Genomic DNA, 288,358 nt, shown 5'->3' on the forward strand with positions numbered 1-288,358 from the left:
ACTTCAGTTTTACAAGTTCTTGGACGGAAGAGCAAAAGTATTTGTATTTATTTGGTCTGAGTTTTAAGTGCATTTTTCTGTGGTACCCTTAATGAAGCATCTTTCAGTAGTGTTGATTCCTCAGATCAATATATTCTACATTGTCTGTGAAGACTTAGCATCCTGAGCCATGCAAGACCCACAATGCATCAGCCTATAACAGCATTTCACCTCAGTGAATCTAGCAGCTCTTACCATGTTATATACCACATTATTCCCGATCTTCCAAAGGACTCAGCAGCCAGCCAGCCCACCTGTTTGTGGGCTGCCTTGGTGACACTTTGGTCAGTGGGTGATTCACTGTCTTGTCATGATATCTGTGTTTTCTTCAGATGAGGCATTACAGATCATCATCTCCTTTTTTTCTGGCACAACGAATCCTTGCCAAAATCTCCTGAGTATATTTTCAGTGAAAATGTCTGGAAATCCACTTTTTCCCAGATCTTATGAATGGCTCCTTAACAAAACAAGGTGATTTTTTCCCCCTGCGTGTAGCAGTTTTACATCTAACATAGTGTTACCTAGTCACAACAACAAAGTGTATCAGGATGGAGATTTCTCACATGCATCTCTTTGGCAACATTAAGAATTAAATCTCTTGGACCCTAAACTTCTGCTTGTGCAAGTAGACTACTAGGACCAGAAAATTCACCTTGCAGATATGGAGATGAGCACTGCAGGTGTCAAGTACACATAAGAACTTGTTCTTCCTAATGCTCCATTTTTTCAGCCCTGCAATCTAAAAGGAAAAGAAGGAAAGGGTAGTCTTTTACTCCAAGTGGGAAAGAGATGTCTGGAAGGATTAAAGGAGATCCTGCCTCCTGAGTCCTGGTTATGCCACTAAGCATTTGTGATGGAAGGAGCTGCAATCTCTCTAGAAAATATGCTACAGCTGTAGCAGAGAGCCTAAAAGCACTAAACACTGATCACACAATATAAGTAAAAAATGGAGCCGAGAAATTAAAGCTCTCTACTGAATAGAATTAGGTTATAACAAGAGAGGGAGTTGAAATTTAGTCATAGTTGAATGTTTCTCATTTCCTCTTAGCACTCGCAACTCCTTTTTTAAATTGTGCTTTTGTGGAGAGAGGTATTGCAATTCTCCAAGGTTTTGGAATTATCCTTGCTTTATCTTGAAAGTATTTGTCTGGTCCCTTCATGACACAGCCTCTAACCTTGCTCTGGATACACTGAGATGAAATGGGCTGCTAATTTCATGGCTGAAGTCAGAAGAGATACTATCTGCTCATACCCTACATAAAAATTACTCTCTAATATAAACCTCCTGGAATTCTGCTTTTCTGTCCTCAGTCCTCAAAAGGATTGGGATGTGAATATCCATATGGGTGTGCATGATCTCTGCAGGGGCTGAAAAACAGAATACTAGAGTTGCTTGATAGTACATAAAATTTTAATAAGAGATTGAGTCACATAAAGCTTTTCACTGCCTTCCCCTTCTATTCTTAATATATGTTCCAGACGGGTCTGTGGAATCTAGCTTGTCAGTGTATGTAGGTACAATCTGAATTGTGTTGACACCTTATAAAGATTGGGGAGGTGTTTTTCAGGCAGTTGCAAGGACAATTCTCAGGGAATGGGGAGAAACACTCTATTATGCCCTATCTAGAATGAGCTTTTAAGGTTGCTTCATTTGTGCAAAACATCAAAGCACCAGTAAGAAGCAGAGCTAAGAGAGGGTTAAGGAAGTCGGTGTTGCCTGATGTTAACATCTTTCGTCTTTTTTCAGCTTTGTAAAAGATAAACGTTTCAGATTTCAATCTGTGTTTCCCAGCAGTGCTTTGGAAACACTGCAGTAGGCCCGCAAAAATCGCTAATGCTGGGCCAAGCTGAGATAATGCGTCTCAGCAGGAATGACATAATGTCCTAAAAGAAGACTATGATGTAATGCATATCTCACAAATCAGAGCCAATTTCCTTTAGAAAGCCTTGAAGTCTAGCACTAATACTGCAGTATGCAAAACTTTGGGGGTTTAGATCTTTTTTCCTTTTTATTTTTTTAAGAATGATTTTATAAGGCTTACAGCACTCACGCAGTCTGTCTCAATTACTAGAGAAGCTTCTCTCTTGTTCTACCCTTTCTTGCTATTCAGGTGCTTACTGAAAGCCATTAAGCATTTCACCTTGGTTGAGGTGCCTGCGATACATTAATATGAACATGGTAATTTATAGCATTAACATGGCTGTTTATGCAGGTGAGGCATAAAGCGTATATAGTATATTAGAGTAAATCCCACTCAATGAAGGTGTTATCCAGGGATTTATTAGACTCAGTAATGTCTCACATAAAAGTTAAGCAGTATTTCTGCAAAGCTCAGCTTTGGTTTCAGCCAGTGCAACTCCTCAGTCCTTGGTGGTGCTGCTCCTTGTGGGTGAGCCGTTTTTGGACTCATGCAGTTTATAAACAATCACAGTTAGTTTTCCTGTCTTTTATTAATAAACATGATCCTGTGGTGCCTGAGCCAGTGAGATCAGAGTGTTGGGAGCTGCTGAAGGCCTTATTTCCAAGCAGGGTGTCCCTGAGCAGGCCTGCTGGGGTTGCACACCTGCCCTGACCCAGCCCCTCACAAGGTGTTCGGGTGTCCTGGAAGGTCCACAGTCCTGTTTGGCTCACCCACTGTTTGTGACAAGGAGACCATTATTATTCCCAGGCATGCAGCTGCCTTTGGGGCCACGGCCCTGCATCTTTTGTGCACCCTTTTGTGGATAAGGATGCCAGCAGCCAGCCAGCTGCTACTACTGGCTGTCTTTGTTCTTTGGAGGCAGGACAGAGCCAGGAGTCTGAGTCTGCAACTAGGAGAATGACCCCATAATTCCTGGCACTGGAGGGAATGACAGCAGCTCATGTGGGATAGGATGTGGCTGTGGCTACCTGTATGGCCACATCCCCCTGCAGTTGTAATGTGGCAATCTACACTTATTTACTGTGCCTTTATCTTACTATTGTCATGTCATTGGAGCTGGACCTCTATGCCTTCAAAATACCTCAATTTCTCCAGAACTAGCCCTGATCAGGGCTGTGCATCCAGTTCCTGGGATGGGATCAGGGACCAGAGACATTTCAGAATCCTATCCCAGTTGGAATAGGAGTCACTGGCCCAGAACCTATGTCCCAGGAAAATAACTATATTGCAGCCCCTAGCATCTAGTCATAGAGATTTCCAAGGATGTATCCTGAGTATCAGAGTCACTTCAAAAGTGTTTGCACTGGAAACCATAATCTTTAAAAAATGACTCTTGAGGTAGCTTATGCACATCGGCCCTCCATGATGGCAGGCAACTGTCAGCATGGTTTTGACTACCACAGTCTCTGTGACAGAGAGCTGATCTGTGCTTATCAAACCATCTCATCCCAAGCAACTCAGGTATTAATATGTAAACTCTGCTGGCTCTTGTAAATTTGAGGTTTACATTTTTGCTTCTCTGTATTAAGAAACATCAGGAATGTCATATTCTGAAGGTTTATGTTTACTTGCCTACGGGATGTGAGGTTGCTAACTGAGATTCAGCAGGCAAATAAACTTCTGACCTTGTTCTAAAAATTAATAAACTACCATCAGCACCTCAAAGGGAGGGGGAAGCTGACATCTGCTCCTGTTAGTTCAAGCCTAGACCTGCTTTTCATTCAGAACAGCCTGACTGCAGATGGAGACTGCTGTATTTTATGTTACAGACTGCCTTCTAGAGGAAACTGACCCATGACACATAGCATCATTAAACTGAGAATGATGCTGGACATGTACACCATTCACACAAGTGAAAGGTGAGTTGCTGTCTCATATTGTTTTGAAAACTCATTAACATTAATAAATACCAAGCTGTGTTACATGCACCATTTCATTAAAAGAACGTAGCCAGAAGGAGAGCTTAATTATCTAGCTCTAGCAAAAAGCCGTAGAGGCAGATGGGAAATGTATAATTATAGTGTTAATATGGCCTGCTGGCCTGCTGGTGGACTGGAAAGATGGGGACCCAGCTCTTTAAACCTGACCTCACCTCTGCTGTATTGGACTGTTGGGGCAAGTCACTTAACCTTTCTGACATGGGAACTCTCATACTTCCAGAAGCAAGTAATCAAAGTGCCTTGCAGACTAATTTTTGTGTAAGGACTGGAGTATTTTAACACATTTTGGCATTTCCAGTTTGCATTTATGTATGTACTTAAATACCTACTCACCTTGTTCCAGCTAACTTGAACTCATCAACCAAGGCACAGCAAGATCTAAGACAATGTTACCAGTACCCAGCCACATTGTGAAAATGGACTACTAAGTGAAGCATCTCTGATGCTTCTGATGGAAAAGTGCCTTGGGTTCATGAAAGATCCTTGGGAACTTTCAGTGGCATTGGTATGGTACAAAGGGGAGGGTTGCCTCCTCTGTGACCTTTGATGCCAGGCTAGCAGATGACGGAAAATAATGTATCCTTGGTGCAGTACAGCACTAGTGCAGTGAACTGCCCAGCCTTGGGTAAATTAACTCAGAAATGTCAATGCAGCAGCATTCCTGGTGCCTCTGGTTCCAGGGCTTGCTTTGAGCTACCTGCAGAGTTTCTGTGCCAGTGGTGCAGAGGTGTGCTGTGTGGCCTTCCTCTTCTGGCATGACTGTCTGGAGGAAAACCAGGGCTTCATTTGGCCATCCTGCTTTTTCTACCTGAACACTTAATACACCTTTAAAGTTTCCTATTTTTGCCTCTCAAAAGCTGCCAATTATTGAACATCTTATCTCCACTTTGAAGGGTAGTAAGACCTGTAAGTACGTAATCCTGTTTTACAGTGAGATCTACTTAGGAAAAAGAACTGGTCTACTTGGAAATGTCCCATTGGATGAGAAATTTCCAAACCCACGAGCAGAATAGCCTCTCCCTAGCTAAGCAAGGAGCTGAGTTAAAAAGCAACTGAGTGAGGTATTTCCAATTCTGAAGGACAGAGAGAGCACTCATCAGTTCCCTGCTTCTGACCCTATCCCACAGTGTGAAAACAATAGGTCTTGTTGACATTAAAGGCAATAAATTTGGAAGGAACTACAAAGGATATTGCTTTGCATTCTGAATAGAGAGGCTGTAGTCTTCACTAATGGAGGCATTTAATGTCAAGCATGAGTGGATGGATTTTTGAAAAGTGTTGGCTAATTTAATAATCACTGGCTACTACATGTCACACTAAAATAATCCAGTGCTGGATTTCATTCTAAACTGTTGCAACCTCTGGGATACCTGTATGCCTGTGGGGGGGAACTGCACCACTGGCTATGTATATTCAAATTGTTTTCCTCAGTATGTTTATTTATAATATCTCCAGAGATGTAAGGCCAAAGCAAATGGAGCAATATTAGAATGAGAATGTTCCAAAGCTATAAGTCAGATCTAAAAGATCTATGTGTCAAGATCTTCCTTGTTTGTGTACCCAGAATGGCATTTAACTTAGTAGGAAATCAGTCCCTAAATGTCTTGACAGGTCTTATCCTCTTGGCTGAGGTAGCAGTTGTGAAATGCATGGACTCTACACAACTGAGGAAGGAAAGTGATTCCTGTCATCTTTGCTGCCAAGGAACACCCTCTACTATAACTTTGAAGGCACCTTAAGGGTTGCTTTCAGTTGCTTCCAGTGTAATGAGTGTGCAGCTGAAACCTCTACTGTCTTTCGTTGTTGTGCCCAAGCATACAGTTGACTTTGCTGCAGCATGTAGCTTGAACAGATTGTGTCCTTGCTGCTGGGAACATGGAGTTTCAAGTTTGGGCCATTCTACACTGTACTTGGGTTTCCTTCCTCAGGACCTCTTGAATCTTGAGGTGGTCTTCAGAGCAAGGCAGCTGTGAAATAACAGATGGCATAGGTATCCTCTTAGAAAGGTGAAGGGGAGCTGCATTGCAAGAGCAGGCTGTTCCCAGCCTCTCCACACACATGGCATGATGTGGACAGTGGCAAGAGGCTGATCTGAGAGTCTTGCTCTGTCAGGAGATCCTTCCTACTTTTGAACTTCAGGGAGCCTGTCTGGCTCCTGTACACTGCCTGAACATAGCTTGCTACAACATTAATGCAACTCACCCACCATCCCTTTCCAGAGAGCAAAGCCCCTCAGAGGCCACCACAGAGAGGCTTGGGAGTTCTGTGCCCTTGCATGCAGAGTCTCTGTAAATTCAGCATGCTGCAATGTGTCTGTCCGTTGCTATCACTGTCCCTGTGCCTTGCAGTTTCCTGCTGCTGAGGTAAGAGTGATTCACATGTGAACACTCTGTCCATCCAGAGTCCCTGCAGAGAGCTGCCTGCTGAACAGCTGCCTATTCACTCTTGCAGACCACTGAAATGGTGGCTTCTGGCTGCTGGTGGAGCTACCTGAAAGCACTGGAGACCTCCTGGGAATAACAGGGCATAACTGAGCATGGGCCTGGCCTCTCAATCCTCTGCTATTTTGCAGTGTGACTCACCTATCCCCAGCTCTGTAGGAAAAAATAAATCACAGCTGCAGCTACAGATGATGCCGAGGGCAGCAGCCCCAGCACTGAGCACAGCACAGCCTCCTGAGACACCCTGCGCTGGGCAGGCAGGATTCAGTGACAGAAACAGCTCAAGATGCCTTTGGGTTTCTCTTTAATTTCACAAAGCAAAACCTGTTCCCAGTCCCGCAGCAATGATCTTACAAGCAATGTTGTCATTTCACATTTCTGGGTGCTTGGAGGAGTTGAATGTACCCAAGCTGCAGAATGCTGCAGCATAGGCAGCTGCAGGTGAAGCAGAAGATGTGTCAACCCTGGTGTACAGCAGCAAGGAGAAACACATGTTTTTTCTGAGTCCCTGGCACAGACTGGAGCCTTTGAGGATATGATGACTCTCAGCAGCATGCCAATAAGCAAGTAAATGCTCTGGATGTCTTCAGCTGAGGGAAAGCTGTGTGTCTCAGTGCTGCTGTATGCTGGAGAGATTTCTGGCTGCAAGGGGTGGGTGGCTGCAGCAGCCAGCCCTTGAGTGGTGCCACCAGTACAGGGGTGCCCAGACCTCCCCATCCAAAAGCAGTGTTTGGTGACAAGGTGCCCTGACACCCCACCAAAACATCCACTGCCCACCCATTCCCCATCAGGCATGGTACCACCAGTCCTGTGAAGCTTGCATGAGATGCAAAGGCTGAAGTAATTCATAACCTCAGACAAAACTGGTGGCACCTTCTTTAAAAGATCTGCACAATATTTTCCCTTATAGGGGTCTGTTCCTACTTGCTTCTGTTTTTGTCAAGTGCATCAGTCTAAAGCTGATGCTTTTTTAAAATTTAATCCAGAGCAATGCAACTGTTTTTAAAAGTGAATGGCAAGTACTTTTTTAAAATCTATATGCAACTGAATATATATACATATATGTGGAAAATATGCATGCAACCAGCACAGGGAATTTCACCTTATCTGTGCAAAGCTGCCAAAGCTGCAAGCCCTGTTTGCCCTGTCTCAGTGGGGATCTGCTGGAGCTACGACTGGACCTAGCTTTCCTACAGCTCCAGCAGCAATGGCCCCACCAGCCTATGGCTCATCAGGAAAGGTGGGGAGCATGGCCCAGCATACCCCACTCCCCACACTCTCTCCCTCCCCACCATTCCTGTTTTCCAGCTGATGTTCCTGCCCTTGTTTTCCCTTTTCCTTGTCCTTGCTGTGGGAAGGTGGTGTACAACTACTGGATGTACATCCCTCCCCACAACCCAGCCACAGAGTGGGTTTCTACCAGTCTAGCTGGAGATGGGGCACTGGCAGGGACTGAAAGCAGAGGAGGATATTTTGAAAGACAGCTAAAATCAGGGGAAAAAGCACAGCTGAGGCTTTGCTGCCAGATATCTGCCCATGGGAGACCAGGGCTTGTGGGTTCTGCAGCTTGCAGACCAGTTTCTTGAAAAATAGGACTGGATTTTCCCTTTGGCTGAGCAGTGTGGAAGCAGAAGAGCACTAGAGGGAATGTGAGAGCATGACTAAAAGAGGACAGGATGGAGAGGAAAAAAGCTGTCTCCTCTACTTCTGAAAATGACTTGGTCAAGGTTACTTGCTTAGGTCAATTGTAAGGATTCAAGTGTTCAAGTTTACAGGAACAAGTTTTCTTTAAAAAGAATGATTGTAAGTGATGTCTGCTGTAAGGGATGTGTGCTGCCCCTAGAGTTTCTGTGCTAAGAAACAGTCACACATCACACTGGCAGGGTGCATGCAGGAGCAGTTAGCCAGAAATTTATTTTTGAAGATGTTTTCCAAACACGATTTTTTTCTGTGCCATGCTGCTGCTTAATTTATGCTTCACCTGAAGCCTATAGTGTATCTTGTATGTGTGCCACATCTGCATGACTAAAAAACCTCTGGGGTCTGGAAATGGGGGATAAACCAGTATATTTCCCCCTATCTGGGAATTAGGACCACCAGTGCAATATGCTAGGAACCTTGCAGGCAAGGTTGTCCAGCAGCTATCAAAATTAAGTTTATTCCAAGACTGGACTCCTAGTCAGGTTGAAGTACTAATATTATAAAAACCAATAAAGCAGCCTAATGAACCCATAGCTCTGAATTTACCAGCACCCAATGTGGATTCACAGGACAGGATCCTGTGCTTGCTGGCATTTAGTTGAAGCACCAGATGTTTCAAGCACCAGATGCTTCAAGGGAAGGGTTTTGAGGGCAAGAAACTATCATAATATATCATATTGTTTACTTAGGATAAAGTCTGGACCCTCCACAGTGAGTGCTTTATGAGCAGAAGTAGCTGTGATTATTCCCACATAATTAATTCAGAAAATTGGAGAGGGGCCGCATAGTGTTTTTGAGAGCAGATATTTCACCTTTAGTGATACTGTCTGGGGCTTGCAACTCACTCTTTGATGCAGTTCTGGATGCTCCATAAAAACTTGCTGGCCTGAGGAAGGAAGGAACGTGTCAGTCTCACCTGACCTGAGAAAAGAGAGATGTGAGGGGATGTTATTCAGTGGTAGTGGCTGGTGCCTTATTTTTTGACCCTGCTCCCTGCAGTCCTACCTTTTCCTAGATCTAGTTTTCCTCTTGTGACTCTGGAAATCTCATTGGACATACCATGTTCTGCAAGGCAATCTTCAGTCCTTCATGTATTTAATAATTTTCTGCAAGCTTGCATCTATTTTGTCTTGTTCTTTGCAGTATTGGCTGTTTCCCCATGTGCTGTTCCAACCCCTACCACAAAGAGGTCCAGACCTTGTGGGCTTTTGTATTCCAAAAATCTGCTTGTTTCTGCAAATTTAAATGCCTGATACTGACTTCAGGGGAAATATGCTGCCTAATGTGGCTTGGAATGAGGCTGTAAGGAGAGGTCTTACTGGACTTTATCAAAGTTTAGTGAAAACAGTGCTTTGTTTTAGTGAGGAGTAGTTGCTCAGCAGGCAATGATAAAGTGGTGCTTTTTGCACTTTCATCTTACCAAAAGATATTCTTTGTTGACTATTTACGAGCCTAATCTTAAAAGTAGCATTTATATTAGCTTTCAGGCTACTTCTTGCTGTGGAAATAGCAAGCAAGTTGGTGTGCTTCTCTTCCAACACACTCCCTGCATGAGGCCAAAGGGTGACGCGTGATGGGGACATTTAATGGAGAGCCTAATGTGGAACAGGGAGCTCTGCTGCAGCAGAAGGCTGTGCTGGCCCAGGACACTTAACAGCGCCACAGTGTTTGTGCTCCTCTCTGTGGCAGGGGTTGTTAGGCCACTGAGCACCTCACTAGGCAAGCTGCTGAGAAAATCTATCCACACACCAGGACAGCTACTGAATGGTGACATCTTTCCTTTACTAAACGCTTGCCTGGGACTATAGCTGGACTACTCACAGAGAAGTAAAATGTCATACTGGCACTTCCACACAGTTCAGTCAGGATGCTCTGGTGTGGCAGAATGAATGGCAGGTGCCACAACAACTCCTTTCTCTTTTGGCAAAGGTGCATGAAAAGCTGTGCTCTAGTGCTTCCTCACTATTGAGTTTGTAAGTCCTTGGCTGGACTTCCTTTGGTCCTTTGGAGACAGTGCACTTTCTCATCTAGGTAAATGTTGGTCTGTTTTTCATTTAAATATTAATTTGGGCTGTCATAGTGTCATGTGTAATATTGCCACTCTCTGTGAAGATTAGAGTGATTAGGAGTCTCAGAATACACTTTAATCAGTCAGTTCAATACTGCTGAGATTCGCAGTCTACCCTCTCCCATGCAGCAGCCAGGCTTTTGACACGCTAACAAAATTGAAATGAGTTCCTTCATCTTAGACAAGGATAATTAATCTTCAAACACTGTTTATCTTAGTCCAAAAATCCCCAGAATTCAGAACTAAATTAATTTAAAGTCTAAATCTGCTTTAACTAGTAATTGGTTAATCAACGGGCTCGATGTGTAATTATATTCTTTGTTCACACTCCTTACAGGCTTGAAAAGACCATCTAATTCCTATGTTGCTTTCATTCCTATAATTAGCCCATGTGACATACAACACTGTATGTTAGTGAATAAGTTTTTCCTGGAATAATTTCCCTGAGATTGTTCCCTACTGATGAATTCGGGTTGTTTTTTTTTTTTTTTTCTTTTTCTTTTTTTTTTATTTGTTTTTGTTTTTGGGTTTTTTTTTAGTAGTTTAAGAAAGCTTCCATATGATTTTTTTGTTATTTTTGATTTCTGTGACTCATCTAGATATTGTGCAAAGAGTTCTATGGTTTGAATATTTGCTATCTTCCTGTAGATTAAGAAATCTATACATTATTTTAATTTCTCTTACTTACATATGATATAACTTCAACAGTTAAGGACTTCTTGCTCCCTCTGAATATTGATAGGATGTGGAAAATTCATAATATGGTCATTCTATCTTTTGGAAAAGACCAGCCACAAAATCTATTAGTTGGTGTTATTCTTGTGGACAGGAATTATCATTGCTATTAGGAATTGGAGGTCTGAGAATAAATCAGAGAAAGAAACTGTGGTCTTTTTAACGCAGAGTTGTGGGTCTTCTTTACTTAGTAGATTCTGTTATAACCTCATTGTGGTTAGTGGTCTGGTCAATGGTTTTCATATTTCTGTTCATAGGAATTTCCACCAGCTTCATGAGTGCTTATATACCAGTATGTATTAATATCCTCTCTTCAATAATCTTCTTGCCAAAACCTATTAAAGCCCAGCGTTTAACTCTATTTAAATTATTTAAACTACTTAAACTCTGTTTAACTCTCTGCATACCTAAATGTATTCCATCTTTCATTCTTATTAATACCACATAGATTGTAGCTCCAAGAAACAAGTCAAACCCTTCTCCTTCTGATGAATGAGATGCAAGAGAGTTTGACTGCCAATACCTTATTGATATGAGTTCTTAGAGGACAAGGGAATACCAGCTTCAGAAGTGTTCAGGCCCAAACTTCTGGATATGTGTGGATTCATCCTGCCATTTTGCACTGCCCTTAAAAGTAGAGAATTTGGGTCATCTGCAAAGCATTTAGAGCCTTTGGGTCCTTTGTTTTAGCTAGACAAAGCTAGACAAAACTAGATAAAGCTAGAACTTTGTCATCAAAGGGGAAAAATTAAAGGGGATAGTGTTGAAAAACTTCAGAAGAACTGTACTGGATGTGATGGGAGTGGGGGGTGCAGGTGGTGACAGGGGAGCCTTCTCTCTTGTTAATAACCAGACAGCTCTAACACACACATTTGGCCTCAGAAGTGTGGGGCATGTGAGATGACTGGGGCTGAGAGATAAGTGGAGGGCAGTGAGTAGCCTGGAGCAGTGAGCCTCACTGTGTGGGCTAAGAGATGCTACCAAAGTAACCAGTGGTTCTCCCATCATGATGTGATATGAAGTTGAGCTGGTGAACCAGCAAGATGTTCCTTGATGAAATTTCAAATTCTCTTCAACATCAGACTGAGAAATAAGCAGTGAGCTGCAGCCTGGGGGTTGTTATTGTTGGTTGTTCCAGGTGTACCCCACTGTCTAAACCCATCTCTGTTGGATCAAGGACTGAGTCACCTTCCTGCAGTAGAAGGACAAGATCAGCATATCAAAGGCACTGCCAGAAAGTGTTCTTCCCTTCAGGAAGTAATATTTTTAAAGATGTTTACCCATTAAAATTTTTCTTTGAGATAGATTTCCAAAGATAATGTCAAAGCTTGGAATGAAACAAAACTATGGCAGCAACCATGTGGCCCAAGAGGCTTCCCTCCCTCTCTACCAGCCTCAGTGAATCCTTTTCTGACCATCTGCTATTGTCTCGTTATTTTTGCTAAGCAGAGAGTTCTTGTTTGTACTCACTGCTCTGTGTCTTCTTGCTCCTAAACTCTGATGTACATTAGAATCTAGGTTTCTTTCACTTACGTTTGCTGAAGACCATAACCATCAGATAATTTCTCACCTCCCTGCCTAAAGAGGTGGTACTTCTGCCCTGGGGCTGAAATTGATCCAAGTCCTTGGAAAAAGCTTTCCTGGGCTTGCAATGAGCCACTCCTTTAATTTTCCTCCTAAGCAGTGTCACAACTAGGAGCCAGAGCTTTAAGTGGAGAAGCAAGCCTATCTTTCCTTGAGGTCTCCTCTGCAGCCAAAGCGCAGAAACAAGGAATACCCAATAATAGCTAGGAGCCCTGAGTTACCACTGGCCAGACACGTGTCTGAGCTCCTGAGGCTTCCTCGTTGAGGTGTCTCCACTCTGCAGTGGTGAGGCTACAGCATGGCTGAGGGCAGTGGTAATGAAAAGCAGGGAAAGTCAGTTTTAGAGCTCAGCGAATAAAAACTACAGAAAAAGTCTTTGCTTTTCTGAGCACAGAACAGGATTTTCTGTTTGTTTATGGCAGTGAAAAATGTAATATGGAGAAAGAAATACAAAAGGGTTTCTTTGGAAGTGTTTCGTTCAGCTGTGGTCCCTTTCAGTTTTGGGAGGTCAAGCCCTGGGACTTGCCCTGGGCAAAGACCTCAGGACATACTTGTCCTTGGATTTGCCTGGACTGTGAAGCAATATCCCACCTAGAGCTTCTTCATGCAAAAATAGTGCATCAACCTCTTCTTGTCTCATTTCATCACATGTAGCACTGTCTTTGAAATTAGAGAGCTGTACATTTGTATCTCTTTTTATTCAGTTGCCGGCTTCTGAACCTGTATGAGTCACATTCTCAAGATTTTTGCAATAAACATGGGAATATAAACCATTCTTGAAATGTTCTTGAAAAGACTAGACAAAGCAAAACCCTCCTGCAATTCTCCTGTAATTTCCTGTATTGGGTAGAGAGACTCTAAGCATAGGAAACATAAAGCATAGGAAAATGTGCTAAGATTCTGGAAGCTGGTGATGGCAAAGAAATGATTATTTGCTTGGGTTTTATAAGTATAGAACAGTCCCATTCAAACCATTAGGAATTCAGGAGGAAGAAATATTTTGAAATTTCTATGTTGTTTCTATAAGAAAACACTTGAAAGAAACTTGGTTTGAAACTTTCATAATTTCATTTTTTTAAAGAAGATGTTACTAGCACATTTTTAAGGGTGAAAACCTTTTATTCTGGCACCTAAAGAAAAAGAAAGCCATAGTGTCTTCATATTTATACAGCACAGAATATGGGCAAAATATTTCACTTAACCTTTGTGAAGAGAAAAAGGTATCTCTCTTCCCTTTTCATTTTGAAAGAAGATGATTGCTTGACCCAAGAAAGAATCCTTCCATCTTGAAAAATTGTGTCCAGAGTTCCTCTAATTTTGGCCTTCCTGGAGGCTGGGATTCCATTATGCAGTTTTCACTATGTGCCTTCACAGATAGCCACAGAGCAGCTGAGGAAGACTTCCTAACTTTTACTTATGGTACAATTTCTAGGCTCTGCGGAGCTGCAAGCTTCACTTTGTTGTGATGTGAAATGTAGCAAAAAGGAGAAAAGAGTAAACACAACCTCCTGTTACAGGGGGTTACACTTACAGGACAAGAGTGCTCAAATATCCTTGGTCTGTGTATACTGTATGTCATAGAAAGATACACTTCAAAGACTTAATCCCATTCCCATGCAATTAATAAACAAGGAGAGCTGAAACAGGACAGATGGATGTAAAATGAAGCCTCTCAGTGAGGGACAGGGTGAAGGGAACTCCTCGTATTCCATTAGTGCTATAGAAGATATCAGGATTCTTTTACTCTGCTGTGCCCTAAGCCACTTAAGAATTAACATATTTCTGTAAGGCACAAGGAAGTTTGAGTTACCCAGAGTTTCTTAAAGTCTCAGTTGATCCTTACCAACATGGGGGTACTAACATTAAAACTCCTGGGAAAAGGCTGTCTTTCCAGGGCTCCCTGCATTGGGCAGGAAGGTGCTCTGAGAACAATCTTCCCTTTGCTTCTCACTGTTCCGCTTCCCCTGTCCCACCTAATCACAGCTGGGAAGCTGCAAGCTCTCACCATAGGCAGTACTTAGACAGGTTTGTGAATCTCCGAGTGTAGCTTTCTGTTATTTCTTGGCTCCTGCCACTTAGAAATCAACACTCTCTCCCCAAAATACTTGCAGCATCTCCTGGTAAGCTAGTTCTTTGGGTCGTTTGAAATCCTGTTCCTTCCTTAACTCTTCTCCCCACTGCATGGTAACTCTTTGAGAGGTCTGACCCTGTTGTGCTCTCTCAGGATGACTCATGCAGGCACCTCCACTGCCCCTGCCTTTGGGAGCCCTCTCCTTTACAGGTCTGGTTTTGAGGGGCTCATACCAGACAAGGCTATGGTGTTGCCTTTGGAGGGACAGCTAATGCAGAGAATATGTTTCTGCAGGACAGCAGCTCTGCAAAGTAATTCTGTTCTTACAGTAGGCAAAAAACCTGCAGGAGAATTTGGATACAAAATACAAAATATAATCCTGAAAGAAAGAATCACCCTAGATTTCTATTTTTAACAGCCACAGAGTATCTATGAGACCATATTCCTTGAAGATCCTTACATTTATGGTGTGGCTGAAATACCTGAGCCTTCAGGCTTTTGTTGGCCTCTGCACAACTACCGTCCTCAGAATTGCAGAGATGTTTCAGCTTAATTATACGAACATACTCTGCAGAGTGTGGTTTTCCCCCCTTGCAAGTTCAGCCTCATCATAGGTCTAAATCTGCAGATAGAGGTAAGTACATTACAATGGCGATGACTGATAACTGAAGATTTTTTGTGTTCACAGTGTTCCCTAATGTAGGCCATTTTTCATCATCTAGAGTTGCCTGGTAATGATGTAATTTCCATTGCTTGAATGTTGAAGGAGCAGCCACATATCATGGAGTTAAAATGACTGTTTATGGGGCAGTTAAATTGTGTTTTTATCAGTTTAAGGCAATGTTTACTTTGCTTCTGGGGACAAAATGACAGTTGGACTTTCCTAAAACTCATCAAACAGGGATGAGAGTGCCAAGAATACAAATCTGCACTGTAGTCAAGCGGGAAGGGGTGTGTGTGGGGGGGAGAGGATAGAGAAGAAAAAGGAGAGCTATTTTTGTGTGAAGATGTGATGACCATCAGATAAAAATGACAAAGTTTTACTTGTCAGAAAATAAGTCACATTGCTGATCACTGGATAGCTTTGATGTAAAATTCCACAATCATTTAACTGAGATTTCATGGCAAGATTAATGGTAAAGATTTTAAAACATGCATGAAGAAGAGCTTTCTTCTAATATCCAGCTGTCAGACAGCCCTTATCTGGGACTTTTGTTGACTGATTATGATTGGGAATGATCTAGAACATGACCTTTAAATAAAAAAGAAAATGTTGCAGATTTGCAAGTGAACCATCAAGGTTTTGGGTCTTTTCCTAAATATTTCAAGACCTCAGATGATTGTATATACATATGTATGATATATGCAAATACATCTTTGCAGACTCAGTCCCATTAACCTGAAAAATCAGCCAGAAAACTAAAAAAATTTCTCTGTCTTCTGAATCACAAAATACCACGAATTAGGTTTAATACATAATTTCCAACATACACTGGAATGAGTTGTTTATGAGATACTATGTGATTGTAAGCAGTGCATGTATTTTGAGTGAATGCAGACCAATTTGCTTGGAAAAAGAAGTGCTAGTTCCTAGTGTATGACATTGAATGAATTGTTATACATACCTTGGAATGGATGGTGAGCATAAATCTCCCTTTGTATTTTTCATGAAATATTTGCAGCATATTTTAAACTAGTTTAGTGATGCAAATTCTTCTGTAGTGCTCAGTGCGTACCCTGTGTTTTCACAGGGGACTTCAGCAATGAAGGAAAGTATGGGTTGTGCTGGCCAGCCACAGTGCCTGCCAGATTGCAGCCAGCTGGAGGCACCTTTTTGCCCAAAAGCCTCTCTCTGAACACCGAAGAAATGCGCTGAAGACAAGATTTTGCAGTTTTGACCCCCATTAATTCCCTCCAAAATTTAAGGAGGTTCACAACTCAGTTCTGTTTTTGACTGTATTAGCCACCAAAAATGGACTCAGATTATGGAGAGCGTCTGGGAGATCCTAAATTTTCTAAGACCACCTCAACCTGAGCAAAGTGATAGGTAGTTAGGTAGAAGGTGTTATTCGCTTCCATACTGTACTGCCTTGCACAGCACAGCCACACACAACTGGCTGAGGGAGATGATGCATAGAGGTCACAGCACACCTGCAAATTGATGGGACCAAGTGGCATGGGTGCCACCCTTAATCTGCCCTGACTAGCATTGCATTCTTTTGTACACTGCCCTCCCCATGTTTTGATTAAAAGAGGCTTTTCTACCCTTCTCCAATTCAGCAGGAATTAATGGAGATTGCTTGGATCTGGGTGAGATCCTGCACAACTACATTAATCCCCTAATTGAAAGTCATAGCCAGGTGAGAAAGATGAAACAGAAGACAAAAAGAGCTGCTCTGTGAGAAGCTGGCTTTGCACTCCAAGAAGGAAAAACAAGGATGGACTCCTTCCCTGTGGAGGGAACCTTCAGATACCTCCAAGCCCCTGGCTGAGGTGAGCTGGGTTAGATAGCAGAGGCACCTCTGAAGGGTGGCCATGCCTCATCTGTCACATATGTTGAAAAAACATTTGAAAAAATGTTCATACAACCATTGCAAAAAAGAAAAAAAAGCTCTAAATCAGTCCAGAGGTATTCCTCTCTCTCTAAATCAGAGGGGACAATCAAAGAAGAATTCGATAGCATTCAAAATGCAAAATTAATTTGCATTTAATTGCAAAAGAAAATCATTGTGACAATGTCCAATGAGGTGGCCAGTGGCTTATTTTCATTTTCATTCTTATTTTTATTTATTTGGGCTCATAAAGGGCTGAGAAACTATGCAGGGTGACTGTTCTTTTCCCCTAGCTTGTTTCACACACCTGTGCTGCAGCCTGCCTGAGGAGATGCTCCATAAGATGTTAATCTTAAAGAACTAGGTTTTGTTTTCATGTGAAATTCTGCTTCCTGCTCCTCACTTTTTTTTCACCGTCCAGTTACAGAAAGGGAAGAGAAAATGGAGAAGTAGCAGAAATATTTCCCCATTTTGTCACCAAGATGAAAAGGCAGGAGCAATGAAAGCAGATTTCTCCCCCTGCCTTTTAAAACTGTTGATCTCTCTTCAGGCACCCTGGGTTTGGGGGTACCAGTTTTCTTTACTATTCATAATAAATCCTGAAATTCTTAAAAGTTTGCATTTGTAAAAAAATGGATTTATCAGTCCAACACAATTTTTAGGGAATGGTTTTCAAAATAGACAAAAATATATTTATTTTCTCTTCTTTCTCCTGGATCTTGTACAGATATTTTTTTTTTTTTTTTTTCATTCTGATCTTACTTGAGCTAAGGATAAAGAAGGTGTAAAAGAGGGCTAATAAGACTTTAGGGTTTGTAGCTGACTGAGAAGCATATAAGTGGGAGATACTGCATGAACTTGATTTTCAAATGGTAATTCAAACAAAATGAAAGTGGGGCCCTGACACTTCCTTGTGATCCTGGAAGTAGAGGCTGTGCTGCAGATTAAGTTACTTATATGTAAGACACATGTAAATATGGTTCAATCTAGATCCAAATGGATGAACTTCATAAATTCTGACATGGATAAGGCTGTTCATGCCACTCAGTCTCAAGTGTTTTATAAAGCCTATTGTAGGCCCTTGGAATTGTGTAAAAGAATCTGACTTGAAAAATTAAGTAATGTTCAATCATTTAAAATGGAAGCCTGTTTTTCAGCATTAAAGATCTAAAACCCAGAATCATAATGTATGCAGTCTGGGAAAACTTGAACACAAGAGTGAACATCCCTTTACAGCAATATCTGCAGTTTAGTTGGGAATATTGTAAATGATTTTCTTGTAGCAAGGGTGTCATGAGCTCTAATGGCACAAGAAAGCATGATAGCACGGATTTATATCAAGATCTATTATAGCAGAGAGACTTGTAACAAGAGCAGAATGTATTTCTGTCATACTCAAAATGTCATCTCAGTCACGGATAAGACTGATGAGGAAAAATGATTAGATGCAGAGATTTCATTTATCTTTCTTTTCCAGAATAGGAACTTCTGATGATCTCCCTTTAGGTTTCAATGCTTAAATCCCAAGTTTCCAGCTGCCATTGAAACACAAAGGAGGTGCGCCTCTGGTTGCATATTTTTCCCTTTATTTTTTAACTAACAGCTGGAAATCAATGTTTCACTAGTAAAGCAAAGTCTATTTTCTTGTAGAGGGAGCTGAAAAATACTTGTGTCATAAAACAGCACCACATTTTCCTACTTAGTTCTCACTTGAACATAGAAAAAAAATCCTCTTACCCTGGGCCCTACAGATGAGAGGTTTTGTGTGAGGGTCACCTTTAGTCCAGCTCTTCTGACTCTGCATCCTTGTCCTGCACCAGTGTGAGCAGCTAACACCATTGCCAAGACCTCCACGTTCCTACCAATTTCAAGGAATTTCGGAGCAGTCTTCAGAGATATTAATCTGTTATTCACACTCATTGCAGTCACTAAAGAAATTCAAAGGTTCTAATCTCCATATTATCATCTTATTTCATAAAATTCTGGCAAAATTTTGATACAAAATTTAATTTAAAAATTAAATTAAAAATTTAATTTTTAAACAAAATTAAAAGATTGAGTATTCCTGAAGAGAATTTAAGACTCTACAGATAATATTCAGACACTGCTCTTTTTTAGTGAGCCTGTAATTGTTATTGGGAAATTACCCTTACAATTTTATTAAAATTGAAAGCAAAACAGCTATAGCTTATGTTATGGTCTCCAGTGGAAAAAAAGGACAAAATTCAACAATTTTGCTTTCCTTCAATTTGATTAATTCAGAGCATGGGACAAATAATGAATTCCTTCAATGTGAATAGCAGAACTAAGTTGCTTTGGGTAGCAAAACACCCCCACAAGCTCACACCCCAAACCCTAAATAAAATTACCTTAATCCAAACACAAGCTATTGCAACTGGTTAGATTTACCTTGTCTAGCATTGTATGCATTTTTTTCCTTCCAAAAGAGGCTATACACAATCTCTTGATTGTTATGAATGCCACATTCCTAACAGGAAAAATCTTTCTTTTCTGAAGAGATGCTTTGCCCCTGTGTCCCAAAGTGGCCTCATGATTCCTGCATAGGCACCAGAACTGCACAGATTTTCTACTACTGAGGCTTCCTAGGTAGATGAAAATGCCTATCCACTCATTTTTCAGTGACTCAAAATTTCAGGGGTGGTGGTGGTGAAAATCAAGGTACAATCATGTCATACATTTTTAACATTGCTAATGAATTCATAGCATGGGAAATACTTATTTCTATTTCCTGTCCAGCTTCTCCCATTTACATTGTACCCATATGCAGGTCCATCAAGCAAGGGGTGTGAGCCAGAAAGAATGCTGTCCTGTAATTTAAAGTCCAGGTACATCCGTGGAGTTTCAGAGTGATAGAAAAGGAGCTTCTATTCATCAGTCATCAGTGTCTTCCCACTGTATGTTCAGAGACTAAACATGCACAGAACCAGTAGAAGGTTCTTATGTTCCTGTTAGCAACTACTATGGTATGGAAAAAGAAAATCCTGACATGAATTGTGCAGTCTGTCAAACACCGCGCAACCCTGACAGCCCTCCTCAGTACTGAAGTCAAACATCTACAGCTGTGAGGTGCAGAAGCTGCAATGGGAACAGCAGCTCAGAAGTGGAAAAGGTAGAACCCAGTATTACTCTCAACACAGCCACATGGCACAGATGTAATGTGTCAAAATACTCTGTCTTTATATTGTCCAGTTCAGTGTGTCTGGTAGCCCAGTACTGTGAATTTTTCCATTCCCCTGTATGTATTGTAAGAAATTAGACTGGAGATTTTTCATCTTTAAACCCACACATGTGCAAGTGAAGACCAACATTCTTTCTATGTAATCAGAAGGAGTTACTTCTCCTCTTGCAGAGTTCTTTCTAATTCTGTACAGCATGGCTGGAAGAAGATACAAAAAAGATGCTTGGGTGGTTTCTTCAAAAATGTTAGGCTCTTTTGTCTACTGATCACAACATAAATCAAAACATCCTAAATTAGAACCTCCTGCTTGGTGGTGCTTAGTAGTCTACAATAATAGAAGCAGAGAACCTGAACTGTCAAAGGCAAACAAGCACTGTTTAATCTAACCTGGCCTGAGAGAAAGAAATATCCTCTTGGTTCAGAAGAAGGTTGATAAGATAAAATTTCAGGTTAGCCAGGAAGGTTCTCTTATGCTACAGCCAAAGGCCACATGGGTTAAAATGTGCAAGGGGAGAAACAGAAAGAAATTGTGTAGGTGATAAAGGAGGAGTAAGAGAAATGTGCAGTACCCTGAAGGAGACACAGCTGAGCTCAAATTTAATGCACCTCAAGAAGAGCAGGTTGAATTAACCATTCCTGAAGGTCTCTGTGTGCAGCAGGATGAAGAGTTTTTCTGTTGATGCTAGAAAACACATATGTTTTCCTCTGTGCAGCATATAATGAGGAAATACTCATTTTCATAAGCACAGCAGGGGTCTGAACTTACAGTCTTCCCATGTAGGATTTGTGAGCTTGGATAATTGGCATTGCCAGGGAAGGCTGTGAAAGCGCAATTACTCTATATTGTACCTAGGGATTTAAGAGTCCTATTAATTCCAAACTATAACACAGTAATAATACAACATGCTCTTTAAAGACAACAGAGCTAGCAGTTTTATTTTTCTTTTTGCTGGGGGAAGGCTTCAATAAACAACAGCTACGTGAACCACATCAGCTACTTTCAAAACTTCTGTGTAAACTGGGTTTGCAGTTCCAGTTAAGTTTATGAAAATGCTCTTTTGTAGAGTAGTTTATATTTCTGATTTTTTTGCAAACCATAAGTAAAACAGTAGATTTAATACTGTTGCCTAGTATTATTGTAGATTTCTAAGCAACTTGTTTGGTTGCACAGTTGCTCTGGCCAAATGCAAACCTTTGATGTGCACGTGGCTGTTAATAGTGAAGGAACCAGGATAAAGCACCTTCAGGAATACAGATATGTTATTAGGGATGGCTCCTAAATCCCTTCAAATGATAATCTAAATGCACAAGAACTGCAGAAGAATGAACTAGTAAGGAATTTAAGACACACAGCAAAGCATCTGACTAAGATTTAGTGTGGAACTTTCTAAAACTCAGATAACTTAATCCAATACATATCCTGGTTTCATTTTTGTACAGCAACAGACATATGGAAATGCTGGTGTTTATTTTCCTCTTAAGATAACGCCTACTTGGAATGAAGGAAAATATTAGACAAATGTACAAAATAGTGTGATCCATACACTGTAAACTGTATTAAAAGAGCCTTATCTGAGTGTTTCACCCACTTGATTTCCTCAGTGGCACCTATTTTGACCTAGAGGAGAAGTCTTGAGTAGCTACAGTGAAAAAAGCCTTTCTTTGTAAACATGAATATTCAGGTTAAAGAAGGCACTCTGCTAAAAATTGAACCTTGCCAAAGGTAATTTAAAATCAGCATCCCTTCAAATTCTGCTGGGAGATGGAAGAAATCTCTTCAAAAGTGGTAATAAGTTTCCCAGTACAGCCTGTTTAGCAATAAACGTTAAGGTTTTGGTCAATTTGGTTTATTTTGTTTGGGAATCTACAGAACCTCATTGAATTCACAGCTTTCTTTTTTCACCACTGTTAGTTAAAAGCCTGTGGGGTGTGGAGATGTGACTGAATTGATTCATGACTGAATACTTTTGGAAACTTCACTCCAGCAACATAACTGTGAATATATTTTTTCTTCCAGAAGCTGAACAATGATAGTGGTGAATCCATGAAGCCATCTGTGACAGGCAGTTAGCCTGGAAAGACACTGTAAGTTCACCTATGATCTGTACCAGATTAACCTTCTGTTAAGTGGTGAAAGTCAAGGCTGGTGCTTGTCTTCCTTCATTACCTTCTCAGGACATTCAACTTGTGATGACTGCAAGAAGAATAACAGACTTCTGACATGACTACTGGCCTCAGAGCAGTGGAATGGCATGAAAGGGCTACCAGTCCCATGGCTTTGAGTGGCTTTCCCCCTTTTCACCTCCTCAATTTCTATTTAAAAGATGCACAGGATTTTTTTAAACAAATGCCTAAATTAACTCACACAAATCAGCTTGCCCAGTTGAACACCAAAGCGAAATACTTTATTTTTCATATCCAGAACATTTAAAGGGTATTTGAAGACCTGGGAAGCACACAGACTGGGTAGTCAGGACACACATTTTTCTTCATTTTGTTTACTGTTTACCAGCTAGCCCAGGCTGATGGAGACTGACACTCCTTGGTGCTTTGTGATAGTTTATGCAGCAGCAGATCTTAAGTGAGTATCATTATCAAAAGAATCAATCAATATTGGCAATAAGTGGCTGCTTTACTGCAAATCCTCCAAGCAGAGACTAAAACTAGGGGAATGAATTGAACTACTTATCCCTTATCTCTTAAATACATAGCATTGCTTGAAGGCTGGGCCATGATGGCAGCCTGGAGTTGGATGGTTGATAGCACTAGCTGCATTCCAGAAGCTCATCCTTCCTGGCTGGGCTGTGTGTGGGGCTCAGTGGCCTTACCCACAGCGGGGCAGGACTAAAACCGGGAGCAGCACAGCATGCCCAGCTCTGTTGACACAGCAGCAGTGAGCAGGGACAGCTTCATCAAAAGAGACAGTAACATTTATAAGGAAGAAAAGAAAAAATAATACAATTTATTGTACCTGGACAGCAAAAGTGCGGATAGCACTGGCATTTAAGGCAAGACATGCTTTCAAAACATAGTCATTTGTAGATGTAGACAGGTCTGTCAAAGCAGCGAAACCTTGAAACTACTTCAGTACTACTTGTGATTAAACTGCTATGCCAGACAAAAGCTAGAGTGAAAAAGATGCTTTTTTTAGAAAGGGACTGATAATGACCTTGGACTGGCATATGACCCTGGACAGTTTATTAAGTAAGAATCAAGTAAAAACGTGTCTGAACAAAGGAAACCCCTAAAGCTTGTGACTATTGGAATTAGAAGAGTTAGACCTCAGGCAAAGACAGCAGAGGACAATTACTTCAGATTTAATAGGTAGTGTTTGCAGATGTACAATATATCTTGAAAAACACTGTATTACTTTGTTCTGGTTTCTGAAAAATTTAGAAGTCAGTAATAAAATACGAATTGTTATAAGACAGAAAACATTAAAATGAAAAGGTGTAAGTCAGAGAAACTGTAAGGTCAGCTTATAATCACACAGATGCTCTCATTTTCTTTCACACATGTTGTTTGCACTGTTGGTTTTTATGGCATTGGTTCCCAAGAGGATTGAAGAAACAAATGTTTGAGTAAAAGAATATAGGGTTTTTAAAACATTCCTTGAAGTAATAAACAAATAAGTGATGCTATGAGCAGCATGACTTTATCCTGTCGTACCATTGTGAAAGATATTTGTCTAAAAAAACTTGTAAATGCTCTAACGATGATGACAACATGAATCACAAAACAATCTGCAAATCTACCACATTTTTCTACCATAAATTGATTTAAGTCTATTTTGACCATACATATTTATAACAACACATTAGAAGTTCCAATGTAGTACTATAATATTACGGTATAATATCACAATATGGCATCTCGTATAAGATTGGGCTCACCAGGGTTTGAATTCAGGGTGAAATGAGAAGGAGGGGAGGAGAAGAGAAATTCCAGCATGTGTTATAAAGTGTACAGGCAAGTTATTTTGAGGAACTGCCTCAAATATCTTTGACACACAGCAAAAAAAAACCCATCAAAACCCTAAAGAAGCTATTTTGCATTTTGCAGTTTGACAATGTTGTGGCTAAAGTTTCCACTTGTGCTATGTCCTGTGATTTGTTCAGGGGGAACGTTTTTGTTCTGGACAGCATTAGCAGAAGATGTTCTTCCATTTTCATGGGAAAGTAAAGTATTAGTTCTGGCTTATTAAACTATTTCAGCAAACAGTTTCCTAGTGTCGTAGAGATGTGAAATGTCAAACATCTACATATTGTATCCCATCCTAATGCCTAACTATTCCTTGTACTGTGTAAAATGTGTTGTAACCCAAGGGACAGGCTTGACGTAGTATTAACCACATATCTTTTTCTAGTGTTCAGTCTCCATTTATTTCTTCTCCATGTTCTTGAACATAAAGTTGCCCCTCCTGGGTGAAGCCCCCTTTCCCAGCTCACATCATTAGCACATGCTTAGTGTAAAAACTTTCCTACCCTTAAAAACCAACAATCTTGAACTGATGAAAACACCAAGCTCACCTGAAAATGCAAGAGAAAATGAGCTCAGTTGATTGAACTAATGCATGGGGAGAGGTGTGTGTGCCTGTTGTGGGGAAAAGTGTCAGGGCCAGAGCCAGGGATGGAGCCAGGGACAGAGCATCCCCAACCTTCTCCAACAGGACAGAAACACCAATTTGCACTTCCTGTTGACTTGTAAAAGTCCAAGTAAACCACAAATATGTCATTATGCTTGTTATCAGAGTAATTGCTTTGTCTGGGAGAAATAATTGTTTAAAATGTAAATTTCATTGTAAAAATATATAAATATCCTTTGGGTCAAGACAGACATAATTACTTTCTTGACCAATGAGCCAAAAAACTGGTTCATCTTGTACTCCTATTTAAACTCCAGTATTGTTTTAGAAAGTTGGCTTATTCCTCGATGTATCTTCCCAACCATTTCCCTGTGATCAGTGTTTCTGCCTTTATTCAGTCCTTTAATGTCTGTGTCTAAAGAGAGGTGAAATAGCAGCACTATGGATCTGACCCAAGATTTCTACTATCCTGGTGAATATTAGAAAAACCTGGCTCAGAAATTTCAGTTTTGAAGACACTTTCAATTAAAAGAAAAAAATTAATTCAAATTGTTGCAGTTTGAAAAGGTGTAAATAATGTGTCTAAGAGCTGAAAGAGTTTCTCTGGCAGCCTTATGTGACGTTGATTGGCTAATGCACAACTTGGAGTACAAAATTAATTTTACTAATTAATGAAAATGGTAACTAAATTGATAAGGTTTAATGCATGTCAACATATTGCTCTCTTGTCTCAGAAAATTAAGTCTTTGGAAGCTGAGATATCTTTGTTGTGATTTCTTTTCCTTTTTTGAAGATCTAATTCTTTCATGGACTGACAGTCAGGAGGGACAGGCATGTTTTATACCTCCTGGTATGAGGACTCCTGGATTAATACCAACATTTCTAAAAAGTTCCTGACTTGATTCTATATCACTGAAATATTAAAAAGGGCTCTGCACTTCCTGCTTGCAGCTAGGCAGGACCAGGGGAGATTCAATGCTATTAAGGGGAATCAAGAGAGAAAGAGGGCCCTGCCTTTTTGGTGACAGAGCTGAAGCCTGGGAATAGTTGCTTCACCACAAGAAAGAACTTGAGAAAAAGGGCAAGAGAATGACAGGTTATTCTCAGAGACACTACCATAACAGGAATCTTGAATTTCCTTTGTAGTTAAGACATAGGTGGACCCAGACCCTGTCAAGTAGCTAGTTGAGAGTGCATTGAACAGGTAGGCTGGAAACGGGTCGGTGCCCATACTAGGAGGAAGGCTCCTCCTCCTAAAATTTTGACAGTGACAAGTAGGAGTGCTACTTTTAATTAGGAGTATGAAGCCCTAGAACCAGAAGGACAACCTACTGATGAGGATGACCATGGTCCTGCTGGGATAGAGGAGCTGCCTAGGGCAAGACAATCTATACCCTGCATTGCAACCTCCAGTGTTAAGAGAAACAGAAGTGTAGCTAGGCAACTAGGAAGGTAACTCCCTTCTAAGGGGAGTGGAAGAACCGATATGCTGACTGGACCCCCACCCACAGGGATTCAGGTAAGGGGCATTACTAGAAAACTCTCCATTCCAGTAAGGCCCTCTGATTATTATCCATCAATGGTTCTTCAAGTTGGTAATAATGAGATAACAAAGAGAAGTCCAAGGGCAATAAAAAAGGATTTCAGGGCCTTTGGACAATTGGTTGCAGGATCAGGAGCACTGGTAGTGTTTTTACCAATCCTTTCAGTAGCAAGGAAAAATATTGATAGGAACAGGCAGATCCGACAGATAGACACATGGCTCTGAGGTTGGAGTTACCAGAAAAAACTTTGGGGTTTATGGCCATGGGTTGATCTATTCAGCACTCATTCTACTGACACCTGGTGGGTTGCACTTTTCTCAGAGTGGAAAAAGAGCTCCAGCACAGGAGCAAGCAGAGTCCATTGACAGACCCTTAAACTGTCTTGGAAGGGAGGAAAGGAAAATACCTGGCTTGCCAGTGATGATCAGTAGGATGGTGTGTCAAAACTTGAACAAAGGAACACTGATGGGCTACCTCAACCTGCTTCATAAGGTGTTGGCTACAAAGTACAACACCTGAAATGTTCCTCTATCAATATATACAGCATGAGGAACAAACAAGAGCAGCTCAAAGCTTTGACTCAGTCCCAGAGATTTGATATCATTGACTTAAATAAAACCTGGTGACTGGAGTGCCCTGCTGGGCAGCTACAGGCTCCTCAGGAGACGTACACAGGACAGAAGAGGCAGGGGGGTGGCATCATATGTAATGGAATGGCTGGAATGTACAGAATTCACAGCTGGCAATGGTGCAATTGAGAGCCTCTGAACAGGAATGAGAGACAAATAATGTGAATATCATTGTGGGAGTCTGCTAGAGACCTCCCAGTCAGGATGATGAAGTTGATGGGTTATGCTTCAAGGAACTAAGGAAAGCCTCTAAATCAACTGCCCTTGTTCTTATGGGAGACTTCAGCTTTCCAGATATTAACTGGGAACACCATACAGATGTCACAAAGAGGGCCAGAAGAGTCCTAAAATGCCTGGATGACAGCTTCATGGTATAGGCACTAAGTGAGACAACTAGGAAAGATGTCCTCCTTAATTTGCTACTTGCCAACAGAGTGGATGGTTGGCACCTGTCTTGGCCACAATGACCATGAAGTGATCAAGTTGAAATCTCTACTGTCAGGAGTAAAGTGCCAGCAAAACTTCAAATCTGGACACAAGGAGAGCAGACATCAGACTGCTCAGGGAATAAGTGGAAAAGTCCCCCAGGAAAATTCTTTTGAAGGTGCTAGTGTCCATCAGCTAGTGTCTGTCACTTTCTAAGCACCACCTTCTAAGGGCACTGGAGCAGAAAATTCCTAAATGTCTGAAGTCAAGCAAAAGAGGCAGGAGGCTGTCTTGGCTATGTAGGAATCTTTTTTTTGGAGATAAAGCCAGAAAGGAAGGTATATGCCCAGTGGAAGCAGGGTCAGGTGACTTGGGAAGATACAGAAATGCTGCTTGCCACTTGTTGACCACTGTAGGGAGAAAATTCATGTGGCCAAAGCTCAACCAGAATTGAAACCGGCCAGAATTGTGGGGGACAATAAAAAGATGGCTTTTTGAATAATGGCAAAAAGCAGGGCAGAAATAACATTGGCCTGTTAAAGGGTGAGGATGGTCCCCTCACAAACAGTGATGGGGCAGAGGAATCTAATGCATTCTTTGCCCCTGTCTTCAACACAGATGGTGAACTAGGGGAGTCCCAGTGTCCTGAGCAGGAGAAACATGATTGTGAGAATGGTAAGTTTTGAGGGATCTGCTGTTTTACTGGATCCCTATTAGTCTATGGTGCTTAATGGCAGTCAACTGAGAATGCTTATGGGGCTGCCTGATGTTGTCATGAAGCCTCACTTGATTGTTTTTTAGTGATCTTGGGAATCTGGAAAGGTCCCAACTAGCTGGAAACTAAAAGACTAAAAGGGGCAAGGAGGATGACCCTGGAAACCACAAGCCCATTAGTCTCACTTCAGTGCCTGGCAAGGTTATGCAGAAGATTCTGGAAGGTATTGAAAAAGAGCCGGAAGACAAAGTAGTAATTGATCACAGCCAGCACAACTTCATGAGAGGGAATTCCTGCTTATCAAACCTGATTTTCTTTTATGACAAGGTAATTCACCTCGTTGATCAAGGGAAGCCAGCTGATGTGATCTTTTTGGATTTCAGTAAAGTTTTGGTACTGTCTCTCACAGTGTCTGTCCTGCTGGACAAATTGTGCAGCACTCAGCTGGATAAACACATCATTTGATGGGAGAGCAGCTGGCTCATGGGTGAGGCACAAGGGGTTACAGTGAATGGGGTGACATCAGAGTGGAGACCTGTCACTAGGGGGGTTCCTCAGGGCTCCACCTTAGGCTCTGTGCTCTTCAATATCTTCATAAATGCCCCAGGAGCAGGGCTGGGAGGGATATTAAGTAAGTTTGCAGATGATAAAATACCGAGAGGAGTTGTTGACTCTCTCAAGGGCAGGGAGACCTTGACAAATTAGAGGGCTGGGCAATCATCAACCATATGAAATGCAACAGGGGAAAGTGCCGGGTTATGCACCTGGGATGGGACAACCCTGGATGTACAGACAGACGGGAATGAGAGGCTGGAGAGCAGTGCCATGGAAAGGGTCCTGGGAGTCCTGGTCCATGGCAAGTTGAATGTGAGCCAGCAGTGCCCTGGCAGCCAGGAGGGCCACCTGTGTCCTGGGGGCATCAGGGACAGCATCGCCAGCCGGGCAAGGGAGGGGATTGTCCAGCTCTGCTCTGCTCTGTTCTGCTCTGCTCTGCTCTGCTCTGGGGCAGCCTCACCTTGAGTGCTGAGGGCAGTTTTCAGCAATGCAATATAAGAAAAACCTTAAACTGTTGGAAAGCATCCAAGTGAGGGCAACAGGGATGGTGAAGGGCCTTGAGGGAAAGCATATGAGGAGTGGCTGAGGACACTTGGTCTGTTCAGCCTGGAGGAGACTGAGGGGAGACCCCATTGCAGTCACAACTTCCTCATGAGGGGAAGAGGAGGAGCAGGCACTGATCTCTTATCTCTGGTGAGCAGTGACAGGACCCAAGGGGATGGCCAGAAGTGGTGTAAGGGGAGGTTTAGATTGGCTACAAGAAAAGGGTTCTTCACCCAGAGGGTTCTTGGGCACTGGAACAGTCTTCCCAGGGAAGTGGTCACAGCTCCAAGCCTGATGGAGACCAAGAAACATTTGAACAATGCACTCAGGCATACAGCGTGACTCTTGGAGTGTCCTGTGCAGGGCCAGGAACTGGAGTCTGTGATCCTTGTGCTGCTTCAGAGATATGATTTGATTTTCTGGATGCTGAATGACAAGAGAATGACTCTAGCAAAAATTCATGAATTCTGAGGCAATTATCATTTGCTCTGGAGACTGCTATGAGATCATCAGAAATGCTGAATGTTATGTCTGGAGATCTAGGCTGCAGGGGACAAAACCCATCTGATTTACTGGAAAACCTAATAGAAGAGTAATACGTGGGGGGAGAAGAGAGGAAGGAGATGAAGAGTCTAAGGATATTACCTTGTCATTTCAGTCTCATGTTTGTTTTGTTTATTTTTCAGTTCCAATGAGATTTGTCTCAGCTTTTCTCTGTGACACAACATGACTTCCCTGGAGGTCACAACATTTGGCCTGTGGAAGGACAAGGACAGTAAGAGGACACTGATTTTCAAATGTAGTGTCACTTTCTCATTCCAGAAAATCCCCCAATAATGGAGAAAAAAAGACAATATTTTTTCCTGCCTCCAATTCCAGGACTGCAAAAACACTACCTGGGACTCTGGAAAATCATCCTGCAGTTGCAAAACTGATCTTGGGGTTTTCCTATGTCTAAGACCCTTTTTTCTAGCTGGAGGCTGGGGGTGTTGCAGGGAGGCTTTCAGTCACAGAGAGTTGGTGTGGGCTGCTTGGGAGTCCCATCTGTAAGCACCCAGTGTGGCTGCCAAGATACAGGTTATCAGGGCTGTTAGTGACAACAATTGTGTGACAAACAATTTTCTTGGCTTTCCAAATGAAATCCTTTTGCCTTCTTTCCACTCTTTTTCTTGCTCATCATATGCTGCCTACATCTGAGGCACTGTCATGGAGTTACTTTACCTTTAAGAAAGTTAAAGTTGCTGGGGACTGCCGGGAGTCTTTTCTCCTGACCAATTATCGGTCATTGCTGAGAATTGACAGCAGTTTTAGCCATTGAAAAGTGGAATCAACTTATGAACCCCACCTTAAAGTAAAAAACCAGAACTCTGTTGTTCTCTTTGTTTCTTGGCTGTGAAAGGTAGCAGACCTCCGGCTGGCCTCCGGTCCCCTGCCCAGGCCACGCGGCCGGGCGGGGGCCGGGCTGGGCCTGCCGTGTCTCCCGGCCGGGAGATGGGGCCCTGCAGGAGCTTGCTCCGAGCCAAGCTGGGCCAGGCCGGTTCCTGGCTTGGCTGCAGGTTTTGCCGTGATGGAATTTACCAGAAACTGCCAAGTAAAGAAGGAGAGGGGCTCTGGGCCTGCTGCAAGCAGAGACGGTGACCATGCTCTCCAGAGCAGCTATGAGGAACTTTTCATCGCAGACGGCTCCAGCTCCTGTTCAGCAGAGATCACAGAACCATCTACAAAAGCTTGGGCAGGATTTTAACTCTTTCTTACCCAGATGAGACTTGCGGATTAATCTTTTTATCCAGAGAAAGAAAAGGAGAGTGATCAACATGAAAAGAGACTTTATAAACTACTAGTGGCAAGAAAGAAAAGAAGCGTCAAGAAAGGTAGAGAATTAAGAAGATGCTTTAATTAAGCTGAAATATGTTTCTGTTAAAACTATGGGGATGGACAATGAAGTCCTGAAAAGAACTGCTTTAATTCATGATAGAGTATGGGGAGGAATAGAGTGTTCAAAGTGTAAATTTGAGTAAAAAGTAGAGTAATTATGGTATAGTGATGTGCTGGGAAATTTGAAGCCTTGAGAGGCAATGAGAAAACTGTTTTCTAGTGAAGCTCACAGAAACAGATGAAGAATACTTTTTGCCTTTGAATAACTTATCCTTAAAAATGCTATCCCCAAACTCATGACCCATAACACATTTCAGAGTGATGTGGAATAGGAGGGGTGGGCTCTGATAACAGCAGCTCTGAGCAGCTGATACCAAAGAAACGGGAAACTATAACAAAAATAGTTTTCTTGTGAGAAACTCCATAAATTAACAGAAAGGAACTTCTGTTTCTCTACAGAGACTAATGAAAAGACTATAGAAAGAATTAAGAATTGTTTAAACCATCAAAATTCTAAAGTTTTTGTCTCTGTTGTCATGTGAACAAAAGAATGGTGGGCAGTGAGAAATGAAAAGGTTTTTCTAAAAGTTTATTCTGGTGTTCTTATTCTTGTAGTTTGTCAATAAACTTTCTTTATTCCTTTTAAGTTTTATGCCTGGTTTGCTCTTATTTTAATCCATATCTCACAGCAAGAAATAAATAATTCTTTTTTCCCCTTTTTGTTAATTACTGGTTCAAAACCACGACAGGCACCATGTCTTGCTGTACTTCAAGTAGTAATATTGAGATACTGTTTTGGAGTTTAGAAAAAAAGAATATGATTCAGAAAAATATATCTATGAAACAAAGTGAAAAAAAAGCAATGTCTGTGTAGTAGCAATGGGCTCACAGGCAAGTCAGAGGTAATTTAAAAATAATAATAATTAGAATTCATGAAAAATGTGAAAGGGAATGGAGAATGGGGAAGGGGAATGGAGAATGGAGGAAAAACATAGAGGGCTTGTCCTTGCTTCAGAAAAATGGAGTGCAGGAGGCATCATCTGACAAGAAATGGCTGGTCCTGCTACTGGCATGGCCAGGGTTGAGGGAAATGTGGGAGTTGTGGGGGAATGCAAGTGCCAGGGTTAGAGCCAACTATCTCCAGCCAGAGTGAGATGGAAAAGACAGGTGAGGCACCAAATCAGCTGGAGTGTTGTCATGCAGCAAATTTCTCACATCTCAAGCAGCAGCAACCACTGAGCAGCATCCTGCTGACAGCGCTTCTCACCCTCACAGGTCCTTTGAATATTGTTTGGAGGCTGGTTGTATGTGGCAGGGTCAGGACTTGGATTTCCAGGATATAGTAGCATATTCACACCAGCAGACAGACTGAGTGCCAAAGGCACCCAGCAGTGTTGCAATGGGTGAAGCAGGACAGTGGCCATGGGCACTTGTGTGGTGCCCCCTCAGGCAAATGAAGGTGGGAAGATGCAGGGCTGAATATGCTGCCATTCTGTCAGTACCAGAGGAGCTTCGAGTGCAATTGCTGCCTTTACAGATCAGAGCAGCATTGGCTTGAACAGCTTGTCCTTTTGGTCTGTTTTAGGAGAATTAACATATATAACTGCTTCCTCCCACATCACAGCCGTCATCACTCACACTGCATTAAAAATGGCTCCCTATTTAGCTGCATTACTCAGAGGGAGGATCTGCAGCCTTGTCTTGGTGAGGATTTAACTGACACCAGAATAGTGAGACACCAGAATAGTAAGCTCTTGCAACAGAAGAGCACTGAAAACCTGCCGCAGGATCCTACTGTCATCAGTGTGAGGGAAAAGCCATGGCTCTGAAACAGGGGATGAGATGATCACAGTTGTAGTACAAGAAGCAGAAGTTTATTTTTTGCCTCCCCCAGTGTCTCATGGCACAATCACAAGCAGGAGACAAAATCCTGCTCTTCTGCTCTGGCTAACTAGGTAATTTGTCCTGGTAGATGTCACAAGGGAGTCCTGGTATGATTAAGTTTGAAATAATTCTTAAAAGAATAATAACTAACTAAATATATATAATTAACTAAAAAAAAATGTTGGGTTATTATTGATGTAGTGCAGTGCAGGGAAGCCTAGGCTAGGCTCTGACAGTAGTTACTCATAATCTTGGCTTTGCAATGGAAAAGAAACCAGAAGTATTAAAGACCTGCCATGTACTAAGGTCTCTACTTCAGAAGTGGCAGATCCCCACCCTGTTGGTCAGTAATTTATAGAGTGAGTCCTTCCTTTCCTGAGACATGTGCAACCCCACAGTATCCACCTCTCCATTAGTCACACAACCCTCTTCATGAACAGTGGCTTTTTAGACCCAAAACACCTGCCTTTTTTTTTTTTTTTTTTCCCTCCTCCATTTCTGGATCTACTGGCCTCTGATGTATTACAAGAAATGAAGGTAGGACTTGCAAAGGCTGGGATGAAATTAGATGAGTGTCACAACACTTCTGACACCAGATTTGGGTGCATCTTCAGCAGAGGATGCAGCTCCTGGCTGCCAGGCACCAGGTTGGACTCTGACAGGACCAGACTTCTCTTTACTGAAGATTTGGGAGTGAGATCAAGCAGTGCCTGGCACTTAACACAGGTAGAGACCTGTGCCAATGTAGGAAGCTCCTTTACCCATTCTGCCCTACAAATAAGCCTTGCAGAAAATGAGCTGCTTCCCGTCCTTTAGAAGATGCAGGCAGGTAGCTGATACTCCTGTAGGAATGTTACTAGGTGTTCTATGTCAGGACTGTTTGTGCTACTATCTCCCTTCCTAAGCTGGCTCCCCCTTTATGCACAAGCAGTCCTTTCACATAATTTTTTTCTGTGGCAGAATTTTCCACATCTTCTCCAAGTATGTGTAGGCTTGGGGTCTGAGTACAGCAGACTGCCTCATGGTGTAGTGAACTGCTGCAATTCATGTGTAATTAGTGGGGCTGTCCACCAACCACACCGTTCAGGTAAAGAAGGCTGAAGTGGCTGCTCTGCCAGCATAAAATTCTGATCACCTACAGCATCCTCCATGTCAATAATGTAGGATATGAATTTATGGCCCAAATCAACACTCTTCCACCTTCCTTCTCCTCAAGCTACAGCTGACAAGTAGGTGAAAGTTCACAAAACCCCCCATAACTGTGCATCTGAGCGTGCTGTTTGCCGGCAGCTGACAGGCTTTGGGAAGCGCGGAGGCCGGGGGCTGCAGCAGGCCGAGGCTAGGCCGCGGCGTCTCGCATGCCTGCCCTCACCCTGCGGAATGCCGCAAGCCAGACCATGTCGCTGCGAGCTTCTGGCACGCCGCAGGCACAAAGCAGGTGCCTGGGATGCCTTGCACTCCGTCGGCGAGGCGAGCACGCCGCATGCCAGAGGCCTCGCTGCCCGCCCGCCGTAACCGCGCTCCCCCTCTGCTGCGGCCTCCGTGCGCCAGCACACAGCCTGCTGAGGGGCACAAAGCCACGCGTAGCTGTGACAAAACTTGCCACGGAGGCATAGCTCTTTGTCAGACCTTTGCTGTGCTAGATTTTCCAATCCGTATCCAACCTGACCACAGAATCATGGAATAGTCTGGGTTGGACGGGACCTTAGAGATCATCTAGTTCCAGCCCCCTGATCGTGAGAAGGGACAGGTCCCAGTAGGCTGCACACTTATTTTCTGAATTTTGATATGGAATTAAAACCTTATAGCAATAATCTTATAATGTACTGTAATAAATTCTGATACTTCCCAGTCTTCACAATTCCATATTGTGAGACCTAACTGAAACTTGACTGGTAGGAAAAACGTTAGGAGACAAAAATATGCTGCAAAAAGACCAAAGCAACTGATAGAGAAATCAGTAAAATTATGCAAACAGGGATAAACAGAACCTTCAATCAGAAATTGTGGCTTTGAACTTTGTTACTTCAAGTCTGGAACCAATAATATGGAGGTTCCACAGTTGGTAAGTGAGAATAAAACACAGAGAGAATAAAAGGTAAATAAAAACTGTGATTTTTTTTTTTTTTTTTTTTTTTTTTTGGTACTGCATTTTTCCCTCATTCCTTAAAATAGTCATTAAATAAATTTTGGCTTGGCAGAAAATTCAGGGTTCTTTAAAGACTTGTAACATAATCTGATGTGTAGCTCTATATTATCTATTTTAAAAAGGGATTTTCCTAAGAAGCGTCTTGTCAAAATTGGAGTCAAGGGGACAATTCACAGTGAATAATTTATTCAGTGTATTTTTTCTTGTTTTCTACTCACAGATTGTCCAGGAGGCAATTTTGATTCTTTTGAATATATTTGAGTTTACTCACAAAAGGCTTTAAGGGAATTATTTTTAGATAGGATTCATGACTGAATATGATACCTGCTACTCGATCTCTGTTGGCCAGTTATTATTATAGTTAGGCAACTATTCAGAGTTGAACTAGACGTAACTTATTTAAAAAATGCAGTGTCATTTCTGTTTGCAAATTATCCCCATTTAAATCAGGTTTTTGTGCGACTGTTTATGTTTCACCACATGCGATCTCGTAATATAATATATATTTGGTATCAATTTCTTCTCATCTGGGCAGTGCTGTACTGTATCAGCTTCCTGGCCAGATGTTGAAAATCACGTATAGTCTGTTTAAATTAATGAGTTATCAGCCAATGTTCATAAATGTTCAATTAATCTGCAGTTCAGACAACAAACAGGAAGCTGCTTCAATGCAAATGCTTCTGTAAACATATACTGACTGCTTTTCATCAACATCTTGTGAACAACCCTATGAATATGATTCATTTATTGACATGGTTTCCACCATTGTCATCAAAGGAGGGTTGGATAGCAACGTATGAATCAAAAGGTTTTGGGCACAAATGCCTCTGGTCTTTACTGGGCCATGCCATTTTGATATATGTAGCTGTGGTTGCCCAAATAGAATGAGATGTTTTCTATTCCTTGGCCAGTCACAAGGGGCTTTATCTTATTTGAGAAGCTGCAGAGGAAGGTTTCTACCTGCAGACATTGCAGTCCTCTCCCACTCTACTCCAGGACCATCTTGTGCCAAGTGAAAGCCTCTCATGGGGTCCTTAATCCCTTCTCATTACCTGAGGATCAGGCACTGTGCTGGGAGAAGATCAGTATGAGTTGTGAGAAGATCAGTGTCGGCTCCATTGCCTTCAGGTGAATCTGTGGCCTCAGGTGAGGATGGTGAAAGACTTTTTTTCTCCTAGCTCTCAGCTTTTCTGCTATTCACATTTGTCCAAGCCATTTCAGAAGTAAATATCTTCCCTGAAATACCTTTTACTGTATTTCTGAAAAACAATGGAACACATTTGGAAAAAAACTCTGCAGTTTACAGAGTAGCAATAAAAACTGTCAGGAGTAGGTGTTCCAGTCGGGCAGTGCTCAGAACATCAAGGATGTAGTTCTTTGTTGAAAGGAGCAAGTGGATGCTTGTAAAAAAATGGCAGACTCGTGAAAATATAAAGGCGCTGCATACTTTGTAGTGGATGTCAGATACTCTTCAGATACTGCATGTGGTCTGTGGGAGACCCAAAGCTTTCAGCCCCAGGTGATGCTGCAGCTGATGTTATTCTGCCCATGTGCAGAGAAGCCATGGATGGGCCCACTTGACATGGCATTGCTGGCATTTCCAAAGAGGCTTCTCATGCACCTTGTCCACATGGCCAAACTTGACCTGGTTATTTGGGTGACTACAGTCAATACCCTGTTGCTGAAGAGAAACAGGTGGCTTATCCTGCCATGGGAAAGCAGAGAAAAATGCTTGCTGGCAGTGGCTTAGGAGGGAAGTTTACCAAGTGTCATAATTTATGGAACTTCTGGTTTCAGAAGTGTTTTGGGAGATTGTATCTGTCAAATCCTCATGAAAATGAGTCCATGCTATTACTTGCAATGGAGCAGTAGCCAAGGGTAGGTTCACATCCTGGATCTTCATCAGCAGGTGAGACAGGATGGGTGGTGGTAGCCAGTGTATTCACCCACAGCATCACCACCTGAGCCTTGAAAACAGGCGAACAAATATGAATATGTTCAAGAAAAATGGGTATTCATATTTGCCTATGTCTTCTATTTACAAGGAAACTCAGCTGCTCAGTCAAATTATGTAAATGAGACTATGCCTCATTTATTAGTGTGGTTGTTTGTAAAAAGAGTAAATTTCACACGAAATTCAAACAACACTTAATGATGAGTTCAGTAAACATAAAGCAGCCTTCCATTTGCATTTGTTTCCGGCAGGTGCCTGTGCTTTATATAGGCTACAGCTACAATAGCTTTGTTAAGATACTTGACTTAGTCTCTATTAGTATCATTATCACCTTTGCAGACATGGCTTGGTTTTCTATCTCTTTTATAAGTGCAGTAACATCTTTACATCTGTCATACATCTTTCCACCTGGTAATTAGTAGGTGAAAATGAGAGAGCTTCACCTTGCTGTCCTCTGAAAAAATTCACAAATTTCATGGTAGCTCAGTTTTACAAATTGCATGACACAAACCCAGCATTTCTAATACTGTTATTTCTCAAAGAGAAATGTTCCTAGTAGAACAAAAGACAAAACTAAGCCAAAAAAACCTACAACTCCCAAAAAACTCAAACAAAAATAAATAAAAAAACCCAACCACCAAAAAATTAAACAAACAAACAAGAAAACCCCTGTCTACTCAAAAATTGTTCCAGAAGGTCAAGCAGAATGATAAGCCAAATGAAATTTTGATAGAGCAGATGCCTTGCCATAATGGCAGAACTTTTTAATTGCTTCTGTTGACGTATTGGGTCAGTTTAAGTAAGTGGAAGTATGAAAATTTTAGAGGCTAAACTGCACTTAAAGACAAGAAGTACTTGCTCCAGCCTCATGCACATGAGCACAGCACCATGAACATGAGAGTGAGTGGCAGACTCTTCAGGATGGAAACTGCAGAGGAAACTTTCTGGTGAAAGCACAGATGATACCCTTCCAAGGATGCTCCTGAGAAAACTCTTGTTTTGTGACAAAAGTTAAATTATTCAAATGCTCCAAGCTAGACTGAAGCTTCAGCCCAGGAAGGCCCATGTCTTAGCCTGCAAAGATGATGTTAGGTGCTGGTGGGGTGTTCTGTGTGGTCAGCTGTGATGCCTCAACTTTGTGATCTCGTCCTGAGCTCCCCCTGGGACTGCCAGTGGATGAGCGATAGTGGCTGAGGGAAGTCCATTTGTGGTCCTGGCTGATCTCCTACTGTAATTGCACCCAGGCATTATAATGAAAGACTTGAATTCAGCTGAATCTTTGTAAAAATATGAATTAGTACTTCTGAGTGAATTATGTTGACTTTTGTCCCAATGTCCCCTGTGTCCTTCTGCCCTGGTCTCCATGGCACAGAGGAATGAGCTGGAGTCATGGGCTGAGAGACGGGGTCAGGTAGTCAGTTCTCCAGGTTCCAAGCCAGTCCCTCCAGCTTGTGAGTACCCTGTTTGTCCCAAACTGCCCTAAGCTACTGCAATACCAAAATTATTCACTGGAACACTTTGCCTTGAGGGAACTACAAGTTCTATTTCTTTAATGATTTTAATGGTCAAAATAGTGCCAGGTCAAGTAATTTAATTGTGTATTTAATTAGTCATCTGTATGCATGAAACTTAAAGGTGTTCAGCTGTGCTATTTTATAGGGATTAGCTAAGTGGGCAGTAAATCATGTATGCCAGCAATAAAACTGTTTATAGCAGTACTCCTTTATTCCTTTTTTTTTTTATTTTTACTGTTATTTCTGCATTGTTTGTACTGGTAGAGGTCTGCATAAGAATAGTTCTGCTCTAAGAGATGGGAGAAACACAGTTTGAGATTTTGTCTGACATCACCTAAAAACACCACTGGGCAACCCAGAAGAAGCTGAAATGTGAAGTTCTTAGCCAGATGACCCAAAAAGTTATTGACAGCTGCAGGCTTGCTGTGTAACAGAAAATATACATGCAAGCAACTTGGCCCTGTGGAAACTCATAATTTAAGGAAGAGCAGGACATGAAATATAGCCTGAACTGCTAGGTAGTAGTTCTCTGTCTTGAATAAATCTTAAGAGTATTTGGCTGCTAACGGTTCACAAGTTTGCACTGGCAAAATATTTACTGGAGTCAGTGAAGTCAGCCTCCCAGTATTGCTTGTTCTGTGAGTGAAGAACTATTTTCTATATAAGTGCCACTGAATTGCTGCACAGAATTATGGGACCACGATCTGCTTAGAAAAAAAGTGTATTTTAAAGCAGGGAAATTTTTTTGCACCTACATCACATGGATAGTCCCTCCTAAACATAACCAATGTGCTTGTTATTATTTTTGCCCCAATGTTTTCATGCTGTGTTTCACAATAAATCTTTCAGGAGAACACTGGCAGTTTATATGGAGCACTGACCTGTGAAACAGAGGAAAATAGATATTGTTATAAGTCTTGGCTTGCTTGCTCGGAGATCATGTGGCAGAGCCAGGTAACTTTTGAAGTGGTGCACAGAGATTTGCCTGAGCAGTAAATACTGTAATAACAACACAGCTCACCTGAGTGTGTAAGCCTCTTTGCACTACTTGGCATGTTTAACCCAATAAATAACATCACGAGACATCCATTCCCATCATGTTGTTATTCCCACATGACCGAGATGGGCAGCCAAAGGTCCTCCATATGTGTGGTTTGCTCTCAGAGAAAACAGGCAGTGGAGTCAGGTGTTGCTGAATGACTGCTGTTTACACAATGCTGCTGCCCTTGGCTCAGGTGGAAGCAAACAGGATAAGACATTCTTTTCATTCACAACTTTCAAGCAGTTCTTGACTCTAATCTTCTCCTTTGTCTTTCAGTCAGATCAAATGCTTGCTTGCTGCCTTTTCTCTTGTTTTTCTGCTGGTCCTGCTACAGACACCCAGACACATGTATGCCACTGTCTAAAGCACATAATGTAGCCCAAAGCTATGTAGTTTAGGCATAGCTTCTCAGGTGCCCATCATGGATGCTGTGCCTCTGGGAGGTGCCATGGGGAGTGAGGGCTGTGGACAGGGTGAAGATCTGCACAGAAGTGCTGAAAATCACTTCTGTCTTCCTTAGCTGCTGAGAGCTTACAATGACTGCCTGCTCTGGCAGGAGGAGTGGGACCTGGGTCTGTGCTGTTGTGGGAGATGGATGTATCCAGATCTTGCACAGGCCTGATGAGAAGCTAAACAGGTAGATGGTTTCTGCCTTTTAGTTATAAACTCTCCAAAAACATTCAGCTCTAGGTAGGATAGAACGCCTGATAAATTCAAGTCATGTTCAGCAAACAGTTCTATTCAAATGTCTAATCCTGACTATGGAGAGAGACTTTTTCAAAGTATGTTTTTTAAATTTTTTATTTTAAAAAAGGAAAACAGTCATTCAGGAGTTTCAGGCATTCCATTTCGAACCAAGACTATGTTTGGTTAAACAAACCATTTTCTTTATCCTGAAATATAAGAAAACATTAATTGGAGCACAAATCACTTCCCAGTAGCCCCAGATAAGCACCTCAGGAAGGGAGGCAACTGCCTGTAATACCTTCTTCACTACTAATACCTTCTTCACTACTCTTCTGCTCTTCATCTTCCTTTCTGTTCTCACAATTTCCTCCCTCTTCTCAACTGAACCATTTCCTCCTATGTTTCCTCTTCCTCCCTGTTGAAAATTAATCAGCTGAATAAATTTGCTGTTCTTCCAGGTGGAGGGCTGCCCTTTCCTTCCCCATTCTGCAGTCACCTGGCTCAGAGGGTCTCCCTGGTTATGGGAGGGGGGGGATGTGGGGGCACATAGCTGTTGACCTGGAGGAGCACACTGGCCTTTACTTCGCTGTTGTAAGCCATCTGGGATAGAAAAATGCTCTTTGACAGATTCATGGAGATGCTGCTCCGCTGGTGGGTCCCAGACACAGATTCAGACACCTGGTGTATCCATTTTTCCATGACCAGACAGACGATCTTCCTTTGGATTTGTCAACTGCTTTCTTTCCTCTGCTCAAAGCTGAGTGAGCTATTTTGTCCTTCTGCACAACTGCACAGGATCAAACCAGAAGGGATAAGAGTTTTCCACTTTCCCCAAAGCCCTTGGAAGCCCTTGCTGGCTTTCTCTGTGCTTGCTTGCTGCCAGCCCCCGCAGGAGCTCTGTTTGCTCTTCCTGAGACTGCAATTAACAGCACTCCCCTTGGCAGCTCTCCTGCCCTGTTACATTCCTTTTTGTTATGCTAATAGACTTATAACCAACTCCAGCTTCTGAGGCTGTAATACACCCCTTTTGATTCTCTAATCTACTTCTCTCTCCATGCATTACAGCACAGAGCAGTTTGCCAAGGGCCCAGCAGAACGTGTTTAGCTGACTGATTCTGGTTGTTCCTATTAGATCCTGGCATGCTTCTGAGATTTGTCACTTCCACATAAATCACGCTCCTAATCCTGGGGTTTAGCAAAGTTTGGATGTATTTGGATTCTACTACATCTTTTTTTAGGGGAGATGATAATGCTCTTTGATGAAAGATGTCTGGATGGAAAGTATCCATGCTAAGTATGAGCATGAGAAAAATCTACTTTAGGTCCAACATTTTATCTTTTTTTTCGTTTAAGTGTGGATGCTCATGTCAAGATGGCAGTGTGAGCACATTAGGACTCTGAACTTGTACTCAATACCTTGGAGGGGATGATGAGATTTATGGTTGTCGTAGTGGCATGGTACAAACATGGATTCAACTTAGATCCTGCATTCTGCAATATGTCCCTCACAGAGCTGATCTCTAAAATTACATTTCCAGGGAGCTGTGCTTCCTGGTGGAAACCTTTTGAAGCATTCAAGTCTTATGGGACTGTCTCTTCTCAGAACAAAATTATTATTTTCATAAGACTTTAACAAGACTATATGATTAAAAGTATTGTAAGCTGATTTTATAGCCATTTTCCTCTCTCATTGCGAAGATGTCCTCTGGAGTACCAGTCTTCAGCACCTGTACTACTCTACTGTTTCATGACTGCATCTTGTTTTTTTCTAATTTACTTTTTCGCTCACATATGCAGGAGGAGTGCTTAGACTTAGGTCACTGTATCTAGAAATCATGTATCAGCCAGTTGAGTCTATGACTGCAATATTATGTGACAGTTGCTGATGGGGCTATGGTTTGATCCTCACTGAGAAACCATTTGGGGGATGAAGAAGGAAAAGACTTCTGTGAAGGGTCTAGCTTTGAAAGGCTGGACGTCAATAAAAATTCACACATACATACATACATACATATATATATATGTATGTATCTATAAAATTAATTTTTCATGTCAGAAGTCTGTGGTGGCTGGTTTAAACAGCTGCACACCACAGCATCACATGTGAACACATAGGAGGGAGGGAGGTAGGATGTTTTTAGTAGCATGAGCAGGGATGAAATGGCACAGCTGGCTTGGGATTTTTTCTTAAAGACAGACTGCTGCTGTCTCTGCACAGATTGCCAGGCTTTCCCTAGGTTAATTTGTTTGTTTAACCTCTCTCACGGTAAATAAGACTTGGAAAAGCTTCACACAAGCTTTGACTTCACACAAAACATGACACCTTTCAGTGTGCCAGGGTCAAGCAGATAAACAGCCAAAGCTGAAGAGCCCTTCCACAAAGCAGCTCATTCCAGATATCTCTCAGGATATGAGTACCAATGTTGAGCTTATCCAGCTCTCAAAGGGACGGGACATTTTTTATCTGTAGGAAAATCTCTTTGTTTCTGTCTAAAAGGAGAATGTGGGCGGTGCTGCCTTCTGAAAACGGCTGCAAGAAGCCTCTTCCATTGCCTTCCCCACTTTCCTATTGCTCCCCAGTTAAATTTCACATAGATTTCATTTATTATGCTTGATGGCTTAGCAAGAAATTATTACTGCCAATGAATTAACTGCATGTCATGTTTGGAAATCTGTTTTGTTTTGTTGCTGTGTTGATCCTAGCTTGCCTCTGAGAAGGCAGCTGATCCCTGCTCCTGTCCTTGATATAGAGGAAGTCTGCTTTCTGCCAACTGGTACAGCACTTCATTCACCCAGTGGAATAAAATGGAGCCTGACAGAATATTGGTAGGACACGGCTTTCTTACTAGGCAACCATCCCCCACTATTGAATGGGGACACAGAAATTAAAATTTTGTAATAATATAAAAGATCACCAGAAAAAGGGAGCCAGCAAAAATGGCAGTAAAGGGTCCCAATATGTGATCATAAATAGAAATAATTACTGTGGTTACTGTGCCCCAGGCCTCAGTAACCCCCTAAGAAATATTTAAGTATTAGTGTAATGAGGCAGGGAGTAAGTTAAGATTTCAGAAAAACTCCTTTGAGCAGTGGAGGACCTTTTGCTGGAACAGTCCTGTCATACCATTCAAGTCAGGTGTCCAAAACTGCAGGGCACTGCTAGGCCCTCATTTTTCCAGCTCTCCTTGTCACTTTTAAAGGGATGAAACTGGAGCAATGCACACGGTGTTGAAATTCCAGCTTCTCCCTGCTCTGCCCCATGGGCCTGTGGCTCTCCACAGCCCTGCTTTATTTCTCTGACTATGAAACCCTCTGTGGTGATTGTTCCTCTGATTTGTGCATGGAATCAATTCCTTCAGAGGGCAAGAACAAGGTGTCCATGTGCACGTGATGGGCACCATCACCATGGTCATTGTTGGACCATTTCCAGTTGGTGTTCAGCTGTTGGTTACACCACGCCTTGTCTTTTATGCCAGTGTCAGGCTATGCTGCAGGTGGGGCTTAGGTTTGTAGCAGTCCTCTCCTTTTGACAAGTAAAACATTAGCAAGTCCAAAATTTTAAAACATGGTAGCTGCAGTGGGCAAAGGAATCCAGCTCCAACTATTCAGAAAGGTAACAGCACCAGGGAAAAGTAAACCATGCTTTGCTTGATTTTCTGAGGAGCCTGGCCTCTGCTTGGCCTGATGTAAAGCAGCCCTGACCATGAGCTACTTCCAGTACAAATGAGGGATGATTAGTGCAGTAAAAGGCCCCCTCCTGTAGTTTTTCTAAAGGGTTGGAGGCTGGGTGGAGGGAGGGAGTGGAGCTGGGGGAAGGTGCACCAGGAACCCTGCAGTGCAAGGACTTGGAGAATAAATGTGCATTTTATTTCTCTGTCAGGAAAAATGCACAGTGATAATCACATAAAATTCTGCACTTTAGACACTTCATTTGCAATACAACATCTCTTCAAGGAAGAGAAAAATTGAGAATATCGCATAAGACATCATGATCTCATGAGCCATTATAACTAAGGAATAGACCTGATTCCCTTCTGTGATAAATCATGAATTGGGCTTCCATTTACATCCTCCGTTTAAAAACAGCAGTGTGGCTGCAGCTTTGGGGCCATGAAATGAGTGGATGGTAATTATGTTGCTGTTTCTGCACTTCATTTGGGGAGCAGACAAACTGCCCTTTCTATTTGTCCCCTCCCAGCCCCCTGCCCTGCGCCTCGGATGCCAATACAGAGCAGCCAAGCGCTGTGTCCTGCCTGTGGCTGCAGCCACTTGTGGTTTGGAGCAGCTCTAACCATAAAGTGCCTAAATTGAGCTGGGGAGGCACACTGTGTGGGAAGGGGCTTGAGGATGTGGCAGCTTTCCATGCTCGAGAGTGTCCATTTGCTGCAGGGGTGGCGAGCAATGCCGTGTCCCCAGAGCCGCAGGAAACCTTGGCTCCCGTGGCTCCTCCAGGCTCCGACTGCGGTGGTGATGAGGCGATGCTGTGACCGAATTTGCAGTGAGCCCACCGAGCTCAGGTGCACGACAGCTCTGCCAGCCAGCATGACTTGCCTGGCATTCCTTCCAAGCTCTGCACTCATGGGGGTGTCTGGAAACCATCCGAGAAACTCCTATTTCTGCAACCAGGGCCAGCGCTGACTGGGCCTGGCTTTTTGAAGCCCTGTGTTAGTGCTCCCATGTCCATAAACTGAGGTAGCAGCAGCAATAGTTATGGCTTAGGTGGCAAGCAAAGCCTTCTCATCAAAGCGTGAGAGATTTGTGCCCTTCCTCCTGAGCCTCCTTGCAGCAGCTCGGCTGAGGGAACACACTCTCCCCAAGCACGAGGGCTGGCCAGCTCAGAGCAAGGACAGCCCTGCCTTTCCTTTTGGCTGCAGGACATTACAGGCACAGATGCTACGTGAACACCCAAACAGAGGCACTGAACAGGATTGCATTGCCCAACACATCATCCAGGTGTGGAGGAAGCCCCAGTTAAACCAGACAAAGAGTGCAGGCCCAGAGAAGGATGCAGCTGGAGACACGACAGGGACATGCAGGGGTGCTGGGGTGGCGCTGCCAGTCTGAGCAGCTGCAGGAGCTGCAGAGTGGATGAAAGAGCTCCATTTTTTCTTTAACCTTACAAAATAAAGCTTCAGTAAATATTTAAAGAATAATAAATGAGCTTTGGGTATAGCTTATCAGTCTGAATGGGGCTCTGAGCAATATGGTCTAGTGCAAGGTGTCCCAGCTCAAGGCAGTGGTTGGAACAAGATTATCATCAATGTCCTTTCCAATGCAAAACCTTCTGTGTTTCATTTTATGGGGTATGCCTGCCAAGATTAAGCGCAGCAGGTGAGAAAGCATGAGATGGCCTATTTGAACCCTTTCAAGGCAGACAAGTCAAACATCACTGACACCTCAGAGGCGAATGCACCTGTACTGAATAGGTAATGATGAGATTTGGAAGGATAAAACTCTTTTCCCTCCTAAACCACTCTCCCAGGATTATGCAATGGGAACTACATTAACCCTTACAGTTGGTACAAACTTCCTGCTGCCAGTGCCAGCTCTTGTGGAATGTCACAGGCTTCCTTATTACTCTTCAAAGTGACACTAAAGGAGGCCTGAGAGAATAACACAGGCCTAAAAATTCAGGTTTGTTTGAACACTATTTTTACTGGCAGTACACTCTTTCAGTGGGTAACGGTATCTACCAAACAGGAGTCTGTGTGAAAGTGCCTAAGAAAGCTTGGTTTTTATGCTCTGCATTGCAAGCATAAGTTGATTACATGGGCAATATTAAAAACTAAGAGGGAAGACCCAGGCATACTGGAACTTGAACACTGGAGCAAAATTTTGGCATTACTACAGTCAGGTCATGTACTGATGATGCTGAGGTGGGATTTTTTTCAGGTCTCTAATGAGTAAGTGGGACAAACCCAGTTTTCAGCCTTTATTTAGACTAACATTAGTCATTTAAAGATTCCAGTTACTTCTCTTGAGCACTTTTAATTGGAACTCAGAAAAATAAAATGCTGATGTAGCCAACATCAATGAAATACAGTCTTAATTTTAATTGTGGGTTAAAATCAGTGCAATCATTAACCAGTTTGAAATGTTTTGCTGAGTTAGGATCTAAGACTTTGTAAGAAGATGAATGCAGATTGAATTCCAATAGCATTTTGCATAAACTTGATAAGGCTTGAAAAAGTAGCTTTCCTAGTTTACATAAGTGTCCAGAATCTTGAGGAATAAAAGTAATGCTTGGAATATCTGTGTAAGTCACTCATTATTTAGAAGGCATGCTTTAATGTGCTTTCTTTCACTAATGTACGCAGCCACTGGCAGGATGAAATCTGGGAAAGTGCTAAGAGCACAGCAACAGCATCCAATAATTCAGCAAAAAAAAAATAAAGATGATAAACTGCAGAGAACTCTAAGCATTTTTTGAATATAACAGTCAAAATACAGATTTTTTTTTTCTGGACACTTTGATTAATGTCTCTTGCTCTCACATAAGGTGCCATGGGACCTTTTAAAGAGCACTTTCTTTTACAGATCCTCTAACAGCATAGCTCTTCCTAATCATCTGCTGGAGTAGGATTTCAGTATTGACTTGGAAAAATATGATCTGCTAAATCACTAAAACGATTTTTTGGAACAACTGGCTTTTGTTTTGGTGGTCGTCTATTTGAATAATAGCACAGGCCAAGATTTTATGAAAATAGCCTGATTTTTTTTCCTCTATTCAGTTTTATTCCTAATGCAATTGTAGTTTTGCCATCAAAGCAGATTAATTTGCACTCCTGGCTCACTGGCAGAGATATTCCATTACACCACACATGCAAGTCTGTGGGTGTCTGTGGGGAGAGCACACATAAGGGTGTGCACAGCTGAGCTATTAAAGAAGTGGCCCATTTGCCTGCTTATGATTTTAGTGAAAAATATGCCATCCTTAATTTGCTCTTGATTTCTCTCTCAAGCTGTTGTGCAAGCTCAGATAGCAGCTGCTTGTGGTCTAAAGGCCCCTGTTCCCATTTTCAGTCTTTCTGTGGACACCAGTCTGTTTGTCATCTTGCTGACATACTGCCTCATGCTCAAACTGTGTGCAGCAAGGAGGCCGTGGGCAGAGGAGGCAGAACACAGGGACACTGCCAGAAACAGAAATCTCCAGTAGCATATGGCCTCAGCACCAGTGGACAGGATCAGTAGCAGTTAGTGCTGCAGCTGGCACCTTATAACTGGATATTCCTCTGCATCAACTCTCCATTTCAGTAAATTATTAGAGTATTAAAGTCTGTGGAAGCCAGCAACAAAATTGCTCCATATACAATATACCCAAAATAGGCCGTATGAGGCCTCAGATTTTAATTCTGCATCTTTTATTCTCTATTCTGATTGGACAAGAGAAATCTGATTTCTCCTTTTCCTGATTTTGGATACTTATGTACCTTTTTTTCTAGTGGATTAACCCCATTCTCCATCTGGAGGCCTGGGATTGCACCATATTTTCTCTGGTTTTACAATCAGCTGGAAAATCTCCAGCCCCGAATGGGGCTGTGTCCTTGGCTTTGACATTTGGTTTCTAGTCTCCACTAATAATCAGGGTTAATTCCTTTGCTTGTCATGATGATTTGTGGGTTTTGAATTGCCCTAATTTGTAGAATGATTCTGTCTCTACATCAGCCCCCCACTCTATGTCTGGCACTCCAGTAGCATCTCACTCTGAGCTGGGAATGTGAGAAGTACATACTAGAAGAGATACCTCTCCAGTTTGCTTTTCTCTCCTGTGCGGAGGATGAGAACATGCAATATATAGGCACACCTGTTACTTGGTTTTATGTCTCCTGCTCCTCTAGACTTCACCCTCTCATCATCCTCAAATTGGACTTTGACTTTTCAAGTGGAAACAGACGGATATACTGACACTATCTTTTACTGTGTATGTGCCTTTCTTTTCATAGAATCATAGAGTGGTTTTAGTTGGAAGGGACCTTAAGGACCATCTAGTTCCAGCCCCACTGCCATGGGCAGGGACACCTTCCACTAGACCAGGTTGCTAAAGCCCCATCCACTTGGCCTGGAACTCTTTCTGAAACGGAAATATGTTCCAGTACCTCACAAGAAAGAATTTTTTCCTAATATCTAATCTAAACCTATTCTTGTTCAATTTGAAGCTATTGCCCCTTGTCCTATCACTATATGCCCTTTCAAGATGTCCCTCTCCAGCTTTTTTAGCCTCCCTTCAGGTATTAGAAAGTGGTATAAGGTCTCCCTGAAGCCCTCTCTTCTCCAGCTTAAACAGTCCTTACTTGCCCAGCCTGTCCTCACAGAAGAGGTGCTCCATTCCGCTGATTATTTTTGTGGCCCTTCTCTGGACTCTCTCTGAGTTCTTGTGCTGCTTGGAGCCCCCACAGCTGCCCTGCAGATTCTGGGAAAGATCTGCATGATCAAGCAGCAATCCAAAATTTTATTAAGTCTCAAACTGCCGTTTTCCCCTCAAATGTCCTTGGTGTTTACAAATAAACACACATCCCAGTGCAGCAATTACCTTGGAATGGAGCGGACACTGCCACCTTAGTCATAAAGGAAAAATAAGAAAGGTTAAAGATATGAGTTTTAGAGAGCCAGGGATATTAGGGTAAATAATAGCTTCAAATTACTTCAGTCTCTAGGAAGCAAGAGGGACTGTGTTGCCCTTGCCAACATGGCCATTTAAGAAGCATACCAAAACAAAAAAGGGAGCTGTATCAGGGTAAACTGAGGAAAACAATATGGAAAGACATCTTTTAGGCCTCTTTTACAGGAGATTTGATGACTGATACCAGCTGATGTGTCACAGTGCCACTTGAAATATGCAGTGGATGGTAGATCCCCCAGATCTCCTTTAGAGGCTTCCACTTCTAAAGAGGACAGACATTACTCATTCAGCAACCCTAAAATAAATTAAATAGATGATAGACTTAAAGCAAGACATAATTCTCATATTAACTTGTGTTACTTTGTAAGAAGACTCCAGAACAGCTGTAAATTATTTTTAAAACCTTTTATTCTGACAGCACTCTCTCAGGCTATGTTCTTATAAATGAGGATGGGTACATGCATGGCTTTCTGTAGAGGAGAGGGCAAACTGAGACAGTGGGATACAGCAGGCAATCCTGTGGATTGGGATGTTGTATCTACAGAGAAATCACCAAAATGTCACTTGCACTGTGGTCTGTGCTGCCCAATGCACCTGACCAAACAAGCACTTGAAAGCTGTTGAGGCTTCCTAGAGTAGACAATCATAAGAATAATTGTTAGATTCTCAGTGACCTTTTGGTAAGACGCTGAAAGAGGGATACATGGAAGTAAATCAATGACCACAGGACAAAGTGCAGTCTTTTGCCATTTAATATCTGGGCAAGCAATGGGAAAATAAAAGTTCCCAGGGTTTGATACTATTCATGGTGAAATATTTCAGCTGAGGGATGACACAGAGAGGTATGGATATTTGGAGTTGCAAGGTTTAATGTACTTACGCTGAAAAAGGGGTGACTCTTAGTATTTCTTACATATGTGAGAAATTATATACTTCACTGAAGATGGTAGATACCATATCTAAGGATGAAGTGAGAGAGGAGTGCAATTCCACACAAATAAAGTGACAGTTGATCTAGTTGGTGATACCCATGGGATAAAGGGAGTGTCAGAAGGAAGAAAAAGGCCAAGGAACCATACATTTTTAGACCAGTTTTGGACAGGAAAATGCTTAGAGAGATGAGTGGGGAAGTGCCCCACTGCAGTGGGGAAAGTAGGACATTTGTCAGTGCTTCATAAGAAAAGTCATACTGTGCTAGACAAAGTCTTGAATAAAATGTCAATTTTGTTTCCTCTTTGAAGCAATCTGCAGCATCCAGAATTGAGGTTAAGCATTTGGACTAATCACTTTGCAATATCCTACTGAGCTGGGAGAATTATATTGGTGACCTGGGGAAGCTGGCTGAGAACATTAGTTTGTTTTAAACAGTTTCAATACTGTGCTAGTATTTTTTTCCCCCCTTCTCTTTTACTTCTTAGTCTCAAGTTTCCAATTTGTAATGGTCTGGAATAGCCTGTCAGCAAGAACATAGAGGAAAAGTCTCTTTATGAAAGGGCTTGTATACTGCCACTGTCTCTGGTGGACCATATTCTGCAAGACAGAAGGATTTTTTTCCCAGTCTGCTTCTACATGAAGCACTCCAGAAATACAGTTCTTGGTAAACTGGGCACTGTCTAAAAATTTCTAGTTTAAATGTCAAAGAGTAAAACAGATTTGTTCCCTCATGTCCACAGCCTAGGGAAGGGCAGTGGTTGAGCACTGAACAAATTTTCCTTGAAGGAAGGAAACTGACCAAGCAAGGAATTAGTGCTTTTGAAATGTTTAATAGAATATTTACATGTGTTTTCTATTTTTTAGAGAAGTTTAATCGAGAGAAGGGACAAATGAATGCCTTGCCATTATTCAGAAAGTCCCATCATGGTTTAAATATGCAAGGATATTTGGGAAAAGACAAAAAAATCCCCAACTGTCAAGCCAGAGGTTTGAAGTAGGAGGGCTGCTCTGTCCAAAGGCAAAAATCTCACTTTTTTTTTCTCTGACTACTCACAGGGGTTTTATGACTGTTCATTTGTATCCAATAAATAACAGAGCACCTCCTCACACAGTGCACAACACTTGTGCAACTGCCTGGGAGCCAAAGAACTTTCCCAATAGACAAGGTTGGTCAGCAGAGCTGCAGCAGTTGGTAAATTGTCATAGGTCTCTTTGGTCAGACATCCCTTTCCTTTGGCAGCACAGGTTGAAAAGAATTGGTTTCCAGAGATGCAGACTGTCTATCCCTCGCCTCGCCTCGCCTCGCCTCGCCTCGCCTCGCCTCGCCTCGCCTCGCCTCGCCTCCCCTCCCCTCCCCTCCCCTCCCCTCCCCTCCCCTCCCCTCCCCTCCCCTCCCCTCCCCTCCCCTCCCCTCCCCTCCCCTTCTCTAAAAACCTCTGCTACAGAAAACTGAAATTATTGCCTCTGTGGTTGGGGGAGAGGAGTTCACAGAGTGTCTACAGCTGTGTTAGGACGGGCTTCTCAGGACAAGTCCCAGTTCAGGGGAAACAGCAGGGCACTGCCTGTGTCCTGCCATGCTCCCTCTGAAACGTGTGTCTCCTGCTCTGCCCTTTCTCTAAGAAGACTTGCAAACCTTGCAAAATCCTTGGAAGAGGATAGTGGTGTTACAGTTGGAGCATACCTGGGAGATGCAAACCTTGTGCAGGGACAGCAGCAAAACATTTTTCTGGGAGAGTTATGCAAGTAACAGGCTTTGGGTTCCAAACTTGGTCTTTGGTAGATCCTCTTGCCTCCCTCACTTATGAGTGGCAGGAGATTTCTGGGTATGGATATAGGCTAGGTGTCCTTCAGCTGGGGCAGTCTTGGCCTTTTCCCAGAACAATGCAGGAGGTGTGAGGGAAAGGGATCCTTTCCTCAGGATAGAGGCTTAGACTTCAAGCCCCTGTGCCGTCCACACCAGAAGATGTATGCTTTTAGCCCTGGGTTGCCTTTGCTTTCTACCTCACCTGCCTGGGCTTTAAGCATGTACAGAAAACTCCCAAAAAATCCCCATGGGTAGACAAGGTAGCCCACATGCCAGAAGGATTTTCCTGCTGTGGCCCCATAGCACTTCTCTTCCTGGACTCAGTCCAATCCTGGACCACTATGAAGCCTGTAAAAAGTAATTTTTCAGACCCATAGGTCAGTACCTCATCACTCACTGACGCTCTACTGAACAGCTTTGGATAATTTAAACAAAGACATTTTTTATGGGAGTTAATATATAGAGGAGAGCCAGCTATGCATGCAAATGCATTTTGGCCAGCCTCTCCCACCTTGTCCTGCTCCAGACTGTCTACCTTGCTGAGAGAACCCTCAGCCAGCCACCCTGTCTGCAGGCAGCTGGGACTGCCAAGATGAGCACTGTACATCCCATCAGATGCTACCTTTCACTGACTAGAAAACCCAGGAGGGCCAAGGCCCCTACCCCTTACATGTCTGTCCTTTCTACAGTGAGCACAGTCCTGGGACATGTCCCACGGGGTAAGTCTGAGCTGTTCTTGAAAGTGGGCTCAAATTGGACCATGCTATTTTGTAGAGACAGGCATCTCTGAGCTGTGCTATGAGAACCAAAGAAAGACATCATTTATTAGGATTTTTTTTTTATTCCTTCTTTTCCTTTATAAATGCCTGCATAGATACAGGGACCAGGAGAGCCCCATGAAAGCATTCCAAAACAAGCTTCATGTGTCTGGGAAGGAGCAATTTGTGCAGGCAACAGGGGAGACTTTGTAACTACAGATCTTGAGGGTGTGTCCTGACAGAGGAGGAGGAGGTAGGCAGATCCCGCTGCTGCTGCTGTGGGAGTAAGGAGTGCAGCATGGCTGTATTATCTGGAGGAGACTGTGTGGAATTTTCCTAAGAGTTAGGCAGCATAACACACCAGGACAGCAAATGACTGGAGGCAAATGATTCATTGTGCTAAGTACCATAAAGCCAAGAAAACAGATGTCTTGGCTGGACTGAGGACAGAACAACATATTGTATTAAGCAGATCTATCAATAGGATAATGAATATTTTGTTCAGATTGTTGTAAGGCTGGGGAGGTGGTTTTTTTTTGTTCTAAAACATTATAACTAGATAAAGCATAAAACCCTCTAGCAAGAGTCACCAAAATCCTTTCTGAGACTAAAACATTAACAGTGTGAAAACCAAGACTTTAAGTCTGAATCTACTGAAATTATTACCCAGTCCTGTGCAGCTGATTCATACCCATGCATTTTATTGGTACCAATGGGATTGCATGGATCTGAGTAAGTCAAATATACAGACCAGTGATTTTATATTGACATACCAACAAAGGGCTAAATTTAAAGCCAATGCTGACTGAAACAAGAGCCTCTTTTTTAATGTTATAGGTAGTAAAAATGCTATATGCCTAGGAAGGACATGTAATATTTGTGCTGATTATTCTCCAGAGCTGGACTGGCCTGCCTATGCGCATGGACATCACGTGCCCAGCAAATTTACAGCCCCACGAAAGTTTATGAGAGGGCACCTGCCCTCTTCTTAACACCACCTCATTGGCACAGGAAGGTTTTCTGAAGAGGAAGCTGAAGGTTTCCTCTGAGTAGCACAGAGCATGGCAGTGGATGTAGGGGCAAACAAAGCTATGCAGACATGGCTTAGGTCATCTGCATGCGGCCAGTAAGGAGCCTGCTTAGCTCCTACAGCCAGAAGGATTGATGAGGTGCTGTGGGGATACTTCAGATCTGCCTTCTTCTGGGAAGTGTTCAAGACACAAGACTTGGTTGCAAACCAAATGCCATTTGCCCACTGGAAAGTAGAGAGAATGTTTTCTCTTCTTCTTAAGGATCCCAGTTGACCAAGAAAGCCAGTGGCATCCTGATGTCTACCAGCAATAGCGTGGCCAGAAGGACCAGGGCAGGGTTTTTCCCCCTGTATTTGGCACTGATGAGGCCAGTTGAGTCCTTTGTCCAGTTCTGGGCCCCTCACCACAGAAAGATTATTGAGGATTGCCCTTTGGAGAAGGGCAGTGGAGCAGGTGAGGTGTCTGGAGGACAAACTCTATGAGGACCAGCTGTGGGAGCTGAAGTTGTTTAGCCTGGAGGAAACGAGGCTCAAGGGAGGAGACCTTATCACTCTCCACAACTGCCTGCAAGGAGGCTGTAGCCAGGTGGAGATTATCCCCTTCTCCCAGGCAGCAAGTGCCAGGACAAGAGGAAATGGCCTCAAGCTTCACCAGAAGAGGTTCTGATTGGATGTTAGGAAAAACAGGCTGCCCAAGGCAGTGGCTGAGTCACCATCCCTGGAGGTATTTAAAAGACATGTAGGTGTGGCACTTAGGCATGTGGTGAAGTGGTGAACTTGGCAGTGCTGGGTTTACTGTTGGACTTGATGATCTCATAGGTCTTTTCCAAGCTAAACAATTCTGTGATTCTATAACTTTATTAGTTATCTCAGAATCCCTGGAAACCTTCATTTTTGGGGTACTATCACATGCTTAAGTACTTTGTTCCAGAACCTTCTCTCCTACTCTAGTGCCCCCCTATCTAGTCAGGGTACATATCTGTCTTGGATGGGCCACCAAAGCCTTTTTTCACTCCTTTGAAACTACCAGGCAGTCTCAAAACGCTGGGACACTAGAGGTTTTGAGTTGTTCTTGAATGAAGTTCTTGAGACAGTTTCCTAAGAAGAAAGCCATTGTGAAATGGCCCATGTGAACCTATAGACAGTACCTATCACTCATGTGGTTACCTCTTGCTGACCAGATCAGAAGGATTTTCTCTAATTGAAGAAGTGCATGCTCCACACTCTATTTTAAAGCAGCAAGCAGTGACAAAGCTTCCCATATCGTGAATATGTTCCACACATTCTAACAAGAATAGAAATGCAAGCCTGTGAAGCTTGCTTTTGTCTTGAACAGATAGTTACTTTAATTACACAGCACGTCCTGACTCCAGTCCCCTCCTTTCTGCTCATGCTGATCTATTACTCCATAGCTGGCAGGTCTGTCTGAACACAGGCATGATGGCTGTGCTCTTTCTCTGGTCAGAAGCTGCAGTCAAATCAGTATAGTGATAACAATCTTAAAATAATAAAAATAAAAGGAAGAAATGCAGATGATCAAGTTTTTGGGGTGGAGGTGGAGGAGGTAATGATGGCTAAAGAAGACTACATTAATCACTCTCCATAATACTCCCAAAAGTATCTTGCCAATACATTAATTTTAATCTTTACAAGTTGAACAATTGCTACAGGGTGCATTTAACTTTTCACCTCTGATGAAGCAGCCTATTCTGGGACTTAAAGATCTCCATGTTTATTCCTTCTGCAGAATCTCTCTCCATTTCATCCGTGCAGTGCACTATGTACTCTACTGGGGAAAAAAAGTGAAAAAAGAGGGGTAAAAAGTCTCTGTTAGTATCATGAGTTGCTTTCTTTTCTGAAAACAACTGTTTTTGAAAGGGAATCTTTGCCCCTTTCATGGCTCAATGTGTTTTATAAATCCTGTCCACTTGACAGAGCATGCAGGCTTCAACAAAGAAGCTGCAGCTCTCACCAAACAAGGGCAACTTGTTTTAAAGCCTTCTCTGTCCTGGAGAAGCATGTCTCTTGTGACAGCCACAAGATATGCCAAATTGGGTTAACTGCTGTCTCGTTATTATTGTAAACTGCATTGTCTGATAATAAGACTGGTTGAGATAAGCCAGTCTGCTGAACAGGCATAACGCTGTGAAATCCCACCCTGGGACAGATTACAGCAAAGCAGGGTGTTCTTTCAAATGAAAGTCTCCAGATGGAATATTGGCAAGTGTAGGGAATTTGACTGGCAACACCCAAGATGGTCTGATCATCAGCATCATATGACATTGTTTTCTGCCTTTCTCAAGGGTTCCTGAATGTGGCTGTCAATCCTTTTCTTGAGAGGTAAGGCAAGTAGATACCAACAGTATTTGGAAGTATTTGCCAATGGCAAGCTCCTTTACTTGCCTTTCAGACTGACCAAAGCACAGACACCATGCAGATGCTCAAGTTCCTGTGGCCCAAAACTGTGTGCAGATTTTGGGTTAGGATTAGCATTACTCTGGCTGCACGTTACAGCTAATGCATTTGGGGAGCTAATCTATGTTTCTCATTTGGGCGGAACATTCAGAATTGCTTTGCTTCCATTTGAGATGGTCAGGGAGGAGATCGGGTTTCTGAGAGAGCTCACTTAGGCTTGTATAGTCTCTGCCACTTGCCTCTGAAAATTCTTCTGGAATATGTGGGCCACAAAATATGGAGCAGCACCTGTGGAGAGTGAGAACATGAGTGGATTTGGGATAAAGAATATGTGAGGATCTGGACCTACTACTTCCATTCCTATTTAAAAAACACATTCTATCTGTAACAAGATGGATTATTCCGTCCAAAAAAACAAAACCCACTTCAAAGACAGCAACAAGAAAAGGCAACCTCAGCCACAAACCAATGTAATTTTTTGTGCTTAGGGAATAAAAATATTTTCCAGCAGCACCTATCATATTATTGTGGAAACAGTTTCTGTCAACTGGACTGCCTCTACTTATGTTCTCTACAGTGAGTGGGAGAAAGATGTTACACCCGTCTCTGGCCTTGCTGTGCTAACAGATGTTTCCCTGTAGTACTGGGCAGGTGGAAGCAATTCAGGCCCCTTTTTTGTTCAGACATCACTCAAGTGGCCTTCTCTCACCTTTGAAGCCTACCCAGGTACCTACCCAGATTCTTGAGCAAAAAACCAAAATCCAAATGCTTAATAGTAGTTTTAGCACTGCATGCAAGGATCTGGCTACTCTTGAAGTGGTGGGTCTAACGGAGTACAGGCTGAATGGACTGCAGCAGGGTACACCTGCACCTCCCATGTGCAGAGTTCCTAACTGCCCTTTTGATGCCTTCCATCCTCTCTGTGACATTGAGATGCCTGGAGTAGGTTGTGAAGATGATGGAGAACTGTTTTGTGCCCCTGGTGGTCTCAGCTTCCTGACCATCAGCCATACAGGTGGTCAGCACAGCTGGCAAAATTTTGCATTAGTTTCCATCTTCATATGGTTTAGCTGCCTGAGGCAGCTGCTAGTAATGGTGTCCAGAAAGTCCTGTCCATGCTGCTGTCCATGCATCTTATTTCCCTTGTGCAATTGTTCTGCTGCAGTTAGACTCACCTGTGGTCACAAACATCTACTCTTCCTCTCAGGTACCAGATTCTGTATGCTAAAATACCTCTGGACTAGCTGTGAACAAGCAAACTTCTAGCTGGTGATCAAGAACTTATTTCCATGCAGGACATCGCTACAAAAAATTAAATTCCCACTTGCTCTGCTGCATCAGGAGGATTCTAGCCTATTGCATTTTTTATGCATTAAAGCAATGTTAAACCCAGTGTACTTTGCTATATGAAAACCTGTGAATGGGAATGTTCTTGCTGATTCCTGGGACTGGTGATTTGTCAAGGCATAAACTCAGATCATTCTCTTTCCAGGGAACAGGGGAGTTTTCTGCCTTTATTTAGAAAGAAGCACAAAAAATTTTTCAAGGTACATGTGGAGATTAACTTGAATAAATAATAGGAAATAATGATAGGAAATAATAAATAATGATAGGAAAGACATTGGGAGAAGGCACTGCTTGGCTTGGAAGTTGAAACAGAAGAGTGAGACAACTGCAGTGTGGTTGGGTGTGCACAAAGGTGTGCTTGTTTATGTTACAAGTCTGTATGTTCTTGGCTTTATCCATTCTCCCATTAATAAGTCAGAGATTTTGCTTGTGCTGAGTGCAGACATTGTGCCTGCTGTCTTGTTGCAATCTAGCCTGTGAGGGCTTTATTGTGGCTATGAGGACCTAAGCAGGGATGATCAGGGCTTGTTCACGAGTGAATTGCAAGTGGCCTTGAAAGCTTTCACTGAATCACCACTATAACTTCCAGAATTCCAATATTCTCTCCAAGCTTGGAAAAATTTTTATATGCTGCAAGTCCTTAGAAACAAGCCTCAGGATAGGTACTCAAGATTCAGAGTTTGGGATTTGGGGTTTGGTGTTTGTTTTTTTTTACTTGGTGTGATGCATATACCAATTTGACACACTGTAATGGTTGAAAATCAGCCTGCAAAAGGAGGTTAGGGCTAGGGTTTGTTTGACTTTACACCTGGAAGAGTACACTGAGACAACTTTGAAATAAGAAAGCCTCAGTCCTTCAGGGTTGACTTCAGTAGATGTTGTCTAGAGGTTGGGGAAATGTCATGTAAATTACTTACAAAAATAATAACATTTCTAGAATGGGGCCAACCAGAGGGTCTTAAACTAGTTTGCATTCTCCTCTTTAATCGGTGTTCATCTTTGTGTTCAAGCCTGTTCATATTTTTATCTGTAAAAGCAGCAATTCACTAGTCAAGAGACATAGCAATAGTCTGAATTCTCTAAATAGGCTAAACTAGAGTTAGTACAGGAGACTTTTCTTCTCCTTTTTCTCCCTGTCCCTGCAGCAAGGTTGGTAGCTCAGCCTCAGAACCTGTAGCAGATGAACAGAGGAAACCTGCTGGTTTTGAGTGAACATGACACCAAAAAAGCCAATCCAAAGCTACAGTCAAACAAAATGCACAACCGAGTGCATGGTTAAATATTTTACTTCAAAATCTCCAGGCTGGTATGTTCCATCTCCCAGCAGTACCTCCATAGAGTGTAAAGCAATGCACTGTGGGCCAGGTCAGGATGTCACACTCAACAGAGCGTGTTTGAAGAGACCAGTGTGTTAGTTCTGGTGCGGCACCATGTGGACACATCTGTGCCTAAGATCAGCCAGGCTGGTCACTGCTGATTCCCCCCAGGCAGCTCTGAGGTGAGATGTGTCAGAGCACCACCCTGACCCCTGTGACCCCTTGGCCTGACGCCATCTTTCAGGGAAACACTGCAACTCCAGGAAGGTACTTAACTGGGGTGGAAGAAAGGTTTGTACAGGTTTTGTTCTGCTTTTTCATGTCAGTCAGTGGTGGGACCTCTCCTATTTTGATATGACAATTATTGCTCATTTAGATCAGGACATATTTTCAGCTTTTGGCATTTACATCTTTCTCCCAAAGCTTTCCTGGATGTGCAATGAGGGAGGTTCCCAGATTCATTTAAGGAAATATTTGTTTGTTGATCCTCTGCTGCATTCGAAATCTACGGACTAAAACCTGTGAGACAAGACATTAAATTTTTGAGCATTTTCAAGTTAGCATCATGATTCTGACTCAAGAGGTCTAAATATTTGGGGCTGGCAATGTGTGTAAGCCTCTTTCTCTGCCCTCCAACCCCTGCCTTTCAATTGCTCCAGTTTAACAGCTGCCTTAGGAATTTACCACTTTGGTTCTGTTGCTACTGCAATCATGGTGATTTTTTTTTTGTGGAGGGAAGGGTGGTAGTAGTCTTGTTATAAATTTCTGTGGCTATTTTTAAACTGTATGAATTGCCAATAAACTAATAGCTGCTGATTTCTGAGTTGCTGACTTATCTGCTTGTTCATAAGCAGGAACACAAACTGCCTCAGTTTTTCCAGTTCTGATTTGCATGCTCTTATCCTCTGATGTGGACTAGGGGCCTGCCAGAACTCAATTTAATTTGAAGCAGCCAGCACATTAGGACTGGAAACCTGACCACTGAGTCAATTACATTCAGAACATTTCAAAATCATGCTTTGTCCTGGTACTAACCTTCACAATGGCTTCAAGCCACACACTGGCAAGATGTAGCAGGCAATGAGAGTAAACATAATGCATTTTTTTAAGATTAGATACACTTCTTAGGGGAATTTAGGTCAGATTCTGACCGTAACAGAATCTAGACTAGCTCAATGGGTTTTCATGGCACCCTTCTGAAATTGTTTGTCTAAAAATGTTTTGTTTTGTTTTGATGTTATTGTTTTTTGGTTTTTTTGGGGGGGTTTTGTGGTTTTGTTTTTTGTTTTTGTTTTGAGATGTACTTTAGGCCCTAGAAGGATCTTCTTGCTCACAGAAAGTACAACTCAGCATAGGAAGTCTGTGCAAATTCACTGGGCCATGAGAACTGGCTTGAGAGGGAGAAAGTCAGTAGTCTTTCTGTGCACAAGGTGAATTAAACAGAAGAATTGTGAAAGTAATGAAGAAAACATTCTTATAAATTGGACAAAACCCATGTAATTTGACCATATTCTAATTTATCTTACCTTATCTTGATATCACTAAGAAGAATATATAATACACATTTCTAGTTTTGAAAAACGTTTTGCACCTCTTGAAAAAACAAGGTTGTTGAAACTACTGTAAAAGATAAAACAAAGCCAACACACAATTAATGTCAAGGCAGTACTTTTTCACACAGGACATGGAGAGAACTTGTTGCCACAGGTTGTTTTATAGTCCAGATATATAAAAGGTAAAAAAAAACCAACCAACCACCATTTGAGGTAGGAGAAGTTTCCAGTGTGTTTCCTCATGATCTGGGTGTGATCTCTGGCTCAGGAAATCATGGCTGGACTGTGGGTAAAAAGCTCAGAAAGAATGTTTCGCCTTGTTAGATGTCAATAGCCACTGGCAGATAGGGTATCATGATAGATGGACCTCTATTATAAGTGTGAATACTTTATATTCTTATGAAAAAAAAGATAGAAGTTCTCATGGAAAGATGGTCTTCCTTTAAGCCTTGTGGTGAACTTTAATAGTACCAGAGCTAAGTATTTTAATTTTAAAACATTATTAAACATGCTTTTGAATATTTAAAATGAATTTTCAGAACAAATACAGCAGTGATTTTTACATTAACACAAAATTCAGCTAGTTATCAAACTTGAAAATCAAAGAACACATTCACAGTTGTATTTCTTCAAATAATTTTTTTAAAATAATTTTTACCTGCAAACAAATAAGATGGGTTTTCTTTGTTTGTTTGTGTTTGTGTTTTTCTTAAGGAAACTCTTCAAACTTTGACGACTTTTAGGGTGCTGGTCAGAAAGTCACTAAATGCTCCATAGTTTTTACTCCATAGATATGCCATACCATGCCATGATCTCTTTGAACGTGAGAGTTCTTGCACGTCAGTGTGGATTAGCCCAAACTCTGTGATATCCTGATTAGTATAATAAAGAAGAATAATCCTTCTCTGTCCCTCTAATGACCTATCTAGACATGTTTCCCCTGGACCCAAAATCGCACCCTCCACTTTAGCTTCTGCAGGAGTTAGACATCTGTGAAAACTTAAGTGGGGAGATATTAGCCTTGAATGGCCTTTTACCAGAGGAAATGAAGAGGTGATTTTCCTAAGGGATTTTTAGTCTGACTCAATTCATTCTAAGGGATGGGGATCCCTTTAGGTTCTGGCATAGTTCAACTCCCTTTAGCATGACTCTAGGAGAGCTTTCCAAAGGTATGTATAAAAGTATACTATTGCCTCATTGGCAGATGAATAAAAGTAAATTAGCTTGGCATCCTTTTCTGTTTTTCAATAATCTTTGCTGAACTTAATTACCTGTAAATTATATGACCCCAGGGCAGGCTGGGCAATAGAGGGAAAACAAGACAATGTACATACACTTGTCTGTTAATAATCCAAATAGTGATCAAGCAGCCTGATTAATTTTGACTTGTCATCAGGAAGCAGCTGTCATTCTAAATTCTCCAGTTTGTTTTCACCTTGTCCCTGTGACTCAGACCTACTGCATAGCTTTTCCATTCAGACATCAACAATAAGTACTGAATAATCCTTCTTCAGATGGGGGGAGGGCAAAGAACAGGCAGTGAATGCCACACTCAACACTGCATGGAGATGACTGGGGAAGGACCTTCTCCAAGTTTAAAAGACAAGCAAATGTGCTGCTTGGGGACATGCTTTAATGGTGGACTTGTTAATGCTGGGCTAACTATAGGATTCAATGGTCTTAGAGGTTTTTTCCAACCTAAATGATTCTATGGTTCTAATGATGTTGGGCAGTGGCATGGTGGTCACTGATGACACAGAGTAGGGCATAGCATGAAGCTGATTTCCTGGCTCCTTGTTGCTGTCAAAATACCATCCAGGTCTCCTTTCTGCATAGAGTACCCCAGATTCTAGTGGAGAAACATATCTGCTTCCACTAGGATAAATTCTCACCATTTTTGCTGTACACATTCCCTGCTGAATCAGAGCTGTGAGATTTGCCACAGTATTTCACACTCACCTTAAAACCTGAAAAAGGTATTGGTCTGATTTGCACCTCTGAAATAATCAGTTCTAAACAACAGAGCATTAAACATTCACAGAGACCATGATGGTGTGACTATGGCTCTGGCTGCCCTTTGGCCAGAGCAGAGCATCACCCAGCTGGCACCTACTGATGAGCTCTGTGCACTGCAGTGCTTCCTTTTCTTCCATGCAGTCTCTGGTGGTGTTGTCTGCCAGCCCTAGGGCTGTGGTCCTCTAGGAAGTGCTTATTTCCGAGCCTTCAGCCTCACCTCACCACTGCAGGAAGGCACTGGGCACTGGAAGAGTTTGGGAGAAAAAAAGAACAAAAAATAAAATCACTGCTTCAAAGACTTGTGAATGATGAGGTGAATGTTCAGCTCTACCTCAGCAGATCAGCCCAGCACCTGGAGAATGAGCCCTCACCTCCCTGCTGTACATCATGCCCCAGGAGGTGATGGTGTTGCAGCTTGTGCATGCTCATCTGGGGTACCTCTCCTGTGGAGGACCTGCATCAAGGCAGGGAGTTTTTAAAATCTTTTATCTCTAGGAAGCATTTCAGATCTTACATTGCCAAGAAGGCCACATTTTTTTTAGTGAGCCTCAAAATTAGCTGTCCAGGTGTAGAGCTGAGAAGGGAGGCCAAGGATTTGGTATGGTAGGAAGCCCAGATGCTGTGATGTCAGGGGTTCACTCCAGCACAGTCAGCTGCTGCTGGCCCACCTCACACTGCCTCTCTCTGTTTTATGCTCAAATCATGTACACCGGAAGCAATTTGGCACTGTCTCTGCTCCCAGCAGTAGCCAGGGGGTAAATGCAGTCCCACTGCACCTGCAACACCCAAGGCAGGTGGCTGCGTTTGGCTGGGAGTAGTGGCATCCCAAATTATCTGGTTTCCTTCCAGGGTGGGCCCCTTTTCATTGACTTGAGGGAACTGTGCCCTTGACCAACATTTATTTTAAAATTAATTTAAAGAAACTAGCCGTGTTCTTCATGGCTAGCTGGGCTCTGGCTCCCCTCCAAAAAAAATGGTGGGACAAAAGCAGTGTTGACAAGCTTCTTCCTCTACATCCTTAAAGTTCTTGTCTCTTTGACAAATGAGCTCCTTGCAGAAGATGGTGGAGAAAAGAACTGTTATATAGTGTGAGGAGGGGTGTAGTGAGTAGCCAGAGATGAAAACATGGAGGTCAAAAAGAATACGTATGTACTATCGAAATAAAGGTAAGACTGTTTATGGCAACAGCCATGGAAACCCAGTATGTATGTGGAGAGCTGGATGCTGGGCCTGGCACATTCTCTGTGCCAGGCTGGGAGAGCATGACAGCTGGAGCAACAGTGTTGCAGGAAGTCTGCTGGGGTCTGTGGGCTGATGCAAAACATCTTCACTCACTGGTGTCATCACAGTTCGCCCCACTCGAAGATTGAATGTCCTGAACCATTGCAGAGTAGAGCCTTGACATTGTCAGCTTTGTCCTTGTGGTTTGTTGTGCATCGTACCACACCCACTGACTGAACTGATGACAGGTTGACTTCAGTGGGATGTCTCTCCTTTTCCAGGAGCATAGGTATGTTGGCCCTTCTGATGAGGCAGCAAGGAGAGAGTTAGTCCAGCACCTCTAACCCATAAGTAGGCTGCTTCAGGATACACAAGACAAGGGACTGGTCCTATTTTTCAGTATGTTTCTGTCTTGCTGGTGCTTCTCTCCTTTATTTCTACCTTCTCTTTAAACATGATCATTCTAAACAGTCATGAACATGAATAAGATGACAATATCACTCAATCTGCTTTGAAATCACAACAGAAAGCACTCTGTAGCCTTTCTTTACTTAATAAAAATGGAGGGTTTTGTGAATTTCAGTCATTTTGAGAGTTTGTTTGGAATTATTTCTCTCCCATTCCTTCTTCTTTAAGAAATCTAGAGGTACATATGTATCTTTATTTCTGATTGTGGAATAAAGTACTTCTTGCTATATTCCAAAGTATTGCAATGACCTGTGGACACTCTGGGAGGCACAGGAATGCCAGCTTGCTTATATTTTGACATCAGGTCTTTAAAAATAGATACCTTGTCCCTTCAGAACACAAACTGGAAGCTTGACCTTATGTGCAGGCAGAGGCCAGTGTTTGAAGCATGCAGATAGCTACTCTGAGGTGTGCAGAAGCCTACAGCTGTCAAGACACCTGGGAACTACTGGCCTGTCAGCCTGACCTCTGTACCTGGGAAGGCCAGAACAGATCCTCCTAGAAGCTATGCTAAGGCACATGAAAATGGGGAGGTGACTTCACAGCCAGCATGGCTGCACCATGGGCAAGTCCTGCCTGACCAACCCTAGTGGCCTTCAAGGATCATTAGATTAGATTAGAGATGTCATTTATCAAATAAAGCCTTGATTTGTTGTGTGGACTGTTAGATGGATAAGAAACCAGCTGAGTGGTTATATCCAGAGGGTAATGGTCAGTGGGCCATGTTTCCATCAGAGACCCTCCTGATGGACATCAGTGACCCTCAGGGCTCCAGAGGTTGAGCAGTAATGTTTAATATCCTCATTAATGACATAGAATGATCAAGTGCACCCTCAGCAAATTTACAGATGGTTTTTTTACAAGAGAATGTAGTGACAGGACAAGGGGGAATTACTTCAAACTATACAAGAGTAGATTTAGATTAGATATTGGGAAATAAGCCTTTACTGTGAGGGTGGTGAGACCCTGGAACAGGTTGCCCAGAAAAGCTGTGAATGCACCATCCCTGGTAGTGTTTAAGGCCAGGCTGGATGGAGCTCTGGGCAATTTGAACTTGTGGAAGGTGTCCCTGTTCATGGCAGGGGGCTTGGTACTACATGATCTTTAAGCTCCCTTCCAACACAAACCATTCTGTGATTCTGTATTACTCTATCTTGGTACCCTCCTTGCCCAGGCAGGCAATTGACAGGTTGATCCAGAAGTGCTGAGGTATTTTCCTTTGGCTTCAAAGGTGGATGTAGATCTATACCTATTTCACCTAAATGGAGCAGAGCCTTAAAGCCATAGTGGTCATTAGAGTGGTGATGTAGGAGTAGGAGTGAAAGAGCAGGCACTACCTGAGCCAAAAATAATTTATCCATCAAATATTTCATACTCTTTCTTACTAGGAGGAAGATGAGTAATAGTATTCTAAGGGATTTTTGCAAGGATTGTAGCTAGAATTCACAAGGAAACAGAAGGAAAGGTTGACTCTTCCAACAGATATTCTTCCTGCTTGAGCTGAGGCACAATGAACTCAACAGTCACAAAGCAGAGGCTGGCAGTTTGAGGTGACACAGTCAGAGTCCTTTCCTGGAAGTGGGTCTGAGGACAGCTATAAACTTTATGCTGTGATAAGTTGTTTCAAAATAAACCCAGACCATGTGTGTAAAGTTACAGGGAGGTGTTGAAAAGCAAATGGCAACATGTGTGCCCTAAAGAAAGTGTTATTTATTGGTTGAGACCTTGCAAACTATCCTATCGTGCAATCTCTGAGCTGGGATCAACACAAGATGATATGCATGTGTATAAGAAAAGAAGTAATCTCTCAGTACCCTGGTGACCCCAGGGAGGAAGCTGAAGGCTGTCTGCTGCTGCGCAGGGCAGAACTGCACTGATCGCTTTGGAAAGAGGTACTTTGCCCATGCACCACATAAATATGGTTCTGTCAGCAGGAAACCATCAGGGACTCTCGCTGCTGGTCACTGCTGCTGCAAGCCTTGTCTCTGAGCCTGCTGCAGGTTTTCCTTCCTCAAACCCTGTCCTTGAGGGCTCCATTGCATGAAAGCACCTGAAACTTCAGGGTAAAGGCAGCAGGGGCAAGGCTAAAGGCTGTCAGATGTGTAACAGCACCCTCCATAGCATACTCAGCACCATCTTTTTGTACCTTGCCTTGAGTCCTCAAGCAGATTTTGCAGCTTCAGCATGTTCATTTTTTTTGGTACTTGCATGTCCCAAAGAATTAAATGTGATGAATATTTTTGCTTAAACTAGTTCCAGATCAAGGAAAAGAGAAAATAGGCCCCATCTTGGGAGGGAAAAACTTTAGCACAGTAGTTAATATGAAGCACATGTGCAGTCCTGCTGAAAGCAACTAAAACTTATTTGCTTATTTACTAAAGGCTTTTCAGAAGCACAGGTAGCTGATCTGCCCAGGTTCACCATGCAATGGGAATTTCTTATATGCCTAGAATTAAGCAGTGTGCATTGTTTTTGGGTGGATTAGGGTCCATTTACATTCAGAGAAAATTATTCCAGAAAAGGCTTGCACAAATGTTCTGTCTTGTCTCCAGATACTCTCACTTACAGACATTTTCTGGATAACTGCCTAGGAAGATGCTTGGGCCTTACGTATAGGTAACAGATACATTTTTTTTTGGGTACTACCTTAAAATGGGCCTTCAAGTGGAATTATTACTTAATTTTTTTTATTAATTTATATTTATTAAAATGATTCTGTTTAATTCCCTAGAGCCTATTTTCCTTATGTTGTGAGTCTATGTCTGAAGCAACAGCCACGATTAGTCATAGCATGATATGGAACAAACTGTAGCAGGACATTGAAAAGTACTTTAAAGGGTTAGAAAAATATCATGAAATAGAATGAGATATCCATGAATAACAATGAATGTATCCTTGGACTACTTTCCATTTTCCATTTCATAAAATGAACCTGAATTTTCAGTGATTTCTTTCATTCTACTCTTAGAAGGTATTCAAAATTCCCTATTAAATCCCTTAGGCCTCCAAAAGTCCTTACAAGGCGTCACTCAACCATTGTACCTTCCTTATTTGCCAAAATGACAGCTTTTTCAGTGTGGCACAGATCCCGGCTTATTGTGCTGTTTGTGCTGTTCACAATGTGTCAGTTTTAAAGCACCCGTAAATGCTGTATGCTATATACAATTATTGTGTGAATCAAAGAAAAACAGTATGAATTAAATTTAAATTCTAATTTAGCATACATGCTGTAGAAAAATGTAAGCATTTGGAAGTTTTATAGGATTGAAAGGTTTGGGACCACATGTGGCTGACAGCTCTGACTGTGCTCAGAACTTGGTTGGGCTTCACTGGGCTGAAGGAGTGCTCTCTTTTATGGGTGGAATCCTCTCCCTTTGGGATGTGGTCAGGAAGGACAGTCAGTACGTTATGCTGTGGCTGGACATTAGAAACAGTGTGTCTGTCTATGAGTGTGCCTGCTCTGGTGCATGAGTGTAGTGGCCCCATTTGGTGTGATCCACTCTTCCCAGACAACTGCAAAAAGACCATGTCTGAGGCTGAGCAAACTGTCCCATTCTGGGGATTTCTGAGGCCTCAGTTTTATTAGCAATGAAAGGAAAAAGCATGTTATCTTCTCAAATGACATAAAGCAATTGGGTTAATTTGAAAAATGTTCAAACCTCTACCTTTTCTTACCTTGCAGCTCCTTCTGCCCATGTTTTATTGTCAGCATTGTGCAGATACACTAGAATTAAAAGAGAAATAATAATTGATTGGTGTAACAGCATGAATCTTAATCTTCCAGGTAACTGGAAGCTAAGTAGGAAGCTGTGTTTGAGATACTTTTAGTTTTTCCTAAATCCAGTGGTAAATGGGAGGCTTCAGAGCAGAGGGCCCAGGCTTTCATCACAATGTGTTTCATGTTGCAAATCAGTTTTGTGACATTTGTTTCTCTCTTTGCTGGAAGTTGGAGATGTGGACCACTCTCCTCAGGGACAGAACTGAGTAATAAAGGAAGAAAAAAGAAAAACTGAAGACACAGCCATGCTGAAGTCACCGCAGGAGGCGAGAATTCCATGCAGCACTGCCAGGGGGCCCATGAGGTCCCCAGCTGTGGTGTGGGCATGGCAAGATGGGTACTGAGGTCATCAGCCTCCCTGGACATGAACCAGCTTCCACATTACTTTGAAACACCGAGGTCCACTGGAATGTGGCCCTTCTTTCTCTCAATGCACCTAGGATTACCCCCATGAAGCCAAATTCATGTACAGCATTGAGTTTTCAGAATGCCTGCAATAACCAAGGTTAGGTAAAAATCCTTTTCTATTAAAAGACAGAAATGTAGCTTATGACCTTTTCCTTTCCCCTGAAGAACAAGCTAAGTTATTAATTTTAAGTGCAAATATTCCTTATCCACTGTTAACTGGGGACTGGGAAAAAAAGTAAATGTGGGAGGCACCAGAGCCTGTGTTCAGCAAGGGCAAACCCACTCATTTCTCACAAATGAGGATGAAGGTAGTAATGAACATGCTTTTGAAGTCTAGATGTTGAGAAGAGTTCAAGAAAACAAAGATTGTTAAAATTTATAATCTCAGCCCCTTGGTACTGATTTTAGTGGTAATAGTTCCTGGGTTTTTCAGCCTGGCAATTATCCATAAAGTCAACATGATTTTGTCTTGTTTTACAAGCAATCTCTTTTATTCTTTTATGAGCAGGCAGAGACAAATATTAGCAAACATAGCTGGTCTGTTGAAAAGATTATTACCAATAGGTCTGGTTTCTTGTGTGAGTAACACAGTAGTTGCAAATTACAAAAGAAAAGCCCCCAGAAATCACAAGTAGATAATTATTTCTTCCAGCATTTACATGAAAGTGGATTTATTGTGCCACTTGCACACAGTGCAAGAACTACAGAACAGCTGTAGGAAACATTCTCTTTTCTAGTTCTTCTTAGAGTGTTAACATTTTACCATTTCATTTCCTAAATTCTCAATATTAAATCTCATGAAGATTATAATCAACGGTTTCAGAAGTTGCAATTTTGAACATTCAACTTTTAGGTAGACAGAGCCAGATTTTTTTAGATACTCCTATACTGTATTTTGGATATGGGTCTGAGCTCTCTAGCTTAGACTGAAGTTCATCCACAGTTGTGGATGCTAGAAGACTTGGGGGAGAATGGATGGGAAAGAGTTGAAGAAGGTTAGGATCTCACCATCTGTTGGCACAGCCCTAGGTGTAGTTCTGTCTGGTTTGGTACACCCAACTGCAGTTTGATGCATTACTGGCCAATAAGAAAGAAAGTAAGTTTCTCTTGGAATGATATGCCATAGAGATGGATGGTCTTGGCCAGACCTGTGCCATGTCCAACAATATGGGGTACCCAAAGCAAAAGGTCAGGAATGTGCTTCCTTGTGCACGTCCTTAAACTTCACGTATTTAAACTGAGATCTAAATTTGGACGTGCACAGTCAGTCAGCATATAGGTCCCAGGTATTTATCTCACTTACAGTTTTGACTGCTGAGTCCATTGAGGATTTTCTTTGTGTAATCATGTTTCATCATCAACATCTCTACCCTGTTGAGGGCTATTGGGTAATGGGAGTGATGGTGCTGCAGTTCTACAAGTCTCTGTAAAATGGTTTCACTAGATGATCTCTGGATGCCTACCACCAATGTAGGCAATGCTAGCAGAGAAAGGCAAATTAACTATTTACATAATGAAAGTAGATATTAAACTCATTATTGCATGAGTCTTTGAGAATTAACTGTGACACAAATGCAGAGATAAGACTAAGTTGCTTTAAGGGATGGATGAGTGCTCAGCATTGTGAGCTTCTTTCAACCTGGTGTAGACACAGTGGAAATACCACTTGGGAGATGAAGCCAGTTCTGCGTAGATCAAAATGGAGCCAGACAGTACCTAAGAAAACTCCCCAGATCTGCTGATATTAAAATACTAGCAAAAGGAAGTTTTTCAAACAGGGCACAGCTCTTTAAACTCACTAGAATATTTTCCTCTCTCCTTTCAAGAAGTGCAATGAGCTGGCCTCCATTTCCAAGGTGTTGCAGTAGGAGTTAGGGACCAGTTTTTTGTTTGTGTCTCAGCCATAGAAGTCTAAAAGCCCACAATGTCTGTTTCAAATGAAATGAAATAATCTTAAATATTTGATGAGATATTGAAACCAAAGGATAGATGTTTATTTCCACTGAATACCTGTGTACAAGAGTCAGATATCTTCACAATTGTAAAGAATGAGCAAACAGATCCTAAAGCTAACAATAAAAAAATAGTCAAGGTGAAAGAATGTCTAAATTCCCCTGGAATATTCTTATTTCAAGCTACCAGTAATTTTCCAAAGGACCTAGGAATTATTTAAGAATTCTTCCTTCTGACAAGGCTGGATTCTCCCCTCAGTTGAGCCATGCTCTTTGGAAAAACAACAGCAACAGCAACAGCAACAGCAAAAAAGAGATTAAAAGGGAGAGTTTTAATGCTTTAGTGGACAAGAGAAAACTAGGCCAGCATGAGATTGCTGGTCTGCTTTACACTGAACTCTGAAGTATTCCTCTTCCCCTGAGATGGTTGTGCATCACTGTAATGAATATTCCCTCTCTGTGTTAAGAGGCAGTTCTTGTTCCTCAAGAATTCAGTTTTACAGGGAATGAAATTATTTTGCTAGTGAAACAAGATGTTTTAAGTAGCTGTTTTGTACTCATGACCCATTGCCCCTAACTTCCTCTAGTCCTGGGAAAGCCCTGTTAATCTTCTTTGCAAAATATTTATGAGTAATTATTTACTTTACTTAGTTGCAACTTGTTGCATTACAGCTTTTTGCATTGCATTTTCAATCCAGAAAAAAAAAAAATCTACATAAGAAGAAGTTTCAGCACCTTAGTCCTACCTTTTTTCCATGCTCGACATCAAAATTCAAAAGGTTGTCATTTACTATGAAATGAAGTACTTTGCATATTTAATTTTGGAAATGCTAAGAATGACTTTACATGAAATATATTATTTGGAAAAGGACCCTATATCTTATTTTGATTAAACCAAAACATCTTGGTTTGATTTTTTTTATTGCTTAACTTTTAGGTAAAAATATAATGCAACATAAATCACATGGGACTGTCACATAAAAGGATTACTTGTTTTCCACTGAAAATTATAACCAATGACCAAATATTTTTTTTATTGTCTTTTTTTATTTTATGTGATCAGTGTTTTCTGAAGGAAAAGAAAATCAACTGGAAAATCTCAAGCTGGTGTTAATAGAAGCAATGTATGCACTGCTGTGTCCGTCTCCTTTCAGGGCAGTAGTCTGGTTATTTATCATTGGGGATGTATGACAATGAATATGTCCTTGTGTAAGTCAGCAATTCCAACTATTTCAAAATCAGCAAAGTTTATTTGGTACAGACATGAGATCCAAAGCTACCAGAAACTAATTGGAATAGAGCCCTGCACAGGCTATGGTGACTATGATAAACATCGCCAGCCTGGCTTTTCTGCAAAACTGGCTACAAAGATTTTGTTAAATGAAGAAGCCTTAAATAGCACAGTGCAGTAGGGCTTTCTAGGCAGCCAGTTGCAGACTGTTCCTGCAGCCCTGTCAGCTGGGAACTCTCAGACATATCCGGATAGCAAACCTCTGCCCAGCCTCAGACAGCTTTTCAGGGCTCTCTTCCTGATGCTTTGGAAGATGGGGAGTATATACACTGTCCCTGGTTTTATGATGAAGTGCCAGCACACTTCATTAGCTCCAGGTAACCAAACCGAGCCAAGTGAACCACAGAATCACAGAATGGCTAAAGTTTGAAGAGACCACAGCAGGTCATTTAGTTCAACCTCCCTCCTCAATCATAACCACCTGGTTTGGCTACCCTTGTACCAGGGAATATATGCATGGGCTAAGAGCCTGTTGTTGCTGATGGTTTGGTTTAAACTGAAATTTAATTTTGACCTGTAAAATGCTGTTTCAATCAGTGTAGATTGAAGTGTCGTTAATAACAGGGAAATAGAACATTTGCATCAGTTTCAACTTGAGAGCAAGAAGTTGATAGACTGTCTCAGCAACAAAGCTCACTTTGCGAAGGATATTGTATCTGCTGCTGAATCCCACCCTATGCCCATTTTTTATCTCCCCTGTATAGTGTTAGTGCAGATACGGTGTAGTGACACTGTTTCCCACTAGAGTAGTGACGCCTTTTGTCACTGGGAGCAGCTTGAGCCCATGAGCCAGGGGCTGGGCAGATTTCAGGGTGCTGTTTGCATCATGGTGAAAGTAACCTCCAAAGACTGAACTGAGGGAAAGCCAGGCAACCCTGCAGGTCTGAGTGATGGATCTGTGCCCCACCAGCTCATCCTGCAACTCAAATTGCATGCAGACAAGGTGTGAGGTTGCAAAGCACATTTCTACCTGGTGTCACAAGCATAGAGTACTGTGGTAGCACAGAGGTAGCATAGGGCATAGAGGTGGCATTGCCCTCATGTCCTGCACCAGCCTCACGTGTGTGTGTTTGGTATGTGAAATCCCTTTATCTAGGGGCAATCAGCTTTTTCTTCCTAATGTACTGGTGTACTAATTTCTGTGACTGAGTGAAAAAGCAATTTTTATTTTGGAGGCAGCAGAAATCTGGACCATACCAGGTACTTAGAGCTATAACTGAAGGAGGATGGTAAGAGCAAGAATGCTTGTGTGTGCCAGTGCCTTGGTCTTGTGCTGACAACTTTATACTCAGACCTGGTGTTCCACTTGTTTGCCCGTGACCATCTGATGGTGGGCAGGATTGCAAGGCTGGCCTCATGCTTACAAATCGGAAACTTCCAAAATCATACCATTGTGGGATGACAGCAAGTCTCTAAAATATATCTGAAGTGGGTTGTATGTGTTTTTTTGGATTTATTATGCCATTTCAGTATCTTTCTCAATTTCTTCCCTCTTTACCTTGCTCCCATATTCAGGGACAGACGTCAGGGGTGACATAAATAAAACTCATATTAATTAAGGCCGAATGTCAGGCTTTCCATTGCAAGACTAGAAGTAAATTACATGAAAGAGCAGTGTAAATAAACAGCACTGCCAATGTACACCCAAGCTCTGCTATGCACCTGAACGTGAAGCACTGGAACAGGAATGCAGCACCAGCTGAGTGTTTGCTTCACTTCCAGCAAGTAAAGCTGGGTGAATTCTCTGTGCCACATCTCCTATACCCATATCACTATATGGGTCCTGGAGCACTGATGTCCCTGTATACTCCTTATCTTCAAGCATGCACTTCCTCCTCTTCTTCTGAACTATGGCATCACTACAAAATTTCACTTCATTCCTCTCCCCACATTCACTGGACTAGTTTACTCTTAGGTAAAAATGCAAGAATCATAAACACAGGGAGTGGGCTGTGTGGGTGATTAAATACTTCTGTCCCTGGCTCATTTCTGTCAGCGTGCTGTTAAGTTACTGCTGCCCAATATGGGTCATGTAAAGATTGCATCTGTTGGATCTACATACACAGCATATTAAATAGTGTTGATAGCCTAAAAAGACTTAGCTATACATCTGTCCTGAGAACATTGTGATATACAGCCTGTGTGCTATCAGCCTCTTAGGGATGACTCACAAGGCAATTGGCAATACTGATGACATAATTGTTAGAAAATTATTAGTAGTAAGAGCTTTGGTTTCACAGCTGGTCAAAAAAGATCAAAGGAAACAATGTAAATGTAAAAAACATAAATATAAAAATATAAATATAAATGTAAATGTAAATGCAATGTAAAAAATTATGCTCTGATATGTTTAGATGAAATGTTGGATGAAATTAGGTGAAACATATCTATTTCAGTAAGAAAACACTTAGAAAAATGAAAATTAATAGCTTGGATTAATTTTTGACCTTATCAGAACAGAGTATTTTCTTATTTAATTTTTTATTACTTAGTTCTGAACTAACATGTTACAAATTGTGAAAGTGCATGTAACTTATATTTTCATGGAATTCAGGTCATCAAAGAAAGGCAACAATCTTGTTTGATATGACTGTGAGTCTGGTTGACAGGTAACTGTATTCATACAGTAGTTGACATCTGCAAGGCATCCTCCATGACAATTTGATTTAAAACACTTGAATTATAAAATTTATGGGGATTGTAATAAAGGGATTAAAAATCAACTTATTGATGTGCCTCAAAATGAAATTATCACTGAGAAAGTATTGAAGACTGTGCATAGCGCTGATTCTTGTCAGTTTCCTCATACGCCTGTTCATCATCATACAGTGTTTTGTAATTCATACACACAGATTGTATGGAGTATGTAATTCATACACATAATTTGTCATGGAGTCATCACCAAATTTTGAAGAACAACAAATGATATAGGTATTGGCATGCTGGGGAGCATGTTGCGAAGTTTAATTATATATTTAGGTTATTTTTCTTGGAGGATGAATTATTGTTCTGGATTGAGGCTGCAATAACTTCATGCTTGCAGGAGGGTTTTATTCTTTAATAAATGGTTGTAGCAGTCTACATCTAAAGCAACACCATGACTGTGTGCACACCTGAGTCTCCTGAGTGAGGACAAAAGACATGCCAGGGAAGTTTTAACTTTGGTGCAATAAAACCACTTCCCAGAGAAGGGCTGTCAGCCCCTTCACCAGGTACAGCCAAAGAGTCTTCCGCAGATTTTCATAGCACAGTATGACCTGCAAATATAGGTTAATTTTGTAGTGATTTTTTGCTTGTTTTCACAAAAAATAAACAAAAACAAACAAACAAAAATACCACAAACAAAACAAAACAAAAAGCTCTGAAATTATATTAAGGTTTCACTGTATGTTTTTTTCTGAATATAACATCAATTATAGTGCATGGCATCTCTGGCTTTTGCATGACCACATCTGCACGTACTTGTGGGGCATGGAAAGAAGTTCCATTCCCTGGATCTTGTAAGGACAGATATTCAGGTCCCCATCAGGTTCAGTCCTGTGATAAGAGCAATTCTAATGACCTGCTTTGAACTGGGATGGAGTCATCACTGCAATCCTCAGTGACATTTCAGTATAGTGAACTAATTTGCTGTTGTTGCTTTTACATGTCAAATTGCTCCTGAATATTTATGTATGGAAAACATGTCATTCAAAATAAGTACTCCATATTCTCCAAAGAACTATTATTCTATAATTTCCCAAAGAATGATTAAAGAGTAGCAAACAGACAATCTCTCACTTTTTCCTTCTATAGAGGTTCCTCACTAAAATGTAGATAATCATGGGAAGACCAAACCTCCACTGTAAGTGAGGCACACACAGGAGCTTTGGACGACTGAGCCACACACTGGAGATTTGCACAACAGTCGTACACAGGCACAGTCTCACCAGCAGTCTCAGCTTCCTCCTGCCTTAGGTTCCTGCATGACCCTCCTCTGCCTTTACATATATAACTATGCTTTCCGCTTCCTTTATTAAGAGACAAAGACAGGAATCTCTGCATTAATATTCTTTACCAAGTCACCACTTCTAGGTAATGATTTAAAAATTTGCCTTCATCAAGATGACAACAGTAGCACTACTGGTACTTGGGCTTCCTCTAATCTAGCCCCTGTCATTGCAGAGCTTGACTAGTCTCATAGTCAGATATTTTCTTGTGAAGTCTATGGCCCAAACCATTGTGTCTTCTAGCAGTCTGGAAATCAGAAACAGTTGTTTGAGATTATAGAGTCATCAGCTGGAACAAAGCTGTTTAATTTCCATCTGAAGTCTGGGTGCAACTGATGAAGGTTTGAGCAGAATGATCTGTGGTGTGTGAATGCTATTGACAACAGCAGAGAACAACACAGCTCTTAAGATATTCTTTCTTTGTAATGAGCCCTTCAAATCATGTGGCTGGAAGCAACAAAATACTGTCTACACAAAGGACACAGTCTTATTGCTTTTCCGTGAAAACCTCCTATCCAGTGATTGGCATGAGGCAGTCAGAAGAATTAATGAGATTTAAACTGGCAGGCCTTGGAATATTCGCCCCACAGGTGAATGCTTATCTTGGAGACCACAGCTCTTCCTTGGCTTACCCAAACCTGTCTATTTACAAAATAAAATTATAGATCTTACTTTCTCTTTCTTCCAACACAAAGTATGTTAACCAGCAGCAGAAAATTTTGCAGTCACTAGAGTCATGTATAGCATACACATATGTATATGGTGCATGTACTTACAGAGGTGTCACAAAATCCATGTATTATTTTGAACTCCATCCCCAGCTGAAATTCAAGGCAGAAGTGATGTACTTTTGTTCAAAAAAAGGATAATCTTGAAACACTTCTGAGACTCCAAGGGAATCTTCAGAAGTAGACATGTGAAGATTGACATTAGACTCCAGGACTAATGAGTGCATAGATCTAAGGTCAAGAGTACCTCAAGAAAAGGTCAAATGGGAAATAATACACCACAAGAATTTCAAAAATAGCAGTTTGTGGCTTACTCTTCAAGTCTCTGGTGTTTTCTCACAGTAAATAATGAGACAACTCCCCTATAGAACTTGATACCAAAGACTTTAAAGGTGTAAACACACACAAACCAAGCCTTTGCTTTATGACAGAAATGCTTCTGGTGGTAAGTCACATCAACATATGCCCTTTGCTATTTTAGTCAGTCTTATCAGCAGGTTTTTTGGTTTAGGTATTGTTTTTTTGTTCATTAGAAACATGTACTTTTACTGTCAGACTTGCTTGGAGGTTCTTTTTTAATTTTATAAGACTGACTACCTTTTAATAAGCACCTTGCACATATGAAGCGGAAGATCTCGAAGTCCAGCAGCTACCTGAAAGCAAGGAAGAACCTTTAAGATATTGGTTTTACATTAAATATATACATTACTACAGGTGGATGTGAGTCAAGGAATTTGGATTCTCTTTTCCTCATATAAATTTATTACATTTGAATTCTGTCTAGCTTATATATTCTTGTGTCCAAAGCTGTGAATTGAACTTAGATACTCTAAAGTTCTCCAGTCTTTAAAGATGAAGTGACACATTTATTTAGTCAAGATGCATACAGAACCCTACAACTTTCTGTATGTTTTTTCTCATCTCTTTCCCACTGTGTATTTCCTTTAAAGAACAGGGAAAATCTTTGCGCTAATCCTGAGGGGTGGGGGTCTCCCACTGCATGATCCAAGGGACTGAAACATCCCACTGAGCAAATAGCTGTTTCTGAAATTACTTATTGGTCACTTGCCCATGACATCACAGAACAGGTCCTTCTACTGCTAGAGTCCTCCTGTATAACTGTCTTTTTGCTGTCTTTCTGGAGAACTGTGCTGTGGCCAGGGACAAGAAGTGATGCAGAAGTATCACAGGTGGCTCACTTTCTATTGTCAAGGCAGGGGACACAAAAGACCAGGCCTGTTTTCTGGTCCACCAGGCACCAGGTGCCTGAGCACTAGGCAGTGCCCGCATAGAGGTACCAGCTACGCAGGAGGAGCACCACAATCCGTCACACAGCTGCCCAGGAGCTGGGACCTTGATGATCTCCAAAGCTGTTGTACAATACACATCTTGCACCTGATATCTCCTGCATAGCTGGGAACAAGAGTCCCAGAGGATGTCTACCTGCAAGGAGGCAGCTGTGTTGGGTCTATTCCCTATGAAGTACTTGTTAAGACAGTTAAGACAGTTAAGACAGTTAAGACAGAAAGGATCAGCTTGGATTACCTGGTGGTCTGGTGTTTCATTCAGATGTCTCATGGAGGAGACTAATCACAGCCCCTGGATGCTTGAAAACTATGGTTGTAATAAGTGCATCTCTAGTTGCTGATGTTTCACTGAAATTTTGTAAATAGGGAGATGAAAATGCTACAGAATACATGAATAACTAGACACCAAAAGGATCACTGTTTCTGGGACACTGAACTTTCTTCTGGACTGAGAGAAAGCAGAGCTTGAAGGGCTAAGTCTGTGTAGAAGATCAGTGAAGGAAGGTGTCATCAGGAAAAAGACCTCAGCTGGTTGCTTTGAAGAAGACATGACAAACAGACAACTGGCATTGGATCAAAAAGTGATACAAGTACTTGAAATTTCATCCTGGGATCAGGTTAGTTGGACTGAACTAGTGCAGGTAAAAGTGAGATTTTAGATTACAGGCAATGTTTATACTAATGATACAGGTGTGTGTCCAGTGCTTCTAGGGCCTGAACATTTGGGAAGTTTTCAGTGACTCTCTTGACCAGATGTCCAGATGGGACAAGCACAGATCCAGAAAAGGCTGATAAGGAAGTCTCCTGTGTGTAGCAATGCACATGTTTAATCTAAAGGGTTTGTGGAGAAAATCCTGAAGAATCATCAACCTGCTATCTAATATAATGAGGGGCAAAAATGGGAGCACAGCTGTTCAAGTTTAAGACAAGACTGAGGAATTTGCAAGAGCAGCATCTGTGCTTGCACCCATAGCTCTGTCCTGCAAGGTGTTTTAAAGAAAATTTGGTGCTGGCCCACAGACCTAGCATGTGTTATGTGTCAAGGCCAAACACAAAAACAACGGTTGGCTGTGAGGAGGCAACAGTGCCATCACCCAGAGCTCTTGTGCAACAAATTGCACAGAGCGCTGTCACTTCCCTCCAGCTGTACAGCTGCTGTGCAAGAGGAAATCAATAAAACATCATCTCAGACATTTAGACAGTTTGAGGTTGTGACCTGCCCAATCAGGATTCAGACACAGATCTCAGTCTTTGGGAGGAACAAGGGCATGTGCGTCAGCTGAGCCACAATAACGAACTATGTTTTCCTCAGCAAAAAGGATGGTGGTTTAAACATCAGTGAAACACATCTGACCCCACACATTTGAGGCTAGAAGTGTCCATACACTGTACTTCAGTTGGTGCAGAAGGACGTCTCCAGCACAGGAGTTCAGCTACACCTGATGTGTCTCCTATCTGGGTAACTCCATCACAGGGACATCAATCAAAGAGATCGTAATTGAAAGACTGAGTTATAAAACTGCCATTCTGTCACTGCTGCATGTCCATGTGGAAATACCAGGGAAAGCTGGGAGACACTGAGTGGCTTCCTATGTGGAGGATGCCACAGAAATGGGGCTCTCAGCTGCAGCTGAGAAGCAGATGTCTGCTGGGGCCAATTAGAATAAATCAGCAGCTTTGATGTCCACTTGTAAAGGTGGTTTTGTGTTTAAGAAGCACCACCTTGTCATAACTGTTGCTTACATATGCTTACATATGTACAATATGTGGATTACATATTTGTAATTGGTGACTTTTCTGGAGGATAGTCAAAAACAGAATGGCAGAGATGACATCCTCTCAGATGTGCTCCTACACACAACACAAGAGCCTTAACTACTGATGTTCTTTAATTGTTTTTACTAGAGCAGTTCCAGAATACTATTATCACCCTACCACACATTTTTGTAACCAGGACTCTGCAATGTGTATGATATATGACCTTCAAAACTCACAGAAAAGAAACCCTCATGCTCACATTTTTGCTGGGAGTCCAGCCCACCTAATGCAAGCAGAATTATTTGGATTCTGTAGCTTTACATATGAAAATGGAGCAGACCTATTGAAGTGACCTGACTATGCTGTTTATGTAGAGCTAGAAATGAGTAAATGCCTCAAGAAGGTTGTGCAGGGACTCCTCAGGCAGACCCATTCATCTTCTGAAGGTCCATTAGACACTAGACATGGTTGTTCAGTCCTAGTAGTCCGTTCTTTCCTGGATCATCCCTAAAGACTGATGCTGGCTAAGAACAGAACTGTCAGGAGGGTCATGATACTCAGTGTGGAAACAGTGTTGTTGCTTGTCCCCTCCTGTGTGTGTGCTGCCTTGTCTGGTCTCTAGTTTGGCTGAGGTACCTCAGTCACACTGAAGGTGTCAAGCTCTGTATGGTGTGAACAGGATGTGGTCCCTCCTTTCAAAAATATCAAAGTCTAGTGCAGTGGAAAATGATTAGAAAAGAAAACTAAATTTTCCACCAACTGTGATTTTTCATATGTGTGAATTTGCAGCTTTGCACAAGCAAAAGCCATTCTGAACTGCAGAGGTCACTTAACTATAACCCCTTGTAGAGGTCATTAGGAGGCTATTGCCATTTTTTATTAAAAGAGAGTTGATGAGTAATGTCTGCTATAAGTATCTTGACTGAGGCATTTACCCAACACTTTGCTGTTTCATTAACTTCTTGTTCCATTAAATCTTTGGAGCAAGACTTGTGCAGACCATGACTTGTACTTGGCACCTTTTATGTTTGGATAAAACATAAAAGGTGGGGTTTTTTTTGTACTGTTATTTTTGCCAACTTAACAGCTGTTTGCTAACTATTTTCTCAATCAGGATCCTTAAATTCATCTTAGTCCTTGGTTACTGCTTAAGCTCATGATACCTGGTTCCCGCCCTCATTCATTGACAGAAATTCTTCTGGCAAATTATGGGTTTTTTTTCAGTTTTTCAATAAACATGACACTGGTTCTTCAAGCAAATCACCTTCCTTGATGTAATTTTACTGTATTTGCTTCTCACATGATACACTGAGAAGCAAAAATTACTCTTAACAGATTTTAATCTCCTGTTCTGCATGCAATATAAAGTCCAGTTGTAGCCAAGTACATTTATAAGGACATTCCACAGCTATTAAAGTTTCATGGAACTTGTCATGAAAATGAAATCTTAAAGTCTGCATTAGCAGAAGAAGCAAATTTTAAACAATAGATTTGAGTTGGTTTTTTTTCCCCCAGTGTTTTCTTTCCTTGTGGGGTTGCTAAGAAGCAGAATTATTCTGTATGGAAATGCACACTGCCCCTGATCTTCCTCCCTTTTCTTCTCTGTTCAATCCTAAGCCTGCCATTGAATTTTGCTAATGGCAAGGAAATTTTGACAGTTTAATGGTGTCTCTCTGTCCATATATTGCTCTCAATATCTGATAAAACTTGAGGTTGAGTTTTTAGTTGAGGAGCTGCAAAGAGGGCAGCAAAACATCAAGACTGGGTCAAGCTGACACCTCAATATATATTTGAAGTTTGTGGTTTGAAACCTGTTGTGAGCACTTTGGTAACTGGGGCAGCTGGACAGACTGATGAGCAGCTTATCCCTTTGTAATGCTCTCATGTCCAGTAGCTTTGGTGGTTTTGCTCACAGGGATGAACAAAATTCTCCATTGATTTATTACTTGGTTCCAATAGCTTTTCAAACTTGATAATCAGTATGTATCTTATTTTCAAGACAAAAAAGGCAGCAGCCATTCCTAGAGGCAATGCATTATTATCTTGAACATTTTAGGTGCAGTAAGGAACAAATTATGGCTATGGTCCTCAGAGTATGCTGAATCAGAGTGCAAGTATATTAAAAATACTTCTAGAATAAGGAGGCTTGAAGTCAGGAGTCAATCACTGGCTACCAGACAGTGTCAAGAAACAATGGGCACAAAAACTTCACCCTTACAGGTTTTTTTACAGATTTTTTACAGATTTTTTTTTACAGATTTTTTTACTTTTTTTTTTTTTTTCAGATTTCTTGTGTGAGAGAGAAATTTGAATGCTGCATTTAGCCCCTTCTCATCCTGCCACATTGGGTCTTCCTGAGTATTAAAGTAACTTTTCTCAGGTGGGAAGAAAAATGGGCTCAGTCTTGGGATTGTTGCATATGGTCTGATTATTGACCAAAGGTTCCTGCCTTTGGTGATGGGACTATGCACAAGGCAGAGAAGGTTGGCATTTTGTATTTTTACTGCTCATAATCATTAAAAGGGATAAGCCCACTGAAATGGAGAGTCGACTATTTACAACTCTCATGGGAGTGTTTCCATAGCGTGGTTCAGTGTTTTATTGGTGTCCACATCAGTTTGGGTAAGTTTTACTTGTCTGATACGTCTGCTTCCAGTGTGGAAAACCACTCCATAAAAAAGTTTGTCTGATGGCTGTATCTCCCTCCCGTATCACACTTGCAACGACAACTAACTGGTTTACAACAGGCTTCAGTAAGTCCCGCCCCCCAGAGCCGTCACGGCTGCTGGAGACACTGCTATGCTATGTATCATTCTCCCTATGATGCCAAGATGATTTTTTGCCTTTTCTTTTATGTACCTTTTATGTCAATATCCTCAATACTCTTAGCATACTTGTAATTCCTTAAGTCTGATAACTTTGCATAGCCCTAGTATTCTGTAAGGCCAGCAGAGCAAACATCCTAAAGGCCTCGCAGCTGGAGGCTGGAAAACCCTACACTACCTTGAGAAACTGAGGTCCCCTCTAGAACAGATCCTGTAAACTAGAGATTTGGCCCATCCATTCCCCCCATTTCAAGCAGGAATTCCTTGGGATGAGGGGATATCATGGTATTCATCCAAGCATCTCATTAGGGCAGCTTTGTTAGATATGCTAATTTGTAAGGTCTATAAATTGTATATGTGGTCTATTGTGGGTGTGCATTTCAGCACATTCCACCTTGGTGAAGTGGTGCACCATAAGGATCCTTATTAAATACTGAGGAAAAACCCCTTTAACCTTTAACCGTGTCTGGCTCTCAATTTTTTAGACCAGAAAAAGGCATCACCTAGAATGCCAACGGTGTTTTCTTTCCTAAACTCTTGCAGCTGACAAAGGTACAGGAAATCACACAAGTGCTGCTTCATCAAGATAAAGATTGAGGTTCTGGCATGCAAAAGGAATGGCTGTGCGCTGGAAGACACACAGAGTACTGTAAGAGATGATATTTTCAAGCCTGACCTCTTATATGTTAAAAATGTTGGAGTGGCATTACAGGTAGGAAATAAATGTGAGGAAAGTAACAGTGAATAAAGTGGTGCTACAGCTCCTGCACCAGGGACAACCTGCTGCAGTGGGAGTGGGATTTTTCCTTGCATGTATTTATTAACACATGAAGATCTCAGAAGTCATATTGCTTAATGAGACAATATTTAATGGAGTAGACTGAAATATATGGAAAACTAATTTCAGCTGTTTTATCCAGGGAGTCATCGATAGGCTTATTTAGCATTGCAAAACTATTCACATCAAAAATAGTTTATACGTGGTGTTCCACTTTCTAATCCACTAATTTAGGAGGAGAGAATGTAAACTTCAAATATACAGCAAGAACAGATTGTTCAAGCTGTGACTATTGTACTTCAATAAAAATATTTCTTCTCTCTTGACATGTACTGAGGCTTCAGCTGTGGGGGAGAGAGGAAAAGACTTCAGATTTTTCCTGCTCATGTGCATCTTACAGATTAGATAGTTTGATGATTTTTTTTTAAACACTAATTACAGTAGATCTGCCAGGTACACTTGTGCCAATCTTCCCTGCAGACACTTACTGCCTGTCACCCACACCCACTCAGCTCATGTTTGCCATCATTTTGTCATTGCCCAACAAGCCCACGTGGTGTTTTGTGGGGACCAGACGGCTCACAAAACTGCCAACTGTATAAAGCCATCAGATCTACAGAAAATCCCTCTGAGTGCTAAGAAACACAGTTTTTGAGATGACTTCCCTATTTACAAGCGCTTCAGTTGTAACTGACCTTTCTGGCATTTAAGTGAGTGGTGGTTAGTGTGGCCATCTGGTTTCTTAGTATTCATGACACTAACACTTAAGGCACATGAGTGCTTGTGGAAAGTGAGTATGACAGTCAGAGGTGACTGAATATACATGAATTTTCAAACACAAGATTTCAGACATTGCTCTTTTCTTCCATGTGGGCTTGTGTTACTAACAAAGCAAGAGCCAGTGAATGTGCTGACCTCTGGGAGCAGCTTAACTGAGAGTGATGGAAATTCAGTTACTTTTTCTTAGAAACTTCGAAATTAAAATTAATTTTATTTTCTGTTTAGAAAAACAAATATGTTCAAATTTTATCTAACACATGAAGCCTAAGTTAAATATTTTTGAGTATAGTGTTTATTTTTTTCTATATCATGTGTCTTTTAATTTATTTGCATATATGCTCTGTTGTGTAAGAGTATATACAACTACTGACCCCATGAAGATATAGAGAAACAAAGCAATAAAAAGATTTAAAAATCTTCAGTTAACAAATTTGTTGCATTCCAAACAAATTCTGTCTTGAAAATATTATTTGAAGGATTATCAAATTTTTTTGGAATTGTTTTCCTCCTGCTGAATTTTCCTGGAACTTATGCTTCTAGGAAAAAAAACTACAAACAAACAAACAAACAAAACAACAACAGCAACAAAAACCCAAGGAGAAAAGAAAGAAAGAAAAAAGACATTTTCAGAGGAAAAGTATTTTAGATTAAAAAAAGCCTCTCAGCTTTTTACCAATTCTATCTCATTAGTAAGCTAGATAGAATGGAATAGTCTTCCCTATTTTCCCTGGTCATCCAATAATTCAGGTTGGTTCTTGCTTACTTAAAGTTAATACAGTATTTGTTTTCTTTGCTACTCAGAGAACCACTGGTATTTGCTATGGAAGTCCTGTATTATCATTTTATTTTTCCTATTATTAGGCAGCTACTTGAATTTAATGAGCGCTCAATGAAGTACACACATACACTTGCAGATGAAGTGCATTTGTCTTAAAGTCAAAGTGACTTGAATTTTAAGTTCTTACCAAGATAGGCTGAGCTGCCTTCCACATGTCGAAGTCCTGGCTGTCAAGAAGAGAGTGGTTTTTAGATAACAATGCAAATTATATACAAGACATGCATTTTAAGCACGGTGCAGCGGAAAAGTCATGTGGAAGAACTATTTTCTTTAAATTATTTTTTGGATGAAATTTCATGCCTGTTACCGATAGTTGAATAGGTACTGGAATTCAAATAATGTCACAAATATTTTTCATATACTAGCTCCATTTCCAGCTTCTGTATTCTCACTTCATATATTGCCTGTGATTAGAAATGCTCTATTAAAAAGTTTGCATGTCAGAAATCTTACAGCAGTTCACCTGAATGCTTACCTGTATTTTGTTGCCAGTTGTTTGCAGCTGAAGCCTGCAGTGGATGATTTTGATAAGGAGTATTGCATTAAATTCAGCAAACCAGAATAATACCTACTGTGTCCTGTATGTGAACCCTGTATTGGCGCTGCTGTGATTGGATGACAGTTACCATTGAGCCAATAAAGGTACAGAAGTGCAATTATGAAATAGCTCTCTATATATTCATTTTTACCTTCTCACATTTCTTAACAGGATTGCTTATTCTTAAAAATCCACAGGATTTTTATGCTGTGCACTTCATGTCTGAGTATATTTCCTTCCTTCTGTCTGTTTTGTTGGTTATTTGTTTGGTTTGGGTTTTCTTTGTTGTTTGTGCTTCTTTGTCTGTGTGTATTTAGGTTTTGTTTGTGGGTTTGGCTGTGTGTTTGCTTTGGGGGGATGTTTATTTAATTTTTATTCAAGTTTCATATTTTAGAAATAAAAGATTGTGAAATGAAGATACACTAAATACAAACAGTCCATTCATGGTACCATAAATCTCTAAAAGGACCAACAGTTTTCTGATGCCACAGAAATTACTTAATTACTTAATTACAAAATGTATAAGTACAATGAAGAGTAAAATTTCAATGTTTGGCCACATGGCACAAAGTGCTTAAGATGATGCTCTATTTGTAAACAGTGCATTATGTAGATTGAAACAATACAAAGCAATTCAATTAGAGATAGTATGACCTTTTACTGCTTAAGCTCAAAAGCAACAGAAGGAACCTCGCCTATAATGAACATTTAGCTATCTCTATTGCCGTTTTCTAGCATTATCTAAATGAACACGTCTTCTCTATATTGCAGATGGATTTGGACGTCTGCAGCCTTTCAAGAAGGAGAGAGCTGCCCTCTCTCAGCTCAATGTTCTGAGTGCTGTCAAGGAGGTCATACATATGCTCTCACTAATATAATGGTCGCTTCAGTTTAACCATCAAGATATTGATTTCACCCTTGGGAAACTACCAAGCTGGGCGTCATTAAAATAACATTTGCCACTTCACAGTGATTGTGGTAATGCAGTATCTTCTCTGGTGCACCAGAGAACAGCATTTCTGTCTCACTGTGGTGAAAGTTGTGAAGGTGCCTGCTGCAGGTAACGATGGTGTTGCATGCAATACTTTCACCTTAGTTTACTTGTAATCAGCCTAGACCAAGATGTGGTTTATACCAGAAACAAAGAGAAAGTAATTTAACAAAGTTCTACTCACTTCACCTAAAGAAAAATATTTGTAATTTATGCATTAAAAGTAATGAGTACCATCTGATCAAGATCTCAGTTTTGATAAAATGCTATGACCCCTTCTAATCATGCTGGTAAACTGGCTCAATTATGACTCAGGAAGTTCCACATGCACTTCCTACCCAGCAGTTGAGTTTTACTACAAGTCTCTAAATCAGAAATACAATTTCCTATATAGGCTTTAATCTAAAAAAAAAATAAATGATACTGCTCTTACATTTGTTTACCTTGTACTAGCTTTATTTTAAAATGTCATTGTTTGCACATGCAGTATGTGGTTCTAAATAATATCCTTTAGTACAACAGATACAGCCCATAGTGTCAGAAAACAGCTTGTTGAGTGCAAGAGGCCGTTAAATTTAACATGAGAGAAAAGCAGCTTGCTGTACAGCATTGCACAGCCTTCAGGTACAGTTACTGAGAAGCTCTCAACTCTGCGAGTTAAAAAATGGGAAGAAATTAGATAGGGGGATAAATTACAGGAAAATAAGAAGCAGGGGGTGGGAAGCGGCCCTGAGAAGGGTCTGTGGTTAATGGCATGTTTAGTCACGCTATGCCAGCCACCTGGATTTCTGGGAATTTAATCAAGTTCCAGAAAACCTGGACACTTAGTTGGTTAAGCTCTGAACCACCCCAGCAGCATTTGGAGGTGTGGAGGAGGTCAATGAGTGCCCTTGGTTCAAATGTGCAGAATTGCAGCAGAGTAAGGGGGGAATTACCGAACTCACCGGGTAAACTCATCAGAGAGACAGGAAGGAAAGCTCTCATCCTTCTGGAAATCCCCAGCTGAGCACAGAGCAGGGCAGCTATTCCTCTAACTCGCCAGGACAAGGAGACCATATATGTGCAATGTCTTGCGATCACTGTTAAAAAAAATATTTCCATCCCACCCCTCACACAAGAATGTTCAAAGCAGGAATAAACTTTTTCCAATTATAGCATTGCCAGCTTGTTAGGGCTGTGTTAGGGACTGGGTGCTCCAGATTTCCAAGGGAGAGGAAGGAAACTAAGTTCTTCTCCATGGGTTCCTGTGGATCTTGACCAGCCCTGCAATTATACTAGTTAACTCCTGAGCTTTGAGTCATGGGCCAACTAATTCCTCTCAAGAGGAAACCCAGAGCTGATGAACAGAATTGTAGCATCATAGGATGTCAAGGGCTTGGACCTTAAAAATAATCCACTCCCAACCCTTCTGCCATGGGCAGGACCACCTCCCCAAGTTACTCAGAGCCTTATCCAATCTGAACACTGCCAGGTTTGGGGCATCCACAACCTCCCTGGGGATCCTGTTCCAGTGTCTCTTCACCCTTACAAGGAAAAACTTCTTCCTAATATGTAATATAAATTTCCCCTCTTTCAGTTTTCACCCATTACACCTTGTCCTATCACTACAGTTCCTGCTAAAGAGCCCCACTCTGGCTTCCCTGTAGGCCCCTTCAGATACTGGGAGGTTGTTATGAGGTCTCTGTGCAATCTTCTCTTCTCCAGACAGAACAGCCCCAACTTTCTCAGCTTGTCTTTGTAGGGTGAGGACTTTGCTCTAGGATCTGCTCTACTTAGCCAGTGGGGATCTGGAACTGTGCAAGGGTTCAGTGCTCTGCCCACAAGTCTTCCAACATTATATGTGTAAGTTGTGGGCTCCCCCACATCCTATCTATGCATGAGACACCACTGCTTTCCTGAGATAAAAACACAGTTCTTGTGGGTTGTCAAGACTCCTTCATTAAACATTTGTCTTATCTTGAACTGGTATACTAACAACAACTAGCATGTTGCAGGGGCACAGAGGGGCAAGCTGGGGCTGAGAGCTCAGAGGCATCCCAGATGCCCTCAGGACTCCATCATCTCCTACCAGATGGCAAAACAGTTTGGCACAAGGTACAACCATTGTGATAAGCTGTGTCAGATTGCATTTCAGAAGTTCAATGCAACCTTTTCCATCAAAAGGTTCAATGCATCTTTACACAAATGTGCAAGCAGCACTCACTCTGATGAGGAGATTTTCACAGTACCACTGCTCCTGTACCATGTTCAATGTCCATCTAGTCTGGGCCTGGGGCTCTGTCTCAAGCCCAACAGACCAGGGAGTCCAGTTGCCATCTCCATGTCCTCACCCCTCAGCACTAAAGATGAGGAACCAGAGGAAGTGCATCCTCACCATTGGGACTTTGTTCCCCCTGACTCTGATGAGGTGGTGTTCCAGAGGGAAACCAGACCTCTGGGAGCAAATGAGAGCTGCTGCTGGGTGAGCCAGGCTCAGGATCATTTGTTAGGGTAACTACACTTGCACAGATGGCAGTGACACTTGCCTCCCGTCTGAGAGGCAGATCCTTGTGACTGGATTTCTAGAAATTGTTTAGCGCGGTCTTGTTATGGCCTACTGACTACAGCATGGAGCATATCAGCAGCTCCTGCCCAAAAATAGGTAATCTTTACTGTGCAGTGTGGGTACAGAGACTTCAGAGTGGCATTGAAAACATATATCATCTGTGTAACCACAATGTATTTTTTCTATTTTTATATCCATTAAGACTGTATTGTCTGACACCTTTTCCATGGGAGTGACTTTTAAACGTGGTGACTTCTAAACATGGTAATGTTGTTCCATTGAGGCTCTCAGCTCCCATCCAGTCACCTTAGACATGGTGTTCCATTCTTCTAAACTTTGCATTCTAGGTTGGCAGTTTCACATGGTTAATCCCAATGGTACCGGACAATGGTGTATAACCCCAAATCTTCCCTTTACAGGGAAAAGGCCACCATAGGTTGCAATTAGAACTGAGATTGTTTAGAAAGTGGTGATGTGTCCAGGAAAGCTAAAAGAAAGAGAGGTCTGGAGATCTGTGGGCTGCAGTTAGACCCTATCTGATGGTACTCCTCATTTAGGCTTGCCCCAGGCTCTTCCAGGCTGAGGCCAGCCCAGGGAAGATCTTCTGCCATCATGTTGCAAAATTTTGCAGGTGCAAGTGGGGCAGGAAATAGTTGAGGATTAGCTTTGCCAGGGAGCAAAGGTATGTGAGAAGGTGTGCTGCCTTTTGTTGGTGTGCTCTGGTGTGACCTAGTGCAGAGTGCAGCACAGACGGTGAGGAGTGAAGTTCAGGGGAGAACTGGTGAGTGAATATGAAGGACTCTGGAACTGAGACCTCAACAAAGTTTGTTCTGAGTTTTGCTGCAGTCACTCTGCTCCAGAGGGGCTGATCATATAAGCCATGAGCTCCCTCACCAGCTGATGGGAGGCTCCCTTCATGACTCATAAAGGCTGCCTAGAGGTAACCTAAATGTCTCTGTCAGCATCAAAACTTGGCTGCCAGGCACCACTATTGCTCACAGCTTGTCATTTGACAATGTAGGTTCTTCTGAGTCTGATTTTCTAATAAAAGATTCTAAATTTGAACATATTTTTTGCTGGCAGGTAGACATCCAAATGATAGTGCTGTCCAGGGAGTAACTCATGACTAAGTCTTACTGGAATTCACAAGGTTTTCCTCCTCCTACTTATTTAACTCTGTAGCTCATTGTCACACATATACCCTGAGCATACTGAATACAAAAAAGTGTGGAAAGCACAAAGAGAGAGTGATCATCGTATCAACTGCTTTCATCTGCTGCTGAACACCTCCTCATAAGGGCCCAAGAAGGGGATGTGCTTACAGCTGGAGTGCCTATGAGCCCAAGGTGGAGCACACATCCCAACTGGGACCCTGTAGCTGGCTAAGTCAACTGTGCCCAGACAAATATCCTCATTTCTGGATGCTCTGAAAGAAAGCCTCTCTCATCAAGAACATTATCTTGTCATCCTGCAATATGGGAATGATACCTTTTCTCTAAACTAGTTATTTGGAAGAAGAGTTTAGACTCCTAAGACTGGGACACTGCTCATTCACAAGTAAATAAATCACCTCTTTTTCCCTGGAAAGCTTTAATCAAAAAACCTGTTTCCTTTCCAACTCTGCTATAGATCACCATCAAATCAATACGGTAAAATAATCCCTCCAAATTCATGTTTCTCTATTAAATATGGGTTTGACCATTTCCCATTTTGTAACAAAAAATGCACACCAAGGCTGCTGTGGATAACATCTATTTGATTTAGGTTGGTCTGAAGTGAATTATCAATTTTGAGAAAGAGGCCATGTATTGTAGCATTGTTATTAGCAGGTAGAGGGGGAGGAGAGGCAGAAGGCAGACAAAAAGAGTTATATCTAGTAGAAGTGGCATTCTGGTCTTCTGGGTTTCCTGGAGTAGAAGAGGAAGTCTCAGGAGCATTTAGCTATTTGAGTGAAAAGCAGGGAAGACTGGATTTTTTTACAAAAGGTTCCTAATTTCACCTCTTAATTAATAATTGATATTATCTGGGTGTTAATAAAGCAAAAAACCCTCAAAAACAAACAAAAAACCCCCCTACAATGAGAAAGCTTTGAAAAGGATGTCTTGAAATCCCATCACTCCCGCCTATTTTTACTGAGTGTTTTGTCCTATGTAATCTCACCATCTCATTAGCCCTTCACTCATTCTAGTCTCACTAGTCTGCAGAGTATTCTAGACTGCATTTTTGATGAAAAAAATTAGAAATTCCCTGCAGAAGGGAGATTTTTTACTATTTGTTAAGGCACAGATTTGTTCCCAGGGTCACTGGGATCCTCACCTAGAAGCTGTGTAGCTAGGTCCTGTAGCTGTCAAGACAGTGGTGACGATGTGAAGAGAAGTTACCCTTGTCTCTAGGCTGGCAATCCCATGGTATGGAGTCTCTACATGGTGCTGTAACCACTGTCATATCTGAAGTGCTGAAGTGCTGTCAGCAGTCTGTTTCACCAGGCAATCAAATCTCCCCACTGGATCTCCACTGCACAGGCACTGAAGAGTCACCCCTTTGACAGAATAAGGCTGTCTTTCATTCTTGCTTTTCAGCTGCAGGTCTGAGTGGCTGCAGCTCAGCCCCCTCAGGGAAGGCTAACATTTGACACCTTCATAAAAATGGCACTGCACTCTACAGCAAAAGAAATGTTCCTATTTTCAGTCCTACTCCTTCTCACTGAAAAGGTGGGGCCGTTGACACGCAAAGGCAAACGAAAGTGATATACACACGTTAATTATTCCTTTGCTCACTTCTCTTTTTCTCAGAAAGCCTCTTACAGTATTACATTTTTAGTCTCAATAATGTTTGATGCCAAATCTGATATGGACCTATGGTATGACTTGTATACTAATGCTTGGTCCAGATCGTGTCATTGGTATTTCTCCTCTTCATTGCAAAACAACATAGTATACTTACATTTTCACTTAAGCACTTAAATGACCTATAATTTCTGCCTTGAAAATCTTGTTCAAGGGGGGCTAGACCTTTTTCTGGAACATTAGCTTTCAATCTAAACCCTTCTTTAAGACCAACTCCTTCCCTTTCATGCTGAAAATACATCATTCAACACTTCTCTTTCTACACAGAGTATTTTTGGGCTCCAGAACTGAAAAAATGTCAAGTGAATAAAATCATGGGTCTCATACACAGCCCTTCAATGGTTAAGTAGAGATAATTCTTTAGTGTGCTGACTTCATCCCTTTGGGCATCCCCTCAGACATTTGGTGCACTCCGACTTTCCTTTTTCTGATGCAATGCAGCCAGTGTTATTGAAACACTCCATCGCTGATTTACTAATTAGCCTTTATTACCAGAATTGGTCTGACCTTATCTGCATTCAGTAGTATTCTTACTGGCTCTGTTCCTCCAGAGCATTCTCATCTATTCGCATGTCCAATGCATATTCAGGAGCTTGATTGGGTTATGAGTCAGAAGATAAGCCCGTCTCCCAGTCTCCAGCTGGAGCTCCTGAAGCTTAGCTGTGATCGGCAATATTCTTTACAGTAATTGTTATTTTTTTACAAGGTGGTTTGGGGGATCAATATCTAAAAGCAATAGAGATATTATTATAATTTGCTGGACATTTGTTACCGTTACCAAAACTATAGACTATACAAAAAATTTTGCAGACATAGAAGTGCATGTCCTGAATATTTTTTCCCGCTGCTGGGCACAGGGTGAATGTCAAGAGTCTCCAGCATGAGGTGAACAGTGTTTGGAGATTAGGTAAGTTTTTTCTGCCATGTACTTCTTGGTCTGACAAGGATCATGAAGGCTGGTGGGAAGCTGCTGTCCTACCTTTTACTTCCTGAGCAGCTGTGCCAACAGTGCCATGACATAAATAATCAAGATCACAATAACTTAAACCAAGCACTAACCAACCCAGGAAACCTCTCTGATGGAATGGGTATGCTGCAGCCTTCCACAAACATGCTTGTTTGCTCACCAGCTTCAGGTGGTGTGCAGGAAGTCTGGCCAAAGCTTCGTTCACCAGCAAACAGCAAGGTCACACCAGATTATGGATTAATTTAGCTGAAAGGCTAGGGAAGCCAAGGAGTCCAGCCAACAAGAACGTGGGTGCTATCAGAAGAGTTGTGTGCAGAGCACGTGGGAGACTGCTGGTGCTTGGAGATTTCAAATAGGCAAAAGAGCAGAGTGTTTCTCTGAGAGGGTCTGATTTGTTAATTCCATAGAACTTGTCTGATTTGTTCAGAGATCTGAGCCTGCTGCCTTAGTGGACCAGCGGCACCCTAAACAGTTCTGGGCCAAAGCACGAGGAATTATGTGTTGGTAAATTGCTATTCCCACCCTGCACTTCAGTAATGTCACCACATTAGTGTGGTAGCTTGTCAATATTAATGTTTTGCTGCCCAGACAAAAAGTAGGAGGAATTCCCTTCATTATATGACTGTGACTACATTACTCTGATCACAACATGATTTAACGCAGAGATTCGGGAAAGAATTGATGTAAGACATTTTTGCAGTGGAAAAGGAAGAATTTCCCACAAAGTGGGAAGTACTTCTTCCAAAAGGCTCTCTGCCTTTGGCTTCCCCTCCCCCCCCCCCGAGACAGATGCACTTAACACTGTTTATTATGCTCAGCATATTTTTAAGCACAATGCATAATACTTCTAACACACCACCACAGATAAACTTGTGTCATGTTGTCTCCCATGTCTGTAATATAGACAGAGAAGACAACTGGTGCATGGACTATACTGTAAGCAAAGAGGAAAATAATTTCCTTGTGAGGCATTGTTAAATACTGACAGCATATAATTGCAGTTTTGGGCAGGCTAGAGCATATTGTAGTATTTGGAAGAACACCTGGAATTTTCCCCATAGATTTTGTCCTAATAGAAGATGGTGCTGTCATTACTCATTCTCTTTATAAAGCTATAGCAATTTGGCAGTCAGTCCCTCAGTTAAGGGAGAAGGGGACTGTGCTCTTTGCTCAGATGTAGCCATTTTTCAGGAAAATACAGCTGACAAAGACAGAAGACTTCCCAAAGAGTACACAAATCAGGGTCAGGAAAAAACCCAGAAGTGCTCCCAACAGTGATATCTAAACTCCTCAGATGAAGAAAACAATCTTGTGGTTGTGACCAATATCCTATTCCAAAGCAGAGGTCTTTGAAAATAGATGAATTTATTAATTCTTTTGGCAAAATTATTTTCTTTTGATTGTGATGGAACAACTAAAAAACTGCAAGAGGCTGATTAAAAAAAGAGAAAGTAAAATTGAGAACTAGATGCAGTATTAGATGGTGGGAAATGCCATCACCTGCAGCAGCAGCATCCAGAAATGGCAGACTGCAAGGCTCCATCCAAAATCTTAAAACACTCAAAAGGCACACTCAGCTTCCCAGAGACATAAAGCAATCATCTATTTTTTGAGTGAGAGTAGTCAAAAAAAGAGAACAAGAGACTGATCAAATTATAATGAAGGCAAAAGGACTGACTTGAGCAAGGAGCAGCTTTAAAACATGAAACAGTTATTGCTAGATTCCTAACCAGAATGAAAAGCAATGGCATTCAAAGGAAAATGACCAAAGCGGCCATATAACTCCACAATGACTTGGGCAAGTCTAGTATACAACCTTCCATTTGAAGACAGAACAAAGATAAGATACAAAAACCAGCTGCTGCCAGAATATGTGGTGGCATAAACAGGGAAAACATGCCCAAATAGAGAGGAAAGAAACTGCAAACACTCTGAATGTCATGAGGAAAAAAGTCTACAAAAAAGGGAAACAAAGGAACAAAACCACAAAAACAAGCAGGCATCCAAGGAGTGACAACTTGCACATACATGAGCTCAGCGTAGCACAAAGGAAACCACCAACCACAAAATGCACAAATGAACAGAAGATGTCTCTAGATCTCAGTGTGGCAGCAGATGCAAGAGAAGGGCCAGAACCACCAGAATACTTAAGGTTTGAAGGGTACTCTGGAATTTATCTTGTCCAATCCTCCTGCCAAGGGGGCTGGAAAGCTAATTACCATATGTTTGGATTTTTATTTTTTGGTGGGCAAGAGTATCTTCCAGACCTGTTATATGTGATAATAAATAAAAGAGTTTGGCTATTATAGGAGCTGCTGCCATGACATGAGCCAAACAACAGACAACAGGAGTCACAAAGATAATGGAAAAGCATATCATGTCATCACAGAAGCCAATGGCTGGATGAGCAGCATGGTACTTCCTTAGAAATCAGGCAAGCTATTTCCCAGAGACCCTTAATGCTTCAAACAAAGTAATAAAAAGACAACATCAAAGGTCTGCAAAAGGACACATATAAACTGAGTTGACAACAGCAAAACATGTTGGCAACAAGCGCCAACAATGGATATTAATAAATGTCATTAGAGCTACTTTACTATATTTGGTGTGTCACTTAGTTGATAGAAATGGCAAAGAATGACATTTGGGGTAAAAACTGAGGGCAACTTTCAATGTTACCAGAAAGATATATAAACAAAATTCCTAGGAAGTCGCATCATAGCAGATGATGTTCTGACAGCATAGATGCAGTCACTGGGGGAAGGCTGATGCAAATCATGGCAGAAATCCCCACTGTCATTTGTGACCATTCAAGGATGCAGGACTGCAGTTTTAAGTGGTGTCACTGAGCCACTGACCACATACGGTTTGTGACCTGGCCTTGGGAAGGCAGAAGTAAGAAAACTCAAATCCACTCTAAATGGATTCAGTCAGTTTACAGACTATTAACTAGCTAAACTAACTTTCCGTCTTTCCACAGAATCTTTAGGTGAAAGTAAACTTTCATGGTTACTATTAGAGAAATTACCCGTATGGTTACTTTGATGTAGCATAGTTATGTCACATCTCAGACATTAATTACCCACCCAAAAATATCGGCAAGTGTACAGAAAAATGTGATAGAGAAGACACCTACTTCAGAAGTGGCAGTAGTTACCTTTTGTATTGAAGGCCACATTGAAACAGGGGCTTTCGGGACCATGTACATATGAAAAATACATAAAAAATATGTTCAGCTTGTCCAAGCACTGTGAACCTTCAAAGAGGTGACCATGAATGACAAGCCTTAAAAAGAAGACCTTACTGGAAGCTTCTGGAAACTTTCATCACATGCTATTAATACTGCAGAGCTGGCACTTGTTGGAATGCGACATTGGTGGTTGGGTTCTTCTTCTCTCTTGGACTGAGATTGATGAGAGAGAGGCTGTTTTCTCTTGTTCAGACTTGGTTGTTAATTCTTCTCTTGTCTATATTACATGCACTGAGATAGAAAGGTGCAAAATGGCTAAAAAAGAATTTCTTCAAGGCTTTTAATATGTCTATTTACCCAATTAATAAATGCCAAGTAAATTACTTTTCTTAGTGACCCAATGACCCAACACCTGTGTGCTGCACTGCAGCACTTTTTATCTGATCATTTATTACTACCCAAAACCCCTTAGAATAAGAACATGAAGAAGAAAGAAGAAGGAAGAAGAGACAACACCCTAAATCCTCCATTTTATAATTTGTTTTTTAAAAGACCTTAAACTTTAAATTCAAACTTTTTCACCTGGTGATTTAAGAAAACTCTCTAACTTCCACTCCTAGTTTTTCTGTTTAACTTTAACAGTTGTTTCCATGGTGTTATATGAAATTCAGTGCTTTCTGAGCCAGGTATCATAGGTAAGGGCACACACTGTACCTCTGACTCCAACATCTCCCCCTTCTGTTTGAACTAAGAGCACTTCCTTAGCAGCCTTGTCTATCATCTGTTGGATCAAATTAAGTAGACAAGGTACAAACACCAGGAGAATTATGATAACAATTAATATGAATATACTTGTTATTGTAAGTTCTCTCTAAGATGGTATAAAATTCAGCTATCTAAAGAAACCATTCAACCATGACCTTTTTTAAACTTTGAGTTTGGGTATTTCTTTCACTCATGTCTATGCGTTAATATGAGGAAATCGATTGCTACTCTGTTTTGCAAAGTGGCATGTCTCACTTTGAACATCAGTTAACCAACCACTCAAAGCAAGAGAGGTGGACCGAGATTGCTTGCTTAACCAGCAGCTTAATTTGTTTGTTTCAAGGCTTCTGCTGAAACTACTTGGTGGTGAAAGGAGAGTTGCTATGAATCTCTGTCTGAAATTCCATGAGTAAACTTGGCGCAATGAGCTGTGAATTGACTGACAAACTTCTTCGCTCTGCGACTCCCCTCTCTTATCATTTTTATGCTGGGTGTCAGCAGAGAGAGCTTCCCATTGCTACATGGACCATCACTGAACTTTGATGGAATGGTGAGCCAAACTCTATCTCTACAAATGAGAAAATATCTTTTTTTCGGTAATTGCAATGGCTGGAACATGGCTGGGTGGTGTGCCTAAGATTGATGTGAAGTTACACCAAGATGTCACCTCTTGTATAATGCATGATTTGGAGTGACATCTATAATTTTATCTTTGTTCTGCTTTAACACAGAAAAATTGAATGCTATACACAAATCCATTCTTACTGAGACAAGGATTTCTAATTCTCGGGGCTCATAGGATACCTCATGGAGGAATTTGATTTAGATATTTTATCCATTAGTAAGATTTAAAATGAACTATGAAAGTTTCTGGAGGGATATTTTTTTTGTAATTGGCCATCCACTCACTGGCATGTTTGTCAAACAAGTCAAGAATGGCTTTTCTGGATTTGAGTGAGTCAAGCAGATGGTGCCCAGGCCTGATGCATTGGCCAGAGTCACCTAACCATTTTGTTTTGAGTCAGTCAAAAGAAGTGATGCAAGTAACATAGCATCACTTAAAGTGATAACAAAGGGATAAGGCACAAGGGTGATACATGATTTAGTTTCATGTTCAATAGCTGTATCTCTTCCACAAGATTCTGAATCTTAACATGATTCACACCACAATTTTACAAACAAGGTGTTACAATATTAATAATTTCCCACACTTTTACATGAAACCCAAAGTTCACTGCTTCTGCATGTGGAATAAAAGCAGTTGGCTGTCAACTGTGGTCTTGATGCAGTTCATGTCTGTGTGCTCACTTCTCTGATCCTGGGGTCATCAGCTTGTTTCTGCAGCCAGTAAGTTTCCATGTTCTTCACTAGGAAGTTACTTCTGCCTTGAACCGGTGGATACACAAGCATACCTCTTCCTCCAGGTTATTAATTGAGATAGACTTTTAATCTGTTTTGTTTTCTAGATTTTTGACCAGCACCAAAGGATCTCCCCAAACTTCTCCTGAGAACTGTTAGAAGAATACCTGATAATTGATGGAGTTGGTTCTGTAAAAGAACTGTTCAGAAAGAACTGTTCAGAAAATTTGCATGATCTATGGTATAGATTACTGAATGTACTAAATGTACTATCATCCCAGAGTCTTCACCAGTTGAAAAATCAGTGATGAATTGGAAAATTTGTCTGGATAACAATTCTCCAAGCTCACTGTAAAGATCCAGCTGCTGTATTAATTTATTGATTTCCAAGTCAAACTGACTTGAATATTGTTTTTATGCAGAAAACATCTTGGTTTATTGGTAAATTCTCCATCCAGGTAAAGTCAAGGCCTGGCTAGGGCCTTGACTTCAAACTGGAGGGATGGCCTTAGCTTGCTTTCCTTAAACAAAGCTCTTAACAATTAGAATTTGATCAATTATCTATTATTTGGATCTGTTTACAGCTTAACTTTGAGAGTACTGAAAACTACGTTGAATTAAATCCGTAGTATACTTGTTGGAATGGAGGAGAAGGTTAAAGAATGAAGGCAACCTGTGCAGGGTTAACTATGTAATCTTTCAAATCAATTTCAAAGAAATGCATTTTGCAGAAGCTGACTGTAATTACAGTAATACTTTGTGATCACCGTATATATATAAAATATCTTTCTATATAACCTTATATCATACAATGATACATTAGGAGTAGATGTATAGAGAAGAGAACGTTTTCAAAATATTCATGCACTGACAATACTGAAGTAAAACAAAAGTCTTTTAAACTTCTTGGGATGAATGTCTATCATAATTTTTCATGCTATTTTTAAAAGCAAAATCAGGAGATATCATAAAAAATGCAGCAAAGTAGCCAGTTGTTTAGTGGTAAGGATTTGGCGCTCTGACTCCAACAGGCACTTATACAAAATATGCTTCAGGGTACTGAGGTGTGCCTTCTTTTCCAAGGGGATATTGTGACATGAAGCATGACAGCTCATCAGCTTGAAAGGAATGACCTCATCAGCTTGAAAGAAATACAGGAAACTATGTGACACAGAACACTTCAATTGAGGCAGTTATGAGGCAATTTCAAGAAAGAGGTTAGAAAGAGACAGAGAACAAACTGTATAAAAGAAAAAATTGCAAGTGTTTCTACCAATTGTTCTGTTGTAAGGATGAACAATAAGGTCTTCCTCCGAAGACTGGTGAGATAGGATGAGTGGACCAAGGCAACATCACATGTGAAAATAGCCATATAGCAGGAAAAGTTTCCTCTAGGACATATTTGAGCCAATCTGGAATAAAATCTGGAAAAGCAGATAGGCCAAAAATGTCCTGTGGTAACCTCTGATACAACGGGGAAAATTCAAAGGCAACAAAATATACCACTTGTCTAGCAAACCTGTCTTCACTGCAGAGGTGGAAGCTTTCACTGCAATCTTCTAATAAAATCTGCTTCTCAGACTCCTAGGGACCAGAGACATGGAAAACATAATCACGTCAACTGCCCTGGATAATGCAAAGAACATACAGAGGGCCTTCAGTCTCACAGTGTGGTTACACAGGGGAAAGACAGGTTACACAAAGCTACCTGTGTCTGTGAAGTCACATGTATCAGATCACTAGTAGTGGAAGGCCAGCTAAAAACTAGTTTTTTTTATGTCCATTAGAAGTTTTATTGGTTACCACAATTTGCCACTTCTGCAGTAAAATTTACTGAAGGTATTTGATATTCATATCAAACATATGATTGTGACAACCATAGCAGAAAAAACCCACATTCTGTTGTAGTCCAAATAGGGGGCTTCCATTTTTTACTGTGGTGGACCTGGGATTCAAGCTCTTTACCCAAGAGAGAGGACACATTTTCAGCTGTGGCTTCCATATTACAGAAGAACATCTTTAACTTTAACTGGAAACATATTCTGTTCTGAGTCCATCAGAGTTACTCCTGAATTTCTCCCCTTAATCCTTTTGTTTTTCAGCTCTTCTGGAGAGAGGAAAAAAATATTTTTGTTAAGGTAAGGATAGGCTGAAAAAAATCTGTGAGAGCAGTGCCCATAGAGGAGTGACTGGCCATAGGATATTGTCCCAGGTATTCTCCCAGCCTGAACTACTGCTGCTTTGGGATGTCCTGACTTAAATGTGCATGAGATTATTTGTTTTATAGTGGGTATTTGTCCAGTTTCCCCTTGAGTCCCTGATAACCTTCAGTAGTTACTGCTTTGTCACACTCTTGTTTTATGCTTGTACACCGAGCACATTCACCTGCCTTAAGCTTTTGCTTGATTTCTCTATGTGGAGAGTTATAAACCACCCTTTTCCGTAAAGAAAACCCTTGAAGTGGCACAAGGCTCATGGTCTGTAGCTACAGTAATTTACAGGAAAGTCCTTGCTGAAGACAAGAAAAATAAAACATTTTAGATTTTCATTTTATCAGATCACTATACCAACAGAATCTCTTCCAATTTAGATTCTATACCTACTAAAAATAGTTATATACTGAACAGAAAGTTACATCCAACAGGATGTATAATTAAATTACATTAAAACATTCCTTATTAATTTCTTTAAGGTTCTTGGACATTAGCCTCAGGCTGCATTTTTCTGAGCACTAGCTGGTGTGTTCCCTTTTAGGATTCCTAAATCCATAGGTATCCTATAATTCCATAGGTATGGGAAGCTCCAATACCTCTAGTGACAGCCCAAGTGGGTGTGGGCTGAACACAGCTGGCTGGCAGCACATACTCTTCCCTATGCTGAACCATCTGCCACTACCTGCACTTCCTCACCAAGGACAGATTTGAGAATAAGGTTGGACATTACAGGGAAGGCTGGCCTGGAATTAAGCACTAAAAAGTTAAAAAGGCCAGAACTGCCTGCCATTGCAGACAAGGGACTTTGATATGAATTTATGACAGAGATGTCAGTAACTAACAGGGAACAAATTTTTTTCTCAACCTTAGGGAATTTTTAGGCTTTCACAATACTTTTGTAGCTCAGATCAAAGCAGGAAGTTGAAATAATGGAAGCCAAGACAAATACTCTTCCCCTCTTTCTCTCTATGTCATGCTTTTCAGTGTATTTCACTTTAATTTTTCCTTTTTCTTTTATTTTTGTCTTCAGGAAGATGTCATGTGTCATCTTTGATCTTCTGTGCTTTTCCACTGCCCTCCCCCTTCATAGTAAATGCCCTCATCTCTTTCTGTGTCCTCTCACTGCATCCCTAAAAACAAGGGCTAAGCTGGCGTAAGGTACTCAACACTTCCCTCTAACTGCTACTATAATACCTACCCAGCATGATATAACAAATGGTTAAAATTTTAAATTAAAAAAAAAAAAAAAAATCTAAAAGACTTATTTCAAATGTAAAGAGTCTTTTCCATACATTTTAAGACAGGAAGGTCATCCACTGGGTATATTGTCACAAACATTAAGTTTGGATAAAGCTCTGCTTTGGTGGCTGGCTACCTCTCAGGTAAAATGAAGTGAAGTTCCAGGACTGATATTTGTAAGAGAGAAGCAGGAGCTGAGCCTTTGAACCCTACAAGTGACTGTAGAGGTAACTGGTCTTGTATTCCAATGCTGGTTACTCTAGCAAGTCCAAATGAGGTTTAGCACTTTTGAAAGTCAAACCTTTTTATCAGGGACTCAAGCACAGGTCCTGGGTTTATCTTTACATGCAAATGTTTTTGCCCTTTTTCCAAAGACACTTACAGGTACAGCCTTCACTAAGATGGCTGTGGAAGTGTCTGGACTACTATTGATTTTTCTCAGACTATGACTATGTCATGTAGGGATCTATACTGACGTAAGCTTCTTCTCAGAGCACCATTAGAATTTTTCCGGGGTCTGGTATGCCTGTCCTCTATTTATCTCCTTTATTAACTCCTTTGATTATTTTTCCAGTTGATTAGCTTAAATTTAAATTAACTTTGTTGAATTTCTTGATGCTCAATCTCTATAGAAAAAAAGAGGCAAACCCATTACTTCTTGTTTTACTTCCATCACCAAAGTACTGAGTGTAGTTACATCTATGGTGGGCTTATAGATACCCTCTTAAAGCAAGATTTAGTGTCCCATACAAAGATAGACAGCGGTTTTATTAAAAAGATATGTGTCAATCTTAGCAGCTTCTGGCGTTTTCTCTCTTTGCTCATACCGCAGATGCTGAAGGGTAAACACATCTGCAGGAATACAAATACTTAACATCAATAAGGACTGTCATCCAGGTGGAGATGTGCACATTTTTTTGTCATCAAATGACATTTCCTTAACATGTTGCCTCCTTTCTTTGCTCATTTGCTCTCTTCTTTCATTGCTCATTTGCATATGAAGCAGATTGTAAGGGATGCTTTACAGACAGGAAATAAGTTGTCTTCCTCTTGAAGAATGCTTTTGTGCACTGGTACCCCTGATGCATCATCTAAAAGCCCTGCTCAAGGTCCGTGACATTCTGGTTCTTGGGCCAGATAAGCATATCAAATCCTCAGTGCCATACCTTATTTTTTATATCTCATCATGTCTCTTAATGACAGGACACAGCATTCCAATTAAGACCCCTGGGATGCACCTTTTCTTGCTTCAGCAATGGCAACAGTGATAATTAGTTAATCTTATTACTGCAGGAGCTGGCAGTCGCTGTTGCACCCTGGGAGAGGCAGGCAGTGAACAGCACAGAGCAAAGGCCCTTTCCCCTCTTGGAGACTGCAGCACAGCAGAAAGAGGAGTCTTTGGCAGGTAGAAGATGGGGAAGCAGAAGGAGGAAGCTGGCTAATCAGAGAGAGTATTTATATAAATATATATATATTATATATATATATATAGTCAAAATAGCACATGCTGTCAGATTGTCCATGGACAACTGCAAAAAAACAGCCAAGCCTCCTTCACCTGGAAACAACTGCAAAATCAGCTGCACCTCCACTAGTTGCCTTGTGATTCTGTCAGCTATCACCTGAGTATGCAAAAACCAACCAGCAGGTAGAATGGAATCAGAAGTCTGCTTAAATCCATTCATTCCTATGCCTGCAGAGATGGGAACAACTAAGTAGGGCTGGTACTCATGGATGTGCTGAATTCCCTGAAACCCCAAGCACTTTGTCACCATGAATCCCCCACAAAAATATCCCAGAGGAAACAACCAAGGTCCTAAAAAGTCTTCTGGGCACCTGAATGCACAACTCCCAGGGATGGCCAGTGTCCTAGAAAATTTTGCCAATGATACCAGGAATAGAAGTTCAAACAGGGACCTGATTCACTGACGTTTGTTCTGTGAAATCTCACACTGATGCAATTTTGAGCAAATGCACATAGATGGAGTCAACCTACTTCTACTTCAGGTAAATAGCACTTATTTATTTTCCATGCCCACAAATAAGCAGAATCAACCTGCTTCCTCCTTTAGCCCCGCATGATAGGCCCAATAAGCTAATCCAGCACTAAAAAGTGATTTTTGCAAACCAATCCGGGCAAGTTTTCAAATCAACTCAGTTTATGCAAGAACCCTAGAAGAATGAATCTGCAACAGAACATAAGCAAAAGGGATGACAGTAAAATTAAAAAAACAAAAAACCAACCAGTTACTGGAGATTCAATTAAAAAATCTTATTAAGAAAAAATGACTTTGAGCAGTGTTTCTAATGTCTTGTCTTAGTGCCATGACAGCAGACAGTATGGGAGAGCAATTAACTTTGCATCCCTAGCTCTGGCCCAGATCAGTCCTTCATGTAAAGAAATCCCTCGAAGAAGCTTAATGAGGAGTGATGGCAAGGACAAGGCATGGGGGGGTCCCCTCGCCAGACGTCTGCTCTTCTGGATCCCAGCAGGAACACACAGTTCATATACCACACATATATAACTATGTCATTAACACTTCAGGGAATGTGTAAAACAGCTTGTTCCAGCCTCTTCCATCTCCTCCACTGTCTTCAAGATGGACAACAAAGCATCAGAACTCAACATGAGAATGTTGCACATCCCCTGGCATTGCAACGAAGTGCACTTCAAACACAAAAGGTTGCTCTGGTGTTTGCATACAGGGCTGCTGGGCTGACTGCAGCAATGCACACTCTCATCTCTTAATTCGGTCTTCAGCAGGTTTTTAATTTATTTGCTCAGAAGTATTTATCTGCCATTTTAAAATCTCACACTCACAAGGTTTCAGCAGTTGAAAAAGCTTTAAACCATTTTCACCTCCCTGCTTCATTCTGATGTTGAAAGAACAGATACCTCATATGCATTATTGAACACTGAAGTCAGGGAAAGAATAAAAATCCAGAGAAGCTAAATCTAAACAAAATATAGTCATCCCTGTTCTTACACAGCTCGGTAAGACCTGGACAAAACTGCCCTGTGATACCCAAATTGTGCTGTGTACCATTTAGAAATCAGAAGCTAAGGAAGATCTTTGGCAATGTTTTGTCAGCAGATAAGCTGGCTAAACATTAACCTCTTTTTTTGCAATCCCTAATCAGAGGTTTCCATTCATGCAGCTACTCTGTACTCTGAACCTTGAGTTAATGTATCTCTATTTTACAGGAAAGCTTTGCTCACATTGCTTTTGGACTCTACAGATTTGACAATGTGACCTCCTGCTGCCAGCTCAGGAGGCAACCTGATGATGCCTTTGCTTAGGTCATGTTAGCAAGTTCATGTCAGGTCTAGTGCTTAGCTTACTAAGAATGACTTGTGGTTTCCAAACCAAGTGCACCATCCTGAAATTAGGATTTTACTGACTGAGAAGAACCGTGATGATTTGGAAAGTAAGATTAAATATACAAAAATACTTCCAAAACCTGATGCAGGAGTGCAGCAAGCCTGAAAAGAGTTGCTTGCCGGGAAAAGCAGACCCTACCCACAGAGCATCTACAAGTTCTCAAGAATCTTCTTCCATGGAAAAAGCCACAGACATATGCAGCGGCACAGCAGGAGCTGCCGAGACCACCGCCTTCCCGAGAGCTTTGTCTCCAGGGAAAGAGGATATCTCAGCACACCAGACGCTCTTGCACTGTGATGTTCTCTTATGCTGATGAAAGAGAGGAGAAGGGTTCTTTTTATGGTGTTCCTAGGGAATTTATTATTCCCACCTAGAAGGGGACCAGGGACAAAGAACCAAGAACAAAGGCGGGTCCAAGGTTTTATATTAGCAGGGAAGGGCAGAGCATCAGGTTTGAGGGCCAGTGGGTTGAGCACACAAGGGTGGTGCAGAGGCATGGTTAAAGGATAGCAGCCAGCCAGGGTCCAGGGGAGGAGTGACAAGGAACGGGGACCAACAGGGAATATAGGAGCAGGGAATATTCTGGAACTGGGGTGGAGAACAGGGATGACATAATTCTGGGGAAGGGACAAGGAATGACATAACTGGGATGAGGTAACTTGGATGTTGTAACTGGGGTACATAAAACAACAAGGGACTGTGGGAGAATTATTCCTTAAATGGGGGTTTTATCCCAAGGCACCCCACTAACAGCACCTATCAACTCCTGGGATGCAACAGACTTACTGATGTTTATTGATAGTGCATCAGTGTGGTCTATTATTTATATGTAAATAAGAGAGAGAGAGAGAGACACTAGCTAATTGTTGTCATTTATCAGTATTAAGCATTAAAAATTAAATGGAGATAAGGGGCACAATAGCAGCAGAAGTGTTAGATTTGGACTGTGAAGACTGAATTTTAGTTTTGGTATTTTAGAATGTTCTGATTTCTTCTTTTGAAGCAGATGCAGTTAAACTGATTGTGGGACATACGCAGGGTCTGAGGCTGGAGCAGCTCAGTGGCTCTCTGGTCTGTGATGGAGCTTGGGCAGCAGAATGTGCTGGGCAAGACTGGAGAATCTGAAGAGGAACAAGCATCTAATAATACTCTGTCCATCCTTGCCTGCCTGAATTCTGGGAAAGTTTTGTGGGCCCTGCTGAGCCAGAAAGTCCCACACAATGGAACCATCCCATCTGCCCCTCCCAAATTCTCCAGCTCTGGGACTTGGTAAGTGCAGTGAGAGCTTGAGGGATGTTTTGCTTGCAGTGTCCTGGATGTCTGACCCTCATGCTTAAGCATGCCTCTGCAGATTTGATCTGTCTCTTTTGTATCCTGAGAACCTAGTTTTGAAACACTTTGCCTCAGATCCTGCTTGGACATTTAATTTTCCAGGCAAGAAATATAGCTTAGTCAAAATTCAGTGAACAATTCCTATACCACACAATACTTCATCACTTACTTAACTGTAACTTTTGCACTGACCTGAAGGAGATGTGAACACATACTCAACTTGCTGTCCATGCTAAATTATTTTCCTGAGCAAGGACTGACAGAAGGATCAATCCTCATCTGAATTGAGGACTTGTCAGATTTTATATCTTAGAGTTCATCTGGTTTTGCTGCTGTTTATCCTACCACCTCCCCCCCAACCCCAACATGCAAAGGAGCAAGGCAAGAATTTATTTTGTGACACAAGGAAAAATATGTTATGTGTATTCTGCCATAACTCAGTAACAGTAGAAGAGACATAGCCCACTAAAATAATTTCTTTCTGGTTGGAAATCAGAGATGAACATTTTAAGCTGAAAAAGTGAATGTTTTTCAGATTCACAAAAGGTGAGAACTCAAGGGTGATAGCTGCGACCACCTTGTGGCCTTATTTCAGCCTTTATGCTAAAGCTCTTGCGTAAATTAGATCTTTTCACATGCAGTTTAAGGCAGTAAAGCCTCTGTAGAGGTTCTTACCATACTGCAAAGCAGTAGGGTGAACGTAAGACTGGGGATTATAATTATTCTTCTGGTTGCACAGCTCCAAGTATGCTGATATTAGACAAGTGGGGGAGTACAGGGTCAAATACAGGCCCACATTAAGAACGCAACACTAGTGATTGCATTAGCTTTGGGCTTGAGTGTAAATAAAGATACCATTTTCTGATTGCATTACAGCTGTGGCCAGGATGAGCTCTACACTGGCTCTCAGCAACCACAATTCAAGCCTGAGGACATAATTTTAGGCTCATGCAGTGAAGAGCAGTAACACTTCCTTCTCACTCCATGTCCTTTCTGTATGCACCATGGTGTTGAGGCACAGTGTTTGCTGCAGCTAACCAGCTGTTTGTGTGTGGACCCCTACTCCTGTTCCAGGCACTAGTTCTGGCAGGACAGCCCCAGTCCTGTGCATGCAGGAGGGAGCAGACCCTCGACATGGAGCTCAACACTGACCTAATGCCTTGCTCAACTGACTTTCTTGCCCTACATGGCACCACTCCTGAGGTTTTTCCCAGAGATACTGGAGTCCTCTAGTGTCCTTCCTATCCTGGTTCTACATAAAGTAGTTGTCTCCCAGTCATCCTTCCCTTACAGACCTCTAGAAAGTCTTCCTAGAAGCTGTTTCTCCTCCTCTAGGTGGATCTGTTTCTCTCCAGGACCTTTCTGCTCTCATTTAAGAGACCAAGAAAATAATTTCATCCTAAGAAATCATACACATACATACTCATAAATTCCCTGTGACACAGCACCCTCGCAAGCAGATTTCTTTTACCATTTTTGATGTCAGCTACAATCTACCTTTCATTTACATGTGTCCTAGGCTCCTGATATGCAAAGGACTTCCAGCATATTGAAACAAAATCTGATAACTGTTTATGACTAAGCAGAATTATCTGATTTTTTTTTCAGTGTCTCAAGAATAGTAGTGTACATTATTCTGCAGTAAAGCCATTATATAATGACCCATCCATGGAAGAAAAGTTCTCATGAAACTAGTGGTAAAGGAACAACCCATTTTAACTATCTCTTCTACATGAAGCAGAAGAGTATGGCTTGATTCCCAAAACTGCCTCTTCTGGGAAGGCTAGTGAGAAGGGCAAGTCCATGTAGATGGTTAGATGGAATACTGTTTAGTATGGACAGGCTGCATTACTACAAATGCCTGTATCTGTTTATATTTACCTTTGTGGTCACTGGGGGATCGCAGAACCATATAGTGTCATGTGCAATTACAGACTTCATCCTTCTCTGTGTGTCAGGAGACAACACACTTTTCATTAAACATCTTTTTGTCCCAAACTAAGGACTGTCCACAACTGATCCATAAAATGGAAAGCAAATGATATCTTTTATTCAAATTAATGAAATCTCAAACTGAAGTATAAGCATAAAGGGTCAGGCTGTGATATCCTCAAGGCCAGAGAGCAGCACTAAATATCAGATGGTGGAGGTCAATACTGGATGCAAGTGAGATAAGGGATTAGCACTGCCATGAAGCAAAAGCAAAAAAATAGAATGAAAGAAAGAGAAGTGAAAGGGAGCAGTCTGTCATGGCTGTATGGAACTGAGTGGCTTCTCCTCTGCAGAGGAATGTGAAAAATGTTCGCTGATATTCTGTCTGTTGATGCACTGACCCCTCTCTCTAAATGGATTTTCACAAAGGTGTCCCATTGCAGATGAACGTATCTGAACCTATATGATATATACGCTTATTTTATGTGTGTATGTCATGCACACTTATATGGTATATACTAGAGAACATATAATATATGTTCTCTTCTTTAGAGTCGTCAGAGTAAGCAGTAGAAAAACAGCAGTGATGTTTTAGGATATCCAACATCCTAAGTAAGCCGCCAAAAGTGTCCTCCTGCCCTTGCAGCACAAGGAGTAAGGATTCTCAGGACTGAAGTGGCTCTGCAACTCCTGATTTCATTGCTACTATCTGAATTTCTACCAGTTTACCTGATTTGTGGCTCTCTCAAGGCAACAGTTGGTGATGATGTGAAAGCTGCACTGTGAGGTGTGCTCTGAGTTGCCTGTACTTACAGGGGATCACAAGATTTTAGGTTGTTAGTTTCACTGGTATTTTTTTTTTTCTTGCAATTTCCCTCTTTTGGCTTGTAGGCATGATTTATAGCTTGATTTATTTTTTTTTGTGCAAGAGCAATTATTTATTTCCTTTCTTCATGAAAACTTTTATATGCTCTTTTGTGGCTGCTTTCCCCTTCAGGTTTGCTGTTTCAGATGATATAATAAGTCCTAACAATAACAGCTAGAATTGTTGACTGCTGGTCAACAGTTAGAATACCTGGGACAGTTGGGCTAGATGCAAGCTGTAGTGCTGATGGGGGAAATGAGCTGAGCAGACAATGCCAACAATGCCCTACTTGCTGCTGTGAGAGCCAGATGCACACACAGGGACAGGCAGGACTGCCTCTGAGGGTGCATCTCTCCCTCGATCTCTGTCTTCCCATGGAGAAGACCTCAGAGTGATTATTTGCAGGACTTGATAAGCCTTCAACTCTTTGAGGAGCTATTCTCTTTAATCAAGAGAAGATGTAAGGACAGGCCCTCAGCACACAAACAGTAAATGATGGTAAGCTGCTCTTTGCTTATTTTACACCAAAATTACTACCTTAATTATGTATGTCAAGTCAGACATCCTCCTTCCTATCCAGCTGGGTATGTACTGCCAGCAGCTGCCAGTACTGTCCCTGAAGGTGACTGATTCATTGAGAATTCTTTTGAAATCTAGTCCTACAAACTTTCTGCTTTGCCACAAAGCATAAACTCTAAATTATCTTCATGACCATGCACAACTGCAAGTATAACTGACTGTGACAAAAATAACCTCCTAGCACCCAGCCCCAGCTTTTAACTCTTTAGCCATATTTGAAGTGTGAGCCACACATAGGAACAGTTCTGCTGCAGAAAGGTGGGGTTTAGAGGCCAGTGTGTTCTTCTGTGTAAACAGGGTACACAGCCCAAAATAACTGACCATTCTACCCTTTCCTAAGACAAAATCTCCCAATAAAAAGAGCAAGCAAATTGCATAAAAAAAGTAGATCTGGAACATTCAACTGAAGTTGAGTTTGTCTGTGGTAATTCCAGAAGCATGGCCTGTTCTTGTAAGCATGTGGAAAAAATTTATGGACACCAGGGGTTTGAAGTGATTGACTTGAGGTCCTGCCAAATGTGGTCAGTTAGTAGTAAGGTACTTGCATTTTATGAATTTATCTTCACATTCATGCAATGCAGCTCTTCATTCTGCTGTTCACAGTGCACTTCACAAAACTTTTGCATTTGCATGATCTCTAAGCATTAACAGAAATTCTCTTATTTCCACGGATGAGGAAATTACATCACAGAAAATTTGAATGATTTTCCCTCAGCCACTTAAGTAAGAAACTAATTGCAGGAACAGGTGATTCATCTTTCTGTCCTGAACCATCAGATAACATCTGCTTGGGATGAAGAAAACAGGCTGCTTTTTCAATAGTAGGTCATAATTGCTGCACCACAGAGAAGATTGTAAAGCCATTTTTCCTGAGGTTTGTAGACCTTAAGGACACCATTTTAAGCGTTTAACAAAATGATGTGAACTACCATTATGATCCATTCTCTGTCCTTCTTTGTGCTAGCATTAAAAACGTAATCTTCTGTGCCATTCTAAAACCATGCAATTTTTGTACCTATCCTATTCTAAGGACTTACCCCATGAGCTCTGTGGATATTTTTGTTATTTTTGATAAATAATTTGGGGAGGGATCTTAGATAATGAATGCAGTTATCAGTCCCAACTGCCTGTATATGTGTTTCCGGAGCCTTTCACATATAAGGAGGATAGCGTGCCAACTCCTGACAAAGACCAAAATTTGACTAACCAAGTTCTTTGATAAACTTTGAGGGACACTGCACAGAATAGGTGTTATCTTTCTTTCCTGAAGTGCTCAATTTGAGTCAGATTTAAAACAAAGAAAGTGAGGAGAAGTAAAGAAAAGAATTCCAAACCCACGACTTAAATAAGGAAATAAAGAGAAATTAGTAGAGCAAGGAAAGTTTTAAATAATGCAGGGACCCAGTTCTTCAAGCAGAAAGAGGTTTAATTGATTTTAAAATATTTAAACTAGGAAATCTACAGTAGGAAATATTTCAGATTATTCATTGCAGTAGAAAAGAAATATTGCCAGAGATATGTGTGAAAGAAATCTAGAATGATTCAAACCCAGGAATTCATAGTAGGCTCCCTGTTATTTTCTGGGCCAATACTTCTTATCATTTCCTGAATCCAGCTTTTTTCTAATTCTGTTAGAATTAGAAAATCCAGCTGCCCTGCAAGCAAAGAGTGAGCATGCTGGCTGAGTAGACAAGCAGACTGGAAGAGACAGAGGCAGACTGGTTGTCAGGAAGGTATCTGCATATGAAATAGCACCAGGAAACTAGAGAACTTTCTAGAAGAGAAGAGACAGGGGGAATGCTGCAGGGACACTGCTGTTTTCCTTGGATGAGCTGGCCAGAACTTCACTCTTTGTTTCTGAGACATACTCTCCTCTTTGTGCTTTGCTTTCCTGTACCATTGAGAGGGGTAAGAAGGAAAACATTTTGACACAGCTTGATTGTAAATAATGCCTTTCATTCATACATACACTCACACAGGAAAAAAACTTTGTTCAGGCTCAGAGCTAGTGAAAGGAATTCAATGCTATTTTATCTATTTACAATGGAACATTTGGTGGAAAATAATCACAAGAAAGTATAACTTCCCTAGAGGAAGTGTTTTCTGTAGACTCTTCTAGTCTTGGGATTATAAGAGAAAAGGCTTTCAAAGAAGTACAAAAGAAATCATCAAATCATAGAACGGTTTGGGTTGGAAGGGACCTTAATGATCATTTAATTCCAGACCCCCTGCAATGGGCAGGGGTGCCACTCATTAGATCTGGTTAAATGAGAAATAGCTTGTCTGTCAAATGTAATGCCATTTGTCTTGTAATCACTATATTCAGGAGTTTTTTGCTTTCTAAAATCTCTTCTGGGTTCAGCTTTTTGGGGGAATGAAGTCATTAGGAATATCCAAAATTATTAAGTCATCTACATATTCCTGAACCTTTTGCTTTGCCATCCTGTGGCACATCTGCAGTGTGGTGAGACAGTGAAAAGTGGTTGGCGCAAGTAGAATAAGTCTCATAAGTATGGTACCATAGGATGGCTTTTGCTTGTTTGCTTCCAAATGCAAGATATTAAATGCATTTTGGGGTTGTCATTACACATTAAACACAGCACTCACTGCTCTTCATATGAATCCACTGTTCATTTAACACTCAGTGTTTGGCTCAGGCAAACACTCTGAACAGTCTGAACGAGACAGCCTGCTGAATTATAATCTATTCGGATGCTGTTGGAGCAAACTCTTTTGATGTAGAGGTATGTCACGATGTTGTTTGCTCATCTACAGTATTTGTACTCATGTATTTTTATTACTTCCATTTGGTCTTTGCTCAAAGTTCATCCCCCTCCTGTTATTTTGGTACTAATCAAAACTAATGTTTCTCAAAAGTTTCTCCTTCAACCCTTTCTGAATGGAGATCAGTATCAAATCCTATGAGCAAAAAGAAATATTTTTTAACGGACAAACATCTTAGCATCTTAACGTGTCGCAAAACTATGATTTAATCTCAAGGGTTTACCTGATGGTCAAAAGATTTAAAGATTTAGTTGCTTCATAATTCCATTACTGAGAAGTAATCTTTGAAGTAAGCTTTGGTGCCAATTTATAGAATTTATAAAACCAGTCAGGTACAAAAAGCTTTCCCAGGAGATTCCAAGCTCTGGTTCAGGGGAACCACCTTCCTTATGGTAGTGCAGACAAACTGTCAGTAATGCTGTTAATAGGTATTTTTCATTAGCTGTGGCTGGAATGGGTTTGACTTATATGTGGTCACTCTGATTCTTGCAATACTTCTCTGATTCATGGCTCTGTTAGTGTGCTGAAATGTGAAAGAAGGGGAAACATATTGTTTTGTGCGTTTCCAGTGTGGTCTTCCACATGGAAAGGTCTTCTGCAGTGCCAAGCATGCCTAACACTTGTATCTGCCATGGACAATGTGCAAAGTCCCTGACACTGTACTAAACTCATCTCTGGAGAGAATGGGCAGCACTCAGGGCTGAAAAGTGGATGCAAATGTTGGGACAATCTGGATTGTGGGAAGGAATTAGACTGCTGCAAAGACAGAACTGGAACTTCATCCTGACTTTGACAAATCCATTTTAGAGGATGTGGGGAACATCTGAAGCATGACTGAATCTGGTAATCTTTTCCATACCTTCTGTTTTATTCTGCTTTTTCATGTTTAATACTGATTCCATCTGAAGGTGTGGTTTGGGGACAGCTTGCACTCCACCAATAGCAGTCCTTGTTGGTATTTAGCTAGAATCAGTTTTTAGGTGCTTCAGGGGACAACAGTCCTACAATGTACACTTCAACTGTGAAGCAATGAAACACTTTGTGGCTGAAGATGGAAGAAAAAGTTAACACACAGAGAGGAAATATTACTCTGGTGAGTTCTAAGGTGCAAAGGGAATTATGCTGTATCATATATCTTGTTATTCTCTTCCTGTCGTATAAAATGTCCTAGCTGTCTCTGTGCTTCTCTTCTTTTTGGAAAGTATATAAAGAAAAACAGCAAATGATTAAAAGAGCCCTGGTGCACTAAATAAATAACAAAAACCCAAATCAAAACAAAAACCCAACAACAACAACCAAAACAAAAATGAAAATAAACCCCAAAACCCAAACAAAGTGAAACAAAAAAAACCCCAGCAAAATCAAACCAAACCAAACAACAAAAAAAACCCACCCAAAAAACCAACCGAACAAAAAACCAAAAACCAAAAAAGTAAAAATTTAACAGATTAGGAGAATTTATGCTTCCTGCCTTAACATTCTGAATACCAATCCTTTCTGAGTACACAGAAGAATGTTGGTTATCTTCTTGTTCAAGTAATTACACATGAAGCTTTTTGGTTTGGCTGGATACTTAGGGTATTCTTAACTGAAAAGAGTCATACACAGATCCTGAGAGTTCAATGAAAAAGTAAGGGTTGGGATGATGACCTGGGTTGTAAATTAAATTTGGATTACCTAAAAGAGTGAAAGTCTTGGGAGAAGCAGAAAAGCTTCATGTGAACTTGCACACTGATTTCATCCAGTAAATTTGTTTCTTATAAATACCATCTTTAATACACTTTTCAATAGAGAGTGATTTCATATTAATGTCCCTCATCCTACTGTTCCTTTGCTCTTTCAGTAGAGGGTCTAGTCACCTGTGTTAATGCAGTAATTCATATCTTGTGCCTCTTGAGCCTGATCAAGCCTTTAGCATAGGGTCTAAGACCTCCAAAACACAAATCTTCCCTTCTGCTTGGTCCAAATAGAGTCCTTTCCTATATCATGAGAAAGACTAGCTCAGTCCTCCTTTAGGAGTCTGGTCTTTGGGCTGTGTTCTCTTTCCCTGCAGCACTTTGCTTCCAAAAGTGCTGGTGAATTAAAGGTTATGTATCAGTGAACCAGTGTAACTAGTGGCAAAAACCTTCCTCAATAAAAAACTGTCAAACTGACATTAAGGTGATGCACCTGCTGCCTTGAGAACAATAAAGGATTCGTTCATTCACATTTGTTCATTTTAGACAGAAGGCCTTTTTTTAATTGAATTAATTAAAATGTAATAATACCATCATGAAATTTCATTCAGAAATAATGGTGTCCTTAGGAGACTTGTGGCTCCTAACCAAGGCTCATAATAGCAAAGAGAGTAACCGATCACAGAACTCTGTATAGAAAGGTGGAACTGCCTGTGTGTTACAAGCCAAGAAATTAAAAGGTGACTGATAAGGAGTTGGCAGTTAGAGATTTGCCCTGTTATTGCAACATCTCACTACTTTTAAGACGAAGAACCGTTTGATCGGGGTTTTCAAGATAGAATTAATTCATCTGCAAAACTTCTCTCTGAAGGACTACAGGTGGCTTAGGCAGATGGGTAAGGTTTTAGCATACACTGGGAAGAGGGAAGATGCCTCCTTCACATCAGGGTTAGTTGAGACAGTGCTCTGCCTGAGCAGAGCTGGGGATAGAATGCTGTATTCCAGGTAAGAGAGACGATAAAGAATGGTCTGTAGACAGCTGCAGCCATGGAAGAACAACTCAGAATGAATAGGAAAGTAGGAAAGACATTTTCTTGAAGGAAAGCGCAGGTTCAGGAGGAGCACAGAAAATTTGAAGAAAGAAGTGGAAAAGGAATGTCTCCCTCAGCACTGGTATTGTGAACAGTTAGTAAGAGGAGACATCTATGCAATGAGCTCTGAATGAAGCCCAGGTTTGGCTTTGCCAACATCCTCTGTGTAATAACACCCAAACAATTTCATCTTTGCTCTGTTTTTTTCTCCTTCACACTATGGTAGTGTCTCTTGCTCCAGGTTTGCATGTGTCCTGGTTCCAGATAGGATATAGTTAATTGTTTGCAGTAACTTTAATGAGGTATAGACAGAACACAGAGGTTATTCTATACCATCTCATGTCATTGCTGGTAGTGAGGAACTCTCACTTCCAGAAAGAAGGGGTTGCTTCTAGTTAAGAGAATGTGGCAGAGTGAGCTGTCAAGTATTTTCTATTATTGGGGATATTTGTCCATGTGAATAACTTATTTTCCTATATCCTTTGTTAATAATATTTTAGCTGTTACTGTTTGTTTTCTTACCTCATTGCTGTTTCCGGTAAATTGTTCTTATCTCACTCAGCCCATGACCTTTGCCTTTTGTGCCTCCAGTAGAAGCAGCATATGTTTGAGAGAGTCTCGTTGAGGCACTGAACTGGGAAGTACCACTCCTAAACCACAGCAGCATGGTTCCAGCACAGGAGAGCCTCAGGTTTCCTGGGGCCTCCAGACACCATGGCAATGAAATATTACCTTACTGAAAAAGAAATAATAGAAAGGTGGTCAGGTCCAAGCACAGCCCTGAAAAATGAGAGTAGTAGAGCAGAAAGAGAACACAGAATGTCCAGAACCTTTTCTAGGAAAGAGGGGCGCTCATGGCCTCTAAAATCTGTGGATCTCCTTTTGTCCATCCTTTCCTTTTTGTCATTCCCCTTGTATTGTGCCTTCATTTTATAGCTGTCAGCCAACATCCAGCAGCTAAAATCTACATGTGTAATTCGCAACTTGCACACTGCTAAAAACTGCCTCTCTGTTTCCATGGAAATGAAAGCTAACAGCATGACAACAAAATAGGAGAAAATCATCAAAAGAGAGCAGTTGAATACCTTTAACTTACTTCTGCTTTGTAGTAGCAAGAAGACAAATGCCTTCCATCTAGAGCAATTTCCAGCGGTGGATCTCAAAATTCTTCCCAAGAGCAACTTCAGCTAGCCTCAAAACATCCTTGAGGAAATAGTTCTCCCCTTTCCTAGTGGAAAAATGGTCTTTTTGGGCTCCCTTCCCACATAGGTGTGAACATCCATGTTTGAGACTGCACCTTTCAGATGCTACATAGCAATGTCATATAGCATGTGACATGACAGGATTGTATTGATATGATCAGGAATAGATTCCTGTGTGAGACACCTACCTCACCACATCACTTTCCCTCAAGAACAATCTTCTTCCTGGGTGCAGAAGGAAACAAAATGGCCTTTCCTGGATTTGTGGAATACAGATTGAAATTAAATATCACCAAAAATAACAACTAGTCTCACTTTTATTCCCACCACCATTTTCAGACAAAAATTAGATCAGGGAATAATAAAGCTTTTCAAACTCCTTTAAAACAATTGCCTATACCATATGCCTGACCTTCTGTCTCCCATTTCCATGCAAACAGAGCAGAAAAAATGCAATAGAATGGGACAGAGGACAATTATGCCAAATATATATAATAGTTCTCACTAATAGTTCTTACTGCACATTCAGGTTGGGTGCATTTTAAGGAAGAGGAAAGTTAAAATTTGATGGGTATCTGAAGGTGGATTACTTACCAATACAAATTTTCTGCAGCTAGTTGAATCTCTTTACCATTCATATCATGATAAACTTTATTGCACTGATGTGAGAGTGATTAAGCACAGGAACATGTGGCCCAAAGAGGCTGTAGAGTCTCCTTCCCTGGAGATACTCAAAACTTTCTGGGCACAGTCCTGAGTAATGTCATCTAGGGCACTCTACTTGAGCAGGCAGGTTGGTCTAGATGACCTCCAAGGGCTCCTTTCAACTTTAACCATTCTGTTCTTTGAGATTGATAAATCTCTTCAGCTTGGTTCTTGGTTGCACCAAACTTGGCCTTGTGGAACAAATATATTAGAATAGGCAGAGATAAACACCACAGCATTAAAACAAGTCTCAGACACATTGGAGATAAGCCTGTCTATCTATTTGCAGGTCCATGCACTTTTGCAATACCTGTGCACTTCTGTGTTTCCTCCGAGTCAAGCATGTAGCACGGATTTTATATGCCAAATTCCATATAATTCTCTTTGCCCTCTGGGGTGATACAAGTGCTTTCATGAATTATGTTAATCATTCTGGATGGTACCACAGCTTAATGGGAACAGAACAGCATATTTCCTGTTGGTGAGATATGCACAAATGAAAATTCGTGCATCCATCAACAATCCATGGGAGGCAGCAGGCTCTAAATTTTGGCTTCTGGTGGAAAAGGCACTCAACTTCCTCCTTTTTTTTGGCAGAGATAAGGAGAAATTTGGGATCATGGGTTCAAACACACTTGTTTATTTTGTGTCACTTACAGTAGCAACAATTCCGGAACAGTCTGTAATTTACAGCTGTAATAATCTAAACAGATGAAACTGACATTAGTAAAAAGGGAAGGAAAAGGTTTCAAGAACTTTTTGATGTTATCCTGGCATGGAGGTGGTCCTGCAAGTGCATGAGGTCTGACATCTGCATGATCTGACGGTTGTGAAGGTCTGTTTTGGCTCAGAAGTTTACATGTGGGCATCCTTTTGCAAGTTAAACCAGCCAAGAGTTTTCCAATGAAACTCTCCTAAATTACATATATTGTACAGAAAGGCATGCGATCTTACACAGAAGGAAGAGGGTGACAAGGACTGCTAGGACTTTACCCAGCTAAACAGAGATCACTCTCAGGAAAGACTGAGCAAGAAGACCAGGTGTCCTTAAACCAAAATTTTTTAATATGCTGTAATTCTTCATAACAGCTGCTTCAGAGCAGCTTCATATTCTCTTCCATCCTCACTATGGACCATTCAGTCAGAAAATAGAGGAGAAAATGCCCTGAGGCCAGTAGCAGCCTCCAAAGTCTCTTATTAAAATACCCAATATTACTCAGAAAAGGAGGACAAGGATTTCAGTGAAAAAAGGGGAGTTGCTGAGGACATGGGATGGAAAGACTTGGGGAAGAAGTGCCATTTAAAGCTCTTACAAAGAAGAGCCTGCTGGCAAGACAAGTAAGGGAGCAGGTCACTGAGTATACTCATTGCAACATACTCATTGGGAAAACGCAAACAGAGTAAGTGAGGGGGAGCTGTGGTCTGCTTATGGGTATTCTGGAGGCAGTCAAATTGGCTGATTTAACTGGATAAGTTATTAACCATGAATTACTCTTTCCACCTGGACGATTAAAAGGTCTGTTTATCTTTGTAGCCCATTTTGTGTTTCTTCACAGACCTCACAGGTAAATGCAGAACTCGTTACTTAGGTAAGGCATTTTGATAAAGGGACAAGGTAAATTAGTCAACTTGATTACAGTGGCTTCCTGCCCAAGGGCATTTGACAAAGATTACATTACACAAAGAAATAATTCAGATGTGCCTCTGAAACAACCACATGACTAGCTCTGACCATTTATAAGAAACCTTGTCAACTGCTTACCCGCGCAATTAAAAGTTTGTATCTCACTTTGGTCTGAATAAATCCAGTTCCACTCTTCTTTACCTAGAAAACTGAGTTTAGGCGAAGTAAAGCAGATGTATCTTTACTGACAAAGCTGAGATGTTTTTGCAAGGCTGAGCTGAACTGTATAGAGTTGTTAGGTGATTGTGTCCTTTCAGTCCAGCAAAGGAAAGCAGGAACTGCTGTCGCTCTAATTGGGAACGGCGGAAAGAACGACACGGACTCTCAAAGGAGTCAGAACAGGAGAGAATCTCTTAGTTTATTGCTCCAGGCCTGTTTTATAGACAGATACGTGGAAAGTACAGAAAGGAAACTCTTATTGGTTAGTAAACTACTACATCACCATCATTGGTCAGTGGGGCTCACCATCCCCCTGACCTTCTCCTGCAAGGAAAACAAGGAGAGCAAAACAACACCTGCAAGACTGTTTTGTTTCCCTGAGGATTGTTTTAATTCTTTCTCATGTTTTTCCCAGGCTACTTTCTCAGGCAAGCCTGAGGAGCTATGCGGCCTGTAATTTGTACAGGCACTCTGATTCAGATTTAGCATCCATAAACTGCTGGCTAATTTATTAATCCGAAGATACCACACGGAAAGAGAACTGCTGTCCTGGGAGAGCCATACCTTTGGTGCTAGGAAACAGTCGGTCAGGTTGGTTTAAAAAAAAAAGGTGCAGCATTAAATTCATCTCCTATTTAAACTGTTTAGGAAAGCTTTGCTTTCTGCCACTTCTAACTTTGCAATAATGTGAAATCACAACAAATCAAACAGCTTTTGCCTGGAAGTCAGGCCACCCAGAGCAGTCTGCTGCTTCTGAGAAAGGGAAGACAAAACTTTGCTCTTGATCTGATTGCCATGGCTATCTGCCCTCTAGCCTGCTAGACCTGCCTATACTTCTGTGAGAGACAACTCCCCCCAAAACATCTCTTCAGATCCAGTTTGTACTCGAGGGTCTCCATGTGGCCTTTCAGCCTGCATAGCTCATGTTAGTCCTCCTTCCATTATCACATCTCTCCTGTGCACTGGCCTCCTTTGTTGCTGTACCCCACACTGGCTGCAGAATTGAATATATAGCTCCCACCACCACCAGTGCTACGATTTTTTAGTTGCTTACCGGATTATTTTAGATCTGATAACAAGGATTGTTCACGTATGCAAGATGAGGGTGGGTGACTGATGATAGCTGCTGTGGTTCTCAGCCTCCCCACTCCTTGCTCTACGCCCATGTTTATACTTCTACACCAGTTTATACTACGCCCAGTTAATACTTCTTGTTTTGTGGGCCAGCAGTGGTTTCCCTGTCTCTTTTCTCCCAGCTACCTTAAGAGGAAAGTGCAGGGAGTCAGTACTGCAGGTAGGAAGGCTGATGTTCACCCTTATGGGCTTTCTTTTCCATTGCTCTTGGTTAATACTTTGGTGCAGTACTTACCTTCAGACCTAGATGGTCATGTCTCTGCTCTGTTTTGGGGGAGCATGAACCTCTTTGCCGTGGACAGCTCAGGTCCACTCCTGTGGGGAAGGGGTGTCCTGCAGTGAGTTCTGTACTGCAGAGTGAGGCTGTTCTTGGTCAACTAGGTCACTCTGCATTTGTGCCTTGCACAGGATTCTGGGAACCTATGACAGGTCTCTTTCTCAGAAAATTCTCAGACATAAGTTCTGGCTTTCTTCCAATGACCTGAAATTAATCCACCAAAACATCAAAGAAGGCATACAGTGGGGTGAGATATAGTAAAGTTGAAGGTGTTTTTGCTTGACCCTATTGTTGAAGTCGTGTGGCTTTTTTCCAGGAAATCCTTTGGGTCTTTTAAGGAGAGAGTTAGGTACTTACAAAGAGAGTCCTGAACATCCCTGGATCTCAGGATCCCATGAGGTGTTTTCACAGCTGTCTCTTTGTCCCTGAGACCAGCTCAGTTCTAACCCCTCTGTGGTGCAGTGCCTCCTAGACGTAGTGGAAAGTGGGGTGATCCTGCTGGGAGGTGGCACCAGTGATACCCCGCTCAGAAATCACAGCTATCGGACTTGGGTGAATGTGGCTGTGGGGCCATCTCCTTAAAGAGATATAACTGCAGCCCTAATACTTCGACTTTTCTGCTTATGAGCTCAGGAATATAACCTTGGAAATACTGTTCAGTTTTCCAAATATTACCTTTTGCTTCCAAACATTCTTCAGTAATCTTATCAGCAATGCTGTACAGTTTTTGCATTGAGCTAGACTGCCAAAATAGCTGTTTAGTTGGGTTGTGACTCAAAAGATCTGGTGTCTGTTCCACACTCTGCTACCAAGATCATCTGCAACTGTGAGTAAATCCCTTCTTCTGGCTGTAATGCAGTGAGGTAAACTAACAGCAAAGTGATGGGAATTTATCAGCTAATGTTTTGCTTGTTCAGATGCAGAAATGACCCCATGACTTAATAAGAAGCAATGCAGTGAGTGAAAAACACAGATAAATTCTGCAAAGCTTCAGCATGGCATCGGAGAACACAGAAAAAGAAGACACGACCTTCTAGAAAGTTCCATTTATTCTTTCAGCTGCCTGGAGCCTGTTAAAATATTTCAGCATGTATCAGATCAAGCTGATATTTAAATTTCTTTATAAAAAAGCTGTATAGTTATATAGTTGTAATTATAAACATAGGTTGCAGTTTTAAGATTGTTTAAAGCTCAATAGTTTATATATGCCTATAGTGCTACACAAGAGAATCATACACTTTCTCAGATCTGCTTCTTTCTGTTTTAAAGGAGTGAAGACCACTTCTGGTATAATAAAGGTCTGGAATGAAAAAAACAAACAAACAAACATAAAATCAGATCAAGTCTAACTCTCTGCCTTTCTAAATGTGGTAGAAGTCAACCAGTCTACTCAAAATGTACTGAAGTGACAGCAGACCAACAACATAATCCTCATTACTTTGGGAAACCATGCCAAAAATCAAGATTAGACTTCCAAAGATTTTTATGGTACTCACACTCTACCATTTGAATAAGAAAAAGTAATTATTTTGAAACAATTTTACAGAAAAAAATGCTCTATCAATTTGTTTACCTTTATACATCCTAATTTTACTATTTACTGTACTTTTCAGTCATGTCTCCAAACCTCTGCCCCTTTACTATTTACTCTTGAAAACAACTTATGAATGAGCCTGTTAAAAGTCAGCATAGCCTCAGACTCAAGTTAGTGATACATTGGATCAGCTGCTCCCTACTTAACAACTTTATCTTGGTCTACAAGAAATTTTCAAACTAAGCTTGTGGACCTGGGTGATCAGTTACTGTGCCCATCCTGTAAATGGATTATGTACAGCTCCTAAAGAGATCTCACATGTTTCCACGTTTTGATGAATGTCTGTACCCTGAGTCCCTCAGCCATTGTTGTGTCTATACAAGTGTCCTCGGCCTCTGAGCCACTGATGCATCCAGCTCCTTGTAGTACGGACCCAAACATAATATCTCACTTTTGGGAAGACTGCCTGATAAAGGACCCAACTTTAAATGAACAACTTCTCTGTTGTCTTTCAGCCAATACTGAGAATCATGGAATTATTAATTTGGGAAAGACTGCTAAGATCATCAAGTCCTAACACACAATGGACATTAAGGTCTTTCCTTATATTGCCCCAAAAATCCACCAAAGAGTACTGTGAAAGTTGAGCATGTTGAGAAACAAAAAGAGATATTCAGAAACAATGAAGAATATGGGAAAAGGGCAAAACCACTAAATTATTTAATTGTCTAATTTTGTTTTGACTCAGAGTGTTTATTCCTTCTAATTAATCCTAATTACAGATCTATTTTGCATACTATCTACATGGGATAATTAATTTCTCTAATTCTCAAGAAAAATGTGCACATATTACTTGCTGTCACCGAGGAAGTTTACCCAAATTCTTGTTCAGATTCTTTGTGAAAGGAACCAGAGCTGTTCCCTCAGCTCTCCAACCCTGGACTGCTAGCATGTCCTGTCCACATATTTTCAGCAGTGGTCATAGGACTGACAACATTTTCTGGGGACACTCTCACTAAAGAGATCTCCAGGAGTGTTACTTCTCCATTCCACAGAAATTTTTATGGACATACCTCCCAAAAATGGCCAAAGATGCAGGACTGAACTGTTGACAGACTGTTTGTCACCATCACATATTCCTGAGCACTATCCTGCCAGGGGCTCCAACCTGACTCCAGTGATATTACAGAATATTGAAGGAATTCAGCATCTTATATATTGGGCTTAGCTCAAATAAAGTATTCATTGCCTTTGGATGAAGTAGTTTAAATTGACTTTTTCTGGAGCATGAAAGACACACTCTGAACAGACTGCTACAGATGATGCAATAGATATTAGACTAACCATGAAAACTGGGAAAATTCTTGTTTGGAAGAATTTTATAATTTCAAATTAAAAAACTTTGCTTATTCATGAAACTGTCAGTTTTGTATACTTTTTTTTTTTAGTGAACAAGGGTTGGGAATACCTATGGCCATTTTCAAAAGGTTTACATTTCTTGTTAACTTCTCAACCACAGGAACCTCTTCAAAAAGTTTCTCTTGGTCCCACCCACTCATAGGTACCCTTCCTTTCCTCTCTCCACTCCTCATCTATGATCCTCATTACCAAATGCAGTTTAATCTACCAGGGCTTCTTACTCAGCAGCTACAATTCCAGGAATAGGAAAGTCTTTGCAGCCTTCTGTGTGTAATGTGACCATTTATTAAACTCTGTGTGCTGGCCCTGCTTCTGTTTTAGGCAGTTGCTTATATACTGTGCAGGTAGTGGCTTTTGGTCACACCAACATCCTGTTGTAGCGTTTGTGCATTTCACCCTGTCTATTCCTGTTCTCTCCCTCTCCTCCAATACCTTGCCTCAGCTCCAGTGAACACTATATAATGACAGAAAACATAGACGTTACAAATATTTACAACACCTCACAATCTACCATGGAAATAAAAAGGCCAATTACTTTGCTTGTTTGTTTTGTTTTTTTTTTCTGAATCCTATTTCTTTAGATCTTTCTGCTTTTTAAGTTACTTCTGTAAACTTGTAGGGATGAAGATGGCTTTTTAATTCTGATTTTGCATCTTGTTGATGATAGTGGATTGTGTTGACAACAATGATGTAGGAGGTTGTTAGTGAGATGACAACGGTTTTATATACAGTTCTACAAAATTAAGTTAAACAGTGCCAGCCTGAAATAAATATGATTTTTGGAGCTTACTGGTAATCTATCATCCAAGTCATTAGGTGATCAGAACCCCCAGAATAAATGAATTATCAGATTTTGTGAACTTGTCAGTGTTTCAGCAGCTATTCTGTCAACTGCAGAAAATAAAGTTTTGCCTGAAGTTATTCAGTTACATAAAGAACCATTAACCCATCAGCATACAGGCTGAACTACCGCAAAACAACTGTGTGACACCTCATTTTTGAGGGTATGTGTTTCTGGATTTTTCTTGGCTGTACTATTAGTCCTAAATCTGACATTGTTTTTGTAATCCAGTCCCAAGGGGAAAAGCAAATGAGGGTATTTTTACATCATGCAATGCTGAGAATTCCTTTGTTATAGTCCAGTTTCTCCTTTTTACAAGAAATCATATGCTCTGATTCTGCCTATAAGTACCCATTTAAATAAAAAAAACCCCAGTGATCTCTAGATTCAGTAATGGCCTTTTCCATTATGCTCTGGAGGTGTTAGAGTATAGTTTGTCTCCCTTCTATCTAGCTGTGAGTCCTACAGGGGGGAAATCTCACCATCTTTGAAATGTTGCATGATATTAAATGGATTTAGGACCACAATATTTAGTGAAATAAAGACTATTATATAAGATTATGTAAAAAGAGAATGAGGAAGGGGAGGTGAGCACATTTTAACTTTGTAAAACAAGTGAAATATCTCAATCACTGTGTGGAATAGCACTCAATGGAATCAGCATTCTATTGAAGAATAATTTTTGCAGTGCAGCCTTAGCCTAAATACACTCTCCCTGCTGCTGCAATCTGTATTAGTTGGCCACAGATTTTTCAAAGAAGATGAAACATTGTTCTCTCACAAATGTCATGTTTATTAAAAGATTTCCATCTTCTCCTGTGCTATGTTTGCATCACAACACGAATCATCAACTTGCTTTGACCCTGACACCATTTTATAGGCTTAATAACAATAAATCTATGTCCTGAAATAGTTTCTGCAGATTACAGCAATCAATCAAAATTCAGGGAGCCTTAAACCATTAATGTCATTGGCAATGATCCAGCACCCTGGGAATCCATCTAAATCAGCCATTATTACTGAAAATGCTCCTTAAGAGCCTTAAGATAAAGGTAGTATTTGGGAGCATAAATTGCAGTTCTATTTTTATCAGCCACTGAGGGATGATTTTCATGGTGATGTTTTTTGTGTCTGTTTAAAACAAGACAAAGCCAGAACAATTCCTTCTTTTGCCTCATGCAGCTCTTTCGGTTATTGTTGCAGAAAAATAGAAGCCAATACATAGCAGATTGCTTTGCCTATGTGAAACGTGTTTGTTATGTAAAGGAGTCTCAGGATTTTTTGAAGGAAAAGAGCTGCTGTCACAAGCCCTTGTTGTACTTCATGGAGACCTTTCTAGTTTGAGGCAGTGTTCCTAAGCGAAGCTGTGCCCAGTTTATGAAACTACAGATATCTACAGTTTTGGTAACTTCACACTCTGAAGTTCTTTTATGCAGAGAAACAATGCAAAGCAACTTTTTCACTGGGAGATACATCTACAACTCTTTGTCTCAGGATTTTCTGTAGACCATTAGCAAATGGTTTGACCATTAGCAAAGTACTTGAAAACCTTTCATGTAAAATCAATGGCAATTGTGTAACACTGCAGAACTCACATATATTTCTCTTTTATTGGCAAAACTGTTTACTTTCTGATTTCCGTATAGATTTTTTAAATAGTTCTCTTTTACCTGTTGTAACGTGATTTTTTAATATTATTTTTTACTTAGCTGTTTCAATTTAAGTATTCTTGTGAAAAAGAAGGGCCATATGCTTTGGAACAGGGTCTTTTGAAAGTGTCTAAACTGTGTCCTACTGATTATTTTGCTTATTGTGCCCTGATAGCTTGCTCCCACTCAACTGTAAGCGTACAATGCATCTCAAACAAATCAATGCAGGCTCTGCAATCAGCATTGTTCTGAGAACAACTATCATTTTATAAAGACCTGATGTCCATCATTAGTGGGAATGGATTCTAGGCACCATTGAAGACTAGGCTGGGATCACAGGTTTTGCTAGAAGATACCTGATTGCCCAGCAGTTCGACCCTAATGGACAGTGCTGAGGAAGTCCAGCTGTGTCCATTTTCAGCCAGAAGTCTCTCAGACAGACAGCTTATACAGCATGCTAGCAAGACCAAAGAAAAAATGTTTAAGTCATGTTGCAGAGGACAGGATTGCTAATCAGCTGATCAGACTGCCCTTAGCACAAGAAATGTCTGAAAATGCAACCATTTTTCCCCTGATGGCCTACTTCATCCACAGGTACATCTACATGCTTTCCTGTTCGTGACTTGAACTTTCTGCACAACAGATCAAATGTGAACTGCATGGATGATTTAGAATCTTCATACCAATGAAACAAAATAAAAGATAACAGATAAAATCCTGTGTTGGAAACCACATTGTATGCGACTCAGTGAAAAGCACCTTAAATTTTTATCTAATTCAAAGGAAACATACCTACAGACAAGTTTTAAGCTTCCCATTTCACACTGAAAAGTGGAATATGTAATGGAATAATTTTCTGGTTCTCCACTCATATTGTATGTCTGACTTGGTGGCTACCTGCTTTTCCAACTGCTTTAATTCCCTGGTAAGAGACCAGCTGAGTTTTGCATCTGAAATATGACACAGACATTGTTGTCTAAACATAGTTCAAACCAAACTTCAAGGTGTCAAGGCAAAAAAATTTCCACAGCTGACCCATCCCCAGTGAGAAATCTCTAAACTTTGCTCCCAGTAAGCAGTAGGTTACGGGGTCAATAAAATTCTGGTCCCATCAGAAGCGTGACAGGTTTTTCTACTTGAATCTGGATTACTGCTTGTGGAGTCTATGCAGTAGAGAAAGACAGTTGTAAGAAAAAAGCAAACAAATATTGTCCTTTCTCACTTGTTCTGTGAGTTAATGGAAGAATAATCTATGAATATCATTACCTAAGGAGCATGCCACTAAATCTTTTCTGGTTTTTCTCTTAGCCTTGTATTTCCTAAAATGCTACACTTGACCTTTTACATCTTTTAAATTTGATAGCAGTATCTTTTGAAAACAGACAGACAACTGTGACCTTGTCAGTGTCAAATAATTTTATCTACCATTAGATGCCAGTCCTTCTCATTTAACTGATTTACATTTGGGACTTCAGCTCTCCCTGAGCTAGGTGGCTGTTAATGGGGCCTGTTGCTGTGGTTGGTGATGCAATGAGCTATAAATGCTACCTTTTATCTTAGCGTTTACTACCAAAGTGAAACCAGTTACTGGAAAAGCTGTTTGGTCAAATGGGTGACAGAGCCCTTCAACTGAACAATGTAGCCCATTCTACATCTGAAACTTTGCTACAGGCATTGCAGTTGGACAGCAAAGGTGGGGACTAAAAAAGGCCCCAAGTTCAAGATTTTGGGGCTGGATAGCAGCAGAACAAGAAGCAAAGATTTTGTCAGGTTATTTCTGGGGCAAGTTTTCTAGACTATTGAATGAAAGCATTCAGCTAAAAAGGAGAGGTACATGAGAAGGGAGAATTTAATTTCTTGTTCATGATATTCCCCAGTATCAACAATTTTTTGGCTGGCCTAGGTTCTATCTAACAACTGCTACCCACATGACAGGACAAATGCAGATTTCTCTGAGTTCTTGCTGTTTTATATCTCTCTGTGTAACACCTATCAGGCTGTATGGGATTCTTCAGGCTCTGCTCTACAGCTCTAATTATTTGTTGTGAGATCAGTATTTGAAGTGGTGCTGTGGTGTAGGAATGAGCCAGAACAGATCCCCTGACGATGGTGAAACGCATGGACCTGGGCAGAAACAGAGCTCAGGGATGTGCCAGGTAATGACCTAATCCTCAACTGCGGCTAAAACTGGCTTCTTTCTGAGTAGCATTTTATCTTCAGCAGAGCAAGCAAAGGGTAATGAAATACCTATATATGGTACAAACAGATTTGGAAGATTGAAATCCATGGTAAATTTGGGGATGAACATTTGAACTCTGAATATCTAACTCTTGACACAGTATCTCTGCTCTCAGAGGAGGGTTATCTTATCTAAAAGAAGTGCTAATTTGCACTGAGTTGTATTTCTATGCAATCTAAACAGGAGGAGGGTATTTCAGATCTGGGATGTCTGGTGTGTGTGGACTCCCTGTACTTATGAATGTTTACTGTTTCACCTAATGTTTGACCTTCCAGTTCTGACTGTCTGGTTCTGAAAATCTGAGGGGTTTGATCTGTGAACGCTCATCTTTTCCCTAAACTGCAAATTAAGACATTGATACCATCACAACAAAGGAAAAAGACGAGCAGGATCACATGCATGCAGAGTATCCTATATGGCATAGACTGTTCTTCTGGCAACAGACCCCATCACAGAGATTTCTAACTCTCTTGGTTCATTTAAGAGGCAGCCCAGATTCTGTCACATTGAAGTCTGGTGAAAAAACATAGAGAAGATTTGCTGATGTACTGACAGTGTTTATACTACAGTAGATAAATTAGATCATAATCTTACAAATCTACATCTGATTTTTACAAATATGTACATGTATTCAAAAAAGAGTTCATTGCACTTAGATAACCATATGCATAAAATGTCTGTAAGAGCTGAACTTCAACTGTTTATTTCATCCTGTTCTACATTCTCACAGATTTATACCATCAAGAAAGTGAAAAACTCACAGTTATGCGATACTCCTGAAGATTAATGAAGACAAATTAGTATAAAAAGACCTAGATTTAAAGTATATATGTCTTTCTAAGTAAATCAAACATAATCTTTCTGATGTTCGATTTGTTCAGTCTTAGCAGATTTCAGCTTCCTCATTTACAAGTTTCACACTCCAGAAGACTCAGAATTGTTCTTTTCCTTCAAAGAGACTTGGGGGTGTCCTGGTTCTGCTGGTCCCAGTACCAATCAGAAGTTATGACATAAGGCATCCCTTCCCTTCAAGTGCACTGCCTAGTCCCATGTCTAGTGCAGGGTAAGAGGCTCCCTAGGAGTATCAAGTATCCTCTGCAGGACCAGGTAGAGGTGTGAAGTCTTAAGGAACTTGAAATAAGGAGTACAGATCAAAATGGCACTGAGCTGCCCAGTGATTATTCCTGCCTACAGGAACTAGGCCTTTCAGATCTGCTACAGCTACAAAATAAAGCAATCAAGCCTACAAGTTGGCAGGGTGCGTTAAAGAGAAAATTGGAAAGTGGGCAAAGAGCTAAGTATAGTCACGCAAAAATGTACATAGAAAAAGTTTTCAACATTTCTGGAGGCTTTTCTGTTCCTATTCTGCAAACCTAAATCATGTCCTCAGCGAGCTGGTTCTGCCAGTATCCATCTCAGTCCTTCAGATTATTTCCTCACTGAATGAGAACCAGAGAGGAAAAACAATAGGTGGAGGCAGGCTGGTGATATAGGAGAAAGCAATACTTACACTATTTGCTTTATTGAGAGGATAATTTAAGGATTAATGCTTACTGCTTATTGCTTTTGAAACCATTTCTGAAGCTGAAGATAAAGGGAAGAATTATTATTTTAATTATTATTCTGCTAAATATTGTAGAGAGGCATTTAATAATCTCCAAACTCTCCATAAGGAGGTGTTGGTTCTCTCCAGATTTCCAGGAGATAAGGCAGGCTATCTGGTGTCTGTCTGTTGTTTAAGAATTCCAAGGGATAGGGAAATTATATAATGAACAGCAGAATTACAGCTCTTTTCCATTAAAAAATAATGAAGATCTTGCATTAAGAAGTTGTTAAAAATGTCTCTGAGTCTTTAATTTCTGTGTAGTTATGTGCTGTCATTCCCATGGGGTCAAGGTAAAGTGTGGATGGGGCAAGACAAAGCTGAGAATACAAAACAATTTTGTCTGCACAGTTGTAGAGTAATGGTCTACAGTTAGAAATTATTTTAAGCATTTCAGTTTGATGTTTTAGTGAGGATTAGTACATCCAAGGCCTAATGAGGCCTGTCGAACAGACTGGTCATAATAGAGAAGCAGCTTTCATCATCTCTTTTTTCATCCACATTACTATAGATATAATGGGAAACAATCTCAAAGAGTTGCAGCTTTGAAGTGTCTAATAAAGACAAGTTTTTCCTTCTTTGAGACGAAATGTCAAGTGGAAGCATCTGTATTGTGGATGATAATTTCTAAGTGCAGTGAGTGAGCAGAGAGCTGACAAATATGTAGTGGAAGGTTTCTGAAAACTAGCCATGGTTTTGAATTGCCAATTGTACATTAAACCTGTACGTGACCTGACATTGTGTGCAGCTCTTAGCAGAGGTGTAAGAGAGAAATACATTGCATTCAGTGTTTCCTCTTTTAGACCTTGCTAACTGTTGTGTAATTCCTAGTGGTGACAAGTCTTTGAATCCCAAGAAGTTAAAAGGATCAGTAGGTGCTCAGAATCTCTTCTCTGAGAGGACTGAGTCAATAGGCTCACTGCAAATCAGAACCTAGGGTAGGGCTGGTAGAGAAGTGATAACCTCCTGGTGGGCAGAGGCTGAAAGGTCTATAATCTCCCTGATCAACTTCAGGTAGGCTCAGAGGCAGTCCTGAGACAATGCAAGAGTTTGGCTCTGTGTAATAGAGAGCTGGATGTGGCTGGACAGGGAGTGTCTGACTGAAGTCCCACCCAAACATGGTGATCTTATAATACTAGCTACAAAACAAGTTTTCCATAGTCTTCTTCTCTGCAACATTACATAGTGCACCACACTTCACTGGCTGTCTAAGGACACGGTTTAAATTCAGGACTAGAAATCTCACTGGGTAGAGCCAAGAGCAAGTAGCTTTTGCACCACACCTGTATGACAGCTAAATCTCACAAACTTTCAAGATCTGGCCTGATTATGTTGTTGGGCAGAAAAGTCAAGCGTAAGTTTATCCTTTAATTTTGAACTCTGATCCTGCTTCCTCAGAGATCCTGTTTCAGCATGCTAAAAGGCATAATTTTTCATTCATATTAGCTCAAGCAACGTAACTCATGCAGTTCAAAGATTGTGTTATGTTAAGCTGCAGTCTAATATATTCAAAAACTTGTTAGCTGCTCATATTCCGGTTGAGGGGGTAGTGTAGGCTACAATTCACTGTATGCCTTCAAACTTTGCTTTTAATGTAGTATAAATAAAACCAAGAAGCAATATGGGTATAAATGTATTCCAAGAGATATAAGTATGCAGATAGATGTACATGTAGTCTCACTATCTAACTTCTCCAGCAACTTTCCAGAGGCATTCTAAATAGTGATATGAGAGCCCACACAAAAGTTACAGTATATAAGAGAATTACTAAAACACTTGAAAGTTTCATCTGTGTACTGTACCAGGCTTTTCAATCACCCTAAGTTAACCTAGCTGCACCTTTTCTACTCATAAAGAAGAATGAAAGACCCATGATCTAAGATACCTCTTCCTTATTGCTGACCTGTGGTGAATGACATTCATCTGACTGAATAGTCAAGCTAAATCAGATAGTCATGTTTTGCTTGAATAAGTTTATATAAGATAAATATTTCCCTATTGGTCCTAAAGCACATGGCAGTTTGATGGAACTAAATTTGTGCAGGGGTTTGCTTCCTGCTTTCTGATTTCAAAACCAGACTAAGAATCAAGCCTCAGTTTTAAAAGGATTTAGAATCATAAATTCATGGAATGGTTGGGATTAGAAGGGATCCTAAAAATTATCCTGTTGCAGCTCCCCTGCCATGGTCAGAAACAACTTTCAGGAGACTGGGATGCTCAAAGCCTATTCAGACTGGGTTTGAACGCTTGCAGGAATGGAACAATATACAAAGTTCATTGATTATCCCTTGAACAGAAGCTTTCTTTTGTAAGGTTAAAGAAAAAATGGAGCTCTTTCATCCACTCTGCAGCTCCTGCAGCTGCTCAGACTGGCAGCGCCACCCCAGCACTCCTTCATGTCCCTGTCGTGTCTCCAGCTGCATCCTTCTCTGGGCCTGCACTCTTTGTCTGGTTTAACTGGGGCTTCCTCCACACCTGGATGATGTGTTGGGCAATGCAATCCTGTTCAGTGCCTCTGTTTGGGTGTTCACGTAGCATCTGTGCCTGTAATGTCCTGCAGCCAAAAGGAAAGGCAGGGCTGTCCTTGCTCTGAGCTGGCCAGCCCTCGTGCCTGGGGAGAGTGTGTTCCCTCAGCCGAGCTGCTGCAAGGAGGCTCAGGAGGAAGGGCACACATCTCTCACGCTTTGATGAGAAGGCTTTGCTTGCCACCTAAGCCATAACTATTGCTGCTGCTACCTCAGTTCATGGACATGGGAGCACTAACACAGGGCTTCAAAAAGCCAGGCCCAGTCAGCGCTGGCCCTGGTTGCAGAAACAGGAGTTTCTCGGATGGTTTCCAGACACCCCCATGAGTGCAGAGCTTGGAAGGAAGGCCAGGCAAGTCATGCTGGCTGGCAGAGCTGTCGTGCACCTGAGCTCGGTGGGCTCACTGCAAATTCGGTCACAGCATCGCCTCATCACCACCGCAGTCGGAGCCTGGAGGAGCCACGGGAGCCAAGGTTTCCTGCGGCTCTGGGGACACGGCATTGCTCGCCACCCCTGCAGCAAATGGACACTCTCGAGCATGGAAAGCTGCCACATCCTCAAGCCCCTTCCCACACAGTGTGCCTCCCCAGCTCAATTTAGGCACTTTATGGTTAGAGCTGCTCCAAACCACAGGTGGCTGCAGCCACAGGCAGGACACAGTGCTTGGCTGCTCTGTATTGGCATCCGAGGCGCAGGGCAGGGGGCTGGGAGGGGACAAATAGAAAGGGCAGTTTGTCTGCTCCCCAAATGAAGTGCAGAAACAGCAACATAATTACCATCCACTCATTTCATGGCCCCAAAGCTGCAGCCACACTGCTGTTTTTAAACGGAGGATGTAAATGGAAGCCCAATTCATGATTTATCACAGAAGGGAATCAGGTCTATTCCTTAGTTATAATGGCTTATGTGCATTTTTCCTGACAGAGAAATAAAATGCACATTTATTCTCCAAGTCCTTTGCACTGCAGGGTTCCTGGTGCACCTTCCCCCAGCTCCACTCCCTCCCTCCACCCAGCCTCCAACCCTTTAGAAAAACTACAGTAGGGGGCCCTTTACTGCACTAATCATCCCTCATTTGTACTGGAAGTAGCTCATGGTCAGGGCTGCTTTACATCAGGCCAAGCAGAGGCCAGGCTCCTCAGAAAATCAAGCAAAGCATGGTTTACTTTTCCCTGGTGCTGTTACCTTTCTGAATAGTTGGAGCTGGATTCCTTTGCCCACTGCAGCTACCATGTTTTAAAATTTTGGACTTGCTAATGTTTTACTTGTCAAAAGGAGAGGACTGCTACAAACCTAAGCCCCACCTGCAGCATAGCCTGACACTGGCATAAAAGACAAGGCGTGGTGTAACCAACAGCTGAACACCAACTGGAAATGGTCCAACAATGACCATGGTGATGGTGCCCATCACGTGCACATGGACACCTTGTTCTTGCCCTCTGAAGGAATTGATTCCATGCACAAATCAGAGGAACAATCACCACAGAGGGTTTCATAGTCAGAGAAATAAAGCAGGGCTGTGGAGAGCCACAGGCCCATGGGGCAGAGCAGGGAGAAGCTGGAATTTCAACACCGTGTGCATTGTTCCAGTTTCATCCCTTTAAAAGTGAGAAGGAGAGCTGGAAAAATGAGGGCCTAGCAGTGCCCTGCAGTTTTGGACATCTAACTTGCAGGACTATTCTACTCCACTGCTCAAAGGAGTTTTTATGAAAATTTAACTTACTCTCTGCCTCATTACACTAATACTTATAAATATACTAGATACTTCATAGGGAGTTACTAAGGCCTGGGGCACAGTAACCACAGTAATCACTCACTGATTTTGGATCACATATTGGTCCAATTTGACTGCCATTTTTACTGGCTCTTTTTTTTGTGTGTCAATCTTTTAATTTTATTTTATTTATTTATTTATTTTTTTAAATTCTGTGCAGTTAAAGTAAAAAATAATGGGTGGCAGATTGCCTAGATAGGGATGAATTGGAGTATTGGTACTGCTGCAAGCCCATCGCAAGCATAAAACATGATACTGATTTTCTGCCTCCCAGAGGCTTTTTGACAGCTGATAGGGTTTGCTGGAGCAGTGTTTCAGTTTCTGTTTGAGACCACCCTTTCCCATAAGAGACTCCTGCAGCAGCCCTTCGTGGTCCTGTACCCCTGCCTGGTGCCTTGTGCTCATATACACGACTTCCTCCTCAACACAGCCTTCACCACCAGCAAATCTTCTTGAGTGCTTTCTTCAAAAATCTAACACAAAAAATACCCAGAGCACTCTTTCAGTCTTTCCTATTAGTCACAGCTTTGAAATACCTAAGCAGTTTATTTTAAGCCACTCCTTCACCTAATTCCATGTCTCTAATCAAATTATCCTGCTGTTAGCTGTTCTCTCAGTAATCCTCAAAAAAACCCTGTTTTTCAGATAAGCTGATTTGTAACAAAGTCTATTCAAAAAGCCCCAGTGCTGGGGCCAGAGCTCTTGGCCCCTCCACCCTGACCCAGAGCTTGTAATGGCTTGAATGTTTCCTCTAGTGGTTGTTTTCCCTGAACCAGTCAAGATGATGCTACACTGCTGAATTGCTCCACAAGCAAAACCCATTTCAGAGGATTTCAAAATCCATTTACAACAGTTCTTGGCTTCCTTATATATTCCAGAAAAAAAGGCATCAAATGAGATGAGGAAACCTACCAGCTGGGATGCTTTTGTCTTGTTATAGGAACAACATTGTTTGGTAGGGGAAAACCCAAGGGAATGGAGATCAGTCTTCTGCTCACTAGAATGGCTAATTGCTAATGAGCTTCTGTCTGTGAGTCAGTGTAAGGAATCAAAAAGCAGATTATCCACAAAGTAGTAGAGTACTCTCAACATGATACTGCTACATACTTGAAGTAAGACTTTTCCAAATGAAAACTCTTGTTAGTACTATTAAAGTAGATAAATACTGTCTCCTAGGGCTTATAAATAATTAAATAGATGCTAGAGAAGGATCTTGAACCTTGGTCTCCTATTATTCCCCAGTGAGAGATCAAGCCATTGTGCCATCATATCCCTTCTAATTGCCTATCATTACCCTGGGCCAGTGAAAATTTAATTATTTCCACAGAGAAGAAAAAGTCCCACAAAAGAGACTGGTATTGGAGGAATCTGGTAATGATATTGCTTTGCTAAACATGGTGTATGGTTATAACATCACAACACTCTTCCAGAAGTACTGTGCCCTTGGTCATTTCTCCCAGACACTGAAAGTGGAAGCTCTGCAGCCACAGAGCCTGGCCAAAATACTTCTTTTAAGAAGATTTTTTTTTCATTTTTTGTGTGTGTCTCTAATTTTTTACTTTTCATTTTCTATCAATTGAGTGTTCTCTCATGCCTTTCCTTCCCACCTCAAAGAAGCTCCTGGCAGAAAGCTAAGAGATAAGTCTCTGCTGAAACGGAATGTGACCAGTTGCAATGAGAAGCTTGCACTGGGTAATTTAATAGACACTCACATGAATTTTGCTTGCTTGATATGTTGTGTTACTCAGTGCAGTAGTCAGATGGCCACAATAAAAACAGAACAAAAGGAAGAAGAAACAATCTGAGAAGGAAAGAACCCGTCCATATTCCCAGGGAGGGATTAGTAAACTTTTGGTACACACATATTTTTGGTGAATTATGTCTCCTTCCCAGAGTCATCTGGACAAAAGGAGACAGGCTGGTGAAAGTCATCAAGCTTTCCACAAGCAGCCTGGTCTGACAGAAAAAGCTTCCTCCCAATTAACTTCTATTAACATAAAGCCGAAAATGAAGTCCTGTGGCTCTAAGGCTACTGAGTGAGACTGAGGAATCAAGGAATAGACAGAGTTTAACAGGCTCATGTAGCAGAGTGGGTCCACTGACAGAGCTTCATCTAGTGCCAGGAATAAATTCCAGATGTATCTGCATTCCACTGAACAGGAGGAACTGCGATATCTGCCTTGAAAATTATTCAGGATGATCTAACTTTGTACTAGTGTGACTCTTTATCTAAAAAGCTGGAGGGAAAAATTGGCTTGTCACTGTGTTAATCTGAAAGTTGCTACTTTTTTTTAGCTTTGTCTAAATGAGAGGTTTTATAGTTTTTTTTCTTTATTATTGTTTTGTGTTCATTTTGGCTTTTTGGTTTGGTTTGTTTTTTGTACCTGCAATGTATGGAAATATAAGGAGATTCTATTTTACTCATGCTTGTTCAGGTAATGAAGAATGACAAAGGAGACAAAGGACAGGAGGCAATAAAAATTAAGAAATTAATCTGGTGGAAATGCGGTGACTAATCTATGATAATTCAGGGATTAATGGGCTGAATCCAGCATGATCCTAGGGCTTTTGTTTTTTCTCCTTCCAGTCCAAGACAAAACTTCCACTTATGGCTAAACATAGGGAAAAATAAAAATAATAATAAAAAATCCTCATATTTATCCTACTTGGTGAGTGTTTTTCAGAATGTAAAGGAGGAGGAAGCCCTGTTGGAATGACTGAAAATTTAAAGAACTAAATCATCAGGAAAATATTTCTAACCAAGTAAATGATATTTTCATGCAGTATGAATTCTGAATATATGGGCAGGCAAATACTAAATTTATTATAGTCCACTCCATATTGGATGGCAGCTAATGAGCTCTTGGCTTCAACATGTTTGGATAGAGTAGTACCTTAATTCTTCTTCCCCTTCCTGTTAATGGGAAGAACAGCAGCTGGAAGGAACATTTGCTGCGGGCAGAGTGTAGACTGCATTAAGGATCAAACATTTAAACAGAGCATTTCAACAGGGATGAAGAACCCGTTTAGATTTCAGCTGTGAACATGTTCCATCTTGTTTAAAAATGAGCCTCTTAGAATGCCTCTGCAAAAGCTGAGAAATGTTAGAAATTAAGACTGCATTTACCCTTGAAGCAAAAGGTCATAAGAATGAAATAAGAATATTGCCTTATTTGTTTATGTTAACAAATACGTGGTGTGATTTTAGTACGTGTAGTTATGGTACTGCATACTCCAGAGTTTGAAAGCGAGTCTCACAGACACTTGTAGAGATGGCATTCCTACAGATTTTTCCAGAACTTTTTTTAAATCAGTCATGAGCTCCTGGAGACTTAAGGCAAAAAAAAAAAAAAAAAGAAAGGAAAAAAAAAAAAGAAAAAAAGGTGGTACTCTAAATATGAGCCAAAATTCTGGAAAAAAGTCAAACTATAACATTTCTGAATGTAGAACTATGTAGCTGATCATTGCAGGTGATGCTATAAAGGGTCTAACTCCCAAAACCTTCAAAAATCTGGCATCTAGGTCTGAATTATTTCAATGTCTTTTTATTATATACTTGATTAGTCCCTGTATAATAGCTTCTGTGGTTTATCATTCCTTCAGTTCTATCTACAGTCTAAGGATCTTACTGTCTGTAGTTGTAGCAGCAGTTTTTCCGTTCAGTTATGTTCTGTATTTGACTGCAATGAATTTGTCTAATCACTGCTCAGTATTCACTATTTCCTAAGCTAAAGAATTTCACAGTTCATCTACATACTATTTGTATTCACATGTTTTAATTAACCACCTCTTAAGTTTGTTTGATGCCCTTGGATCTTGTGTTCTAAGAAGCAGTAGATAAATTTCCTGTTTGCCTTTTCTCTGTCTTTCAGAAGTGGTTGTACCTATCACACCCCCTCATCAGCCTCTTTTCTGAACTGAAGCACCCTAGTCAAGCTTATGTCCTCTTTCAGTGAAGCTGTGCCACACCTTTGACCACATTTGTCATGCTATCTCTACTTTTGTTAGCTTTTCCATTTGCTTTTAATCTGCTTTTCTTCATTACAAAGAAGAAAACAACCATATGTAGCCAGAGACTCCCACTTTGAAACAGCTGAGTTGTTTACCAGCTTATGAACCTCTTCAGGATGGGTGCTATATAAGGGTTTTCTCACAGGTTCAGGTTTGTTAAGGCAGCACTGAAGTGTGAAGTTGAATTGCCAGCCTAAGAAAAAAATGGTGGGCTTGTACGGGTCTTCAGGTTTATTGTCCTCATGGTGACAGGGGGCTCGATAGCAGTGATATTTACTTATTCTCTTGTCCTATATGCTTGAATAAACATCAAAAACAACCCACAAAAAACCAAACTAAACCAACAAACAAACAAATAAAAACAACTGAAACTCTAGCAGCTTTTAGAAGCATTGCAATTTTAGAGAAGGAAATATATACCTCCCTTTGCCTTTATGACTAATGAAAAAACCACTTCCTCCCCACACCCCACCTCAGCTATCTCCACAAAGAAACAGAGACAGAAAATGTTGAACCTTCCAAAATAAGGTAACCACCAAGAGAATATTTTCTCATCACCCCCTGAAATTTGCTCTCATACCAGCTGTTTGCCCCATCCCGAAAGGGTGGGGCTCCTGATGACCAGGTGAGATAAGCATCTGATCAGACTGTCAATTTGCCCTCTCTTCCTCCAATTTATTTTTCTGACAGAGAGATGAACATCCAGGAGAGCTTTAAAAGACAAAATACACCTTGTGTGAACAATGTATAAACAGAATTCATAGTTCAGATTCAAAGGACAAAGAGATCAAGAAACTTGGTCATCTGTAAGCACAGTCAAGCTCTCTAATTGGGAAAAACAAGTTCTCATTTCCATTGCAAATATTGTTCAGGTGCAGTAGGTACGATCAGTCAGGCACAGAACGGGAAAAGGTTTTCCATGACACTAGTACAAAAGCAGTCCACAGGAACTAGTGGAAGAAAACTTAAGTGAAACAGATAATTTATGTTTTCTCACTTAGAAAGGCAGTATCATCAGATATAGATAAATTATTGAAAAAGTTGTCAAATAAATAGCCTAATTGTATGATCACCATTTTGCCACTTGAACTGCATTTGAACAAGTGCTCCTCTAATAATCTGCAAAAGGGATTGTCTGAGTGAAGTTTTAATGTGACTTTTCTTCTGCTGAACTTTTTAAAATAAATGCCCTTGATGCAATGTTATCACTCACTCATAATTTTTGCACTTTGATACTGCTCCCATGGAAATAATAGGAGAAGACTTTCTCCTTAACAGACTATGCATGTTTTCAAGGGTAGGAGGCCTGACCTGTGATTTCAGTTCAGCCACATTTAAAAATATTGGTAAAGAAAGCAGAAACCATTTAAAAATATTTTAGTGTAGCAGGTAGGGCTAAGCTCTTTAATTTAATACCAAAAGTAGTGACCTGAATGGCAGCCAGATTTATCTATAGGGTAGATAATTCTAGGGAGACATTTTGTGCGGGGATTAGATGGAATCAGTGAACCTAAACAGATTTTTGGCACACACACTGCTCTGTCATGTATATCTTCCCATTTGTAGTTCACACCAATTTCTGTTGTTATTGAAGTAGTGTGGAGGGAAGGGGTCTGAAATAAATAGCAAAGAGTCTTTTCTAACTTGGAGTTTCCAATCAGTAACCAGTAATAGTTATGCTTTATGGTTAGTCTTTTATGCAGCCATAAAAGAGTCTAACATATTCACTGGCCTTTTTATTTTTTTTTTTTATTGCTGTTTTCAAATGTTCATGTTTGTCATCTAAAAGACGTATTGCACTTTTTCAGTACAATGGAGCCAAACCAAAACACCTTTGATTTCTGAATGGATAAGACATATTTATGAGAATACCAGTCCAGTTTGGTGTCTGTGTCATACTGAGATCTGGCCAGGTTTGGTTTCCTGTTCTGTTTTTAAGTTACATATGTCCAAAGCAGGTGGTCTTTCTACAATTGCATGTGATGGTTTTTCATTGTGGAAAAATCTCCCAGACTTTGATACTTTGGCATCCAAAGCCAGATTCACATTGCAGACAAATTAAGCCTTAAAATGTGAATATTGATCTAAAAATAGTTCTAATCCAGATATCACTTCTTGAGCTGTAATACTCTGTAAAAAACAAAGAACTCAAACTGCCTGTAAAAAGACATCATCACCTTTATAACTATAGAATTAACCATATCAGCCAAAGCCTGCCTGTTTTCCTTCTTTAGACATGCAGTAATCATTGAAGCAGGGATGTGAATTCAAGCTTTGCTTTTCTCTGCTGAGTAACAAAATAACCAGGCTTTATGATCAGTTTTCTTTATCCAAATTAATATTTTTATTTATTTTATTGGTGGACTAAAACCATAAACGAATTGAAACTATTTCTATAGTGTGGTGTGCATAAAGCATTCACCTAGAGAATCTCCTGACTTCTGCTCTGCTCACAGAAGACTCTCCAGATCTCACATGCACTAAGTGACTACTAGGATGGTCACTGTGGGCTAACAGGCTTTATTAGACAGAAAATGAAGTTATGCTTTTAGTTTTGAACCTTCATATGGACCATTCACTTAAGAGTCAGACTTGATCCTTGTGGATCCCTTTCAACTCAAGACAGTTCTGTGATCTGTAAAAGAGTTCTGCTGAATTAATAACCCTTGTGAGGATTTCATATGAAAAATAAAATTTCTGTTGAAGAATGATTCTTGATCAACTTTAATATGTGCATACTGAGCCTTTCCTTCCTAGTCTCTTTCAAGGTTCCTGAGTAAATTAGTTTCTAGGAAAGGAAGGAGAATGATGACATCTTGTTGCTGAATGTGCCATTTATATGACACAGGAATATAACCTTGGATTATCAAGTGCATCAGCATTAACAAATACACTAATAACTTTGAATTGATAAGGATGTTGGGCTGGAAAACTTTATCCTCAATAATCTGCAGACCAAAATTAAAAAGATAAGTAAATCCAAGTGTGGACACTTGGTCATATTTTTGTACCTTGACCCTTCTGCTTGCATTCAAGAAGATCCACCAGGAATATAATCTACTTCAAATGGGTAGCTCAGGAAAAAAATGGAAGAAAACTTGTTTTTTTCACATCTTGTGGTCCTCTTCTCACAGTGGGAGCTAGTTGTCAAAGCTCCAGAGCTAGGTTTGTATCAGAAGCTCTAGAGGTGAAAATGTAGATAAACTTCAGATGTGAATTATGTGCTGAAGACTCTGAAGATGTCAGCTCAAAGAAGAAAACATACATGTTGAATTGGTCATGGACACACACCAGTCAAGGGCTACATTTTTATTACCAGATGGGAGAGCACTTTCTTTGAGCTTATGGATCAGGCATGTTTCTCACATGCATCCTGATTCTGTATTAGGGCATAAGTCAACCACCACCTTCCCTCACAGCACTGTTGCCATGGAAAACAACGGAGGTGCATGGTTGGGAGTAGCTTTGGCTGCTTCAGCTGGTTTCCCGTTCAGCGGCCAGAACACTAAATTTGAGAGCAGTCAAAAAGACCACAGCCCTTGTTTTTTGACTGGAGATAAATATATCAGATATAATCTAGCAATCATAAATATTGTCTTGAAAGACAGGTGTCTGCCAAGGAAGGTGGGAACCTCCCTTGAAATGGACAATATGACCCCCTTCCCCCCAAATTATTGTAAATTTTAAACTAAGGATGTTTCAGGCAAAAATATGGGAAAAGGAATAACAGTTCTTTACTGGTATGTATGTATGACAAGGCAAACAAACCATAACAACAAACAAGAACAGAAAACCCCATTAACAGTCTCCTCCCTGCAGTTTAATCCATCTCCCCTCGCTGCAGCTCCGGGCACGGCCGGCAGGGGGCGCTGCTGCTCCCGCCGGAAGGGGCGGGGCGGGGATTTCACCAGGCCGGCAGGGGGCGCTGTGGCGCGGGCACCACGCCGAGATGGCGGCTCGGTCGAGGGGGGAAGGGACGGGAGAGAGGCTTCGCTTCACAAACCCCTGGGACAGCTGGGCCCGGTGCCCCTCTGAATAATGAAATGCCTTTTAGAAGGAACCTTGATGCAGCCTCTGGAATGGCAGGGATGAGGAAAGTCCCGAAGTATCAGAAACTCCACAGCTGTGGCTGGAACCGTAGGAGGTCTCAGCATGCACGGGGTGTGGGGCTACAGCGTAGTGGGAAAAAAATCCTGGAGCAGTGGCAGAGAAGCAGCGGGGCTGGGCAGACAGGGAGAGCACGGCAGGGAGAGGCTCCCTTGAAGGGGAAAAGGGGCTTGGGGGTCCCAGGGTTTCCCTTGAGGCACCCCAGCAGAAAGTGAAGGGTCCCTATCTGGTGAGGCAGGGTGTTAATAAGGCCGCAGTGCAATGGCCGCACTTACGAGCAGAGCTCCACTCACTGCAGAAGGTGGCAGGAGACAGAACCCTGCAGTGGTGGTGAATTCTACTGACAGCGACCTCTTTTTCCCCCATAAATGCTGAGAGACCAAGACAGCACTAGGAGCTGCACACAGCCCCTTCCCCCAGTCCCAGCCTTGTGGTATTTCTGCCCTTCCCTCATCTCCCTCAGCTGCACTCCTACCCCTTCTCCACAGTTACTACTTTATTTTAAGTACTGATTGTTATTGGTTTTTTAGCAACAAAATGGGAGAAAATGCACTAAGAGAAAGAAAACAAAAAAGGAAAAATCCTAACCTCCAACAAATATGTGCAAAAGACATGGGATCATTCATGCTCCACAAGTGTCTGCTCTGGAAAAGCCCTACAGCAATGTGTTTCACCTGGGCAGCATGGTTACTTCTTTTCTGAGGCATTGACATGGATTTTTTTGATTTCTCCAGAGGCTTTTACTCCATTTTATACCAATTACAAAGGATGCTTGAATTTCGGAAATTTGGGGGAGAGTGGCATTTTGAAAGGAAGACAATCCATTGGCACAGCCTGTCTAAGAAGCTGAACACGTTTTCCATTAGTTAACTTGTCTTCAGACCTAAGGTCATGTTATTGGGTGTATTCCACTAAGAAGCGTCAAGTGAGCCTTAGGTCATGGATATTACAATCATTGTGTCTCCAACAGAGACCTACTGAAGGGAGCATTTGCATACATTGGTATAGTGAAAATAAGGGAGGACTTGCTCATGTAATTGCCACAGCTAACCATCTTCCCCAGTAAAACGAGCTCTCTTCAACCATCTTAATAGAGGATGTGCTCTTTGGTATATGACGCCAAAAGGAAAATTCTTACTGTCAAGACTTTAATAGCAGTTCCTTTCTTTTCCTGTCTGCTCCCATACTCCGGAAATGGCTGTTAGGAGTGAGGATTACTCAGGAGTTGCCTCGCACAGCTGTGAGAAGGGTAGACAGGCAAATTGTGTCTGGTCTCTGGCCACACCCTGCTGGAAGCACATGTGGCCCAGCCAGATAAGAGGCATTTTTTCTGCTGGAGAACCATGGACAAGACCTAGTTCGTCCGTGCTTGCCAGGGTTACAGTGCAAATTTGACAGACCATGACAAGATTTCAGTTTCAGTAACACTGTTATTTGTAATGAAGATCAAGACATTTTGAAATATCAGTGTCATTTAATTGTGTGCATTTGTACACAGGTGGCCTTTTTTATTTCTTTTTTTCATTAAATCACTTTGTCCTCTTATTCTGTCTGAAATACTCACAGCCCTGCAGGAGAGTGGCTGTGCATATTCACTCACAAACTAGGTCAGTTTGTTTTCACCTAGGAGCAATATGATCTTGTCCAGAAATCGATAGTGCCTACTATAAAGAGGTGCAATGCTGTGAACCCACTCTGATGATTTTACTCACATATCCTGAGGAATCCTGGTGCTCAAGGGTTGTTTGTCAATCCCTGGCTTTCTTGTTTACATTGCCTCTTATCAGTAGCGCAACAGGCTGTTTTCATAGCAGCTTCTCCTCTTTCATCTCAAGACTTCTGAAGCTTCTCCAGAAATGTTCCTGCCTTTGACCTGACACTGGACCTGCTCTAGCCACTGAAGCTATTCAAGGCCTGATCTTCCATTTCATTGGATGGGGAAACTCCCCGGGCTGTCTCCAGACTCTTCCCAGTAAACATTCTGCACTGGAAGGTATGGTTTAACTGGAATAGGTATGCAGACACTCATGTACCCAAAAAAACCACATAGGACCTACCACCTTCTTGAATTTTTCATGTAGTAGGTGCCTGAGGGATTTCACACAGCTGTCCTGCCCTGAGGTAGAACTCAGTCTGACTGGAAGGTAATTTGACTGAAGTCTTTCCTATCTTAGTTTTACTATCACAATACCCCACCCTGTGGTCTTGGCTATGAACCAACTGGAAGGAAAGAAAATCAAGTTCCCTAAATTTCCTCTGGATAAGAAAGGTAATATAGATGTAGTGTCTAACAAACTGATCTTACTTGGAAAAAACTCGCAGCATCTTCTTAATCCATGTCTTTTCAGTGACCACATGGCTGACAAGAGACCAAATTATTCCACAAAAGACAGGTCTATAGTCCTCACAAAGACAGGCTGTTGGGAGGCACTGATAAGCCATATCTGAGGCAGTGCCAGGTTTTTCCCTGAAGCAGTCAGAGAAGGCAGTGGTATCACGGCATTAATGCTTATCTGGATTCCTCTGTGTGGAGGCCAGCATTACATCTCCAAGGAAGATATGGAGCAGCATCTTTTTGAACCTGTCATCCTTGCAATTATTATGAAAAACCCATGTTCTGTAAACCAATTGAAATTCCAGACCCAAATTAATTGTCCTTTATCATTATGCCTAAGAGCAGAAGACATTGCAGCTGGTACTGGAAAGACTAAAACTGAACTGCCTATCAGCAAGGAACAGACTGAGTTCATCTAACCTTAGCCCACATGAAAGGTGCACATCTAGCATAAGCCATTTGCCTAGGCTCTCCTTCCAGTCAGTGGAACAATTCCACAGAGTGATTCACTGCATCCTAAGAATAGTGCCTGAGGTAGGTGGCTTGAATCAACTCTGGGGAATTGCCTGTCTCTCTCTGAAGAGAGGTTTTGCCAGACAGCTTTGATGACAAGCCTTTATGTGCTTAAAATTAGATGAGATGAATCCCACCTCTTAATGTTCAAACTCACTGTCTTTCTGAAACAAGGAAGAGCTGCAAATTGCATGAGAACACAAACAGCTGATGTTTTTAAGTGAGAGCCTTTACCCAAAGACAATCCTGCCTGTATTTCACAGGGAAGGTGGAAGTCAACTGGATGGTGCAGTCTGGGTGAGAGGTGCTTGCTCACTCTGCAGTGAGAGTTGTGAAGCTGTTCCTCTTGCCTTTGCTCCCTGGTCTGGCTCCAGTTCTGACACCTGCTGATTTGCATTCCTCTTGTGTTTCCACCTCATGCTGTATGAGGTCTCTACTCCTATTCAGCCTTAAAACAAGCTATTTAGATTTGCTATACCTTTTAGATAGGTAAAGCTTACTGCTCATTGCTCTGAGTGAAGTGACAGGCATGAGGACCCATGAAAGCCATAAACCACTGCCATGGGTACTGGGTAGGCAGGGGTAATGGACTACCCTGTCACACAAACAAGGCACACAGTTCCCTGTGGAACTGACTCCAAACATTTACTCTCAGTGTATATGTTTCACCTAACACCCCATGGATGACTGTTGAAGGACTTCCACCAGTTACAACATGAAAAAAAAGTAGAAAAGATGAATTGAGCAGTATTTGTTTTATACCAAGCACAAGATTTTGGGGAAAAAAAAGTAAACCGTGTAGAAACATTTATAGAGGATAAAATGCTCTCAGGTATGAATTAATTATTTTTTCTCTCAGGCTATGGTCTTCTAATGAGTTAGGAATACCAGACACATGACAGTGAAATCATCATTTGAATTAACTAAATTCATGTCCTGTTTTGTCAATATTATTTGTTCAAAGGCCTGAGAATGGTAGGCTTTAGATCCTTTTGTGTGGTCCCTGTTAAATTTTACTCCCGTCAATATTTGCACATTTAAATCAGTAGCCCTAAATGCCTCCATTTTTAGTATACAAAGGTAATTTCTTCATAGAGGACAGAATGGCACAAGTGATGTCCTTGCAATGCCATCCTGGCAGAAAACAAGCCATGGATAAAACCCTGCTTTTTCAAAGAAGGGCATTTCTGGTTATCTGACTGCTTGATCAGAGGTCGAAAGGCTTGTCCCTGCAAAGATTATCCAAAGTTTAAATAGTGGCTGATCAATTAATATCTGTTTATCTAGAAGGTCCCAACAGAATTTCTCTTTTTGGTGGTCTATGTATTTGAGGACATAGGCCCTCAGAGAGATAAAAAGAGAGACACCAGGACCACGCGGTGCTCTCACAGTTCCTGCTTTTTGTTGTACCAGAGGCAATAGGGAAGGCCTGCTGCCTCTTGCGCAGTCCATGTCTGTCTGGAAGCATGTCTGACCTCCCTCCCTCACAGGCCGTCCTGCAGGGAAAGCAAAACCACTTATTTTTAGCCTTCTTTCCAGTCAGGGATGCTGGCAAGTCTCTGCTGTTTGCTATTTCCTCAGTTTGCACCCTCTAAATGAGGGAATGGGGCCCCTGTGGTAAATGTTAGGTGTGTCCTAATGGCAATCATTTCAAAAGAGTCCCCATATGAACAGGAGCGGCTCTTCCCCCATGACGGCTGGGAATGCCATTAAGGGCAGTGAGAGGTGGCCCAGGGATTCAGAAGTGCTCCCCTTGCCCTTCTGTGCCTGGCTGCAGGCCTGGGAGCATCTGTTGGTCTGTGCAGAGCCATGGAAATGGCAACAGTGAGTTCTAAAACTTTCCCTCCCCTTTTTGGCTTCACAGCTCAGATATAGGGATATGTGTGAAGTTACTTGCACACAATTTTGCACAAGTCAAGCAACTTTGGGAGAAAAAACCCCAACCCATGTGCATTCCCAAGCTTTAAAAATATCACACCCATTTGTATGTGCACAAGGACAGATTTCAGCGGTTTTCTCTATGATTCTGTGACTATCAAAGTTTAACAAGAAAGCAGAGAGGGAAAGTGGGGGAGTGTTTGTCTGCAGACAGTAAAAATAGAATGGCATTTTTGCAAACTACTTTTCTAGTCTGCCAAGAGTGATTTCTATGCAATGTATGATACTGCCAAGAAGTCTGCCAGACCATAGATTTTTCTGGATTATGATCCATCCGTCTTAATTTCTCTCCAATAGATGATGATAGATGAAACATGATTCATCACCTAGCTCAGCTTTTTTTTCTGTGATGATTCTGTGGCTGCAGAAGCCTTTGTGGTCCCCAACATCGGTCCAGGGGGCAGGAGTGAGATAAACTCAGTGTCAGTACAAAAGAATCTGCCTTCTGAAAAAAACTGCAACAGATGCAAGCGCTGGAGATCAAGCCCCTCTTACTATTAAGCAGGCTAAAAATATAGTAATAGCCTGCAGTCTAAGTTTCTTGTAAGAATCTCTAAGGGCCAGTGACAATGTTGTGGTTGTTAAAAACTGTTCAAGTCTGTGCTGAGTATCTCGGTCCAAATGTATTTCCACATTAGTGTGAACAATATGTAAGCAAATTTTAGAACGGAAACCTTGGACAGAATGGGAATAGGAATCTCTCTTTCTTCTTCCAGAGTAGCTGGCTGACTTCCCCGGAGGACCTCTCTTGGGGCAAGATATATGAATGAGCTTCAAGAAGTCAGACACCATATACCAATAATGAGGGGAAGCAAACAATATTCACAATTGGCCTTACCCAAACACCTCCCCCCATATTTGCCCCACTTCTTCAGTCTTATGCTGGTTCACAATTAGATGCAGACATGAAGCTGGTAAATGACTTACAGTTGCAAAAGCTGACAGGCTGGCTTCATGGAAATCAGTGATAAAACTCACACTCTTCTCAGAAGAACCATAACTACCTGCACTGCAAGAGGCAGCTCACAGATCATGAGTATTGTACTGTTTTTGCAATAGTATGAGATGAGCAAAACTGTCATTTTGTCACTGTTTGACAGGTTGTTTCGGAGCTATTCAACTACCTCATTCAGTTCAAGACACAAAATGGCTGTGAGTCAGCTGAAACTATTAGTTTTCTAGTTCCTCTAATAATAAGAGCATTTGGGTATCATTTTCAAAGAAGGCCACATATAGACAGGACGAGGTAGACAAGGATACTGGTAAATAGACATCTCAGTCCTTATTGAAGCCTCAACAACTGAACTGCAGTTTCAAAACAACCTTTATTCTGCTTGAAGACTTATTACACTTTTTAAAGCAACTCAAAAACAAGACACAGCTCCATCAACTCTACAGCTTGAACAAAATTTTAAGGAGGCATATTTTCACTTTTGCCTTGTAAAGGCAATTTACAATCTGCTTTACCCTCCACCTCCTTAATGACAATTTTAAAACAAAGTAATCTTAATGTTTTAAAGACATGTAACAGAACAGAGCTTTATTTTCAAAAAACAAGAATTAAAAAAAAAAAAAATAGCAGCATATTGGGCAGCTAATGCAATGTCATCAGGACAAGTGCAATGTAACCTTACCAACTCCTACAGTTTAGTCTCAACTGCAGTGAACAGAACATGATTCTACATAAAATGTCGCACTTTGTAACCTTGTCCCATGGGAGGCATTATGCTTTGAGCTGCCCATTTCTAAAGTGACCCTGAAAAAAACAGTATCAGGATTCACTTTCCCAACTTAATACCATGCATAGCAAAAGCACTGTGTGAAAATCGGCAGTTTTCCCCATTAGAAGCATCTGAATGTTTTCCCAAGCATTATAATTTCATTGCCAATTACAAGACAAAGCCATTTTTTCACTACAGAACAGTTGACACCAAATAGAAAATCTGAAGATTTGGTTTTACAGATTGCTTGACAAGATAACAGAACCATATAGACAAGCTTTTTTTTTTTTTTTTCTTTTTTTTTAAAGAAACTATCCAACAACACATAAACTCAGTTTTCTAACTGTATCTGGAAACATGCTGCACCCACAAAGGTCTAGTGTGCATGTGTGCGTCTAAACAAAGTTAATGGTATCACTTACTGAATTCAGCAAAATGATCATGTTCTGTGAAAATGCATTTATATTGGGAACTGTTCGTACATAAACACAGCGAGTGTGTACAAATACGCACAGATACACATCCCCATCCTGCAAATTCATATTTCAACTTAAGTATATCAGAAACTCTTGATTTTGCTTGTGAGTTTTGGTTCTCTTTGCTATGTCTCATGCCTTTCAAAGGCTTTGTGAAAGAGATGCTGCAGTGCAGCATAACTCAGGGATTGGAAATAAAACAAAAAGTTTCCAAAACCAAAAAAATAAAAAAATAAAAAAAGGTAACAGAATAAAGCCCATCCATGAATTATATTAGATGAAAAAAACTATGCATCAATAGAAATACAGGAAAACACTGTGTTTCTTCAGTTATATCCCCATGATTTTTTTTTCTGTATATAGTAGTCTGAGATCAAATCAAAACTGGAGTGAACAATATGGTACATTAAAGACAAACAACTCTGCAGTGAATAGGGCCTTTGGCAGGACTTAGCTCTGTGCATTAGGGAGGGAGAGAAATGCAGAGGCCACAAAATATGTAAGTACCAAAGAAAACCCACTCATGCCAATTTGAGGGCATAAATGATCCCCGCAAATTGCACAGACCCTGTGTAGGCAGAACATCCCCTTAAGAAGCCCTAAGCACTCATCCTTACAACATAGTGCTTATTTCTCATTGTTGCTTGTGCAAGAAAAGCAAGTGTCAAATCTGCACACACAGTATTTTTTTTTTTCTGTTACAGCCACACACAAAGAGAAGTTGCACAGCACACAGGAACGAATTATATTCCATACTGGGCTGGGCATGCTAAAGATATGGCCCCATAGCAGGGGTTTGCTTAATATGAGGAAAATTAGATCCAAATGCTTTACTATGATAAAATTTCTTGACAAATGCTACGTGAAACATCAATTCAGATTACATATATTTTGCCTACAGAGAAAAAAATACAATTTTACTCTTAAAATATTTAACATTCAGAAACTAACATATGTCGAAGAATATCTTGGATTGCTACAAGAGTTAAACTGCTGTATATTGAACTAATCTGTAACTTCAAGCCCAGTAGTATAACTGGCATGCTAGAGTAATTGTCGGTGTTTTTCATACTATAAACCAGTTATTAGCATAACAGATGCACATGGTCCTACAGGCCTGAAAAAAGTGTGGAATGAGAAAGGGAAGGCATGAAGACTAAACTTCTATTCAGGAAAAATATTCAGAATAATTTTCTAAGTGATGACTATTATGAAACAATATTTGTTGAATCTTGTTTCCTGATATAAATTCTAGTAAAAAATACACTTATAGGAAAGCAAAGACAACCCACCAAAAAAAAAAAAACAAACAAAAAAACCCAAAATATGAGACCATGAAGTCAAAATAAAATCAAAAGCCTTAGAGCCTTATAACTGAAGTAACAATGGAAAAATGAAAATATAATATAAGGATTATTGGAGACTGGAAAATTTCTTATTATTATTTCCAATAGCTTAAAAAAGCATTGCATACTTTGAAACAAAACATAAGGATTACTAACCAGAGCAATTATGAGAGAACTCCATGGGTCTCACTCTTTTGATTGTGTGTGCAACTCTCTTTAATAGTAATGGATCTTGTCTTTTGCATCTTGGGGGAAGAATAATTTCATATGTTCACTTAGCCAAATCTTTTCCAAGATTTCTCTAAACTTCATTACTTATTGATTTGCAACATGTGAATTTCCTCAGTGGTCAGGACAATAAATAACCATTGCAAACCATTAACTGTGAACTATCCCAGGATTATAGGTAACTCTGCTTTAGTGAGATTTATGTATTTGTTTCCTTAACTGAACCATGACTTTATAAGTCTCTGCTGCCCTGAAATTATGGAAGTGTTCACTTTGATACTGCCTCAGCCTACAGACTTTTGAAAATACATATCATAGCCTAATCATTTTCTAAAAAGACATTTTCCAGTCTGAATTAGTTCTATACTGTATCCAAATATTCTCAGTAGAAGTGGAAGTTGTTTTTTTCGCATAATACTAATACAAAAAACAAACCTAGGCAACAGATTAGAGAAACTTCCTTCATGTGAAATGAAAATACCTTTGCAGGCTGATAAAAATTCTGTCATAGGAGGTCAAGAAGTCATTTATTTACTGTGAAGGTGGACTCATTCCGAGATCCAAACTATCTACACTCTACACTGCAGTAGCAAAATATCCCCATTTTTTTCTGCAGTCACTATCAAAGAAGGATACATTATTTTTCTTGTCTTCCATATACAAAGACAATCATGATAGAAGTTCAAAATGCTTCAAGAAGCAAATGTAGCATGGTACCGTATTCTAAAGTTATCTCTGAAACAGTATTGTTGGACTCAGTGATATTTTGTAATGTTCATATATTTTTTATTGAATTAAGCAGCTTTGAAGCTTATCAGGCACTGCCCAACAAAATATTTAGTCAAAAAAAAATTCACCAACTTTTAAAACTTTGAGCTAGTAGCTCAATATTCTGTACAATGAAAATTGCAAAATATTTCATAGTTTTAATTCTCAAGCCAACTCTTGCTGGCCCCCTGTACATGAAAACAAAACAAAAACAAACAAACAAAAAACAAACAAAAAATTATTAACAAAAAATAATCACCAGGAAAAATATCCTTAGGTAAAAGAAATAAAAAAAAGAAGACAAAAACCCAAGAAAAATAAGCTTAATCTGTAGATATACTTAAGAGAATACTACAGCCTAAAGAAAATTCAGTCTTGCATAGCATAGTCTAAAAATTCAGCTTTTAGCGAACAGAAAAGGAAAAACTGAAGCAGTTTGGTATTGACAGTTTCCATCAATTATAGTTAGTCATCCAGTACTATGTACATTATTATACACTGTATGCCATTTTCCTGTTTTCTTCAGTCTTAAATATATTCTTAAAACAGGATTTTTAGTCATCTAAACAAAACGCGTCCTGGCACTTTGCTATTACAATTACTCTGAACAATACACTGTAACTGATGTCCTTTTAAAGTGTCCCTTAGAAATGAAAGTGCCACTCTGCTACATATCATTCACCAGAAACCAAAATAGAACCACAATGCTGTATGTCTGGATCCACTGAGTGCAGCAACACCATTCCAAGTCAGACTGTGACCACAAAATTCCAATAACTGAATGACACAGACCTCTTATACCTTGTGTCTGGATAATCCAATGTTCTAGCTGGTAAAGCTTCAGAAGTGGTCGTAAACAAGCACCATGCTTAAAGGCCTCTATGTCCCTGCAGGGAGATCAGGTTTGGATTTTTCTCTTGTGTTTTTCTTTTATAGTTACAAAAAAAACCCAAAAAACCAAAAAATACCCCAAAAAACCACTTCAGATTACAAACAGATTCACAGCATAACACTGTGATCTCTCCCACTGCAGTTGTGAAGGAAATCTCTAGTCCCATCTGAAGACAAATAGCTTTGATACTGCAAATTCTTGAGTAAAGCTGAAAGGAGCCTTTTCTCTCCAGAGGCCTCAATGTTGCCAAATAATTTCTTTAAAAAAAACAACAAACAACCCAGAGTATTAAGATCTTCATCGCCTCTGCTGTGCATATACTGGGTAGGCTAGTGTGACATTGAGAGAGTCATTGTGCTGCACAAGGGATGTGTGTTGGTAATGTAGCACCAGTTCTTTGAGCGAGTTGTACAAGTTATATGGCTCTGCAAATCCATACCCAGTAGGTGTTTTGTTTATCACACAGTGCTTTACTTCGCCATCCACCCTAAAAAAAACCAAACAAACAAAACCAACCAATTTTTAGTTTGTGAGTACAGTAAAATTAAGATAAAAAATAAGGTATTAGCAATACATCTTAAGATGCTAGTCAGTACATAGAATTCCTCTGTTCTGTGGTGGGATAATGGTAAAAACCTATGTTTAGTCCAAATTTATGAATGCCATCATAGCTTAGGGGGGCAGGAGATAGGGAGGACTTAGCAGCTGCACAGAAAGAAGTGCACACATGTTTTGGTTTCCCATCTGAGTGAGGCTCCTCTGTGGGAGTGACACAGGTTGGAGCTGTGTAGGAAATGAAGCAGCAATAAGAATAGCCTCAAGACCCCTTGACCTGCTTCTAAGCTTAAAGAAAAAGATCCAAGAGGAATTGTGCATATTCAAATGTCTATCTGCCCCCAGCTGAAGGTGTTCCCTTGCATGCTGGTTATACTGCACACAAGTTAGGGTACATACACAACAGAGCAGGCATAGCAGCCTTGTTTGCTGCTCTCTCGAACAAGGAATGTTCCATCTCGTTTTCCCCGCAGCAGATTTTCAGCTTGGCTTCTATTGATATTTCCCACATTCCACGTTCTCTCATCATGATGGGGCAAGTCCTCATCATCTTCTACCATAGAGTACTGACTGTCAAAAATGAAAAATGTGTTTGTGAAACACAGAACAAAATCCACTAATTAAATAGTCTTTATTCTGTATTACAGTGGTTAGCAAGTATGCCTCCTTGCTAAAACTAGGGATTTAAACCAAGTAATGCACCACATTAAAAAGATGATGTGTTATTTTTCAGGATATGCTGTGAGCACTTCAGTACTTCTGCCACTGCTCACTGTTTTGGTAAATAGCAAGCCCAACAAAATCAGTACCCTCTGAGTCAGCTTCATTTCCAAAGATCAGAACATTTGGTCAGCAGTGAAAAATCATGCAATGTATCAACTACAGCTGCTGCTTGGAGAACCTCTGAGCAGTTGCACAGGGAGACAGATTAATTATTTAAAGGGGAATGGCTTTGTGAAAAGGTGCAATAGTGGAGTGCTTTCTCTCTTTCTCTTTCTCTCTCTCCTTATAAGCAGATTATGAAAATAGCATGCAATACATGCTTCTCTACTGAATCAGCCACCAACTATAAAGTCGATTCAGAGTTACAGAGAAGCCTCTGAGTTAAAGTCGGCCCTGAAAAAGGAAGCATCTGGTTCAGCTGTGTGGATATCACTTTGGAATTCTGGAGTTCCAGGGCTCCCCAATCCCACAACAGCCTGCACTGGGTGGCCCTGCCTCTCCTGCTCAGCTTGCAGTAAGTCTGTGCTAGGCAAATGGATTTATTCTCTCTGTAATAGACTTTTAATTAGTTTTCCTTGGTCTAAGAAAAGATGAATTCTCACTCATCCACGGTACTGCCTTTCTGAAGATTCTCAAGACAGCCTACAGAAATCAGGAATTGCACACAGAATTCTATTTTTCATAAAAGAGAAAGGGTTTTTTTGTTTTGGATAACACTACCTCCAGGTCCCTTATCCCATCACTATTTTGACCTGCATGACATACATATACATTTAGTAGTGTCTCTGTTTTCAACTAGCATCTAGAGAAAGCAATTCTTGTTTTTTATCCTGCTTATTATACTACAATACAACTTCAGAAGAAAAGCCATATTCTAAAAGTTTAATTTTTCAGCAGTTACCAGACTTGACAGCAAGGAATATGAGTGAGGGAAAATGAAGATTTTATTTAAACAGTTTCACTTACTATTTTGATGCTACACTAAACCCACAGAGTGTTCTTTGTCTACTATTTAAATGATAGGAACACTAGTGGGAACAGGTGCCTACGTATTTTACAACCTCTCATCTTTGAGTTGAGCTAAGACTGAGAAAACAATATGGCTTTAAAATGTGTGCATCTTTTTTATCTCCTGCTTCTACCACACCAGTAAGCACAATTTCCAGGATAACAGTAGGAGACTCAATAAACCAAGCCAAATTAAAATATATGCGGACAAGGCCAGAATGCAAGGCAGAATGCACTAGAGTCATTGTCAGCCTGCTGCTTTCATTGTATATTCAACCAGGTAGCATAAAAGGGATGCACAAGAAACTACATAGGCAGAAAATGTTGATACAAATACTATTGGGACAATTTTGGTTTTTCTGTTTGTTAATTTTTCACTGTTACTGTGCTTCAGATATTATTTTGTGACTTGTTTTTGTTTAAATTTGGCCGATGTTTACACAACCCAAGCACCTTTTGCCTTTTTTCCCAGGAATGAAATTAAATGTATTCATCAGCCTAGCCTCTGTAAACTTACAGTAAACAAAACTTGTTTGAAATGACAGAATACTACCCTGCCATTTTCCATAAAAATGAAACAGACCACAAAACCAAAGGATATTCCAGCACATACAAATTTATCATCGCCAACAGCAATGTGACATGATAATGTGGGTACCCCTATACTGGATAACATGATGATACCACAGTTAAGACTTGGAAAAAGCCTGCTCCTGCCTAAGAGAACTTCTGAACAATTTATCCATCCGTATGACATCTCTCTAAGACACTAACACCTTATGAACTTAATTTTGCTGGTAAGAAAAAATATACTAGTTACATTTCAGTACTTTGCTACAGTAACTTGATTATGCACTTCCCTGAAAAAAGGAGAGAAGGGGGTGAGACAGCATCCTTTCTAATGCTTGCATTATGTAGGCTGTCATGTCTTTACAGTGTTCATTGTTACTGAAGACCTATGCTTGAGATTTCCTCTGTGTGGTCCAAGACTTAAATATGCTTTATCTCACTTTTGTATTTAGGTGATTTGAAACACCAGAAATATCTAAATCTTGCAATACTTACTCTTCTGCATTTTCATTTCCAAGCCATTCATTTAGCTTCTTTTGCCGAACGCCTTTTTGAGTCAGCCACCTGAACAATAATTGCAAATGAAATTAATTTTTAGTCACAGAAGTTGGATACCGTTAAAAAAAACAAACGAAATTTGTTAATTCATGATACTCACATCAAGTACTGATCTCTTGTCTTCCTCAGCTGTATGAGGTCTGGCTTAATGCTGTTCATACGCTTGTCTATCTCTCTATATTCAGCTGCTTGCTTTTTTAAGTCTTCTTCTAATCTACGCCGGCTGTCCACAATTTCACTTATCCGAGACTTCAGCTTTTCATAGTTGTGCATGATTCTATACGGAACAATGTGGTAGGTTACACTCTGATTTTTTATTCATAACTTTATAGTCTGCTATTTAGAGGTGTAGACACCTAAGAGAACAGATTATTTCTCCAGATGTAGTTAGTTATACATTTTGCCAGTTTGCATCTAATCTATTTGAAGCTTCTTTGCTTACAACTGAACAATTTCAAACCTGTTATCTTGCTTCAGTTTCAGGCAGACCTATAGTTGGCCTATTGTTTTTTAAAAAATCATGACATTTGATATGCAAAATCAAATACTGACCTTTGTATTTCTTTTTCATTTCCTTCCCGTTTAAATTTTTCAATGTATTCCTTACTGTATCTTTCTTGTGTTTGGCACTGCTCTTCAAATATTTTTATTGTTTCATTAAATGCCTCAATGGCTGTTCTTTTCATTTGAATTTCCTGAAAATAAAACAATTACTATTACAGTTGTTATCAGATAAATGGAATGATTTGTTGGCTTGTATTACAGAAACACTTCAGTATATTACAGAAAAATATCCCTTCAATATCCCTTTACCAAAATGTATTCTGTCTGCTGAGCCTCATGGCATAGATACAACAGGCCAGTGCAAAAGGCTACCATGGTAAGATTCCCATTATGAGGCTTATAAAGAAATAGAAAAATTCTAGTTTTCTTTCTTCTAATTTTTTAAGAATTCTAAAAAAGTAATCAGTTACAATCTTTGCTTTGTATAAATAAATTGATGCTTAGAACCTTATGGCAGTGCACTTTGCCCTTTGTATGAACTTAAGTCCTTAGAGGTACACCTGGCTTTCTAAAATAAAGATGGCCTTGACAGGTCTCAGGAGGTTATCTAGTTTACCCTCCTGCCCCTGTATACCTAGTTGGTTGCAAAGTCTTAAGTCATTAGTTCAAGTTGGCAGCAATTCTCCAATTATCTTCAATTATTTTTAGGCGTATTTCCTGCACACTTTAAGAAGCAGTCTTCATTCTGGGTCTGTAAAACTGGACAAATTCATGGCACTTCATGGCATGGCTAATAATTGATTAAGCTGAAAGAGGCCTCTTTTCATCCACGCATTTTGTCTACACACGTCATCTCTTTATCCGGCATAAGTAAACCAGACCCTTCAAAAACTCATAATAAAATGCAATGCTTCCCTGCAAATGTGCCTTGAAAACTGTAACTCAGCTTGATGAGGTCAGTAGGCAGAAGTGGTGGTAAATCAAGACAGTTATGTACTTGCTTTGGATGGAGCTGTCAGACTTGGACAGAGGGCAGCTTAAGTTTACAGGTGGCTGTTCAAACATGAGTAAGCAATTGCGTATTCTGAGCAAGCACATCAGGGCAATGCAGTGGTGGTGGAAGAGAGGAGTAGGAAGATGACAGTGTGAATTCACAATAATATTATCCAAAATCTACAAAGTCTTACCATTCTCCCTTTAGTTCAAATCTAGCTCACCTGAGATGTTCTTGTGTAATCTTCATAGAGTCTGTCATATTCTCTGCTTTTTTCTTGGAACTGGGTATTATATTCATGTAATTTCTTTCCTACTGCTTCAATGCTATCCTCTTTTACAACTTGATCCTGGAATGATAAGCAGAAAGGAAGATATTCTGTAAGGAGACAATTCTATTGCACAGCTTTTCTGGATAAAACTGCTTAAAAATGCTTAGATAATTACATGGAAATGTGATTCCTCTTTCACCAATATGGAGATACACTAAATGCATAATATGCAAATGAGAAATTAATGACAAAAAGAAATTTTGCATTGCAAGTGTTTAGCTTTATACTGATAATTACATATTTCACCATTGAGTGGGATAATTATTAAAATGTTTATTTCCTAACAGTATATCTGCAGTATTTAAAGTTTTAAATAAAACTCAAATTAAACCCAGTGCAAAGCATGGAGTTTGTTTTAAACAAAAACATCAAGTTTTGTACCCACTTGATTTTTTCAGACATTAACAGAGCTGAAGTTCTTCACGTTCTTCAAGTTTGGCAATAATTTCTCTGTATTTAAGTGAAATGCAAAGAAAACAAACTAAATTACCTGCTGGTACTTAGATACTGGATAGAGTAATTTTACATCCAGTTTAGGATTATACTGGGCTAGAGATTCATTCCGGTAGTGGTTTATTAGTTCGACCACAGAGTTGAATGTTAATGGGTCAGAAAAGCCGTATTTTCCATCTCGGTGAAAAATTTTGATTAATTTGTTATTTCCTCCTTTCCTGCAAATAAAGTACATTGAAAAGTTAGGCATGCTTCAAGTACTATTTCCTATATAATACTCTGCATTAAGTGCAGTTATTGCATTTTACTATCAAGTATTATATTTCCAGTGTAACTAGTCTTACCTCAGTGTCAGTGTGTAGTCCCCATGCATTTTGGTTGAAGCATCTCGTACCAAAAAGGTACCATCAGCTGTGTCTCGAAGCTTCTCATTTACTTCTTCTCTAAAATGAAAGCAAAAGTAACCAATCATTTCAATTAGTTCTCACACACTTACTCTTCCACAATGCTCTAAATTCAAATTCAAATGTTTTGAAATGTGTTATAGAAGCCTTCTATATCTCCATATTAATACAACTATATAATACCTTATTTAAAATTGTTAGAAAACAAGTGGGATAAAAAATGGCATACTCTGTGCTCTCACTACTGGACAAAATAATTATTCATGTAAAACTCTTTCTGCTTGTTCATACAAGCCTATGCAACTGGAGCACTCAGTGCTGGTCTAATATACCTATATATAGTACAGATAAAAATGTTGTTAATATATGGCACTTGTTAGTCTGAGTTGCTGACTGTTGTGCCTACAGCTGAGGTTCTTAATGAAAGACAAGAGCAAAATTCTTTCTTAGTGCTATCTTTTCATGCTAGCATTTCATAGAAGCCTTAAAGTAACAGAACAATTTCGCATACTACATTCTAAGTGACAGACAGTAACTTTATTCATATTTGGAATAAAACCAACTGTAATATGTTTGTGGTAGAAACTATCATAAAATTGCTCTTACAACTTATTTTCTACAGTCAAAGCATAATACATATATACAGAATAGCACAGCAAGAATAACACAAAGTCAAATGTAAGAAATACATATCTTGAGGTGATTTACCTTGAGATATCCCCCCAGTACCATTCAGCGTCTTGCAATGACATGTTGTTATTCATGCTATTGTTAGTTACGGTATTAGGTTTCGGTGGCTTAGGAGGCAGTGCTGCAAATGAAAGGGGGGAAGAGAAGTTGTAACTCACTGAAAACATGACCATATATTCCTTGAAATTACATGTTATTCATTTATTTTATAATTCTAGGAGTGCGCTAAAAAAAGAACTGGTTACCAAACAGAGTTGTCCATCGTTAACGTTCTATAAAAGACACTACAGGAATCAAGAAATTTGAAAACAAAATAATTCAAAATAAAGCTATACTGTTTCAAAAAATGATGCCATCTTGCAATAACATATTTTAAGGAAAATATAACACCATACTCAACTCCTGCCCCTGTGAAGAAAGCATTTGACAAAAAAAAAATAATCTGAAGTTTGCTATTACCTTCTTTCACCATCTTTGGGTGAACACAAGGAATAAAACATGTCACTTTTTTTCCCTCCTATATAATGATCTTAGAGGAATTTTATTGTTTTCTTACCTAGAAGCTGAGTAATAAAAGATGCAAACCCATAGCAATACAGTTTATTTCAAGAAGAATCAGGGTTTTGTGATCCTCAGCATTCTGAGCAATGATTTGCAAAAAAAACAAAAAAAACCAAACCCAACAGTTTAAGAAACCCATCTGTGACCCAAATATCCTGTGTGTTAATCTTAGTATTCTACAGAATAGATTGTGTTCCAAATGCCAGGACTGATTAAAAAACACCCTCCCTCCCCCCTTTTTTCAATGTCAAAACTGCATATGTATACCAGTGGGTGCCAGAGAAGATACTGCAGCACTGACTTAGTAACGAGGGGGACTACACTGGAATCAGGATTAAAAATCAACTCAGCTCTCTCAGTTCCCCAGTAAGTGCATAATTCCTGTCCTGTATAATATGACCAGGGTCAAAAGACAATATTTTTAAAGTTGCAAGGAATATCAGAATCGCGTAATATTTTCATATGATATGAAGAAATGATTCTACAACAGGCATTCAGTTAGTATTTCAAATTTTAAAAATGTTTTTTCCTTAAACAATCCAAGCCAATGATTTGGAATCACTGTTTCAGGAAATATGAGTGTTACCACAGCATCTCATTTTAGGCACAGTGTGGAACAGAGAGAGCAAAAATAGTAATAAAAGAAATACAATTTTTATATGACAAAATAGCAGGACTGAAACTACATCTGACATAATAAAATCAAAAGAGAAACAGGTCAATTCAGTAAAAAATCAGTCAAGTAAGCAGTTAGGTATTTTAATATGTTAAGATCTAATTACTACAACCATGCACTAATCCACAATTTTATTCTAATTTATGAAAAAAGGAAAATTATTTGTATCAATAATAAAGTAAAGAAATCCTACATATCCAGTAAGAATTTTTCAGCAACTATTGTAAAGACCAAAATTAATTAAGTCTTCTATAATAAGACTACAGTTTTACCTGGTGGATCCATTTCTATGTAAAACATCAAGTCTGTGCCACAATTTATATCTGTCTTAGGATATTCTATATCCAGTTCTTCCATATTCCAAACAGTATTGTACATTTGTATGAGTTTCACTGAGTAAGCTCAGATACAAGAAAAGAGTCAGGCTGTCTTTGTAATGGTGTCTTGGAATTCATTTTAAAACCTATAAGGGGCTGTACTGTAACCTATTACATCATAATCCTCAGCCAATCATGTCAAAATAATGTCACCAAACCACTCCTGCTTCCTCATTTTGTTCTACATTAATCTTAAAACAATTTCAGTTTTGGGAAGAATCTACATTTAGCAGAATTGCAACATAAAGCTTGTATTACACACAAAAGGAGAAAGTGGGCTCTCCTTGCCTGTGTTCCTGGCTCATTTTCCTGACATTGCAGCATGGTACAGTCCAATCCTGGCAGAATGACAAAAGGCTGATATGCTGCAGCACGTAGCTGTTATACACAGGCGCACACAACACACACTCTCACACAGGGCAGCTCCCTTCAGAAGCAGGTTGGTCACATCTCAGGTGCATTCTCCTGCTTGAATGCCTGAAGTTTGTCATTCAAAAAGATTTAAAAGGATTCCAGAACTACTGCACATATTAGAGATGCATTAGAGAAGAGCATGACTGTGTGTGTTACATTGCATACATGCATCATTTTACACCAACACAGAGATGTATATATCCACATAATGAAATACGGATTACATTTTTAAACTCTGTATATTTCTACTATTTTTATGGGCACATAGGTCTGATAGAGTTTATATTACTATATAAAAACATGCTTTCTGCAGAGATGTCTTCCTCTCTTACCATTGTGTAATAAAACACAATTTGAATCAATCTAGATTAATTAATTTTGAAATCTAAACCCGAAATATTATAATCTTACATTCATCTGATTCACTCAAACAATGGGAGAAAGTCATAACTGAGCAAGAACTTCAAAAATGGTTTTGCTGAACATAAAATAGGCTGTGAGGATACAATAAGATTTAGTCTGCCTTTTCACACAGTTTCTCTACCCTATGCTCATTGATATATTTATCAAATTAATTGTTTTTAAAAGCAAGAGTCTCTGGTCAGAGTCTCCTTAGCCCCTTGACTTTGTCAGCAGCATCCTCCAGCCGTTTAGAAATACTCCATCTTAACTACCCCATCACTGACTGTAACTCTCTCTGATCTCTTGGAAGAAACATGGAGAGAACAGACTATTAACTTCAGAGCAGAATGCTATGTAGAGCAATATGAATGCTTTATACTCACTATAATGTACGGGGGGAGAAAACCAGAGACCAAAAGTAACTACAACAAAGACCTGCTGTAGCAACTATCTGTGCCTTATATTGTAAGAAATTCTGGAACAGCTGAAATGTGCTGTATCTCACAAATACTCATAAAAAATTAATACAATTAGTATGATTTCCAAATATTTCACCCCTGCCCTCCCCCATCACCTGCCCCACTATCTGTGCCCCTGAGCAGGTTACCCCTTTCAGACAAGCATCAACATACAAGAGTATGTATCCTGGAGTACCAATATATACAAAAAGATGGATGCTAGTTTGCTTTGTACATTAAGAAGCTTAATTTTGAAGTAGACTCTCCCGTTCCTATTGAAGGTAGATATGCTCCGAAGATTCTTTCCATTTCCAAAATGAAATAGGATAATTAAAATCACCTCAGACACAAGTTTGAACACTGAACTTACAGTTTTAGTCCACCTGCTACCCAAACAGCTACCTTGCCAGGGTAATTATTTAAATTAAGTTATAAAGATTTCCTACAAAAACTGCATTGCTGCTTTTAGGTCTCATGTGGGATCAGTAATTTTTTTTATTCCATTGAATAAAGACTTTCAGGAAAAATTGCTTCCCTAGAGTTTCACTGGTGGCCAAATTTAGGACTGAAGAAACTTGTATAATCAGGTTAGTGCTCAGCTCAGACTAGCCTAGCCTACAGGCAAGAAAAGACAGAGGAGGCAGACAGGCTATTACCCATTTTGTATATAACCTGGAGAGGTACTGAAGTACTTGACTTAAATTCATGTATCTTAAAACTTTTAAAGCTCTACCTGGTAATCAGTTACAGTACAATATTTCTACAAGATGATGAAAAACACACAGAAATTAAAAATCACTTACTTTGTAAATTATGCATCACAAATGATCACTCTTGTAAAGCAGTAGAAAATAAAATCCAATACTGGCTTCCTCTTATAAAAATCTTGTTTAAAAAGAAACCCTAAAGCTTCCATTTACAAGAAAGCTTCTCTGAAGCAATGAAGAAAAAGAGGTTGCTCTGCTTTCCAACCAACGTTCCATAAAACCCTCTAAATTGTTGTAAATTGCAGTGAGAAAATCCAAGCCTTCTCTCTCAACTGCTTAAAGCTCTGTGCTGTGTAGGAGGTATCCACTTACTCTGGTTCATCATTAAAAAGTGAACCTGACTTCAGTACTGTGAAAAAAAAAGAAACTACCACCCTCAGTAGCTTGCACGTCTCTCTCAGATAAAGATCTCAGTTTCATGATTAACTTGGGTAGGTTCAAATATTTGCTGAGCCAGGGATTTCAGCTGGGGGATGGGAGCCAGATTCGAAGTAAAAGTTGTCATCAGCTAACAAGTGGCCAATGCGAGGCTAACTTTCTCATTTTAGCTAAGTAAATGAGAAGACCATTGTAAGAGACCTTAAAATAGTCCCTATCACTGGCTGATGCATGCAGTATTGAAGATGAGAAAAAAATCATGAACAGCCAAACACAGGAAGTGGCTAACTGCAGAAGAAAAGTAGAACAAAATTTTCCTTGAAAAGAGCTGCATCCCTAGAAGCAGCCCTGTGCAAGCAAAATAGCCTGCTTGTGAGCAGACCATCACCTTGTACATGCTCATGCTGGATCACAAATACAGGAGATGCTTCAAGCAAGACCCTTAGACTGAGGCTGTGAGACTTCTTATCAATTTCCTATATACTAAAAATATTAGAAAAAACACCTGTCTGTATCTGTGGTAGTTTCCAGTATATCATGATTGTTCATTTCCTGGGCAGGCAGGTGGGAAATAGATCTGTATAAAGAGGGAGAAGCTTAGGTTAAATCTGTTTTTCTTGCCTTGGTGTTTGGTGGAGACTGAACTTGCTAAAGGAACAGAGCAGCAACTAAAGAGCCTACTTCCCTCTGCCTACAGAGGTTGTCTTCTTTGTCAGTTAAGCTTCTACAAGGAAATCAAAGTAAAAGGAGAAGCAGACACATTAAGAGGAGAGAAGGGGATTAATATTTTCCTCTTGTTTCTTCCAAAAAGTGAGAATTTATAATAAAAACACTGAGAATTTATTTGACATCTTGTTTCTTGTTGCTCTTTAATGCAGTCAAATAGTATAAAAAGTTTTTTGCCTCCTTAATACTTCACAGACCAAAATCCTCTTATGCTGTGAAACACCACTTGGACCTAATAATGAACTCCCAAATATCTGCAGTACATTTCTGATGTTTTGCATTTCATTGATTAGCTTCGCCTATAACAATCCTTTGCTTCCCTAGTTTTAGCCTCTGGCTACTTGAACAATTGTCAGTTCTAAATATAATTTAAAGCAGCAGAGTCATAAAGGTATAGCCTACTTCAAGTGGAGATGGAAACCTGTGTTTCCGAACTAATTCAGCTTCAGACTGCAGTTCATATACTTCTTTAATGTTTAATTACAGAATGTTAAAATTCTTTAATGTTAGAATTACAGAAGGGGTAGAGAACATTTCTTGGTTTGCAGGGCCACAATACAGATGTATATAGTCAAAAGAGAAAAGAAAACCCAAACTTGGTTCACTGAGCTTTTTTATCAATTAAAAAAGCACAAATACCCACACAGAGATAATGAGTTCCTCATTATTCTGCAGGAGAGAATCAACTGTCTTGTCAAAAAAAGATACTGGCATGCACACACGTGTATTTTCAAAAATTGCCCTGACTTGTCTATTTATCTAAATTTCAAAATCTTGAGTGGTACTCATTTAATTTGCAGCCCACTATTCCTTGCATTCATACTCACAGCGTTCTTCTATTAACATAGTGCATTTTTTCTAAAAAATTATGTCTAAGCAGGAAAAGAACTGATCAGGTTTGGCATGCTTCCACATGTGTTACACATACATACAAATACCTGCACACGGACATAACAATCTGTTAAAAATGCTAATAACGTCATATGTCTTGTTTCACTTTTATCAAATTCTTGCAATTAGGTATTGGGAAACATAAAGCACTGTCAAAACTTAAGCCAAGGAAACAGCATTCCAAAGTACAGTGGTTAGCCAAGCATTCCGTTAGGTCAGGGATAAAGCCTGACTTTATTAGCTTAGAAGGGGAGCCCTCTGCTGGGCAGAACAAGGATGCACACGGTCCCCCCCGCCGCGGGCACTGCATCTGCTGTCCCTGGCACCAGCAGCCTTCTGCATGCTCCAAACCACGCTCAGTGCAGCTGCCCGTCCAGCGAAGACTCTGACATGATGCAGGTAAGTTCTGACAACGGATAGCATGCCTACACATTTGTTTATGTCCCCAGGACACTACCGACAGGACTGTGGTTGCAGGCTGATGCCTGTAGCAACACAGGGTACCTTTGAGGAGGAATCAAATTCCAGGAGGAACTGTATCAGCCTACACACTGCCCTGCTCTAGTTGTTATGCCACCACTCTTGTAAATATTTTGTAGCTAAAAGCAAAGTGTCTGCACCTTGGTGATGCTGCCAGGACTTTCACCTCATCCCCAGTAAGTGAGAAGTTACATATAAGGCAGCCTTATTACCTCACTCATTCTTACCTATGATGCTCCGAGTAAAAAAACCAACCTTTTCAAGCTGCAGTATTTCAGTCTGAGCTATTATTTACACTGTTACATACAAGCCTGGGAAACAGGGATAAACTGGGATAGACAGCCCAAAGCAGCTCAGCTTCTGTCAGTGCACAGGCTATTGGAGTCTGATTCATTAATAAAAGGCAGCTCTTTCCTTTGCTGTAGCTCTTCTGCTTTTCACCAGTGATGCTACAAGTTCCCCACATCCCCTTGCTCTCTCACCACATCCCACTTCCTTTTTGCCTTTCTAAGACAGACATTATTCTCAAACACTCCAACTCCAGAAAGGACCCCTATCTTCCTAAACTCCTCACCAAAATTACCTCCCAGCTTTCTCTGTGTGACCTGCCTTCACAGCTATGAGTGCTAAGCTAACCCTGTTGCTCGGAGAATTTACTGCACCTACTATGGGCAGCTTTGCGATCTGCATCCAGGGCAATCCACTTCCAAACAGAAAAACCAGGAGCCTTTAAGGTCCTTGACAATTAACTGAAAAGCTACCCCAGTCTTCTACACCTATAAATATAGCCTAATATAACATATTTTCTGCTATTTACCTTCCAAAGTCTTTATGATGTGTGAGGTTCTGTGAGACCTGAGCAGCACTATTTGCTAAAACTGGCTACAGTAAAAATATTTTCTTCTAATAGTACTGTTTTGGATAGCACGTTTAGAGACTTGTACTTTGTTTCTCATTGTATTGTGTAATTAAAAAAAGTCTGTGCAGCTGTACATCAAACTGGAATGTTCAGATGGGATGCAAAAATCATACCTTGCTCCATCAACACCATCTTTTGTCTCTCCTACTGACAGACTTGAAGAATGAGACAGGAACCAGAAAATTGATCTAATATTTTCCAGCCTTCTTTTTCCTGCAACATTACTTTTTTCTTCATCTGCTACACAAAAGTCTATGATTCTGTTAATAGGTATTGTTAAAATTAGTATTTTTGTGTAAGACTAAGCACTATTTTAATCCACAAACTAGAATCTATAATTTGCTGATGAACACCATGACAGATAAAAAACCCCAATCCAACTGTTCTGCAGTAAGTCAAGTAATGGTCTAGGAGTAACTTTTTGTCTTGTGTTATGACATCACTCTAGCTAAAAGCATCACTCTAGCTAAAAGATGTCCACCTAAAGATACCTAATTTAAAATACTAATTTTAAAATACAGTAAGATGTTAGGTCCAGCTGCTTACTTTCTAGTGTTTTCAGGTAAGAAGTATAATTAGCGGATGATGTGGTGAGGAAAAAAAATCCCACAGCTATGCAAAGATCTACTTGCTATTCAGATCAGTTATCTCTTAACACTACATTTAATGTATTTATATACTGCATAAGATACCAGTAGAACTTCAAACACAGCTTGTTTTAGACAGAATATTCTTATCTTAACAAAAAGAATTAAGAAGGAAAGAAGCCATCATTCCAGCCTGTGAAAAAGAGAAGAAACCTGGCAGCACTGGCTTCCCTGTTATCACTCAGTTGTCATGACGTTATTTTCAGTAAGTAAAATTCTTTCTGCTTAAGACCTCTCAAATTCTCCACTTGTAAAATTCTATTTAATATTGTAATTCTAAAATACTTACACGACAAGTAAGGTGTATTTTATTGTGATCTTCCTATCTAAACAGTCTTTATGGAAAACCATAAGATAAAGCCACTAAGAGCAATAATCTTAAAAATGACAGTTCTGAAAAACAGTGTGCTTTTTATAGTTCTATGAGAATGATAAAAACAGACCATTTCAGATGATCGGGTCACTGAATGATACTGGTGTGGAAATGGACACATGGACTAATCCTACAAACTTACAGAACATTCTATTAAGATTCAACTTTTGAAAATTATTCAAACTCTTTACAGGCCTAAAGGCAGAGACTAGCTAACCAGACACTACCAAGACTGAAAATTTCTATTTAAAGTTTTTTTTCCAGGATATTAGTACACGTCCAAAAGTTCTACTAAAAACCATTCTACTAGACATGATGGACTTTGACATGCACAGGGAAGGAGTTCTATTTTTGTAACAGATCACATGAAAAATCCTAGTATGACTGTAAAAGTAAACTATTGCATCATGCTATAATAATTAATGCAGAAGTAATTTTAAAAACTATCAGATGTTCAGTTATAATTATTAATGTAGTGTCAAATCATATAAATCTGATGCATACAATGGCATTTCTTCAAGCAGCCTAATGACACTCTCAAAATGACTAGATTCATTGTCCTCATTAATAGTTCTAACATCAACACTTTTATAACAACACATTTTTATACTTTCCTCACATGGAACAACTTGGGCAGATATGCAACCAAGTGATTTCTTAAATGCAACTTATAAAATTCTTGCTTTGAAACTGAAGACCCTACCTTTGTAACCTACCAACCAGTGCTTCTGATATATGTAACGACATACATATTTACATACTCCAAAGCATTTGCAAATGTGTAACTATAAAAAACGCTATTAGCATTAGAGTATTAGAATCTGTTTTGCTTTTTAAGGCTTGTAACATGTGACAAAGAAAATAATTATTTAATAATTAGTAGCTATTTGTTGGTTCTTAGTAAAATAGGACAAATACTGTAAGTTTGGACTGTCCTGGTTGTTATGAACCATTCGGCAGAAAAGCACACAAGGTTCTGGAAATCCCTGCTTATATATTTCACCAAAAGGGAACAAAACTAAACAGCAAGCTGCAAACAGATGTACACAAAATGTTAGAGAAAGTTTCCTAACTAACAGAGCTGCCAAGATTATAAAAGCCTTTCAAACAGAGCATTAGGAATGAAGAGTTTAGCCATTTTAAATTCATCTTCACTAGCTGATAAAGAGGATTATACAATGTGCTTACCTGAAATACAGGAAATAAAGCACTTTTCTGCTGTGTTCTAGCTCTTCAGATCTTAAGTAACCCTACAAATCCTACTGCCAAGAACTTTATTTTGTACTTTGACTACAGAGGTGGGAAAGGCATAGGATGTCCAATGTTCTGTTCACCCTTTCCTTTGTTAGGACATTCTCTGTTAATAAGCCATGAAAGGAATTGCTTTCAGCTAATACAAAAAGTTTGCTGCATTAATAATTTTCTTTGCACATAGCTAGCAACTCGGCCTTGCTTCTACCAAATATTTGATTCAAACCCAGGGATTTTGCATAAATTAGAGGTGTGCTTCACTATTTGTTGACTTAATTAGATGTTAACTTACAGAAGCAATATAAGTAGGATCTAACTTTCCTGGAAGGGCTCTTAATATTTTTCACATTATTTATTGATATTGATAAACAAATATTTTTCATATCTGGATTAAAAAATACATGTATGTAAATAATGTCTCCATAGGGTATAGCAAATCTAAGAATATTTGCCTGGGAGTAAATTGAGAGTTCAATAAAACCTCAAGAATTAGCCCCACAGCACTGTATGATATGCATTCTATTGGTTTACAGGTCTTAAAAAACTCACAAAATCCTATTTGCTGTTTATTGAAAGTGAACAAAAGTCCTAAGGCTATACAAACAATTGACACCAAAATTATTTTAATGAAAAAAACTATTTCTTATAAAAGAAACATAGCACACCACTATAAAACACATAAACAACTTCTCCTTACCTATGTAACTGTGCACTTTTGTTTTGCATTAAGTTTGATTTAAATAAAAAAATCGCAAGCATTTACTGTCCTTAAGTTGAATTTTAATATTTAAGAGAATACATAACTTTTTAAATTAAAAATATTTTTCACCTGGTACGAGCTGTCTCTCATTCCATTCACTTGTGATTAAAACCTCTAGGATTTTTATGTGGTGTTCTGTATTATCAGAGCTGCAAGAGATGGATTCGGCAGTAAGAACTAGGAGAAATACCAAAGTTTACTTTAAATTAGTAAAAAAAAATTGAAAGAATTAACCACAATGCCCTCACATCAGAAATAAGGTCAGAAAATTATTTAATTAATCTTAATTTGTATAAAACTAATTAATATTTACAGTACAAAATATGGTAAAGATGACCCACATACCTTGCTATCTGGAATTTGAAAAGCAGAGGGCTGAAAATTTCAGCCAGGGACCTTGCATTCAAGAGATTTTTGCTGGAGGCTTGACAAACTCTGAGGAAATGTTTGAGCAAATACTGGAGTGTGAGCCAATACTGGGGAGGTATATTTGGAGATCTGATCAGCTTCTTCAGCAACTGAGCATATTCCTCTGAGCTCTGCACTTCTGCAAGCAAACAGATAAATGGTTCTTGAAACCAGCACAGGAACATTCAAGTAAAATGAAACTATATGTGACTCCTTTAGAAAGACCAATTTTACAGAAAAAAATAATTCTGTCCTTCATTAGATCCAAAAGATTTATTTCTTCTTTTAAAAGAAATGAAATGCTCAGGAAAGAGTAAAGAACAAGTATTTAAAAGTCAAATGGAAACAGATATGCATTTTGGTAAAAACCACAATCTGTTCAGAGTGTACTGGTAGAAGTCTGTCTTGTGTTTAGTGTCACACACGATTGGGTAATTCTGAGATGCACTAGATAAGTCTCACAGGTGCTGTTCTAACTTTGAAGGTTACCAGTAACAATATCCTGTCCTGAGATATATAACAGAATACTTGGCCCAAGTGCTGAAAGCTTATAAGCTGTACTTGTTTGAAATGACCACTGTAGATGACGAATCTCACATGCATGTATTTCTCACTTCATAATCTGCAACCCCAATGTAACACAGCACTACATGACCTCTAATACATTTACTTTGTCAGCACTGATAAAAAGTTAAAAATTAGCTTTTTGTGTACAGGTAAGTCCTTGATTTTTTCCCCCAGTATTTCTATAGTATTTCTAGTTACTAAAATGAAGAGAACTGTGTTATCCCTTATATTTTACATTATGTTTTCTTAAATAAATAATGGAATAATGCAGAATAATGTCTTGATCTGAACTGAAACAGCTTTATGGGTAAAGGTATATTTATAGCTTCTGAGATGCTGCCAGGTTGTGTAGAATTTTTTATTTTCTGTGGGTGACAGCTGAACCACCAGATACTCAGAATTCTAATAAAAGCCTTTTTGTTTGACATTTGAAATAATGTGATAATCATACCTTGAGCTACAGAAATCATGTCACTGTAAACAGCTGCTGGAATGATGGGATTCGGCAGGTCCAGGATATACCTCTTGAGAGCATCTGATAAAGTGTGGACATCAAATGTCTCTAAATCTAATGAAGAGGCATCTAAAGGGAAAGAGCAATATGCTTTTTAGACTTCAGAAAGTAGAAAAAAATATTCAAGCTGATAATAAGTCAAAATTGCTAACTTACATCTGGTTCATGAGGAACAATTCCTAAGAATGTAAGACACCAAGAAAAATCTTTGAGATGAAGAACACAGAGTTTAACACCATGGCCGGTCCCTTGGCATCTGATAAACCAAATGGTTTCCATAACTGTGTGTGGCCTTCTGTCCTATACAGTTCAGCGCTGAACTCAGAGTAACAGTAGCAACTTGCTGATTCTTAGCAATGTTATGGAACATCAGAATATTTTTAACAGGTCTCTGTTTTATGTGTAAATATTTTGCGTAAGAAGTAAGTACTAATCAAAGGTTTGGTCAAATGCAGCTTCTCTACAGGGAGCTATTTCTATTATGACTGAAAGTTTGATTAACATCTTGGGGATCCAAGTCTGCAAATATTTATGTAAGTAAGCCGAAACAAATATACACGTGCAGAACTGTTTTATGCAGCTGTTGGGATTTATCTTGTAAAACTTGATATCCTTCCAGGATAGTTATGACTTGGGATAAGGTTTGGGAGTGTCACATAAAGGACTACTTGTTAGAGTTGGAGCAAAGAATATTGGCAGCAAAAATAAAAATGGAAGTGTGGAATAGTGAAAGCAAGGTTAGGGTTCATTCTATAACATGAAACTCTGGCACAGTAAAATCCTAAGTGTATACAAAAAGATCCATATTTTGTACAAGAATTTAGAGGCATTAATGCTGATCAACCTTCTATCTAGCAAGGTCCCTGGTAAAATAAGTACTGAATCTGTTTATCCAGTTTAAACAAAGGGAACAGGGAGGTAGAGAACTCAGATAAATGGTGTGTCTACCACTACTGTGAAATAAGGCAGCCAAGAGGGGGTAGTGAGAAACTTAGTGCTTCTCCACCTCCTTTGTTTTCCCAACAAAAAGCTTGCAGTATGAGCTCAAACCTTATCAGACACCAAAGAATTTGCATGAGAGAAAAGGCATAATGAATGTCTCAGATGATACAAAACTTGCAGTGTGGGAATGATTTCTGTAAGAGCAATTATATGTCAGAGAATCCACAAATTCTTAAAGAAGTAGCTTTTATTAGTTTTTCTGCTCACAGACTATTTTTCATTTAATAAGCCAAGTTAAATCATGCTTCTTCAGTGTTGACCATTTCTCTGAAGTATGTACCAAATTACTATAATGAATACATGAGTAAGAATATACTTACTCTGCAGCTCTCTGGGTGTAATATCATAAACAGACCCAAACTCTTCCATCTGCTGAGCTAACAAGATGTAAATCAGCTTTGACTTTGGAGCTAGATAGTATTGTGTTGATGCTAACAGACAGTTATCCAATCAAAAAGTGGAGAGCATCTTAACCGCTAGCAGAACAGCATACTAATACAAGTTCACAACTTTGAGACCAAAGCTGACTTTTCCATCTGAATTAGCATTCTGTCAATTCAAAGAGAGCAGGCAGAGGAAATGAGATCTGTCCCTATCACTGCACCAGCTCTGTCCTGGAAGATCCTAATCCTATCTTAAAGAGAAGTCAGAAAGGGACACTGTTACTAAAGACAAAAGTTCTGTTTCTGTTACTCAAACCTAACTACATTTCAAGCAAGAATACATGTAAACTATGAATTCTTCATCTCAAGAGAAAGATAAACCTTTCATAAAAGTATAACTCAGTTTAGAGACTTAAGACAGGATTCCGCTAAATTAAGAGATACAATCATATTGTTGCCACAGAAAATCTGGATTTGTCTCGACTGAAAAACATAAATACAATGCTAAAAATATGACTGCTATCATGACGCTGCTAGTACCACATGCCTATCTTCTCTCTGCTTTTACACATACACTTCTTCACTCCTAGCACGATCAGCATAGGACAGGATGCTCTTTTGTTTTGAAAAAGCAGACAACTCAAAGTATCATCTCTTATTCAACATGCTAATGTTTGCAATTATTAAAAATAAGGAGACTAAATCACTGTGTGAGTTTGCTTTCTTTGTCCCTTTGGCAACAAGGCATGTAACCATTTCCATTTTCTACCTCTTGTATTTTGGCAGTCTTTTAGGCAAATGAAAGCTCACACCACACATTACACCCCAGCTTGCCAAGTCGAGGTCGAACTCTCCTCCTACTCTCATACTGAAACAGTGTTGCCATGCCAGTATATTCTGGACTGAAGAAGAAATTAAGTATACTAAAAAAGAAGAGAAATATATTTCAGGAAACTAGAACGGGTATGTGGCATTAGTGGTGTAGGTGCATTTTACTGCCTGAGAACTCAGCCTACAATATTAATTCAATTGTCTCTTTCACTTCAATATCACTCTGTAGCAGGTAGATAATGGGCTGCTATTGACACCGCACCTACTGAACCAAAGAAATGCCTCACAGAACTGCATGTAAACAACTGGCCATTTGTTTACAAAATAAGCAGTCTTTCAGGAATAATGTATTTTTACCATGATTCTGGAAAAAACATCTTGTTTTTCTCTGTACAACTAGACTGTCAGTCTTTGAACAAGTGAGAGGACAAGAGACTAAAATAAATACTCTTAGAAAAAAAAATGTGCAGTGGAACCATGAAAAAAAGACAACTTCTAAAAGTGAAAAATACTTTCTGTACCAAGTGTAAAAGTTAGAAAACTTTTTTACTTATATATGTCTTTTTAATAGTAAATTATTGAGAACCAGCATATATGAGTGAGAGTGATCTGACCACAAAGTCTAAGAGATTTAGAAGGAGAACTGTAAGAAGGAAGAAAACTGTACTTACCACATTCAAAAATTTGTCTTAATTCCACTGTACTGCTTGAGCCTTGTGCTCCATACAAAGTTGAATACTCCAGACCTTCAAAACAAAATTGATGGGACACATTCAGGACAATATTAGTATTTTGGTGACTGTTGCCCTGATGCAATGTATTTCTGTTTTCTTCAGTAAGTACTTACAGTATAAATGAGCAATGCTTTCACCTACCACACTAAAGAATGTGATTTTTTTTAAGGCTGTAAGATGCTCTTTGTGCACTCAGGCTGCTGTGTCTGCAGAAAGAGACGGCCAAGGAAGATCAGAGATACCAGTAGTCCTACATATTCTGTACAACTGTCCACTGGCCAACTGTAGAAGGCCAGGACTAGGAAACAGATTCACACTGGTGTCAGAGGAAATATCTGTATGTATCATATAATGTATCTAATAATCCACCTGAATTATTAGAAAAGACATCAATGAAGTGTTTTCAGATGAAATATACTGTTTACAACTTTCCTACATCAGTGAAAATAGAGAAGACACGTAGGGATGAAGAGCACTGATGATTTAGCACTAGTGGTGTCTCGTGAAAGCACTTCATGTTGATATCAGCAAGCTCTTACTCTTTCAGGAAAGGTTTACACTCTTTTAAAGTGCCAGAGGAGTATGTTAGAACCTATGACCCCAAGGACAGCAGCCTGATTCTCATCAGAATATCATTTCTGCTCTTGTTCCCCAGTTTAAGGTCCCTAAATGAAATGGACTCACTGAGCTGGTCCTAACCTCACCAGGACTATGAAAGCAAAATCAGAGGAGGTGCCAGAAAGGTAGGATCATAAAAAAAAAGAGGGAAGCCTCAAAAGGATGGAGACACGTCAGCACGGGAAAGCAGGGTAGGGGAAAAAACCCATAAAAGCAACACTATCTGACTCACTCTAAAGCAGCAATTAAAAATTGTCTCCTGAAGAATAAAACCAGTTCTTGAAGCCTTTTCATTTTTTATTCTTTTTTTTTTTCCCCTGCTTTGGAGCAGAACATTACTTTTTTCCCTGTGTAGCTGTGTATCCAACTCAATGTTATGGTGGCATTTACATAACCAGCTAAAGGTCCTTACTGGTTAGAAAAAACAAAACAATACCAAACCCTCTCCCTTACCTTCCAATAATTATTAAATGGCATTTGAGGCAAGCTTTGGTTTTGCTCCTACAGTCCAAATAGCCTCTAATGAGCAGAAACCAGTGCAACAAACCTTAAAGGAGATTATTTTGGATGTTAAGTAATGTGATGCACTATCAGCTCTAGATAGAGGACATAGCAGCTCTGGATACAATTCTGCAGTCTTGGTTCACATAAGCACCAAAAAACTTTGGAAGATCTTCAGCCTACCTTTCTTTTCAATTGTCTCCACTATCTTGACAAGAATTGGTGGAGCAACATCAGGAGGTGTGAACTGCTCTGTAAGGTCTGGGAGTGAAAAAGCTGTAAAAAAAAAATTAAAAAAAAATAAGCCAAACTGCAGATGAATGCAATTACTTTTATGAAAATCGTGACATGCAACCAGTTAATAAAAATTATGACAATTGCATTTTTTATAGCATTTTCTTTCAGGGACACCTCAGTACTGGATTCACACCCCATATTGCCTAGGAAAAGGAAACACAATAAAAGTTTGCAGCCTATGGATGTGCAGAAATACAATGCAAGTAAGGAAAGAAGAAATCTTGCAGTCTGAGATATTTACATACACTGTGCACCAAGTGAAGGAGTTAAGCACGTAACTGTCTGGGAGTGCCTTGTCTCCTGAGTAAAACAGGCTGAGGCAAAGGCCTGAAACATCAGTAGAAAAAAGTATTTCACACTCATACACAAGCTCAGTAACTTCTATGCATTTCAATTTTCAAGCATCATACTATTAACAGTATCATTTACTTGAAGCAAGAATTTTCTTTTCTACATGGACTGGTTAGCAATAAATAGTATAATTGGAAAGGGACACTTTGCAAATTCAAACAAAACTGCACACAGGTTTTATACAAAGTCAGTTTTCATACAATCTAGTTTCTTCATGGAGAGAACATACTCTCTAAAGGTATGTTCTAGCTCTGTGAGGAAAGATCTATCTCTAATTACACAGTTTTTGTAATTAGACAAATTTTGTAATTACAAAACAGTAATTCAAAAGTTTCAGACTGGTCCTGTTTAACACATGGAAAAAAGAATGTTTACATAAAGAAACATCTGGCATAGTTTGATGGACTGTGATTGATAAACAAAGATTACAGAATCACAGAATCACTAGGTTGGAAGACACCTTCCCAACCATCAAGTCCAACCCAGCCCTAAACCATGGCAGCGAGTGCCACATCCAGTCTTTTTTTAAATACATCCAGGGATGGTGACTCCACCACCTCCCCGGGCAGACCATTGCAATACTTTATTACCCTTTCTGTGAAAAGCTTTTTCCTAATATCCAAACTATATCTCCCTTGGCGCAGCTTAAGACTGTGTCCTCTTGTTCTGCCAGTTGCTGCCTGGATAAAGAGACACCCCCACCTGACCACAACCACCTTTCAGGGAGTTGTAGAGAGTGATAAGGTTACCTCTGAGTCTCCTTTTCTCCAGGCTAAACTCCCTCACAGGGACCCTGTTCCTCACAGGGTTTGTGTTCCCAGCCCCTCACCAGCTCGTTGCCTCTGAACGCGCTCAAGCATCTCAATGTCCTTCCTGAACTGAGAGCCCAGAACTGGACACAGAACTCCAGGTGTGACCTCACCAGTGCCAAGTACAGGAGGAGAATGACCCCCCTGCTCCTGCTGGCCACACTATTCCAGGGGCCATTTGGCCTCTTGGCCACCTGGGCACACTGCTGGCTCATGTTCAGCCACTGTCACCAGTACTCCTAGGGCCCTTTCTGCCTGGGCCCAGCCACACTGTCCCCAGCTTATAACATTGAAGGGGGTTTTTGTGCCCAAAATGCAGGACTTGGCACTTGGACTTATTAAACTTCATCCCACTGGACTGCCCATCCTTCCAACCGTTCCGGGTCTCTGTGCAGAGCCCTCCTACCTTCCAACAGATTGACACACACTCCCAGCTTAGTGTCATCTGCAAATTTACTAATGAGAGACTCAATACTCTCATCCAGATCATCAATAAAAATATTGAACAGGACTGGCCTCAGCACAGACCCCTGAGGGACATCACTGGTGCCTGGCCCCCAGCTGGGTGCAGCACTGTTCACCACCACTCTCTGGGCCCGGCCATCCAGCCAGTTCCTAACCCAGCACAGAGTGCTCCTGTCCAAGCTGTGGGCTGCCAGCTGTTCCAGGAGTGTGCTGTGGCAGACAGTGTTAAAGTCCAAATAGACACATCCACAGCCTTTCCTGCATCCACCACGTGAGTCACCTGGTCATAGAACGAGATCAGGTTGGTCAAACATGACCTGTCTCTCCTAAAGCCATGCTGGCTGGGTCTGATCCCCTGGCCATCCTGTAAGTGCTGTGTGATGACACTCAGTGTAAATTGTTCCATCACCTTACTGGGTACTGAGGTCAGGCTGACTGGCCTGTAATTACCAGGATCCTCATTCCCACCCTTTTTGTGAAAGGGCATCACATTGGCCAGCTTCCAGTCATCTGGAACCTCACCAGTCAGCCAGGACTGCTGGTAAATGATGGAGAGCAGCTTCACGAGCTCATCTGCCAGTTCCTCCTCACCCTGGGATGGACCCCATCTGCTCCCATAGATTTATGAACATCCAAGTGGCTCAGCAGGTCTCTGACTGCCTCCTCTTGGATAATGGGGGGACCATTCTGCTCCCTGCCACCATCTACCAGCCCAAGAGGACAGTTGTCCTAAGGACAAGCCATCTTCCCACTAAAGATTGAGGTAAAGAAGGCGTTAGGCACCTCCACCTTCTCCTTATCTGCAGTTACTAAATTCCCTCCCGCATCCAGTAGAGAACAAAGGCTGATCTTACCCTTACTTTCACCACTAATATATTTATAAAAACATTTTATATTATCCTTATCAAAAGTTGCCAAATGATGTTCAAACTGAGTTTTGCCCTTATTTTTTTTCCTACATGCCCTAGCAACCCCCCTAAATACTTCCTGAGAGACCTGACCCTCTTTCCAAAGATGATACATCCTCTTTTTCACCGAATTAATCACTGAAGTAAAAATTGCCAGTTGCCTAAGCAACAGTGATCTCTGCTCAATTAAACTCACTATGGACAAACAGAGAGCAGTTCTTGAACACACATACACAAAGGTGATTTATAGATATATACAAATACATATAGGCACACCCTCTGCCCCTATTTTCAGAAGACTGAAACAAAATGATTATGATGATAACTAAGTAGAAGGAAAAAAAAAAAACCCACAAAATTATGAACAGAGAGTTTTTTATGAAAAATTTTGAGATAGCCAAAAAAATGCAATATATATCAACTGATAAAGAGATAGCAGACAATTTTGGCTGGCAATTCACCCTATTTAAGATTACATAACTTCATAAAAATGCAAACAATTTTCCTGTGGTTTAACCCCAGCTAGCAATGAAGTCCCACACTAATGCTCAGGCACAATCTTCTGGTGGGATAGGGGTGAGACTCAGAAGGGTAAAAGTGAGAAATTTAGTGGATTGAGGTTTAGATAGTTTAATAGGGAAAGCAAAAGCCACACACAAAAGCAAAGCAAATCAAAGTATTAATTCAGTGCTTCCCATGGGCAGGCAGATGCCATTTCCAGAAGAGCAGGGTTTCATCACTGGGTAATGGCAACTTGGAAAGGCAAACACCATCACTTTGTACATCTCCCACATTCTTATTCTTCCCCCAGATTTACTGCTGAGAACAGTGCTTGGTGGTATGGAATGTCTCTGTATCAGTTGTGGGCAGCTGTCCTGGCTGTGCCCCCTCTCAACTTCTTGTGCATCCCCTGTCTCCTCACTTGTGAGGAGGGGTCTGAAGCAGAAAAGGCCTTTACACTATATAAGCCCCACTCAGCAATAATTAAAACATCCCTGTGCTATTAGCATTGTTTCCAGCATGAATCTGAAATGCAGTCCCATGATAGCTACTAACAAGAAAATTACTTATACTCCAGTCAAAACCAACACAAATTTGAAAAACAGTAAGAGAGCAAGGAAAGGACAGAAGTTTGGAAGTGTAGATAGATGAGGAGTGAGATGAAAGACAATAGTAGTAATGGAAGTGAAGCGTACTCGCAAAAAGAAGAGAAATTATGGTAACATAATGACAGAAATACTTTCTAACCTATTCATAACTGAGGATATTAGAAAAGCATCTGTTAGTTGTAACAGTTTAACTTAGGAGGCCCAGAAGATAACTATTCAGAGTTTCAAAAGGATTGCCTATGCAAATCTGGCCTGCTGTTTTTTAATGACTTGAGGAAAATCAGAGCAATTCCCACAGATCTAAAGAGTTCTAATACCCAACCTCCACTCTGAAAGGACAAGTAACATGCACATATGCTAGTGTCATTATAGGTCCTGGGAAAAATAAAGAAAAACTTAAAACTAGGCTCATATAATGCAATAAAAGACGACAAGCAGCACTGTAACTAAGAATCATCTGCACAGCTTTTTAGAGGATAGGTTCTTTCCTTAGTGGCATCTCTGTGAGCTGAAAAAGGCTAATGAGTAGACATAATAAACTCCAAAATTCTGTCAGATAATTGACTTAGTATAACACTCTGATTAAAAGCTATGTTCAATGGAAGCACATTATATAGGTGTATTAATGCAGAACAAGCTACTCAAGGAGCAAATGGACTTTTCAACTCTTTCCATCTTCAAATCACTTTCAGATTTGACTTTAAATCTGTTTCAACAACACAAGATGGGCTCAAGTGGAAAATGCTGCACTCTAAGCAGCTTCTGCTGAGGCATACGGAAATACAGACCAACAGATTTGTAATATTAAAATCAAATAGTTCTTTTCAACTCCAAACTCCATGTCTATCTTATGATATGGACAAATTTATTGAAATAATAAATAAAAGATAAGAGTAATATCAAATAAAATAAATAAAATAAATACAAGATTAGAGTAATATCAAAGGGTATGCTATGAAAATACTCAGACTGTGAGATACTAATAGACTCAAGAGAATGCTAAAGCCTTAACCTTTATATAACCTTTACATATTTTTACCTATGAAAGTAACTTTCTGATCCCTTAGGGAGCTAGTTACATTAAATTTATCCCTCTTTCATAAAATTAAGAAAATTGCATAATCTCTGAACAAAGATGCTCATCTAATTCCAGATGGAGGCAGCATGCAGCCACAGTCAGCAGTCTAAATTGAAACAGAGGAAAAGAGACAAAGAAGGATAAACTGAGACAGAGGATTGAAGTCAAAACTGACAGACAGTTCAGCCTTATCAAGTGACAGCTTGGCAGCTAAGGGACAGCCCATCCGGGCTAATAAGTACCACAGTGCTTTCTTCCATTAACCAAATTGTGCCTTGAATTGATGGCAAGACATCAACAAGTATCTATCAGCAAGGTGCATTTAGAAAAATAATTCCAATTTCCACTGATGTACACTTTCTACACGAGGAATGAAGTCCAAGCAAAGTGAAGAGCATCAGGGGAGTATGTCAGCTTGGGAAGAAGCCCCTCGCAAGGTGAAGACAAGACAATACAGAAAACAGTTTGTCTGCGTGGGACATTAGGATTGGGGTGGTGTAGACTTTACCTAAATTACCTAAGCAGAGAGGGCCTCTTCCTGCAGCCTTTTTGATGCTTCATGTTTTTCATCTCAATTTTAATATCTTTGTTGTAGAGTATTTATCAATAATGTTCTTAGTTAAAGTGAAAGCCTTTTGGAAGCTATGCATTTCCCTTTATATTTACACAAAATCTGTAACATATCTACAAAACATGAATATGAAAAGAAAATACCAAATTGCTTCAAATGAAGAGTTTCCAAAACTTCTCTATTAGCCTAAAATATGCATTTTAAGAGTACAGAGGATTTCTGATGTCTCTTCCTTGCTTCATCCCATTCCTTTTCAAAACTGGAAACTTATGTACCCAAAGACATTGCTGAACTTTTAGATATGACATGAGACTTCAAGTGAATGACAATTTGTTCCATAAATACATAGTCTGTAAAATACTTGCATATTTGACTGAAAACTCAGGATATTCACCTCTCTTATAAGCTCTATAGCAAAAAGACACTAACAAGAGAGAGATACACAATGGCAGGTCCAAAACCTGCAGTTATCAGCAACAATGCTCAGTTACAATGCTCAGCAATGCAGAAGAAAAACATTCACTTCATCAGCATGCTGAAGATAGCATGAACAAATTAAAATAATTTAACCTCCCACCTGTTCTAGGACTTCCTACTCATTGTGTCACCTTCAATATAATTAATGCATAATATTAATGCATACTGACTTTTGAGTCAAATTTCCTAACTTTTGCACAAAATAGAAAATTATGTTCATTTAAAGGTGAAAGGCTTCACAAGACCAGGTAGTCAGAAAAACAAAGCCCAAAAAACTTAACAGTACTGAAAGAACTGAAGTCACTTTATTACGTTTATAGAGAAGGCAGCCCAATTTGGGAATTCTGCACTTCAGTTTCAAAATGCTGAGTGGAAATATCAGAAGCTAAACTGAAGAAAAGTACACCTAATTTCCAGGTTGTTTTGTTTGGGGTTTGGTTTTTTTTTTTCGGTTGGTTTGGTTTTTTTTTTTGGAGTTTTTTTTAACTGTATGAGCCAGAATACAAGTTATGATTAAAGAAGTCCTGATTCTAGATTAGGTGTACCAGGAGAAAACCCAGGATGCATGTTAAGATTTGCAGTGGGAAAGGAAAACCTTTTATATAGGTCAGTTTTAGTAAAAGGTAACTGGAAAGAAAACTTCACATGCAACCTGCATTTAGTACCTGATTTCAAAGTAGTCTTTTCCTTTGAAGAACACTCTAGGGCAGCAAAGATGTTTGAAGAACCAAACTCACTTTAAAGGATTTAAACCCACTCTAAAGGATGTAGATCCCTTTGCTAAAATCCCATATCAGGTTTTCATTTAAAGCAGTAAAGCAATTTAAAGTATTTAAAACAATATTTTGTCCCAAATGCCTCTGTTTTGTTATTTTTTTTATTTCCTTAATCGCAGGGTCTCCAAAATATAATAGTTCTCAAAACTGTCTTCCTTCTAGGTCTAGCAGTGGGTCTCCAGATAGTACAGAAGCTTCTGATGACACTTCATAAAGCTGGATTTTCCACAAGCTCCACTTTTACCTTGCCACAGTAAGAACCAGTGAGATGAACCACAAATCAAGGGTTCTCTCCAATCTGCAAACTCTTCCCTCTTCCTATTACAGACAGGACTGAACAGCTCTAAGGCAATGGCAGTGTGTGGGAGATGAGAGCATACCTTACATTCAAGGGTTGCCAGCACAGCTACAAAGTGCAAGATGAAACCAGCACACAGCTGCACCTTTTGGAAGGGTTCTCAGTAAAAAGATATAGAGTTAGTACCTGGCAATGACAAGTGGAAATTTAAAGCTGCAATTTGGCTTCAGATGCTTCAGAGATATATATTACATTACTGCTAGAAGAAGAATGAAATTGAAAAACATATATAATAAAACATCTTAAAATGTACAGTACATACCATGAAAGGGATTTTAATTTCTAAATATTTATAGACTAACACTACTTGAATTTAAGTTTGAGTAAACATTACTCCATGAATGCTCTTATTTTTCCAGAAATGGCATTAAAGTTTGTGCACATATTTTGCTTTTGATGACAACACAGTTCTATATGAAAGTCTGTTTTAATAGACTTTAAATATTATTTGAGAGCTCAGGTCTTAAGATGCTCATAATACTTATGATGCATGCAGACATACTCTTTATGCATGCAGTTGTATCCACTAACATAATGATTTTCTATAACTTTACACACGTCCTTGTTTGAAAATCACACAATAACTCCAGACATGAAAGGTTTTACCAGTACTTAAATCAGCTATATTAAACATAAGCATATTAATTAATTCAGAAGAAGAAATGCAAAGATGAGGATCATGGTCAAGCAAGTTGTGATAATGCTCCAACAAGATTAGACAACAAACTGTAAAGAAATGACGACTGCTTAAGCACCTAAAATACTTTGGCCAGCAGCACCATCGGTATAATGCATTATCAGCTTTCTACATAGTTCAACACGCATGCTTGCTATTGAAAATTCTGGGAAATACTGGAGCTTTCTTTATTGAAATACTATTATTTCAGCAGTTATGTACTCTACTAGGTATGGGAAATGGAATTCAAACACTGTTCCACTATTACCCCTTGTCTTCCTTGAAACAGAATCTGCATCTCAATAAGGATTCATAATGTCTGAATTCAAAAGCTTATCAGTATACAATGTGGAATTCCAATGAAGATGCATTGGAAATGAGGATAGTTTGGCAGTTCTGCAGGGCCTTTCAGGCACTGGCATGTATTGAGCTATCCCATGTTCTCCTCCAGGGTGCTGGCTGCTAGTGACCCCCATATCACAGACAGCGGAGCTTGAGGAGATTGGGCTGGGAGCACACTAAAAGCCATGCCTGCGGAAACACAAGTTCAGACTCTGGAAAAGTGGAAAGCACTAGGAAGTACATCATCACACAGATGATGATGCAGCCTGAAGCTTCTCATGGCCCTGTGGTGGAAGCTGGTACAGATGCTGAGCCTCAGCCATGGCAGCCCTCTCAGCACCTGCTGTAATCAGCTGGAGAAGAAAAGGCCACATGAGCCTCACAATACATCAGAGTGAAAGAAGCCTTACTGACAAAAAACTCTTAACTCTTAATGAGTGGGAATTCTGTGATCCACTGTATGTTTCTTAACAGTCTTAAAAAGTAGTGAGTTCCTGCAAAAAGTTTCAGTACAACAGTATGAAAGACTAAAAAAAACCTAAACTCTAACTAGAAAAATTTTCCATAGAGATCTGTGCTTTGGGTTAAGTCTCAGGCTAACACAAAGGATAAGTCTCGTACTACAATTAAATACCAAAGACCAACTCACTCTGAGATTTGCAGGGCTCAACTTTGCCTTGACATTTGCATTTTCAGATAACCTAATGGTATTTACCAGAAGAACTGTTCAGAACTCCCCAGCTACCATCAGCAAAAGATTTTAACTGGACAAAGATGAAAGACAAAATGGTGAGGGTGAAGAGAAAGTCAGTGTTACTGTGTGACTCAAATAAATCAAGGACTGCAATAGATAGTAAATTCAGCTGCAACTGTTGGTGGAGAATACCCCTTCTTAGCCTCTACAGAGATGATTTAGTTTGGCTATAGTTAAATGCTACTAGAGGCTGAAAGCACCATCTAAAGTGTCAGGAAGAAGAGGTGCTCAGGGCTCAACCACTTTCTCCAGTACTGGTTTCATTAGAAAGATTTTAAAACACAACACCATTGATGGAAAAATATGAAAGAGATTAAAGCTTCCATGAATTTGACACATCATTACAAGTGGCTTGATAAGCCTGCCAACTATTACTTGTCTCTTACTTTTGTGAGATTTCATCAGTGGGGCAGGCTGCAGAGTCAGAATATCACAGAAGCCTTGGCAGTAGAGAAGACTATATTTAGGAGACCTGAAGACAGGTGAAGAGTACTACAGCACTAGAAAAATAAATGGTCATGCCCACCAACACTGCGAGCCTTTGGGCTCAGAAGAAGTCCATTTATATGGAGGCAAAAAAATGTCTGAGACTCAGGATTTATTGTGATATGAATAACCCCACAGCTCTGAAAAGACATACGGAAATGATGCCTGCTGGTGACTTTAAATTACTGGGGCACAACTGGAAAGCTGAATGAAACTACTACTATTTTATAATCCTTGAATATTATTGTACTCAGGACAGTCTGCTTCCACTACTGGCCAACAGGTGTTGGGTATGAACTGAAGGACAAAGTGGTAATTTGATTTACATGTTCCCTGTTAAGAGAACACTTTAGATTTTAGCCAGGAAATACAGATCTGTACTGAGAAAATAGTTTATTACATCTGCTGTCATTCCTCTTTTTACTCTTCTTCAGTAGAGCAACACCTGAGTAAAGCACAACTGAATAAAGCCTTTCGAGGGCATCTCAATGGCAACATTTAACTCTCACAGCAAAACAGTATTCTGACAATACACTTTCAGACTTCAAATATCTTTGTAAAGCAATCATAGTTCTGCTGTGATCCTACATCAGTAACAACGAGTGACAACAACTTATCCAAGGGGCTTATTCTAAGAGGATGACAACAGCAGTTCTCATGAGCATGATCTACTGACTTGTCAGTCCCAGTTTACTGCCCAAAACAAAGCAAACATCTCCAGATTCTCCTGTGTAAGACAAGTACTAACAACATAGCCAATACACTTGAAAAAGGGATCGCAAACCAACTTTTATAGAAAAAAACTTGTCATAATATTGTGACACTTAACAGAATAAGGCAGTTATTTTTTCAGAGGGGCAAACACGTGTATTAAGATTGGGCAATTTATAGTCCAACCCAATGGATCTAAGAGGGTCAGAATAAAAACCAAATGTTACTTCATTTTATCCTAGTTACATATACTATGTCAAAAAGACACAGCTACCTGCATAAATCAGTTCTGTAACTGAGACCAATAAAATACTTTGCCTAGATACTTCCCAGGGTTATCAACACACACACAAGCAATGCTCTGGTTGATAAAGTATCATGTGCATGGTGACTATGCAGGGAATTTTGGGGGCCAGGAGAACTAATTCCTCTCTTCATCCCAGTTTAAGAAGTTGTGCCAGCTGCACTCTCAGGGCTAAAAAGAACAAGGGGCAACTATGTGAAAAGGGGTGAAACAAGAAAATAATCCATATTGAATAGATGGCAGGACCAGGCAGAAAAAAAGCTGATTTGATATTGAAAGTCTTACTTAATAAGATACCAATTCTCTGAAAGAAATACAGGATCTTTTTACCCTTCTCTGTCATGAAATTGAATACTTGTCCTAGAGCTGCTACATCAATCAACTAAGAATTCCTCTAGGACAAAGCAAAACTAAAGTAGGGACAGAAAGAACAAAGAGATTGTGTCTGGCTTGAGGAAAGTTTAGTTGCAGATATAAGCAGAAAAACAAAACCACCAAGCAACATAGTATAGAGAACTATATTCCTTTATAACAGTTTAGTACTTTCAATAGTGGCTTATAATCATGTTTCACACTTATTAATTTAATATTTCATAAAGCCCTGTTTCTATCATCAGTTGAAAGGGAAGTGATAATGTCTGTACTGGGAAGGAATTCTGTACATAATATTCTATCAGATGAAACCTCAATAACTTTATGAATTATGAGCTGTCAGACACTTTTCTCATCTGCTACAGAACATACTTCTTAGAAATAGAAGCTATAATTAAGACAACAGATGTTCTTTGTTGGCTTCATCTGAAGCATGGATAATTTTTTAAAAGCAGCCTGTAGTTAAAACAGTATTCTGCTTCCCTCTATGGGTGAGCTTTTGCAATACTCTTCTTCCAAACAGAACTGAATTTAATGGCTGCAACTATTTACGACTATTATTAGCATGATCTGAAAACATGAGCAGTACTATCCTGAGGGGAAAAAATTAACTAAGTAAAATGTTCTGGCATGAAGTACACTGCATTGTAATGCCATACATAATGCATACATAGTTTTGCAAAAGAAACTCCCTCCCCGAAAAAGCAAGGAAGAGATGGGAAAACCACCTGCTTATTCAACTCTTCTTTCAAGGATCTGTGAGATAAACAGAAAGAATAAAATAAGAAATAAGCAAGAATGTACTAAAAATATCTTTCTGGTTCTAGGTAGAGGGGGCACTCAGAAAGCTGAGGAGAATAGTGTGGATCAGGATAGACATAGCTGGAGCTGAAACCCAAGCGGGCTAGCACTGAGACTTTCACACTGCTGGCTACCAGGAGAGGCACATCTCACCTCCCTCACGTGGTCTGGAGCACTGGCATAGCTTGAGGCTTCCCATGCTTTTCTCAGGCGTGGTAAACTGGCAAGTAAATCTTTCTTACCCTTCACTCTCAGGGATCAACCCAAGCCCTGTGTGACATGCAGAAGCAAAGCAGTAGTAGTGTTCTCACACTCTCTACAAGCATCACTTTAAATGGAAGCACAGGTTAATGTCTCTAAATAGAACAAGCCAGCATGGATTTCAGTGCATGATTCCAATGACAGAGAAAAAAATATTTTAATAAGCCAACACCTGTTTTTCATGTCTTGTTGACATCTGCAGGCTCCCTGCCAGCAGTTTTCAGTCACAGAGGTACTAGCAGATGAGAGGTAAGCTGTGATGTAGGTACCAAGTTACTGCATCCCCACATGCAAGGAGATGATGACAGAGAAGACAGAAAAGGAAGGAACAGGACAGGATCAACCAAATAGCTGAACCAATGAAGTGCAAAACTGCCTTTTTCATGAAGTGAGGCTTGTTATATTCCCTCCTCTTCCTTCAGGATTGCTGTTCCAGGACTAGGAAAGAGCTGAGATCTGCAAGAATTTGAGTAACTTGGCTTGCTCAGTTCTCCTTAGAGATGCAATTTCAGCTTCTGGCAGTGGTTTGACATGAAACCATACATGCTATCAAGAAAGGAAATACATAACACTGAATGTTCAAGTGTAGTGTGGATAGTGCTGGTGTGAGGACAAACAGCACATTCCACTGGCAGCTGCATCTTTTGACTTCTGAAGTTCCTGGTGCTTCAGTGTTATTATTGCCATTAAGCAAGCATCCAGATTTTAGTAGTGGTACATGGAAGTCCTTATTGGACAAAATTTTGACAGTTCTCTAAACAAAACCTCCCTTACTGGTATTATGATTAACTAAGCATTCCCTTAGAACTGGTGCCAGCTGCCTTCCCACAAACTACCTCATCGTTCCCAAGGATATTTATGCCATGATTTCTATTAACTTCTGCAATCTAGACTTTTTTTTTTTAATAAAACAAGAGTGAAAATTCATTAAAAATATAATTTATTGTAAAGTGACTAGATGTAAGTTAATATATTTACAAAATACTTTCGCTACAGTCAAACTCTATCTATAAAGAATGAGCAGCAAAGCTCCCTCTGATGCTTGCTATACTACACAGACACATAAACAAATCTATATATGTTTTGTTAGAGCATCAACACCACCACCATGGTCAAGCACTCAAAACTTAAGACCACTAAGAACTAAGGCTGCATGTACAATTTCAGTTTGTGCTTTTATCTCTTTTCATATAATGACATAGAATTTTCCCCATGAAATTACACTGCCCATTTCTGTGCACAAAGACCAGAGCTCTCAAGGGATAAAACTCAGCTAAAGAATGGAGTAATTTAGTACCTGGAATATTATCTAGACTGTACAAGGATACACGGTCATGCAGAAGGCTTACATTCTCTTGTTTCTTTTCCTCTTCAAACCTGATTTTTCTATCATCTTATCTCAGAATGGCTTCTCATGTAAAAGTACTTTGGTCCACAATATGTTCTTGAGTTCTCCCTAGCAAGTGGGAGAGGAAATACCTATCTGTTTTTTCCTGAAAACATTTGACACACAGGAGAGAAGCAGTTGCCTATCTTCTAAGGGAAGGAATGCTGAGGTCCATATCAAGAGGCACTTGAAAATTTTAATTCTGGCCAACCAGTGGAAAGTCATTGTGAGATTATTTCAGTGACTTCTAGCCGATAAAACTTCATAGACAGAGCAAGCTCATGTGCTCAAACCATTTTAATTTAAAAAGTAAATTTAATTTAATTTAATTTTAATTTAATTTATAAAGTAAAACCTATTTTCTTCTGAGTAGTCTGGTGCTATCCTACAAAGATTACTAACCTCAATACCCTTTCCAAATATAAATGGTGACAGTTAGAAACGGTGCTCCAGCAGCATCTGTAACCAAGACAGGACTGTGGATGAACCTTCACATATCTTCACATGGTGAGACACCATAGTTGCCAGAACACTGTTGAGAATGACCTGTCCCATCTCTAAGGGATTCTTGTTTCTTATTGCTGTTTTCTTTTTTCTGGTAACATGAAGTTACTTATGCAAGGCCATCACTGGTTTGTGATAGTATCTCTGCTTGAGAAGCACATTTAAAGCATTCTCTTTTTATTCAATATAATACAGAAAATAATACAGAAAAATTCAGGGCAGTATGTTGCTTTGCTCAGAAAGAATACTTTGTTTTGTTACCTTTTTGCTGTAGAGAAACTAATGGGAGAAGAATGCCAACAAATCCCTGTCAAACTATCCACAGACAAGAAATCTAGAAGAAAAGAATAGGCTCTTCACAACTGCAAGAAAAAGATAACGCATATTACTACGCTTGAGAAGTCAAGCTGTTTAGATCTGGAAGATTTACATAAAAGAACTGGCAGAAGCTGCTGACAGATAAAAGTCAACACCGTTCCTTCATCTTTTGGGAATTATGGGAAACATTTGTAAGTGTACACAGGAAGTTAAAAATAATGAGTGTATAGAAGTCACCCAGAAAAAAAATGCAAACAATGGCAACAGCTCTCCAGCACCATGACTTTTATTCAAAAAACTAATGTGTTTCAAATCAAATGTTTCCTCCTCTAAAAAAAAAAAAAAAGGAAAAAAAAAGAAAAAGCTTAGAGCCGTAGCTGTAGCAACAGAATACAGCAAAGCTGAAAGGCAGTCTTATAAGAAAGTAAAACAGGGTTAATCCTTACAGCCATTAAACTATGGGGTGATTTGGCATAGACACAGAAGTAACATTATTTGGAAAATCCTGGGTTGAATGTACAGAGGTAATCCCACCATCCTTTCTACCTTCAGATGAAGAAGAAAACTCTAAGTCTATATGTAATAATATTTTTTGACCCATATCATACTCCTGTTGAGATTTCTCTGCATAGCAATATCAGTGTTATTTTCTTATGCCAATATATTTCACACTACCAAGATCCTAAACAGAAAGGATGACATGCAATATCAAGGACATGTACTTAATGCATGAACCTAAAGATCTTTCTTCCATAAATCATTGTTTGTTCACACTCGACTGATGAAGTAGCTTTAATTCACACCTTAGCACTTATGGTGACGAATGAATTCCATGAACCTTTACAAAGCCATCAGGGTCCCAACCAGTTAATTGACTCTAATTGGCAAAACACCATCATTTGTGTACTGACCAGCACACTGTGTTATGACATTCATATAGTGTAAAACCTGTTTCTAAGAAGCATATAAGAAAATTGAAAATTACAACAAAGATAGTGCTCATGAAAAACTGGCTATGTTTTTACATCACCATCTGCAAGCCAAAGATAACTGAAGTCGGGGTAAGAAGGAATGGAACTGGATTTCAGTCCGTAGTGGGGGCATTCATTTGCAAAGAGACCAAAAGTGAGGCAAAGCCTCTCTAAGGAAACCCAAACACTTCAAATCCAAGAAACCTTACAACTTTACAGTGTTAAAATGTCTTGTGGTCTAAACCAAAGAAAAACGTCTCTCTCTTGATAACCAGTGGTGTACTGCAAAAGAAGTGAGAGACTGAGCAGAATAGGATGAAATAACTGAAAGAAATATTTTGTAAGTGATCTTGGAAGGTGTAAGCTACAGAAGGGCAAAACTAGAAAAAACATAAATCTGGTTAAGAACTGACAATATATTCCCTATTATCTTTAGCTCAGTTGAATCAAATAAAAGCAGCTCTTTTATGGAGGAAAAAGGCAGAAGCTCTTTTTAAGTCCTCTACAGAGACCCAAGAGATAACCAAGAAGTATTCTGATCCCTTGCTTCCATTTCTTACTTCTGTTACTCAGCAGCTGCCCTACATTGACCCACACCAGCACAGTGGAATGTGCTGCAGACAACCTCCAACTTCCTTGTAGAAAATTCATGGGTAACAGGATCAATGCTATCCCTGAACTTAGAGGACTACTAAGTGTATACATGAGAATGACAAGAAAATCTAATGTCTTGAATATTTAAGTGCTGCTAGGGTACAGATCTTCCAGAAGTCACACACATAAAACATCCAAATCAGTTTTTTCCACCCTTCTGCTCCTGCCAAGAAAGTTAGCTGGTCTTCTAACCCTTCCATACCTGAAAATATAGTGGCACCATCTATCCATATATTTATCTCAGTTTCCACATAGGTACAGAGCTTAAAGCAGCAATCACTCAGTTGACTTGGAATGCTGCTTATAGGATGCAATAAAGGAGTAAAAATACATTCCTGAGTTGCACAAGATGTGATCGAACATGTGAAAAGGCCTTCTAGCTATGACTCACTAAGAAATGGGTGGGGGATTGAGAGGCTGAAAGCCTGCGGGTTGACTGGTCTTCCATACTCGCCAGCAAGGACTGAGAATTGACTATTCTGCCAAAATGCCAAGTATATCCTGGTTGTTTTCCAGCTATCCTGCTGGGTGTGGGGTGGTGCGGGGGTTGTGGGGGGAGACACAGAGAGAGAGAGAGAGAAGGAGAGGAAAGAAGGGAAGTATTACGTTTATGGTATTTTCATTATTGTGCTCCAGAGGAATCCCTTGGTCATCCTGCCAGAAGAAAGAACCAGTTACCTTTATTTGGCCCCAGCAGAAGGGAACATTTTTTCCTCATTTCATTCGCCTTTTCAAATTTATTTATTTATCTATTTATTTAAATGTTGGCCATGCTAGAAGGAAAAAGGATATCTCACTTGACTCCCAGATGGAAAATCATTCCAAAAGAACAGTTCCCTGCTGAGAACAGGAGAAAGAGGAATACATTAATTTTAAACTGACCTGATTTTTCTAAAACACATATGACTCCTTGTTTTTAAGCATAGTTCACATAAACCGTCTACATGAAGCTGGAAAAACTTGTCTCCTAAATAGCTCAGATGTGGTGACTTCAGAGAACTTTACTGAGGATTTTACAAGATAAAGCTCCTCAAAAATGGCAAATGCAGCAGACAGCTGGTCTAACTCACCTAAGCTCTGCTATACTACCACCAGGTACCTATTCATTACAGGACCTGCTAGCTCTCAAAGGATTCTAGTTTTTCATGGTAAATGTGCCACTAGTAGTCTCTAAAATAATTTAGACATATCGGTATGAGCAATCATCTAAACTGTTGCCTTATTTAAAGGGAAATTCCCTGTTATTTTTGTTTTTTGGTGGTTTGGGTTTTTTCAAATAGCATATTTCTTGATCTCTCAGGGGAGCCAGCCCTTCTGCTTCTCTTTTTCTTGTTTCAGTACTTCAGTCTGCTTTTCACCTGTCAGCTTCCCACATTTGAAACACTGCTCTCAAACCAAGAAGTCTCAGGAGACGAAGCAAAGTGGCTGGTTATTCTATAATGGCATTCAGCTAGGAGTGAACAACACAAAGGACCAAGTGAAAATGCTAATCTGTGTTGCCTGTGTTGAGAAGGAAGACATCAAGAAACTGCAAGGCCACAGGTACTTCTCTAGATACACATATTCAACTTGTTTGTCTGCTGATTCCAAAACGTTGCAGGACAGTTTTGTTCAAAACTTGTATGTATAAAGACTGGGTTGGGAGAAATTTTTTTGTTTGTTTGTTGTTGTTTTTTTTGTTTTTGTTTTTTTTTTTTTGTCCCAGAATAGCTATAAATTACATATCACAAAATTAAATGCAGAAATTTAACATATAACTGGGAGGCAACACTGTAGTTTTGAGTCATGCTTACAAAGACAAGAACAAAGTTTCAGAACCTATTATAGTGGCCACTTATGTCACAGTCTGACAGTGCTCTGTAAACACCCAAAACAAGCTGCACTTTTTAAAAAAAATTTGAGTCAGAAAATAAGCATGGATTAAATATTTCTGACAAGCTACAAATAGGTGAACCAAATAATACTTAGCATGATAGAAAATACAGTATTTTCTAGAACATTAACTTGATACTGGAATAAGAGAATTTCATGCTTTTACTTCTGCATGCCTATCAACTTGAGCCCAACAGAACAAACTGGAGCCATATTCAAGTCTATTTTTTCCTGCTAACTTTATAACTTCCCCATGCTTTCTGCACATTACATGTACCCTCTCTTTTGCTCTCAGCAATTGGGACTCTCTCCTTCAGGCATTCTGTAATCCTGCCAGCCAAAGAGCTTTGCTTTTAGTAAGTAGATCTGCCAACTTAAACACCAGTCTCCTAAGGCAATCAAATAATGAAACACACATGTATGTACTTGCACATAATCTGCCAAATACCTCTCTAGCCCACTACAAATGATTTTTGCAATCTGGGGTTTTCATAGGAGTATGCATTCATACTTAGATTTCAAAGACCAAACGCCATGGTTCTCCAGAGTTTTGTGTCTTGTTTGTACACTCAAATGCAATGACCCTGCAATTTCCATATTAACATCAAAATATATGGAAAATGAAGAACTTGAAAACAGAAAGGCTGTGCAGAAAACTTTGTATGGAGTAAGTATATCCTTCAATTTCTCCAATTTGGCAGAGAGGTCTCCTGCAAGACAGCACAGATTCCTCCATGGCAGAACACTCTTTCCACGTCTCTAGTGTGTCTGGAAAGTTAATGAATAACCATTCCAGGTGTCAAGAGTATTTTTCATACCTCCCCCATTACTCATCTATCATCCACACTTGATGTCTCGACTTCCACTTCCTAAACTAATGTTTCCTGAAAGAGGAATCTAATGTATAATGCTAGCAACAGAGTAACCCAGGAAAAGCTTTGAACTTTGTCATACTAGGATGAAATTGCGCTGCCACACCTCTTGATTTAGTAAGATTGCAGTTTACCACACGGCAAGATTAAGATGGGAGGAAATAGTTTTTCAAGGAAGCAAGTTATTGATTAATATAAGAAAAACAAAAATCTAGCTTCAAGAATGGTAATTTACTACATAATGTCACCATTTACAAAAATTCCTGCATTGTGAATCATGACTATGATACAATGAAAAAAAAAAAAAAAACCTCAAAAATAATAGAGATGCACCACAAAAAAAACCTAAAGTAAGAGGTGCTGAAAACATGTGTCACTGAAACATGTCTCTTGTGAGACATGCTTTACATGTATAACAAAGTACAGAGAATTTGAGACTCTGGATTTGCAAAATCATGAAACAAGTAAGCTAACACTAAATTATGTTACCATATTTGTTGAATCTGTGCACTCACATTCAATCAATTATTTTGATTTTGATGCTTATATTTTTACTCCAGCTGGTGCAGGAAGAGGTGTGCCAGGAAGACTGGTTCTGCAAGGAATTGTTTTGGACATGTAATACATAGTAACTGAAGCCAGCCATGGAGTGAGAAGATGGTACTCACTCCTTGGGACAAATAAAGATTTACAGAGTCAAACTGTAAATCTGAACCGTAAATGCATGTCAGGTTCTTAGTTTTAGTTATCTCAATGAAATGTAACTACCAAGGTTTTAAGAGTTACTCCCCAGGTTCACATCTTTTAACTGAAATCTACACTGCCTTCCTATGACAAAGATATTAAACTATCTTAAAGCAGAAGGCTTGTTTGTTTGGGGTTTTTTATACTGTTTTGTTTACCTCATTCCTTACAGGAACTATGATAGTGCCTTTGCTTACAACAGTGTCCTAAAGATGACTTAGTACTTGTCATCATGAAGTTCTACGAAACACTAATTAGTCATACCATTGGAAAGAGCAGAAGTATCAATGAAAAAACCTGTTTCCAGAGAGAAGGCTGAAGGCTGTGAAGAACACCTGGCTTAAGAGCACAAACTGATCAACCTGAATGAAGCAATTTTAATTCAGTATAGATCTTGAAAAACAAAAAAGCCAGAATAAGTGGAAAAAAGGGTGGGACAACTCTATAATGAAAAAATTGTATCAGATGGTGTATACTGAAAGAAGTTGTACTTATATGTATAAACATAATTTTAGATGCAGTTTTGAAACCTTAATGTTTCCTGCTATAATGTGCAGCTCATTATCTATGCACACATACATCAAGGTGATAAAACTCTGTATTTATTTTAAATATAATAATTTTTTACAGTAACAGAATATACAAATAAAACTGTCACCATATCACTTCATCAGTCATAAGAAACTCCTATTACCATCACATCAGTTACCCAAATGCAGCCCTAAGGAAAATATCAACCCTGTCAAAGTATCTATCAGCCTAGAGCAAAATTTTAGCATGTATCACTGAAGAGTTCTGATTATATTGAAAGAAAATATCTTGGTGAAAGTAATTTCTATACTGTCATCACAAATACAATTAAATATATATAGTTTCCCAAATGAAAACATCTTAAGACTAAATTCACAATTCTTACCATGTAATGGATGTTAAAGGAATAAAAAGTTAAGTAATCTACACTACATATGTACTAAAGGAAGCAGTTTGGACTAAATAGTAACAGGCTTTAAATTCATCTAGAAGTTATGAGCTCAAAACATGAATAACAGGGTGAATTAGCCCAGGACCTCAGAAGAGATGCTCGCAACAGCTTCCCTTACTTGTATTCAAAATTTATGAAAGGACAGTCAGATTCTTTTACATCAGTAGTACTTCATGCACATTCATACCCTATTATTTTGATATACTGGAATCTCTTCCAAAGAGAGCTAAGATTAGCACTCCAAACCCTAAAGACACTGGGAATTTTGCCTAACAGAACTAAGAGTAAGAACTATGGGATTTTTCCAAATGCTACTAAATCTTGACTATAGGTCCAATCCTGTTCCTTCTGAAGTTGAGATGGGTTTTGCCACCAATTTAAGGAAACTAGAATAGTAGCCTATGGCTTTTGAATGAACAAGTCCTTGAAGAAAAAGAAAGAAAAACCTCAACCATGTGTTCATTTTCAAGAACATCTGGACTTTAAAATAATTTTATTTTTAGTTTGCATCCAAAAGAGGTTTGAATAAAGGATTTGAATACTCTATTTAGAAGAGAGCAGCTCACATTAACAAGCATGGACATGTTCCATCCAAACTACTAGACATTTTACCACTGTATTTGATTGACTGGCCATTTAGTTCAAACAGACATTGAGAAGGGAAAAAAACCAAAAAAACCCCACCACACAAAAACCCCCCAACAAAACAACAAATCTTGTCTAATTGGCATGTTCTTACTGTGTCATAATAAAACCCTACATATTTGTCTTAGAGGAAACATCTGGAGAAAAAGCGTAACAGTTGGTAACTGTCTTCCCCTTTTTAGCTAAAGTGTTCATGCAACTCAAAGTCCTGCATCCTAAATCACTCTGGAAGGCACCAGCAGTCCACTAGCTTTTTCAGTGAAGGTTTTAATATCAAAAATAGATGAGACTTTCAACTTGCTAAGAAGCAAGATTTTATGCTCTGTAGTAAACATTTTTCAACCAGTGGTTTAATATTATCCCCAAAAACTGTCCTGACAATAATGGGATTGTGAAAATGTCTCGTTTCATGTAGGGGGCTGAAGTTTACACAGGCCACCAGAAAACTTTTATAGTTGTAAGCACTAAGCTTGATCCAAGAGGAAGTCAGAAAAACATGAAAGTTTCAGGGAATGCATGCTAATCTTTCAGCCAATAGTAATGAATTATAAATACAGCAAAGAGAATTCATCACTGTGTGCCTTTAAGAAGCCCTTGCTCAATGAACAAAGGTCCTATTTTCTGTTATTTCAGAAGAAATTTTTGCTACTTGCTGTTTAGAATGTGTTCCTTAAAATTCTATCAATTGGCCAGGCAAGAGTACAAGGATGACTAGAAAAATTTTTATGCCTAGAACTGGGTTGCACTGGAGCAAAAGGCCTCCATAAATCTTTTTATTATTAAGAAAATTGCTTTTTTAGGCTACTGACTAGCTACACTATTCTGGCTTCAGACAATTGAGTACATTTGGACTGGCCAGAATATATTCTAAACTGTACTTAAATATCTGCACAGATTTTACTCCAAAGTACCTATAATAAGCCTTCACAGAAGATCCATGTACCAGCAGAGACTGAAAGGCCGAGGAACAGATCACAACTGGCTGCACCCCATGGTGTCCTGGCACCTCACAGCTCTTTGCATACCACATCTGGGCAGGTGTCTCTCATGCATGTGCCAGCCAGCTAGGAGCAAAGCAGGAAATGATGGAGGGTTTTGCCATGGTCTCTGTTGCTCCTTACCTGTGACAAGCAGCTGCATCTTGGTAAGGAGACAATTCAAGGACAAGGTAAAAAACACAACAGTCATTTTCCTGTCTCCATCCAAGCACAGCACATGAAAAATTGCAAGGGAATTTGCATGAAAAAAATAGTACTAGGACTAGAATATGTGCTCACAGTGTTGAACACCATGTGCAAATAGGAAAAAGACTGAAAATTTTTCCCCTTAACTGCTTATTTCTGGAATGTTCCTGGAGGGAGAGATAATGAAACCAGATACAGCTGTGCAGGCTGATCTCTCATGATACATAATTAGTGGTTTCTTTCATTAATTCCCTAATTTAAGTGCTTTCATCTACCTCCAGCAAAAAAGAGATGAGAAAGAGGACTTGGACATAAAAAAGTAACCTCAAAAACTAAGAGGCTTCCCTTTGAGAGAGACTGCCAGAGAAGCAGTAACATGCTTTGAAACATTGTTTTGCAGTTTTTTTCAAAAGTTTCTTTGCCAAGAGTAGTTCTCCATGCGCTCCATCGCTATCTACCAATGTTGTCCAAGCAGGATGAAGAGATCTTGGCAGAAATAGGTGATAGCACTTAAGTTTTCTCTCCTAACCCAAACAAATAAATTCCACTCTTATATCTGTAAACAAGACATACAAACCTGGTGCAGCCATGCCTCCTGCTAGGTTGTTGTGGTAACTCTATCCCAGAAAAAAACAGCTCAGAGCTGCATTCCCTCTGAGACTACAGATTTCAGGTTGCGTTACTCTTCTTTCTTTCCCAGGTGGTGAGCAGGAGGTTACGGAACTGGTGTGTTCAAACATGCTGCATCCAACAAATGCATTCTCACAGAGGAGAAAGAGCAAGGTAGAGGCCACTTAAATTATACCAATCTAATGTGCTTGAGTGGAATAGTTTGGCTTTTTGCTACAACCTTTACAACTTTAAGTGTGCATGTGTTTTACAAGGAAGCATCAAAACATTCAAGGAAAGTAGAGTTAACTTTATTTTTCTAAAATATAGACACTAAAAAGAAGTAAAAGAAAAGGCAAAAAAAAAAAAACCACAGAGAAAAATCAATGCCATATTTTACTGAAAAGATACAATTGTTGCTCAAGATGTTCCTGGAACCTGAATGGACTAAAAGTAACTGCCATTCCTGCAAGAGGTCTCCCTTCTGCAGGAGCATCTTCTCATCCCAGATGCTACCAACCGATTTGCCAGCACAGCCAGAAACTGGCATGTTTAGACCTACCAAACACAGATCTCACTTGCCCTCAATATCCACAACCTCCAGTGAAGAAATTATCTTAGATACTGACCTCTGGGAAATGTTCAAACATAGCAAATGATGAGGAGCATATACAGAGTAGTGAATTGTATGACAAAATTGTCTGACAGCTAACTGAACCGTTAAAGAAGTTTTTCATCATTCATGTCATGGTTTACATCGTAGTTCTGAAGTATAAGATAGTCTCAAAAGATATTTTTGAAGTGTAGAAACCATTTGAAATCACATCTTTCCCTGGATCAGGGCAGGAGTGTGTTTTTGAAAATCTGGCTTGAGGAATTTGTTACCTGAAAAGCCATCAGCTTAAATATAATTTTTTAATGCTGTCTTACATGCAAACTGTTTTATAAAGTGGGTCAACCTGTGACAATAAAGAGCAAGATCTGGGTGTTATTCTTGTGGATTGCAACATACAGCATTTATAAAAGACTGAACAAAAAGCAGTCACATTATTACAAAAGGTTACACCTGCTAACACTTCATGAAAATATTTCAGGCAATGTCCAAGGATGCTGGCATTTCTACAACACAGTGGAAAAAAAGAAAACAAACAAAATCCAAACGCCAACAAAAAATCTATGCAAGTGCCTTCTCTTAATGAAACCATCACAAAATAGAATTGCATTTTAGACACTTATTTTGATGAAAGCGTGAACAAAGGTTAGCAAATACTAAGCAGAGTTACTACTTGTTTTTTTAAAGCCAGAAGTTCTCTCTAAGTTCTCCCGAGTATTTAGATTCTCACCAAAGTATTCTCAGGACTTAACATCCCTCCCCAGTTAAAATAAGCATGTCTTTAATATTGTGTAATTCCCTTTGTCATTCCTAGCTATGAAAATAAAGAAGTTCTTTGTATTCTAGACCTCAGACTGATTTCATGGTTGCTCATCATGGAGAGCAGCTTTGGAGTAAGAGGCAGATGTGAAACAGTGCACAGCCAGCTGCAGTTAGAATTCTTTCACACTAGAAAATCTGGATGCATATATGGCATCACGCAACTATTTCAGTGGGCACAGTTATTTGCTCAGGGTGCTGAATGATGCATTCTTGGCAGACACTTAGTACCATGTATTGCTGAAACTCATGAACTGATGTTATCATATGCAAGCCTAAGTAAGAAGTATTTGCTAACAAGAAGGTTTTTTTCAGATGTTCCTGGATCACAGCTACAGGACCAGACCAAGATTATTGCAATGAGAGGTATAGGCTAATTCACCTTTGCCATGCTTTACACCTGCCCCAGCTTTCATGTCAGCACAAGGTATTAGCAGACTAAATCAGTGTAATAGAAGGCTAAGAAAAGGTAAGCAAAGTCACTCAACACAGTGCCACTGTTGTAATCACAGAAAGGCATATTAAAATCAATATGATACAAAACAGACAAAGATTCATTAAAGCATCAGAATAGGAGTGTCTTATTCTTTCAGCTTCTTAATGCAAAATTAAGTCTAGTGCAAAAGAAGGCATTATTTTTATTAGATTAATTAGATTGATACAGTCGAGGAAAAGAGATTCATTTCAGTCACACAAGCCTTTTCAGTCTAAGGTCACCTTTGAGGATTAAAAGGGGGTGCTGTGTGCTCCAAGTGATATATCTTTCACAGGAATATATATTGTTCAATTAAAGTAGTATTTAAAAAAAATTTCTCTCTCACTTTAATATTTATCCTGTGAGGATTAAAATGCAACATGGAAGATGCTGGGTTTAAAGGTTCTTCCTCCCTCCTGCTTCCTTCCTCCTGTACCAGCAGGTGGGGCCACGCATCAACCATGAACTTGCCCAGGCCCTCCATCCACGTGCTGTTTGTACCAGTACTTGTAAAGCCTATCCCTGTGCCTCCTGTGGCGCTTACAAAGGCTTTTTTCGTTATTATCACTGTGAAAAAAATGCTCTACCACACTTCAGTGGAGCTTGCAAAAATCTTTGCAATCATCAGTGATAAAGCAGGTGGCAAGGATTCTGTTTTCAGATGCATGCACTTATCCGGCAGCTAGAAATTTGCCTAGAAATGTGATCAGAAGTAGCAATCGGCAAGGCTTTATGGCAGGAGCTTGCCCCATTAGTCAGTGCAAGTCAAACTCAACTGACGTGAAAATTCATGACTGCAACGCAGTTCTGACAACTGCAGCAGGTCAAAGACTTAAACTGGTTCTAAAAGGAAAGAATTCAAGGGCTCTGGCTTGAATGGTAAATGTATTTACTATTTGTATTTGTCATGAGATAGTGACTCATTACTTCATCCCATAATTTACTTTTTCCATATGCCTAAATCAGGCAAGATGACTGTATTCTTCACAATGCAGGCTTTAGGTTTGCTGTCTTTCACTCACTCTAATGTTCTTCAATACACAAATGAAAATAATTTTCACAAATGGATTGCTACACTGGCTTTATAGCAAATTAAAGAAACAAATCCTACAACACCTTTGGTTAAACCATGCACAAACAGTTTTATACCCTCTGTCACTTTGGATGTCTGTCAGATATTACATAACCTGGCTGGTGAAAGGAAAGAGTTTCCAAACGTTCCATGTCATTATCTTTGTGTAACTTGCTGATCTGTATCTGTTCCAGGAGAAGAGTGAAAAGAAGTTTGGGCTTTTTCTTTAAAAACACTAAATCTGTTTTATAGCTTCGCCACAAGAAGGAAGAGCTTCAGATTATTTTTAGACTCAAAATCAGCTGAAATAGTACAAAGTGTCAACATAAACAACCCTTTTAAGTTCCACAGGAAGTTGCAGGAAGTGCCAAAACATCAAAACAGACAAATTATTCATATAAAGTTCTGGTCTGCCCTTCTGCAATCTGATCTTTATTTCAAAGTGAGAATTTAGCATTCCAACTTAAATCTGAAAGTATTTCAGTCCATCAATCAAAGCTTTATGCTCCAAAGTCTGCTTAAGATCAGCCTTCACAAACCGGGTAGGGAAATGATACTGTGTGAATCAACTCTAAATGCCTGTGGCCATATCAGATGAGCTGAATCAACATTTGCTAAGCATATCTGGACTTCATACAGCTTATGCACTTTTCATTTGCAAAGAGTTGAGGAAAACTGGGATAAGCAAGAGGAACCAGCCTAAAGCAGCTTCAATTAAAAAAAAAATATCATTCAAAGAGAAAAAACATGACTGATTCCAGTCATGTAGAATCTTTACTGCTTCACATAAACTTCAGATGTCTAATGGGTGGAATAAAGATGACCCTATGCCGTGTCTCCACTGCTGCAAGTACCTCAATCCTCCCAGCATCAGCCAGGCACCCTTGCCTGGTGGGAAGAAAATGTGGCAGGTTGGGCCACTTGGAACCTCACAATTACATCTGCCTTGCCATAGCTCTGCCATGCATCAGGCCTGAGACTGGAAGGTGCTATAGACTTCTTGAGGCTTTTGGTTCTCTTATTTTCATGTCCTTTCAGATGCAATTAAAAAAAAAAATCCCCACAAAATCTGACTAAATCTAGTTCTTTATTGATGAAAATAAGGGAAAGACAGGCAAAATGTAACAATCCTAAAATTTCAGCAGAGGAATGCCAATTCTTGTCTTTACCAATGGTTCTAGAAACTTAGATAAGTCATGAATAAAAAAAAAATATGGGGAAAGATTTAAGTGTTTCAATGGCATTTGAGACCACCAGCAAGAGGGTGGGGGGTTTGGTTTCAGATTGACTTTTAACATTTAGGAAGCTCCCTGTTTCTAAGTAAGACTGACTGCATAAGACAGGGGTCTGATGAGCAGCTCTGCCCATGTCACCAGCCTCATTGACTGCTAAGTGTGTTCAGATGTCTATGATTATTTGTGTATGAATAATACACCATTGTGAGTACTGGCAGCACTGTGCTTAGATACTGCAAATTAGAACTAATACAAAAGTATCTGGACACTGACGAGCAAGTGATCAGGCTTAATAAAGCCAAGGGGAAAAAAACATTCAGAGTGAATAATTAAGTTAAAGAGAATTGAAAATATTAAAAACTGTTTTCTTCAAAAAAAATAAACCTAGGTATAGGGCAAAATTAAAGGAACTTCTTTGATTAAGCATATATATTCGAAATCCCAAGTTTCTAATACTCTTATTCAACATATACACAATGGGCACACACAGAATTGACTTTACAGAATTAAAAAAGTATACAGATTACAAATAAATGAGGTATATTTAAGAAGTCTTAAGTTACAGTTCCTCATTAATTTGTCATTTTAATCCACAGTACTTTCGATTCATCAAGTAGTGAAAATGTAAACTTGACTGCATTTGGTCAGGCAACTTTCACACTACACATTGATTTATTTGAAATACACTCTAAGGGTGTAGAGAGAAGTATCCTGGGAAGAATCTTTTGGCCTACTGCCCATTACATTGGCTGCTGGACAACGTTACTGTGCTATTCCCTGCCCCAAATAAAATACACAAAAACAGTGAAGCTACTTGGAAGTCAAATATATACTGCTGCATTGTTCTTTATCTGAACTATATTTCTGCCCTCACCTCTGGTTTTACCCCAATTTTTGTAGCATTCTGCTAACTTAAAAATTTCACCTTCATTTTGATTTTTATCATACTCTTTGAGTACAACATTTCCAAATTTGTTTCTAAGATTCAAAGCACTCTCTGCCTTAGTTCTCTTCAGAAAAACAGATGTGTAAAGAGACTACTTTTAATTACTTTTCCTGATTTCTTTATTTTAACAGTAATTAAGCCTGAAGTTCAAATTTTTATTCAGGAGCATCTAATCCCTGGTCTCAGGGCATTATGGAGGTGTCTAGCCTCTTATATGAAGCTTAAAATCTTTAATTCAAAACCAGCTAAGGAAACTTTTTTTTGTGGTTTTTCTTTTCTTTTTTTTTTTTTTTTATTATTATTATTATTATTATAACAAAACAAGGTTGGACTGCAAGCTGATTCTTAAACATTTTAGAGCACAGCAGGATTATGTGTGCAGACTTGGAGATAAAGATTTCCAGTTAAATCAGAACACTTTCTTGTTTCCAATTCCCACAGTCCCATGGTATTAAAAATCAATATATTGCATGTAAATAGTACTTTGTCTAAAGGTAAATAGTACTTTGTCTAAAACCTCTAAAGGAGGTTACACATAAACAGAGCCCCCCCAAATCTGCAGCATAATTTCCCAAAGTAACTCCCAGCAGCAGAAAATCACATAAATGTCTGTTACAAACACAGTCCTGGGGCAGACTTAGAAACAGCAAGATTCTCTCCAGGACTTTCCCAGCCCAGCGCTGTGGCCAGCTCACAGCATGGAGCTGTGAGCAGAAGCATGGAGCAAGCATGAGTATGGAAACCAAAGAAGCTACGAAGTGCTACTTTTCAACCAATAAACATCAAAGCTGGGATGCTGGTTGCTTCACCACAGCACGCACATATAAAGTGGTATTTTCTTTCTGTTCTCTGCTGCTGAAAATGACTTGTCATGTTTGAGGCATCTATCCAAAAAGCCATGTTATTCTGCAGTTACATTGGGTGGTGACAACTATCTCCACAAGTGGATTAAGAAAAGAGTCAGTGTCACCTGAGCAACCCACATTAATATCCAACACAAGAAATGATCAAAGATGTAATAGTTTTTCTTTTCAAAGGAAATACTCCATTTTCAGAACTATACTAATGAAAGAGAAAACATAAGGCTCTAACATGAGGTTCTAGCAGTTAAGAGTTCGACGACTTCAGAGATAGGGACAGTATAAAAATTGAAATGTATTAAAGTGCCACTAAATCCTTATCTGCCCTCAACTTCATCCTAACAATTATTTATATCTAGGCACTGAAAAACTTGCAGGTAATGCTTGCTACAGTGCTTCAGAACAACGCTATATAAACCAGTGCAGGTTCATTCTTTATTAACTCCCACAAGCCTAGAAATGCTTCTGCCAGGTTAACTTGGTTGCCACATACATTTTTTGTATACTTCTGCCCTTATATTTGCTGGTTATCAGCACAGCTGAATATAAACTTATAATATGGGCAGAGGGATGAAAGTTGATGAACTGATACAACAAATTTGCAAGTGATGCTGCAAACATTTCTGTGTAGACAGTGTCATGATACTATTCATTACAATGGTGTCACTGCAAAATCATGATCACACACTGGAACTCTTATTACCTGCAACTAGAAACCCAGAGAATTTATGAAGTATTAGAATTTGAAGAAAAAAGTATATTCTAAAATAACTTGGCTTATTGATCTGTAAAACCCAACCATCTGAATTTCAGTAGGTAAAGGAAACAAAATCACTTGGAGAAAGGGTTTTTTTGTTTCCCTTGGTTTTTTTTACCCCAAAGTTTTTCCAATTATAAAAAGAGAAGACTTGCTTCTTCTCTTATCAGAAGAGTTCTGATAAAATTCTGAGTTCTGCCTAACAGACTGCTGTAAATAGATTAAAAAGCAACTTAGGAAGATATTTCTTCTGTTTAAGCTTTTTTTATATAAGGCTGTATTTTTCTTCTGCATGCCATACCCCCCAAAGTGATAAATATTAATTTCTCTTTATTATCATTTCATTGTATATTTTAAAATATTCATTCTTTAATGCCACAGGTAAATAACCCATAACCCCATAACCAGAATATATCTTTTAATGCTAGCAAGAAATTTGTGGTAAGAACATACTTTTATTTCGAATGCACAGTACTGGACTCACCAAGAACTTTCTCGATAGTGAGTCTGATGAACCACAAAAGGAAACACTTCTATCAGTTTCTTAGAAACTTAAAATAAATGTTAACCAGCTCATTTTCCACTAAAGTTTTTACAGTGGAGAATTGCAACCGTACTTTCCAACCTGTGAGATGTACCTCACAGTAAGTCACCTGTGCCTGAGACAAACCACATGAAACTACAAAGTGTGTGAGCTAAATATTACAACGTAGAAACAATGCTTAATTGACTGAAATGAGCTGTACACTAAAAAAGCTGACCAGCAGCTGCTATATACATGAACATACACTCAGACAAGACTGTGAAAAAAAATCTGAAACCATGCACCTTCTGAATACTGACCTTGTTGCTCAGTCTCTGATTCAGCTTTTGCAAGACTTGGTGCTACTGGAAGAGGCCGAGGAGGACGAGGCTTTGGAGTAGGGGGAGATATTTTTTTTCTTCCAATGTATTCTACATAAGTTCCTGGGAAGTCCCCCCTCTCCCCTGTGGTTTCATTAAAGCCATTCAACCAACCAATTTCCTCAGGCTTTGCTTCTTCCCCTTCACTGAATCCAAGTGCTAGTAAGGTACCTTTATTCACAGTTAATATATCTCCTAAGTGCAAGTCAATGTCTTCTTCTCGCTCTTTTTTGTAGTCATATAAAGCTCTGTATTGATATCCCTCAGCACTCATCTTGGCAAATGATTTAACATTCAAAAGTGTTATTAAACAGTATTAAAATGCAATTGTCCAGTTACAGTTTTATGTACAGAGAAATTCAAGATGAATTTAATGGGATGATGAAAATGTCTCTTAAGTAATAAAATCCAACAGAAAATGAAAAAACACCAGTATGCCTTTTCACTGCTGATGTTTTTACCAATGTATTTATTCTTAGTCACTGTCTGTCGCAGAAGTTAAGTGTTCAAATTCTTCTATGTCTAGCAATATTCTTCCAATTAGTTCTTTTCCTGGGCTTTCCGGCACTTCTATGTCTCCATAGACAAGTTCAGCCAACTCTTTAGCCAGTCACACTTTCTTCAGATGTACTTGCTCACATACCCTAAAGATTCTGCCACCAAACTCTGCGCATATGCTTTTCCTGGAAAGAGAAGAGAAATCTGATTAAATCATTTCATATTCTCTTGATTGTGAACTTGGTATTCTTCCTATGACTTAAGCTTTCTGCAACCCTGGCAAAGATTGTGTCTCACATAAGAATCCTAGTAACAGTAAAATCAAGCAAGAACACAAAAAATATCTCCAGCTAATGTTTGCATTTTTATAATGCCAAATTACTTATACTTACTCCTTATATGTCAAATTACTTGAACCAAATTTGTACCCCTTGCAGTATGAGGCACATTTCCTTTCCTGTAACTTACAGCTACTGAAAAGTCTCTGTCAGAGGGCTTAGCCCTGGAACTATCCCTCTAGTGCAGTATCTAACCTGGCAGCAGGATTTTATATATTATCTCCTTGAAGCCAGACAGCCACACCCCTTCTCCACAAAAGGTCCATCAAGACAGAGGAGGAGCTAACTGCAATTAACATTGACCAATAGAATATTCAGTCTCCTCCTGCCCATGACAAGGGTGAGGATGGGTAACAATCCCCATCCTAAAGCCTGTATTTCAAAAACTGTTTGGAGGAACATGTCTTCTCATAATCTGTGGAAGAACCAAGGATTCAAAAGAGCTTTTACTTGATGACGACCATATTTCCCCTTTTTCTTTTTTTAAAGAGGGGCTTTACCACTCCTCCATCTTCCAGGTTTTTTTAATGTGTTTGTGGTATAATACTAGAAAAACAATCAACAACTGTAACAGGCACACCCAGACCACCTAAGCAGCCGTAGCAGGAGAAAAATATCAGGGTGTATGCTTAAATTACATTAAAGGCAAGAGAACACAGGCCTGAACTTTTGGCTCAAGGTTGCTTAACCATAAAGTAAAAGAAAAAATATGACTAAAACCCAAATCTACTAAGAGAACAGTTGTTTGAAGGCATATAGAACAGTGAAAGCTTTCTAAACATTATTTCAACTGTTACTCATTTTCATCTACTTAAAAAGACAAGCCAAATCATAATTTGAAATGCTATACTGGAAATCAAAAAGTACTAACTACTCAAAGCTGCACTGAAAGTCCTAAACTACATCTGAATAAAAGACCTGAGACAGCTGTGCAATGCCATCAGGTAAAGTACTGACTGTGTACTATGTAGTCAGTGTATAGAAAGTTCTTTTTTTCTGTGAAACACTTTTTTTACACTGTAAAGCAACACCAGTAGACAGGGCTGGAACAGGGAACATCTGACAGCTCTTTTCCACACCATTTTTTCTAGTGTCTCAGTCATCAAGTCCTTTGAAATATGACTAACTGGCAAGCTAAGAAGTGTTTATAAGAATGCATATGGACTTTCTGTGCCAGTGAATGAACCTGATCCCTAATTTGTATGTGGCTCCTCTTCAGTCCATCAGGTTCCTGCAGCATGTTGCACAACATCTCTCGTGACAGAACACAAGAAAATCTTAACTTCTTGAAGAACTTCCTTATCATCCCTTGTAACCAGTTTTCGTTGTAGGAAAGAATTATCTGAGCCTGAATTAGACTTCCTATTTCAAAAGGCTTGCATGTAAGTATTTATTTTAAAACTTGCAAATCTATCCACTTGTATTAGGCGCCCAGCTCCCACCAAAGTTTTAATTAGAATTTCCCACAGCCACTTCTGAAAAACTGAACTATGCTGCCTACCTGATTGTCCTGGGGTGACTTTATGATACTGGTATCCCAAATCGTCTGGTTTATGTTATATATTAAGTTCTGCACCTTTAAGACTGGCTCTGAGAGCAAGAGAGGGGGAAGAAGAAGCGCAGAAGAAGCTACCAAATGTCACAGGCTTTGCCATTAACATGATTAGTTTTACTGATATTTAATTTTGCCTCTTCTACCAGAGAAAAGTCTACTGACAAAAACTGGGGAAAAAGTACAAATATCAATGTATCAACTAAATAGCAGAGAAGCCTTTAGAAAAGCAAGTATTTCTCCTGTTTCATGTAGCAAGAGAAAAAAAATGCACTTACACAGATTTGATCCAAGTGTTATGATTAATACAAATGTTTCCAATCAAAACCAACTATGCACATAGCAAAGCCTTCTAGAAAATTACCACTTTGACTACTTTAAATACTCTGAAATATTTATTTTCTTTTTAAAGAAGGTTCAACAAGTCCTCTGCTACAACTACTTATTTAACTCCTATTGCCTATGGGCATTTTGGCAGCCAATGAAGTCTCCTAAACACTGCATAATTCAACTGACTTGACCTACTCCTCTGATCTTTTATTATCAAATATATCATAGAAACTTTATGGCCATATATTTAAAATGACTACTTCTGTCTTTTATGCATCTTTTGAAAATAAAGAACTGGAAATGTTGCGGTAACATAAGAAGTTGTTATGACAATTTTAAAGCATATTTTAAAAACTCAAAACATTAGAAAAACTCAGTGAAGTTATGGTAGCAAAGTTTCCTTAGATCCAGTTTTCCTTGGGGCTCAAGAGCTGCAGTACCTGTTCATACTCACTTATCAGCACCACCCTCAGTACAGAGTCCCCAGCATGTGACCTCCTGATCTGTGGTTTCTGAACCTGGAGACACTCCTGTGAATCAGCCATTCTGAACTTCTGGGATTCATGCTTTTTTCTATTGTTACTATGTATCAGGTTCAGGGATGAACAGAGTTCAAGAACTTTGCAGATAGACCTAACACAGGGACAAATATCAGTTTCCACACTGCTCAGTAACACCACACTGTATCCAAAATGCCCTCTTAGAGTGTTTTGCTAAGATCCTGTAGAAAAAAATTCCCTTGACTCCAACTGAAGTAATGCACTCAGGCATTTTGACTCAAACTAACTTAAGCTGATTGGTCCTCAAATATATAGCTTGGACACCATCTTAAATAGATTAAAACAAACAAACTTAACACTTCAGGGAAGAAACACAATCATATTTGAGATGATGTATTACTGGATTTCCATTTGGCTGGTAAAATGGAAAAGGAGGAAGAAATTTTGTAAGAGAACCAATATTAATTTGGTTTTTATTTACTGTCTAAGAGCTCGATGCCACTAAAAGATTCCTAAGTTTAGGCAGAATTCCAGTCTCTCAGCAGAATGCTTTATGTTGGGCATTTCAGCAAAAATTTAGAATTCAACAAAAATATTCAAGACATTCCTACAAATTTAGGTGGAAAAGGAAGGCGACATGATATCTTCCCCTTCTCTCTGCCTTCTTCCCCTGTTAAAAATGACACCTGGCTCCCACTTCACTAGTACCCAAGTGTTTCCTCCCACACAAACTATCATGCCTTCGGTGCTGGAGAATAAAAACTTCTACACTGCATATGCATGCACTGTGATACCAGAGGGATGGGCTGGTTACTGGTACAGCATCCCTAATATGACATGCAAAGATTTTCTTCACCTTTATATTAACAAATTTATTACCCATATCTCCTTGCACTGCAATCTCTCTAATACTAATTCCAAAGAGAATCCACTGGAGAAATAGTGCCTAACACAAGCTTCCCTCCCGCTGCAAGATAAGCTTAGTAGATAAAAGCGCTGACTAACATACTCGGGGAGACTCTGAAATAATGAGAATTGAGGGGTGAGCGGGGAAGTTTGCTTGCAGACCGACTCTTCTCCCCACTAGGTGTCTACACACCTGTGACTCAAACTGCAGCTTTCTCTGAAGTGCGCTCTCTAAGCGGAGACAACCAAGTACCACATTAGAACACTATTATCTTCAAGAAAGTGAGGTTCGTGATATACTTTTATACCACTTCCACTCTGAAATAATTATTTTGAATCTGTGGAGATTCTATCGCAAGTCTTTGAACGAGTCCAAATACATGCACATTGAGTAAGTGCTTAGAGTATTCTGAGCACTGTATATCACATCTCATTCTGAAGCATCTCAAAGACCCTATAAAGGCTGCAGACTATGGACGAAGGCAGCTAAGCATCAAGACCACTTCTGTAGAATAATTAAATTAAGAATGATAATTAAAAAACTTAGGAAAGCAGTACAGCCTGAACTTTCGTGCCGCTGAAGAGGCCGGCAGGTTAACCACTCCGGAGCCCTGCACCAACAGCAGCCGCTCGCTCTCCGGGTGCCGGGCAGCCCCTCCACCGCCGGGGCAAGGCTGCACCGTGCCGACGCTCCCTGGCGGCGATGGCGGAGCTCCCCGCACGAAGGACGCGGCGCCGACCGCTCCCGCCCCAGCGCTCCCTACGGACGCCCCTTCCGCCGCCCTGGGGGCTGTATCCCGGTGCGGACACCGGCTCGGCTCCCCACGCCTCCCGGGACCGGGGCTCCCGGGCGGCCCCGCGGTGGCCGCGGCGCGCCGCTCGCCCTGCCCGTCCAGGAAGCGCCGGGCCGAGCCGTCCCCGGCCGCGGGGGAAGAGGCTGCACCGTCCACGGGGCTCGGCCTCGGCCACAGCGGATGGCCGGCCCCGGCCTGACGCGCCGGAGGGCTCGGAGCCGCCACAGCCCGCCCCGCGAGAGGGAAAAAGTTGCGCGGGGCGGCGCTGCCGCTCGGACTGTCACCCCGCAGGGGCGGCCGCTGCCCCGGTTCCGGGCGGCCGCACGGCCTCGTACCGCCCCCTCCCGCCCCGCTCCCCTGCCCCGGCAGCCGCCCGAGGGGCAGCACCAGCTGCAGCGGATGCAGCGGGACTCGCTTTACCTCAGCGGCAGCAGCGGTGGCAGCGCTGGCAGCAGGAGCGACGGGGCCGTCACCACCTCCCTCCCACCGCCGGGCAGCAGCTGCCGCCGCGACGCCCCGCTCTCCGTCGTGCACCCGTCCCGCCGCTCTCCCAGACCCGCTACCCCGACCGCGCTCGCCGCCTCAGCGCCTCGGCGACGCTGTGCCCGCCGCCGGCTCTGCCCCCGCCCCGCCCTCGGCGCCTCCGCCAACCCGCTGTGGCACCGCCCCGCCGCGCCCGCTGACTGACGGCGGCACCGCCCGCCCCCCGCTCCGCCGCCGGGCTCGCCGCATCCCGGTCCGTGGCCCGGACGCCGCTGGGCTCCTCGCAGCTCCCTCCCGTGGCCAGGGGCCTTTGGGTCGCCGTCCTCTGGCGCGGCGCCCAGCGATGCCGACGAGCCTCCGGCGCCGCCTCAGCCCGGGGAGGCCGGTCCAGGCCGAGAGGCGGCAGCGAGAAGAGCACGTGCTTCTGCCTAGTTCCTCGCTGGGGATTTTCCTCCTCTCTTTTCCTTCCCGCCCGTCCCATATTAATGTGGTGTGTCACATTGGTGAATTGTGAAGTTGGTGAAGTCCAGAACAAAGCCAGACACCGTGCCCGGCTGTGTGCGGAGCAGGGCCGTGCAGTCCAGCCAGCCGTCCTCCCTCGATGGCCTGCCTGGGGCTCCCGCCGCGGGACTGCTCGCCCGGGGCCGCCTGGCAGCGCTGGGCAGTGGCCACACTCCTCCGCATGGCCCTGCCAGCCCAGTCCACCGGGAGCCGCGGGCCACACGGCCCTCAGCCTCAGCCTGGGTGGAGGTGACAGCTGTCTGCAGCAACACGGACCGCCAGCTGATAACACTGATTACCAGTGCCTGAGTTTGAAAGGCTCCGTGCAGTGCAGAATAAAATAGTTTATTCCCTGCTGCAAGGGGCACACCACCTCGAGTGGATCTGACAACACGAGGGTGTGGCACAACATCAGGAGCTTGCAGTAAGACAGTGGTGTTGCAGATGTATCTACTGCGTTGGGATGGATCTCTGTCTAGATACTAAGTATATGTACAAGTGTTACCACGATTATCACTTTGAAAGACGACGAAGTGGTCTAAGCAAAGACAGAACACATCCAGGGTGGCAGGGAAGGAGTGGGAGGGCAGCCATGCAAGAAACAAGGTAAAGGTTCATGGAGGCCTATGGTGTGAACACAAAAACAGGGGGTTGACCTGTTTAAAAGCAGCCAAAAGGGAGATAACACAGAACTTCCAAAGTGTTTGCTGCAGAAAGACTGCAAGGATCAGGCCTTGAAATACCTTATAAGAAACTGTACATCTGGTAAAATAAGACAGTCTGAACTTTAATAATCTGAAGAAGAGTATGTATAGTCCAGGCAGGAGGGAAGAGTTTTCTTGTTTCAATTTGACATTATGAAACAGTGGATTAGCTTATGATCCGATCATGGACAACAGAAAGAGAAAGTGGACCAGTTTTACTACAAGCTTCTGTCAGATGCAGTAGATCAGGTTTTGGAATCCTTAGAATTTTGGAGGTATTTATCTGGAAAAATGTCCTAAAAAAAAAAAAAAAATAATTCACTGTACTGAGTATGAGGGTAAATATGGGAATCAATAATTAGTTACAATTCCTTTAAAAGATGCTCTTCACTGGCCTGTTATTCTTTGCAGAAGATTTTACTTGTTTCTCCGTTGTGTTCCTAATTTTTCAAACTTCCAAGAGTCACTAGAAAGATGTTTCCTGGCATACATTAATGATTTTTGCATTGATTCATTAAGATCCAGTTTGCTTCAGGACTGTAGGTGGGACAAGATGACAGCATCCAAGGCCTATAGGGTAATGGTGTGGATCTGACTCCACAAGGGTGTGAAAGAGCCCTGAAAGGCTGTGTCCTTGAAGGTCCGGGACCCATACCCTGGAAGATGGTAAAAATTACTCCAGTAGTCTATCTAGCAACCTAAAGAAACAGAATGACTTTTTGAACTAAAACTTCTTTTGGAGTAGAGATTGCTGTTTGTACACAAGCAAATGCATTGCTATAATTTAAATAGCGAACAGTAAAACTTTTGTGGGAAATGTCAGCTCATATAGGGCTTTTTTGGGGGGGTGTTTGTTTTTGTTTTTTTTTTCAGGATTGAAAATGCAGGCAGCAGCAGAATTAAGAAATAATGTTCCATTTTTCTGTCCAGACTGCTGTCCCTGGCATTTGCTAGTGTTGAAGGCAAAACCAGCATGGATTTTGGAGGCGATTAGGTAGACCGGCTGGCTAGAATGCCAGTCCTGGGCACTGATCTAACCATGGGTATTTAGGGAAACTAAAAATCTCTTGAGTAGTTTTTCTCAGCTGGTGAGACTAGACTTGTCCCACAGGTGAAATGCAGGGCTAGTCGATGTCTGTGCTCTTTCCCTGCTGGTGTGGTATCTGTCAGTGGAGGGGAAAGTCTCTGGGGGAAATTACAGGACCCCCTTCTTGCTTCCCCTCTGCCCCTCCCAGGGCATCTGGGTCATTCTATTCTTTACAGGTTTTCTTCCCTGAAATTGATTTTTGATTTCACCTTGAGCATCTCACTTCCTGCTTTCTCTGTCAATCAAAGAAAGAAAGGGATCCAAAAGAGAAAAAGTAGGCAATAGTAGCAATAACTTTGATGCTCCCCTTGCTGGCTTTGCTCTCATACCTATTGTGACTTCAGTCTCAAGGTCACTCCAGCCCTTTCACCATAGATCCCAGCAGTACCCCAATGTTTCGAGGAATATTTTCCTTTGTTTAATCTTTGTAGGTGAAAGTTTTACAATGCTTGCCCTAGGAATGTTGCAAAGTGGTACCCGATGATACAAAAAGGAGAATGCACAAGTTGAAAACTTGTTCCTTCTTCTATCAGGTACTTTTCAAAGGTCTTGACTGCATAAATCTTTTGCATATTAAGTTTACAGTGGGCTTTAATGCATGTAGATGTGTGTGATTAGTTTTGGGTTTGTTGAGAAGGATATTCTTGACAAACTGAAAGGTTAAGTTATGGTTAGAAAGTAAGAAAGGTTAAGAGGCAGCATGTAAATAGGAGGAATATTCAAGGCAGCAGTCAGTGAAAAGCAGAAGACAGAAGGGTAAAATATGGGTAAGAGGGCAGGATCATCAAGGTACAAGCCATACACACATGTTTTTGTGAAGACAACTGTAGTCTCTATCTGTCAGGAGACCTTTTGAGCATTTCTGGTAGAAGCTGCTTAGGAGAATTCAATAAAAAAGTGAGCAGGTAATTTTTCAGTACTGGTATCAGTTGGATGATATGAGCCTTTGCATCTCATGTCTGCATAAGCTTTTTGTGGTAAAGGTCATGCAGCACTGGAGAGGATCTACACTGGAAGCTCCCTTTCCTCTAGGAAAAAAAAGTTCAGCTAGAACTTAGAAAGGAAATTTTAAAGTATGGAAACTGAGAGGAAAAAATGTGCTCATCAGAGGATTTGTGGGAAAGGAGAGTTTCCAGAGTATAGCATCTCTTCCACTTCAACTGACAAGCCCCATATTTTTTCTTTACTGGCACATTTTAAGCAGGAAGATTTCCTTCTGTTTCTAATAGGATGTCAAGGCAAATCCATTTGTGAAGTAAGATGCCTAGCTTAATAGACAGTGTTGAGTTCATGGTTGGACTCAATGATCTTAAAGATCTTTTCCAATGTAAATAATTCTATGATTTTATCTGTGCTGAATCTGATCTCCTGGGATAGACAAACAAAGGTGGAAGAGACTACAGAGGAGTCTTATTGAAATATACCTTAGGTCTGATGAATACTAATGGCATATGCCATTTACTGAGTTCAGAAGAGGGTCCTGTGATTTATGACATAATATCATACTATCCTTCACCAGTGGAGTTTTTAGCCAGCTGATTTGAGGGAAGAAATTGGAAGAGAATCAATGCATACATCCATTTTACTCACAAAGATGAAAATTATTTCATACAGTGTAGTTATGCTGTTCTACTAGCACACATTGCTAAATGACTCATGTAAAATTCCCAAAGGAATGGGAGTAAGGAAAACAACAGGAAAAGCTATCCATAGTTATTGTAGACATGAATTAAGTGCTAAATAAATACAATGGATCACAAAAAGGACAAGCATCAAAGACCGTGAATGAAGATGTTTTCCTGTCATAACCAGGACAAGGAAACATTGCTGTTCAGAAATGTAGCTTGAAGTGTGTTTCAGAAGTCAAAACAGTAGCATGAAAAACAAGTTCCTTCACTGCTTAAAAGCTTTCTAGCATGTAAAGGAAAAGAATGAGCTAAAAATAAGACAGAGAAATTCAGGAAAGAAATAAGCAAAACTTGCTATCTCATTACGAATCAGAGAAGTAAGCCTGACAACTTCCATTTTAAAACTGGAAGGAAGCTGATTAGCAGCATGCCAATCATACGGGGCATCACAACGTGATTTGGTTTGAATTTATTTCAGTTCTGCAGGAAGGATAGAATGATTTCTCTCTGGCCAAAACTCTGACATCAGCAATAAATGTTGGTATCTCAGCTAATCAGACAAATCTGCCTTCACAGGCATTTCCAGTTTATCATCATGTCAAAGTTGACATGTTAGGCTGTTTTCTGTTCTTCAAGATACAAAGCATCTGAGGAGGTGATGGAATCTCCATCATTAAATGTTCTTAGGAAAGTAGTCAAACATCTGCCTGGCAGAGACACTGGTTGTCCTGACTGAGCCAAAGAGGTGTAATAGGTGGCCTTCTGTGATTCTGTGGTAAGTGGACATATATACAAATTATCAGAAGGAGGCTCAAACCCTGAGAAGCTATACTTTCTCTTAAATAAATTTTCCCGTGAGAATCAAAGCAGCTTAAAATTTGCTCCCCCTGCTCCCAACTGATATCTGAAAGCCAGATGACTTCAGATATCAAGCAGCAGTAAAAAAAATAGGGCCTTGCTTCTGCAATATGATCTTTTAGCAAGGAATTTCTTCTAGTCTGCTTTAGATCACATTTTCAGAAAGGTAGTGGAAAGTAAGATTTTTTGTGTGCTGATCACAACTTTGTGTTCATGAAAAGTCTTCAAAATATTTTGCTTAAAAAATATTTTCAGTATAAAAATATTAAAAAAAAAACCCAGACTACTTTAAGTTATCTAAAAGTGGACTTTTTATTTATTTTTTTTCTTTAGTCTCATAATTTTGACTAAATGTATGAAAATATACATTTTTTCAAGAAACTTTTTGAAATCTGGAAGAATTAAGAAATGTATGTTTTTTCTGTGTCTGAAGCACAGCACAATTTAAAAAATAATGTTATAAATACAATATCTCAAATGCAACATCTGTGTTTATCTTTCAACCATATAAAATTACATAAACAAGGATTCTGCTTTTTATGAAATCTATGAGTAATTCCTCCTCTGCTCTTTCAGTGCTTGTATGCTAAATGATAGAAAAGTCAGGTTTGACAGCCATGTAAAACTCATGTCTTCTGTGTAGACAAGTGATGCAGAGTGAACAGAAATTTTAGGAGCTTTCTCAGGCACTGTATAATTTTTGCACTGACATCTATACTGACATTTCAACTCTGTCTGAGTGAGACTGCTAAGAATTATAAGATCTCCATGTGTAATAATTCATCTAAATATCCTGGGCCATTTGTAGTTGTATTTTCTATTAAGACTAATAAAGATGATGTTTTCCTAAAGATGATGTTTGTAGTTTTTTGGTATTGACACTGATCACAGGGAAATTTTAATTCTGCAGAAATGAACTCAGAAAAGAATGATGCTTAACTTAGGCTGAGACCATTTAGCAATTTTTTATCAGTTTTTACAGAGTAAGAGTTGTGTAGTTTCTTCCAATAACATCAAGGTGGAAGGTGTCACATATCGTTACAATTTTCTGAGATATCCTGGACCCTTAAATCAATTATTCAGAGGAGTCATTCATCACAGTATGTCTCAGTATGGATATTTGATAGGTGGTACACTCCCTTCTCTTTCAAAGTGGATAAGATGCAAGACCAAGCGTCAGAAAGCTTGCCAATTGTGATGTGTTTTTGTAGAGCCTGTAAAACCCACTGCAATATGTGTATGAATAATCCAGATTCTCCCAGGCAGGAACATGTGCTGTTGCTTCTACATAAAATGCATCTAAAGTGACATATCCAGCAATTACAGTACTAGGAAGCAAATAGAAAATTAGGGCTCATCCTGTGAAGCTAGTAAAAGGTCCAAAAAAAAAGTGTATTGAGTATCCTCTTGCTTCCTGGACTAGGAAAGTAGGCGGGTTCTTGTTTGTTTGTTTGGGGTTTTTGTTTGTTTGTTGGGGGGGTTTATTTGTTTGTTTGGTTTGATTTGTTTGTTTGCTTGGTTTTTTGCGGCAATAAAGAAATGATTTCTTGGTGTTTAAACTGATGGGTCAAAGCTATCATATTTTTAAATTTTGAGAGAAATTCGCAAGGTGATTAATTAGACGTATCAATGTATTCTACTACTAACTAAGGGTGCAGCCCCAAAATTTCAAGCTTTTTATTACAAATATTATCACACAACATGGAAGCTGTCATTTGAGCTAGCTCAAAGTGATAATACAGCAGCTGTGAGCTGCACCTTAGAAAGTCAGCCTTCATTCAATCTCAGTTAGCTGAGAAGGCTGAGAACATTTTTCTTCCACTTTTTTTGTGGGAAAATGCATGGCAGCAAATTGCTTTTATAATTCCTAACTACTCCTCTTCCAAAGGAACAGAAAACAGAAGATTTTCAGTCCCACCTTGCTGCTATAGGACAGGGTGATTCATCATGGGACTCCTCAGTGCACATGCATACCAACCAACACATATGCACATATAACTGATCATTATTTTTGCCTGCCATCTGAGTAGGGCATTTGTGTCATTTTATGGCAACAGCATAGTTGCTGTACTAAAAAAAGATATGTCTTACCGTAAAAATGTCACAAAGCTATTAAATGAATATCACTGTAAAATAAGCATTTATAGGAGTAATTAGTGTTTGGAATCTTTTTCTGTTGACATGATCTAAATTTGAAGCTAGCCATGCTTGAAGAAAATTACAAAGAATGGACTGAATAGCCCCCAGTGGTCCTTTCCAACCTAAATTATTCTGTGAGTCAGTGATTCTATGAAATTTTAATTTCTTTCATTTTGAATTGGAATGTAGTGGAGTGAATATATTATATGTAACATTCCTAGAACAGTATTTATTTGGTATGTACTACTAGGAAACCTTTTTAATGACATAAAAATAGAATTTGACAAATGCATGTGAGCTAGTCTATTTCAATATTAACTGAATAAATGCTTACATTTTAATTTCTTTGGAAAAAATTAGGAAAAAGAATAAATTTTTTGAAAGGCTCGTACCAAGAGAATTGCATTAAGAATTTACTAAACTGAAAAAACCAACCAGAGAAGCCCTCAGTCACTAGCAGAAAAAGAAAATGCTATCCTTGGTGTTCAGTTGTCATTTTCATACTATCAGCAAGCCTCAGAATAACAGAATTATTTAATGTTTTTACATGCAGCGAAAGTGGTGAAACCTCCTCCTGTTCTGACTTTATCTGTTAAGCCACAAAGAAGAGCAGGGGGGAGCCTTGGGGGAGGGAGAGAAAACCACAGTTTTAAAGCAAGGTTTTGGGTCTTAGAAAAAGAATGGAAACCCAAAGATAAGGATGGTAGTGGCTACCTATTACCCACCAATCTATACATTGTACATGCTGTTGCATGTTTCATGAGAACAAGTATTCACTTCTCTATGACTTTGGAAAAGAAGCACCTCTCAATAATGTTCACAAGACAGGAAAATGAACCTTGAGCAGAGCCATGAAGTCTCCAGCAGTGTTTGTTATTGGTGTATGGGGCAGGTTTGTTTGATTTATTAATTTTGAACAAGGATAGGTTTAGATGGCAAACAAAAATCAGTGTCTGGTGCGAAGATACCATAATCCCCTGCAAATCATGATGAAAGCGAGTTATATTGTTGCTCTCACCATCCTTGTTTGAATGTGCCAGCTGCCTGAAGCAGAAATGATGTTACAAAGGGCAATTTATTCATGCAGCTTTTCTGCTGGAAAGTACTCCCCCCATGTGATGCAACTGGGACTTACGGTAGGGTCACCAGCCTCTTAAGAGACAGGACTGCTCTCTGGCCTGTTTTCTTAAACATAGCTTTCTAAAGTAAAGCAATTTTAGGAACTTGCAATTTATCAGCTGTGTCATATCGTAAATCAGATCTCAGAGGGATCTTGTGATAGCCTTGAAGATGTAAGGACTAGCTGAAATCAGTACAGAAGTGGACTGAGACAGTATCCAACATAAAGTATGACACAGAAAACACCTGACATTGGTGAGCCATTCTAGAGAGAAAGTTTTAAAAGAAGCAGAAAATGCTGATGGCTTAAGTTTAGGGAAAATGATACAAAATATATATTTTGTACATCATATGTATATTTTTATATTGTATTTAAATTATATAAAATGTATATGCTGTGGGAATAGAGAGATATGGTGAGTTGCACTATAGGAAACATCATGGTTAAATGCAAGACAGAAGAATTGCTACTACAGCAAAACATTTTCTTGGAAGCTGATGAGAGGAAGTGCTATTAAAGCAGTGTGACTTGTTCTGAAACTGTGGCTATTCTTGCATGAGGCTGAACAAAGGTCTGGACTGTGGGAAGAAAATCTCCTGCCTCAGATCGAGCTGCAGCACCTGAGGACTACAATCTACATTTTTTTCTGAAAGGCCAGGAAGTAGAAAATGGTGGCCCAAGGAGGGCTAATATCTCTGCAAGGGTGTCTTCTCACAGTGCTCACTCAGCACAAATGCTTCAATAGATTCACAACTGAAGTGCCACAAAGAGAAGCTCCAATCTGAGTGAGCCTGTGGTGTGCCTTGTTCAAATTATTTGCTTTAGTGTAGCCACAGCTGTCTCTCAAGATGGAAAGAAAATGGAAGAAGCTGGAGAGCAAAACTGTGGCTCGTACAGGTCCTCAGGAAAATTGAGGTACAGGGGCAAGTGTGGTATGTTGATCTTGAAAAGGTTGTAAGAAGTTGTCCTTGGAGAGCATTTCTTCTTTGAGTAGGGAGAGACAAAGGAAGGTCTGAGTGAACTCTCTGTGTAGTGTTTCATGTACTGCTCTACAGTGTTAAACTCAGGAGACCTGGGAAAACATGGACTCTGTTGAATTCACCATCAAATACCTCAGTTTAAATCACTGAAAGTTTTCCCTATGTATTTTTTTCTCTGTGTGTGTTCACATGTGTTCTTGCTAAGGGTTTAGAAAATTTTGCAAAGAATGCTAGAGTAACATTTCAGTGACGGAGTAGGGAGCTGGAAAAAATCTTATTCAAAAGAAAAGTCAAGTTGCTTATGGTCTACAGATAGTCTTTTCTACAAGCTGGGAGCCCCCCTTTATTTCAAGCTGGACAGTATCATGTGTACTGAATTTTTAAAAGAACATTTCAATTCTCTGCTTTCATACAATGCAACCTAAATTTTCTTCCACTACTTGTAGTAGAAACAGGGACAGGCTGAATAGATGCCTCATCTATGTATCAGGGTGCCATGCATTAATGTGAAAGCTTAAATGGGAATGAAGTAATTCCACTCAGCCTAGTGACCTTGTTTTCTGCACAGTGCTAATTTCATATTTATGGCCATTCCATGGAGTCTCAGTGAGCCTTGGCTAGAAAGGGAGGCTGAGTTAGACTTTCCTTTCAATGGGGGTATTAATTCTGAAGCTTCAGTATTTCTTGAAGAACTCAGCCTTCTTCCATGAAGACAGCAGGATATTCAGTTTGCTGCCCTGGCTGCCTCAGGCGAAGGATATCTTGTCAAGTCAGCTTATGCTGGTGATGAGGACAGTGTGCTTATAGAAACAGAAAAACCTTTCCTTTCACAAATTCCAGATGACAGATACTTCTATAGTAGCTTTGCTGCAGGAGAGTCTTCACAGAAATATATGTAATCCATAGCTCTTAATTTTTGTTGGTTTATATCCTGTAGTTAGATGTATGAGTGGGATCCAAGACCCTGTTATGCTTATCTTTGAACAGGCATTACAAAAAGAGGCCCACTCTGGAGAGCTGTATGATGAGAGGCAGGTAAAAGGCTTCAGTGAACCCGTGCCTCCCCCTGTGCTCAGTCCTGTTGCAGGGCTGCTTCTCTTTGTGGCTTCATTTTCCATGAAAACCTCTGTTCCTTTACACACCTTGACCTAGACTCAGTGCTGCTGTGTGGCAGGGCAGGGAAGCACAGTATCCCTCAAGGCTGTTGCTAGGACTGGACAGTCAGAATCCAGCTGGGGGCTTCCATAATGAAGAGCCTGAGTCTCGGTGCTTTCCCTGCAGACAGATTCCAGCTAGTGGTAGTTACTTCTGTTACATATTGAATAAAGAAACACACAGATCCAATGGAGAAGAGTAGTGGAATGCTGAGAAACCTGCTAGCTTTCTGCAGAGCCTGGTCTTTTGCCAGTGAGTTCACACTTTGCATATTAACCTTTATCCTATAGCAGTAGGGTAAGTCAAATTCCTTCTTCCCATGTGTACTCACAGAAATTAGGCCTCATTTAGCAGGTCTACAGCTTTACTAATTTAACAATCCTAATGTCTCACCAGCTTTTATTTTTTTGTAATATGAGCACAAAGCTTAAAATTCTGTGCTTGCAGTCCATAGTGTCCAACTCACCTGGCTACAGCTTATATGCTAGAGTCTTCTCATCTGCAGAGGAGGTGAACAAGCTCCTGGTGAGGTACTGTGATAGGTCACTAATTCAGTCCATTAGGACCTTGTTTCATGTATAAGAAAGAAAAAAGAACATTCTCTGACTTTAATCTTTCAATACAATTTTAAATTCATAGATCTAAACCCCTAAGAGGCAGGTGCAGCCCTCTGTCATGCCAGAAATTTGCTGGCTGATTCTTTATATACATATGTCCACTAGCTTGAATGATAAATCTGGATGGAGTACATTCCGCTGAACATTCCTTATAATTTCAGGACCTACTTTATGTGTGTGAAAAGTTGTTTTACTTCTTAGAAAACTGTTGTCATGTCTTGTCTCACAAAGGAATCAAACCACACAGTCTCATGTCCTTGTGTTCAGTCCCAGTGAAGCCTGCTTGTAGATTCTCACCTGAGATGAATCAGCACATATTTATTTAAGTCATTAGTTTATTTATGTATTTGAGTTTATTGATAGTAAAACAATAAAGACAAGTCCATTTAAAGGATTACCTTTCTGGAACGTTATGAAGTAAAGTGTTAAATATTCTTGGCATAATTATTCATATAGTCGATAGGCAAGATTTAATTGGATTTTATTATTTAATTACCACGCAGTCCAATTAAATAATCATAAATGCATGTAAACATTTTCCTGTATCTTCAAATAAAAGTACTCTCCACTATAGGAAGTAAGAAAACAAAGACTTAGTTATAAGCACAACATACCACAGAAGTAGTATCCTAAAGTCTTTGATCCGTTTTTATACTACTATGCTGTAAAATGAAGTCTTCAGCAAATCTTTTTTGTATTAAGAGTTATTCCTCAAATAGTATTAAGAATTATTCCTCAAATCTCCCCACAAAGTGTTAACATTGCTCCTGGTAGAATCCACCTTATATACTTGAGTAAAGTGCTAAAATTTACAGTGCATTTTCTCATTTGTTTATAAGCCATCCTCAAATAAGCAATTAACTAAGATAGTTGCTCTTGTAAATGGAGTGTAACAATAGTTAATAATTTATATTTTTCTGTTTCCAGTGTGCGATGATGTGAAAATGAATGACTAATTTGTTGTTGATATGGGAAGGAATTTTAATCTTTTATGAGAAAGTCTTGGCTGTTGGTATGCTTATCTCTGAGAAAGAGAGTTGAAATTCTTCAGTGGGCAGTCTGTGAATATCATTGAGGTGGTGTTGAAAGTAAAAATAATTGAACAAGGATCTCGTAACAATTTCCTCCTCTGTATCTAAGATCCTTATCAAAAACTCTCCAAGCAAATTGTTAGCCTATATGAAACAAAGTATTATTTCAGGCGTAAACCATTAATTTATTAATTGAACATTAATTGCTTCTCTTATAGGACACAAAAGCACATTGTTACAAACAAGCTAAAAGAGCAATTTGGCTCATTTTTAATAAACATTCTCAAAAGGGTGGCTTAATGACCAATATAAGCATCATTTGTATTTCAGAAGATATGGTTGTCTTTTTGCATTCTGGGGCCATTTCTCTGTGTCCTACTCTTAGGTTTATGCCTATGCCTCCATTTAAAGTTCACTAGTGTGATTGAAAATCAGACCTGGTGACTGCAGAGACAAATCAGTGTTTTGCCCTCACCACCAGCACTGCCTGGAGCAATGCCCTTTGTATATTTTTTATGCAGCCTCCTTTTTAATCAGCATAGCTGCTAGGCAGAATAAAGAATGAAGCCCTGGTCAGCTCCAGCAGCCTAAGCTCTGTTTATCAGGTGTGTACTGCAGAAACACTCTTAACACTCTTCCATATGTGTACTTCTAAGAAATAATTTAAAGTCATTGTTACTGGATCTACTACCTATCTCACTCAGGGAATCACAGCATATGGAGGATTATGAATTTAAAGCACTGCCCCTCAAAGTGTCTTGGTACTACTGTTGATGATATAGTGGTCAGTAAAGAAATGCAGGGAATAGTAAAGAAATCTTCCTAGCAAAACCCAAGAACGATGACGTGACTTATACGCATGCATGCTCACCCATCCTACCTACATCATTTTCACACTCTGCCATTTTCATGATCTTCATGATCTTCATGATCTTTACCTGTACAAGCCACTCTTTTGTTCACACAAGAACTAAAATCACTAAATGTGCTGCTAAGCCCAGAGACAGTCTAAGAAAAGTGGCCATTATTGTCTTAGGCAGAAACAGTGACTTAAGACCTGTTTCTCAGTGTCCTTCTTTGGTGTGTGCTCTAGCTGCTGTCTCTGTTCTTCTCTTTCACCTCATTGATTACCACATTCTCAAAGCACTTATTTTACCTTACAATTCCTGTCCCAAGAAGAGGATATCCTTCTTTGTGTTTACATAGCACCTAGGATGGTGAAACTCCCATCCACTCAAACTTCTTAATGCTGTTGTAGTACGAAGAAGTGATGAGCGCTATCTTAGCTAGCCACTGCACCAAATCCAGTAGCTGAGGCAGATTACCATTATTTTCATATATTTGCATCTCTTGTATAGTAACAAAATCCAGGCTTTGTAGATCTCCAGATACAGCGACTCATGGAAAGTAATTTCTTGGTCCTTCTCATTACACTTGTCTTCTTTTGTTTGAGGTGCGGCAAGAGAAGGAATAGAGAGGAGTGTGATGGACCCACTGGCCAAGGCCAAGCCAATCAGAGGAGGTTGCAATGCCTCTGTGATATACTTAAGAAGCAAAAAAGAGGTTCCTGTGCAAATGTAATCTGGCTCAGAGAAGAGCAGAGTAGAATTTGTGAGAGGAACAGCCCTGCAGACACCAAAGCTGGTGAAGGAGGGACAGGAGGCGCTCCAGACACCAGGGCTGAGGTTCCCTGCAGCCCCTGGTGCAGACCATGGTGAGGCAGCTGTGGCCCTGCAGCCCTTGGACATCCCTGGGGATGCAGAGATCTATCTGCAGCCCCTGGAGGAGACCCACACTGGAGCAGATGAATGCCCAAAAGAAGGCTGTGACCCTGTGGGACCCCTGTGCTGGAATAAGTTCCTGGCAGGACCTGTGGATAGAGGAGCCCATGCAGTAGCAGGTTTGCTGTTAGGAGCTGTGACCCTGTGGGCCACGAGCACTGGAGAAGGCAGTTCTTGAAGGACTGCACGCTTATGAAGACCTGTAGCCCACAGGAATGACTCACACTGGAGAAAATTCAGGAAGAACTCTCTCCTGTGGAGAGACCCCACGCAGGAGCAGGCGAAGGACTCATCTCCCTGAGAAGCATCAGAAACAATCTGTGATGCACTGATCATAACCCCTATTCTCCATCTCCCCACACCACTGGAGGGGAGCAGGTAGATCCCAGGGAGGAGGTAGATGCCAGGAAGCAGGAGGGGGTAAAGGAAAGGTGTTTTTAAGATTTATTTTACTTCTCATTGTTGTGCTGTGATTTTGATTGGTAATAAATTCGGTTAATTTCCCCAAGTGGGGCCTGTTATGCCTGTGACAGTAATCTGTTTGTGATCTCTCTCAGCTCTTACCTCATGAGCCTTTTGTTATATTTTCTCTCCCGTTTCCAGTGGTGGAGGGGAGTGATAGAGTGGCACCTGACATCCAGCCACAGTCAATCTGTCACACATCATCTTGTCAGCTCTCTATGACTGGCTTTGTTTTCTTTTTGGAAAACAACACAACTGGAAATTAAAACCATATTAGTAAGAAAACTATCAAATTTTAACATTTGCAGTGGCATAGATTTTTATTCTTCTCTTTCTGTTTTTTTGGAGGGAAGTCTGTTCTTTGTTTCTTCTTGCAGTTTAACATGACTACTATATTTGTTTGGTTTCATACTTAGTGTATCTCTTTACTGATTTCATAGAATTCCACTTCTTTTACAGAAATGTAGAAAAATGTTTTGTACTTTTTCAAACAATGCACTTTCAATTATTTTAGATTGTAGTGAAAGTGGGAATGGAAATCAACTTCTAGTTGATGCTCTTCATACCAAAATTGTTGCATATAGCTATTCTCAAATACCTTTAGTAATAACATTGTAAGTGGTTCTCCCACTTTTCTATGAAGGGTAGAATTTACATTCCTGTAGAGTTCCCTATTAAACACTTTTCTTGATATGTCACAATTTTTTAGATGCACTTTTGACAAATCACTTAGCTTTGTGCTTACAACACACTAGGCAACTTTCTTTTTGTTTGAAGAAGTCTCATTCCAGTAATTTCTAGATTGGTACAAAAAAGCACTGAACACTCCAGTTGTTCCTTCTTTTTGCATGCACCAAAGAATGGCATCAGAGCATGTAGAGAATATTTGATTTTTATGCTTGTAAACTAACATGCAAGTAAGTATATGAACATTGCTGCTGCCCTGTTGATTTTACACTGCAGAGGAGATGCTATTATTGGCTTCAGACTCAAATGTCATCTGGGTTTGGAGTCTTCCAGATTATGATTTCATCTTTGTAAATTCTAGTTTTCATAAGTCTGTTTATATGCACTGTAAACTGAAATATTCAGTCTGAAATAGTTTCAGACATAAAATGCTAATCAAAACATTTTATGGTTGAGTTATGCCTGCTTCCACTCTTTTAAAAATTCCTCTAGTGAAATCACACAATTGTATTTTAGACTAGATGCCTAACATTTCCTTGTTTTGCACTTCCTTTATCCAGACAAGCCACGATATTCAGCTGAGCAGGGCTTAGGTCTCCAAAAGGGAGATTATTTTTGGGAAAAAAAAAAAAAAGAAAAAAAAAAGAAAGGAAAAAAAGAAAAAAAAAAAGAAAAAAAGAAAAAAAAACAAGAAAAAAACCCCATTTTTATTCTTTCCAAAACAGGCTTGTCATTGGGGAATTTGTTAAATCAGCTGCCCCCTTTAATTAGCTAGCTAACTTTAAACATTATGCAATTCCTTCAAATTCCAGGATAAATGCCATTATAAGATGGTACAGGATGGGGGTTGCTGATCTTTTGTATATCTCAGTGAGCAAAATAGGTGACAGGAAACAGTTCTGCCTGCTTAGACATTCATCCAAGTCCTGCTATAAGGACTGGAAGGACATCCATTGACTTCACTGGGAACTGGATGAGTCTCTAAGCATCAATAAAATCAAAGAATTCTCACAGTGAATCGGCCTATCTGGCACACGTTAAAATAAACGATTGTAAATTTTGAAAATGACTCTTCTTGCAGCATAGGCCAATTGGTCAGCTGCAAATTTGGCACAGCTGTGCAGCATGTGTCCTGGGCAGTCCACAGGAACATGATGTTCTTTTTCACTCCTGAGAGCTTTGGAGAATGAAAGAAAGGACTCAACCCATTGCTGAGGACTAAATGCTGAAATAATGGAGCTAAATAAAGACATCAACAAAAGGCTTACAAAGGTAGCATTTCTTTTGGAAGAAAATAAATTAACAATGCCCCCAGAAGATGAAACATTTTTAAGGCAAGTGTATTGCTTAATTGTATGTTCTGGAAAGGAATAACAAAATTCAGAGAATTCTCTGGCAGAAGCTGATGGAATTTGACCTTTATATCAATGCACTGTAGAAATCAGGCAGAATTCCTGAAAAAGAAAATACTAAGCATGTAATTTTCAGCCTTTAACCATCTGCAAGGGGAGTGAAACTCATCCAAAGACAGGAGAAGCTACTGAGCCCTAGGCATCCACATTGCTGTGAAGAAATGCTGCTGCTCTATCTTCAAATAGAAGGATGATTTTGCACACAGACTCCTAGGTGATGCCTTTAAAGCCTTGTGCAGTGGGTATGAACTCTAGAAAGAACAGGTAGATAAATTTTTATCTGCAAATAAAGCCAAAAGAGCAAAAAAATTACAGTCAAATATTGTGGTTCATGTAAAGCGCGAATAAGGCACAGCACATGTATACTTAGGCTTGAAAGCAGCCACTGAAAAACTGGTTTTGATTGCCCTGATTTCCCACAAAGGAAGCTTCTCATGCTTAGAAAGCTGGACCAATCTCATTAATGGAAAAGGAGTTTCACCACAATAAAAGAAATGCAAGGTTCAGTATCTGTACCATCCTGTTAAACACTAATGCCAAGAGACCTTAAGTCAACTGTTCTTACAGCTCAGCATTTTGCAATTACATAGCAAGAGATACTTTGGACTTCCTTATTTCACGTCTTTGAGGGTAGTCGGCACTGGTAAAACAAAATATCACAGAATATATGATTAAATATCCCTGTGATCTTAGATAAATGCTTCTCTCCAAGAAAAGTGAATTCCTGAAGAGTCTCTGCAGTTGCTAAAAGGACTTGAGAACTTTTTTGGGTTTTTTTTAAAAAAGGTATTAAAAAGGCACAGTTTAAAAAAAATGCAATTTTAAATTAGTATTTAGTTTTGGAGGCTTTAGAACTCCAAAGTTTTATCTGCGTTTTGTTTTGCTTTTTACTTCCAGCTGTTGCATGTGATCTGGACTTCTCCTCCTCCTCTGCCTCCCTGCTGGCTCTGAATGATTTGTGACTGCATTCCACAAAGACCCAGTATGACAAGAGCAGAAGAATACATTAAAGACTGTTTTAGAGGTAATTTTAAAACTCTCTTTTGCTTATTCAACTTTTTTTTTTTTTTTTTTCAGTGAAAAGATCTGACCACTAGTAGTTTAATTTGACTCATTGCTGCTAATGGTCCATGTCCACCTCTGTTTCTATGGAAATGGATGCCAGCCTGAAGAACAGGGAATGATTTTAAACTTATGCTCTATAGAAATTGTCACTTACTGGGGGTTCTTTATCACTAATATCTGACTTAGAAAGGTTTCTGGTAGCAAAACAAAAGCACTGCTAAGTATCTTCTAGTACTGCTAGTTGAGGACCAAATATACCAAAATACATTTTTTAAGTATCTACAGAAGAAAATCCCAGATCCACTGACATCTTGATCCTGACTTGTTATTGTCTTGCATCGAATGCAATAATTCACTAGATCAGAAAGAGTATATTAAGTGTAATGAAAGTTAGGATGGGTGAATAAAGCATTACCAAAATGGGACAAGATTGCTTTGTTATTCTTGTAAAGAACCAGGCAAGGTGAGAAGGAAAGATGGGAGAAAAACTGGAAAATATCAAATACGAAATTTCAAACATTGGATATGCTCTTAAAGGGAGCATAGGCATTGCTCTCCCAAGAGAACATTGGCTTTTCATAGAGATTTTGCAAGTAAGGTCTAATGCAACTTTTCTCTCTGAAAGCTATCATTCTACAGGAATATTTCTTTAGGCTCAATGGGTTGGTGTTGTGTTGGGTTTTTCTGATTCATGGATAAAATTCTGGTTGGTTCAATGGATAGCAGTATTTACAGCTGAGAGCAAAATTGTTTCTAAATATATAGGGAAAACTTAAAAGCCTTTTCTTTTTCCCAGCAAAAGATGAAAGACTTCCTTGAAAATATCCATGTCTCTGGTCTGTATATGTATGTTCACATATGATCTTGGTCTCATATAAAACAGTGAGGAAAGATAACATGGAATGAGTATGTATACAGAGTAATATAAAGAATACAAGTCACTTCCACTTTTTAAATTAACTTCTCTGGTACAATGTGTGAAGGCAGAACACATGTCCTGGCGTGTATGCTATTTCAGCAGATTTTGGAATATTGTCACATGCTTGTTTTCTTTACATTTTTTATGGGTTCACCCATTGGCTATCACCTGGTTTTAGGTTATTATAGTCAGATGTAGTCTAACATGCAGCATGCATATTTTAATGTCTGTAGCATCTTAACACTGAAGCCCCTGATAGATTTAACATACTGAGCCTTTTGTATAGTGCATGACCCATAGATTCCATATGTACTTCTCATCATCTGAGGTCTTGCCCTTCATGCCTCCCTCTTTGTGTACTTTGTCCATCCACTCCATTGATCAAGTGGCAATGGGCTTCATTGAAAACAATACTGACCAGTTTGCACCTGGTTTGAGCAGCTGGCTTAACATTGATCTTAACACAAAGAAATCTTTTTGAGGATTTGTCCCAAAAGCTTTCTCTGAATAGGACCTTTGTCCTTGGACAGTTCCCACCTGGAAGAATGATGTACCGTTATGTGGCGTTTGGATTTTCAGATTCACTGGATGGACTTGAGAGAATTTTTTTCCTTGTTGAATTTTTTTATGCTTTCTGAAGTGGACTAAGAAAAAGAAATGTCGTGGTGTTTATTTCGCCAGATGCTATGGACGTGGTAGGTCCTGTCATAAGCTACAGACCCTCACTTCCCTCACTGAGCTGCTAGGATATATCACAAGGATCCCTGATCATAGTACTATGGAGAAAACTGAAGTCACAGGACATGAACATTAGCATTTATCAAATTGATCAAATTTGGCAATGTTGACAGTAGAAAGGATTCAGCTGAAAAAACCAACACTGTGGCTAAAAATTAGTTGAAAAAACAATTTTCAGTTGAAATAAAGTTTGCACAAAAAGAATCCCTCTCAACCAGTCATATCCGAAAGGCCAATACACTGCTGATGGAAAAGTATTTGGTTGTTACTTTTGTACAGATGGCTGCATAACATTCACAGAAGGAATGATTCTAGAAGCCAGTTTTTCAAATGTCATCTTCTACATATGTAAGTGCAAATGGGTCCCTGTATATCACTTGTGCATGCAAATGATAGACCTAGCATTTGCACATCAAGCACAGATCATCTTTGGGCATTATCTTACAGATGGACAGATACAGTGTGAATCACATTTATTCAAAGAAATACAAGCTAAAATCCCTTTAGAAAGGCAGTCTCTTGGTTTGTCTACTCCCAACAACACACAGTTGCAGAGGTAAGCAGTTACTCCTACATAATTTCGTCAAGAGAATTTTTTCATCATCTGAGTATGCTCTTATTAATCCTATTCTCCAAAAGTCTGATACTATTTTGTGAGTCTGTGCACTGCAGAAAGGAAGAGAGTTTTTAAAATTAATATTGTCTTGGGACATCAATAATTACACATTTACCTCTCTGCAAAAATTGACAGAAAGAAAATATGCTGGCTCAATATTAAAAGACTGGATTATTTAAAAACATTTTGTGATATCCTTGTCTTTAATCTGTCATGTCAATAATGGTGTACCTTTGGCAGAGGAGCTAAGGCACATTATTTATGCTTCTAATTAAATTTAGCCACTTGAAAAATTTTTTTCCAGTTTATTTATTTGCAAGAATATATTTTTACCAGAATAGCTAAGACTAAGAAATTTTGGGCCAGGGTCTCATCAAATTTAAGTTGATTCCATTGGCTTCTATACCAATCTATTTAGTTGTAGACTGAAAATAATTGCCTTCATTGAGACTCAGAGTAATTTGGAATAGTGTTAAACTGCTAATAGTATCCTATGTATAATGTGTTAATACAAATGTGATAGCTGGATATGCATCATATATCACATTGGTTTCACTCTTACTGAGAGTAGGAGCAGTTCTCCAAACAGTATCATTTAAAATGTGCAGCATGCAATAAATTACCTGCCTGAAGAATTTAAATAGTATTTATATTTCATAGGAAAACATCACAAACTTTTCCTTTTTTAAACACAATTCCTTCCATGCCCTCTTTCTGAAGGTAAGAGAGGTCAAAGATATAATTTTAAGCTTTTGTAGGTATTTATTATTAGCTTTGCTTCACTATTCTTGGTATTTTTTAAGGACCTCAGTTAAATGTGCCTTATTATCTCATTTGTCAGCTATTTGATGTCAATAGTGTTAACACAGGTGAAATAAAGTTCACGGAAAGTATTGTATTTCCAAAAAACAGACAACTTAGCATGTTCTCTGTTGGTCTGGCCACATGACAAGGGGTCCTTATCATGACATGCTTGGTTTTATTATTAGAGATAAACCTTTTTGTATGTGGCGAGCTATTTGACTGTTACAGTACTGCGCTTTGGATAGCAAGCCATAAACATGTTTGTGGGCTTTCAGATGTATAAAACAATCAAGGACTTATATAATTGCCCATCAAGAAAAAGAATCGAGTGCAACTTTTGTTTGGATTCTATAGGGAGCACAGCTCAGATGAGTATTAACTTTCCAGCTGAAGGCAACACAGTTTTTAACTGGTTTTAGATCTTTGCATGTGCATAGATAACTTAAGAAGGCTTCAAAAAGCTTTCAGAAGCCATGGTGCTTCTTTTTTTTTTTTTTTTTTCCATAATGATGAGCTTACAGCACTTAAACAATGTAAGGTGCAGAAGATACTAGAGGAAATGTACATCTTCTGAGCCTAGGGAGAAGGACCAGAAGACCCAAAATAATGGAAAGTGGGTGAAGTTTTCCTAGAGGTAGTAACATGCCACCAACAAAGCAAGATATCAAGCTGGATGCAGCAATAGCTACATTAAATTAATATTTCCTTCCTCTTCTCTCTGCAAAGAGATTCAGAAAAAAAGGACCCTCTGACTTCTTCCCCTCTGAACTTAAATTGTTTCTTCTGTCTGTCAATTTCTGTAGCCATCTGTAGGTTGAATATGATATAAACTTTGCTAAGAAAAGCACAAAGAAATGGAGAAACTGAGTCACATCTTCAGTAATGAATAATTTTGAATGGGAAAAGAATGGACCAATGAAGCATGACATGACAATTAGTTTTAAGACACAAGACAATTATCTCCGAAGACAGGAATTTGTAGTGGAGTCCATCATATAATTCAGTTCTTAGACAGCATCAGAGAAGAGCATTTCTTTCTGCTATTCTCCCTTAAGTCCCATGCATTTTATTGAACATGAAAGACAAATATCTGTTATGAGCAATGAAATCATGTTTGTCCTACTTTGAAGCAAAATATTGGATCACATAATCTATTGAGAACCCTTTACTATTTCTTTTTCATTGATTATATTGTTGGAGGCAACTTCCTTATGGTCCTACAGCTTTCTTTGATGAAAAAGCAAAAATACAATTAATTAAAATTAAAGTACTATCTAATTTTTTTGTCATAAATTCATTAATCAGAAAGTAAATTGCAGGAAAGAAAATGGTCTCTGTCTCTTCTTGGATCAATGTCACTCTATTGCCTACAAGCTAATTTGTTGATGTGGAGATGCATTTTCTTCTTTCCTCAGTGCAAATCCTAGTTCAGGAATTTATAAATATCTATTCATCAGACCCTTGACAATAATAGGGGTCTGATGAATAAATATTTTATATGTTTGCAGCTAAGTAAATTCAAGACCAGTTTTTACTAATAACATGGTAAAGATTCTGTGCAGCAGATCTGAATTCTGTGCTGGGTGTAACATTTCCAATTAATTTCAGTTTATTTAGTGTACCTTTTACTTATGAATTATAGGCATCCTCCTGTCAAGTATCTACAAAGATGAAACTGTGTCCAAGAACTGACAGCTATTCAGAATGGATGAAAAATTACCATGAATTTACTTTGAAGTCACCAAAAGCCAAGGGAAGTTATCATAAATCCTGCCAAATTTTCTGGGTGCTTTACATGTGATAAACAAAAACCAGACAGCATTCTGTGGGCAGACATGATCTTAAAAAGCAAAGTCTACTCCTTTCCAGTGCTGTTGCTCCATGTAGTAGTTATTGGGCCACTGAAGTCTCCATCACATTTCAATAGCTTTCCCACATACTGAGTGCCAGGTTTCTTACACAGAGTTCTTAAAATGACAGGTATCCTTGATCAATAGTTAACCATCCAGATTTCTTGAGCTCAAGTTCTTAGACTCACAGGTAGTTATTAATGTCTTAAGGAGAGTTTCAGAATATTTGAATATCATTTGTAGTTAGGTAAGGAGGAGGGACGTTTTAAGATAAATAGCTTCAGAAGAATGGATCTATAGATTGTTCTTGTAAACATCATTGCTCTTCAAATATGATAAAGAAAATAATACTTTGGGATGAAAATTTGAGCTAAGCAGAAAGAGTAATCGTTACTTTTTCTTTCTGGGATAAGAAATTCTACCATTGTACTCTTTTGACTGTATACTGAGAAATAAATGTAGGTATGAAAATTTTACAGTTGTGTCAGAGAAAAATTCAAGTATGGATATGTGGTAGAAGGGAGATTGTTGTTTTTGGGGTTTTGTTGGGTTTTGGTTTTTTGTTGGTTTGTTTTGGTTTGGTTTTTTTTTTTTTTTTTGTTTAATATTTCAAATAGGTCTAGAGGGTCCAAGAGAAATGACATGTCTTGTCCTTGAATTGTTAGGTGGATTTCTGTACGTGGATGAGAGAGGCAACAGTCAGAATGTTTGGGTTCTTAACTGAGATTGGACAAATTCATACAAGTGGCCACAGATGCCACTTGATATTTTTATCACTCACCTTCACTCCCTGAATATGTGACTTGTGTCTCTCTTATTCAGACCCTAGTTTTAACAACTGCCTGGTCTTTTCTTTCATATATGTTTTTCTGCATTGTGCCTGTAACTGCAAAGTGAACAGTTCTCTCCTGTATTTGACACCATATCCCCTTTCAGAGGGTAACACCACACATTCAGTGGCATGACTTCATAGTCTCTACAGTCAGTCCAAAACAGCAGTCTCCTTCATGTTTTTCTGTACTCCTGGAACTCTTTGGAACTTGTTCCTGGGAGTGGAATGCAGACTAATAAAATTCCAGAGTATATGAGGTTTATAAATAAGTTAAAGTACTCTCATCTGAAACACTTAGAAGGGTATTTGTGAACATTAACTGTAGGCATGCACAGATATGTACCCTTAGTTATCATCTCTTGTTGACTTTAAACAATTCATCCGCTGGTATACATGTGTAAAACACTTTCTCTGTTCACAGCATGCATTGCTCTGCATTTTAGCAAACACCATCTGGAATCCCATTGGCAGATGCTTCTACAGCCGCATAAGAAAGAAAATTCATACAGTACATTTCAATGTCTCCAAAGAATTTTACAGCTTTCAGGTAGGGAGTCACAGGTAACTTCCCCTACCCTATGTCCACTTTTAAGAGTATTTCAGTAAAAGAGAACTAAAAGAAATTCACTAATGTCATTCAAGCATGTACAATTAAATCTATGCAGATCTTTCGACAAACGAACAAGAACTGTCATTTAGGGAGTGCTATATAGCTCATCTTCCAATTGCTATCCCACAGCTACTTATAAGCCAGTTTATGGTTTTGGGGAAAAAAAAAAAAAAAAAGAAGAAAAAAGAAGAGGTCAGATTGCAGATACAATAATCACTAAGCGATAAACAGATGTTTTTAATGCACTAATGTTGGACAAAGAGAGAGAGCTTCTCTTCCTCGCAAGAAAGGTACCTTTTTTGGTACCAAATTTGTGCCAAGTCTGGGCTTTTTGTTTGGTTGCATTTTGCCTGTTCTAAATCAGAAATGTCAAATGATCAGTATATTCAACTTGATTTGATTTTTCTAAATATATCTATAGTTTCTACTATATCAGATCTTTGTGATCCTGTATGCAGGGAAACAGGTAAGGCAGAATGAAGCCTCTGGACCTGGGAGACTGATGAGCTGTACTTGTGCTCCACTGTGCAGGCTGTAGGCCAGGCAGTTTTCAGGGCATAGAGGAGAAGGTAAATCCCATGAATCTCTATGCACTCAGGATTTGTGCAGAGAGAGATGGATCTTTATAAGGAATAAATATTGGCTCTAACCTGAATTGTTAAATACACCTTACCTCCTCTTCAAAGATAAGGATATTGTGGAAGATTCAGATATTGTGGAAGGACATGAAATCTCAGCTCCCACTGCAGAGCATTGCACATCTCAGCCTACTGCTGGCTATATTTCTGCTTCAGATTTACTACTGCTTCTTAAGCAGCTACTTCTCTGTTTAGATTTTTTTCTCATTTGGCTTTGATCCCATCATCAGGAGTTTCCATTTTCAGTCTGTAGGAGAAGGCTGCTACAAAATATGTTCAGTTTTCAGAACACATTGAATGTTGAGCTTGTCAGATGAAAGAATGTGGCTTCAATAGTTTCAATAGATGCTATAAATATCACTTATAAAATAAGCTGCTCTTATTTAAAAAGTTTGTTCGAAAAATGCGCATGGCACTAAAAAATAAAATTAATGTAGATTTACAATTTCAAACCAAAATGGACTTTTGCCTGTTCTTTTCTGCAACAGGGTAACTGTAAGATAACATAATTTTATTCACTACAGAAACAGATGACAAAACAAGATGTACTAAGAAACCAACTAGAAGATGGTTTTTTAAGTGCTGACTCGAAGTGAGTTTGGAAACATCCCCAGTGAAAAAATGATGGCCAGAGGCCAGAAGCACAGCTCATCAAGAGAGGTGGGAATCAGACTGTAGAATGAAACAAGATAAAACACATTAAATTTCTTGTGGAATGAAGTCTTAAACCCCAGAGGATTACTTCTATCACTGTGTTAACTTCAGTGTTGTCACAATGCTTTATTAGACTTTGGAATTTTTTTCATAAATAGCAAATAGTAAATATTAAATGCTTAGAACAAAATCCAACTGTTACAGTAGAAAACTGCAGAAGTACAATGAAGTCCAAGTAAAGTATCTTGCTTTAGTAGAATCAGCATGTTTTGACACAGCATAAGTCAATGAGGAAGCTTCACATATCATGTCACTACTAGGAATCATTTTTGTCTTATGTACCCCAAAAGCCAGAAGGTACAAATGTGACCTCCAATTTAACATATCTCCTTTTTTTTCCTGGATCAGACTACTTGGAAAACTTTGCATCAGTGAACAGCAAGTTCTAAAAGAAGTCCTCTTACTTAATTTAATAAATTGATTTCTCCTTTAGCTGAAATAACTTTTGAAAGTCAGTCTCTCTAGGTTTTTGAAAGATCCTCCATCACTGAACTTTTACTGGTATCACTAACAGAAGAGCAAATTGATGCAGAAGGCAAGAGTTTCCCTTGGAAATACTACTCCTGTTGGTCCTTTTGGTACCTTGACCTCTCAAATGCAATGATTTTTGTATTGGTGAATTGTCCTATATGACTTCAGCTATCAGAAGTAATTGGTCCCAGAACAGTTAAGGTGTTCTACAGAAAATATCTCTTTGTAGTTATGGATGCTTCCAGTAGCTGGAATCCTATTTGTAAAAGGCCAGGCAACTCTTATTATCTGCAAAGTGTGATACATTTGTCTTCCCTTTGCATATTAGTCAAAATGGTGAATAGAAAATACATAATCTCCATTATATGGAGAAGAATTGACAATGAGAACCCGAGTTCTCCTTTCTAGGTAAAGCTCATAAATTCAACTGAAGAAATCAGAATTGGAAAATGAGGATTCAAGGTGCACTCCCCACCCACTGAAGTCCATTGGCACATATCCCATCGCTGTGGGAGAGCATACAAAAAGACACCATCTAGCACACTTTGTACTGTATTTAACTTTCCCAAATGAATGAGTAACAATGAATGGCTTGAGTCCCTGGATTAGCTGGCTGTAAGATAATGTCCAGAATTAGCTTGATCTTCCTACATATCCATAGATAATTTAAGACCAGCTACATCATATTTAGTCACCATGAAAAACTTGGAGATTGAATCTGTAGGACCTACATGGCTAAGTGGATGAATCTTGACATCTATGCATCTTGACAAAAAACATGGATTACAGATACTTGTATAAGTTCTCATCACCTCTAAGAGTGTGAAGTACTTCCAGCTCTGGGCATCTTAGCCTAAGTTATTTAAACTGGGAGTTGCAGCAAACTTTGCATATGTACCTAAGGCACGGAGCCCATGCTAACTAGGTTATTCCACCTCTACCCCTAGTACAACTGACTTCAGTATTTACGCATCTTCTTTCTCCTGATTGAAATCAAAAGAAACACCCTTTCAAAACAGCATGGACATAATTGAATTAATCTTACAGCATGACTTATGAATTGCTTTGTTGGCACAAGGCAAATCCACATCAATTACTCTTTCCCTGTACAGAGGCAATGCTATGTAAGCAACATGAAGTCCAGGTATAGAGCACTTAGCTTGCTTCTTTGTAAGTACCACATCCACCCCCAGTGCAGATGTTACCCTCTGTGCATTCTTGGGTGTTTTAAGCTGTAAGTGGCTTGAGCTGAAGTATTTTAAAGATTTTTTTAATACTCAGATTTAAAGTTCTTAGAAACACTTTTGGATCTTTCAATGGAACCGTCAGCCAAAGATATTCATTGCTTAAAAAGAACAAGGTCTTAAGTTTTCAAAGCCCAAGGATACATTCACCAAGACAGGATCTAATTTAAAGTTTTCAATTCATGTTTTTTTCACCTCCTTTTCTTAGTATCTCTTATTAAAGAGGTATTTTGACTACTCTACTACCCAACTACAAGAAATTTTTGAAAGGTATCTATAAGAAATTATACTTGAAACTACCAAATTCTTCATGTGTTTTTCTTGCTATGACATTTTAAATTGATCTTCTATGATAAAATAAAGCCAGCATCAAAGTACAATTTGCTTATCATACCAAAACTGATATTTCTATTACTTCTTCCAAATATTTCACTCATTTTTATTTCTGTTGAAAAGGTTAATAAACCCTTAGTAACTCAGTATTGTCAGCTTTTTGCCATTCTTTGTCTGCTTTGTCATTTTTAATTCAGAATTGCAGAAAAAGCATGAACAATACATCACATAAGCCAGTCATAGTGTTAGAATCTCTTGGTTATTTATTAATACAATTCATCAGTTACTTAAATTCCTTAGCTTTGTTTTCATTGTAGTAACAATAGGATTTTGAGTCTTCTTTTGGTGAAAAGCTTTGGAATTTTTTTCTGGGAAAGAAATACAGATTCACTTCTCTGTGTATCAAAAAACTGGATTTCACAGATGCTCTGAGCAATGAAGTTCATTGGTCATTAGCAATGCTTAGCATTTATTTTAGCAGGGAGCAGGATGACAACTTGAGGCTTGTTCAGGCAGAAATGGATGAAATACAAAGTGCTCTTCCTCACTCTATGTCACATATAAATTATTAACTTTCCTAAAAAATCTCTCCCCCTCAGTCACCTCCTGTTATGCATGAAGAGTCTTATTTTTTTCTAATGCTTCCATTTTTATACAGTCCACAGTAAAGGACTTAGTTGGCAAAATGGAGGAATTGTGCCAGCAAAATTGCAAGTACAATAAAGTTCCTTTATTTGAAGAATTACTGAAGTTCTCCAAACTCTTCTATATTGTGGATTCCAGTAAACACCTCAGGATGTAATTCAAAGAGTAAAATCCGTGCCGTAATCATGAACTTTCATGTAAATCATAAGCTGCTCTCTCCTGCTCCCTTCTCCTTCCACCCACCTCCTCAAAAAAGCCAAAACAACCTGAATGGGAAAGATATATTACTATTTCTCCATCATCAGCAGACACTTGTGATAAGCACTGGTAGCATGTGCATCATTACTCTTGACATCTTGTATATGGACAAATGTTAACCTAGTACTGGATGTCAGTTACTTCTGAACTCCAAGTGACAGATCCGTGTAGCTGAGCAGATAGCTCCAGTAGAGTGAGGGTCTCCAAGCTGGCAGTGTGCACAGTGCACTTGCGAAACAGAGTGTAAAAGCATTTTCCATTTCACCCTCCATTCTGTCCTGAGCTAGCAATTGCCTTCCACGCTTAGTTCAGTGATACGTTAAAGTCAGTACCTTACCTGATCTGGAACTTTCCCTTCTGCTGTTGAGGTAATAATACTAATTGCATGCAGTGTAGTGAAGCAGACAGTTTGAAATGCGACTTACGAACCCAGGACTCAGTCTTCATGTACTTCAAGAGTACAAATTACAAAAAGTGACTTCATCAGGATCTTGGATGCATAAGATGAAAATTTCTGCAGAGCCAGAGCTGCAGCTGGAACTAGCTTCAGGTGTATCCACCAAAGCTAAGGCAATTCTGGATTGAACCATTCCCTCTAAAATTTTGTTTTCTCTTTGGCAGAATTCTACTCAGAACCTAAAGCAATACTCCCCAAGATGTTTTGATGTTCTCCTGTGATCGGGGTTCACACTGCACTGCTGCTCAGCATAGAAGGAAACTCCCTGTGTGCCAGCTATGATGGTATCTGCAGAAACACTTCTCATTTTGTGGGTTTCCTATCAGCAGCTAGCAGTTGCCCACTGGCCTCAGAGCACACCTCGCCAGTACTCAGCCACATGCCACCACATGAATACTGTTGTCTATCTCAGCAGTAACGGCAGTTGGTTTCCCAATCCAGCTGCAATCAAATAGTTTGCTGATCAGGTGTTATAACTATAAATATGGCAGTTAAGGCTGACAGACACTGCAGATGCTCCTTTTTTCTTGTGCCACAGGGCAAGGTGATTTTTTTCCTCCAAACACGGTAGCTCACCATGTCTCCATCCTGCTTTCTTTACTTCATGCTGCTTTCTTCTTCCCCTGCTTACCTTTGCTCTTGTTCCATACCAATCAGAGTTATTCCTTTATCATTTTCTCCAGCTCTTCTTGTTCCTTGAAAGATTCCTAGAGAATTGAATATATGTCTCAGTTTGTCATTAAAGGGTGAGCAATTAGTTTCCTGAACTGTCTGATCTTTAAATAAGAAGCCCTTTAGTGCCTTTGAAGTCAAACACAGAGATCAGGTATTCTTGCCTGACTAATATTTGTCTATCATTTTTGGTTTCACATAAACTGTGCGAATTTTTCTATACTACTCTTCTGTCCAGGTTCACAGTTTGCAGACAGGAAACTATATCTTCTTGCTATAGTCTGAGGGCTCTAAACCAGGTCTCAGATAATTCACAGCCTTTCCTTGTCTCTGAGCAAGATACAAAAACTTTTGGTTCTTACTTTTTATCTTTCATATATGTCCCCCAGTTTGTTTTGTATAAATAGGCTCTGATCTTGTTTCAAGTGTCTACAGAAGCATGTGTAAATGACTTGAGATAACCACTGAAGTTTTTGCTCAGGTCTTTGCTTAGCAACAGGTAATTTAATGCCAGGAAAACAGCCTGAATTTCAAAGGTAGTGAGTAAGAAGGACCTGTATTTGTGAAGTAGGTGCAGACTATACACTTGAAGTGTTTTGTCTTCCATAAGCTCACACACTAATTTTGGCAGAATTGCAATAAAATCATATTCCCAACAAAATTACAAGCTATTTTACAGGTATAGTTGCAGATATTTTCTAAAACTGTCTGTACCAACATGACTGAGAACAGTTTTCAATACTCACCTCTGTCTACCTGTTCTAATCCCATGCCAAGACAAGATGCAGACTTTTGTGAAGACAGCTTTTCTTTTACCTTTCAATCCTTACAGCATTCTTCATGCTGTGCTACTTGTAGACACCAATCTCTGGCATTTATTGAAGTGTTCCCTTGTAATTTACTTGGTGTCATGGCACGATTGAAAGACAAGCATGATATGCCTATCATCTAACTGTGTACAGAGTTAGCTCAAGCAAGCTGTCAAGATGCAGAATGTATTACAACCATCATGCTACAGCATTTATCAGACTCCTGCTTAGAATGACGCACGATGTGCTACACGTCTGTGCTACATTCTAACTGAAAGAAAGTTGCTGCTAATTAATCAGATTCTCTCAGGGAATCATAATCTCTGCAAGACACTTCATCTGCTCTTAGGAAATTACTGTATCCATTCTCCTCTGAGGAAATCACCCCCAGAACTCAACCTACAAGACAAATCTAGTTGCAACCCACTAGTACCTTTGGTCTTTTGTGAAATAAATCTGCTTCTTTTGAAGAGCTGCAGAGTCTCCTCTGAACAAACAAGTCTTGAAGATATGATTGGTATACAATGCCTCCCCTCTCTTTTTAATCTTAACTGTCAATATCCAGTTTGGGAAGACTGAAATTTCAGAGTAATGATCTGAAACCTGTAACATCCCATGTATTTTCCTACCCATATGGAAAAATAGTACTCTGTGATTTTTGCCACTAAGTTCTTAGGAAGCCAGAGCAAGACAAGAATACTGCTTAAGCATATTTTTAATTTAGGAATACTATGAAACAATAAAAAAAAAATCTGTTGAAACTCTTCATTGCAGGTTAAGATCAAACCTTACCCTATGAATTTCACTAGGAACTCATTTCCCATTTTTCTCCTTTCTGCTGCTGCTTCAGGCTTCTTCCTAGGAGGCTAATGAGCTGCGTGCGACCATGCCCTTTGCTGGCCGACCTTTGTCTCTCCAGCCTGTAGCCCCAAAACCTTTCACCCTGATTGTGACCCGGCAACAGACCTTGCCACATGCAGTTAACTCATCATCCCTATCCTATATTTGAAATCCTATTATTAGATAACATCATTAAAACCAGCACCAACAGCAAATGAACTATAGATTCACTTTTAATTAATATCTGTATTTTTATAGGCAAGAGTTTGATTATTCATGGAGTGAGAACATGCAATGACTCAGCAGTTGCAGCTGAGAAATCAGTTAAGAAGTTGTAATAATATATTGGTGGGAAAGGTTCCTGTTGCTTGTGTATTGGTAGACATTGCCATGAGATATTATGATATACTTCCTAAGTCACATATGGTAGCCATAATATACTGGAACAGAGCTGTATCTATTTTGGTCATCCTTAGTGCTTGACAGCACTCAAGGCGACACCAAATTATTCTTCTGATCTTACAGATTCCTGCGGAGCTGCTTCTCTGTGTTGATTTAAGACATGTGAGAGGAGTTTCTTTAAAGCAGTATTGTCAGAGAGCATATGGAAGTTGGACTGAGTGTAGCTTAGCTTTACCCAATGGAATCAGATTCACTATGGGATTATTGAAAAACCTTAAGTATCTGAGTTGCAGGTGTTTGAGCTTTGTATACATGTTATGATTACATATGGCCAGCCAGCTTCCTTCACAGAGAGCGAAGGCTAACACATTTCTTCGAAATACAATCTCTAGAATAACACATAGTCTTGAAAATATCTCAAGTTAATATTTTCAGAAAACAGAAATGATATATATGGTGCACCCTCTGATGAAGCGTATGTTTGAGCAAATCTTACTGCATTTCAGAGGTCATCTGTGACAAATATAGGTATGCAAAGAAGGCCTTCAATATATTTCAGAGTAGGAAGGAGTTTGAAAAAGGTCAAATTTTCAGCTCAAAAAATGCATCATAGGAAAAAATGCAAACCTGACAGCAATCCATGTTTTCTATTTCATGTGTGTTGAGGTGTGTTGGGAAATTTAACTCAAATGTGGTATGATATAAAGTGATGATTTCTAGAAAATCGACATTAGTGTGGAAAAACAGGACATACCACTGTCAGTCTGACAACCTGTGAATAACCAGAAATAGTTTATTAGAATCCCAAGGGGGCCTCGCCCTTTTATTAATGCCTTTCAGTTCAGAACATAGTCCTATGTAGCACAGTGCACAGTAGGCAGCTTCAGCTACATCTTAATTAAATAGGTATCTCTTAATATATTTCAGCATTTCTTGAACAATGTGTGTATAAAACTAGCTGCTCTAACAAACCAAATCCACTGTATGTGAATCTTCCGTTCTTAGAAAATATAAAAACTTCTTCACAATAGGAAGGGAGGTTAGTACTTTCAAGAAGCAGCAGAATTCATTTGGAAGATATGTGAGGAGAAAGATCTTTGGCTGGGAAAGATCAAGCAAGTGGCTGCAATATGAAAGATGTGACTCTGAACTCAAGCTGAGTAAGAACTGTGAGCTAAAGGATGTGACAGATAACAGGATCTAGTAGGTTGTCTACAATGAAAATTAATTCACCAAAAACAAAACTAGGGGAATCTGAGATAATGGAAATTATGCCTGATTACATATATTTTATATTCTTACAATACACCAGCTGTTACTGGTGCCTGATTATATATATTATACATTCTGTCCATTACCAGCTGTTACTGGTAACCCTAGTAACAAATTTTACTAGAACTGCTCAGAAATGTCCAAATGGATCTTCTTCTGTTAAAAAATGTGAACTAAATAGCATGAAATCAGCTCACAGGAAAATATTAACATGGGAATTTGGGGACAGACTGAGAACACTTCCTGCAAGGATAGCTGCCAAGATTGGCTGCCAGACAAATCTCTATCAGGGATTTGCCAGTTTGCTCAGCTGTATGCTTGGCATATACCTATAATGCATCCTCAGGTTTGTGACTTAAGATTTAATGGGTTGGCACCCCTGAAAGCTCCTATCCTGCGTGTTGCCCTAGGAATCAGCAATCTGGGAGGGTTTTCAGCTTTGCCATGTCTGGTAGAGTAGCACTTAAGAGCTGTGGTTACTTCTGTTCTTGGGAGTTTGAAATATCTGAAATGAAATCTCATTTCATAATTAAATCCAGTATGAATTTTCCCCTTCCAAAGAAATATTGAAACTCCTGAAGACATTTTGGGGCAACATGCAGTATCATTCTCTTCCAATTTTTAATACCTAATGGAGAAGAAATTCTTACTTTTCTCAGCTCTAGCAGCTATATAACAGAATGAAAAACAATCCCCCACTCACTTGGTCCAGCAAAGAAATGGAGTTGTACCAGAAGATAAACTTGTCAGGGTTAGCAGCTCAGGTCATGCTCGACTTCACATAGCTTGCCTTATGGTGTTGTGTTTCAGCTTTTCACTTGTTTTTTTCTTAATATGCATTGGTCATGTCAGATTAAAAGCCCTCCCAAAAAGTGAATACAGAGCCATTGGCCAGCAATTAGCAAACACAAGAGAAAAAAAAGACACCAGAATGGGGAAAATGTTAATTATTCAGAGTAAATATAGGTTAGAAAGGGAAGCTCCTTTTGAAATTATGGTCTCTCAAGGCGAAAGTTTCTGTCCATTACCAGCTGGTATACTTCTAAAGTTCTAAGCACAACTTGCATTCCAAGATTTGTGGAAGTAAACTTAGAGAGAAAAAGACAAAGAGATTTTGAACTCCTGAACTGTTCTGGATGGGAAGAGGAAAGAGATAAATATTCTCACCAAATTAGTTATAAAAAAATCTCTGACAAAAGAAGAGTTTCTACATAGAAAACTTTAAAATAAAGAAGACAAATAAGTGAAATGCTCAGTTAACATAAATACAACTAGAACTCCCTCACTTAAAGATGTCATATAATCAGTCATAATATCCTATTTTGACTAGGATAGCGAAAATGTTTGTATTTCTTTGTGGTGAGAACATACAATCCATATCAAACATGTTATGTGCTGATGTTGTGGTTTAACAATGAGGACAGCTGATTACTGATGAATGCATGAAGATTTCTGCTACATTAATGTAAAGTTTTTTTACCTGTTTGCATGTTCATTGAGGATCAAGAGTTTTGGATAGATACTCCTCTTACTAACATTCTGGCTTTGTCATATAGATTGTTAGCAATATAAATGTTGCAAAAGAGATGCACTCTAACAGCTGTGCATTTGCCTTCTACAGCTGGACTCCAATCTGAAAAATACAGTGTGGGACTAATTCACTTGATTTCTACTTGTCCAGACATAAAGAAAAATACAGTGGAACATAGATGTCCTATGCATTGCTTTAGCCACGTATACTTCTCATGAGGAAAATGCAATGAAATTAGACTTACGGTTGAAAGATGAAACAGAGGTCTATTTCTCCTGTCTCTGATACACTGAAGCATCTTTCTAAGAAGCTGTGAGAGTTTATCCAAACAAGATGATTATTGTTTCAAATTAAGAGAGTAATTCTGATGCTCATCTCTTTCATATTATCACAAATAATGTTGAAAATTAAAGCATGAAGTTGCCACCAATATAAGTGTTTGCAATCTCTATTATATTCATGTACTCTCACTGTCCAGGAAAATAGATTTGCTCTATATTCCCTCTGCAAGAATATTTCTGCTCTGCGTTACTAATTCATGGTATTGGAAACAGGAATGCATTGCCCAACTTTTTGATGGAGAACTACATCAATATTCTACAATTCTGTACTCTCAGTCAGAGAGAGAAAGCAAAGGCTAGAGCTGTTACTATTTCTAATGTTTTGTTGTTTTCAGCTTTGAGGAAAACAAATCCGGTATCAGTGCACACAGACAAAATAACATTCACAGGTTAAAAAATACTTCTGCTTGCTGTTGTAGTCATTTACTGAGCATTACCCTAGGACAGTGCAAATATAGGCTCTGTGTCATTTCATTGGCTTTCAAGACACGAGTATAGGATTCCTCATAGTGTTAAAGCCTTTCATGGTAAATGTTTGTGCTATAAATTTTGATGTACTTCCCAGCTGAATGGATGCTTTGAGTGGAGACAGACTGGCTGGAGCTTAAGTAGTTAGGTTTGATTTACCTCTTCTTTATTATTCAGTTCTATCGAGAATTTGGAGGAGTGATATCAAGGCATGTTGATTGACTTCAGTTTGTAGATTGAAATAAAGTGAGTGCTGTTTAACCTTGGCCAATACCATACAACCTTATAATGATATTATCAGGATGAAGTAATGTGTAGGTTTGTAAGACAGACAATGAAACCTGATGTTTGCAAATAAATCCATTGGCAGATGAGTTTTTCCTAATAATCATTCAGTGTGTGGTCTTTGAGCAAGTCCTTATGGAGTTTCCAGAATTAGAGAAGTACTTGTGAAGAGTCCCTGTGTGTGCCATTTCTTAAGCTCTATTTATATTTAGTTTGATTTGTAAAGTTTGGTTTGCATATGTTGGTCATATTCATGCAGTGCATTTCATCTACTGCTTTTTCTAGAGCTAAAACAGTTCCTGCTCTCCAGCATTTGCAGAATATTCCTCCGTGCTACAAATTTTCAGCTGCAGTGTAGTGCAGTTGTAGTGAGACTAAGACAGTTATTAGTGTGACTAAAGTGAGTGATGCATCCATTTTCTAGTTCCTATTATGACACTCTATAGGCTTCTATATAAATATCTATATACTTCTGATATTTCTTCTCAGATGGAACAGCAGGTATTTGTGGAGTCAAGTAATTCCCTCATTAGTTCTATCTAGCTTTGTCACTAAAAAGCAATATATGATTTCTCTTTTCTTCTGGAATCAAGCAATGATATCAGGGTTACTTTGCAGCTAATTGTTAATGAGATTCATTAACAGTTTTCAAGTCATTAATCCTTTGCAAAGCTCCTGTGTTCTGCTGCAAATTATAGGTGGCTTTTAAAGGATTGTCAATAATGACAAATTAAGTACTATGCAGTAAAAAAGACAAGCACTGGTGGGAAAAAAACAAAGTAAAAAAGAAGACAGATGTGCAGCCATGCTTAGAAAGATCAGGGGTCTTAAAATTGAGTAAGTCCTTGCCAGCAATACTTCAGAGTGTGGTGCAATAGTTATGTGTGAATCCCTAGGGGCCTTCTGAATGGGAATGCCTGTCAACTGTGGCAGCTATAAGTTACACTCCTCCAAGCATATATTTGGTCCTCTGCATACTTGTCATGCAGTCTGGTGGCCCAAGGTTAAGCCAGAATTAGGATATTTATATCCTGAATATTATTGCCACTAACTCACACCAGAGTTAGACACAGCTGAGCTGTATTTGGCCATTGCATTAGACTCTGCGCACTCGAGGGAAATTCCCAAAAAGAAGAGGGGAGGGGTTGAGTGGTATCAGCTGTTACCATGCAGCAAAGTGACAATTAAACACTCTGTGTGTACAGTTCTGGTTCGTATCTATGTATGCAGAAATCTGACCAGCTCTCACAGACATATCTGCTTTTACTGTGCACCATGCCATGCTGCTCTTGCCCAGACAAAACTGTCAGCAGCTGAAGGTGGAGCCTGATCCTGTGTTCCAAGGCCTTACTCCGTATCCTAGAAATTAACTAGTCTAAACAAGGTGAAATATAGAATCCTTGCAGTCTTTTATGAAAATAGAACTCTATAAATTAAACTCAGTTTATTCCTTTCCCTCCCTGTCGATTTTCTCAGACCAACCCTTCCCACAGACCAACAAAAATGCTTAGCATTCAACTGAAAAACTATATCAGGCTCCAGCTGAATTTGAAATAGTTGCAGCTTTTAAGCACCCAGGTCTTTCAGAGACTATGAAAATCCAAAGAGTGTGTGCAAAACAGACCCTGCAGAGTGAAGTTGCAACAGGAGATTTAGCCTATCTTGCATGTCCTGAAGATTCATACTTGGGTTTTTGTTCCAAATGAAGAAATCTGCATACAATTGGAAGGTTATGCAGTAAAACCACATATAGACCACTGAGTTATCAGAAGAGTGTGGTTCCCATTCATTAGTTGTAGTGGATGGGAATTCCCTTTGAAATTCTAGTATTTTAAGTTCTAAATTATTTGCTGTAAGTGACTGGCTCTGTGTTTTGCATGCTGTATTTAATGCCAGGTAGAATATTCTTACAATGGTATGTAGGGGAAAAAAAAAAAAGACGTAATTGTGTCTTTTCTGTAAAAAAGAAAACAATGCAGCCAAGTTTGATATTCACCAGTGTCATGGGGTTAGTTTACCTTTAAGAAAGTTAAAGTTGCTAGGGACTTCTGGGAGTCTTTTCTCCTGACCAATTATCGGTCATTGCTGAGAATTGACAGCAGTTTTAGCCATTGAAAAGTAAAATCAACTTGTGAACCCCACCTTAAAGTATACAACCAGAAGTCTGTAGTGCTCTTTGTTTCCTGACTGTGAAGAGTGGCGGAGCTCCAGCTGGCCTCCGGTTCTCTGCCCAGGCCATGCGGCCGGGCGGGGGCCGGGCCGGGCCCGCTGCGTCTCTCGTCTCCCGGCCGGGAGATGGGGCTTGCCCCGGGCCAGGTTGGGCTGGGCTGGGCCGGGCCCGGCCCGATCTCTGGTTCAGCTGGAGGTTTTGCTGTAACTACATTCACTAGAAAACTGCCGAGTGAAGAAAGAGAGGAGCTCTGGGCCTGCTGCAAGCAGAGACGGTGACCATGCTCTCCAGAGCAGCTATGAGGAACTTTCCATCGCAGACGGCTCCAGCTCCTGTTCAGCAGAGATCACCGAACCGTCTACAAAAGCTTGGGCAAGATTTTAACTCTTTCTTATCCAGATAAGACTTGCGGATTAATCTTTTTATCCAGAAAGAGAAGAGGAGAGTGATCAACATGAAAAGAGACTTTATAAACTACTAGTAGCAAGAAAGAAAAGAGACTTCAAGAAAGGTAGAGAATTAAGAAGATGCTTTAATTAAGCTGAAATATCTTTCTGTTAAAACTATGGGGATGGACAATGAAGTCCTGAAAAGAACTCTTTTAATTCATGATAGTGTATGGGGAGGAATAGAGTGTTCAAAGTGTAAATTTGAGTAAAAAGCAGAGTAATTGTGGTAGAGTGAAGTGCTGGGAAATTTGAAGCCTTGAGAGGCAATGAGAAAACTGTTTTCTAGTGAAGCGCACAGAGACAGATGAAAAATACTTTTTTTGCCTTTGACTAACTTATCCTTAAAAATGCTATCCCCAAACTAATGACCCATAACACATTTCAGAGTGATGTGAAACGGGAAGAGTGAGCTTTGATAACAGCAGCTCTGAGCAGCTGATATCAAAGAAACAGAAGACTATAACAAAATAGCCTTCTTGTGAGAAACTCCATAAATTAACAGAAAGGAACTTCTGTTTCTCTACAGAAACTGAGGAAAAGACTATAGAAAAAATTGGGACTGTTTAAACCATCAAAATTCTGAAGTTTTTGTCTCTGTTGTCATGTGAACAAAAGAATGGTGAGCAGTGAGAAATGAAAAGGTTTTTCTGGAAGTTTATTCTGGTGTTCTTATTCTTGTAGTTTGTCAATAAACTTTCTTTACTCCTTTGAAGTTTTATGCCTGATTTGCTCTTATTTTAATCCATATCTCACAGCAAGAGATAAATAATTCTTTTTTCCCCTTTTTGTTAATTACTGGTTCAAAACCACGACAACCAGACAGTGCAGGACAGAGTGGAGATGAGGAGGAGAGACCTCACAGATGCGGCTCCACAGATGTAAAACCAAGAGCTGCGCTCCTGACCATATCCTTTGAAGTGGTTTCTAAGCCAAATCAGTTTGAAGGAGCCTGGGAACATCTTTCATCATCTGTCTCCTTGCTGCCCTTCCTTGATTAGTGTCAATGACTTTGAGGGTGAGGTCTGAAAAAGGCTTGCCAGTGCAGCACTCCTTGTTCTGTCCCTCAGGCAGAATTCAGGGAAACACATGCAGTGAATTGTCTTTACTTCTAAGTATTTTTTAGGTGAGACTAATATAACCACCTGTCTGATGGCTGTATGCAACACATGAAACATATGTGTTGCAACTGACATAGTTTTGTATTGGCAAAGAGTCAGTACCCAGTGTAATTTAAATATCCTGGACTCAGTGCTAATCAGTACCTTGTCTCTGAGAAGACTGTGCTGATATTTCTAGTTGCTACAGAAGTGATTTTAAAATCTAAGCTGGTTCTATGAAGTTGAGTGTTAATATAAGTTACTTAACATTGTCATTTTCCATGATGCTATGAATGATTTTTCAGAATTAATAATTATTATCCAGGAAGGCAGCTGTTCTTATTTATTTGTGTGCTTCTGAATGACTTGAAACACACATTGGAATTACCAAACCATGGAGATGTAGAAGACAAAAACTAAACTATGACTCTATCATACTCTATCAAGCTCTTTTAATTTTGTTAGGCTATTCTGCTTCCTTTATAAACTCTGTTTTCTTCAGTGCCATGCTTTTTAGTTGCCATAAATAATTATTCTGTGTCAGTAGCTGAAGTAGTCTTTCTGAAATCCAGTCAGTTGCTCACATGCATGACAGCCTTCCTGCTATTAGGAAGAAAAGCATGCCATCATATTGAGCCACTAAGTACATAATTTCTAGTTCCACATGACTTTCCATAGCAGTGTCAGTGTTCTACTTAGTGGGTATTTTTGCGTACGTGTCTTTCTAAATCTGGTGCTACAAGTTTCAAAGGCAATGATTACTGTACTTTCAAAAATTTACTCAAAATGTCAGAAGTTCCTCAAGTCAGTGATAAGTAGACACCATTTTGATAGTTCTCACAGTTTAACATATCTCTTAAGGAGGTAATGACTACATCATAATCTCATCTTTCACTAAAAAATACATACATAAGTAAATTCCACTCCACAAACCAGCCTATTGAACAAAACATGAAAGTGGAACACTGCAAATTCAAACATCTATAGGTAAATAAGCAGACCTCAATATGAATTTTTAATTCAATTCTCATTGTTTTTACCAACACCTTCAGCTTTTTGTGATAAAGATTTTTTTCCCCTCTTCTTCTTCTTCTTTGATCATTCAGTGTTGGCAAAAAAATCACAGAACCACGGAATCATTTAGGTTGTAAAAGACCTCTGGGATTATCAAGTCCCACTTTCAAAGATACTACCCTCTTGACTAGACCATGGCACTTAAAGCCACTCCAAGTTGGCTCTTTCTTGATCACCTCCAGGGATGGTGACTCCACCATTTGGATGGCAGTCCATTCCTATGCTTTTCAACCCTTCCCATGAAGAAATTCTTACTGATGTCCAGCCTAAACCTCCCCTGACGCAGCTTGTGTAATGTCCTCTTGTCCTGTCTAGGTTGCCTAGGAGAAGAGACTGATCCCCCCTCAGCTACCATTTCCATCCAGGCAGTTGTAGAGAGTGATAAGGTCACTACCGAGCCTCCCTTTCTTCAGGCTCTCTCTGGCTCTTCTCATAGGATTTGTACTCCAGACCCTTCAACAGGTCCACTACCTCAATGTCCTTATACTGAGGGCCCAGAGCTGGACACAGTACTCAGGGTATGACCTCACCCAAGCAAACACATCATGCTACTCCAGAGAAGAAATTCTAAATCCATTCCAGCTCTCTAGTTTAAGAAGTGAAAAAATGATCATGAGTCATCCAGTAGAAAAATTTAAATGCCCAGATCACTTTCACATAAGCATGTTTCTGGAACTGTTTTTTTTCTGAAACTGTTTACTGCCTAAGATTCATTACTTTTGTTAACATATTTGATGTAGAGACGGAAGGTGATGAGTACAGATGCATTTTGGTAAGTAAATGTATAGGGATACACACCATTTCTGCTACAGAAGTTATAATGCATAAAGTAAGAACATTTTCAGTTCAGAGAGAAATGCAAAAACTTTAAAAAGTTTCAATATATAAATTTAATTTTCTGTTTGCAAAATACATCTATGTTTGCCATATTCTTATAAGCCTAATGCCAGATAGTACCATTTTCCTTGGAATGGGTTTTTTGATGTAAGGTTGTTTAGCTGTGGTCAAATCTGAAACCTAGGGAAATACTACAGTGATTCTCCTTTGGCAAAGTGACCTCTCAGTGCTGTGGTTTTAAAAATGCCATTGTAAAGGTTGTGTTGGTTGGTGTGGAAGAAGTAATACCCCCAAATTTTCTCTGAATTAGGCAAGGAAATTCCATTTGAAGTTTTTTAGCAAGCCTTAAGTCAATCATCAGAAAGAGCAGAATAAGGATGAAGAATCAATGGTAAGGGCAAACAAAGCTTTTGTGAATTTACTGTAAGATTTTCACATTTAGAAAGTTAAACTTCAAGAAATCCTTCTGAAATTTTTTTAGTTAATTTTTAGTTTAAACTGGATATTTTTCAGAATATCCTTCATATTTTTGGTGCTGACTCAGATGTGAAAAGATCCAAAGGAATGACAGGCAGCTAGAAATAAAAATGATGTGATCTGCAACAGACTTTTTTTTGGCCCAACCGTTCAGGATTTTCTGTGTGTGGAAAAGCCACAGAGTAGTTTTCAGAACACAAGGAATCAGCCCAAGCTAAAATTTCTTAGCACATCATGCCATCAGAAATGCTGTGATAAAACTAGTCCACATTTTTAAAAGAAAAGAATTATTTTTGTATTTGGATTATGAAGAACTTGACCCTGTAGTGACTATAACAAAAAGATCTGTTGAAAATTACTTATGAGAAATAACATCTTAGTGTGAAGCTGAGTAAAGAAGAGCTACAGGTGTGTAATGTGGTGCAGTCAAAAATAAAGGCAAACACACTACTGGTGTGTATTAGAAGTACCTCCATCAGAAATTGAATACTGCTTCAGTCAGACCCCTCTACTTGTCATTTGTGAGAACCCACCTGGAGGACTGCACCCAGGTCTGGGGCCCCATGGGATGATGGCCGAAGATCCAGCAAGGGCCAAGGCTTGCTACCTACGGCCTACACTGTGTATCTGCTATGTTATCTTTGCAGATGGAGAGCTGCATAACACACATGAAAAAAGGATGTGTTGGCTGAAGGAGAAGGTCCTGTAGAGATAGGATGCGCAATGGCTCTGATGAACTGCACAGAATGCAACAAATTCATGCGATTGGAACTTCAAAGGGCGCTGTAGCTAAAAATGTCACTTTTAGAATCACAAAGTCATAGAATGATTAAAGCTGGAAAAGACCTCCAAGATCATCCAGACCTTTGATCATCACTGTGCCAACTAAACCATAGCACTAAGTGCCGTGTTCAGCTGTTTCTTGAGTACTTCCAGGGACGGTGAATCCAGCACTTCCACGAACAGTTTCTTCCAGTGCTTGACGCCCCATTCAGTGAAGAAATTCCTCCTGATGTCCAGCCAGAACTTTCCCTGGTACAGCTTGAGTCCATTTTCTCTTGTCCTGATTAATGGTAGTTTGCATATTAAAACACACATCCTGCAAATACTAGTAAGAATAATGAAGAACATGCTACCGTGTGTATGACCAAATTACTCAAATTTTCTGCTTAGGTCATGCTATATGTAACAGAGAAGGAGGGGATAAGATTGGGTTGTGTATAAGGAAGGTAGGAATTTCACCTAAGTTAGGAGAAAAACCCCAAATCACCTTAGAGACAGCTGAGTGGCTACATTCCTCTCATTCCTCCCAAGAAGAAACACCTTGCTAAGCTTCTGAGTAGGACAGTTGTTGCTATTACCCAGGTTAGCACAGTATTACTGTTACTAGAGCTGTATTGCAGTTAGTGCACTCAGAAATGACAATGCTCTATTTGTATGTCTGTTGCTTAATAAACCACCATATTTGTGAACCTGTGATAGCAAAGTTCTTACTGAAGTGACTGGACCCAAACTCTCAGGCTGGTCAATTGCACCATTCATGAGTCTGTGATACCACAAATTCTTACTGAACATGATGAGACTTCTAGTGTCAAATGGGTTATAATCAGAGTTTATTAAACCTAGCCACACCCAGACTTTTTGATCTCTGAGGACCAGGTGGAATGCGAGGGGGATGGTTTCCTGGCCAAATTGCTTAACCTTAATGCAACAGACCCTCAACATACAAAGGGAATGGCCTTGTTGAAGCAGGTCCAGGAGGGCATGAAGCTAATCAGAAGGATGGAGACCTCTCCTGTGAAGACAGACTGATGGAGTTGGGCTTATTCAGACTGGAAAAAAAAATAATTTTGGAGACACCACTCAGCAGCCTTTCTACAGGAGGCCTACAAGAAAGCAGAATAGGGACCTTTTAAAAGGGAGTGTAGTGAGAGGACAAAGGTTAATGGCTTTAAACTGAAAGGAAGTGGGTTTAGACTGGATTTATTAGGAATAAATTCTTCTTTGTGAGAATGGCAAGGCACTGGAACAAGTTGTTGAGAGAGGTTGTGAATGCTCCAGTGTTAAAGGCCAGGCCGGATGGGGCTTTGAGCAACAGGTCTAATAGTAGATGTTCCTGCCCAGGGCAGGGGGGTTGGAACTAGGTATTCTTTGTCCCTTCTCAGCCCACACCTTTCCATAATTCTATGATGAAGCATCTTTCATATTAATTACAATTTATTTAATTAGTTACTATAAATTACAAGTATAATTAATTTCAAACTTGGATGTTGTATTTAAGAAAGGTTAGTTTGGACTATTTTGGGAGAGAAACGGAGGAGAAAGAAGAGATTATGTGTTGCAAGATACTAGAAGAGTCTAGTTCACTTTACATTGTAAAACATAAACTATGAAGGAATATGTTCATTTTCGAAAGCAAGGAGGATTAGTAGTTATATACAACAGCAGTTTATGCTGTCATAAACTCAAGCATAGCCATGGCTCACATGTTAAATTAAGGAGTCTTTTAAAACAGAACAAAGGAGCATATCACCTGAAACTGGTACAGACAACTGTGCATGCAGTTGGAGAAGTCTGGGGTTCAGCACTTATGAGGTCAATTCCAGCATATCTTGCTATGAAGACCAAAGGGGGAAATGAGAGCTGATTGGGATTTTTTTTTTTTTCAGAGAAATCTGTTTCTTGTAGGAAATCCTAAATTATCAAACAAAAAAAATTCCCACTCTGGTTGGAAATTTCTTTTTACTTGAAACTTTCAATTCCTTTTTTTCTTCCTCCTCCCCAAGATTTCATTCTTCATCTGGACTGGGCATAAGCATTTTTTGTGTGAAAGGAAAGCACTTTCCTTTAGGGCTTTTTTAGCAGCCATACTTGTGCATTGTCTGGCTGTACTGAGAGGCAGATTTACATCTCTATTCCATTTGCTGTTCAAGATTTTAATTTTTTTTCCCACTAAGAGCACTTATTTATGTATCCTCTGTAACAATAAATACACTTTTTCTTCTTTATGTTGATTCTAAGCCAATAAAAATGAAGATCTCTGTTATTTGGATTTGATCAGTGATGGCTGGGTATTTAATACTCAGACTTCAAAAAATATCTAGAATCACAAGTACAGTAGCTGATAGACTTCACAGGTTTAGAAATCTATCCACAAAAAAGGGTAAAAGAATGACAAAATGCATGGAAACTTTACTACACATGGGAAGAATGTCCATCAGTCAAGAAAAAGTAATGCTGAAAGCTTTTTCACTAGAAGCCTTTTTTTCTGGATACAGAAAATGTGGTTTAGTTTAGGTGACCTGACTATTTTGTTCTTTCTTGTTTTAAAAGTAATTTTATCTATTTTAATTTGAAAGACATAGGAGATCTTCCAGGGATAAGTGGGGTAGGCTACATGACAAACTTAAGAAGTTCTGGACATGTCTGCAGTGCAAATATTTGAGCTGGCATATATCTGCTGACACTAGAAGCCCAGGTTTTCTACATTTTGGCTCTGAGTTAAGAGACTCTAGGCCCTGAAATTCCTAGTTGCAAGGAAACTCTCCAGCTTCCCTGCAGGACCACTCCCCTGGGACATGCTGGATTCTGTCAGATACAGCCCGTGTCTTCAGGAACTGATTGAAAGTGCTGGAAGGAGATTCTTTGAAAATCTGAATTATTTGAAAATCCTGTCTCTGAAATACATCCAATTGTATTCCTGTGAAAATGTTTTGGATAGGGACCATTCCTGACCATAATTTGTAAGAAAACCCTCTACCTGACTGACGAATGAAAAGACATCAGGTCATCCTGATGTGCAGCCTCAGAGAGTAACACATTACACGAACTTCATAAACTGTAGTTTACTTGCCTCTCCCTCTTCATGCCTTCCATTTGTCCATTCCACTGTCTCTGCAAATACAAATATCCAAAGGGATCTGCCCTCCTCAGAGCTGCAGCTTTTCTTGGTGTAGAACGCTTTCGCTTGCATTCTTGGAGAAATACATGGGGGAAGTTCTGATTTGCAGCCCTTTCTGGCATGAAGACATAACATGTTAATTGCCTAGTTGAGTTGGAGCTAAAGAAAAACTGAAATAACCTCACCAATAGCTCTGTTAGATATCTTTTGTGCTAAAACATTGTTACCTTCTAAGCACACATTAAGACATCTGGCAACATTTAGCTTAGCAGAAACAATCAGTCAAATCAGACTGAGAGATGAGATACAGTTGGAATTACCTGCCCTCCTCTTTTTCCAGATTTGGATTAATTTTTAGCTGTTAATTTTTTATATTTTCCTATGCTTCAATTCTTCCTTCCATATCAGCATGTGAAAAAATATTGCAAGATCTCAAAAACTCCTATGGAATGGGAGATATTTGAATTGGAAATTCAAGATTCAAGAAATTCACAATTCAAGAATTTGGAGAGCAGATATGATACAAATAATATTATGCATTCCTCTGCCTTTAGCTGACTTTCCCTGAGTTTCTTTTCAGTTATGTGAATAGAGATAGACTTATTACAGTAAAAAGTGTCAGAGTTCACTGACTCAGACAGAAAGTATACATCTTCCTGCTACATGACCAAAATATCCTTTTAGTGTAACTTCTCAACTAAATATCTGTAATTTCAGCACATGCAGAGCCTGAAAAGTGTAAAAGGAATGAAAAGCTGGCAACACATCTAAATATAAAGTTCTGTTGCCAGAGTGGCAAATTTTAAAAGCTGTCTCACTACATCCCGCATGTTTTTTGTTATAGCTGAAGCCTATTGGTTAATGTAAATGACTGTGCAGCTATTGAAACTGGTGTACACAAAACAAAAAATTAATTCATGATCTGAAACAAGAGAAAGCTACTGCATTTTTCTCCTCTGACTAAACTGAAGTTATTGTATTTACAATATGCAGCATTCTGGAGAGAGAAGGAGGTTTGTGTGGGACTGGTCTCCCAGAAAGATCAAGCAATGCAACAACAACTTTGTTGTTTAGTGGTTTTCAGAGGCACATTCAAAGCTCTTACAGGAAGAGCACATAAAAAACCTTTAAAGGAACACAGTCAAATACTAAATTTAAAGCAGAAGTGAAAATGTGGTTTAAAATAGACTAGGAAACACGTTCCAAAGAGACACCTCTCAAGGCTCTTGAATGATGTTAGAGAAGATATCTGCAAGCTAGGGCTGAGAGTGGTCTTGACGGTAGTACAATCAAACACTAAAAGAGGGATTCTAAGATTTTTAGAAAATCTTTTTGTTTCAAATTTTGCATGACACTAAGTACTTCTGTACAGTGCTAGAGTATGATGTAATTGCTAATTAAATGCTCTTCCCAAGACTCACAATAGCCACATCAGCTATATTTACATTATTACATAAACAGGGGCCAAACGAGAGAGTTGGATTCCAGATAGTTGAGACAGACTGACTACTGTCTATCTGTCCTCTTTGCTCCACTTGACTCACCTTGTTTCAGCCTCTAAAAATCCACTCCGGCATTCTTCATGACCTCACACAGTTCCAGGCCTTCTTTCCAGAAACCTTGCTCACTGTACCTCTTGTGTTTAGTTGCGCTGATGACCGCAAAGCACAATGTCTGCCAGAAATATTTGCACACAATTTCCTTGGCCAAGAATATAGGAGCAGGAATATAAGCACATGCAAAGCAATCAGGGATTGATACTTCTTGTGCCCCAATACTTTGTCCTCAGGGATTTTCTGAAGTAGAGATTATTTACATGAAAACTTGTCCATGATTACAAGAAATTGAGCATGAACCTCGATTTGACTAAATATATGTAAATTACACTCCAGTCTTATTTTACACCCCTGCTGGGATTTGGGAAAGTTTTAAAAAAAGAGGAAAAAACAAAAAAAAAGAAAAGAAAAAAAAGCTTTTTTAACTGCTTGTTCTATTGTTCAATTGTTCAATTCAAAACCAGGAGAGTTTATTTTGAAGATATACTCCACTGTCAGGAAGGCCACAGGTTTTTTATTTTGTTGACCTAAAATGCATATTTGTTAAGCAGTCATTTGAGTTTAGCAGCAAAGACTTTAGGAAGATAACCAACCCACTATGAGATCTGGACATTGAGAAGGACACAGCGCATAGGACCAGGATTCAGAGGTTTCTTATCCAACCTTGTGTTTTTTCTGCTTTTGTTTTTCCTTTGAGTGTTTTAAAAAATAATATCTTATAATCAACTGTATTTGGTAGCTTATGAAAACCACTAATTTTTAGTTGGGTTTTTTCTTTTTCAGTTTGTAAAAACTGTCATTGCTTTCTTGCATGAAATGTTAGCACCAGCAAGAGTGTTTCAATCAAGTTGAAGCCTGCTTATCATCTCTCTTGGCACAGCCTAAATCAAGACAATGTAATAAACTATCCGGAGAAATGCTCTTCTCCTTATTGCTCTTGGACACAGATGAAGAAGTTGAGCTTATGAAAACATTTGTGTTTATGAGCATAATCTTTGTCCAATCTAGCTATTTTAACAGATCAAATCAATACTTTAGAAAAAATGAAATATAAAAATATATTTAAAGGCAACAAGAATACATTACTGTAGTTCAGAAATAAAACAACAAAAGATTCCTGTTTCATTTTAGTTTGTCTTTCACAATCATTTTCTTCTTTCACTCTGGATAATGTTTCTCTCTTTGTGGCACACCCAGTCCAGTAGACTATGTATATATTTCCCTATTCATAGATCTGAAAACACACACACTTAAATATTCTATAAGTTACTGTAACTCACACAGAAACTGTGGGTGAATATTGAAATTGTTGGCTGTGCCTTTATAAATTGTTTTATGCTGACAGTGTAACTATATGATGAACCCTTCTGGTTTTAAAAATCCTGACTAAGTATGGATTTCTAGAAGACTATTCATAGGTGCACTTGAAGAAAAAAGGTGTGTTCTTCACACTTTTCCACTGAAATACAACTAACTTCAAAAGCTACCTTTTACCTACAAAAGACAAATTAAATCTGCTTAAAACAAGCTATAACTCCAGAGTGGAACATTCTCACAGTTCAGGTGCTGGTTAAAAAATCAGTTTGATGCTTTCTGGAACTGATGCAAGAAATGGATGAAGAGATTTCTTTGAAACACAGGAAAGGTTTTGTTTGCATTATTTTTCCTTGCTGGATCCAGGTTTAGACTGGTTCTTATTTTATCTGCGGCCTGCTCCCCACCTTCACATGAGTACACACAAAGCGGGGGCTTCAAAGCTGACAGCGCTGGCCTAACTCTGTTCTTGTTAAAAGCATTGGCAGAACTCCCAGTGGCTTCAAGAGCAACAGGATTAGGCCAACTGTGTGTGCTTTGAAAAAAAAAACCAAAACTACTCACCCAAGGCAATAAATCTAGCATTAATTCATAAAAAAGAAAACCAAACAGAAAAAGAAATGAAGAGAGAGAAAAGAAGAATCATCGTTCTGTTGCTCAAAGTCCTTTAACAGAAAAATTACCCCAGTTATATATTGTGCTGTAGGGTCTGTGTGTCTGGTACATGAGAGTTTGTGTTAGGCTGCTTAGGACTGTGCAGTGTCCCTTCCCTCACCGCTGTGCAGAAACTGCTGGTAGTCCTGCTGTTTAAATGGTGCAAGAGCAAGGAGGGCTCTGAGATCACAGCTCCAACTCACCTGGCCACAGAACTGCACTGGATCAGCACATGCTTCACCCTTTCCCCTGCAAAGCGTGGGCTGCTCCAGCCTCTAGTGCCTTGAGGCCCTTTGCTGTCATTTATTTGACATAACTGTATCCACTTCTTCTCAACTCATCTCGCATGTCTTGCAGTTCCTAAGGGGAGCCTACAAGATGGCTGGAGAGGATCTTTTTACAGGAGCATGTGGTGATAGGACAAGGGAGAATAACTTCAAGCTGAAAGTGGGTAGGTTTAGATTATATATTAAGAAGAAATTCTTCACTGGGAGGTGGAGTGTGAGACACTGGAACAAGTTGCCCAGAGAAGTTTGGATGCCCCATATTTAGAAGTGTCCAAGGCAAGGCTGGATAGAGCTCTGAGCAACCAGGTCTAGTGGAAGGTGTCTCTGCCCCTGGTGGGTAAGTTGGAAGAAGATGGTCTTTAAGTCCTTTCCAACCCAAATCATTCTATGATTCTATGATTTACATAAACTTTTTTACTACTCATTTACCTGCGCCTGTCTTTGAATTACCTGCCTTCTGTTGTTTTGTGGTTTAGTGTGGGGTTTTTTTTGTTTTGGTTTGAGGCTTTTTTGTTTTGTTTTTGTTTTTATTTGTTTGTTTGTTTGTTTTTTGGTTTTGTTTGTTTGTTTTGGTTTTGTTTTTCTGGTTTTTAATTTTTTGGGGGGGGAGTTGTTGTCTTTTAGGGTTTTGTGGGTTTTTTATTTTTTGGTTTTGGGTTTTTTGTTTGTTTTTGGGGGAAAGTTTGTTTGTTTTTGGGGGGAAGTTTGTTTGTTTGGTTTGGGTTTTGGCTATTTTTTTTTTATTTTTTTGCTTGGTTTGGGTTTTTTTGTCTGTTTTTATTTCACTGAGATGTGAACCTTGGAGAAGTGGGACCAAAAAATGCAATGGCAAAATAATTTGGGTATAAATGTAGTAGGGCTGGATTTTTGCTACCATTGCACTGAGTACCAGAACCTCCACCTGAACTTTTTTTTCCTTTCACCCTTACATCACAGCAGCCTTTGCTGTCTTCTGTGCTGCCACAAATGCTCAAAGCACTGACAACGCTTTTTCATGGAAAGGTGACTTCAGAAATTGTCCAGATTCTTCTTAACTCTCACAACCGGCAGTGATTTCTCACCTTCACAAAGTGACTTGCCTCTTAGAGATGCTGACTTTGTAGCTGGTATAGTATGTCCCCTTCACTGTTCACTAACTCCTCATGCTTTACATAGACCTACAGTGTGCCATTATCATTGTGCAAGGATTTGTCCTTATCTCAGAGAAGGAGAGCATTCACACCTCCTGCTGACACTGGAGAAAAAAGAAGAATTTTATGTAACAAAGATGTTAGTACATATCTTGTCTCTGACACCCAATTGTGATTTTTATTTCAACCAATATTATTATGTTAATCCCAACAAGCTTTATTTGCAAATTCTTCCATTCACCCTTTATGGTATAAAGAGCTAGATGCAGGGTTTGAAATGGTAAAACTGATGATTCTGGCATCCTTTTTTAGCAACCAGGACCTTCAGATTTGCATTGCTGTAGATTCAAAGCCTTATATTCCTTTTCTGGCCTTGTATCAGCATCATTCTTGCACGATTTCATGACCACAAGTTGAATTAATGTACATTTTCAATGTGAAAGAAAATCCATGATGCAGGTAAAGAACAAACAGAATGAGAGAGTTTTTGGAAGAATACCATTAATCTATCTGAAAATTACCTAGGAGTTTGATGACCACACAAAAAATACAACTGTTTTTTTTGCCAAAGAAATGCTCCTAACTAGAATTTTGTATCTAGATCTGGGGAATTAATTGATTTTCAAGGCTCACTGGCAGATCCACAAGATTTCACCTGGAATGAAGCGTACAGCCAAATGAAAAGTAGGAAAAAAAAATTTTTGATTGACAAGAAGTTTTAGGTTTTGGGAGGGATTACCTTTTCCTCATTCATTCTTTCATAAAATTGAGGTTGATTTCCAAATGCGGAGAACTAAAAAGAAAATCTCAAAACTGAAATGCTGATATTTTTCCAGTTTTGAGAGTTGTTTTTTTTAAACAGCTTACACAAAAAACAACAATAACAAAAAAACCCAAAACAACAAAACAACAGCAACTACAAAACAAAACAAAAGAAAAGAAAAGAAACAAAAAAACTGAATCACTGTTATTCAGGAAAAACATTTTGGCCAAAGAAGTTTTATCCAACCCCGCATCTGATATCCTCCCATAGTGATTCTCTTTTTTAGTACAGAGTGGAAACATGCTGAAATGCCAAACTTGGTGCAAATTTCGTAAAACTATGCAAAAGGACAAGTCAGCACAGAAGACAGAAGGAATTATGATGTTTAGTTTTTATTTAAGTTATTAAACTAGATGATAGCTGTGTCCACATCTACCTTGCTAAACCATGCAGAACAACATATTTTTTTTTCTTCCTTTTAGTAAACCCTGGGATACTTCTAATACATCTGCTTCTCCTTATGTTCAAAAGTTAATTGTGATCTTGGAGTGGGAAAAAGTAAATGTTGTTAGAATAGGAAATCACACATGATACAAAATAAATGCATTGTTATTTTGGCGTTTCCTCGATATTCACCCATTTGTTATTTTTATATTTTCTTAATATTCACAACTTGTAATTTATATTAGTGACTAATTTAAAAAGCAAAAGATGATCTTATTCCCTAAGTAAGTTACATGTCAACATTCCATCAATGATCATGGCCAACTTGTTAAACCAAAGGAGCCTGAGATTTTAATGGAAACTGTCACACAAATATGCAAACAAATATCTATCTATCTATAGGCTAATGCAACTAGTACAGAACCAAAGAGAGAATGAATTGGGGAAGTTTTAGTTTGATCACAGACAATTCACATGTGAAACACAAACATAAAGTGTGAGGTGCTGTGGTGTAATGGTCACTTTTATGTCAGCCCATGCATAGTCGATATGAGTACAGAGACAGGTAGTTATGGCAAGTGGTTCTTTAATTTGTAGGAATGCTAATGTCAGTGAGGTTTCCATTACCTTCACTGGTATTTAGGCTTGGCCTTAAGGTAGCAGCAAAAGCAGCTAGCAAACTTAACTTTTAAAGACAACCTTACTTTGAAACAGAGGTTCATATCTAGCCATTGCTATGCCATGGCTTGTTACAGTGACAATCAGAGCACTTTCTGTATGTTGCACTTTTGCTCTCTGCAGTCTTCAGCAATGATCAGAGCATCCCAAGTGGTGGTGCAAGATAGATTCTGCAAATCTGAGGCTGACAGTAGCCTGAAATAATTGTAGTAGCAAGACCCTTCCTGGAATCCACCAGCACAGAAGTGATACCTGAACAGTAGGATAAATGGTGTGGACTGCATTGGCTGTTAGAGCTGGGAGAGATCGCTGATGAGTGTAAGAAGAAAAGGCTGATGCATCAGTACTTGGTTTATATAATCATTTGGGAAAAAATCACAGGCCTGAAGAGTGAATGGAGCTTATTTTGACTTCTGTTAAGTTTGGGTTGCCAAAGTACTGCTGATAACTTATTGGGGTAAAGCATTTCTTTTGAATTAAATGTAAATTCCCATTCAGAGATGTGAGTGAAATTAGGTGGTATTTTCTGTTGTTACATTTGAATTATAAAAGTAAAAGGTACATAATCTTGGCAAACACTGAGATACACTAAGTTTGTTCCTCTGGCATTTCCCATGAGATCTAAAGCTGATTTTTGGTTCTCCAGACATTCTAGAGTATGTCAATCCAGGAAAAACATATTTGAAAAGGATCTTACATTCCTTTTCCAGTACTGAACTTGGTTTTCTGCCAAAGTGGTTTGAAGTAATCTCTCAGCCAGTACAGATCTCAGACCTTTGATTCTGAGCACAAAACACATAATCAGAAACCGCTGAACTGACCTAGAGATAACATTTTACCCTGGGACACTGGAAGATAAAAATGGGTTAGTTTGGAGTTTCCTGATTCCATACAAACAGCAAAAAAGCTGAAGCTTAGAATTTTTGAGCTAATTTTGAAGTATGTGGATTAAAGAGCAAGACTGATATTGAGAAATAGATATTGTTTTAATGATAGCTTAAAAAAATAGCCCAAACAGTCTGGAGGTCTCTGCCTTCCTTGCAGTTATGGTGTGATCCCAGGAGCATCCAGGAGAACAGTGTGATCTCCACATTCACGTGTGTCTTTACATTTTGTTTTCTGGAAGGCAACAGGAATTTTGTGTACCTGAAACAGTAGCTGCAATGTTCTGTGTCACTAGATGAGCTTAGGTACTACTTTGAGAGCAGTCTTTTCCCATACTTCAGGCTGTGATTCTGATCAAATGTCTGGAGAGGGTATACGGGATGCATAATGTCCCTGAAATGCCCTTCGCACTGCAGTGTAGCTCCATCTTTAAATCTTATGTTTTTATACAACTACTTTGTATTTGCTAACTTCAGGCAAGACTTTGGTCTAAAAAATGCACATAGTCATTTTCTCTGCTGTCAGAACAAGTTCAGACATGCATGTTACAAGTGATTTTAAAACAATGCATACATTTCATAAAGCACTTGAATTACTATCTGGCACACATCTGAACTCTGTTTGATAACTGCAGCATTTATTTTGACAGTTTCCTGCTTCAAAGTCTTGCACTCTGATGAAGTCCTGACCACTTCATAAAAAGCAAATGACGACATTAATGTTGCCAGCAGGAGGGTGTAAGGCACAACCATTTGGAAAAAAAATGACATGGCTCTTTTTAGTTGAGCCTCTCCCTGGGAGCTGACTGCTAAAAGTCAACTGGAAAAGAGAGGTGAGAATAAGCTGCTTTTACAAATGTCAGGGCTCTTAGAAGGTTCAAGTAACAAGAGGTGCTGAAAAGTATGGCAACCAAATCCTCATCTTCTGACACTAATCTTGTCACTTCTGTGACATTCTTGGCCTCTTCTAACCCAGTGTCTGGGAATTTGAGACTTAATCTTTGCTCTACCACATGTTGGTGCAGAATATAGCTGCTGCTAAATGAGACCAACCTACAAATGGGGAAAAGATCTATTTAAAAATGGAAAATCCCAGCCCCCTCATTCTTCTTTAACACAGACATTTTTAGAACCAAACTTCAGTCTCACACTGACCACTTAATACTTTGTAAGCTGTGTTGCTCAGTCCAGACAGGCAGGAATGTTTTGCTGTTTGTCTTTAAAGCCATCATACCATCATGCACTCCTCTGCTGGGAGCATCTACTCATTCAACACCACTGTGCAGTTCACATTCCCATTCTTCATTTCAGGAAAACTTTGTCTGGGTTTGTTTAAATAACAGGCCATAAGGGAAGTGAAATAGTATGATAATTAATATTCCATCAGCAAGATTAAATTTGCTTAATTTTGTAAGAACACAGTTCATGGCCTGAATAGGTGGTGACCTGGTAGCCCACGTTGATGGTATCATCTTCCCATTTGGTCTGCATTGTTGAGAGTTTAGATCATGTAGAGATTCCAAATACTCACAGAATCACAGAACATGCTGAATTAGAAGGGACCCACAAGGATTATCAAGTCCAAGGCCTGGCCCTACACAGGACCATCCCCAAAGATCACACTATGTGCCTGAGAGAATTGTCCAAACACTTGTTGAACTCTGTGGCTTGGTGCTGTGACCCCTTCCCTGAGGAGCCTGTTCCAGTGCTCTGGGTGAAGAACCTTTTCCTAATATCCAACCTAAACCTCCCCTGACACAACTTCTGGCCATCCCCTTGGGTCCTGTCACTGCTCACCAGAGATAAGAGATCAGTGCCTGCTCCTCCTCTTCCCCTCATGAGGAAGTTGTGACTGCAATGGGGTCTCCCCTCAGTCTCCTCCAGGCTGAACAGACCAAGTGTCCTCAGCCACTCCTCATATGCCTTCCTTCAAGGCCCTTCACCATCCCTGTTGCCCTCATTTGGATGATTTCCAACAGTTTAAGGTTTTTCTTATATTGCATTGCTGAAAACTGCCCTCAGCACTCAAGGTGAGGCTGCCCCAGAGCAGAGCAGAGCAGAGCAGAGCAGGACAATCCCCTCCCTTGCCCGGCTGGCGATGCTGTCCCTGATGCCCCCAGGACACAGGTGGCCCTCCTGGCTGCCAGGGCACTGCTGGCTCACATTCAACTTGCCATGGACCAGGACTCCCAGGACCCTTTCCATGGCACTGCTCTCCAGCCTCTCATTCCCGTCTGTCTGTACATCCAGGGCTGTCCCATCCCAGGTGCATAACCCGGCACTTTCCCCTGTTGCATTTCATATGGTTGATGATTGCCCAGCCCCCTAATTTGTCAAGGTCTCCCTGCCCTAGAGAGAGTCAACAACTCCTCTCAGTATTTTATCATTTGCAAACTTACTTAATATCCCTCCCAGCCCTGCTCCTGGGGCATTTATGAAGATATTGAAGAGCAAAGAGCCTAAGGTGGAGCCCTGAGGAACCCCCCTAGTGACAGGTCCCCACTCTGATGTCACCCCATTCACTGTAACCCCTTGTGCCTCACCCACGAGCCAGCTGCTCTCCCATCAAATGATGTGTTCATGCAGCTGAGTGCTGCACAATTTGTCCAGCAGGACAGACACTGTGGGAGTACCAAAACTTCAACGAAATAAAAAACAAAATCATCAGCTGGCTCCCCCTGATCAGCTAGGTGGGTTACCTTGTCATAAAAGAAATTCAGGTTTGATAAGCAGGAATTTCCTTTCATGAAACTGAGCTGTCCATGACCAAAGACCGTGTTGTCATTCAGGTGTTTTTCAATACCTCTTAGAATAACCTTCTGCATTACTTTACCAAGCACCAAAATGAGACTGACAGGTCTGTAGTCAGGGTCATCCTTCTGGCATGCACTTCATTCACAGGTTGTGCAGTTTGTGGTGGGATTGTGCTCAGGGCAATAGAGTTACTGCCACTTACTCCTAGGTCCCTTAGCTTACGAGGGCCTGCAGTGCTCCAGGGAACTACCTGCTTCTTCTCAGTTACTGCCACTGTCATGTATGAGGAGGTGGCTGCACCAGCTTAGCAGTAGCTTTACATGCCATCATGCCTGACACATTTGAAGTGTTGCTGGGTAACGGTTTTAGACTTTGTCTTTTTTATTATTAATGACATATATAATACATTCAGCACAAGATATTTTCGTCAAGCTTTTAGTGTCTCTTGGAGGTAAAGTCCAGTAGCATGTCTTTTGCATCTTGCTCAGAAATAAAGCTAATAGCCTTTAATATCAAAACTTGAGCTGCTGGGAGCCTGAGATACCAGGATAGAAATATCATGAAACAACGAAGTTCACCTCAGCCCTGCTCTTCAACCCCTGCTTGCTCCCCATGGCTCTGCTCTAGGATGGCTCTGTTTAAAACATCTTTTTCTACAACAATAGCTGACACTTTGGCACTCCCTTGCAGCCACCCCACTGAGGTCAGGAGACAGGATGCAACAGTGAAGCTGTCCACAAGTGAACAGATCCCTTTAGCTTCACTCTTGTTTTTCTCCCCTTCTCGAAGATGTGCTACTTTTCCACACAGTGTTATGAACAGGTATTTTCTCTCCCCAAATTTCCCCTCTTCCTTGCTCATAAGAAGAAGCCCCTACCTAGATGTCAGAGGTCTGTAACAACTACAGGTATGGGCCAAGAACTAGCATCTCTTAAGCTCAGGTTCAGGAAAAGTTTATCTCTTCAAAATAATTCTTGTAAATGGAAGTGAGGCACAAGGACTCAACTTGCTGCCTCTCATCTGGCAGAGTGCTTTTGAAGCATCTGGGCCTGTTCTCGATCAGAATGACCTAATTCTACATACATCCATATTGATCTGATCTGCATCATCATCAGTTCAGTGTTCATTAATGCAATTGGGTGCAGAAAGCTTTCAGGGGAAATAGATGAAGAGAGAGAATAATGTATGCTGTACTCTTAGAGTGGGAGTGAAATTAGATTATTTTTGTGCTATTCAGTTGAAACCTACTCAGTGACATTTTTGAAAGGTTCTGTGCAAAGGCCCTCCCTCTCTCCCCCCCTCATTTCTTCTCCCCTTCTTCTCTTTCTCTTTTGCCTGCTCCTTGTCATTGTTGTTGTCTTCCTCCTCCTCATCCTTCTCTGCACAAGGCAGTGGTGGTGATGGTGTGCACTGAAAGGTAGCTCCCCATGCAGCTTCTGCCTCTGGCAGAGACCAAAACCCCTCCTGCCACCAGGCTTGTTGGTGTTCTGTTTGGCATGACAGTACAGACCAGCAGTTTCCCCCACTGAGAGCACCGGGCATCGTGTGAACCCAGGAGTAACTCTCAATTTCAGTGTTGTAACTGCAAATCTTCAATGGAGTAATTCCCAGTTTATCTGTGTGAGTGAAAGATAGCACAAGCACTGAATGAAGTTCACAGATTCCATGCTATGTTGAGGATCAGGTGGTCCACAGAGGAGGAACAACCTCCTAGCACATCCCCACAGGCTCTTGAAAGGATGTATTTGCTCACGTCCTGCTTTTTAGGAGGAAAAAAGCTTGTCTCTTCTTGTTATATTTCTCATTAGAATACGAACTGCTGGAATTGTTCATGTTGGAGGAAATATGCGGATGCAGAGCAGTTCTTGATGAGATGAAAAGTTAATGAGATTGCTTTGAGCTAGAGGCACCAACAATCATACTCCCAGCTGATATGGACACCGCACACTTCTCAGTTGAAGACTCAGCACATAAGAAATGCATGACATGGAAGCTTTATGTGTGTTGGCTGAGAACATACATTTTATGTACCAAATAACACTATCATGTATTTTTAAAACTATTAGGAGAAAGCACAAAGAACTGTGCTCTGAGATTTGGGGCAGAGTGTTACTGTATGCTGGTTTCTTTTGCTATTATTCAAACTCCCTTTTCATTCTCCACAAAGGCAAGGTCTCTGACCATTGCTGCTTCCATTGTATGACCACTGAACTACAGCAGTAGGATATATAACAGATAGAAAATAGACTGAAATTAGAGAGATGCGGACTATTTACAAACATTTGGTTTGACCACAATACAGCAATTATTTTGTTGTGTGATATTATGGAGATAGATTTAGTTAGTTGTATCACTTTGCTTCTAATTGCAAGAGGAAGATACAGAAAAGATGATGCAAGAGCACAATTAACATAAAGGAGACTTGTAAAGCAGAACTGGAGAAAAACCTGAGGGAATCTGTAGTTAATTTCAACATGCAGTCTGTGCAATTCACTGCCATACTGAAAGAAAAGCAAAAGTGAAGCAGAGACCAATGATTTTTGAGTGCCCTGTCACAGCTGCCGTTTGGTGTACATGTCAAAAAAGTAAGCACTCTGATGCATATTCCTCTATCTCTCTCAGGAATTCTCTTTGCGTGGTTAGTGGTTCCAGTCTGCTGTTTCCATGAGGGATTCCTGACCCCTCAGTCACACTGATTCCCTCCCCATTTGGGCATGCAATTATTAATAGAAAAAATAACTTTTCTAGGACAGAGGAAAAAATAGAAAGGGAAGCTTTATCATACCAGCTTTTAGGAAATGGAAGGTAAGAAACGTGTAGCACAGTCCTAATATGTTTCTGTATTAATACACTTCAATAGTCTAGAATAATTCTGTGGCATCTAGAAATGTACGAAGACAAATTCTTTTGCCAGATTGCTCTCTTTGACATTGTGACTTTTCAGTTAACTAAACTACAGCAAAAATGTGGGGAGAGAGGAAAGTACTTTGTAGGTGCTGTGATCAACTTACTGCTGCAGCTGACATGAATGCGCCCTTAGTCCTACTTGATCTTCTTAATACAATGTAATCCTTAATTGTCTATTTTGACACCTAATGAGCACAAAACACATTTGTGAACTCCCAAGGCATGTATCTGTCTTGCCTTGCTAATCCTGTTATCCTGGCTGCTCCTCTGCTAACTCTACTGCTGTGAGTGACTCACAGATGTAGTGTCTCCCTCGCTACTGTATCTCTGACATGTAATCATAATAATTACTCTCTATCATGAGGAAGGTCTGGAAACAATAAAATCTTCCACCTGTTGACTTATGTTGAAGTCTGTGCATGTTTTTAATCCAGGGTATAGTTTGTCATCCTGGTGTTGAGCTTAAAAGGCCATTGCAGACCTTTTAATGATATTGATATTCTTGCTGTGAACAGTCAACTGAACAGTGCTCTATTTGACATAGCATGAAGCTATGGCATTAAAGTGGGGAAAAGGACAGATGGTACTTACTCATGAGCAATGAGGCATGGATTTTTCCTTGGAGAGAGAGAGAAACATTCCTTTCCTTAACACCTGATGTTGCCAGGCTCTTCTACCTGAACAGCAGTGGGGCTGTAGTTGCTAGCTGTTCCTTAGTAACAGATTGACGGACTGGTCCCTACCCTTCCGGAAACACAGAATGAGATTCAGAGATTTATCTTTCTTAGATGACTTATTCTTTAAGGGCTGAGCCCTAGTAAAAATTAAAGTCTAAAAAAGCAAGGAATTAACCACGTTGTGGAAGTTATGGTATGGTGATTCCAACTAAAATCCCTGCATTTTTAATGTCTTCTTCACTGACAACATCACCATGTAACTTGCTGCATTCCCACTAGACTGAATACTAGGACGAATTTAATGATGCTGATATCAGTGGGGTGTGGGGTAGCTTTCAGGATCCAGCTGGGATAATTCAGAGGGGCATCTAACCTCTTTGCAAGAGAGTATAGCTCTCAAATAACTGTGATCAACAATTTCTCTGGTTCCACCAGATAAGCAAACTTTGGTAAGAGCAGCAGGTAAGCAAATCTTGATAAGAGCAGTAGACATCCAGCTTTTGATTCCGTCAGAGCCCTCCATTTCAGCAATGCCAGATGGAAATTCAGCACTCATGAATTTGGGTCAGCTCAGCATAAATCTATTGAATTGAATCCATTGGCATGAATCTATGTCAGCCAGCAGAATAGCAATAAACCAGTGTGGTATCACAAGGGGATTATCATGGTGGACAGGCTGTGACAGTGGTGACTGCCACAGCACATTTAAGTGGAATTTGGTGTCATTGGTGATGGTGTGCCTGCTATGGAAGCACGCTCTTAAAAGGAGGGGGCACATCAATCTTCACTAAAATGTCCACACTCAGCAGCAGCTCATGACTGCAAGAGATGCTTGTAGTCTACCAGTGCAAAGGACACTGTGCAAGCAGTTCAGAGCTAAGAGAAAAATGCCGCTGCAGTTATCAAAAGCAGTTCTGGACACAAGGCATTTTCTGTGCTTGACCTAAGGTGTTGGAGTGACTACAGGTCTCTCTTTACAGTTACTATGCCTAAAGCCATTTTGAAAATCTCTGTACTCTGTTTCACCATGTGATGTAGACATTGTTGTCTCCCTTGACTGAAATATGGGTGAAAAAGATGGTCCTTCCACAGCCTTGCTATGTTTGCATGCAACTTGGTGTTGAGGTGCTATTAATTTTAAACATCAGAAGTCTAGTACCTTGAGCCCTATGGAAGTCTTAGCTAACTACTTGATGAATGTGGAATTTAGGCACTTTTACAGTCTTATGGTAAAGCCATATCTTGCAGAGATTTTATGAGGTTATAAAAAGTTCAGTGTGAATTTGTGACAATACTGCCTATCAAGATTATTCACCTTCTTAAGCGCAGCTCACAACCAACCTAGATTTCTAACTCCTCAGCATTATATGACTTTAACACTCCTTTGACACTCAACCTTTCCAATTCCTGAGAATTTCTTTAAGCCAAGGGCTAGGAGAGAGACCACTCTGCTGGGCATCTCTGAGTTCCTGGGCGCTGTCTAGACGACAGATGGGGTCTATGCAAATCACATGGAGATACAAGTTAAGATGAGTTGTCTAGCAGCTAAAAAGGCAGAGAGCAGAAGGGGAGAGGCCGTCCTCATAGTCTTTACAGCTGATCTTGTGAGTGAGCCTAATCTATTCAGGAGCAAGGCAGCCAGGTAAATTCACACTCCCTCCCTGTTGTGGGTTAACTAATCTCTTTGACTTTAGCTTGAAAGGAGAAAGAAATGTTCATGCTCACTGCTTCAGCTGAGTGGTGGTAACTAGCAGCTTAGGATACAAGCAACAGCCCACATCCAGCCACTTCTGGTTAATCTGCAAAGGCTGTGCCTGTCCCAGAGCAAAAGTAACTACTGCAGTGCTAATCTCAGTAATTACAGCTTCACAAGAATGGCTGGATATACTCTGGAGTTTATGCAGTTGCTCTAAGTATTATTTAGAATAATTTTTTATGGATCTGAATTAATGATATAAATATGATAGTAAAATGCAGGGTTAAATTGCAAACAAATACTGGCAGCAGGCTTTACTGCACTGACAGGTTCCCTAAACCTTTATTCTTGTGACTTTTATTTCTGGGTATTTTTAGGATTCACGAAGTGCTCTGAAATGGACAAGACCAGAGTAGGTGTGAAAAAGATATGTTTTCAGAATGATGGGCTGTATGGCCTCTAGTTCTTAATAATCGTGGAGACTTCAAGAGGTCTCTCAAGAGGTAAAAAGCACACTATGTATATCCCATAAATCTGCATGCTTCTAATGGTCAGTGAAGGGAATAAAAATCTAGTTTTATGCATCAGAAAATGAAAAGAAAAAAAATTTAAAAAAGAAACAAAAAAACCTATTCCTTGTGAAATAAGAATTTTGCACCTATGATAAAACCATGGCAATTCCCCTTCTGTTCTATGATGACACACACTTTAATATACAGTGGATATATTTTATTGTAAAACTAAGTAAACAGGACTCAGATTCAGGCAGATATTAAGTGGCTGCATAGAAAATGAACAGGTCTGGGGAAAGGAACTTTAATTAGAAAAGGTTAAGACATAGAATTTAATACTAAATGAGAACAGCATACCAATCACAAGGCTCAGAAAAGTATTACATTCCTGGACTCTCTGGTACTGTTAGAACTAGAGCACTGGGCATCTCAGCTGTGGAGACCCTTATCTCATATTCAAATGTATAATTCTTTTCTGCAGCCTAAAAAGCTGGCCTCTCAAAGAATCCAATGGCAAAGATTTCTTCCCACTATCTGTACCCTGTGAGATGTTGAGCTGGCATGACTTGCAATAACATTAAAATAGGAAGTAGAGCATACCATTTTTGCATAGCAAAATGTGTAGTATTTTTGTATAGCATGTTTTCTTTTGAGTGTTTCTTGGATAGATTTCAAAGAGAATATAAATCACAAGCATGGTTTTATTGGTCTGAGACGTGCTGTTTTAGTTGGGATCCTGTTGATGATGTTTTGATGCATTAGTGGCTCTATCCACTGATGACTGTCATCCTGCTCAAGCCTGTTGTGTTGCTGCAGTGTGAGAAGGCATTGCTGCTGGACACTCAAGGATGGATGCAGGAGATCTTTTGCTTGATGAAATAGTAAGGGTTGAGAGGGGAAGACAGGGACAAGGGATGATTCCCTATGGTAGCAAGCTGTAAGTTATAAAATAAAAAAATCCACCTTTTTATGGAGCTGCAGGTGGTACTGACGTTTTCTGCTGTACAGTTTAGTCACATCCAAGACAAGGAGCAGAGTTTCTGAGAACGTGCAGGGGAGCAGACCAGACACAGCATCCTATCCATGCAACTGCAAGTGCAACACAGAGGTGCAGCCCCACTCTTTTGGTGGATAACCCTCTCACCAATCCAACATGCTGCAAGGCAATTGAATAGGACTCTGTTCAGAGAGAGCATTGCAGTGCAGAAAACTATGTCCTGACTCAGATTTATGTCTAACCACATTAGACCATTTTGGCAGTGCCAGCAGGTCAATCAAGTGGGTATAAATAGGAGTCAGCATTTGCGACAGCTCTAAAAGAACAAGGAAAGCTCTGGCAGCTGAGCATTGACTATTCAGCCTGCAGTATTTTCTTTCCTTTATTTTCATTGGCACATTGTGTAATTTATATGGCAGCTTGAGTGCTTGTGGTGCTTTGTAACAGATAAAACATTCTACTAACCATGAAGGGAAATAGGACATGAAGAGACAGAGAAGAGTGCAGGTGGAGAGGATGCTTCAAACATATAGAAAAGAGAGGAAAAAAAGCCCCTGATGAATTAAAGAAGGTATTCAGTGGCGTGGGAAATGGAATCGTGACAGCACTGGTATATGTTTAAGGAGGAAAACACAAGGGAAGAAAGACTGAAAACAAAATTGCATTATCTTGAAGAGAAAGAAAACAGGGGAGTAAAATTAAGGATAGCAAATAATCTGGTTGGGGGGAACTGGCAGAAATGGTAGACGAGAGAATGGAGAGTCTGTCAGTAATGGACAAGTCTGTGCTGTTTAAGTCTGTTTTAAATCAATCACACAGGAAATAATTTCCTGAATTTAAATATGGTAGACCTGCTAGAGCCTGGACATCCTTGCAGAAGCCGGTTGGTCAGAAGACCACAGGACACAGAACTCTGTCTCCAAAGTGATCACAGGAGAGAGTATAGAATGTCTTTCTACAACTTGACGAAACAGAGAAAGGTTGAAGGGAAGAATAATTTGTGAGCAAAACAGTCTAGAAAGAATGATCTCTCTTTCTTCCCTCCTAAACAATCTAGTGTTTGCCTGTAACAAAAATTTAGATTATAAATTCCAAACTGTCTTGATGTATTAACCCTGTGCTATAGTGCTAGGAAAGATGCAGGAAGCAGCCTTTTCTAAATAAATTGAAGAATGTTGGTGAAAGTTATGTAATGTCCTCATTGCTAGAAGCCAAAGTCCTGGTGGGAGATCAAATTCTTGGGGGTTCCAAGTGGGAATAGGCACTACCAAAGACTAATATCTTAAGATTTCCTTGTCTTGAATGCATTTGTATAGCTTTGGTAGCTGGCCTCTAGCCAGTGTGGTAAGAATGGATATTCCTACAAACATTTATAATAGAAAATGGTAATGGCTAACTGTAGTAGGATGTTTACGTAACTCCTCACAGATCAGTTTTATTTGTATAAAGTAGCTGTTTAATAAATCTTAGAATTCACATGGCATGAAGTGCTGTTTATTAAGAACAAAATTTGGATTTTTGTTATATGCCTCAGAAGCCTCACCCTTTCAGAGCTATTCTGAGTGTGCTACCATTGTTCCTTGTTTAGTTTCAAGGGAAATATCTGGTTTTGATCAGCTTTCTCCCTGTTGTTCTGGGGATTTTTGACTGACAGCTACATTCTTCTTCTTGATGACTATGAATGAGAGATCATCTTAATGCATTAAAGTTAAATACAGATTGAGGATAACTCCACCCACATTCAAAACACAGAGATGTTCAATCAATTCAGCAGTGTTGAAAATACTCTGCTTTTATCAGGGTGACTCAGTTCACTCTTTCAAAATAGGCTGAAGAGGCTCAAAGTATTTTATTTAATATCTCCTACTTTGCTGATCAAAATTACTTCTGGCTTCAATTACTTCTGGTACAATTAGGTCACCTTAACATTTTCTCAGCTTTGAATTTGCTTTGAAGAAACCACACATAATCAATTCAAAGTAGATCAGATATCTGTGTGAGCTATTCATCTTTCAAACTGTGTTCTTTCCAAGAGATGGTCATTTGCTTATCAGGGAAAATCAAAACTGCTTGTCTTCTGAATGGAGCAATGAAAATACATTCAGCTTAACAAGGAACAGAAGCTGTGTTTTTGTGATCTGTTTACTTTTAAAGTCTATTTGATTAAATCTTTTGTTAACTTTCCTAAAGCAAATAAATGTCACTGATACTTTCCTAATGCAAGTCATACTTGTGTTTGCTGCCAGCTTTGTTTTCCTATGGTGTGTTGACACTGGAGGCATAGGAATTTTTCATCCATTTTGACAATAGTTGTGTCTATAGTGAAGCAGTATTACATTATATATATTTTTTTTTAAGTGGTAAAATATGGAATATTCACAAACTCTTTCCCTGCATTCATCATCATGTTAGCTGAGTGTTTAGAGATGCAAATTTCTAACTATTGCCAAATGAGCACCAGTTAACTTCATCACACTCTACATATCTTTCCTCTTCCGTTGGGTGAGGTAATGACTGCTTAAGGGTGATGGGAATAATATGCTTACACTCATAGCCTGAGACAAGGAATATGCAACTTGATCTTTTTTGTAAAGTACATCAGGCAAGTCACACTCACATTGTCTGAGAGATGGAAGGCTGAAGTCCACACTAAGAGAAAATGATGCCAGACAGCTTTGACCACAGATGAGCTGCTCATATCTCCAAAGATTTTGAATCATAGCCTGTCTTGTGGGTCTTACGTGTCAGACTGCTCTGCATCAAAATTACAGTATGCTGTCACACTTTTTACTTCTTGAATTTAAGAAGTCGAAGAGAAACTCCTTCTCTCTCAGCTACAATACTAGGAAAGAACACTGTCTCTGTAATGTTAGTGAAGTGTTTAGGCAGGTCTATGCATAACTAAGCAGCCTTGCTACCAAACGTATCTTTCTGCATAATTTCAAATAGTTATACCGAGGGGTATGTCCTTTCACTGTCTCTTTGCTATTCCTCCAGTATGCCTACCTTCCTACCTGTCACCTTAACACATTTACCCCTGTTGTTTTTAGAAACATGTCTTTACTGAGGGCATATGTTCCATTCAGGATTTCAAAACTCCCATTTTCCCAGATGAGCTGTGAGGACCCTCTAGATGGGTTTTGTAATGCCCTGTCATCTGAGCTATTCGATATTTCGTTGCACATCAATGTTTCATTTAAAAGGTTATTTTGTTTCTGCATTTAAAGCAGGACAATTTTGTAAATGGAGGAAATATCATAGAACTGAATTAATTAAAAACTCAGCTTTTAGCTCCTCTTCAGGTTTCTAATTTTTTTTCTAGAAGCCATAAATAGTTTGTTGCTTTGGACATTTGCCAGAATAGAATCTACATTCTTTCAGATGGTGGAATTAGTAGATTCCTGACTCCCACGCCATGTTCTGCAGAAGTATAGCTCCCTTTTAACTTGCAGTTTCTCTGGTTCAAGAGAATGCCTCATTGACATGACCTGTGTTGAATAAATAAAATGAATGAACCCCAGTCTTTCTGCACTTTCTGAGGAGGCTGAATCAGCCAGCACGCTGGTTATAACTCCAGTGGCTTTTTCTATGTTTGCTTCATTTGTTTTCTGCTTTCTTTAAAATGTTGGTAGCAACTATTCACTGTCTGAATGTTACTGTTAAGTATGTTTTTAATACAAAATATAGGTAAGCTTTAATGTAGGTTGCAATAATTTCATACTTGATTTTAGTTACACTTATTTTTAAGAGGAGAAACCAATAAAATTAAATTATATATCATGTTTAAGGATAATGTAGTTTTTCATGAGAAGAACTCCTTCACTGTTCTCTGAAATAAGAGTTATTCAAAATGCATGTTTATTATGCTACTTTAAATTTCAGGTTAAAAAAATACAGCAAAAGCACATTACTGTCTGTACACCAGGACCTTTAGATATGGAAATCTGCTGAGGGTTAAATTTGTTAAAGTGAATGGTCCCACAAACAGTCAATTTTATGGTGCAGCTGGTAAATGTCAAATTGATTTTGTTTCATCTCAGTGGATGATCACTTTTAAATTGGATCTGTGCCTGTTGCAAAATTTTACATCATCAAATTATGCTCCTGAAATGCTGCACTTTTCAACCCTCTCTGCCCAATACAGGGCAGCAGCTTCTTCCTTTTTACTCTTCTTAGTGAACTGAGAATACGTGCTACAGAGAATGTCTTTCTAATCATGCCACAAGTACCTCTTACACTGGGGAAAAGTTGCACCCTTTGCATTGCCCCATAGGAGATCTTCCCAAAGCACTGCTACTGATTATTCAAATTCCATGGAATGGCAGAAGGATGTAACCATTCATAAGGCTGCCATTTCAAGAGGACTTAAACCAATATAAATACTGTTCAAAAAGTTTTGCTGTGATCTTACAGTGTACATGACAGATTTTTGGGCTGGAGATGGGCTTGAGCATCATTTATAAAATGTCAGATTTTTCTTTCTTTTGACAACTGAATTGTCATCAATCCTTTAATAATTGTCTATCAGTATGAAACTTTTCATTTTGGAGCTAAGTATTTCATAGGCTTCTTTCCACATTATCTGGAATTCATGCCTCTTTTCTTTTACTTGTAGCATTAACATCTAGTTTCATCCTACAATCCAGGAAGAATTTTATGTCATCACAACAGGAATCTTTGAAGATTATGCTTGGATTTTATGTGCTTTCCATTGTCACATCATCATCAGAAACAAAAATAAAGGAGCTGGCAAATATATGCTAGGGGAAAAGATAATCTTTTATTGAGATTTTATTTTGCAGAAGAATAATCCATCACTGGCTGTTTTCGTTTCCATGGGGTGGTGAATCTGATGTGCTTGAGCAAACACTCTTGTCCTTGCATCAGACATCTCTCATCACTGAGTAAAACTAATCTGAATACCTGGGCATGTTTTAAGGGGTTTTCTATACTCTCTAGTCTATGTATTTCTGAGGGTGAAAAAAACCACGAAACAAACCAAAAACAACCACATAAAGAAAAACCCCAAACCCAATCAAATATCAGAAAAAAACAAGAGCCAGTGAATCTGAGAGAAATTAATCACTTCATCCCCATTTTGGAGACCCCAAATAGTATGAACATAGTATATGATATATATATATATATATATATATATGTATGTATGTATGTATGTATGTATGCATTATATATATGGTATATATATAGAGTATGAACAAATAGTATGACATAGAAAACTGAGGGGCTGCATCTCACCCCAACACTTTAATGCGTCTGTCTTCTAGTCACCTTCCCAACTCCCTGAAGAACAGTTTTGTTAAGTGGCAGAGGGACTGTGAGGGCACTTCTAGGTGGGAGCTTTGAGGTCTCCAGCCAGGTATGTAGTTGTGTAGTTTAGCTTTGGGTGTGTGAAAAGTCAAGCCAGCCTCGAAAATTTCCACACATGAAGTAAGTTTAACATGCACATTTTCCATATAAAGACTGTTAGTTTTTACTGAGTGATTGTTGTGGTGCATGCTCACTGTTCTCTATGTATAAACAGAAGTTCCTTGAAAGTTCACAACAAAGCTTAATAAAAAAAATGCATAAAACTAAGTGGAAATCCAATTTTAGCAAGAAGATACACTCCTCCTGGAGGATGTGTAGGTGCAGATAGTGGTAGGCTCAGATATTAATTCAGCTTTAGACTGGATGTTGGGCATCCACTGAATTCAAAGAGTTAGTCCTAGGAGGATGTGGGTGAAAGACCTAGTAGGAACCAGAGCTGGGAGTTATTCCTAACATTGGGGTTGCTCCTTTTTACCTTCATCAAGTGTGAGAGTAAGACCAATGAGAATATTAACCTTTGCTATTCACTAGCCATCATCTTCCTCATATTTGATCAGTATTTAGTAGTTAATCTTTTTTCCTAAAGTTTCTGACTTGAGGGATATGGGCTTGGCAATCTCAGTCAAGTTTTTTTCAGCTATTGTAATTGACCTGTTAAAAGAAGTTCTCTCTCTTCTCACAGACCTCTCCTCACTTATGTCCTCAATCACTGCAGCTGCAACTCTGTAAGTGCCACAGTGACAGGTATTGGAAAGGGCTTTCCATCAATGACAGGTTGAAAATTCGGGTTTTTACAAGGCGCTCCTTGGTGACGGTAACTTTTTAATAAACTGGAAAATGACTCAGTAGGTAAGAGGTGATGACTACTTTAAGATGCCTGAAGCACATCCCCATTATAGTATTGTATTATTCAAATTATATAACAAAATATTTGTGGCACATTTGCACAGTAAGTGAACAGGAGAATATCCAGGAAAACTGTCACAGTAATGACCCAAAAATTTTGAAAGCCTTTTATGCCTGATTTAGCAAAGAAGTGGCTCACAACTGACATAAAGAGTGGATTTAGTGAACTTTAAAGTGTCCTCTGGATTTTGTTGTGGTTGGTTTTGCTTTGGTAATTTGTTTTTTGTGAATTTTGTGAAAAATTGATTTAACTTTTATTACAGCTTCTAACTGTTAAAAATCTTTTAACTGATCTTACGATTCAGGTACAATGTACCAAAAGAGGCAAAATGCCTGTGTTTCTATGAGTTCAAGAGAAAGTTTTGGACTTTATAAAAAAACTAATGTAAACAGTCTTTTTAATGCTATAGATTTTTTGTTTCCATCCAAGCATCTCAAAACAACTTTTGAGAGTTCTACCCACAGATGGATTACACACCTAATTAAATTTTCTAAAAATCTGGACATGAGGTGCAGAATAGGGTGCATTTCTGAGGCTGAATCAGGAGATACCACATTCATAGAATCTGAAAAGCTACCTTTCTGTGACAGTTATATGCCTATTAGCATCATTCTCTATATGTGTACGGAAATGGACAGACTGCTAGAATATGAAGAGGAGTTGCCTAGTTACTCGTGATTTTAGCTCTATTTCAGCTGAAATATATCCATTGCAAATTACAGCATGTGGTGACATTGATGGAACTCTCCTAGCCATGAAGTCCATAGAAGTGAATGAGTAGCATTCATCTGTGGTAATTTTTATAATGACAGAAGAAATATAAGAGATATTCTTAATTCATGCAACTCAAAACAAATTATGGAAGCAAGATACTGCAGAAATAGGGTTTTTTTCAGATGTTTAAAACTGTTTCCTAAGAAAACCATGTAATGGAAGTTGCTAATGTAAGAGTGGAGAGAAATCAGTCTTTTATTACGATGTGCTGTATTTTTGGTAAAGAGACAAGTATTTTATACTTCGTTATTTTGACCAAGGCATGACAACTAATCTGTGGCATGTAACAGCCAGACAGCCAGCTTGTTATATGCCTATCACTTCACTACAGAGCATGCCTGGCAATACAACTACTCTGACTGCTAAATATCACAGGAGCTGTTTCTCAGGAATGCAATACTTGTCTATCTTCAGCTTAGCCCTGCGAAAGCTGCAAGTAGCTCATAAGACTGTGAATACATATAAAAATGCATTCTAAGGTAATTAGGCATATGAATGAAAATCTATTAGCAGCTAGCTGTTCAAGACATGAAAATAATCCTCCTTCCTTCCCTATTAACCTCAAAAGCTACATTACATTCAAAGTCCTTGAATGATCCTATAATCATCACCTCAGTTTTCCAGGTCAAGGAAAGGAAAACAAGAGATGTGAGCATACAGCCCATGAAATAATAAGCTAAGCAGCAACACTGATCTCATTCTTCATGTGCTTTGAGAACATATCTTTTACCTTAGGAAGTGCCTACCCTGTCCAGTCTCATAAATAACCAGTCTTTTGCTCAGTTTTAACCAGATGTTTGAATGGAGGAAGATATTTTCACTTTCATTGATCCTATATGCCTGTCTATTTTTATTAGCATTTGTTCCTCTCCCATTCCAATTACTCTTTGCAGATTTCAAGAAAGAGCAGTACAAAAAGAGACATCTGAAAAGTCAGGGCAGTTCTACAAGGTTTCTGAAGATGAGGTCCTGGGTGGTTGAGTGCCCCATGGAGGGCATGGTGAGCAGAGCCCCACTCATATTTTTCTTTTGGCCCTGGCTGTCTGGGTTACACCACCTGCTGCCCTTTGTGATGTGGAGGACTAGGCAGATGAGGGGTAGGGAGGGAGCTGGTTTATTTCAATGAAACCATTTGAGGAGAAGGTTATGGAGCAGCACATAAACATCCTTAGAAGACAAAGCTTGCTTAGTTGTAGTTTTTCTAGCACAGCTCATTTTACTTCCTTAAATCATTTTACATGATGCATATACTTTCTGCTTTAGTCTTGCTCAAATTTCCCCAGCTTGTGTTCTTGGTGTCTTTTAAATCTGCCTTGAATGTAAGTTTGATTACTTCAGAAGGAAGTCCTTACAAGTAAAACTTGGATTATACAGGAACATATTTGTAAAAAATGCATTAACATTGCAGGAAAGAAAAATACAGCTGCACTCAGATAAGGATTGCTTCTTATTTCAGCTCTAATTTCCAGGGTTTCAGTGGTGGTTACATGAGTAGCTGATTAATGGCAGCATTCTTTTATTGTGGCTAAAGAAAAGTTTGACTCAAAGCTTATTAACTAGGACAACTTTTTATTTTAATTTCAAGGGAAATAACATAAGGATATGTGAGAGTTCTCTGTGTCCCTATAAGGCTGCTATCTCTCACTCACCCCTGCAGCTGTGGCTTCAAATGAATGCTGGAAGCTCTTCAGGGCTTGTTATGCACTAACCAACAGCCTAAGAGGGAGCCTAAGACTTCACTGAAAATCACTTGTAAGGGCACTATTAATAGGAAATGGAACATTTAATGAACTTTCTCTCTGAGTAAATGAGAAACCCATTCTTGGCTTTTGTACAGGTGGTGTGCAAATCACTTATATGACATGCTATACTTCTGTCCAGGTTACTGGCAGGATTTGTCTTGGATATAAATTCCAGTAGGCCATCAGTCTCAGAAAACAGTGGCTGAAGTTGTTGTTTTAAGCTCACTGGAGATCTAATTCTATTACTCTGTAAAGAGTCCTGAACAAGATCAAGTGCACAGCAGCTACAATTGCTATGTAGTCCCACGCTGCAGGTAAGTGGCAAGCAGGCTGGATATATGTTGTGCTGACTCCCATGTGGCAGGGGAATATCACTGTCTGCTTCCTGGTGCTTTGTCACATGTATGAACGGGTTCTTGGGAAAGACCAAAGGAACAAGTGTCCTTGTTGGTGGTGATTTATCCAGCTCAGCAGATTTTTTTGACTGTAACCAAAACGGATCAGCAGGGAGTCTGCCTAGTTTTCATCAAAGTTTAACCCACTTTGACAACGCATTTTGGCAAACAACCTCCTTCTTGTCAATGCCAGAAAAGTGATGCTGCTTGGAATTGCACAAAGAACAGCTACATCATGGGGTTTCAAGGCTGGATGAGGATTTTGAGTCCCTGCTCTCCATGTAGATGCTTTTCTGTCACTAGGAACATATAATATTACTATGGGGTTTTTTAATGTAACATGTGAAAGTCTGAAATGGTGTCAAGGTACAGCCAAAACACAGGCTTCGGGACAGTCCCTACTGTTTTCTGGATGAGAAAGAGATGTCAAGTCAGAAGCATTGCTAACATCTGTATTATATCAAGGGTGATAAGAGGAAAGAGTGGTCAAACTACCAATCTAAGGAAGCACTGAATATTTCCAGGTTTTATGCCACACAGCATTCCTGGAGAGGGACTCAAATCCCAGCTCTGGACATCGAGCTGAGGAGTAATGTATCTCCCAGCCATGGCATGCATTCTGGTTCTCTTTGCAGGGTTCAGGGCTGACCAGGTCTCACACCAATACTGCAAAGAAACGGGACTGGGTCATCCATTGGTGTTCCAGAACTGGGAAGCTTTCCTAAAACAGGTGTACCTTTTGATATTCAGGTCAGCTGGGCTGAGAAATGCCCTTCAGGTACATTTGCCAGTGTCTGTGCAAATTGAGGGGATCCTGTTGAAATTACTAGGCAGGCATTGGACTGCAGTGAGGGAGTCCTGCTACATATTCTTTAAAAAACAAGTTTGGATCCAGCACTACAGACAAGTCCCAGATATGGCTTCCAATATTTTTGCTGCACAAAACAAGATCCTCTACTTTCCTTTTCTCCCATACACTCTGACTGTACCAGGAGGGTACAACTACTGGAGTGTCAGACCTTCTCAGGCAGGAGAACTATAATTAACGTGAGGCAGTGATGCCATCCAAGTGGCGCTGTGGCCTCCTGCCAGAACAAGGCCTTGGGGATCTAGTTAACACCTTCTGTCCATTTTCCTGCCAGCTTCTGCCTAGTAAGTTGTAAGCCCATTGTTTAGTTACAACATTACATGGAAAAGGAGTGGAAGTCCTAAAGAGAAATTCTCACAATTTTTATGAAAACAAGTATTTAGGTAGACTAGAGAACAAAATTAGTGATTCATCTAGGAATTAAAACATCAGAAGTGCTCTTGAGCAGTTGGCAGCAGCAGGTCAGCAGAGCAGTGATGTTCCAGCACCACTCTGGCTGGTGTGCACCAACCTGTGCCGGGGCCAGCTTGGACCAAGTGCTGCATGTGCTCTGAGCTAATGAGGATGCATGCAAGCCTGGGGGAAGCTGGTTTGCTTTGGTAGCTGGTGGGGCATTTAGGAGACAAAAACCACAGACCTGCAGGAAATCAGGACAAAATAGCTTTTTAACCCATGCACCTTTAAAAAAAAAAAAAAGAACTTATGGCAAAATGACAAGCTGAGCTCTAATTTTATTGCTGTCACCTCCCAAGGCTGGTAACAAGATTTGAGTGCTTTTTGATGATAAATCTGTTTCTTTAAGTCCTTGTGCCATTTGTTTTGTCTTGCCCCTTCATCTTTATATCCTTTATTTGTATTGAAAGGGATTTGCTTTACACTATCCACTGTGAACTTTTACTTTAGGAAACCACCTGCATGCAATAATCACCTTTAGTTACAGGAATTTTGCCACTATTTACCCAAAATTGAGAAGCTGTCATTTTTTATTTCCTCTTTGCAAATCTCAAGTACATAAATAAGGAAATAATATAAGGAAATAAAGAATGATGTCTTACATAGCACTGTGAATTAACCCTTGTAAATACCAACTTTTTCAAGCAACTTGTGTGTTGTGTGTATGTTTATTACATCTGCCTTTTCATCAGCTGTTCCCTTGGTACACAGGAGTACCTGCTTGTCAAACTCTTCTTAAGACAGCAAAATACATGATTTCACCTCAATCTGTAGACTGCCTAATCCAGTTTGCTGCCTAAAACGCTTCACAGAGAGCAATAGTAATCCTTGATTTACAGCCTGAAGAGCAGTGGGTGGAGGAAAGAAATTAATTGTAAGGGCATGCAGTTCCTAAATTCCTAGAGGCGCTGGACTCAGTGGAGCGGAGGGCTGCGGGTCCAGATGGCTCGGGTGGGCGAGCCAGCAGCGGCTGCTGCAACAAGGGGGGATTGTGCTTGGGTGCAGAGAGCAGGCTGGTACTGCTAGGGCAGGAGGAGCAGGGTGAGGGAGAGAGCATAACAGAGCCCAGTGTGTAATGGAAGAAAGTCCTTAGAGGGTTTAAATGCGTGGAGGGATGGGGATTTTGATACTGATTTGGAAATGAATGGGTGAGATTAGTGAGCTAGTTGTAGGGATAAGGGAGAGAGATAAATGCTGCAGAGGACACAGGAGAGGCAGGAGACTGGAAAGGAGATTTATGAAATTAGAAGATATAGACAAGCTTGCCAAGCATCCAAACCAAGCAGCTGGACAACTTGCAAAGAAATGTTAGCTTCCACGAACAACAGATAGCTGTGGCAGGAAATAAACACAATGTGAACTGGAAGTTGTTTGTACGTCTTGAAGGAGAAATTACTGTCAAATTATATATAGTATAGGCTAAATGCGCCTCAGGGCAACAAGGAACTATTTTCTTACTAACACAAGGAACAGTCTCTGTGTGTTTCGAGTGTTGCCATCAGCTGGGCAGGGGAAGAAGGGGGCTGTGATGCAGAACTTGCAGACTTTCTTGTGAGTCTGACACCTGCTTCCTTGACCAGCTGCCTGGAAAAACACATTTGAATGTTTTGGGGTTTTTTCTCAGATGAGGAAGGAAGTCTATACTACTTCATTTTCCCAGGGGAAATCACTACTGGCAAAGTATCTGTCAACAGCATATTTTAGTAACGTATTAAACATGAAGAAACATGATGTTCTTATGTCAGAAATCTCCTAGATTAAGAGGGGAGCTCTAAATGTAGGACTCTCTTTAATAAAAGCAAAAATTCTTTCTCTTTTAATATCAATAGGCAGTAAAGATTTTGGAAGAGAAAAAATGTTTTTAAAGAACTTTCTCAGGCACTTACTCTGATCCTATTTCTTCTTGAACAAATGCCAGCACTTTGTTTAGAAATACACCTTTTCAGCTGCTGAAGGTCAATTAGTCACAGTTTTTTCACAAGTGTAAATCTTTGAAGGACTATTGGAAATTTGAAACAGTGGAGGAAAATGAAAAAGTGAGTTAGGACAGATCTGGTGGTCTGTGGCAATGGAGCTGTGGCTGCAGGATTTGCTCCTGGTTTGTGGAGTCGACAGCAGCAGCTGGCAGTGCTGAGTGTTTGAGAGAGGTGCTCTGTGCCAGGGCTCCTGCTATCAATGCCTGGATTCAGATACACAGAAAATGGACTGTGGAAAATCAGCCTGCTGGAGAGGCAAACGTCCTTTCTTTGAGCATTATTTTCTTCTTTCAAAGCTGATTTCCTCTGATTTCAGTGAAAAGTGCTTCAATATTCCAATGAACGGGAGTCAGCAAATATCCATCACAGGCATAGCAGAACTGCGTTTCCCTCCTTTCACTTGTTTCTTTTTTTACTGCTTCAAACTACTTTCCCCAGATTGGCTGCTGCTGCATTAGAGTAAAGGAGAGTGCAGGGGTTTTCTGCAGAAAGCTATCATACTGTGGCCATGAGGACCAGGAGAATGGTTCAGCCATCAGTTTCTGCAGGCCGGCAGAGTTTGCTTTTGGAGTTTACCTGCAGCACTTACCTGGTGTTATCTGCACTAATAGACCCTCATCGGTGTTTTTTTGCTTAGAGTAGGAGGAAACAGAGCTCACATTTGCCTGCACTGTATAAATAGACAGTCTTGCAAAAAGGCTAATTTCCATGCATTGTGGACAGAGCTAATATGAGACATACTTACTTAGATCACAGCACTGGAGAGATTACTTTGTGAAGGAACCAGTATATTTACAGTCTCTGCTGACAATCATTTAATGACATTTTCCTCTGCTTAAACACAGCAGTATTTCTTATCTGTTTGTGTAGGCTCATTTACCATAATAACTGTATGTGTTATACTAATTAACAGGCATAACTTACAAGTACCTTTGAGACATAAGGCATATTTATTTTTCTTTTACAAACTGAGAATCTGAAGCAAAATATAATGCAGTGGTTTACGGTCAAATTAGAGAAAATGAGACCCTGAATGCTTTACCACAGCTTCATGACTTCATACGTCAGTTTTGTGAAGTTCTGTCTTGAATTACACTCAGGGCACTTTAGGGAAACACTAAACTGCAACTCTGGGCAAAAACCTCCAGGGTTATGGACACCCCCAAGCATCACACCTGGGACAAGCTGTATCAGAGTGGCTGAGATTTACAGACACATCCAACACAGCAGGACCACAGGGACTTTTAACTCTAGACCAGAGAATGTCTGTGCTGTCCTTGAAGTCTGCATGGAACAAAGAAGCAGAGTTCATGCATGCTGTTGTGACTGGGATACTTAGCACCACAGTGTGTACAGCACAGACTACTCACAGCAGCCACAAGCAGCCACTGCTGGCTACATGCATACATGGCACCCCATTTTCTCCCTCCAGCTGCTGCCAGTGCCAGAGCTGCTGCCCCAGGGCCATCCAGCACCCCACCCATCTGCCCTTGCTGTGCTGAGCAGTGGTGTAGGGCAGACCCTGACACAGCAACAGGGAACAAAAGCACAGCTACCAGCAGCTATTGCACTAGAGCAGGTATCCTTGCATGTGGAGGAAAGCCAGACATCACTGGTTTTGTCAAGAGCATAGAACATCCTTCAAGACACACAGACTTTCCCATCCCTACAAAACCTTCCCTTAGGCACCGTTTTGCTCCCTTTTGCTCACTGGAGAGGTAGAACAGTTCAGGAGCATGTACCTTACACTGCTTCAGCTTGTTAAGGTGGTCAGCCTCATAGTCTTCTGTTATAGCAGAGAGGTGATGGCATCACACTGGCCTTCACTTAAAAAAATGCCTCTGCACCTCAAAATCAAAACCATAAAACACATACACAAACCCTCCTCCACCCCTGCTTTTGAGCTGTTCCATTTTCTGCACCAGTTCCATTTTCCCAGTCAGTACTACCTAAGCTGATGCGTTGCAGATTGAGTTTTTGCAAGAGCTGGAGGACTCAGCTGCATGGTTGACTACTGGCTCTGCGAGCAGAAACCACATCCCAGTCTCCACCCTTCCCACACTCAGACAGCACACTCAACCACTTTGTCACAAGACACTTGATGTTTGCTCTTATTTGATTCTTCACCCTACCGGAGAAAGTGAGGGCCGTGTTCCTTTTTCCCAGAACCAACAGGATTCAGAGGATATCAGAGTTAGACCCAGAGCTCCGTTTGGGAAAGGTCGTTCCCAGACATACCTGGATTATCTCTGTAACTAGGTCTCTCATTGGTTTGGTTGTACTGGCTGTCCCAGGAGCCTCAGGGATGGGAGCAGAGAGCAGGTGAAAGTGGCAGCTGCAAGAAGGCAGAACTGCCAGAGGGAACTTACAGTGCCATTATGTTGTTCTTCTTTTACCAGATTTTCCCTGTGGCAGCTACACTGGCTTTTTCTTTCTAGACAGTATGCATGGATCTCCCAGGCAGACCTGTCGTTTTGGTCTGGAGGCTAATCTGAAGGGACAGAGCAACACATGGCTTTTTGAGGGACCTTTGTTTTCTTGGGCAAAACACTTCCAGTTCCAGCACACGTTCATTTGCAGGTGTCCAGCAAGATATTTAAAATAAGTAGCTTTTTAAACAACCCTCCTCTTCCCCTACTCTCTCAATTACAGGCATTTGGAGCTAACTTTCCGCCAGGTGCCAACTCCAGAGCATGCAGAAGTACAGGACTCGAGGCAGGAACTTGCCTGTCTGGTGAGCACCACATGGCTGCGGGAGCATGGGTGCCATGGAGAGGCTTGGATTTGGCACCTCTTCTCATCCAACAGCCTCTGCAAGTGAGGAAATTAAAGATGACCTGTCCTGAGTGCAGTGACTTATCTTGCCTCCTGTTGGGGATGAATACAGCTTTACCTGACAACCAGCAGCTGGTTCCCTGACTCAGCATGCAGGCAGGAACCTTCTGCCTAAAATTAGCCTTCCACATACACATCTGTATATATGCACATGTGCACACAAGCACACACATGTATGTATCCTCAGGACCAGGTGCCAGCCTTCCAGACCAGTCTGGGATGCCAGGTATGGGTGCAAACAGGTACTGCCACTGTCTGAGAGCAGCCCTGGGAATGAAAGGTTGACAGCTTGGAGCACACATCTTTGACTCACACCCTCTCTCTATGTTTTCTCACTCTCATATTTTTAGGGTTTTTTTTGGTTTGGTTTGGTTTGGTTTGGTTTGGTTTGGTTTGGTTTGGTTTGGTTTGGTTTGGTTTGGTTTGGTTTGGTTTGGGGGTGGATTTTTTGTTGTTGGTTTGGGTTTGTTTTAAATTTTTTCTAGATTTTTGGAACGGGCAACTTTTTTTTTTTTTTTTTTCTTCTTGTGGTCGTTGTTTTCTGTTGGTTTTTTTTTTTGTTGTGTTTTTTTTTTTGTTTGTTTGTTTTTGTGGCTATGAGAAGCTGGAAACATGCCTTAGTGGCTTGTGAGACAGAAGTGGGAAACCTGTGTGCAACACAGACATGCCTCATATTCTGTGGATATGCCTTAGAGACCTTTGTCAGGGAGGGAGAGATGCCACAGGGGAGACAGGAGAGAAGGCTCAAAAAGCAGGATAGATGGGAACAGCAGGTCTGCAGCAGTGTCTTTGATAAAAGCCTTCCCTTGCATTATTATTTTACCCAAGGCTAGTGTATTAATATGTTTTGCTTCTACAGGGCACTAGTGACATTTTATTAAAGGTGGAGTGGAAGAGCTGTATTTCTTCCCCAGTACTGAAGAATCCTAAACTTGAAGTTTGGTCTGGATATCAGTTTGGTGAACAAATAAAGATATTCCTTAGTCTACTCAGAATGTGGCACAGAAAATTCTGGCTAGCTGGAGAAGGATACTTCATACAGGAAT

The 288,358-nt window shown here is 39.9% G+C and overlaps 1 protein-coding gene and 2 long non-coding RNA genes across 8 annotated transcripts; 1 reads left to right on the forward strand and 2 right to left on the reverse strand.

Annotated features, from left to right (window-relative positions):
* Positions 1–74,312: 74,312 nt before the first annotated feature.
* Positions 74,313–143,246, reverse strand: LOC131592572 (uncharacterized). The gene is made up of 4 exons (XR_009280663.1): positions 143,139–143,246; positions 86,741–86,875; positions 84,395–84,434; positions 74,313–74,521 (listed from the first exon to the last, which is right to left on the reverse strand). It is a non-coding gene; the product is annotated as an uncharacterized LOC131592572 (long non-coding RNA).
* On the forward strand, positions 143,246–154,987 carry LOC131592571 (uncharacterized). The gene is made up of 3 exons (XR_009280662.1): positions 143,246–143,419; positions 153,215–153,435; positions 154,402–154,987. It is a non-coding gene; the product is annotated as an uncharacterized LOC131592571 (long non-coding RNA).
* On the reverse strand, positions 147,488–209,899 carry PIK3R1 (phosphoinositide-3-kinase regulatory subunit 1). Of its 6 annotated transcripts, none has more exons than XM_058864145.1 (16): positions 209,738–209,899; positions 204,340–205,082; positions 174,255–174,347; positions 172,890–172,964; positions 169,940–170,071; positions 168,859–169,060; positions 168,583–168,662; positions 158,452–158,554; positions 157,684–157,782; positions 157,377–157,557; positions 156,779–156,904; positions 155,610–155,752; positions 155,158–155,334; positions 154,995–155,063; positions 152,598–152,768; positions 147,488–152,130 (listed from the first exon to the last, which is right to left on the reverse strand). In XM_058864145.1, exons 2-16 carry the CDS (start codon positions 204,671–204,673, stop codon positions 151,941–151,943), a joined length of 2,175 nt encoding a protein of 724 aa, XP_058720128.1. In that variant the 5' UTR covers positions 204,674–205,082; positions 209,738–209,899; the 3' UTR covers positions 147,488–151,940. The 6 variants fall into 6 exon arrangements, with proteins under 6 accessions (XP_058720128.1, XP_058720131.1, XP_058720129.1 ...); XM_058864148.1 differs by lacking the exon at positions 209,738–209,899 and adding an exon at positions 209,082–209,212; XM_058864146.1 differs by lacking the exon at positions 209,738–209,899 and adding an exon at positions 205,290–205,549.
* Between the last annotated feature and the right edge of the window lie 78,459 nt (positions 209,900–288,358).

The sequence above is a fragment of the Poecile atricapillus genome, chromosome Z, assembly GCF_030490865.1.
Source record: "Poecile atricapillus isolate bPoeAtr1 chromosome Z, bPoeAtr1.hap1, whole genome shotgun sequence".
Taxonomy (NCBI): Eukaryota; Metazoa; Chordata; class Aves; order Passeriformes; family Paridae; genus Poecile; species Poecile atricapillus.

Coding starts and splice junctions, on each gene's coding strand:
- PIK3R1 (XM_058864145.1), bottom strand. CDS start 204,673: ATGAGTGCTGAGGGATATCAATACAGAGCTTTATATGACTACAAAAAA. Junction 158,555..168,582: donor TGAGAGACAGCTCGTACCAG/GTGAAAAATATT, acceptor TTTCATTTGCAG/CACTGCCTCCTAAGCCACCG. Junction 155,064..155,157: donor ACAAGAGATCAGTACTTGAT/GTGAGTATCATG, acceptor ATTATTGTTCAG/GTGGCTGACTCAAAAAGGCG.